General features: G+C 43.0%; 2 protein-coding genes across 3 annotated transcripts; both read right to left on the minus strand.

Moving 5' to 3' along the window:
• Positions 1-39829: 39829 nt before the first annotated feature.
• Positions 39830-208599, minus strand: CDH16 (cadherin 16). 2 transcript variants are annotated; one of them, XM_033943230.1, is made up of 18 exons: positions 208436-208599; positions 193081-193129; positions 189154-189252; positions 187542-187682; positions 181398-181536; positions 168865-169023; positions 159354-159550; positions 144475-144600; positions 143488-143638; positions 136228-136458; positions 134809-134885; positions 127503-127691; positions 106876-107126; positions 93747-93880; positions 80674-80913; positions 78076-78192; positions 43587-43703; positions 39830-42690 (listed from the first exon to the last, which is right to left on the minus strand). In XM_033943230.1, exons 1-18 carry the CDS (start codon positions 208492-208494, stop codon positions 42587-42589), a joined length of 2580 nt encoding a protein of 859 aa, XP_033799121.1. In that variant the 5' UTR covers positions 208495-208599; the 3' UTR covers positions 39830-42586. The 2 variants fall into 2 exon arrangements, with proteins under 2 accessions (XP_033799121.1, XP_033799122.1); XM_033943231.1 differs by lacking the exon at positions 208436-208599 and adding an exon at positions 203436-203465.
• A 5809-nt stretch (positions 208600-214408) lies between these two features.
• RRAD (RRAD, Ras related glycolysis inhibitor and calcium channel regulator) lies at positions 214409-223853 on the minus strand. The gene is made up of 5 exons (XM_033943877.1): positions 223706-223853; positions 221477-221834; positions 220373-220446; positions 218781-218985; positions 214409-215232 (listed from the first exon to the last, which is right to left on the minus strand). Exons 2-5 carry the CDS (start codon positions 221823-221825, stop codon positions 214955-214957), a joined length of 906 nt encoding a protein of 301 aa, XP_033799768.1. The 5' UTR covers positions 221826-221834; positions 223706-223853; the 3' UTR covers positions 214409-214954.
• Between the last annotated feature and the right edge of the window lie 19184 nt (positions 223854-243037).

The following is a 243037-nucleotide window of genomic DNA, read 5'->3' on the forward strand; positions in this document are numbered from 1 at the left end:
GTGTTTTTCACTCTTTGCTCTCCCTTTCCATATGCAGGCAGTATTTCAGAAAAAGCTAAAGTCTTTACTAAAGTTTTCACGCCCTCACCAAGCTCCCGAAAAGCTTTCTGTGCTGCAAGTGCGGAGTTGTTGGCCAGGTCATTTGTTCCCAGATGGATAACAACATCTGTGTTAAAATCCTTAGTTTCTTCCTTAATTATAGTCATTATTTGCCTGGAACTCCTGGTAGCTGAGGATCCTGGAAGACATTTCACTATTTTGTTCTCCTCGCCTTGTGTTCCAAGGTTAATGCCTCTGATGATGGAATCCCTCAACAGTAATAGTTTTCTGTTTTTGTAGCCTTTGTCTCCCACATTTTCAAGGATCTGAACTATTGTATGCTGGCTGCATCATGTACCTCCACAGGGTCCTGTGGGGGGGGGATTGACTGAAGATGGTACTTCTCCCATGGGGTGGAGATGGGGGGGGGGTGCACTCTATGTGTGCAGTTGTGATACACAGAACCAGTACTCCTTCATTAAGACTCGGGGACCATGGTTCAGTTTAAGCAGGTGGTTCTCGGTACAACTGAGATACCCCCAAGAAAAAGAAAGCCCAACTTGGCTAGCTTCAGCTGAGCCAAAACTCGGAGCCAATTCTAATATGACATTTTGGAAAGTACAATGAATAGATTCGCATATGGGACATAAAATTTATCTCATACATATTCATTGTGGCTATCCTGAAAACTGACTGGCTGGGTGAGAACCTCAGCACTAGATCCTCAGTTTGGCCAGAAATAGTGTGTTAGGTTTTTTAAAACTTATTTCAAAAGACTTGTAATCTGGTCATTGTAATATCTGGGCGGGGTACAACGGATGGCTGCTGAAATGGAACAAACATCTGAGCAGCTGAGCTTCATCCCCCTTACCTCTCAATTGTTCCACTTTGAACCAGTCTCAGACAGAGGTCTATTATTTGCTTTTCTGCTAACATAATTTCCATGCAACTGTGAAATAACAAATAATAAAAGAAAGCCCTCTGTGCTGTATCAAGAGTTAAATCAAGAGCTAAAAGTAGGAAAAAAATCTCCACTAAGCAGGGCCAGATTTGAGGTATTCTTTGATATAAACCTTTGGAGTTCAGTGAGGGTTTAGAACCAGTTAAAAGTTCCAAATAAAGTAAAATTATCATCAACTTCTTGTTACTGCAAGCCAGACAGAGAACATTTTGTGCACATTTAGATTATTGGTGAGTAATATGTACCAAGATGATTGTAAAGTAAGGACCCAGCTGCTTCCACAACTGACTGTGGAGTTCTTGTCTAGTTCAGCCCCTAGCTGCACTGTTAGATGGCTTAATTTTATTTACAGCTCTGCTGGGAAAACTTATCCTGGCTCTTGTTTCCCGGTCTTGAGAGTTTACAGCTCAAAGTACAAAAGCAGGTGGTTTGGTGCCACATCTGATGTCTCTCTAGGTCAGGGGTGTCAAATTCAATCACATAAGGGGCTGAAATCTAAAACTCAGGCTAAGTCGCAGGCCAAATTTTTTATTAAGATACTTAGTCTTAGTAGATCCTTCCTCACCCTGAGACACCATTCCAGCGATTTACCTGGTTATTTTCACCTCATAGATGTTACCATACTTGATCCCAACTTTATTCAAATAGCCATTCTAGGCACAGGCAGCAGAATGCTTTTTAGTTTTGAGGGGCCTAAAAGCTTATCCCCAGACCCTGTCCAATCTTTGCCCCAGTACTAATTGCAATATCATTTTTCCATTCTTTGTTCAATTTTGGAGAGTTTTGTCTCCTGTTTCCCTAAATTCTCTTGAATGACACGGTGAAAAAATTGGTCCCCGTCACCGCCCCGTCCCCGTCTCACCATCCTTTGCACCGCCCCGTCACCGCCATTCCCTTCACCGCCCCGTCACCGCCACTGCCACCCCATTCACCGCCCCGTCACCGCCACTGCAACCCCATTCACCGCCCCGTCACCGTCACCGCTGCATATATAAAAGCCTCAAACGGGTACGATTTTAAATACTTTTCTTTATTTACGTATAAAGGAAACATTCTTTAAAACTTTAAAACTTAGTTAAATATTAGTTAATAACTATACAAAAACAAACACGACATGTACTTTTAATGCTTACAATGTTAGCCTACATGGTAAGTAGACGCGGCCGCTGTACCTAATCGCGGCAAATCGTGTACCTAATCGTGTACCAAATCGTGTACCTAATCGCGGTCACTATGCTAATCGTGATTAGCATAGTGACCGCGGCTACGGCTGCAAGTCTCCCCTCCCCCCAGCGATCACGGCAGGAGGGCACCCAACCCCTCCTGTAGATCCCCCCCAACGGCCCTCCCGACAATCGCAGCAGAAGGGTACCCAACCCCTCCTGCCAGTCCTCCCAATGGCCTCCCCTAAGATCGCCGGCAGGAGGGTACCCAACCCCTCCTGCTGGACCCCCCCCCAACGAACCCTCCCACCCCGGAACCCCCTTAGTCTTACTTTTCAAGTTGGACCGGACAGCTCCTCGCTCGTCTGGCCAGCAGGCCTGCCTCCGTCCAAATGAGGCGGGCCCGCCCCTACCCTGCCCAACCCACAGGATCCTAGGGCCTGATTGGTCTAGGCACCTAAAGCCACTCCCGCTATAGGAGGGGCCTTAGGTGCTTGGGCCAATCAGGCCCTAGGATCCTGTGGGTTAGGCAGGGGAGGGGCGGGGCGGGCCCGCCTCATTTGGACGGAGGCAGGCCTGCTGGCCAGACGAGCGAGGAGCTGTCCGGTCCAACTTGGAAAGTAAGACTAAGGGTGGTGTTTCGGGATGGCGGGGTTTGTTGGGGGAGGGTCCGGCAGGAGGGGTTGGGCACCCTCCTATTGGCGATATAGGGGGCCGTGGGGGGGGCCGGCAGGAGGGGTTGGGCACCCTCCTACCAGTGATCATAGGGGGGCTGTTGGGGAGCTGGCAGGAGGGGTTGGATATCCTCCTGCTGCGATCGTCGGGAGGGCCGTTGGGGGGGGGTTGGGGTAGGCAGGAGGGGATGGGTACCCTCCTGCCGCGATCGTTGGGGAGGGCTGGTTCTGTCGGCATGAAGGGCTGAGCACCTTCCTGCCGGCGATCGTCAGGGGGGGGGGCGGGTTCTATTGGCAGGAAGGGTTGATCTGACAAATGAGGAGCCAGTATATTGGGGGGCGGAGTCAATGCGGCAACGTGCAGGTGAAACACAGGTAAATAGCGGTTCCTAGAAGGGGGGACATTGGCCTGCGGGGACAAATCTATTCACCGTTTTTGCGGGCGGTGAAAGGATTTGTCCCCGCGTCTGCGGCGATTTGCTAATGAGGTCACCATAACCCGCAGTCAAACCGCAGCCACGCAGCGGTTCGCTGCGGGGATCGCTCCCCGTGTCATTCTCTAATTTGAACAATATCTACTCCTTGTTGCTCAAGCTTGGAAAAGACTGTTCCATAATCAGTAGATAAAGTACCGTAGTAATAGCTAATTTAAGGTTAGCATTCATCACCGATATAGCTTGCCATAGTGCCTCCATATCTATCTTTGCGGGTCTCTCCAATGTACCAAACTGCAAGCTGACTCCTCCCGAAGCACCTTCCACCTGCAATCCGGAGTGGGGTAGATGTTCTTTTCCAGACTCGCCCTCCTCCACCAGGGCTCGAGCTGTACTCCCTCCCGAGCCAGAAAAAGACGCCTCCATACTCGGGAACAACCTCTCCAGCTCTCCCACTACCGGTGCGCTTCCGGGTTGAAGCGGCACCATCCGCTGTTCAGGGCTCAAAGATTCCCCTTCTCCCTGCATGAGGTCACTCGAAATTTCCAGGTTTCCTCCCAAGGTAGGTCACGCAGACGCGCCTGAGCGGGAGAACACCTCCGCCAAAGTCGCCTGGACCAACCGCTGCTGGGTCCCCGTCCCCGTCGCCGCCGGAGGGTTAATGCGGGTCACGCCCTTTCTCTTCCCCATTCCAGAAAAGGGGGAAGATCGCACAGCAAGTTCGTTGCAGCTCAATAGCAGAGCCTCCTCTCAGGCATCCACTTCCGACGCCATCTTTAATTGATCTCCCTTCGGTACCTATTAATAAATTTCTTATCCTTTATAGTACATCGTGTTCTTTCCGGTCCACTAATCAAAAGCTCATAGTAATCCCCTCATTGAAAGTTATCGGAACTTGACGACATGATATGTTTTCAGTGATGGCTCCGCAACTTTGGAACACTTTGCCTCTGCATGTAATAGAGGAAAATGACCTTAGTCGTTTTAAAAGTAACTTAAAGAGTTTCCTTTTAAGGATGCTTTTAATCTTTAGATTATGTTCAAATTTTACATTAGTTTCCTTCCAGGTTTCTACTTTTCCCTTCCTAATGTTCTTTCCAGCTATGGTACTTTAAAGCATTGAATTTTAGTTCTATCCCTTTTTTCCTTGTGTATTGATTAGTCTGTAAGTTTGTTGGTCTAACCCAGTAGTTCCCAAACCTGTCCTGGGGGACCCCCAGCCAATCACATTTTCAAGATATCCCTAATGAATATGGATGAGAGAGATTTGCATACCTGTCACTTCCATTATATGCAAATATCTCTCATGCATATTCATTAGGGATATCTTGAAAACCCGACTGGCTGGGGGGTCCTCAGGACAGGGTTGAGAACCACTGGTCTAACCCATCATTGTAAATTTTAAATGGTATGTCTAAATATATGTTTATATTTTTTATTAATGTTGTACCTCGCTTAGTAAATCTAAATAAGCAATTCATCAAATTAAAATAAAACTTGAAACTTGAAACTAACAATGGATAATTTCATTAAATTGACCCATGCTTTTGTAACGTTGCAACACACTACTGTTAGGTTCAAGTCAGGCCAACTTGCATCGTCTACAACTGATTCAAAATACAGCTGCCAGTTTTATAACAGGGGTGAACACAAATGACCATATCTTATTATATAAACTGAGACCTTTCTGTTACAAATAGAAGTGATTATACCGACACCTTTTGTTGACTTGGCTAAATCTGTTAGACCAGGGCTGCCCAAGTCCGGTCCTCGAGAGCTACTGGCAGGCCAGGTTTTCAAGATATCCACAATGAATATGCATGAGAAAGATTTGCCTGCATTGCTTTCTTGATATTCAAATCTCTCTCATGCATGTTCATTGGGAATATCCTGAAAACCTGGCCTGCCAGTAGATCTCGAGGACCGGACTTGGGCAGCCCTGTGTTAGACAATGCTCTAATTAACATCCAGTAGCTAACATTCCATTTTTAGGTAAAGTTATGGAGAGGATGGTGGCTATTCAACTGTAGGAACAGTTAGCCAAATTGATTTGATCCCTTGACAATCCAGCTTTTGGATGACATATATAACAGAATCTTGTCTATGGACTCTGTTCAGAGTTTCAATTAAATCTGGATAAGGGCATACCAGTTGTTTGATGCAGCTAGATCTGTCATCCATTTTTGATCTAGTGCACTAGTGTAGGCGTGCCCAAGTTCAGGCACTGAGGCCTGCAAGCAGACCAGGTTTCCAGAATATCCCTTATGAATATGCATGACAAAAACCTGGTAAAGAAGAATTCCACTCTGATGATGTACAGCAAAGTATTCCTGGTTGGCATAAACAGGCAGGAACCTTCAAGGTGGATTTTGGAAGATGGTGAGGTAGGGTCAGCAGCTATGTTCTGAGAAGAATGTATGGATTGAACAGACAAGTAGAAAGCCCAAGTGAAGTGCTTAGCTGAGTATGAGAAGCTTGAATTTGGCTTTGTAAAAGCCTGGGAGTCAGCGTTGGCTAGCAAACAAAGAAGCTGTATAAAAGCTCTCTGTAAATTTTTAAGATCATCTTGACAATTGTAATTTGAATTAGCTGTAACTGTTTCAAAGGGGTGACTGTGAGGCCATATAAAATGGCATTGCAGTAATCAATCCTGTTGATAGCCTCAAACTTGTGATTCATGCTTTTGTTATTGAACTCGAGCAGAGGCCAGATGGAAGAAATTATAGTTGGTGTATAGAATGCAGCATTAGTCATGGCACCAATCTGTGAGCTTAATGTTAGGAGTACATCAGGCTGAACTCCTAGGGTGGTGACAGAATTCTACAAGGATAGAGGGATACTTAGGGTAGCTGGTGAAATAGTAGGGGAGGATGGCTACCTTGAGATTGAGGTGGATTTACATTTGGAGGGATTTGAATTGGAGTTGGGGTATGAGTTTAGGGACAAAAATAGGGAGATAAATGATCGGTGTAAGCAGTGAGTTGGATGTAATCTGCCTAAACATACAGTAAGTACTGATTCCACAGCCCGCCCCAGCGGAAACAGGAAGTTGTCAGAGAGGGTGGGCTGCAGTGGAGAGAAGATGCCAGGACCGGCAGCAGGAAATCGCTACCATCCCTAGCAACTTTTACAGAAAGCTAAAGGTAGATGCAGCGCCAACTTGGAGGGGGGTGGGGGTGTAGAATGAGAAAAATACTGATTGTGGGGAGAAGGGTGAAAGCCTTAGATGCTGGGAAGGGGAGCAGCAGAGAGGGCAGGCAGCAAGATGCCGCTCCTTCAAGAGTGCCGCCTGAGGCCCCTGTGTGAAGGGTGCTTTGCATGGAATGACCTTTACAGAATACTAGCGTATTGCATATTTCATTTTTCACCTAACTTTTGGGCGCAAGCATTTATACCATCCAAAGTCTGATGCTTGTACCCAACGGATGACAGGTGCACAAATGCATATATTTTATAATATCGTACTTAATTTCTGGGAACACCCTTGACCCACCCATGCCCCATGTACCTAAAATTGCATGCCCAGTGACCTATACAGAGTTACGACTTAGCATCGTTTTCCATGTTTACTCCACGTGCTTTCATATCAGGATTTTTAAGGACCCCTGAGGAAGACAGCATTGTCAAAACACAGACTGTGTTGGGTCCATAGCTCCCAATGGTTTGGGTCCTAGATATATTTTATGTGGATTATCAAATTGTATATTCTTAAATAAAGCCTGCATCTTGAACACCACCATCTCCACAGAGTTTTCATTTTCGCTGGATTTGCATTTTCTGTGGGATTAAGGGTCAATTTTTTTGCTTGTATTCCTACAATTTACCTTTAAACATATGATAATTGAGATGAGAGATGAACCAGTTAAATACAAGTACCACTTACACCAGGATAGAGCTTCTTGGTTCTAATGCTAATCACATATGTCAATCTGAATGTCGATCAGTGAATGTTTCATATCTGATTTATCTTTGCCATGTCTTTAATTCTCTTGAATATTAAGCTCTACTTATTTTATTTCCTTTGAATGGTGCTACTGCTTAATGGTTTGTTTTTTTGAACCATCTGCCCCCTCCCTTTATAAAACTAGCACGGTTTTTAGCACCTGCTGTAGCTCTGATGCTCATAGGATTTTTATGAGTGTCGGAGCTGTTACCGATGCAGTCAGCGCTAAAACTGCACTACAGTTTTGTAAAATGAGGGTGGGGGTTATGTAAATAAGAGGAAGATGAGGCGGGGCGAAAATACAAAATATAAATTTGCTCTTTTAAAATGGTATTTATATGTTTTTATGTGTAATTTTTATTTGACTTGTTTTAATGTTTGTTAATTGTAAACTGCTTTGCACAATCCTAATTGGGCTGGGAAAGTGGTCAACAAATACTTAAAAAAAATTCTTTAGGATTGGACACTAGTAAGGGGTGATCAACAAAGTCAATGGTACCACTTAAATCTAGTAGTACAAAGCTGATGAGCTTTCTAGTACCAGGTAGAGCTAAAGTTCATTGATCATAGCGGACGCAAGTGCTATGACCAGTTTGTAGTACTATCCATCTACTTTTTTTTTTTTTTGAGAATTTTAGAAATTAACAGGAGCTTTGATGGTGGTTGGTAGTATGTGAGGTCGGGCAGATCCACAACAGACTTCTTAAGAATGGCTTAGAAAAATGCCAGAGTGCAAAATTTGTAACGAGGATGTAGCATAACATAACATAAAACTTACTTTTATACCGCAAATATCATTAAGTTCTATGTGGTTCACAAAAGGTTATGAGTACAAAAGATGATAAGATAGGCAGAGCATGCCTAATTTTCAAAGTATTCAGTACAAAGATACATTTTTAAGACATTGAAATTGTAGATAAGAATCAATCGACATACTTAAGAAAGTCAAATCCTTATCCCATAGTGCTGCTTGAAAAGACAGCAGACGTTGAAATTGTTTAAATTTACAACCCTTGGCAGATGGGAAAGAGAATAGTGCAGGTGATTTCCTGGAACGTTTGGAGTTATTGAATATAAGGAAGAAGAGTGCAAAATTTGTAACAAACAGTTGATATGAGCATCACCAGGCAATGCTGAAAGCTTCATGGACAATATAGTCTTATTGATTAAGTGGGATGGGGGAGAGGGATTAAAGACATAGTAACTTTTTTCTTATTTAGGCTTCATAAGCCCCTCTATTTTTAGGCCTGAATTACCAGTAAACTTCCTATGAAATGCCTCTAACCTGAAAGCAGTGGGCATGAATTACAAATTGATAGAACTAGGTAAAAAAATTCAGCTGCAACTGGCCTAGCAAAACAATGGGCGTTAGGATACACTCTATTTACTAGGGAACCAGGAGAAGGGAGTCCTAGCAGTGACCTTCATCGAGGAAGAACATTTTCAAGTAGTAGGCTCCTGTTTTTTTCTGCTACCACTGTCAATATTTTCAAAAATAGATGCATAAAACTTTCATAGCTAAGAGAAATGATCAGGTTTTCTGTGTACAAAAATAGATTTTCCTTCTAACTAAAGTATCTTCAATAAAGCTGGTTTTAATTCCATAGTATTGACATCGCCTACTGTAAGAAGGCTATATATATACATCTTCCTAGATATGGGGAATTCTTACATAGTAAAATAAGGGGAAAGCCATGTGATTTATTGCTAATGTGGAAGGCTCGGCCTTGTCTGATTTATATTTATCAGCTGCAAATGTCTGTGTGGTTCCTAGTAAAAATATTGTGTACCTTTATGGCTCTTGCCCACCACTTATTACAGAAAATGTTACTGCAAAGCTATAGGGGATTAATCTTGACTTAAAAGTTCACCATACATGTACCTCTTATCAGGGCCGGAATTCAGATTTTGAAGCCTATAGGCAAGACCAGACAACAGATCCCAGACAATGTGGGCTTAGATGGGAGGAAAAAAGACCCGGAAAAGTTTGGAAAGCCTAAAAGGGAAAGAAGGTTATGACAGCACCCTTTTACAGTTTATTTAGAATGTGATATACTGCTATTTGCTATACTATCATAGCAGTGTACAACAAATAATGTACTTATATTTAAAGAAGGAACAGAAGTACAATATTGAGTGAAGTATAGGAATTTAGAATATACTGTAGTTGCAAAATGTTAATAGCCCTGCATGAAGTGGGCTTTTTTTGATGTGCATATTTTGGGCTTTCAAAGCTTGACACCCTAGGCAGTTGTCTATGTTTATTTCTTTATTAAATTTTCACTTCAATTCACAAGAATAATCTTGTTCCATGCAACACAGAGAAAGAAACAAATTTTTACCAATTATACATAACTTATCCAAATACAAAATTATCCCTTCCTTAGACCACAATGTAGGGGGTGTGATAATCACATAATATTGGAGAAATTAAATAAAGAGTAAATTCAAATGAACAAGCTTAGTGTGGCACGGTTACCATCTAATTGTATTCCATTCTTAATCAGTCCTTAATGATCTTTTTGACTTTTAGGAACTCCTTCAAGTGGTCTGGAGAAAAAAATAAATACTTAATTCCCAAATACCTCACAGAGTGAGGAGTGAGGAGTAGTGGCTCGTGGCCAGTAGGGGGTGATGTTTATTGGACGGTAGTGGAATGGATATCAGAACATGATAGTGCAGTATTAAGTGCCTGTTTTTCATATGATTCTGGTAATTATAGTTAGAAACAAGCATATGCGTCAGTTAAGGCCACACCCAAAAGAAGCATACGAAAAACGGGTGAATAAAAATCTGAATATAAATGTAGCCAAGGCCAGAAAAACACACTACAGATTAATATAAGGGAAAGCATAATAATATTCTTGTTATGTACTTTGCTTTTAGGCTAGATCATGAAGGAAAATAAGAGATACATGAATTCCATTTTGATTGCTGTCTTTTCTATATCTTCTCTGTCTTTGGAATCCATTTTGTGGTCAGTTGTGTCCAAGTCTTTGTTCTCAGCATCGTGGTGTTAATTGATACCAGATGTGCCTTAGACTAGCTAGGATTAAGTATCCCAAACTAAGATATAACAGGTATTAAATATAAATGAGTTATGAATGAATGAAGGGGCCCTGAAAGTGTGTGATTATGTGTATTGTGTGACTGTATTGAACAAAAGAATGGGTTTTGAAAAAACATATTATATATATTTGCAACCTAAAGAAATTCTAAAACAACATCTGGAAATAATTAAGTCAGAGACTCCTTCTCTAACATAGGAAAGCTTCTGTGGGCTAGATCCATGAAATTTGAAACTGTCAGCTTAGGGAGAGCCCTCTTTTCTCTAAGGCTGATAACTTTTCAGCACCTATTCAAATTTCTCTTAATACACTTTTTTGGAAAGGATAAAAAAGAATATTGATTGAAAATGTTATAAAATGTAAATGTATATTCAGAAATGAATATAAGCAAACAAATGTAATTTTCTGAAACTTTTGAACATAGAGGAATTTCTTTGTTTAACTTTAAACACCACCTCTGATATTTTATAGGTTGTCAAACTGATGATGTCACACTGAGCCAAAAGTATATAATGAGTGTCTTAAGATATTAAACTGAGCACGTTATCAGAAGGCCAGCATTTTTGGCAACTATAATGTTCTCCCGCTAATGCAACGGCTAACGCAATTATGCGTTATTCTTTTGGTGTCATGATTGAACAAATAAAAACAATAATTATATTTTGGAAACAAAACCTTTGCATTTAGCGTCAATTTGCATGTTTTTTATTATTTTTCACACCTTGAGCTTATGAGTGCGCCACCGTCAAATATCCCTTGCTCAAGGGGTAAACTGAAAGGAACTTAGCCCCCAATTTAATAGTTTTTTTTTATTTAGGGAAAGGAAATCTTTCCTTCGCTCTTGAGTAACTTTTGAGACATCTGGATAGATCCAAATCCGTTGTTCTCCAAATAGTTTTTGAGAATTCTTAAAGTATAGTCTTAGAATCATATTTAGATCTTGCTCGAAAACAAAGGATATTAGAAGCGTAGCTCTTTCAGTATCTGAATTCAAAGTTTTTTCCAAAAGGGTGGTAATATTAGCAAAATCAATTTGTTTCTCTCGTCCATTGTTTTTCTCCATCTCTCTTTGAGGAATCTTTTTATTCGGCAGATAATAAATCTTATTTAAAGGAGGAATATTATCAGGGGAAATTTCCAAATTCTCAATTAGTTGCCTATGTTTATATTTAAATTGAGGTCTGCCTGACATCAATTACCTGCTCCTCTCTCAGCAGGGAACATGATTCATTCTTACTCTAAGTATGCTTGAATAAAAGCCTTATGTAATAATTAAACACATGGACAGTTTCTTTTCCAACAATAAAGGCCTGCCGAACAATTGGCTGGGTAACATTATTACGCACTCCTCATCCTATCTAAGTTTTAGAAAACTAGTAAAAACAAATTGTACAACAAATTTGTAACCTAAGAACTCTTAAAGCCCTTTCTCTTTAAACTCTAACCGATTTGTAACCAAGAACTCTCAAGCCTTCTTAGTACTCTGCTTACATGTATTTGATGACTTTACAGTGTGCCTATTATCGCTGATTGTCCAGCTCTTCTTATTGTAAACCGCCTCGAACTATTACGGCTTTGGCGGTATATAAGAATAAAATTATTATTATTATTATTACTTAGAGGTCCTTTTACTAAACACGGCAGATCTTATTTCTTTAATTCATTGTCTAGCCCGTTCTCCTCTCCTTCCTCTCCAGGTTACCCTGCAGTCCTGTATGGGACTAACATGTACAAATTATTTGATTCACTGGTGTATTTGCTGCTTGTTTTTCTATTTTGTACTATTGGATGGTCCTATTCAGGTCCTCTCATATCTATGATATTGCTCTCTTTTCCTTGATAAAATTCTAATAAAAATATTTGAAATCAATTTCTAGCCCGTTGTCCCCAAAGAGCTCAGAACGGGTTACAGGCTACTGCAGGTCTTTTCTGTGCACTAAGGCCATTTTTAGTGCAGCCAGTAAAAGGTCAATTTTCCATGTTCTGCATTAATGGTCATGCACTAATGTTGCTGTTATTGCATGGCCACTGACAAATATTAGTGGGTGAGCACTTCCCGCCACCTATTTTGTAGGTGATAATTCTTTGCTAATCAGTTAGCACACGGTGATGCAGATGCAGTAACTGATTTGCACAGAAACACCCACTGCGTAGTAAAATATTTAATTTAATTCTTTTTTCCAAATGCCCTTTAATATTTGTTAACAAAGCAAATGTTCTCAGTAACAGAGCAAATGGTCTTTGTTAATGGCTCTTTCTAAAAACAAGATAAAGGCATTGATTCATGTTGTAACCTTAAAATCTATAAACACATCATTTTTTTTTTTAAGTTCAAGAAATTTTATTGATTTTGTGAAACACAATATGAGAAAAAAACCAACAATATGAGTGTTCCAAAAGCCGAACATAGAGTAACAATGAACATTAACATATGTAAAGCGTATCAGCAATGAGACAACCTCGTGTATGTACCAGCAAATGACATACAAAGTGATGAACAATGCATTGAAAGAAAGGGGGTGAGGATATTGTAACTCTGTATTTTTTAAATTAACCTTTTGTAATCCGCCTTGAACCGCAAGGTAATGGCGGAATAGAAATCCCTAATGTAATGTAATATTAAAGTAAAATACAAACAATTGATGTAGCAGTATAAGGTAAACACCTATATAGAAGTGAGATAGAGATTATTGTGAGTTACAAATCAGAGATCTATCAGAAATATCTCAGGATTATGATATAGTATATAAAAGGATAACTATCATTGTATTAAAAGTAACAAAGAATACATAAAGGGGGAATGTTAAAGATCAGATTTACAATATTTAAGTAAAGGAGACCAAGTTTTAGTATAGGAGGTCAATAAATTATGTCGTTCTGCAATACTATGTTCAAATTTTACAAGGAGACAAATTGAATTCCACCATTGATTAGCATGTAATTTGGAAGTGTCTTTCCAATTTTGAAGAATAAGGGAGAGAGCAGTGAATAAAAGTATAAGCAGTAATCGTTCATGATAAATGGATAATGGAGAGGAAAGTGTGAGTGTGCCAGTGAATAACAAATCTAATGAGAAAGAGTCCTCTATATGCAAGATACAGGCGATAATCGACCAAATACTTCCTCAAAAAGAGGAAACATGTATACAAGTATAAAGCATATGGTATAGGGATCCATCAGGGGATTTACATGTCCAACAACATCCATCATAGGATTTATTAAATTTAGCAGATTTAGCCGGAGTCCAAAAAGCTCTATGGTATAGGAAAAAGGCAGACTGCAAGTGTGAAGCTGATTTGAGTGATTTCAATAGTTTAGGCCACATTTGAAGCCATGTTTGCTCAGTGAATGAATATGTTAGTGATGAGTTCCATTTGAGGATAGTGTCTATAGGAGGAGTAGTGGTATGGGACTGAATATATTTGTACCATTTGGATGTCTGTCCCTTAGTGGCAGAGTAGGAGATAATCAGATCAGGAAGGTCCGGAGGGTCATGAAGAGAAGAGGGAGAGGGAAATGCAGATTTGAGACAGTGGTGAAGTTGAATCCAGAGAAAGTATTGGGATTGAGGAATACGAAATTTTGCTATAAGATCAGAGAAGGAAATCCATATATCATTCATGATGAGATGATGAATAAACCACACTCCACATTGTTGCCATCTATTCCATGCTACCACCTCCTTGTTTATTTTGATATGTGGGTTATGCCATATGGGAGCTGCAGAGGAGTTAGCCCATTTATTAGGAGAGATAGACTCTATATAGCAGATCGCAGTCCATGTACTCAGAAGAATGGGATTCTCCTTCACAGGTGATGAAGTAATCAGGCAAGGAGAAAATTTGAGGTGAAATGGATCAATCAAAGTATGTTCAAGATGGAGCCAGTTGGGGTATACAGAAAGCGGAGTGAGATCTATCCAAAGAGAGCCTTGTGTCATCAGGAAAGCCATGTGACACCAGCACGGAGCCAACATCAGCACTAGCAGCACGTGAAAGATGCTCCTCGTGCTGGCAAACATTTAAAAGAGGTACGCAGGGGACTGAGAGGAAAGAGATGCCAGTGCTCCCGCAAAGATGGTGCGATAGGGACTGGACCTGCTGTGCACCCCCCTAAGGCTGCACCTGGGGCGGACCTCCCCCCCGCCCCCTCCTCCTTGGTATGCCACTGCTTTAGTGTTCAGTTACACTCAATACTCAAAGAAAACCTAAATTAACTGATAGATACACAGAAAGAGTAAGTTGATATAGACACTAGGGAACTCAGTTATATATTCCATTCATATAGTGAGTCAATAGATTGGTTAGTCTGCAATGAATAACTGGGCCATACGTTAATAATATATTTTTAAAAAGCTGGTTAAGACTTGGTTGTTTCAGCTCACATTTAACCAACCCACATATTTATAAACAACCTGGAAATTGGTACGACGAGCAAGGTGATTAAATTTGCAGATGATGCAAAGTTATTCAGAGTAGTGAAGACACAGAAGGATTGCGAAGACCTGCAACGTGACCTAAACATGCTCAAGAAATGGGCCGCGACATGGCTAATGAGGTTTAACGTGGATAAGTGTAAGGTAACAAAAATCTTATACATGAATACAGGGTGTCCGGTGCAGTACTCGGAGAGACCCCCCAGGAAAGAGACTTGGGAGTACCGGTAGACAAATCAATGAAGCCGTCCGTGCAATATGCAGCAGCGACAAAAAGGGCAAACAGAATGCTAGGAATTATTAAGAAGGGGATCACAAACAGATTGGAGAAGGTTATCATGTACGGGACCATGGTACACTCCCACCTGGAATACTGCATCCAGCACTGGTCACCGTACATGAAGAAGGACACAGTACTACTCGAAAGGATCTAAAGAAGAACGACTAAAATGGTTAAGGGGCTGGAGGAGTTGCTTTACAGTGAGAGATTAGAGAAACTGGGCCTCTTCTCCCTTGAAAAGAGGAGACTGAGAGGGGACATGATCGAAACATTCAAGATAATGAAGGGAATAGACTTAGTAGATAAAGATAGGTTGTTCAACCTCTCCAAGGTAGAGAGAATGAGAGGGCACTCTCTAAAGTTGAAAGGGGATAGATTCCGTACAAACGTAAGGAAGTTCTTCTTCACCCAGAGAGTGGTAAAAATCTAGAATGCTCTTCCAGAGGCTGTTATAGGGGAAAGCACCCTCCTGGGATTCAAGACCAAGTTAGACAAGTTCCTGCTGAACCAGAACGTATGCAGATAGGGCTAGCCTCAATTAGGGCACTGGTCTTTGACCTAAGGGCCGCCGGAGCGGACTGCTGGGCATGATGGACCACTGGTCTGATCCAGCAGCGGCAATTCTTATGTTCTTATCAAATTTCTGTGCTCTCCAAAGTATACATATTGGACCGGATTCTGTATAGGACGCCGGTCCCGGGTGTCCTATACAGAATCGGGTCTACACCTGCCTACAATCGGGAGCACTTTGCAGAATCAGGGCCATTGTGTCCCCTTAAGTCTTATGATGAAGACCACCGACCATTTTAGTAGCCTTCCTCTGGACCAACTCCAACCTATTTATATCTTTTTGAAGGTGTGGTTTCCAGAATTGTATACAATATTCTAGATAAAGTCTAACTAGAGTCTTGGGGCATCAGTACCTTCTTTTTCCTACTGGCCATACCTCTCCCTATGCATCCTAGCATCCTTAAATTTGGTTGTTTCAAGTTTCAAGTTTTATTTACAATTTGATTAAATCGCTCAATCAGACTTCTAAGCGATGTACAGGAAAAAAAAATCATTACAAAATTAACATGCACGTTTGGCTTCGGGCTTGGTTAAAACAGCAGTAGCACTCTTCAGAAGGGCATTTAAGTAGCTTTATAAAATAGAATATATTGAATGTATTTCTTGGATAGTAAAGGGATTTGGCCATCAATCTCCCAGTGCCTCAGAATAAATCTTTTAATGCACATCCTGCTATGTGCTGTTGCCTCCTTTTGTAAGCTGTGACTTTTCCTAGTGATTTATTTTTGTTTTCATACAAAGGAGGAAAAATCTATCGTCTTAAGCGTACTGATTTTGTGGGGAAGGGGGTACTACTGTTAGCCTCATTCACCCCAGGTGTGGAAATGTACTGTACAGCGCACTCCAGGGGCTCACATCCTGATATATTTGAAAGAAGCAGTGTTCTATGCTCCATGATTCATTCTCAAGCTCTGATACGTGGGATGTTAGTAACACGTTCAAGAGAAAAGGGAATCTATATATAGGGCTGCCTTGGAAGCTACTTATTAAATGGTTACAAATGTCAGATGCAACCAGAATGTCAGAACGCTGCCTGAGTACTATGGTTTTTCAATTAGCAATGTCTATGACCTTGATTATTTTCGCAAACAGCAGTGACTGTATTAATGCAACAATAGAAGACATTTACTGTGTGCTTCTGTTTACCAGAAATTAAATAAGACTAGAAAAATCATTGGATTATCTTCTTCCCATAATTTTGCACTTCAGGACAAAATTATTATTATTATTATTTTATTTTTGATATTGATATAGCTTGTAAAGTCAGGCACCTGTGCAACCAATTTATTTATTTATTTCTTGCCTAAAATCTAGGTGAGTTGCAACATAACATACATAAAACCAATCTCCATATACATGACAAACCTTCTATACACGCACATATACTGGGTGCCTGGTGTATGCAAATTTATCTCATGCATATTTATTGAGGCTATACTGAAAAGCTGACTGGCTATTAGGTACTCAGGACATGCTTGGGAAGCTCCTGTACCAGACTGTGAGGCAGCACAGAACCAAACTTATCCAGTCAAGATGGATTTCTTCTTGTGCTTTCACTGCTGCAGCGGTGCTGAATGGGACGGAGATGTACAGAGATGTTATGTTCATATCTTTCTCTAAACAGGTACCTGATGCAGTAAAAAACAAAGGGTCTCTTCTACTAAACCGTGCTTGGGAGGGCTGGAGAAAAGTTTTGAGATAAGTAATTTATTTAAAAGTTTAAGAAATGATGCATTATATATATATCGGTTCCTGAACCAGCTGCTCCACAAAGCAGTCCTTGATTCCATCAAATAATTTTATCTCCCTAGAATGCCCTGATGATACATTTATCCAGTCAATATTTGAGTACTTGAAATCACACTACAACATACACATTCAATCACACTTAGAACCCAAGCACACAGCACTGCCCATCAAAAAGTGGAGAAAAAGACTCAGATGTAACGAGCACAACACTGCTGAACCCCTATGTGGAACATAAAACAGCATGGCTCCCCTTCATTCATTGGCTGAAAAAACTCCACTGCATGCATCCCATACTAGCAAACATTCAGTCTAATCAGTAAATGTCTAATAACTTATCAAAATACCCAAATTTAACACCCAGGATGCATAGCATTTCAAAAGTTAGCAGTGAACTGGTAAAATGGATTCTTCAAGAATCAAAACGTTTCAGACTGTTGTTAGTTTCAATCAGAGCCACCAGGGATGTAAAACATAGTCACAAGATTCAAAAGGTTCAAAAATCACACTTATCTCAGGAGACTTCAGTTCTCCCACTGATGGCCAAGCAGTCAAATTCCCAAAGGGATGCCCATTTTGCGATTTCCACTACTGCGTCAGGGGAAGATTCAAAAAGTGCTTCTCATTTCACTGGTATATATATATTTAACAAATGCTGAGATTATACAAAAAGTTTTTTCTATTTGAGAGCACAACATTGAAAAGTCCATTATAAAATAAAGTGGAGCCAGTGACGATCTGACACAGAAAGCTCACCGCTATGAAAGTTTATTGAGCGGTGGAATGTTTTCAAGTTTTTCAGGATTTTATATACCGCCTGTCAAGGTTATCTAAGCGGTTTTACAATCAGGTATTCAAGCATTTTCCCTGTCTGTCCCGGTGGGCTCACAATCTATCTAGCATGCCTGGGGCTATGGAGGATTAAGTGACTTGCCCAGGGTCACAAGGAGCAGTGCAGGATTTGAACCCACAACCCCAGGGTGCTGAGGCTGTAGCTTCAACCACCGTACCACACACTCCTCCAATGGTGGTGCTGAGGCTCTGAAGAAATTATAGCGACGCTGGTATAAATTTTTATTTATTCCATTTTCTATACCGTTCTCCCAGGGGGAGCTCAGAATGGTTTATATGAGTTTATTCAGGTACTCAAGCATGTTTCCCTGTCTGTCCCAGCGGGCTCACAATCTATTTAATGTACCTGGGGCAATGGGGGGATTAAGTGACTTGCCCAGGGTCACAAGGAGCAGCGTAGGTTTGAACCCAACACCTCAGGGTGCTGAGGCTGTAGCTTTAATCACTGCGCCATACTCTCCCCTGTGATCGTAGAGAAAGAAAGTGGTTGCTTTCATTGTTGATCCTCTAAGTATGGATTTAGTATAGTACAGAAATTCATCTGAGGTTGTAAAACATAAATGGGGCACACACCAGGGCTTAAACTTTTGTGTATCGCCACATACACATGTAGGTTGGAAAATAGCAATCTAGAGACAGCACATACGCAGGCAACAGACCACTTTGGTTGTATGTAAGCAGTGGAGGGACTTGGGGCTTGAGCCGCCTCACTTTGGACTCAGGCCCCCCTCTAGAACTGTGGCACCTGTAGAGTGGCTGGAGGGGATGCCCACTGTCTGACCCTTCTCTCGTGCTGCCTGAACTGCGAAAAAGTCAGTGGCATAACCGCCGATGGCAGGACTCCTGCATGTATTCAGTTCAGCAGCATGCGTGGAAGTGCTGGCATCAGCAGCTGAAGCGGGCTGCTGACTTTTTTTTGCTGCTCTGGCAGCTTGGGGTGGGAGTCCAGGGCTCGGGCAGCAGACCACTTTGGGGTTTGGTCATCCCCGTTGGCATCGGCTCGGGTTTGGTCATCCCCAACGGCTGGGGCTTGGTCTCCCCAGGGCTCGGGCAGCAGACCACTGTGGGGTTTGGGAATCCCCATCGGCAAAGGTAGGATTCTGCCTATGCCCCTGCATGTAAGTGGCAGCACACATGTTAAAGCCCCATCAATATTTTAAACATGTTGGATATTAAAATTTCTCCTCCCTTTGTACCTTCCTAGCACCTTTTTGCTACACATTTTCCATCTTGCCTAAATGTTATTTTTCCCCCCGGGAACAGGGATATGTCAATTTTAATTGGGATCTGCACATTCAGCCCTGCTCTTGTAAAACGTAACATTTTCTGCCCATTTTCGATTTCCATGTCAATATTCACTTGTATATGACCTATCTAAAATGGCACTGCCCATCTCCCACTCAAGCATGGAAATGTGGGAGATTGCAACAAGTCCGTCCGAGAGACAACAGTTTAATATTCCTACAATTAAGTGGAAATGTATCATCCTCGGAGGAGATAACAACATATTTTCCATGCCATGGTCACAACATATCTGCATCTACTACAATGCATTAATTCCATTATCTCTAATACAAGCCATGGACACACTGACAGGATCTGAAATGTGTGTATGCCAGCAGTCATGTGGCCAAGGTTCATCCAACGTTCTGAATCTTTCAGTCAAAAAATAGCCAGCGCTGAATATCTTAAATGAAAGATGGGCTATAAAAAGCCCTCGCTAAGCCTGCTGAGTGTCCACATCATTCAGCTGGTGGGGTTTATTTTCGCTGCGAGTGTTGACACTGGCACTTGTAACCAAGACAGATAGTGTCAGACAGTTCGTGTGCTATGAGGCTCGTGGATAATGCTGTGCACAGAAAGCCACACCTCTCGCAGGAAAGTATGATGTAAATGGCATACATCTCAGAATCCAAATATATAGAGACACCAGACTTCTATAGTACTGTATAACTGAATTATTCACAAGACCTCATACACCCAAGGCACTACTCGAATATCTTTCGCGCCTTTACTGGGGTGGTGCATTCATCATTGGTCTTTTAGGCAATAACTTATCTGATGTTAATTTATGATTCGAGGCTGTAATATACACGACTGTGTGTGATAAAAATTTATAAGAGCAATGATGAATGCACCACCCCAGTAAAGGCAAGAAAGTTATTCGAGCAGTGCCTTGTGAATAATTCAGTTCTATTATAGAAGTCTGGTGTCTCTATATATTTGGATTTAGGAATTTTTTTTGAGCAGACTTGAGTTTTCCTATATTTGATTTGGATTATATATCTCGGAATCACATTTTAACATGTGAAATCCCAAACAATTAGAAACCACATCAGTAGGGAAAATAAAATGTGCAAATTAATGGAACATGCCTCCTTGGTACAGCATAGCTGTGCATGTGTAATGCTGTTTCAAATTTTTATCTTCTACTAAGGTACGCTAACCGATTAGCGCGCGCTAAATGTCCATAGACTAACATGCACGCATTAGCGTTTAGCGTGCACTAATTTGATAGCGCACCTTAGTAAAAGAGGGCCTAAAAAGTATTGGATCAATATTTAGTCACTGGAGTCTGTGTTATTTTAAAATGCTGGCTGAGACTGTAAGTACCGTATTTTCACGCATATAACGCGTGCGTTATACGTGTTTTTACAAACCGTGCATACCCTTGCACGGTATACGCGTGAGCGCGTTGTACAAAATTTTTTTTTCATAGTTCCCTCCCCCCCGACGTCCGATTCACCCCCCGCAGGACCGCTCGCACACACCCGCACCCCCACCCCGAAGGACCGCCGACTCCCCGACACGATCGGGGCAAGAGGGAGCTCAAGCCCTCTTGCCCCAGCCAACCTTGGCACCCCCGACACGATCGGGGCAAGAGGGAGCTCAAGCCCTCTTGCCCCCCCGACTCCCCAACACGATCGGGGCAAAAAGGAGCCCAAGCCCTCTTGCCCCGCCGATTCCCCAACTCCCCGACAATATCGGGCCAGGAGGGAGCCCAAGTCCTCCTGGCCCTGGTGACCCCCCCCACTAGTTGTTCGGGCCAGGAGGGAGCCCAAACCCTCCTGGCTACGGCGACCCCCTAACCCCACCCTGCACTACATTACGGGCAGGAGGGATCCCAGGCCCTCCTGCCCTCGACGCAAACCCCCCTCCCCCCAACGACCACCCCCCCCAATAACCTCCGACCGCCCCCCCAGCCGACCCGCGACCCCCCTGGCCGACCCCCACGACACCCCCAACCCCCTTCCCCGTACCTTTCTGTAGTTGGCCGGACAGACGGGAGCCAAACCCGCCTGTTCGGCAGGCAGCCAACGACGGAATGAGGCCGGATTGGCCCATCCGTCCCAAAGCTCCGCCTACTGGTGGGGCCTAAGGCGCCTGGGCCAATCAGAATAGGCCCGGGAGCCTTAGGTCCCTCCTGGGGGCGGGGCCTGAGGCACATGGGCCCAACCCGACCATGTGCCTCAGGCCCTGCCCCCAGGAGGGACCTAAGGCTCCCGGGCCTATTCTGATTGGCCCAGGCGCCTTAGGCCCCACCAGTAGGCTGAGCTTTGGGACGGATGGGCCAATCCGGCCTCATTCCGTCGTTGGCTGCCTGCCGGACAGGCGGGTTTGGCTCCCGTCTGTCCGGCCAACTACAGAAAGGTACGGGGAAGGGGGGTGGGGGTGTCGTGGGGGTCGGCCAGGGGGGTCGGGTCAGCTGGGGGGGCGGTCGGAGGTTCTTGGGGGGGCGGTCGTTGGGGGGAGGGGGGTTTGCGTCGAGGGCAGGAGGGCCTGGGATCCCTCCTGCCCGTAATGTAGTGCGGGGTGGGGTTAGGTGGTCGCCGTGGCCAGGAGGATTTGGGCTCCCTCCTGGCCCGAACAACTAGGGGGGGGGGGGGTTGCCAGGGCCAGGAGGACTTGGGCTCCCTCCTGGCCCGATATTGTCGGGGAGTTGGGGAGTCGGTGGGGCAAGAGGGCTTGGGCTCCCTTTTGCCCCGATCGTGTTGGGGAGTCGGGGGGGCAAGAGGGCTTGAGCTCCCTCTTGCCCCGATCGTGTCGGGGGTGCCAAGGTTGGCTGGGGCAAGAGGGCTTGAGCTCCCTCTTGCCCCGATCGTGTCGGGGAGTCGGCGGGGCAAGAGGGGAAGCAGCAGGACACCGGTAGGAGCTTCTACATGATGGGGGGGGGGTCGGGAGGCTGTGGGGGTGCGAGCGGTCCTTCAGGGTGGGGGTGTGTGCGAGCGGTTCTTTGAGGTGGGGGTGCGAGCGGTCCTGCGGGGGGGGATGAATCGGACGTCGGGGGGGGGCATCAGGCTTTCAGGGTGGGGACAGGACTTCAAGGGGGAGAGGAGAGTCGGGGCGGGCGAAAGAAGAGTCGGGGTGGCCAGAGGAGAGTCGGGGCGGGCGACTGGAGAGTCAGGCAGCATGCGCGGTATACGGGTGTGCGCGGTATACAAAAATTGCTGTACATAAATTTGTGTTTTCCGCGCGCTATACCTGTGTGCGCGTTTTACACGGGTGCGCGTTATCTATGTAAAAATACGGTAGTAATAATCCAGATTTTCAGTATTCTGTTCCAGTGCTTTTGTTTGCATTGTTTGTTAATATGTTCTTCATTTGTAATTTAATGAAATGTCCTTAAAAAAAAAATCCAAATTCTCAGCACCAATATCCAGATAAGGCAGTCAACACCAGAACTTATACAGAAAATGATGATATTCAGTCTCCTATCCAGGTAATTTAGGGCTCCTTTTATTAAGCTACAGCAAAAAGTGGCCTTAGCATACCCTTGCATGGGCTGTTCCCACACTCTAAAGACATTTTTACCGCAGCCATTAGCCATTAACATGCAACCACTGAAGTCTACAAAATCCTGAGTGGAACAGAACGGGTACAAGTGGATCGATTTTTCACTCCGTCAAAAATTACAAAGACTAGGGGGACACTCAATGAAGTTACAGGGTAATACTTTTAAAACCAATAGGAGGAAATATTTTTTCACTCAGAGAATAGTTAAGCTCTGGAACCCATTGCCAGAGGTTGTGGTAAGAGCAGATAGTGTAGCTGGTTTTAAGAAAGGTTTGGGCAATTTCCTGGAGGACATGGGGGAAGCCACTGCTTGCCCTAGATTGGTAATATGGAATATTGCTATTACTTGGATTTTGGCCAGGTACTAGTGACCTAGATTGGCCACCATTGGTCTGACCCAGTAAGGCTATTCTTATGTTCTTATGTAAGATTATCACATGAGTACTTTCCACCATCCATTTTGTAGGCAATAGAGAGGCACAGGGGATATTCCTGCCTGAACTAACCAGGTAGTGTGCAGTAAGGTAACTGTGCTGACTAATTAGCATAGGAATGCGTACTCTCTGCCTCTGACAAGCTCCCTCAAAAGAAAAATCTAAATTATTTTATTCATGTTAATTTGTAAGTGGGGGAATAGTACAGCAGCTTGAGAACATGTTGACCTGGGTTCAATCCCACTGCGCTCTTTGTTACCCTGGGTAAGTCACTAAACCCTCCATTGCATTAGGTACAAAAAACAAAAACTCTTAGATCAGTGGTTTCCAACCTTTTTTTTTTTTTATGTAAAGGGTGAATACGAGAAAGCTTTGAGGGCTACCAAAAGATTTCAAGCTCACATTACTAATTTTATAAACCACCCTTGAAATGCTTGTTCAGGCTAGGCATTACCATAAAAAAATTAATACTGATATTCATTCTACAACATTTCAAGGATAGATTTTTAAAAACTCACTTTATTGTGGGCTATCGGTAGTAGCAAATTCCATACATGAGACACCTGAGTAACACACTTAAGAGTTTGGGTGCAGCTAACTCTATCAAGTGGGCAAGATTGAAATCAATGCATTTACAGGATTTGATGAGCATTTCCACCAACTGTTTGCGGGCAATGGAGGACTTTGGGGGCCGTGTATTAGATACCACTGCCTTATATTGTGAGCACACCAGGCACAGTGAAAGTACCTGTATTTAATATGCACATTATTGCATATGTCTTGTAATGCTATAGAAATGATTAGTAGTACTATGCTACCGCGGGACACCAATGTATATTCCATGGTCTGCCTTTTTATGCTGCATTGGGTGTGTGTTAGTGTCTGGAGGAAGGGCTGTGGTTCACTGGTTGAGCTGCTGCCTCTGCACCTAGAGGTTGTGAGATCAAATCCTGGTGCTGCTCCTTGTGACCCTGGGGAAGTCACTTAATCCTCCAGTGCTCACCACTTTGAAAGTCAGATTTGAAATGCCCAAGCCACAAAGACAGTATTCAAGTTCCCATTCCCTTTCCCTTTCATCAAGCCCAGTATCCTGTTTCCAGCAGTGGCCAACCTAGGTCACAAGTACCTGGCAGAACCCCAAACAGTAGCAACATTCCGGAGCTGGTATTGTGACATCATAATGCCTCATTCCACCAATGCCTAAGAGCCAAACTCATCAGTGATGTCACAAGGGCTTGATTGTCCTATACCCAGCTCACATAAGAATTGCCGTACTAGGACAGACTGAAGGTGTGGCTCACTGGTGGAGCTGCTGCCTCTGCACCCAGAGGTTGTGAGATGAAATCCCAGCGCTGCTTCTTGTGACCCTGGGCAAGTTACTTAATCCTCCAGTGCCCACCGCTTTGAATGTAAGCTTTGAAATGCCAAAGCTACAGAAAAGCAGTACACAAGTCCCTATTCCTTTTCCCTAATGTGACTTAATAAAAGGGCCCCTAAGGACTGTTTTCTACCTGTCTTATGTTATCTAGGAAGCAGACATTACCACTATCTGCTCCACCCTGGCATTATCCACATGGGGGTAATTCTGTACAGGTCACCTAAAGTTAGGGACTGCAATTACCATTATAGAGTACTAATGTATGCCCACAGTTACACACCTAACTTTAGGTATAAGTGGTTGATATACATGCCTGCACCTAATTGCTGTCTGTTAGGCGTGTAACTGATAGTATATCACCCATGCTTATAAGTGCTAGACATACCCCTCACCTGCCCATGCCATTTTCAAGTCCTCACCTGTCTTCCTTCCAGTTGTATGCTATGGATTTTGTGCTCTCAATTTGCAGAATACCGACTAAAGAGCAGTTACGCACACAACTGAAAACTAGTGCCAATTAGCACCAATTAACACTAATTGTAGCCAATTATTGGTTGTTAACACCAACTAGCAACTGATTTAACAATTGTGCTCATAATTGGCACTATTCTATAACTTGCGTGTGCATTTGAGCGCTAAGCAAAATTAACAGAAAGGGTTGTATTCAAGCAAATTTCAGAATTCGTTGAAAACACAAACATCTTACACCCACACCAAACAGGTTTCAGGCAACACCATTCCACGGAACACTCACTAATAGGTATGACAACTTCTATTCTCTACCATCTTGATCACCACAAATTTGTCCTCTTACTTTCTCTTGACCTTTCGTCTGCTTTCGACACAATAGACCATACTCTCCTCTTACAAAGACTGGAAGCAATAGGTATTACTGATAAAGTTCTCCAGTGGTTTCGATCTTTCTTTACCAATCGTTCCTCATCAGTTTCATTCAATAGCTTCTCTTCTGAAAACGCCACCATAAACTATAGCATTCCTCATGGGTCCATCCTCTCACCACTCTTGTTCAATATCTTTTTAGCTCCTCTTATGATTCTCTGCCAATCCATTGGGTTTAGTACATTCACGTATGCTGACGACATCCAGCTTTTACACTCCATAGATTCTGAGAACCCTCTGGATGCTTTAACAATCAACATGAAATTGGAACAAATCCACCAATGGCTAGACACCAACAGACTGGCTCTCAATGTCATCAAATCAAAGGTAATGCTCTTCCCTTGGAAGGACAGTCTTAAATTCCATTCTCCTATTACCCTCAAGGGAGATACACTTCAGGCAGTTAATACCATCAAAATCCTAGGGGTTACATTTGATCAGAAGTTATCATACCATGAACACATCAGTAGTGTGGTTAAGTCCACTTTCTTCAGATTACAACAAATACGTTCTGTCTCAAAATTCTTGGAGCCTAATTCAATTAATATTCTGATACACTCTTTGGTGATTTCAAAAATCAACTATTGTAATGTCCTATTCAAGGGTATTACCCAAAAAGAAATCATCCAAAATGACTCTATTAAGCTCATCATGAATGCTAAGAAATATGACCATGTTTCGCCTCTTCTTAAAAAAGCTCATCGCATTATCTATAAAATATGTCTATTAACTTTGAAATCTCTTCTTTTTAAAGTACCAGCGTTTATCGATAGATTCTTGGCTCCCTATGTCTCTGCCAGAACGCTCATATCTAGTGATCAACACTTATTGACCGTTCCCTCTCTTAAAATCATTAACACACTTCGACAGTATATTTTTTCCATCACAGCACCACAAATGTGGAATTCCTTGCTCATTCATCTAAGCCAGGAATAGGGAACTTCAGTCCTTGAGAGCCGTATTCCAGTCGGGTTTTCAGGATTTCCCCAATGACTATGCATTGAAAGCAGTGCATGCAAATAGATCACATACATATTCATTGGGGAAATCCTGAAAACCCGACTGGAATACAGCTCTCGAGGACTGGAGTTCCCTACCCCTGATCTAAGCGAAGAACATCTTATAAACATATGTAAGAGCAAGTTAAAGTGCTTTCTTTTGAAAGATGCCTTTGACTGACTTGTTTCTTAGATTTGGTCTGCTCCTTTGAATTTTAGGCTCTGTTATTTTTATTTATCCCCTCCTGATGTTTAACCCCTTATTTGTTTCTTTTCTATTAATTATTGTATTTCTTACCCTTTTTCCCCTTATGTAGTGCATGTCATGTACTTTGAGTATTGTTTGCATACATGTTCCCCCCTGAAAGTTGTAAAGCTTTTTAATAATGTACATCGCTTTGAAGTATGATTAAGTGATTAATCGAATTTTAAATAAAACTTGGAAACTTGGAAAATGTGCATGCATGTGCTCAGGCAGGCAGGCAGTGAGGATATTCAGAGGCACTTTGTGAGATAGTGTCTCTGAATGTTCCAGTCAGCAGTTGTCTAGAGCAGTGGTTCTCAACCCTGTCCTGAGGGACCCCCAGCCAGTCGGGTTTTCAGGATATCCCTAATGAATAAGCATGAGAGAGATTTCCATATAATGGAGGAGACAGGCATGCAAATAGGTCTCATGCATATTCATTACGTTATACTCAGGGTTCAAAAACTCACCATATAGCTCAGTTGTACTAAATGCAATTTAACATAGAGAGCTATATCAAATATATATTTTTTTATAAATCAATAAATGAATTATAAGCAATGCAATTTTGATTTATTATAACCAACAATATATAAAAACACCTCACAATTTTATAATTTTATAACCTCAAACATAAATCTTACAAAAGTTTTGACATGAACGGAAAACCCCAACCCCCACCAATCACAACATTCGGCATTCAACCCCTTCAAATAATAATTCACTTTGTATTCTAAATCATATAAATCATTTATGACCACAACTCAGGTATGTTGATGAAATCCTTGTTCTTGTAACCAAATGTCCATTCTTATTTATGCACAAAAAACGTAAAGGGAACAATATAGAGAATTATTCAAACCTTTTTTGACCCGAATGGTGCTCAGAATCCACAGTTGGATAGGCGTGTATTTATAATATGCAGAACTGTCCATCATCAGTGAAGGAACGCCCACCACTCAACTTCTCGGTTCAATCCAGTAGGAGTCACTGTCCTCCAATGGTAAATCCATCTCTGCTCATGTTTCCATAGCCAAGCTTGAACATTTCCACCTCTCTCAAGGTGAGCTACTTCCAGGACTAGAAATAGTAATTCATTTAACTGGTGAGATAGCGTTCCTTCACTGATGATGGACAGTTCTGCATATTATAAATACAGGGTGCTCAGCTGAGCACTGACGTCATAGGAAATGAAAGTTTTTTCCTTCGTACCAGGTATCCAGCCGACCGCGTCGAGACTTTGTATTACTTTTGTTTTCTGAATTTCATTAGAGCTTCACCTTGTGTTTTTGTTTAGGAAGGATTTACAAACTGAATCTTTCACCCAGCGTTACAGGTTCTCTGAAGAAGCCTTTTAAGCCTATTCCGGCGAAACGCGTCAGAACCTGTGAAGATCATCGCTGCATGGACATTTAAGATAAGTCAAACTTAAGCTCACTAGCTTTGAAGATTTCATATACTGAATATTTTTTCACTAATATTACACCATTTTTCAGAGACATTTTACTCACCTTTCTACCAAAATCGGTGGTGCAATGATAGATTCTGTGAAATTGTCTTAGGGGTTTTGTCCCCACGCTAAGCTTTTTCCTATCCAACTGTGGATTCTGAGCACCATTCGGGTCAAAAAAGGTGTTGAATAATTCTCTATACTGTTCCCTTTACGTTTTTTGTGTTTATCACCTTTCGGAACAATCAATTGTTTACATTATACCCATTTGTTGTGTTTTGGGCATTCTTATTTATGACCATCCAATTGAAACTTTCAGATTAAAGTCCAGGCCGACACAAGACTGTGTTTTGCCTCTGTGCGTCTTCAGGAGCTGCGATAGGTCCAAGCTTCCCAATCAGTCTCAATAAATCATGTAATTTACATCTCACAACAGTAAGTGAGAGCACCAAACTGGGTTACCCCTGTCCTGCTTCACCACATGGCAAAGAGAAAATGCATATTCATTAGGGATATCCTGAAAACCCGACTTTTGAATACTGAACCCCAGAATTTTTGTTTCGTGTGTTGCAATATCAGTTATTTTGGGAATACAACTCATGTTGGTGGCAAAGCTCTATCTTTCTTTTTTTTTCTGGTTAAAGGCTTCATCATACTTGCTTTCTCGGCAAGTCTCAGTTCATAAATGTAAAGGCTGAAAGGATGTTTGCCACAGGAAATTTTGAGAACTGAATTAAAGCAGTTTCCATAGGCAACCAAGAGGTAATGCCCTGACACCATGCATTCAGAAATATTAAGGGAAAAAAATAACTTGCGATCTATTTTTCTTATAAATGGCTATTACACATTTTTCACTGTCCTGGATCATACTGAACCATATGCGTTAATTTGAGAGGTGGAACGGTGTCATTTTGCGTCTTACTATATGGTCATCAGAGTTTTGTAGGGAAACGAGGCTGGAAGGTTGCTATGATCATTTTAATACATAGAAGTAAAAGTCAACAAATGAACCTTGGGTGACGTTTTTGGGTTTTTTTATACTAAATATATTTTCAGAAACTATGCCTCCCTCATGAGGCCAGTGTTGAATGAACATCTTCCGCACTGGCCTAGTGGCTTACTGAATGGAACTTAGCAATCAAAAGCTGGTCGCCAATGCACCCAACGTATTTGTCATCCTTTTATGTAAAGAGAGCAATACAAACGTTAGGTGTAGTTGATGAATCTTTCATTTATTCATCATTCTAGACACGGTTTTCCCTGTTGTTAGAGGACATAGGCCTCAGAGTTCCCCTGCCAAGTTTCCAGAGAATGTGTTTGATAAGGGGTGGGCATCTTCATGACCTGACTGGCTATTACCTCGAGGGTAGTGGGAATATGATAGCTTACACAGTGCTGGCTAAGAATAGAAACATGGCTAACTTTAAAACAGATAGGTTAAAAACAGACTATTTCACACCTTCTATAATTAAGATTCCAGTTTCTGGTGGACATTTTAAATAAGTGGAGACCCTGAAACAGGATTAAAAAATAAACTGAAATGTAATCAGGAAACAAAAGAGAACAAAATTCTAGAAAAACATATAAGGGGGTGCTGAAAAGTTCTCATCCCAACCAACCAACCAACTTCCTAAATTCTGAGTGTTATTTTGCCACTGTAAATTCTGAGTGTTATTTTGCCACTGTAGCTGAAAAGAGTGTTATCTTATTTTGTTAATTGTCAATCAGGGCCAACGTTGGGGATTGGGGGGGGGGGTGCATACTGGGACCAAGATGATGGAAAAACAAAATGTCCAGCCAACAAGGTAGAACAAATTGTTTTATTTTGAATTTATTAACTGGAATATGTTAGCTTTGGGATATGCAAACAAACAAGAAAAGGGAAGAAAACTTGCCTCAAATATACAGTATGTCACAAAAAACAAAGAAAACCAAGCAAGATGTCATAAAACAACACAAAAATTCCTTTGGGATATGTGCATCACAATTATTTTTGTATTGTGGTCAGTTGCATAGTCATACAGCTTTGGGGGGAGGGACTGGAGCCCAAAATTAATGGATGGGCACCAAAGTTTTTCCTGGCCTGAGTGCAATATATAAATACTTGAGCTAGTGGGGATTTCCAAGCCCTGCCAACTGAAGACATCTTCCTCCAGTCCAGCAACCAGAATTCTCCAAGCTTTGCAGCTAATGCCAATATCCTCAAGCTGCCACTGCTTTCCTGCATGCATGAAAGCCAAGCGGGGGTGGGAAGGAGGGAAGGCAGCAGCAACAACTCTGCAATATTGCTGCCAGCTGCAGAACTTGGAAAGTTCTGGCCACTAGACGCGGGGGGAAGTGGCCATCAGTTGAAGAGGCTTGGGGATCCCCACCAGCTACAACAAGGGAGATGTTCGTTTTGAGGGGGCCTAAGCTCAAAGTGGGAGGTCCAACCCCTTCTCATGGTTATGTCGAGTTTAACTTTTGGGGATTTCCAGTTCAGCTTTGGTATTCATATTTCTATTTCTAATTTGTGATCCATTGTTCTATATTTGGTGAAGGTCTGTCTATTTTATATGTGAAGAAGTCATGTAAAGGTGGGTGGGGAAATTGTGAGACGGGCAGGTAGAAGAGGGCCCCCCTCCTTAATTTCTGCCCTGAGCCTCAGCATGTCTAAAACCGGCCCTGGTGCCAGTTTGCAGAAATGAGATTCTTATGTTTTGACATTGTTTCAGATCATTGATTGAACCATATCCATGTCATTCACTTCTTGGTTGGGCTGAGAACTTTTCAGCACCCCCTCGTACATGAAAGAATGCCTGTGCACGTAATAATATACTTTCTGTCTTATTTTTGAAAAAGTATCTTCAGATTGTGCAGACAATGAAAAGTGAACCTTAAAAATTCAGAGTGATGTGACCAAATAACTTTAAAGAATTTGAGATTTGGATTTAGCTTGTGTTCTTTCTCAGTTACATTAGGTCCAATATTTTCTTGATCCAGAGAGTTTTCATTCTAAGGGCTCCTTTTATAAAGCCACGGTAGAAGTTTTTGCCACAGGCCGGTGAGGTAAATGCTCTGATGCTCATAGGAATTCTATGAGCGTTGGAGCATTTACCTCGCTGGCCCGTGGTAGAAACCTCTACCATAGCATTGTATAAGCCAGTGTACATTTGAACCTGATGTAATGGAAGGTTAGGTCCAAAATTCTATATAGGGCACTGAAAAATTGGCTCTGACAAAAGTTTACATTATGTGCTCTAAATGAGTCCAGACTCACTTGCATGTGTTCCAGTTTAGCAGGAACTTGTCCAATTATGTCTTGAATCCCAGGAGGGTGTTTCCCCCTATAACAGCATCCAGAAGAACGTTCCAGTTTTCTACCACTCTCTGGGTGAAGAAGAACCTTCCTTACGTTTGTACGGAATCTATCCTCTTTTAACTTTAGAGAGTGCCCTCTCGTTCTCTCTACCTTGAAGAGGGTGAACAATTTGTCTTTATCTGCTAAGTCTATTCCCTTCAGTATTTTGAATGTTTCGATCATGTCCCCTCTCATTCTCCTCTTTTCAAGGGAGAAGAGGCCCAGTTTCTCCAATCTCTCACTGTACGGCAACTCCTCCAGCCCCTTAATCATTTTAGTCGCTCTTCTCTGGACCCTTTCGAGTAGTACCATGTCCTTCATGTATGGTAGACGCAGTACTCCAGGTGAGGGCGCACCATGGCCCGGTACAGCAGCATAATAACCTTCTCTGATCTGTTCGTGATCCCCTTCTTAATCATTCCTAGTATTCTGTTTGCCCTTTTCGCCGCACATTGCGCATTGCGTGGACGGCTTCATCGACTTGTCAATCAGATCTCCCAAGTCTCTTTCCTGGGAGGTCTCTCCAAGTACCGCCCCGGACATCCTGTATTCGTGCATAAGATTTTTGTTCTCGACATGCATCATTTTACACTTATCCACGTTGAACCTCATTTGCTATGTCGATGCCCATTTCTCAAGCTTGATTATGTCTTCGTATTGTCTGCAAATTTAATCACCTCACTCGTCGTACCAATGTCCAGATCATTTATAAAGATATTGAAGAGCACGGGTCCAAACACCAAGCCCTGCGGCACCCCACTGGTGATGCTCTTCCAGTCCGAGTATTGTCCATTTACCCCCACTATCTGTTTCCTATGTTCTAGCCAGTTTTTAATCCACGTGAGTATTTCACCCTCGATTCCATGGCTCGCAATTTTCCAAAGTAACCTTGTCGAACGCCTTCTGAAAATCCAGATATATAATGTCGACTGGGTCTATCTGCCTGTTTACTGCCTCGAAGAAGCACAGCAAGTTCGTCAAACAAGATCTGTCCTCATCAGACCGTGTCCGTCAAGGTGATCAATGATGCGGTCCTTTATCAGCACCTCTACCATCTTTCCCGGTACTGAGGTCAGTAGTTTCCCGGATCTCCCCTTGAACCTTTATTGAAGATCGGTGTAACATTTGCCACCTTCCAGTCTTCTGGAATCTTTCCTGATTTGATCGACAGATTGGCTATTAGTTGAAGCAGTTGATGACCCTCGGATGGATGCCATCTGGCCCGGGGATTTATCGCTCTTAAGCCTATCAATCTGCTTGCATACCTCTTATAGACTGACCATCAACCCTGTCAGTTTCCCGTCTTCGTTTCCAGCATATAGCCTGATGGGTTCCAGTATGCTGTGTATATCCTCTTTGGTAAATACAGACGCAAAAAATGTGTTCAGTTTGTCAACAATTGCTTTGTCCTCCTTTAGCACTCCCTTTATTCCATGGTCATCCAAAGGTCCCACCGCTTCCTTCATGGGTCATTTCCCCTTAATATATCGAAAGAACAGCTTGAAGTTTTTCGCCTCCTTGGCTATATTTTCCTCGTAGTATCTTTGGCCCCTTTTACCGCCTTATGGCACCTGTGTTGATGTTGTTTGTGTTTATTCCAGTTTTCATCCGTTCTTGATCTTTTCCATTCCTTAAATGAAGTTTTCTTATCTCTGATTGCTTCCTTCACCTCTACAGTGAGCCACACCGGTTTCTTGTTCTTTTTCCTCTTGGATCCCTTGTTGATACGCGGTATATATAGATTTTGCGCCTCGGTGACTGTGTCCTTAAAAAGGGACCAAGCTTGCTCTAGCATTTTTACAGTGATTATCCTCTTCTTAATCTTCTTCCCCACCATGAGGCTCATCCCTTCGTAATTTCCTTTTCAGAAGTTCAGTGCCGTGGCCATAGTTCTGGACTGATGTTTCGCCCCTGCGTCCAGGTTGAAGCGGATCATGTTGTGATTGCTGTTTCCTATCATCCCTTCTACTTCTACACCTTGTGCTGGTCCTCACAGTCCATTTAGAATTAAGTCCAGAATTGCATTTCCTCTTGTATTTTCCTTGACAAGTTGTTCCAGGAAGCAACTGCCTACAGCATCCAGGAACTTGGTCTCCGTAGAGCAGCCGGGAGGTGCCTAGGTTCCAGTCTATCCCCGGATAGTTGAAGTCACCCATGATAACCGTGGTGCCTCCCTTGCAGTTGCGTTTAATCTCATCCATCATTTCTCCATCAAATTTTTTGGACTGCCCTGGGGGTCGGTAGTAGATGCTGATTTTTATTTCCAGTCCATTTGTTCCCAGAATTTTGACCCATAGAGACTCTAACTTATCCGTCTGTTGTGGCGTGTTCTCTCCAGTGGATTCAATTCCCTCTTTGACGTAGATGGCAATGCCCCCACCTTTTTGAACCACTCTGTCTCTGTGGTATAGTTTGTATCCCGGTAGCACAGTGTCCCAGATGTTTTCCTCAGGCCACCATGTTTCTGTGATGCCGATGATGTCCACGTTATCTTTTTGTATCATAGCTTCTAATTCACCCATTCTTATTCCTTAGGCTTCTTGCGTTCATGTACATACACTTGAGTTTGCTAGAGAGACTGGATGAGAGCAGGGTGCTAAGAATGAGAAGCAAAAGACTGAATGGAGAGTGTAGCTGCTGGGAATGATGACAGGAAATGAAAATTTCATAATGCAAAAATGACTATACATACAGAATTGTAGTGGTGTCCTAAAGCCCCTAAAGGTTTGAAAATAGCTTAAATTTACAAGTTTATAACTTGGCCTTTGAGCTGGAGAGCCATGATATCACACTGTTCTGTGCATGTATAGAGTGTTTGTGAGCTCTTTCTACTGCTCATAGGGTATAATCAAAATGTTACCTATATCAGAGTTTAAAAAATGAGCAGACTGATTCCTGAAGTGTCGCTGATTGCCAGAGAGCACAGTTCCCAGGGAACAGGGTCTGGCTAGAATGCTCTACCATGCTCAGTTATAACATGAGTACAGTGCGCTCTGCGCAAGCCAGTGGTCATCAGTGAATAACAACTGCAAACATGCTGCATTTCACATTGCTTTAAAAGCATTTAGTATTGAGATTCGGGGCCTTTTTCTTCACTTTTTCATGTCAGTCTTTTAATTGATATAAAACCAGGCATTAAAAAAAATGTTAAATTCACCTGTATTCTTTCTCCTTATCTCTGCTTCTTCACCCGATGGAGTCTATGAATTCAATGAACTCTTCTGGCTAGCACAGATGATATAGAACAGGGGTGTCCAACCTTTTGACTTCCCTGGGCTGCATTGGCCGAAAAAAATGTTTCTGGGGCCGCACAAATGCGCAAACACTGCAGCAAGACAGAGGAGGGAGCCAGCAAGATGGTAAACGCCCAGGGGCAGCAGAGGAAAACACTGCATCGCCCTCGACTGGGGCCGCACAAAATACTTCATTGGGCCGCAAGTTGGACACCCCTGATCTAGAACACTGCTGCGAAACTTATCTCAGGGACCCATAGGTTTGATCATGTTTCCCCTCTTCTCAGGAAGGAACATTGGTTACTAGTTACCTAAAGACTGATTTTTAAAATTCTAACACTGATGCATAAAATCAATTTATTCAGGGTCTCCCCTCTTCCATCTCATTTGCTTTTCCTGATTTCCCTTCTAGATACAAGGTCTGTTCAAAAAGTTCCAGGACAGTTTGAATTGTTTGAAAGTTCGAGGACAGTGTGAATTTGAGATGCGCTAGGTGGCATTGAGTAGCTTGAACTTCATGAGTAACCTCTTTTTTGTACCGTTTGTTGATATCTGTTCTTGCCTCTGTGCTACAGCGTGTTTTCGTGATCGGCTATTTTTCATCATGTGCGACCTCAATGAGCAGCGCTACAACATGAAGTCTTGTTTAAAATTGGGTAAGACCACTACAGAAACTTATGAAATGTTGAAAGTAGCTTATGGGGAACATGTCATGGTATTCATGCTTCAACAGTGGTCATGAATCAGTGGAAGATGATTCATGAACTGGAAGACCATCGACGTCAACTGATGAGGGTTCTTGTGTGCACTAATTGGTGATTAACTGTTAGATAATTGGCAGAGAAATGCATCATCTCCATTGAGTAGTGTACAGAGTTGGGCTTAATATATTACTTTTACAAGTAATACATTATTTTTTACAGTAGCCTATCTAGACTAGTAAATATAATAAATTCCTGTTTCTTAATTAGTAACTATTTTGTATCTGTTTTATTATTTGGGATCTAGCTAGGTACTTGGGACCTGGGTTGACCACTGTTGGAAACAGAATACTGGGCTTGATGGACCTTTGGTATGTCCCAGTATAGCAATTCTTATGTTCTTTTTTTTTTTTTTTTTTAATTCTTTATTCATTTTTATAACTTGCATCAAGTGCATCAAAAAGTAACACCATTTTGATTTAAATACATCACTTGAAATACTACAATTCTTCATATTACATAAAATTATCCCTTTCCCTCCCATCCATTCAATACTACCCCCCTCCCCCCCACCCCATTCTTATGTTATGCAAATTTCTTATGTTCTTAAAGTAACTTATTCAACAGTGGTTACTCATACTTTTAAAAGTAATATATTACTAGTGATATGTTGCCAATAATACATTACTGCTGCTATTACTTTTCTTACCCTTTCCTTCAATTTAATTCCTTTCATTTGACAATTGGAATTTTTTTCTCTCAGATTTAAATTTTTTGCCTATTCTTCACTGCTTTGTAATCTCCTAAGGAAAGATGGTATATCAAATTATAATAAATAATAAACCATAAAATGTTACTTAGTAATATATTACTTGACCAACACTGGATGGTGTATCAAATTATAGACTTGGCAAACTTGGAAACAGTACGGTCCACTACAGTGCCTCAAGGGTGTGTGCCCTTACCATATCTGTGGGTCTTCATTAGAGAATGTGTGGAAAGCAGCCGTACTTTGCCAGCAGTGGCATAGTAAGAGGGGGGGAGGTCTGCCCTGGGTGCCATTTGGGTGGGAGCACCAGCGCCCCTCCTCATCTCCACCCCCACCTCTTCCTATTCCTCGCCATGTGCATATCCCCTTCCTTTCTCCCGTACCTCTAGTTCACCGCTGCGAGCAACAACTTCCCACTGATGTCACTTCCGGGTGCCGGGCATAGGAAGTGACATCAGAGGGAGAGCCGATGGGGTCGCAAGAACCACATTGAAGTTCTTGTGAACACCTAGAGGTACGGGGAAGAGGAGGGGGCGCGCGTGGCAGGGGGGATTGGGGAAGGAGCGGAAACAAGGGTGGAGGTGGGGTATCACTGCCACAGGTGCCTCTCACCCTCGTTACACCACTATTTGCCAGCATCTCGGTGGGATGTTTATTTATGCATTGGAAAGCCACCTTTCTATCGGTCTTAACCAGGGTTTACTAGAACGTAGGTAGGTAGATAAATCTGTTTATGTGTTTAATGCTCCCATAGGCCTAACATTCTGGGGCCCTGGAGATTTAGGACTACAGGAAAACTTTTAGGATCAAAAATTTATCTGCCAGATACGGGTAAGTGTTAATGCAATTTTCCCCATTGTTATGACTGACATAGAGTCCTATGAAAAATATATTTTCTAATTTCCCATAATAATAATAACAACAGTTTATATACCGCAGGACCATAAAGTTCTATGGGGTTTACAATGATTAAAAGATGCTACAGATTGAGTGGAATTAACAAAGTTCAGAGTTAGTGATTAACAGTTCTGAAGATCATTTGTTGAGGACTAAGATTGTATAGGTCAGTTGCCTAAGTACTTCAGTGTTTTTAGGTGTTTCCTGAATTCCCTATAAGTAGAGGCATGAGCAGTTGTTCCAGATCTTTACCCCATAATGCTGCTTGATGTGAGAAAAGATGTTGATGATGACTTTTAAATTTATAACCTCTAACCGGTGGTGATTTCAGTATTCTGGGAACCATTGCATAGGATGGGGAATACATCTTAAATAGAACACGTCCTCACCGAAGGGCTGGCATGATTTGCTCGGTAACAACATGCTTGACATTTATCCAGCTCTTCCCACATCAAAAGATTCTGGTCAGAGCTGTTTTGTTGGCAGTTACAAGAGGAAAGACACTACAAGCAAGGTGACTTCATTCACAAGGGCGAACTTCCAGTGGATGTACAAACCGAGCTCATTTCCAAACGCAAGATGCTGCATACATTGAGTTTTAAAATGACCCAATGCACACATCTGTTAGTGCAGTTATGCAGGCAAAGAACTCTTTATTTTGTATTTATTCATTTGGTGACATGTCATGACCAGACAAAAACGTGTCGACAATCGCACGCAGGACTTATGCGCTCCGCCTTAACACAGTTCCTGTTAGTACTTTGAGGGGGTGGAGGGGGGTGGGAGACCCCCACTAAACTTACAAGTGTTTGTGCTCCCGTTGAGGCCGTGGATTGAAGACAAAGTTTTATTTTATTTTTCTTTCCAGCTTATGATCTATCTTTAATCTTATCTATTGTTTTGCCTTTTGTCTTTGTTTTGTTCTATTTCTATCATTTAAATTTCTCCAGAATTCTACTGTTCAACGGCTCCCCCTTCTGCTTCTATTCCTTTCTCTCCTCTCTTCTACCTTCCAAAGTATTTAGATCAATGCTGTCTTGTTAAAATGTTTATTTTATTTTTATTTTTCCTCTAACTCTACTTTTCACTTCTCTATTACCCTCCAGGTACTTTAGTTAGATTGTGAGCCTTCGGGACAGTAAGGGAATTTTTCAAGTACCTTTCTTATTTCTAATCTTAATGTATATTTTCTGTAAACCGCTTAGAACCTAACGGATGTAGCGGTATATAAGAAATAAATTACATTACATTACATTACTGAAAAGTGTCAAATACCCCAAAAATGAAGAAAAATGGCAGTTTTCACTGTAATGGGATGTGCGGTTTCCCCCACCCCTCCTCAACGGAAGCACGAACATTTGTGAGTTTACTGGGGGGGGGGGCTCCCCCCAAACCCCACTAACAGGAACTGTTTTAAAGACTCGCGCATAAGTCCTGTGCGGGATTGTCGGCGCACATTTTTGTCCGGCATGCTTTAGTTATGGTACCTATTCATTTGGATTTAGCTCACACCTTTCAGTGGTATCTCAGACAAATTATATTCAGGTACAGTAGGTGAGTAAATTTTTGAAAATTCAAGTTACATACGTAAATTTCTGGCATGCCTCATCTTTTTTTCCTGAGGTTAAATTTGTATGTGTGAATTCAAGAAAGGTCTGAGGGCCAACAAAAGATTTCAAGCTTACACATACTACTAATTATGTAAACCATCTTGACCTTCTTGTTCATCAGGGGTATTAAACATTAAACATGAATACCAATATTGATTCTACAATATTTCAAGGATATATTTTAAAAACTCCCTTTATTTTGGATTGTCAAACAGTAGCAAATTCCATAATTGAGACACCTATTTGGTTTTTTGCCAGGTACTTGTGACTTGGATTGGCCTCCGTGAAGACGGGATACTGGGCTAGATGGACCTTGGTGTGACCCAGTAAGGCTATTATTATGTTCTTACCTGAGTAACACACTTAAGAGATTACAGTTGCCATAGGCAACGGAACACTTTTTTGTTTTTGGTGGAGGTGGGGGTGGAGGAGCCCAAAAGCTCCACCATAGCCCCAGCAGGATCCTGTGGCACAACGACTCCCACTTAACTAATGGTGCCATTTATAGAACCTGGGCCTAGGTGCCTAACACGGTAGGCACTTATTTTGCAATAGATGTCTACTCTGAGGCGCCTACCAGCAAGTGGGTATGATTGAGGGCAGATTTGGGGCAGATTTTGGACATGGTTTCATTTAGGCACTTGAACTTGAACATTAAGACCAAGAAAACCCTGGCCTATAAGGTACTGCGCCTAAGGTTTTAATGCTTTCCGGCTCCTAAGAATGCTTAGGCACTGCTAGGTGAAATTCTATAAATGGTGCCTAACGGATGACGGACAACCATTCTGAACGTCACCTAGGAGTCAGATGCCATTTATGGATTCAGGCCCAAAATATCCAGGATATTAAAAAGTGTTAACCTTTCATATGTTTATATGCTCCTCTGTGTTTGATAAATAAAGTTACTACAAAGAAGGTCTGTAGGTTTTTCTTTAATTATGAGTTTCATGAGTTGATTGTTTCAGTACAACAGATTCTAGACTTTTCACACACAAAGTTTATTCAGCTTTGGTACATTATCAGCAGCCAAAGTACCCCCAAAAAGCTAGTCAACTGTCTCCTAGGTTTTATTAGTTTATAGAAAAAGATTATATTCTACATGACATGCCATTTAAACTTGCAGGGTAGCTCTGCTGCAGGCCATGTCTTAACCGCAATCACCAGAAAAGCAGCCAATTGGCAGTTTGGCATCTCTCAGTAAGAGGGACTAGGATGTCTGGCTAACATAGGATCAAATGTACTAAACTTTTTTCTGTTTTTCTATATGTACTAAATATTTTTCCTCATAGACTCAAATCCCCAAATTCGATAAAGTCTCCCTAAAGCTAGGCACCTACTTTATAGAATTTGGGGATTTGTGTCTCCCTAAAACCTGATTGGGAAGTGTGTAATATATCAAATTTATCTAAATAAGATTCTAATTGTTGCATTACCCAGCCTTCTACAATTTTAGTTACAAGGGCAATGGAAGCAACAGATCTGTACTTTGAGGTACTGTCTGATGGATCACCACTCTTATTTTTCATAATAGGCATCATAGGAAAATTTCTATTCTTTAAATGACCATTAATTCATTTAGGCCTAGTAAAACCAGGCCCACTTACCTGTGCCTAACTTGTGCATATATTGGTCCTGATTCTATAAAGTCCGCCAATATCGGCACCTAAAAAATTGATAAATAGGCTTAATTGGAGCCGATATTGGCACGCAACACCTTATAATAGGCTTTAGGCGTCTAACTTGAAAAACTTGATTGTAAAAAAGTAGGCGCCTAGCCCAAAGCACCAACATTAAAAGTGGGCATAGTTAGGAGTGGATCTAGGTGTGTTTTCAAGTTAAGCGCCTCTTTGTGAATCAGTTGCTGTTAGCTCTATCCGTGCCTAACTTTAGGTGGACTTTATAGAATCAGGGCATTCGGGCATATTTTATAACGGTGCTTCTAACTTTTAAGAATACCCACAATCCACCCATGCTCCTCCCCTAGCCAAGCCCCCTTTTCAGATTAGAGTACTAGAACTGGCGTGTACCTTTCATAGACTTGCGTTTTCTAAGTTGTGCATATAACTTCTAATCATTGCCAATTAGCATCAGTTATGAGGTGTTAGTTGCCAATTATTGGATCTGATTAGGCTTATTAATTAAGTTGTGGATGCATATCAGTTGTGCGCACCAATTTGCACGTACAACATAATGCACCATATACAGAATTTGGGGTTATTTGAGCACATTCTAGATACAAGTTTAAGTTTAATTAATTTTAATATACCGACCATCGACGTGCACCTGGCCGGTTTACAATGCTAAAAATGAATGGTTAAAATAAATTTTTGTAGGTAACAGACAGTAGACGGCATTGAATTAGTGTACAGTACATCTAAAACCTGTGAGTAGTAATGTCACTTGTCAAGGCTTCAGCCCTTTAGATCATTTTTGTTTTGCTACTTTAAGAAGTTTGAATTATGAATGCCTTAGAGAGAGGAGTAAGTAATTTGAAATGTGGCCTTAATTCCTGGTGCTTATGATCTTTTTATGCTCACAAGTGTCAAACCTGTGGTAATCCAACCGGTTAGGAATCAACGTGGAAAGGATTTGTTTGGAATTATTCAGATAAACCTTCACTTAAACAAAATGAGGTGGAACAGAGGCACCGTTCAACTTTAGCCAGTATGCACTCCTATACTGCAAGGGTTAGTCAAAGCTACCAAGGCAACGCTGGTCAACCAGACTTCAGGCCTAAGATTAATTGGACATTAAGGCGCCTAAAGATAGGGACCTAAATAAATAGATACCTAATGTTAGATGCCTAGCTTAAATAGTAAATTAGCTTCAGTTATGAGGAGATAGGTGCCTATTCTCTTAGGTGCTATTCTACAAAAGATAAGCACCTAACACCAAAGTAGATGTGTTTAGAAGGGGAGAGAGACTTAGTCACCTATAATGGAGGCCTTTAAAACCCTAGCCTATATTACAGGTGCCTAAGTTTGAAGTTAGGCGCCGCTAAGCACAATTCTGTAACGGGCACCTAACTTTAGGCACCTTTTTTAGGTGGCCATTACAGAATCCAGCCCTAAGTATCTAAGACTGACTATTCAGCTAAAGTTAACTAGAGTGGACTGAATATCAAATTTTGTGATACATATATATATATTTATTTATACTCTTTCTCTATATATTTTTTGTGTGTGTTGGGGGGGGGGGTGAGCTTTGCTGTTTTTTCCTGTTCCTTGGACTTCGGGCTGGCTCTATTGGAACCTGGGTTTGGGTTCTGGGAACATGAGTCCTTATTTCAAATTTCCTGAGACTACGTCCCCTTCAAGTCACTCAGCTCTGTTATTGCAGGGACAGATCTCAGTTGTGAGGTTGGGCACCAGACCTTCTGGAACCAGAATTTAATATGGGGAAAACCCAAGTAAATGAAGGTTCACAGTCCCATAGTCCAGTAGAACCTGAAGCCCAAAGAAGTAGGAAGACATTGCTAGGCATAAAAAATGAAGCTGATACAGATTAGTCCCTCCTTAACAGTCAATGCACTGTGAACACTAAAAGGAGGACATCTTGGAAAGCAACACAGTCTATCATTCTAGGCCATAATTGTATTAAATATAAGAGACAGTAAAAAGATTTTGTTATGCAAGTGATATCTGGAAAACCAACAGTTTCATGCTTATTTATTTTACACTGGAGCTTGCAAAGGAATGGTGTCTGATGTTTTTGTTGTCTTCTTTTTGCTGCTTTGCAGGAGAAAGAGTCGTACAAAAATTATAAGCAAGAAGAAACCTAGTCACAAAAAAGAAGCATGGGTTAGTTTAAAAAAACAAAACATATGTTGATAGGAGTTTTGTCTGGCCTCTTAAATACTCCCTGTCCCGCCCCCCTGCTGCGCACACTTCATTCCTTTCCCTGTACCTTTTAAACGTCTCCAGCGTGAACAACATGTTGCCCAAGTCGGTGTTGGCTCCCTTTGACATCACTTCCTAGGCGTGGATCACATAGAATGGGCCTTTTTAAACATAAAGACCCTGTAGGCTTGATACCTGAATGTTATATTATGGAGACAAATAATAATAGATATAAATACCCCACTATTCAGTTGCGATGTCCCAAGGCTGATTAGTTTAATAACGTATATTTCAAGAGTTAATGGGGTGAAAAGAGCCTCAGAATCTGGAGCCATTTATCTATTCTGGGATGAGGGGATTTGGGATTGGTACAAAAGTGTTATGTTATTAAACTTAGAAAGAGTATAAAAAGAGAAAAAAATAAGAACATAAAAAGAGAAAAAGATAAGGGGTTTTTTTTGCCTATAACTTTATTAGGAGCAAAGTGAGCGATCTCGTTTTGAACCCAGACTGGGTAAATGGCTCCAGATTCTGAGGCTTTTTTTTAACCCCATTAACTCTTGAAACATAAGTTATTAAACTAACCAGCCTTGGGACATCGCAACCGAAGAGTGGGGTATTTTTATCTATTATTATTTGCTTTTTGAGCACTAGGTCAGACATAGATTGTTTTCTGCTGTATTATGGAGGCAACCATCTACCTTCCAGATGTTCTGTCAGACACGGGAAGTTAGAAACCAGGCATGCCACATGCCATTATCACGTTACTGTTATAGTTACAATGCTACAAAATCTGGGAATGGTATCTTTCCTTTCCCTTTTTCATGTACTTACCAATAGCTCCCAGGGTGCCAACAATGACGCTGACTGCTGAAAAGACTGTGGGCATTTCTGGCATCCTCCTGACTTCTCGGAAGCAGTGGCTTGTAGCAATGCACTTACAGATAGTTACTGGATCAGAAGGGAAAGAAAGATTTAATATTCACTTGTCCACTCAGTAGCCTTACGTATAGCAAAGAAGGCTGAGAATCAGGGAAGCCAGAGTTCAAATCGTATTGACAAATCTTTGTGATCTTGGGAAGGTCACTTCACCCTCTGTTGCCTCAGGTACAAAGTTAAGTTGTAAGTCTTCCAGGGACAGGGAATACCTACAGTACCTGGATTTCACTCACATTTAGCACACACTGTAAAAGATGTAAATTAAATCCCAAATCCCTCAAAGACAAGCAAAACACAAGGCACTTGAAAAGATGATGTTAGCAAAAAAAATAAGCAAAGTATGATTCGTGTGAGAATAGTTCTTTTTTTTTTCAGCGTAAATCAGAAAAGCTGAATCAAGAAAATTCTACAGCAAAAATAAATAAATAAAAACCTCCTTTACAAGCCGCGGAGCTGTTTCTGCGGCAGCCGGTACTAAAAACGCTAGCACAGCTTTGTAAAGGAAGGGGGTAAATACATAAATGAATAATCGCATATGCAAAGTATTTTGTGTGACGCATGATGGAACTTTTGTCCAATCTTTACCACATTACTCTAGAGGGAAATCTCTATTTGCAAAAAATTTTCTAGGATTTTTTTTTCCCTTTCATGAAAATCGAAGCAATTAAAAAAAAAATTTTTTTTTTGGGGGGGTGGTGGTGGTGAAAGATGCACAGTTTTAAAATAGTGCAAAGAAACAGAGAGAAATCCCTTCATACTTTTCTGACTTACCCCCCTCTTCTGTTAAACTGCGCTAGCAGTTTTTAGCACAGAGAGCCACGCTGAATGGCCCGCACTGCTCCTAACGCTCATAGGAACTCATAGGAACTCTATGAGCGTCGGGAGCAGAGTGGGCCATTAAGCGCGGCTCCCCATGCTAGAAACTGCTAGCGCAGTTTAATAGAGGATGCTCTTAGTTTACCCTCAAATATAAATACAGGCCAAATGGTATAATATCCAGGATAGTGTAAAATGAATAATATTGCCTCTGTAGAGGTCTCTGCTCATACTTAATTTAGAGTACTGTGCATATTTCTGCAGATCACACCTTCAAAAAGATATAAACAGGATGGAGTCGATTCAGAGGGTAGCTACTAAAATGGTCAGTGGTCTTTCTATCCTATTCTAGCCTATTCACAGCATTTATTAGACACCAGCTCCCAGTACTGGTTCAATGCACCTTAGCTGTTATCATGAGGCTGATCAAATGATCAAGATTTACATTGTAGTGAGGTCATCAGCACTCCAGATGTTGTCATTTAGGTCCTTACTGCCAGAATCACCATCCTCCACCCTCAGAATACATCTCTCCTCCAGAACAGTCCTCTTCAAGAATCGCTCTTTGGAAACAGCAGTGTCTCACTCTCTGAAGATGTTCTCCTCTCCAAGGCTCAAAAGAGCCCCAAAACTGTCTTTAGGTCCCAACAGCTTCTCCAGTCCTTACCAGAAGGGGATTAGAGCTCCTGAATTCATTTTTGGCACAAAGTGTAATCCCTTGGAAGCTTAGCAGGGAAGGCGGCAGAGAGTAGGAGCTCAGGGCAGAAAGCAGGGCTGGAAGATCGGGGCGAGCAGGCAGGAGACACGGGGCAGAGCAGGGCTTCAATGGAGCTGGAGAGTCGGAAAGACGTTTTGACTGGTCTCCAGCAGTCGCTTCTTGGGTTGAGCGGCCAGCCCAGTTGGATCCGAAATTTTGTGTAGTGAATTGGGTCGCTGTCTAATTTGCCTGCGTTTCACCTCATTTGCATGCATGGATTTGAAGCGGATCGCAGAAGAGGTAAGTGAATCAAACCGGATGGAAATTTGATAGTAAAGGGGTCGCAAACCGATCGGTTTGCTTTGTGAATCTAGCCCTTATAGAGGTTGTGGATGCTGGAGGAGCCTGGTCTGGTCAGATGTGTGCCTCTGAATTATGTGCTCACAGTACAGAATTATTCTAGTATTCTACACTAAGCGTTACACATAGGCACGAGTTAGGCAACAGTTAGGGACAAGTACTTACACTAGCTAGTATTCTATTATAACAGTTCTGTACAGAATTTCACTAGTATTCTTTAACAGCAGTTCCATATAGACTTTTATTTATTTATTTATTCATTCAATTTTCTATACTGTTCTCCCAGAGGAACTCAGAATAATGTAAACTGTTATGTTTACAATTATTCCCATCTATCCCGGTGGGCTCACAGTCTATCTAATGTACCTGGGGCAATGGAGGATGTTTTATTCACTTAAGAAAACGATTCCATAGTTTAATAGCTTAGAAAGGAAAGGAACATTTGAAGTCATTTATATCAGGTCCCTTTTGACTGATGGAGAATTAAGCAATCATGAAAACGTGCATCTAAAAGATTACGTAGATATAGATCTTTGTCATAAAGCATAGGTGACAGACTTAAAAAAATCTCATTATGTATACTTTGGGAGAAATGTGGGAGGGGAAGATATGATAGAAACATTTAAATTCCTCTGTGGCATAAAAACACAGGTGGTGAGTCTCCTTCAATTAAAAGGATGATCTGGAATGAAGGGTCACAGGATAATGGTGAAAGTGGGCAGATTCAGGCATAATCTAAAGAAAGTTTGAGGCAACTTGGCCAGATTGTCTGCTGGCCTGCAGCAAGGACTGGGGCTAGCTCTAGATACTTGTAGTGGTGGGTGACTGGTGAAGAAGTGGTACAAGGAACTCTGGGAGAGAAGCTGTTACCTGCAGCTTTAAATTGCATGGTGGAGCCAGAGTGTGCATTGGGCTGGTGAGGTGGGCAAGTGTTGTTTAGGAAGGCACTGTGAATGAGGGTAGAGTGGACCAAGGACAAATGGAAATTTTGTTGGATAAAGTTGTAATATCTCACACTAGGAAATGGAGCAGTGCCTGAGCCACTCGGTATAAAAGGACCTGCTTTGGGAGTAGGTTGGGGGAAGGGAGTATTACTGGAGGATGTTATGCCCCAAAGAAGTTCAGGTTTGTATATGGAGCCTCCCTGGGCCTGTGATGAGGATCTGATGGTGGTGGTGGTATTGTGCTGGTAGCAAGGTTGCATCACAGTGAAAATGGGTGCAGTTGCTTTGGGGAATGTGTGGTCATCTGTAACCTAAACTTTGAGAGGATCAGAGGATGGGTGAAGGAGAAAAAAGATAATTTAGATAAATTTCTACTTAGACTTTACTTATTTATTCAATTTTCTAATCTAATCCTTAGGTTTGTATACCGCATCATCTCCACGTTCGTAGAGCTCGACGCGGTTTACAGTAGGAGAAATAGGAAGGAACTACAACAGAGGGTTAGAGGTAGAAGTGTGAAGAAAATTTAGAGGACTTGGGATTCCAAGATATAAGAGTTTCCTTGATTCCTAAGTTGGAGGGAGACTTACATTTTTTGAGAAAAGCCAGGTTTTCAGATGTTTGCGGAAAACTTGGAGAGAGCTCAAGTTCCGAAGAGGGGAGGTAAGGTTGTTCCAGAGCTCAGTGATTTTGAAGTGGAGGGAGGTCCCTAGCTTTCCTGTGTGGGAAATGCCTTTTAGCGAGGGGAAGGATAGTTTTAATTTGTGGGAGTGAATTTATTCAGGCACTCAAGCATTTTTTCCTGTCTTTTCTGGTGGTCTCTATCTATCCAATGTACCTGGGGAAATGGGGGGATTAAGCGACTTACCCAGGTCACAAGGAGCAGCGTGGGTTTGAACCCACAATCTCAGGGTGTTGAGGCTGTAGCTTTAACCACTGCACCATGCTAGAAATTGAAATGTGGTAAAAGTGAGCCAAGTATATGACAATCATGCCATTGTGACATCACTGATGAGGTTGGCTCTTAGGCATTGGTGGAATGAGGCATTATGATGTCACAATACCAGCTCTGGTTATCAAAGGCTGAAACTTTTCATACTATTTATTTATTCAATTTTCTATACTGCTCTCTCAAGGTAGCTCAGAACGGTTTACATTAGTTTATTCAGTTACTCGGCATTTTTCTCTGTCTGTCCCGGTGGACTCACAGTCTATCTAATGTACCTGGGGCAATGGGGGGATTAAGTGACTTGCCCAGGGTCACAAGGAGCAGCGTGGCCATTTTGAAATACTCTGAAAATGATTGCAAGTTTGCTATGAAATGATTACTTTGACCCTGACGAAGTGTATGAAACATGAATTTATGTCGGGAGAGGTGCTGTTGTGAATAAAGACTGCTTCAAGATAAGTACTACTTTTAATTTAGACCTTTTCACAGAAGAATTTATGAGACAAAATGAAAGAAGTAAAATATAAGAAAAAAATATACAAATTGCTTTATTAAAATAAGAATAAAAATACTAAGGGGCTTATAATCGAAAGAGAAAACGTCCAAAAACCGGCCTAATCGGCACTTCTCATAAATGTCCAAGTGCCAATAATAAAACTGGGTTTTGGACGTATTTTAAAATGACTTAGGCCTTCACAGTGCCGCCGAACGACCAAAGCTAAACGGGGCATTTCGGGAGGCGTGTCGAGGGTGGGAGTTGGGCGGGACGTGGGCCGGCTTAGACTTAGTTGTACAGCATGTATAACCGAAAGTTTAACAACAGAGCCTAGACGGAACTTGGACGTTGTGACTTAGACCATGTAAAACATGGTCTAAGTCACAAAAACCCACCTAAACTCACCAGATAAGCACTGAAAACACATAACACAGACCCCCACACACTAGCCCAGTGATCACCAACCCCCCCACCCCCATAAAAATTTTATTCACAACTTTAAATTTCAGCCTCCAGACCATCATCACCTGGCCGCTTGGCATAGGAAAGTCTAGTCGTCCAGCCCAGAGACAGCTTAAGTTGTCTTGGAGGTGGGTTAGGGACCCATAGAGAGGAGGACCCATGTCCAGAAGCCCCTGTAATCACTGCATTGATACTGAAACATGTACACTGCCCTATACACCCCCAAAACCCTTTTGTACTGGCATATAAGTGGCTCCTGCAGCCATAAGGGCTATTGGGGTGGTAGATAAGTGGGTCATGGGGATTCTGGAGGTGGTTTGGGGGGCTCACCGTGACCTATAAGGGAGCTGTAGGGAGGAGACAACATGGCACCCTTTTAGTGAAGTTCACAGCAGTGCCCTGTAAGGTACCCCACTATTTAGGTGGCATGTCTGGGTATTCAGTCCATCACTTTGCAGACCCCTCCCACGTCCAACAGGGCTTGTTCTAAGCGTTTTGGATTTGGACGGAAAGTTGGACGGAAATGTGGTATAAAGATAGACGATTTAGTGGCTTGGACGATCAGATCAGCAGGACGTATAATTAGGCAATTTTTGAAACGAAAAAAAAGTTGGATGTATCTTTTGAAAATCTGTCTTAAGCTGTTTTTTACTTTGGACGACTTGCGAGATGGACATAAACGGACTTAGACGTCCCTTTCGATTATGCCCCTCCATGGATCAATGATGATTTGAGCTGAATTTTAGAGTGGTATATTCTGTCATGGCAATCTGAAGATCCAACAAGCTGCACTAGGAAAATTATTTATGAAGCTTTTCATGAATGAATTGTGTGCTAGTGATTGATATAAAAAACGATTTCAGCCTTATTAAACAGTGTTCGAAGTATGGTCTTTATCTGCCATCATTTTCTCTATTTCTGTGTTTGATACTGCACTAATATGAAGCTCATGGCAACCAAGCAGTTGTTGGGGTGAGTCCCAAAGCATAGGTATCAATATTTCAAAATGACTGAACGCAAGTTACCCCTTTCTTGATACAATAGAGGAGCTTACTGAATATTAGGGATGCTTGAAACCCACAGAGCTGGCCTCTATGTCTTAAGATGCTGGACTGCTTTAGACACTGGTTGAGAGATAGACAACAAAGTGTTCTGGTAAATGGTATTCACTCTTAGTTCCTTCGATATATACCCATATAGTAACATACTAAATGACGGCAGATAAAGGCCCGAATGGTCCAACCAGTCTGCCCAACCATACATGCTCCATTAATTAATCATTTAATTTAAATGGTCCTTTTTCTTAGATATTTCTGGGCCAGAAACCCAGAGCCCTACCCAGTAGTGTGCTTAGATTCTATCTACTGGAATCTCCGTCAAAGCTCACGCCAGCCCATCTTAACCATCCCCAGCCATCGAAGCCCTCCCCAGCCCATCCTCAACTGAATAGCCATATATGGGACTCAGACCATGCAAGTCTGCCTTAGTTCCTTCAATATATACCCATAAAGTAACATAGTAAATGACAACAGATAAAGACCTGAATGGTCCAAGAAAGGTGACTAGTGCAGGGGGTTAGAAGAAAGGTCCTCACTTTCTGTGAATGCCACAAAGACCCGCAAAAGAATAGACACGTCTAAGAGTATAGACAAAATAAGAAGTACCCTACAAAAGCCTGAGGAGTGGTCAAAATGCTTGGCAGGCACAATTCAATGGCAAAAGCGGCATCTCAGATCCCAGATTATTGCAAATTAGATTGATGTTGGATGCATTCACCGTTCCAGTAGAGAGTTAGCCAGAAAGTCAAAATCCATTTCAGGCAGCTTGAATGAAATTGGCATTTGCATTTAGGATACTAAAAGCTAGCTGTTAGAATATTTCCAAGGCCTCTTTCACGGGGTCAGAATAAATAGAGAAAGCAGCAGGAAAAAATGGCAGCAGTCAGCATGACCTTACACTGAAAATCCTTCATACAAGAGCTGCACAGGTAACAATTAGCAGGTCTTTGGTCTCTAAAAGGTTAGAACATAATTAGAAAATGCTAAGCTGCCAAGGGATTACTCTTTGTGCCAAAAATGAATTCAGGATCATTATAGAACATTAATACCTTAAGAATTACAGGAGCTCTAATCCCCTTCTGGCTGTTACTGCCTCCTCTCCAAGTGTAGCTGTAAATATTGTGAATCAACATATGTCTTTGTTACTTTGCACTATCTCAGGTTGGGCATTTTGAGTGTAATAAAAATGATATTTTTGCTTCTTCAATTGATGCGTGAAGGTCTGGAGAGCATGCTTCAGGCTCTGTGACTCAAATTTGTAATTTTTCTACTTAAGCATCTGAATATGCATGAGAGAGATTTGCATATAATGGAGGTGACAGGCATGCAAATATTCATTAGGGCTATCCTGGAAACCTGACTGGCTGGTGGTTCTCCAGGACTGGCTTGGGAAATACTGCCCTAGGCCAGGGATAGACAATTCCGGTCCTCGAGAGCCAGAGACAGATCAGGTTTTCAGGATATCCACAATGAATATGTATGAGATGGATTTGCATGCACTGCCTCCTTGAGATGCAAATCTATCTCATGCATATTTATTGTTGATATCCTGAAAACCTGACCTGGCTCTGGCTCTCGAGGACTGGAATTGCCTACTCCTGCCCTAGGTCGTATCATGCTATGCTCACTTCCCTTTTCTCTCCCGCTGTCGACACTGCCTATGTCATCTGGAACAACTCTTCACGGTCCACTAACTGAGAACAAGGAGGCTTTTTAATGAGGCATAACTATTCCATGTTCCTATTCTGTAGTGTGTTTGCTCTAAACTTAGGATGTCCCCTTTAATGACCTGTCACAGAATCACTCAGAGGTTCATTTTCAAATAAAAATGAAAAGCACACAATCTAATCTGAATAGCAATTTGAGTTGCAAACATCAAAACATTATCTAGGTTTAATGAAGTCTAACATGCCCACAGCACTGGGCTCTTAAAAATTTTAAGTGCTCGTTGACCTTATAAAATGCTAATGAAGTTTTGGAGATTTTTATGCTGTGCTAGAAAAAAAAAATTGTTCTAGCTGCTAAAATATCTTGAGAGCTGTATTTTAATAGAAAATTAAAGTTGTATAACGGCAGCTTTTAGACGAGGTGCCCGAGTTTCACCAATTGTGTATCTTTCTAAAGCAGAACATGAATCTTGCTCAGGTTTCAAGCTGATGAGTACAATTTTGCATACCCCATAAGGTTTGCCACTTGTTATATTTGAGTGATTAATAATTAGGTTATTGTTCCTTATTATTCAGGTCTGTTTCTTGTGCAGCATTCCTGGAACACAGAATGATTAGATAGAGCTCCAGTAGGGAGGGAAATGAATTTTGCTGAGTGAGTCAGGTAGAAAATTATGGGGCAAAGAAGTTGTGTTTTTTTTTTTTTATTCAAGTGTTCTTTGATTCTTTGAAGAGTCTGTAATCTTACAGTATGTGCTTTGCTACTATACAGCCATGCAAGAGCTTAGAAATAGTGACTGTTGCTTCCTATCTTTCTGTCTGTTACCTATCCAGTATAGCTGTAGTCAAAGCCCCCAGTTTCCTGTGGCAGCTTGGGGGTAGACCTGTTGCAAAGTTAGATAAGTTCTGAAATTCTATGACAATTATACATCACATTCGATAAAGAGTGAAGATACTGCATGTGAAATAAGGGACCTTGGATGATGAAAAAATGGTAGTTGTCTAACCTTGATTTGTGTCCAAATAATCTTAGGGCTTCTTTTTACTAAGGTGCGCTAGTGGTTTTATCACACGCTAAACGCTAACGCCTCCATAGAGCTTGCGTTAGTATTTTTCATTTAGCTCGTGGTTAGCACGCTAAAAATGCTAGCGCACCTTAGTAAAAGGAGCCCTTAGTCTTTTCGTAGTTCATTAATCAGAGAAGGGGAGACCCGCTGCATATGGGAGCAGGCAGGGAAGGACGAGAAGGGAAAAAAAGGAAGTGAGGGAATAAGAAGATTCTAAGTTGTGTGTGTGTGTATAAGGGGGGGGGGGGGGAGGGGATAGGGCAGGTGGAATGGAGATGATGGACACCAGAGAGAGGAGAGGAAGGAATCTTTCTGATCCTTTCCCCTTTCTGTCCCGTTCCTATCAGTTCTTTTTCTCTAGCCCAGTATCCCATCTTCACAGAGGCCAATCCAAGTCACAAGTACCTGGCAAAAGACCAAATAGTACTAACACATACTTAGTGCAACTTAAAATGGTTTACTGTGGGATGCACTGAGGCATCTTGTGGTACGTTTGAGATTTGTGCATACAAACCATGTACTGAACAATATTCTAATTTTTTCAGTGGAGGGGACATGCCAGGGGAAAGAGAATGACAGATATAGTGGAGCACTCAATATTTTCATATAATCTATATATATAAAATCGGAGGTATGTATGTGTGTATGTATGTGTGTGTGTATGTGCTGCGATCACGCAAAAACGGCTTGACCGATTTGAACGAAACTTGGTATGCAGATCCCTCACTACCTGGGGTGATATGTTCTGGGGGTCTCGCGGCCCACCTGCACACGTGGGCGGAGCTACAAACATAAAATCAGATTTCACCCATTCATGTCAATGGAAAAAATGTAAAAAGTTGCCATTCTCACAGTAATTCAAAAACGGCTTGACCGATTTGAACGAAACTTGGTATGCAGATCCCTCACTACCTGGGGTGATATGTTCTGGGGGTCTCGCGGCCCACCTGCACACGTGGGCGGAGCTACAAACAGAAAATCAGATTTCACCCATTCATGTCAATGGAAAAAATGTAAAAAGCTGCCTTTCTCACAGTAATTCAAAAACGGCTTGACCGATTTGAACGAAACTTGGTATGCAGATCCCTCACTACCTGGGGTGATATGTTCTGGGGGTCTCGCGGCCCACCTGCACACGTGGACGGAGCTACAAACAGAAAATCAGATTTCACCCATTCATGTCAATGGAAAAAATGTAAAAAGCTGCCATTTTCACAGTAATTCAAAAACGGCTTGACCGATTTGAACGAAACTTGGTATGCAGATCCCTCACTACCTGGGGTGATATGTTCTGGGGGTCTCGCGGCCCACCTGCACACGTGGGTGGAGCTACAAACAGAAAATCAGATTTCACCCATTCATGTCAATGGAAAAAATGTAAAAAGCTATGGGACCGATTTGAACGAAACTTGGTATGCAGATCCCTCACTACCTGGAGTGATATGTTCTGTGGCTCTCGCGGCCCACCTGCACACGTGGGCGGAGCTACAAACAGAAAATCATATTTCACCCATTCAAGTCAATGGAAAAAATGTAAAATGCTGTGGGACCGATTTGAACGCAAATTGGTATGCAGATCCCTCACTACCTGGGGTGATATGTTCTGGGGGTCTCGCGGCCCACCTGCACACGTGGGAGGAGCTACAAACAGAAAATCTGATTTCACCCATTCAAGTCAATGGAAAAAATGTAAAAAGCTATGGGACCGATTTGAACGAAACTTGGTATGCAGATCCCTCACTACCTGGGGTGATATGTTCTGGGGGTCTCGCGGCCCACCTGCACACGTGGGCGGAGCTACAAACAGAAAATCATATTTCACCCATTCAAGTCAATGGAAAAAATGTAAAAAGCTGTGGGACCGATTTGAACGCAAATTGGTATGCAGGTCCCTCACTACCTGGGGTGATATGTTCTGGGGGTCTCGCGGCCCACCTGCACACGTGGGAGGAGCTACAAACAGAAAATCTGATTTCACCCATTCAAGTCAATGGTAAAAATGTAAAAAGCTGTGGGACCGATTTGAACGAAACTTGATATGCAGATCCCTCACTACCTGGGGTGATATGTTCTGGGGGTCTCACGGCCCACCTGCACACGTGGGCGGAGCTACAAACAGAAAATCAGATTTCACCCATTCAAGTCAATGGAAAAAATGTAAAAAGCTGTGGGACCAATTTGAACGAAACTTGGTATGCAGATCCCTCACTACCTGGGGTGATATGTTCTGGGGGTCTCGCAGCCCACCTGCACACATGGGCGGAGCTACAAACAGAAAATCTGATTTCACCCATTCAAGTCAATGGGAAAAATGTAAAAAGCTGTGGGACCGATTTGAACGAAACTTGATATGCAGATCCCTCACTACCTGGGGTGATATGTTCTGGGGGTCTCGCTGCCCACCTGCACACGTGGGCGGAGCTACAAACAGAAAATCAGATTTCACCCATTCATGTCAATGGAAAAAATGTAAAGAGCTGCCATTCTCACAGTAATTCAAAAACGGCTTGACCGATTTGACCGAAACTTGGTATGCAGATCCCTCACTACCTGGGGTGATATGTTCTGGGGGTCTCGCTGCCCACCTGCACACGTGGGCGGAGCTACAAACTGAAAATCAGATTTCACCCATTCATGTCAATGGAAAAAATGTAAAAAGCTGCCATTCTCACAGTAATTCCAACTACCTGGGGTGATATGTCCTGGGGGTCTCGCAGCCCACCTGCATACGTGGGCGGAGCTACAAACAGAACATCAGATTTCACCCATTCATGTCAATGGAAAAAATGTAAACAGCTGCCATTCTCACAGTAAATGTAAAACGGCTTGACCGATTTGAACGAAACTTGGTATGCAGATCCCTCACTAACTGGGGTGATATGTTCTGGGGGTCTCTTCACACAAGAATTTATATGTTCTTGCTCCTGGAGGTAAAACTAAAAATGTTGTTTATAATCAAGTTTTGTGTTAGTTGTATTGTATTCATTTTGTCAAATATTTCACATTATAATTTGAATATTGTACTTTTTATAAAGCTGTAAAAAAATAATTTCATTCACCAGTATAAAGTATCTTTATTTGAATCCATTTACAGTGTTATTGCTATAATTAAATACCCGTGCAACGCCGGGGCATCAGCTAGTGTGAAATAAAACAGAGGAAAAAAGGACCTCAAAAAACCCCTGAACTAAAATCTTAAAGATCTTAACCAATTGGGGTTGGTTTTCATCACTGGTCCAAAACCCCTGTATATTTTAAAAAGATTTTTATGGATTTAATTTTCCAAAAATTCAATGTGTGTTCATACTTGTGAATGAATATTATAATTAAATATCAATATCTCTCTAATTTTCAATTGAGCATTATATAACCGACAGCTAAGAATTGAAAATCTCAATAATACGAGATATAGCCTTATAGGGTACAGATAGGAGTTGAGGTAGGTTATAGGAATAGTCAGGGACCACAGCACAGGTGATAGACCTGAAGGGCCGCCGCGGGAGCGAACCGCTGGGCAGGATGGACCTCTGGTCTGACCCGGCGGAGGCAAATTCTTATGTTCTTATAATTAAGATAAGTGCTTGACATTATAAGGCTATATCTCGTATTATTGAGATTTTCAATTCATAGCTGTCGGTTATATAATGCCCAATCGAAAATTAGAGAGATATTGATATTCAATTATAATATTCATTCACAAGTATGAACACACATTGAATTTTTGGAAAATTAAATCCATAAAAATCTTTTAAAAATATACAGAGGTTTTGGACCAGTGATGAAAACCAACCCCAATTGGTTAAGATCTTTATGATTTTAGTCCAGGGGTTTTTTGAGGTCCTTTTCTCCTCTGTTTTATTTCACATTATATGAAAATATTGAGTGCTCCACTATATCTGTCAATCTAAGGATTTTTCCATTCTGGACACTCAACACAGTTTCCACTAACTTTTCAGGGGAAAGAGAATGGGCACTTCTGGACTGATCATTTAACGTAGCTATATTGCCATGTGCTGATTTGCTTAGAATTAGCACATGAGCCCTTACCACCTACAAAATAGGTGTTGGTAAGGGCTCATGTGCTATTTTTTTTTTTAATGGCACCATGCCAATGACAGCATTAGTGTATGGCCATTAATTGAAAAAAATGGAAAATCAGCCATCATCCTGGTATGGTAAAAATGTCCTTAGCATGTGGGCTAAGACAAAGGACCCAATTTATTTATTTTGAGCATTTATATACTACTTAGAGTCTAACTGGTTTACATTTAGGTACATAAGCATTTTTTCCTATCTGTCTTGGTGGGTCACACTCTATCTAATGTATCTGGGCCAATGGGGGAGTAAGTAACTTACCCAGGGTCTCAAGGCAAAGTGTGGGATTTGAACCCACAACCTCGGGGAACTAAGGCTGTAGCTCTAATTACTGTGCCACACACTACCTGATAAAGTTTAGAGTGTGCAAATTTGATTCAATGACTTGTCTAATCTCTGTAGTTCAAGGCTAGGAATGACATTTACAAAAATAACATTAACACAAACATAAAAGAAACATATGCATTAGTAACACCTGAAAAAAACAGGGTACAATACTACAAGAATATCTTAGCAACTTAACTTATAAATTTAAATAGAATTCAATAATAGGTTGCACAACCTAAAACTACAGCTCTGTAGCTTTCAGCGGCATCATAATAAAAAAAAAAGTCTAAGTCCGTTTTGGGCCTAGGGTGCTAGTCGTCCAAAGTCGGCTGCATCTAAAGTCCATTCTCAAAAAATACATCCAGAATATATATTTTTTGAGAATCATCTAATTATACATCCAGCCATTTGATCGTTCAGACTGTCAAGTCGTCTATCTTTATACCGCATTCTCATCCAAAAATTCATCCAAGTCCAAAATGCCTACAACAGGGGTGTCAAAGTCCCTCCTCGAGGGCCACAATCCAGTAGGGTTTTCAGGATTTCCCCAATGAATATGCATGAGATCTATTAGCATACAATGAAAGCAGTGCATGCAAATAGATCTCATGCATATTCATTGGGGAAATCCTGAAAACCCGACTGGATTGTGGCCCTCGAGGAGGGACTTTGACACCCCTGGCCTAGAGCAAGACCTTTTGGATGTGGGAGGGGTCATCAAAGTGATGGACTGGCCACCCAAACATAGCAACAGAGTACAAGGCACTTCTATGAACTTCACAAAAAGGGTGCCACATAAACATCTCACCACAACTCCCTTGTAGGTCATGGTGAGTCCCCCAAAACCCACTATACCCACCTGAACTGGATGTTATACATCCCAGGGTACTAAAGGAACTCAAACATGAAATTGCTGACCTACTGCTAGTGATCTGTAACCTGTCGCTAAAATCATCTGTAGTACCTGAAGATTGGAGGGTGTCAATGTTACACCGATTTTTAAAAAGGGTTCCAGGGGAGATCTGGGAAATTACAGACCAGTAAGCCTGACTTCAGTACTGGACAAAATGGTGGAAACAATTATAAAAAATAAAATTGTGGAACACATAGACAAACATGATTTAATGAGACAGAGTCAGCATGGATTCAGCCAAGGGAGATCTTGCCTCACCGATTTGCTTGACTTCTTTGAAGGTATGAATACACATGTGGATAAAGGTGAGCCGGTTGATATAGTGTATCTAGATTTTCAGAAAGCTTATGACAAAGTTCCTCATGAGAGGCTCCTGAGAAAATTAAAGAGTCATGGGATAGGAGGCAAAGTTTAGTTGTGGATTAGGAATTGGTTATCGGATAGAAAACAGAGGGTAGGGTTAAATGGTAATTTTTCTCAATGGAGGAGAGTAAACAGTGGAGTGCCGCAGGGATCTGAACTGGGTCCGGTGCTATTTAACGTATTTATAAATGATCTGGAAATTGGAACGACGAGTGAGGTGATTAAATTTGCAGATGACACTAAACTGTTCAAAGTTGTTCAAACGCAAGCGGATTGTGAAACATTACAGGCAGACCTTAGGAAATTGGAAGACTGGGCGTCTAAGTAACAGATGAAATTTAATGGACAAATGCAAAGTGATGCATATTGGGAAGAATAGCACAAATCACAGTTACTGGATGCTAGGGTCCACATTGGGGGTTAGCGCCCAAGAAAGGGATCTGGGTGTCATTGTAAACAATACGATGAAACCTGCCCAATGTGCGGTGGCGGCCAAAAAAGCAAACAAGATGTTATGAATTATTAAAAAAGGGATGGTTAACAAGACTAAAGATATTATAATGCCTCTGTATCGCTCCATTGTGTGACCTCACCTAGAGTATTGCATTCAATTCTGGTCTCCTTATCTCAAGAAAGATATAGCGGCATTAGAAAAGGTTCAAAGAAGAGCGACCAAGATGATAAAGGGGATGGAACTCCTCTCGTATGAGGAAAGACTAAAAAGGTTAGGGCTCTTCAGCCTGGAGAAAAGAAGGCTGAGGGGAGATATGATTGAAATCTACAAAATCCTGAGTGGAGTAGAATGGGTACAAGTGGATCGATTTTTCACTTTGTCAAAAATTACAAAGACTAGGGGACACTCGATGAAACTGCAGGGAAATACTTTTAAAACAAAAAGGAGGAAATATTTTTTCACTCAGAGAATAGTTAAGCTCTGGCATGTGTTGCCAGAGGTTGTGGTAAACGTGGATAGTGTAGCTGGTTTTAAGAAAGGTTTTCACAAATTCCTGGAGGAAAAGTCCATAGTTTGTTATTAAGACATGGGGGAAGTCTCTGTTTGCCCTGAATCAGTAGCATGGAATGTTGCTACTCTTTTGGTTTTGGCCACCATGAGAACGGGCTACTGGGCTGGATGGACCATTGGTCTGATCCAGTAAGGCTATTCTTATGTTTTTATATCTACCACCCCAATAACCCTTATGGTTTCAGGTGCCACCTATATGGCAGTACAGTAGGGTTGGGGGGGTTTGGTGGGTGCACATTTTTCACCATGAATGCAATGGTTAGAGTGACTTATGGGCCTGGGTCCTCCTCTCTAAAGTTCACTAGCCCACCCCCCAGCCTACTTAAGCTACCTCTGTGCAGCTCTACTAGGCTTTCCTATGCCAGGTGCTGATGTTCTGGAGGCAGGTATGTATGTTTTTATTCCGACTTATATGGCGGTGTGGGGGATCAGCGATCACTAGGGGAGTGTGTGGGGGGTCTGCACTTTGAGTGCAGTGGGTAGACCTGGTAATGTCTAGGTAGGTCCCTCCTATGGTTTCCAGGAGTTTTGTATGTCCTTCCTGAGATTTTTTTTGGGTCTGTACTTTGTCCCTGCTGTGGTTATCTGGTCACTTTGGATACCTTATGGGCATTTATAACTGTTTTTAGATCGCCTAAGTCACAATGTATAAGTTCTGTCTAGTCTCATCAAACTTTCGATTATCACTGCAAGACGACTTAGTTTGGTTGTCCCACCTCCTGCCCTAACCACGCCTCGAAAAACACCCTGCAGTCAAGAGGCCTAAGATGCCTCTAGATACGTCTAAAACCTGTTTCGATTATTATCAGTACTTGGATGGCCTGTCTTTTAGGTTGTCCAAGTGCCAATTTAGGTGGGTTTTCAGACATATTTTCATTTCAATTATGTAACTCTTTGGCTCTTATTATATATGCATCTCCAAATGTAAATAGCAGCATTCATGCATATAAGAATGTAAGAATAGCCATATTTGGTCAGACCGATAGCTCATCTAGTCCAGTATCTTGCTTCCAGGAGTGGCCAATCCAGGTCACAAGTACCTGGCAGAAACGCAAATAGTAGCAACATTCCATGCTACTGCTCTCAGGGCAAGCAATGGCTTCCCCCATGTCTATCTCAATAGCACAGTGTAGATTGAATACACAAGAAAGGAGGGGGAAGTAATCAGTGTGGGCTACCATTAAAATGTGTAATTTTTCTGTTAACCCCTGTTATATACTTATCAGCCCCTTGATATCTCTCCTTTCTTATCTCTCCCTATGCTCCCCCATGAACTCAGTTCATCAGGTAAGTCCCTTATATCTGTACCCTTCTCCTCCACTGCCAACTCCAGACTCCGTCCCTTCTATCGTCCTGCACCATATGCCTGGAACAGACTGCCTGAGTCATTATGTCAGGCTCCATCTCTAGCAGTTTTAACTCCGAGCTAAAAGCCCACTTTTTCGAGACTGCTTTCAACCCTTAACTCCCACCAACCATAAGATACCTATGTCCATTCTATCATTTTCTCTGCAAGAAACTCCCCTAACCCCTATATGACCTGTCTGTCTGTCTCAATTAGATTGTAAGCTCTTCTGAGCATGGACCGTCTATTACATGTTAAACGTACAACGCTGTGTATGCCTTTCAGCACTATAAAAATGATAAATAATGATAGTAGTAATTAGTAATAACTAGCAAACAATATTACCACTTGCTAAGATCAGATTTAACATGGCACATTTTGCGGTGTTTCCTCTCTCTTAGGTTGTGTGTTGATGCAATCATTAATATATGGAAGTTAACACGAGACCATAGGAAACTTCCATGCCCACTCTCTGCCCAAGCCTTGCCCCCTTGGAGAAAAATGCAGTAATGTGTGGTTTAACATATGGGACCAGACAAACTACCACACAATCCCTTAACATCTTTGCACACTTGGCACAGTTGTAATTCAATGGTTAGGTGCCATTTATAGAATCCCACCTAGCGGTGTTAGCATGCTTAGGCACTGCTAAGCATCCTAGAGGTAGGTGCCTGCATATTAGGCCCAGTTTTACCAGGCCTAATTTACTAGCGCCTAACTTAGATGCCTAGCAATGCCTATGTTAATCATGCCTATTCTCTGCCCCTAACCATGCCTATTTTTCAAGTAGGCGTCACTAGGTGTTGGAGAATGCCTCCATTTAGGCAAACTGTGCTGCGGCACACTAGTGTGCCCTGGCAGATTCCAGGCGTGCCACGAGATGCCGGTGAGGAGGAGAGGCGCCAGTGCCAGCTACTGCTTACAGGACATGCCTCTCACGGTGAGACGTGCGTGCTGTAGTCAGTCAGACTGCACTCGTGCCTATCCTCCTCGCCGGCACCTCAGCTCCTTCTCCTCACCTCTCCTTCTGTAACATCCCCCCCACCGGCAGCAATAGGAGGCTCAGGGCTGTGGCTGGAGGCCATACGTGTATGCGTGGACATTGATGTGATGACATCACACATGTGCGTGATGTCCGCGCATTCCCAGATGCCCTCCAGCCGTGGCCCCGAGATTGGTATGCTGCAGCTTTAAAAGTCTGTAACACACTGATTTAGGCAAAGCTGGGTATCCTAAGAGTTTAGTGCCAAACTCTTATTTGGTCATTTTAATTTTTTTTTTTTCTGGGTTGGCTGAAAACTGGCAGAGTCAATTACCTCACTGATTAAGCCAATTGGAAAAAAAAAAAAAGTTGTGCACAGATCACAAACTTAGCTGTTGCTCTGTGGCCACAATCTGGCCCTAAGGGCTCAAATGGTAATTCTGTGCCAACCAATTAGAATGTGATTCCAAATTCTATCATGTAGCATAGATCACAATTTCTCTCAGAGCTGCTATAAATGACCCCAAAGCTAATCCATCAGTATTATTGCTCAGTGATAACTTAGTCCAGTATTTCATAACCCATACCAACCCAGTATGGTAAGCATGATAGTCAAAATAATCATACAAGAGTTTTGTATTCGTACACTATATCTTCAATGGATGCAAACCTATCTCGTGCATATTTTTTGCAGACATCTTGAGAGCCCAGTTGGTTATGGCATACTTCCAAGAGCAGGGATTAGAGACACCGCCTTAGACTCCATCTATTTCATACCTGTGCTCTGGGAGAGTGCATTCTTCCTGCAAATTCAGGAACTGAGTTGTCAACTTACAGAGAGAGTGTGCACTCAACCACAGAGCTACAAACAGATTTTGTAAAGCAATTTTTTTCCTTCACTAGGTTTATGCTGCTAAAAAATAATTTAATTGGACTTCACCATCCATTGAAAATCCACATCCAGCAGAGAGAGATGAATAGAGGTGGTACAAAGCCTGCTAATTTTACACATTACTGGATGATTCATGATGGGTTTATATGTGGTGGCGACTGCAATATTTTTAAAATTGTTGATTTTACTAAAACAGTTTTCTCTTTTAACAGCGCAGACCTTGAGAGAGTACTGTAAAATGTGATTTAAGGCATAGGTTCTCTGGAAGTATGCCTCTATTTTCTTTTTTAAAAAAATATTATTTCTTTATTAAGTTTCAAATTTTTACATGATCAAAAATAATCATATACAGAAAAAAACAATATGAGCAGAATAATAATATAAAGGAAATTTGCCAAATAAGTAATACAAAGAAACTTTGTTTTGCTTATACCGTTAAGTAGTCCTCAATATAGGAGAGAAGCTTATGAAATAATACGGAATAATTAGTTTCTAGTAATTATTAAAGGAAAAAAGAGGAATCCTGAAAAGAACCTGATTTATCCATTATGAGCTTCATTCTTACGAAATAACAGATGTACTAGACAAAATCACCTCCTTATTTACAATGAATCTAGACAACTGTGAGGATTCAAAAAAGACATACCGTATTTTTCACTCCATAAGACGCACCTGACCATAAGACACACCCACCTCCAGAGAAGGAAAGCCCAAGAAAAAAAATTCTGAACCAAATGGTGTGCCCTGTACCCAGTCCCCCCTCTGGTGGTCTAGTAGTAGGCTGGGACATGGTAAAAGGCACATCTAATGGTAGGCACATTTGGTGGCAGCCAACCAGCAAGCTTCCAAACCCCCAGCCAGTGCCAAGCCAGCCAGTCCCAAGGCAGCCAGCCAACCAGCCAACTCACCCCAAGCCAGTGCCAAGCCCCCAGCCAACCCCAAGCCAGCCAGCCACCCCCCCCAATCAACCTGGCCAGTCAGCCAGTCCCAAGCCAGCCAGGCAGCCCAAAGACAACCAGCCAACCCACCCCAAGCCAACCAGCCCAAAGGCAATCTGTCTGCTGCCTTTGATACTGTTGATCATTGCCTACTCCTTGATATGTTGTCCTTGTTAGGATTCCAGGGTTCTGCCCTCTCCTGGTTTTATTTATTTATTCCATTTTCTTTACTGTTCTCCCAGGGGAACTCAGAATAGTTTACATGAATTTATTCAGGTACTCAAGCAATTTTCCATGTCTGACCCGGCAGGCTCACAATCTTTCTACTGTACCTGGGGCATTGGGGGGGATTAGGTGACTTGCCCAGGGTCACAAGGAGCAGTATGAGTTTGAACCCACAATTTCAGGGTGCTGAGGCTGTAGAATTAACCACTGCGCCACACTCTTCCTCCTTTCTCTGTTTTTCTGTCTCCCATCTCACCTTCAGTGTATACAGTGGTAGTTCCTCCTCCACAGCCTTCCCACTTTTGATTGGTGTACCTCAAGGCTCTGTCCTGGGACCACTCCTTTTCTCAATCTACACTTGCTTGGAGCACTGATCTTCTCCCACGGCTTCCAGTATCACCTCTATGCTGATGACTCCCAGATCTACTTCTCTGCGCCAGATATCGCTACTGAAACCCAGACTAGAGTCTCAGCCTGCCTGTCCGACATTGCTGCCTGGATGTCTCACCACCATCTAAAATTGAATATGGCTATAACAGAGCTGCTCATCTTCCCACCTAAACCCATCTCTCCGCTTCCCTCGTTCTCTGTCTCTGTGGACAACACTCTCATCCTTCCTGTTGCTCGTAATCTAAGGGCCATCTTTGACTCCTCTCTCTCCTTCACCATCCAGATACAACATATCGCTAAAACCTGTTGTTTCTTCCTCTATAATATTACCAAAATCTGACCCTTCCTCTCTGAGCACACTTCCAAAACATTTATCCATGTCCTCATCACTTTGTGCTTAGACTACTGTAACTTGCCACTCTCAGGCCTTCCACTTAGCCATCTCGCTCCCCTCCAATCCATCCAGAATTCGGCTGCACGACTCATATTCCAGGAGAGCCACTATACTCACGTTATCCCTCTCCTAAAGTCACTTCATTGGCTTCCCATCCGTTTCCGAATACAATTCAAACTCCTCATCTCACTATTGCTGCTGGCTGGCCCGAAGATTACATTTCTGCGGAGTCAGAGGCAGGTGGGGGACAGGGAAGATTACACCAGACAGAGGTGAAAACTGTCCAGACAGTCCTCTAAAAGGAGGCTATGCATCCGGTAACCCTATTCAGTGCCGATACCCAGACATTGTCTGGGTGGAGCATTAAAAATCTGGGTCTCATTCAGCTTGCCTGAGCAGCATTTACAATCACACCCTGCCACTTCTGATGCAGTGAGTTTCAGCAGCCTTACTGGTTCTTGGCACAGGATGGAAAATAGCATTCACGTCCATGCTGAAGGATAAACAGAACAGTCCTAAAAATATCCTCATGCAGATTGGCAACTGAGCAGCGGTTTGGGGAGAGATTTCAGAAATAGCCTCAGTGGGAAATGCATACAAGCCAGCAGGAGTTCAAAAATGTACAGTTTAATCTTCTTGAATAAATACGAGTAGTTTGGGGTTGTTTGTTTTTTTTCAAACCATGATGGCTCCAGAGCAAATTCAGGGTCCCTTTTGCAATGTCGCAGTAGTGATGCTGTGTCGCAGTAAATGCACTGAAGCCCATTCAATTCCTATGGGCTTCAGTGCATTTACCGTAGCTTGTAAAAGGGGTTCTCAGCTTTCTCTTCATGCCATGATTTCTGACTTAAGTCCTTTATAGTGAACAAGATTCTGGTGACCTCAGTTCGAGCTCTCATGTCCAACTATTCTGGATATCAAAAAGAACCCACTAACAGGGGAAAAAAACGTAGTAACCTAAAGCTATTCCCCCCCCCCGCCCCTGCCTCCAGTCATGTTGCAATCTGTTTTGACTCTTTTTTTCCATCTGTTTTGGGGTTGCCCTATTGTTATTTTTGCAATGTGCTATTATTCTAACTCTTAATTTTAATTTTAATGTTAATTTTATGTTTTGGAGTATGGTTGAGATATTTTGAATTTTCTGGGTTGTCATGTGACAGACGAGCGTCGGACACACAACCTCGTTGCAGTTAAATTTCAGGAGGCGTTCCCTTTCGGGTTAGCGCCATCTTCAACTTTGCGATTCTATCTGGGACCGGTATTTAAACCTTTTTTGGTCATAGCCTGGCCGGTTCCTGAGAAAGGGGATTTTCATCCTCGAAATGGAGTCCCGTTGGACGAGCTTCATCTTGGCTGGCTACTTTTGTGCTACATTGGAGAAGCTAAGTACTTCCTGCATTTGATTTTGTTTTTCACCTGTGCCTGCTTGGCTGATTTTGGTTGCTCACTTTCCCCGGATGAGGGGTAGAGACATTGCTACATTTATTATTATTGATTTTTCACCTTTGGCACGTTGGTTTGTGCACTGGTTTCCCAGCAAGAATACAATTTAAATTCTACTGCCTACTATTTAAGACTTTATACGGAGACAGTCCAAACTACCTGAATAACCGCCTCATCCACAACACCGCAACCAGACATAGGAAAACTCACACCCCATTCTCATACCCCCCAATCAAGGAGGTCAAATGGAAAAAACTATATGATGGCCTCCTGGCCACTCAAGCAGCCAAACTAGACAACCAAATTGCCAATCTACTGACGGCATCCCTCGACTACAAGACTTTTAGAAAAGAAATAAAGACCATACTCTTCAAGAAAACTCTGAAAAAAGAAATAATACCGCAAGTCTCAAACTCCACCTCGCACTAAAGCCACCTACCCCAAACAAATAACCTTACCCATTTCTCACTCTTTTTGAAAATGACCAATTTTTATTTATTTATTTTTTTTGTGTAAGTTCTTGTTGTAATACATCTTGGATAATTCTTTTGTAATCCGCCTTGAACTGCAAGGTAATGGCGGAATAGAAATCCCTAATGTAATGTAATATTTAACTCACATAAGGTTAGCCAAGGGATGTTTCACAGTTAATACCCTTCATTGGGTTATACTTGTGACAGCTGGAGCTCAAGGGTTCATTCCCCTGAGCAAGCTGTGTGACTGAGGACTTTTCTTTATCACAATTATTTATTTCTTTACTGCATTGTTGTTCGAGCTGTCTCTCCCCCTCACCCTTTATACCTTTGGGGCAGGGGGGATTAACTTTAGGTGACTATTCTAGATAGCATTACCAGATTTTCCCGAAGAAAAAAAATCTAGATCCATGGCCCTGCCCCCAGGCCCGCCCAGTTCTGCCCCATTCCGCCTGTGTCACACTCTGTTCTGCCCCAGATGGCATCCGCGCATGCACGAACATGACACAACAATATCACGCGCACACTCTTATGCGCGTGACATTACCACGTTGTGTCCGCACATGCGTGGATGCCCCTTCCTGACGCAATTTTGAGGGGAAAGCTTTTCATAACCCAATGTGCCGGGTTTTGAAAAGCCATCCGGACCCCCGAACATGTCCTCGAAAAATAGGTCATGTCTGGGGAAATCCGAATGACACGGTGACAAAATTCATCACTGTTCCCGTCCCCGCGGATAACCGCGGGAAACCATCTTCATGTCATTCTTTGAGGAAAGAGGGAAGAATCAGAGTATGAATGGCCACAACCACTGACCCGCAAGCTTTGCTTTGAAGAATGCTGGTGTAGAAGGACTGAGGTTGAAACAGACACTAGAAAATGACATGGGATTATTTCCCGCGGTTATCCGCGGGGACGGGAACGGTGATGAATTTTGTCACCGTGTCATTCTCTAATCCGGATGTCTGGTAATCCTAGTTCTGGAGAATTGAAGAAGCACTTGCTCTGTTTTGAATGTGAGGTTTCTGTTCTCTTCCCACTTTGAATTTTTTTAAAAAATTCAAATAAGAATATGCGAAAAACTTACTGGTTTACGTTTCCATCGGTAAAAGCATGTCGTTATAAGAGATTCTTAGGAAAAACTTTTGCATTTCAGGCTAGTGCAATGAATTCATGTTGGAATACACTTATTCCCCAAGCTTAGTCTTATTATTTATGTAGAAAAATTCTTAAAACTGATCTGTTTGATAAATATGTGACTTAATTGCCATTTTGTGTTTCTGAGAAATTTTGATATGCTTATGTAAGTAATTCACTGTTTGTGCAGTTCTTTCTTGCTGTAAACCGCCTTGAACTTATGGTTTGGCGGTATTATTATATCGCTAGTACAAAATGGAGTCGCAAGCACTAGGATACCCCTAGGATTCAAAGGAAGATTCTGGAGAGCAACTTCTGCTCAGTTAGATAACCTAGCTGAGCCCATTATTGAAAAAGCAATTCTATGTTGGGTGTCATGATAGTCCCAACCAAGCAATATTAATGAATTGAGAAGGTTTTTAAGAAGTATAGATTCATTAATTTAAATATGAAGGAATTAAGTGAAATGAATATTGATCAAAAATTGGAGTAAATCAGAAATTATTCCACTTAATGTCCTTTGTACAAAAGGTTTGTTTGATTCATTTCCCTTTCTCTGGAAAGAGGATGGAATAAAGTATTTAGGCATTTGGATTAAAAATACGCTGGAAGAAACAATGAAAATAAATGAAAAATCTTTATTCCAGAAGGTAACAGAAATGTGTGAGCAATGGAATCCTTTACATCTTTCGTGGTAGGGGAGAGTCCAAACTATTAACATGATGATTATACCTTTGGTTTGTTATCAGATGGGTCTGTTGCCGTTTTTTTTTTAAGGGTCCTTTTATAAAAAATTAAATAGCATTCTTATAAAATTTATTTGGCTAGGTAAAACTTCTAGAGTTGCTTTGGTATCTTTACAAAAGCCAATTTCAGAGGGAGGGGTAAATTTTCCCCATTTTTATAGGTACCATCAATCCTATATTCTGTGCCAGGGTATGTATTGGGTCCTCCCAGAGCTCATGGAAAAACTCCCAGATTGCTTGTGGTTAGAATGGCAACTCATGTCTCCTATACGTCTATGCCATGTTCTCAGTATTAAAATGCCTAGGTACTGTAAAAATAACAGAATATTAGTTGATACATGGAAAACATTGTGATTTATAAGTAATTTAACAACTATTCCAATTCACAAATCTACAAATCAATCTATATGGCTAAACTCCAAGATTCAAATTGGCGGAGAAAAGCTCACCTGGAAGCATTGGATGATAGCAGGAATACGGTTATTGGATGATGTTATCTCTAATGGTAAACTGCTTGAGTTTTCACAGTTGCAACATAAATATGATCTCAATAAATCAGATAGTTTTAGATGGTTGCAACTGAAGCAGGCCATTCAGGTGGGGTTCCCTGAGTGGGAAAACCTTAATAATCAATATAGTATGGAGTTCTTATGCTTTCAGGCGGACTTCCTGGGTCACTAGGCTGCCCAATGGTATAAATTGCTGACTGGATTTATTAAAAAGAAACCAAACACTGGTCTGAGAGACATTTGGAGCATTGAGATCAAGCATCAAATTTCTGCGTTTCAATGGCCACAAATTTGGACTTGGAGGATGAGATGTACAGTGTCAGCATCTATGAGACAAACATGTTTTTTTCTGTTACATAGAGCATTATGGACCCCTGTTTGGTTACAAAAATTGGATAGCTCTAAGTCTAATAGATGTCGGCACTGTCATCTCAAAGCAGGGACTTTAGATCGTTTATTATGACTTTTTGGAAATCAATTTGGGACCAAATTAATTGTTTATTAGACAATCCAGTGGCATTGTCATATGATACTGTGCTGTTTGGTATGGCAATGAGAGCAAAAAGTCAGATGTCTTCAAATAATAACAAATTATTACTTATAATGACTGGTGTTGCCATTCAACAAATTACGTATAATTGGAAAAACTGGAGTAGATTAAATTATAATTTCTGGTGGAATTCCTTATGTCATATTTATAAAATGGAAAGATTTATTGCAATACAGCGAGGATGTTTTAGGAAATTTCAAGATGTGTGGGAGCCATTAACAAAATATTGTACTGATTAGATTACATTTTTCCCTTAAATTTACAGGTTCAATTATGAGGCGGTCGGAAGTTAATTGGTGGGCTTAGTGAATCTAGCCCCTAAATGCTAACTGCTAATTTTCAGCAGCAATAACGGGTTAAGTGCTGCTGAAAATGAGCAGATAGTCCCGACCAGGTGAATTAACCATTCAGTGACCATTTCTGGTTAAATTGTTTTGAATATCAACCTAAACTAAACTAAACTAAACCTTAGGTTTGTATACCGCGCCATCTCCACAAGCATAGAGCTCGGCACGGTTTACAGGGTTAGGTTGAAAAGGAGCTACAATGAAGGGTTATAGGAAAGGAGCTAGGAAGATAAAGGGGGACAGGGTACCAAAGAGCGGGAGGTGTTAGATTTTTGAAAAGAGCCAGATAACTGTAAATTATCCCAGGACAAGCAGGCATGATATTCTCACATGTGGGTGGGTGACGTCATCTACGGAGCCCCAGCGCGGACAGCTTTTCAAGCAAACTTGCTAGAAGTTTCAAGTTTGCACACTGCACCACGCATGTGCTAGCCTTCTTGCCACTAGAGGGCGCATCCCCACCTCGTGGTCCTCAGTTCTTTTTCATCCGCGGAGCCAGAAGCCCTGTGGAGAAATTGTGCTAATTGTGCCTTCTGTCGCCGCGGCTGTGTAGGTTTTTTCGCACGGTCGCTGCGTTTTTTCGTCTTTTTCTTGCTTTATTTCTTTCTTTTTCTAAAAAAAAAAAAAAAAAAAAAAAAATTCTTCGTATCCGTTACTACCGGGGGCTCCCGGTAGCCGTGGCCGAGGAACCTCGCTTGTTCCCGGCTCTCTTGTGGGCCCATGTCCCGGCCCGTAACGGGCTTTAAAAAGTGCGGGCGCTGTGAAAGACTCCTTTCGATTACTGACCCGCACGGGTGCTGTTTGCGGTGTTTGGGGCCCCAACACCCGACGGCATCCTGCGATAAGTGTGCCACTTTTCAGAAGCGGGCACTTAAACGCCGCAAGGCCCGCATGGCGGAACTTTTCTCGGTAGAGTCCCCGCCGGGGAAGGCCTCGAGTTCGGCCTCGGCTTCGGCCCCGGCCTTGACCTCGGCCTCGACATCGGCCTCGACCCCAGCTTCGGGACCGTCGGCTTCGCCTCGGGCCTCGGTGCCTTCGAAGCAGCTGGCCTCTTCCAAGGCCTCGGGTAAGTCTCCGCTTCCCTCCTCAGCTCCATCCAAGAAGCCATCCTCGGGCTCGTCGGCGGGTGGGTCCGCCTCTGTGAAGCCCAAGTTGCCAGCGTCCGCTGCCCCGAGGGAATACTCGAGACCGAGGTCGCCCTCTGAGGAGCAGCGGCAGGTCTTGCCGCAGGGAATGTCAATCCCCGTGTTCCAGGAATTGCTCCGGGCGTTAATCGCCTCGGAGCTCACCGGGGCCATTGACCAGCTGCGCCAGGCTTCGGCCTCGACAGCTTCGGCCTCGGAGGCTTCGGCCCCGGTGGCCCCGCAGTTGGCGACCTCGGTCTCGGGTACCGGGGCCTCGGCTCCCGAGGCGCCCACGGCCTCGACCTCGGTAGTTCCCTCGGACCCGGCTTCGCGAGATCCGCCGGAGCGTAGTGTGCGCCCGAAGGACAAGGGGCGCCGAGTACGAAGACTTTCGTCTTCGTCCTCGGGGTCCTCGAGGGGTTCATCTCCCTCGGGCAGGTCTCGAGCGAGGCGCAGGCCGAGGAAGGCTAAGCGGTCTCGGACCTCGCCTCGGCGGCGTGGTCGCTCGTCACCGGCCGGGGGCGGTGCCTTGCAGGTACGGGACTTACGTGTTGATAACCCCATTTTGTTTCGGTCTCCGGCCAGGGAGAGCTCTCGGGCTTCCTCGCCCGGGCCGAAGGGTCGGGCCTCGGTGCCTCGGACCCCGGGGGGATCCCCGAGGGGTTCCTCCAGGCGCACCCGGTCTCCGACTCCGTCGAGGTCGCAGGACTGTGCCTCGTTGGGGTCGGGGTCGGGTAGGGAGCCCAGATACTCCAACCAGGCCTCTCCCTTCGGCTCTGCCGGGAAGTCTCGGTCTCCCTCTCCTCCTGCTAAACCCTCATCCTTTACGAGGTTTGTGCAGGATATGGCTGCGGCTTTGGGTGTTGACTTGTCTGAAGGGTCCACATACACCAAGGAGTTTTTGGAGGAGCAGGATCTTCCTGCCCCCCCCAGGGAGTCGCCGCGCCTTCCGATTAACAAGGTCCTCTGTCAGACCTTTCTGAGGAATCTTGAGGCTCCATTGACGGTCGCTGTGGTCCCCGCCAAAATGGAGTCTAAGTATCGCACCCTTCCCATCAAGGGGTTTGAGAAGGGCCAACTTTCCCATACTTCGCTCCTGGTGGAATCGGCGGTCAAGAAATCTCAGCCTTCCCGGGTCTCGGCGACGGTCCCGCCTAGTAGGGAGGGCCGGACCCTTGACAAATTTGGGCGCCGTCTCTATGCGAACTCTCTGATGGCTACCAGGGTCCTGAACTATGCCTTCTCGTACTCTTCCTTCCTCCGTACGATGGTGAAGGACCTCCCCTCCTTTCGTGAGGTGATGCCTGAGTCGCATAGGGACCGGTTCGCCACCTTTAGTACCAACCTGACCCAGCTGCGCCTATATTTATTCCACGCGGTTTATGATGCATTTGAACTCGCCTCGAGGGTGTCCGCCTGTGCAGTGGCCATGCGCCGGCTGGCGTGGCTTCGTACCCTCGAAATGGAGTCCAATTTGCAGGAACGCTTGGCTAATTTGCCTTGCGTTGGGGTGGAATTGTTTGATGACACTTTGGATGCGGCGACGGAGCGACTTTCCAAACAGGAACGCTCCCTGGCCTCTCTGGTGAAGCCAAAGCCTAGGGCTCCTGCCCAGCGTCCCTTCAGACAGCCTCCGAGGAGATACCCCCAGAAGTCCACACCGGCCTTCTCCAGACCGCCCCCTCGAAGACAGCCCCAGCAGAGTAGAGGCGGCCCCTCTAAACCTGCCGCGCAGGGGGTCACCAAGGCTGCGCCGTCCTTTTGACGGGATAGGCGGTTGGGGGCAGGCCCTCACCGCAATATCGAGCCATCCCCTCCCCATCGGGGGTCGGCTGACGGCCTTTGCCGGGGCCTGGTCGGTGATCACGTCGGACGCCTGGGTGCTCGGGATAATCTCAGACGGCTATTCGCTGAACTTCTCCTGTACGCCTCCGGACTTGCCCCCCGGGGCTTGCCCTCCCAATCGGAACCAGCTGGCCCTTCTCCTGGAGGAAGCCAGGGCCTTGTTGAACCTCAGGGCGGTCGAGGTGGTGCCTCGCGATCAGAGGGGCCTGGGGTTTTACTCCCGTTACTTTTTGGTCCCAAAAAAGACCGGGGACTTGCGCCCCATTTTGGACCTCCGGAAGCTCAACAAGTTCCTGGTCCGGGAGAAGTTCCGTATGTTATCGCTCCCGGTTCTCTACCCTCTTTTGGAGGAGGGGGATTGGATGTGCTCCCTGGACTTGAAGGAGGCTTACACCCATGTTCCGGTGCATCCCGCTTGCCGCAGGTTCTTGCGTTTTCAGGTCGGGGATTTGCACCTGCAGTATCGGGTTCTTCCCTTCGGGCTGGCATCTTCCCCTCGGGTATTCACCAAGTGTATGGTGGTGGTGGCGGCGGCCCTGCGCTCGCGGGGTCTACAGGTCTTTCCCTATCTGGACGATTGGCTGATCAAAGCCCCGTCCAGGGAGGGGGTTATCTTAGCGACCCGACAGACTATCAGTCTTTTACAGGACCTGGGGTTCGAAGTGAACTTCCCCAAGTCCCAATTGCGTCCGGCGCAGTCTCTCCAGTTCATTGGAGCCGTGCTGGACACGGTTCGCCTTCGCGCTTTTCTTCCCCCGCCCCGGCGGGAGACTCTGCTTCGGTGGAGTCGTCATTGTCGAGGGCAATCGCAGGTGTCGGCCCAGCACATGATGGTTTTGCTGGGTCACATGGCGTCGACGGTTCACGTCACGCCGTTCGCTCGCTTGCACCTGAGAATCGCGCAATGGACTCTGGCGTCGCAGTGGCGCCAGGATCGCGATCCGGTGTCTTCCCGGATATCAGTAACTCCTTGTTTACGTCGATCGCTCCGTTGGTGGACCAACTCTTCCACTTTGTCAGGGGGTTTGCTGTTTCGCGTTCCTCCTCACACCAAGGTTTTGACGACGGACTCTTCCGAGTACGCGTGGGGAGCGCACCTGGACGGTCTGAGGACGCAGGGTCTGTGGTCGGTCGAGGACCGTCGGTGCCACATCAATGTGCTGGAGCTTCGCGCCATTTTTCTGGCTGCGCGAGCTTTTGTCCACCTGCTGCACGACCAGGTAGTACTCGTGCGGACGGACAATCAGGTAGCGATGTACTATGTCAACAAACAGGGGGGTACGGGTTCTTGGCCTCTATGCCGAGAGGCTCTCCGTCTTTGGGACTGGGCAATTTCCCAGAACATATTCCTGCGGGCGGTCTACATTCAGGGAGAGCAGAACCAGCTGGCAGACAAACTCAGTCGTCTTCTCCAGCCGCACAAATGGTCTCTGAACTCCCGAGTACTTCGCGAGGTTTTCGACCGCTGGGGAACTCCTCAAGTGGATCTGTTTGCCTCTCCGGAGAATTGCAAGTTACCCCTCTATTGCTCTCGGATCTACACTCCGGATCGTCTCGAAGCGGATGCCTTCCTCCTAGAATGGGAGGGGAGGTTCCTTTATGCGTTTCCGCCGTTCCCTCTGATTTTGAGAACGCTGGTTCATCTCAGATCGACCGGAGCCTCCATGATCCTCATTGCACCTCGGTGGCCGAGGCAGCCCTGGTTCTCCCTACTCCTTCAACTCAGTACCAGGGAACCTCTGCTTCTACCGGTGTTTCCCTCTCTGCTGTCTCAGAGTCGGGGTTCGCTGTTACATCCCAATCTTCAGTCTTTACATCTGACTGCTTGGTTTCTCTCCCTCTGACTTCGCTTCCGGTCTCTCGGGCTGTGAGGGATGTTTTGGAGGCCTCGCGTAAGGTCTCGACTCGGCTTTGCTATACTCAGAAATGGACCAGGTTTACATCCTGGTGTTCTTTGAATAGTTTGCGACCAGATTCGGTGCCTGTGGCTTCGATTCTGGAATACCTTTTGCATTTGTCTGAGTCTGGCCTGAAAACGACTTCCATTCGGGTGCATCTCAGTGCCATTGCAGCATTCCATCGGCATCTTGAGGGTCGTTCTCTCTCTCTTCATCCTCTGGTGACACGTTTCATGATGGGGCTAGTGAATATCCATCCTCCTCTGAAACCTCCTCCGGTGGTGTGGGATCTTAATGTGGTCTTGGCTCAGCTTATGAAGCCTCCCTTTGAACCCATCGACAAGTCGCAGCTTAAGTTTCTTACTTGGAAAGTAGTCTTTTTGATTGCACTCACATCTGCTCGTCGAATCAGTGAGTTACAGTCATTGGTTGCGGATCCTCCTTTCACGGTTTTTCATCATGATAAGGTGGTTCTTCGCACCCATCCCAAATTTTTACCTAAGGTTGTGTCTGATTTCCACCTCAATCAGTCTATTGTTCTTCCGGTGTTTTTTCCGAAGCCCCATTCTCATCCTGGTGAGGCGGCGCTTCATACCCTTGACTGTAAGAGGGCGTTGGCCTTTTATCTCCAACGCTCCAAGTCTTATCGGAAGGTTCCTCAATTATTTTTGTCCTTTGATCCTAATCGTTTGGGACACCCGGTTTCAAAGCGCACCTTGTCCAACTGGTTAGCTGCTTGCATTTCTTTTTGCTACGCTCAGGCTGGTCTCCCGCTTGCGGGTCGCGTTACGGGTCATAAAGTCCGGGCGATGGCAGCTTCTGTGGCTTTCCTCCGATCTACACCTATGGAGGACATTTGTAAAGCTGCCACTTGGTCTTCGGTTCATACGTTCACCTCCCACTACTGTCTGGATACTTTGTCCAGAAGCGACGGCCGGTTTGGCCAGTCGGTGTTACGTAATTTGTTTTCATAATTGCCATCCTCCCACCTGCCCTTTTTTGGTTGGCTTGGAGGTCACCCACATGTGAGAATATCATGCCTGCTTGTCCTGGGATAAAGCACAGTTACTTACCGTAACAGGTGTTATCCAGGGACAGCAGGCATATATTCTCACAACCCGCCCACCTCCCCGGGGATGGCTTTCTTTGCTATGTTATGGAACTGAGGACCACGAGGTGGGGATGCGCCCTCTAGTGGCAAGAAGGCTAGCACATGCGTGGTGCAGTGTGCAAACTTGAAACTTCTAGCAAGTTTGCTTGAAAAGCTGTCCGCGCTGGGGCTCCGTAGATGACGTCACCCACCCACATGTGAGAATATATGCCTGCTGTCCCTGGATAACACCTGTTACGGTAAGTAACTGTGCTTTATTGGTTCTCTGTTGCGTGTAAGTGCTGTCACTTTAAACTTATTTGCACTCTTGGCACCTAACATGAAGCCCCAAGTTATAGAATGAGGGGGGGTAGGATACAACTTCCTATTTGCATATTGTGCTCATTTATCATTTCCCCCATTCATTCTAACTTAGAGTTTCACTCGCAAATGAAGACTATGAACCATTCTGAAGGAAATAAATAAAGGGCGCATTTCACAGAACTGATTAAGCTTCGTTATGTGGGCAGGCAAATCGCTAACTCTCCTTCTGTATTCCTGGAACCACAGCACATATTCAGCCAGCTCTGCTCGGCGGTATGAGATCTAGACTGAAGTGACACCACATGCTTTGTTTGTTATCGTGTTGGAGTATGAATCAGACAACCATGCAGTATTAAATTAGGAGTCTGAATAATCTTGAGCAGTAGGGGGGAAAGTCCCTGGCAGATCATTTTATATCAATGTATATGAAACCTGCTGGCATCGTTCCTGGCTTCCGGACAAGTGTAATGCTTTCGTTCATTAGCACTGTGAATTTCATTCTTTGAAAACTCCAGACGCTATCATTTGTGAGCGTCCTTAGGAGAACGCATTGTCATGGATAGGACCTGCTTATCCGATATGTTGGAAAGAAAGGGGCCCTTTTAATAAGCAACGGTGGCTGTTAATGAACAGTCTTTAGGACTGCCCTTGTTCACGTATCCCCGACCTTGATAAAGTATTTCGAAACGTGTTGGCAAGCAAGGGGAATAAATTAAGAAAAGCTAAGTAACTTATATTTATAAAATCAATATAAAATGAATGAAAGAATACTTCAGATGAATTTTATTGGCTATAACTAATGTTATTGGGACTAATGAGGATTAAGACCGCTGCGAGTTAGGCTACTCGAGGGGTGGTCTGAGGATCCCTATAAACATTAGAGATTCAAACGCACTTACTGAAAAATATTGGGCGTGAAGTTGTGAGATTTTCAGTGCTCTACTTTAAGAACTATAAGAGTAAATGGGCTTAGCCAGTGGTGTAATAAGGGGGGAGGGGGCGGGAGGGGACGGTCTGCCCCGGGCGCTGTCTTGGTGGGGGCACCGGCACCCATCCTCCCCTCCACCCCCTGCTCCTTCCCCACTACAGCCACGAACATCCCTTCCCTCCTACCTCTTTAGTGTTCAAGGCGTGAGCAGCAACCGCCAACCTGCTGCTTGCGCCAGCCTTGGCTCGTCTTCTGATGTCATTTGCTGGATCCGCGCCTAGGAAGTGGCGTCAGAGGAAAGGAAGAGCAGACGCTGGCGTAAGCAGCAGGTCGGGGTTGCTGTTTGCGTTGGGAATGTTAAGGAGGTGCGGGGAAGGGAAGGGGCGCATGCACATGGCAGGAGGGGGCGGGGCAGGAGCGGACGTGGGTGAGGGATGGAGAAGGGTGTGGGGGAGGGGCACCACCACCCCGCCTGCCTCTCACCCTCGCTATGCCACTGGGCTTAGATCACCCTTACCTGGGACTTTCCTGCGCGCTAAGCCCATTCCGACTCTAACCATAAAATAGGCATTTTTCTAATTGTAGAATTTATGTCCATTAGCATTAGCGCATAACCATTGAACAATTACACAGGAATACTTTCTACCTCCTATTTGGGAGGTGTTACGAGCTCTTGCTTTAGGTATGTCTCACTAATTCTGTAAATGGTGCCTGGGTTAGACGCTGCTAGGAATCTAGATCGGCGGCACCCAGCAGTGCCTTGCTGAATTCCACATGCAAGTCAAGATTTTTTAATTAGCTTAATTGGCATTTTAATTGAAAGATAATTTAATAAACAATTGCAAAACATTAAGTTGTGCGCAGAATTTAGTGAGAGAATGGGAACCCAAAGGCCTTGAGCATGCACAGATGCTCAAGGCCCAGCGCAAAGGAGGCAGATCTTTGGGCACCGGCATGTCCTGTGCATTGGTGCCGGAGCCAAATAGGGGGTAAGAAATGTGATCGGGTGGGTGGGTGGGTGGGTGCCTTTTTGATGAGGGATCGCGGCGGGGAGGGGGTGCGACGCGAGCGGAGGGTGCTGGATCACGGGGGGGGGGCGCCACAAGCGGGGGGGGGGGGGTGAAACAAGCCGGGGGGGGGGGGCAGATCACGCTGGGGGGGCCTTCATGAGCGGGGGGAGCAATGTCGGTTCTTGGGGGGTGGTAGAGCAGTGCCGCTGGCCTCGGGGGATGGGGGTGGGTGGGAACGAATCAAGCAAGTTTCCCTTAGTTCCTATAGGGAAACTCTCTTTGATGTACGAGTATTTTGGTTTACGAGCATGCTTCTGGAATGAATTATGCTCGTAAACCAAGGTACCACTGTATTTGATTATATAATTTGTATATATACTGTATGCTCTTTATTTTAGGTTTTGGGCAGAGAAGACATGTCAAAAATAAATAAATAGACCTATTAGGCCTAAAAAACCCAAAATCTCATTTATATAATGTTCTGTAAATAACATTGGTCAACAGTACCTGTAAAGGATTACTTTTAGTGGAAATCCTTTTTCTCTTGTTACTCTACCTGGCAGTTGGATATGCTGGTTCTGAGGTGGTTTTCCACTATCTGAGATGGTAATAGGAACAAGGTGCACTTTTGGTTCCAGCCAGCTGATTCCCATTGAGAGCTGAGAATGTGTCTCTGAAAGACAATAGGAAACACACAGCGAGGAGATTGTATAACAGGTTGCCTAAGTTAAGTGGGCTAGAAAGCACTAATCTTGGGCCTATTTTATAAAGACAAAACATGTGCCTTAATGCAGTATTTGTAACTGTGTTCTGGAACCGAGTTACAATACTTTCTCTCATATGAGGAAAGACTAAAACGGTTAGGCTAAGAGACAGCTGAGGGGAGATATGATTGAAGTCTACAAAATCCTGAGTGGAGTAGAACGGGTACAAGTGGATTGATTTTTCACTCCATTAAAAATTACAAAGACTAGGGGACACTCGATGAAGTTACACGGAAATACTTTTAAAACCAATAGGAGGAAATTATTTTTCACTCAGAGAATAGTTAAGCTCTGGAATGCATTGCCAGAGGATGTGGTAAAAGCGGATAGTGTAGCTGGTTTTAAGAAAGGTTTGGACAAGTTCCTGGAGGAAAAGTCCATAGTCTGTTACTGAGGAAGAGATGGGGGAAGCCACTGCTTGTCCTGGATTGGTAGTATGGAATATTGCTACACCTTGGGTTTTGGCCAGGTACTAGTGACCTGGATTGGCCACCGTGAAAACTTGGTCTGACCTTAGGTCTGACCCAGTAAGGCTATTCTTATGTTCATTATTATTATTTTACCTTACCTTATTTTACATCTTTATTTTTTTTTTTTAAAGATTTTAGAATTTTATGTAATTTAGTATGTATGATTTCTTTGTTGTGCCTGTTTCTGTCTAATATAAATATATCCTTCCTTTCTATCCTATTTTTTAGTCTGTACACCACTTTGGCCTTCCCTGTAAAGGTGGTATGGAAAGTCTTTTAATAATCAATAAATTTATAAACCCCCTCTTTTACAAAACCATAGCATAGTTTTTAGCACCGGTTGCAGTGGTAACAGCTCCGATGCTCATGGAATTCCTAAAAAACTGCGCTATGGTTTTGTAGAAGAGGGAGTAAATTCTGGCATAAGTCCTGCAGAGATTGCACCTATATTGATGGCATAGACAGTGTGCCTGCTCGAGAGGATGTTTAAATATCCACACATAGAGCATTGAAGTGTGTGCATAAATTAAGGTTGCTTACAGTCTATGTGCATATCTTGTGATTTTGCCCTTGCTTCGCTCAGATGTGCCCCAGTCAATGTCTTTTATGACATTGTCCCTCAGATTCTGCGTAAGTCACCCAAATTTGGATTAGGTCACCCAGATATGTTTGTAAATTAATTACCGTATATACTTCAATATAAACCAACCCAAATATAAACTGAGATAACCTTTTTCTCCCCCAAAGGAGGAAAAAAGGTTGACTCAAATATCAACTGGGGGGTTAATTTTCAAGTGCCCTGCCAGGCTCTGCACCCAACCCCCTCCCTGCCCTTCCAGGCTCTGCACACTGTCCCCCCCTCCCTACCAATGTCTTGCAGGCCTCCACCAGGCCTGCTATAAGACCTGGTGGGCCAGCAGTGAGCTGGGACAGAAGGAATCCCTCCTATCTCCTGTCCCAGCTGACTCTAATAACTTTCACCTCCCTCCCTCCTCCCTGATTTACCTTTCAAATCCCTGGTGGTCCAGCGATGAACTGAGTCAGGAGCGATCTTCCTACGCTCCTACCCCCAGGAGCTCGCGAGAACTTGTGGCAGCCATTCAGCTACTGGCTCTGCATGGGGCATGAGCGTAGGAAGATTGCTCCTGCCCCGGTTCACCGCTACACCACCAGAGGTTTGAAAGGTATGCCAGGGAGGCAGGAGGAAGGTGAAAGTTATTAGAGTCAGCCAGGACAGGAGGTGGGAGGAATCCCTCCAGTCCCAGCCCACTGCTAGACTACCAGGTCTTATTGCAGGTCTGGCGGAGGCCTGCAACAGATTTGGAAGGGGAAAGGTGGGTGCTGACCCGCATATAAACTGAAAACCCCATTTTTGGGCCATTTTTTTGTCATGAGGGGAGGGACTGGCCTACATTTCAGGCACCTATCATGGGCTTAGGGAGGCGTGGAGAGCCACCTAGTTCGCCTAAGACCACTTCTGGGCAAAACCATACCCACATCTAGCCTTAGGCAAGCTTAGGCGGCCCTATGTGCCTCCCTAGGCTCATGGAGGCACTTACAATGTAGGTGGCCTGCTTGGGATGATTTTTGAAAAAATGTGCATCCCGATTGGTGGTCAGACAGCAGTAGGCTACCTAAAATCGGGATGCCGTTTATAGAATATTCCCCATTGTCTATATGGTATGTACTTTCTCTGTGGGCATGCACATGGTTGGAGTTTAGTCGGGGTGTAGACAGTGCTAGCAGGTAAGCATGTGGATTATAGAACACTATGATTTAGGCATGTATTTTGCAAAATGTAGTTGAATTCATTTATACCAACATGGAGCATTTTCACTCTGTTATAGGACAAGAAGGACAAGCAATATCATAGTACAAAGATATATGATAAATCATGAGATCTTTGATTTGTCTACATACCATTGATGGCGTCAATTCTCCAATTTCTTTGAATGGTGGGGTCTTGAGAAAGAGCAAAAATAAATGGGGCGCTATGCTTTGTGGAATCCCGGTCAAAAGCACCGAGAGTGATAGCTTGCCCTTCTTGTTTTGAGGTACAGAGGAATTCCTCGGAGTAATCTCCAACCAGGATAGGGGAGTTGTCATTGACATCTACAAGATGAATCACTACTTCTGCAGTGGCGGACACCGATGGGCTGTCTACAAAATAAGCAAACAAAAAAAAAGGCAGGTTAAGCACACACGTCAGTCTTAATTTCTATCCGGCCAATATACAAAGGGGCTAATAACTGGTCAGTGCTGGCCAATGGAATATTCAGAGGTTCTAACCAAATAGTAAAAGGTAAAGGGGGATAGGACTTGATCTTGCATATTCTGTGTGGTTATAATCAAAGTGATTCGCATTGGCTTCCAATAGAAGCAAGAGTGAACTTCAAATTCTACTGCTTACTTTACAAGGCTATCAATGGAGAAAGCCCAACTTAATGGAAAAACAGACTAAATCAATCCTCCTCAATCAGACACAGAAGAACCCATTCACTATTCTATTACCCACCATCCAAAAATGTCAAACGAAAAAAACTCTATGACAACTTAATAGCCTCCAAAGCAGCTAAGTTGGACAAACAACTCACCACTCTGTTATCTTCATCCACAGATTACAAAACTTTCAAGAAAGAAATTAAAACCATACTCTTCAAAAAACACGTTAAACCTATCCAGCACAACAATCCTAAACCAACATCCAACACTCTATAAACCCTTAGTACTCTCTAATTTTTTTCTAATTACCAAACATTATCTAAAACCCATAATTATCCCTTAAAATTTTATCTCATCGTTTATTCTATTACTTCAAAGTTGAAATATAATTCTTGTTTTTAGTTTGGATGTAATCCGCCTTGAACTGCAAAGTAATGGCGGAATAGAAATCAGTAATATAATGTAATGTAATATTTTAGACAGGTACTTATTTTATATGTAGGTCAATGAAGTGTTAAGTGACTTGCCTGGAGTCAATAGTGTAGTAAGGGGTGGGGTGGCCCACCCTGGCCATCATCTATGCAGGGGCACCGGTGTCTCTCCTCCTCTTTGCCCCACCAGGCATACCCAGGCCTGAGGAGAGGGGGGTGCAGCCAGTACATCACTCCAGGGCCTATGAAGCTCAAGGGGGGTCCAATGAAGCCCAAGAAACATCATGAAAAACGAAACGTGTTGTTGTCTCGAGAAGGAGACGTCCATACAAACTAAGACTATGAACGGCGCGAGAACTTTCACGTACAAGATTGTGAAGCGTTGAGTGAGCGTGAAGCAATAGAAGGCCATGACAATGATAAAATACTTTTGAGTGACATAATACGGTGCATTCAAATTCAACGAACAAAAACTTGTGAAAGTGACTATCGACGAGTGTTCTCACGTGTTCATTCCTAGCTTCAAACTTATTGCTCGGACTACTCCTCCTTGCTTTCCCACCGAATCCTGGGAAGAAGAAAACGGGACACGAGCCACGCTGATTCATCGTGGACTGCCACAAAGACTTTACAGGACAAGGAAGGAAGAAATAATTGCACAGGTAAAGTTCCCTGTAAATGCTGTAATTGTAGCATAAAGGACCCACTGACATTGCGTGCCTTTTTGTCTACGTTATCGAGAGATTCGAGACTATAAATGGCTTAACGGTTAGCGGAAAGACAATAGCAATGTATCAATGTAATCTACGATTGTTAGAAATAAAGAAATGAATAATAATACACACAGTAGAATTTTGTATAAGGGCCCACACACCGGGGCCTGGATTTTTTCTCAGTAGCCCTGGGCGTACCTCTTGAAATGTTTGCCGGTGCAAGAAGCATCTTCCGCCTGCTGCTCGTGCCGGCCTCGGCTTCCTGATGTCACAGGACCAGGATGTGACGTCAGTAGGGAGCTGAGGCTGGCGCGAGCAGCAAGAGTTACATGAGTGGCGAGGGTGGGGGTGGGGTGTTCAAACTGTGGGAAGAGCGGGGAGGGGTGCTTAAGTGGGGACGGGGAAGAGCAGGGGATGCCAGGTGCCACTGCAACCTCCCCAGCTACGCCACTGCCCAGAGTCACAAGGAGCTGCAGTGGGAATCAAACTCACAACCTCAGGGTGCTGAGGCAGCGGCTCCAAACCAGTAGACCACTCCTCCACTCAGAAAGTGCTACTGAATATTCCTTTTGACCACTTTGGCACTCCGAGAGATCCCACATGCCTATCCCAGGCCCTTTTGAATTTAGACACAGTCTCTGTCTCCACCACCTCTTCTGGGAGACTGTTCCACACACCTACCACCCTTTCTGTAAAAAAGTATTTCCTGAGATTGCTCCAGGCCTATAACCTCTTAACTTCACCCTATGCCCTCTCATTTCAGAGTTTCCTTTCAAATGAAAGAGACTTAACTCATGCACATTTATATTATGTAGGCATTTCAATGTCTCTATCATATCTCCCCTCTCCCGCCTTTCCTCCAAAATATACAGATTGAGATCTTTAAGTCTGTCCCCATACGCCTTATCATGAAGACCACACACCATTTTAGTAGCCTTCCTCTGGACCGACTCCATCCTTTTTATATCTTTTTCAAGGTGCGGCCTCCAGAATTGTACACAATATTCTAAATGAGGTCTCACAAGAGTCTTATACAGGGCCATCAATACCTCCTTTTTCCTACTGGCCATACCTCTTCCTATTCACCCTAGCATCCTTCTAGCTTTCGCCATTACCTTTTCAACCTGTTTGGCCACCTTAAGATGCAGTCACACAAGTACAATCATTTAAGTTCTTCACCTCCTAAACTGTACCGTTCCTTTGGGTTTTTGCAGCCCAAATGCATGACCTTGCATTTCTTAGCATTAAATTTTAGCTGCCAAATTTCAGTCTTTGATTGAATTTATTCAGAATACGGTAGTCACTTTGTACCAATATTTCTCTTTCTAGTGCCGTTCTTATACTTTTCTCTTTTACCACAATGTCTGGTGATTACCACGTCTTCGTTCTCCATAAGTCTGCCAGGATCATGATCCCACTGGTTTTCTGGCATAGCAATGTTACAGTGAATGAGGCAGGGATATACACTCATTAGCATCCATTTGGTTTGTTGGGACGTTAAAAAAAAAGTTGGGTATACAAAATTGATTTTACATTTATTGTGTCCTATGGATTAATGCATGTAAAATCAGTGGTGTAGTAAGGGTGAGAGGAGCCCGGGGTGGGGGGTCACCCTCTTCCTCACCGCGCACGCGCCCCCTTTCCCCTTCCCTTTTTAACTCCTCCAGCGTGAGCAGCATGCCCACGTCAGTGTCAGCTCGCCCTTTGAAGTCACTCCCTAGGCGCATCACCCGGAAGTGATGTCAAAGAGAGCGCCGATGCCAACATGGACAGCAACCTTGCGCCGGGGAAGTAAAAAAAGGTATGGGGAAGGCAAGGGGCGGGCATGCGGGTGCACGGCAAGGAGAGGAGTGGGGGGAGGAAGAGGGGTGCCACGCCCTTAGCAAAATGGTGCCTGTTCCAGACCACCCCCGCCCCCCCCCTTACTATGCAGATGCATTTTTTTTATATACTATAGTGCTCATTTTTTAAGTATCTGGATGTCTCAAAAGGCCGAAATGGGCATCCATGTGCTTGAAACATCCAAATCCTGATTTTGGATAGGCAGATTTGGGACATCCAAAATTGCAGTATGCCCAAATAGCAAGGGAATATGTCTGGGTGTGTTTTGGGCAGGACTAGGAAGGGCCTGAAATCTGGAGGTACAACAGCGATTACCATAGGGGAAGAACCACTTCATTCGCCGTTACAGCACCCCAAATCTGGAACTCCCTTCCCTCCAATCTCAGGGAGGAATCAAACATTGATAAATTTAAAGGAGCATTAAAAGATTTCCTATACAGAGATGCTTTCGCTCTATAACTTGGGATTCTTTCACTGTTTCAGGAAAGGCAGTTCTGAACTACCTTTTTCCCTACCCTTTTGTGAGGTCCTTAATTATATTCTTTTCTGATAATATTGTATTTCACTCTCTGTCCTCTTGTTTCATGTTCATATGTTGGTCTTGTCCATGTCTTGGCTTTTGTTAATTATTTTAATTTTGTTCCCCTCATTATTAACTGTACTGTATATTGCCTAGAATGTTGATAGGCAATTAATCACATTTTTAATAAACCTTGAAGAAACATCTATGTCTAAAAGGAAGGACGTCCTTATTTAGACCTGTTTCAGTAATGTCCAGTTACAGAAAAGTGCTCTGATTGAGCAGCTGTCCACTGGAGGGATTAAGGTATGACACCCCTACAGTGGCGTGGTAAGAAAGGCGGGGGGGGGGGGAGAGAACATAAGAACATAGCATGGGTCAGACCAACGGTCCATCAAGCCCAGTAGCCCATTCTCACGGTGGTCCCTAGTACCTGGCCAAAACCCAAGGAGTAGCAACATTCCAGCATCTCAAAGAATAAGGAGATTCCGGAACCCTAATGAGAGAAACATTCCAGAGCTGAGATTGTGATGTCATAAGGTTTGAGTATCTGGATGTAAATCTCATTCTAGTAGTTACACTTGAACTCACACTGTTGTTCATCCTTTGCATTTATCTCTTTTATAGGATAATTTTTCCAGCACACAATTTATTTCTGTATATATTCCTTCTTCCCATCTTCCTGACTCACTAATACTACCTGATCTACTCTTTACCAGTGATCTTCTTTTGTAACCCATCTTCTATATCTTTTGTAATCCGCCTTGAACCGCAAGGTAATGGCGGAATAGAAATCTCTAATGTAATGTAATGTAATGTAATGTAATAATGCCTCATTCCACAGTGCCTCAGAGCCAACCTCATCAGTGATGTTACAATGGCTTGATTGTTCTATACTTGGCACACATAAGAGCATAAGAACAGCCATACTGGGTCATACCAATGGTCCATCAAGCCCAGTAGCCCGTTCTCACAGTGGCCAATCCAGGTCACTAGTACCTGGCCAAAACCAAAAGAATAGCAACATTCCATGCTACCGATCCAGGGCAAGCCTTCCTCCTCTCTACCCCATCCAACACACCTCTTGAAATGTTTGCTAGTGCGAGAAGATCTTCTACCTGCTGCTCGTACTAGCTTCGGCTCTCTTCTGCTGTCATTACCTGGCATTCAACAAGATCCCGCATGAACGACTACTTCGAAAAATTGAAAAACTGGTTGGCGGATAGGAAACAGAGAGTGGGGGGTAAATGGACAATACTCGGACTGGAAAAGCGTCACAAGAGGAGTGCCGCAGGGTTCAGTGCTCGGGCCCGTGCTCTTCAACATATTTATAAACGACCTGAAAATTGGTACAACGAGCGAGGTGATTAAATTTGCGGATGATACGAAGTTATTCAGAGTAGTGAAGACACAGAAGGATTGCAAAGACCTGCAACGTGACATAAACATGCTCAAGAAATGGGCTGCGACATGGAAAATGAGGTTTAAAGTGGATAAGTGCAAGGTGATGCATGTCGGTAACAAAAATCTTATACACAAATAATAATAATAATAATAATAACAGTTTATATACCGCAGGACCGTGAAGTTAAAGATTGAGTAGTGCTAACAGAGTTAAGATTTAGCGGTCAGTTATTGTGGGGAAAGATTGTTCAGTGTAGCTGCCTAAGGAAAGATTGTTCAATGTAGCTGCCTAAGTGCAGACTACACGATGTCCGGTGCAGTACTCGGAGAGATCCCCCAGGAAAGAGACTTGGGAGCACTAGTAGACAAGTCAATGAAGCTGTCTGCACAAAGTGCGGTGGCGGCAAAAAGGGAATGCTAGGAATGATTAAGAAGGGGATCACAAACAGATTGGAGAAGGTTATCATGCCATTGTACCAGGCCATGGTACATTCCCACCTGGAATACTGTGTCCAGCACTGGTCGCCGTATAAGAAGAAGGACACAGTACTACTCGAAAGAGTCCATAGAAGAGTGACTAAAATGGTTAAGAGGCTGGAGGAGTTGCCGTACCGTGAGAGATTAGAGAAACTGGGCCTCTTCTCCCTTGAAAAGAGGAGACTGAGAGGGGACATGATTGAAACATTCAAGATAATGAAGGGAATAGACTTAGTAGACAAAGACAGGTTGTTCACCCTCTCCAAGGTAGAGAGAACGAGAGGGCACTCTCTAAAGTTAAAAGGGGATAGATTCCGTACAAACGTAAGGAAGTTCTTCACCCAGAGAGTGGTAGAAATCAAGGACAATCTTCCGGAGTCTGTCATAGGGGAAAACACCCTCCAGGGATTCAAGCCAAAGTTAGACAAGTTGCTGCTGAACCAGAACGCACATAGGTAAGGCTAGACTCAGTTAGGGCACTGGTCTTTGACCTAAGGGTCACCATGGGAGCAGATTGCTGGGCACAATGGACCCCTGGTCTGACCCAGCAGTGGCAATTCTTATGTTCTTTTGAGCAGCAGGTGGAAGATGCTGTGCACACTGGCAAATATCTCAAGAGGTACGCAGGAGGTGGGGGATGGGGAGGCGCTCAAGCAGTGAGGGGCAGATATGCATAGCAGGGAAGAGCAGGGGGGACACAGCGTTGCCAGGCACCACTACCCCAGTTGCTAATCTCCTTCGCTATGTCACTGCGCCCACATAATCCCTCAGTGATTGGTGCCCCCTCCCTCTCCTCTGAAAATAAAACCAGAAGGGGATACTAGGCTCTGTGACAGCCTCAGGTGTTATGGACATTAAAGAAAACAGTGGTTAGTGTAGTGTAGTTGTAAACCAAAGAACCTGGATTCATATCCCATGCCAACTTTTCTGTTTTTTTTTTTAAATTGTGAACCCTCCAGAAACAGTAAAATATTCACTATACAGAGGTACTGTCAGGATGGCTGAAAAACAGATGTTGTTCTGGAAATAGGACCCTAGCAGGAGTTATTTTCTGCTAGACATTTCTTAATTTTGTTTAGGTAGAGGGTTCCTGAAGAACATAAGAACATAAGAACATAAGCATCGCCTCTGCCGAGTCAGACCACAGGTACATCATGCCCAGCAGTCCGCTCCTGCGGTGGCCCCCCAGGTCAATGACCTGTAAGTTATCTATTATTTAAGACATTTTGCTGTATAGTATCCATCTAATTATACCCTTCAATCCCCTTTTCCTTCAAAAACTCATCCAATCCCATTTTGAAACCCAAAATCTGCTCTACCACCTCTTCTGGAAGCGAGTTCCAGGTGTCCACTACCCTCTGAGTGAAGGAGAACTTCCTAGCATTTGTTCTGAATCTGTCTCCCTTCAATTTTTTTGAGTGCCCTCTAGTTTTTGTTGCCCCTGCCAGTCTGAAGAATCTGTCCCTCTCTACCTTCTCTATACCCTTCATAATCTTGTAAGTTTCTATCATATCCCCTCTAAGTCTCCGTTTTTCCAGGGAAAAGAGCCCCAGCTTCTCCAGTCTCTCAGCATATGGAAGGTTCTCCATGACCTTTATCATTTTTGTTGCTCTTCTCTGGACCCTCTCGAGTATCACCATATCCTTCTTAAGGTACGGTGACCAGTATTGAATGCAGTAATCCAGATGCAGTCACACCATTGCCCTATACAGCGGGAGGATAACCTCCTTGGTTTCTGTGAGGTTTGGACTGACCATTACACAGGTTTTGGTAGTTGCCTAGTCCCACAGTTCTGGGAAGCAGCAAAAAGCAGCTGCAATCAAAGCAAAACCATAGGTCTTGATAGCAACACAAATGCATAGATCCAGTGATATGTACTTTTACATCTTTATGCATTTTTATGAGATCATTTTAGGAGGGAGGATGAGCGATCCTAGCTGTTGAGTTTAATTATTAAAATTTGGAGAGGAGGAGCCTAGGGATCTAAAAGTTAAAATGAGGGAGCACAAGGCTGATGGTTCACCTAGACCAGTGGTAGGCAAACTTATTAGTCAAAAGAGTCAAAATCAGCAGTACAACGATTAAGATTTTTTTTTTTTTGAGAGCCATACCCCGTGCCCGCTTGCGCTATGACGGCTACGTCAACCTGACTGACACCCCGCTTGCCCGCACGTAGTTGAAATCAATTTGTGGCACAGCCTACAGAATGACATGGGGAAAAAATTTGTCTCCGTCCCTGCCCAGTCCCCGTGAGCTCGGTTCCCATCCCTGCAAACCACCTGATCCCATCCACACAAGCCTCAAATAGTTTTATACTAAACTTATTATATTATATAAAACTTATTATATTATATAAAAAGAAACAATATTCAGTACAATTGTCAATTTATAAATCAGCATCTTCTCCCCACTCTCTCTTCCCCATTTCCCTTCAGCGTCCTCAGCCCACTCTCTCTCCACTTCCCTTCAGCGCACGCACATAAAAACAAACAAGCAATTTTATATCATTTTCATTCTATTCATTCATAAAACTTAAAGTCTAAATAATGCCAGTCACATAACAAAACATGATTTTACAAAAATAATTCCCTGCACAGTAAAGCCTGCAAGGACTACTAGATGTATTTCAGCAGCTCCCCTCCCTCCCTCCCCCTTACCTTTGTGGCCAAGTCAAAATGATCTACCAACAATACAATTTTAAAAAACACAAAGCACACTGTACGCAGAGAAAATGTTAATTATCATTTATATTCTGCGGGTTTTCAAAGAGGTCAAGGCAGATAACTTTATGCAATGTCATCTCAGTAAGAACTATACAAATATAGACAAATATACCCCCTCCCCCTCGGATTTTAGTGCAGGGAGCTGTGCTGCTCTCGATGCTCATAGGCTCCCTGCGCTAAAATCCGCTATTGCGGTTTAGTAAAAGGGGGCCATAGTGCAAAATATAAACAGCAGGTATAAATTCTCAAAACAGACACTTTTGATCACTAAATTGAAAATAAAATCATTTTCCTACCTTTGTTGTCTGATAATTTCATCAGTCTCTGGTTCCACTTTATTCTTCTGACTGTGCATCCAATATTTCTTCCCTTTTTTCAGCCTCCTGTATGCTTCCTCTCCTCCAGACCTCATTCCCTCCCCCTACTTTTTCTTTCTTTCACCCTGCCCCTTTCTTTCTCTCTCCATGGCCCCTTTCTTTCTGTATGTCTATCTTTCTCTCTCCATGCCCCCTTTCTGTCTATCTCCCATCTCATTTCTTTCTTTCTTTCTTTCTGTCTCCCTGTGTCCCCCTTTCTTTCTCTCTCCCTCCCTGCCCTCCTCCAAGCCACCGCCATTGGGGAACATGCTGCCACTGCCGCCTGGGAATAGGCTGCCACCGCCGCCATCGGGGAACAGGCTGGCGCCGAGTTCTGAGCTCTCCCTGCTTCCCTTCCCCGTGGGGGTCAATTCTAACGTCGGTGAGGAAGTTCTGGGCCAGCCAGACAGCGATTGGTTGGCCAAGAACTTCCCCTCCGATGTCAGAATTGATGTCAGGTGGCGAGAGTTGGTCAGCCCCGTGGGAAAGGGAAGCAGGGAGCGCTCAGAACTTGGTGCCGGCCTGTTCCCCAATGGCAGTGGTGGCAGCCTATTCCCCGATAGCGGCGGTGGCAGCCTATTCCCTTGTGGCGGTGGTGGCCTGTTCCCCAATGACAGTGGCTTGGGGGAGGGCAGTGAGAAGGGAAGGGAAGCAGGTTGGGCACCCCTGCTCTAGACGAGCCGCAAGCCGCACTCAAGTGGCTAAAGAGCCGCATGCGGCTCGCGAGCCGCAGTTTGCCAACCACTGACCTAGACCACTGTTTCCCAAGTCGGTCATGGAGTAATCCCTCACCAGTCAGGTTTTCAGAATATCCACAATGAATATTCATGAGCTTGATTTGCTTACATTGCCTCCATTATATGTAAATCTCTTTCTTGCATATTCCTTGTGGATATCTTGAAAATTTGACCGGCAAGGGGGTTACTCCAGGATCGATATGGGAAACACTGACCTAGACTACCTTTGTACTGGCATGGGTTCTCTGGCAGTCTGTAACATCCTCTTTAAATCATCACCCTCCTTCAGATTATCCAAGAATTACATGAGACAAAGGGGGATGCTTGTTTCAGTCACAGTTCAAGATGAGTTATATTCAGGAGCACTAGGCATATCCTTGGTCTTATTGGGCTCACAATCTAAGGGGGGGGGGGGCAATTCTATAAAATGGGCCTAAATGTAGATGTGACAAGAAGTGCACTTAGTGTCAATTCTGATGTCACTTTCTCGAGCGCAGGACCCGGAACTGAGGTCAGAGAGAGTCGACACCGAAGTTTGTGATGCTGCTCACCCGGGAGAATTACAGAGGTACGAGGGAAGAGAGGGGGCGCACACACGTGATGAGGGGGGGGGGGGGTCAGGAAGGAGGATGGCACCTTGGCCTCTCCTCCTTACTATGCTACTGCAGCCAGTCAAACTTTCAAGATGTCCTCAATAAATATGTATGAGATCTACACGTACTGCCTTCTTGGAATGCAAATCTATCTCATTCATATTCATTGCGGATATCATGAAAACCCAACTGACCTAATGTTCCCTAAGGACTGGATTGAGTACCAATTAGCAGGCTACTCTTAAAAACTTGGACTGGATTATAGAAAAACACTGCAATCCGGGTAATAGTCTTGTTTCTTCTTGCACCCTCTCTCCATAATTTGTCAGTACAAAAGGAGGTAGAAAATCATTGTATATTGGCTGCTGTTTACTGTAAGCCTGGTGGAGGTCTTTTATTCTTTTAAGAACTGCATGAAATTTTCCATGAATTGAAAAAGTGTCAGCCTGACAGCCAACAATCAAGCCCACTCGATAAGACAAACAAGTCCGGGCTTTCATTATGAATGCATCGTGAATTTCTTAATAATTAACTTGACATAAACAAATTCAGGGATGTGATGTGCATTTATTCTCCTAGCGCAATTACACTCTTTTCGCATTTAACAGAGGTACAAGTATTCTGAGCCTATTCTCGCTGAATTATGGCTCATTACAAGGAATCATTGCGGGACGATCTTCGCCAGATAGATACGTAGGAGATGGAGGCCTTTCTCTTACTGTTTAAAATTGTGATTTCACATCAGCGTTCTCCTTCTGGGATTGTCTTTTAGTAAGGTTATGAGACCGAATAAGATTGCAGTTCTATCTCAGAGCAGTATGGCCACTTGAACACCTTCATTTAAGCTGAAAACGGATAATGATCACAGCTGGTTTGACTAAGGCCCATTTTGCTACTCCCCCTCTCCTAACAGTCTCATTCAGGTAAGTTGTTAGCCTCTCTGGGACATGAATCACTGCAGAGAAACTCACGGATGAATAAACAGCCAGTCACCATCTTTGATGGATTTAGCTGCTCTGGTCATTAGAATAAATGCACCTACAAAAACCCTTGTGGGCTTTTCATTCCCCACCTATATGACATCGCACATTCAGAACAACAAAAAGGAGCCTTCCGCCCCTGTTAGTGATGGAGGCTGGCAATGCATCATGAAGACATCTTTCTGACACGGGAAGATATACAGTCTCCAATACTGACAGTGAGTCATACATAAGTCAGCCAGACCTCCTGCCACTTACGTTGGATATGTGCAGTATCAGTACCATGTTTTTCAATTCCCAAGAAAGATGTGTATTCATTGAACCCATCAAAGGAAACGTATTACGGTTTTGTCTTCAATTATATTCCTTATAAGGGAGTGCACTGCAATGCTTAATCACACTGTAGCCCTTTGTGTACAATTGTCGAATATAGTTTAACTAAGAAAGAGAACCAAGCAACAGGAATTTAAAAAAAAAAGAGAGAAAATAACCTTCTCTAGAATTAAAGGGTTGATGATTAATCTGCTCTTGTTCTGCTCTCATCCATGAATAAATGTATCCCAATAGGGAAATGCCCTATTTATTTCTTGGGATTATTAACAGCCTGAATGAAGAGATTCACCTAAGGTGGTGAACAGCACCGGTACCAGTTGATATAAATGTTACAGTTTTGGTAATCACAAATCTCTGTGTCCCTGTAGAAATAGTTTTAGACAAATCAGAAATAATTTTTTTTTTTTTTTTTAAACGTATAAATAAATTGTGAAAGTGTATCCTCAATGTGACCATGAAAGCAATCGGAACAACAGCCGAAGCCGTATTCCAGGCTGGTATGAATTAGGTGGGTTTTATCGCAAGCCACGCCTCACACCACCCTAGGCGCTTTTGTTTTCTCAGTCGCACGCTCCCAACTGCAATTTTAATCATTTGTGATGTTGGCATTACTTGGAAGGCTCCTGAGGAAGACACTTCTCCCGAAACTGAGCTTGTTAGAGCCTGTTAAATATACCAGCAACTTACTGGGACTTAAAATGAGAGTTAAATCGTATGGAAGTATCTATTAACGCAACAGCGTGAATTCAAGAGGGGAGCGTCTGAGCTAAGTAGTACATTCGATACCGTTTTTGAGCATTTAGTTTTGACAAATTGGGAAGAAGTAAGAAAATCATTTGATATAGATAGCATTTTGGCTTTACATGTTTGGTTGCACAATATAATTTTTTTAAAAAATTCTTTATTGATTTTTAATCAAAAACAGTGTCATACGAATAAAAGAACAGTATAATTTATATCACACATAGGCCCTCTTTTACTAAGGTGCACTAACCGATTAGCACGCGCTAATCGATTTAGCATGCGCTAAACGCTAATGTGTTCATGTTAGCGTTTAGCGTGCGCTACTCGGTTAGCGCACCTTAGTAAAAGAGGGGGCTAGTGTAAGCCTAGTGTAATTATTGACACTGATTGGCGCTAATTAGTACTTATGCACAGACTGGCCTGCCCAAATTGTCTTGCGTGTAATTAAAAAGGGGGTGTGACCAGGGGAGGAGCATGGGCCTTCCGAAAATATGGGCGCAGAGTTATAGAATAGCATCATTGATGCATCCAACTGCCGTCGGTCGCATGCCAGCATTTTCAGCAGAATTGGCACTTAGCGCAGATCTTAACATTGGATGCCATTTACTGAATCTGACCCTACTGACCTATATCATTAGCAGAAGAATCCTTACATTATTATGAAGCTTTGAACCTTTGAAATGCTTTTCTGGTCCTACCTTTCTCCCATGCTATCACTTCCACAATGTACAAGTCTTGCACCAACTCTCGGTCCAGAGGCTGGGCGAGTTGAACCTCCCCAGACACTTCATCCATGGAAAGCCAATGTTTAGAATCATTTCGAAGAGAGTAACTGTAAAGCAAAGATACCATACAGAAGAAAAAGTTGTTGGGGTTTTTTTTCCTGAGAAAATAAACTGAGCAGCAGCTGTAGAAAATTACAAGGCCTAGCTAGTCGCACATATAAGGACTCGTTGCTGGAGGATGTGGTTACAGCGGTTAGCATAGCTGGGTTTAAAAAAGGTTTGAAGTTCCTGGAGGAAATGTCCATAGTCTGCCATTGAGACAGACATGGGAGAAGCCACTGCTTGCCCTGGGATCAGTAGCATGGAATATAGGTACACTGTGGGATTCTACATGGAATCTTGTTACTATTTGAGATTCTGTCTGGAATCTTGCTCCTTTTTCAGATTCCAGAATCTTGCTACTCTTTGGGATTCTGGAATGTTGCTATTCTTTGAGTTTCTGCCAGGTATGACCTGGATTGGTCACTGTTAGAAGCAGGAAAAAGGGCTACATGGACTACCGGTCTGACCCATTATGGCTATTCTTATGTTCTTATGACTAACACCAGCTATACATATTGTATTAGGACGGGTTTGAAAGGTTCACAAATTCCATCATAATTATTATGGTTAGAATAGGGGCCTGAGTCCCCATCTCTATGGTTGACTACACCGCCCACCAGGCTACTGCTGGAACCTGCTTGATGCTCTAATAGGACTGTCATAATATCTGAAGTCATCATATAGGCAGACTTGCACTGTTTGGGGGATGGGAGGGGGTCAGTGACCACTGGGGAAAGTATGGGGGGGTCAAACTCACATCCCTCCAGTGAGCAAACTAATGGAAACTCTAATCAAACACCAATTAGATAAGATCCTGGATGAGGAGAATCTACGGGATCCCCGACAACATGGATTTACTATGGGGAGATCCTGCCAATCCAACCTGATCAGCTTCTTTGACTGGGTAACGGGAAAGCTGGATATAGGGGAGTCCCTGGACATCGTGTACCTGGACTTTAGCAAAGCATTCGATAGCGTACCACACCGCAGGTTACTGAGCAAGATGAGTTCTATAGGATTAGGTAACACATTGACGAAATGGGTTGGGAGCTGGCTTGGAGGTAGGCTCCAAAGGGTGGTGGTGAATGGCACCCCCTCCGAAATGACGGAGGTGATTAGTGGAGTACCACAGGGCTCAGTCTTGGGCCCAATCCTATTCAACATCTTTATAAGAGACTTGGCAGAAGGGCTTCGAGGTAAAATAACATTATTCGCCGATGACGCCAAACTGAGTAATGTAGTGGGCAAATGCACAACAGACGAAGATTCAGTGCCCGACAACATGATGCACGACCTACTCCTACTGGAGCGATGGTCTAGGACATGGCAACTCAACTTCAATGCCAAAAAATGCAAAGTTATGCACCTGGGCAGCCAGAATCCATGCAAGTCTTATACCCTTAATGGCGAGATCCTAGCAAAAACGGTAGCAGAACGAGACTTGGGGGTAATCGTCAGTGAGGACATGAAGTCTGCCAATCAAGTGGAGCAGGCTTCGTCCAAGGCAAGACAAATCATGGGCTGCATACGAAGGGGTTTCGTCAGTCGTAAGGCGGAAGTCATTATGCCATTGTATAGATCCATGGTGAGGCCCCACCTGGAATACTGTGTGCAATTCTGGAGGCCGCATTATCGCAAGGATGTGCTGAGACTGGAGTCGGTGCAAAGAATGGCCACCCAGATGGTCTCGGGACTCAAGGATCTACCATACGAAAAACGGCTTGACAAATTACAGCTATACTCGCTCGAGGAGCGCAGAGAGAGGGGGGACATGATCGAGACGTTCAAGTATCTTACGGGCCGCATCGAGGCGAAGGAAGATATCTTCTTTTTCAAGGGTCCCACGACAACAAGAGGGCATCCGTTGAAAATCAGGGGCGGGAAACTACGAGGTGACACCAGGAAATTCTTTTTCACTGAAAGAGTGGTTGATCGCTGGAATAGTCTTCCACTACAGGTGATTGAGGCCAGCAGCGTGCCTGATTTTAAGGCCAAATGGGATCGGCACATGGGATCTATTCACAGGGCAAAGGTAGGGGAGGGACATTAAGGTGGGCAGACTAGATGGGCCGTGGGCCCTTATCTGCCGTCTATTTCTATGTTTCTATGTTTCTATGATCATTAGGTCAGTTATTCGTTTGTTAAAACTGGTCTAGCCCCAGACATCTAAATTATGCCCTGGATGTATTCTAATGCTCAATTATGACAGAAAAATGGCCAGATCATAAGCCTGCCCTGATCCTTCCTCACCATGCCTCTAACATGCCCCCCTGAGATTTAGATGCACTGCAGATAGAAACATGACTGCAGATAAAGGCCAAATGGCCTATCTAGTCTGCCCATCCACAGTAACCATTATCTCTTTACAAAATAGATTTTGAAAATAGCAAATTGGAAGGGTTTGATGAGATAAATGTCACTTTATGCCACTTTTTGGACCTTTTTCTATTTTCAGAATAAACCCCACAGTAACATAGTAGATGACGGCAGATAAAGACGTAAGAGGTCCATCTAGTCTTCCCAACAGTCATATTCATTATCTATTCATGTTCAAACCAAGAATGAATGTGGTATATAACAGTGGTTCCCAACCCTGTCCTGGGGGACCCCCAGCCAGTCGGGTTTTCAGGATATCCCTAATGAATATGCAAGAGAGAGATTTGCCTACCTGTCACTTCCATTATTTGCAAATCTCTCTCATGAATATTCATTAGGGGTATCTTGAAAACCTGACTGGCTGGTGGTCCCCCCAGGACAGGGTTGGGAACCACTGGTCTATAAAATACTACTTCTTGCTTTCAGAACAAAACACTCCCATCAACCAGCTTTCATTGATAAACTTCTAATTCCATAAGCATCTTGTAGGACTCTTCGATCTAGTAATCCAAATCTATTCACCATCTCTTCGATAAGACACTACCCGCAAATTCATCTTATCTGTTACTGCTCCCACCCTGTGGAAAGCCCTTCCTGCCAACCTTCGATTAGAAAACTCTTTAGATAAATTTAAAATCGAACTCAAAACCTTCCTTTTTAAAGACGCCTACACCCTGCAAACCCTGACTCCGACGACAATTGTTCCTCTTTTGAAGAAAGGCTAAATAAATTACAGCTGTACTCACTGGAGGAACGAAGAGAGAGGGGAGACATGATTGAGACGTTTAAGTATATCACGGGACGTATAGAGGTGGAAGATGATATCTTCTGTCTTACAGGGCCCTCAACCACCAGAGGTCACTCGCTGAAAGTCAGGGGAGGGAAGTTTCATGGTGATGCCAGGAAGTACTTCTTCACCGAAAGGGTGGTCGATCATTGGAATGAGCTACTTCAGCAGGTGATTGAGGCCAACAGCGTGTCAGAATTTAAGAGAAAATGGGATATTCACGTGGGATCTCTAGGGGAGTAAAGTCAGGGGGTGGGTCATTGGTATGGGCAGACTTGATGGGCTATGGCCCTTTTCTGCCATCATTTTCTATGTTTCTATGTTTCTAACTCCTTTGACGATCAAAATGCTTCTTTTGAAGCGACTCCCCCCCTACCCAAATGCACTTCCCCCTTCCACTTTCCTCCCTTTACTTTTATTTTCCATCTCGATATATTTCAGAATTTTCCTTTCCCCATTGTGTCCCTTTTGTATCATGTACGTCAATGCGTAAGTGCTTCCCTCCTTTTAGCTTAGACATGTTTTTATTTCTTTTTTTATTATTGTTAACCGTTTAGATGCCTGTATGATAGGGTGTTATTGACTTTAGATTCTTGATAAGCTTATATTGCTCCTATATAATTGTACTGCTGCAGAGATATGCTCTACAATTACAAGACTTTACCTTCTTAATGCTTTGTTCCCTGTTTATCTACACATGTTAGAAGGCATGATTTATGTTTCGACTCATGCCTCTACATGTCAGCTTCTCTCTGGTCACTATTATCAACCACATTCAAATATGTATCCGTCTCATGACTTGTTATCTCTTTTTCTGTTTGTATGGTTTTTTTGAAAAAATTCAATAAAAAGTTTTAAAAATGAAATGATAAGCGGTATATCAAAAATAAAGAAACCTGAAACTTGAATACATATTCTTGATCCTGCTATGTCTTTTGCCATTTTTGGAACACAGACCATAGAAGTTTGCATAGCACTGGCCTTGCTTCTCTTGCTCTTTCATTTTCACAGCTGCAGTTGCCGGTACACTCCTCTTGAAAAAAATTTGCAAGCTGTGCATAGACAATCAATGGTCTAGGCTCAGGTTTTCTCTGTGATTGAACATGCAGCACTGAAAAAATGTTACCCTCCCAGTGCTCCTTAGAAAAGGCTTAACTATCCACCAGTAAGAGGGAATATCTTTAATACTGTACTTCTGAAAGTCTTTCCAGCTTTTCCCACAGTCTGTTGGAATCTTGTTTACTCCTTATGTGAGATATAATCATGAAAGATGGAGGATGATAACGTGGGTGGCAAGTCTCCCTGGCAGCTTCATGGGGGGAGGGGGTATATCGTTTGTTTTGGTATTATTCCTGATGGTAATGATGGATGGGGGAGGGAATTTTTATCTTTTGTACAGATACTGATTGATTATAAGTGCTTGGTTGATTATCATTATTTGTATATAAATTGTATTGCACTTTTTGTTGGCATTAAAAACTAAATAAAGTTAAGAAAAAAAGAAAAAAAAATCTCTCTTTAGTTTGGTGGGTGGACTACAGGAGACCATAGGCAGGGCCCCTAGGCACACAAGTACACTGGGCCCCGTGCCCCACCCCACCATGCGCCCAGGCGGAAACAGGAAACTGCATCAGAGGGAAGCTTTGGGCAAGCAGCACCGCTTGCACAATTACGGTACAGTTCCCATTGCCTTTCTTACCCACGTTGCTTGCTTGTCTTACTTTCCATCGATGGGTGGGGGCGCGTTGCCGATCAGGGTGGGGCCCGCGTTGCCGATCGATGTTGGAGAGGCCCATCGCCTTTTGGAAAAAACAATGTTGATGCCCTCCTTCATCGGGCCCCCCTGACCATTTCGGACCCTAAGCATGTGCCTACTTGGCCTATTGGTTAATAGGCCAAGTCCTATGGTCCTATGCCTATGGTCCTGCCCTGACCATAGGCATATTCTTAAAATGAACTGTCTTAACTTTGCAATTGCGTTACTGCTGGTTTCACCTGCCCTTCCTTCTTTTGTCATCCAGCAATTTGTTCCATCACATGGGTCCTACAACGGAGAATATCTTGAGGCTGAACCCAGAGCTATGAGAGCTCTAATGACTGGGGATCGATCCGGCTTCCATGACCAGGAACCCATGGTAGGAGCTGGGGTTGGGATCAGGAGGTGGGGGGATGGGGACCCTTAGGTGGGGGTGTTAATGTCTGGGAGAGATTTGATGTTCGGGGAGAGGAACGCCACCAGGAGGGTTCTTCATGTTCAGGTGTGTTGGGAAGAGCTGAATGTTCAAGGGGGTAAGGGAGGCCAGCCGTGAACCTATTTCAAAGAGATTTATACCGCTCTGATGTAACTCCTGTCAGTTCCTGTTCTACTGGAGAGCAGCGTCGCAGAGTTGCTGTACGATGGGAATGGAAAGCGCTGAATGCCACACAATAAACTGTAGCTTAACATCTTCATAAGATGATTACTTTGATATAATTGACAGAGAATGTACTCATAGCTCTGCAGCTGATAAAAGTGACATATCTGATTCTTTATAGATATGGTTTGCATTAGGCAATCCTAACTGCTGCTGACGGTCACTCTGTCTATCCGTATGCATAGCTTTTGTTTGCACATATGCAAAGGAGCTATCCATAATGAGATCAAATGTAGCAGCAGAGGTTTCCCTTTCATCAAGCCCAGTATCCTGTTTCCAACAGTGGTCAACCCAGGTCACAAGTGCCTGGCAGAAAACCAAACAGTAGCAACATTCCGGAGCTGGTATTGTGACATCATAATGCCTCATTCCACCAATACCTAAGAGCCAAACTCATCAATGATGTCACAAGGGCTTGATTGTCCTATACTCAGCTCACATAAGAATTGCCGTACTAGGACAAGATTGAAGGTGTGGCTCACTGGTGGAGCTGCTGCCTCTGCACCCAGAGGTTATGAGATCAAATCCCAGTGCTGCTTCTTGTGACCCTGGCAAGTCACTTAATCCTCCAGTGCCCACCACTTTGAATGCCAGCTTTGAAATGTCAAAGGCAATATACAAGTCCCAGTTCTCTTTCCCTTGCATTCATTCTGACCATACCTGCCCCTTAAAACTCTCCAGGCGTGCACTTGCTCACCCTTTCTGCCACTCTTAATCCCTCACACAGTCATTCATTTAGCCTTCCCATCCTTTCACACACTTGTTCACTTTCCCAGCCCCAGCACTCATTAATCAACCTCTATCCACTCAATTACTTGGCCCCCACCACTACTTCTAGCCTCTCCGTCCTTTCATTCATTCATTTAGTCCCTTTACCACTCTTAATGCTCCATTTCTTATTCATAAACCCCAAGCACACACTCCTAAGTGAAGCACGCCTTTGTGCAATGCTCAGACCATGTACTTTCCAACTGATTATTTTGTTGTTATTTTGTATTGTTTTGTTTTTGGCTGTATTAAAATGTTACATGAAATCTACTGCCTAAAATCTGGAATTTTGGCAGTCCCAATGCAGTCGCCCACAGAATACGCTGGTGACATGAAGCTGCCAGGGAGACTTGCCACTCACGTTATCATCCTCCATGTTTCATGATTTATATCTCACCAAAGGGGTAAACAAGATTCCAACAGACTGTGGGAAAAGCTGGAAAGACTCTGAAATACAGTATTAAAGATATTCTCTCTTCCTGGTGGATGGTTAAGCCTTTTCTAAGGAACACTGTAACTTATTCTTTCAGTATTGCACAGAGAGACAGAGAAAACCTGAGCCTAGACCACTGTTTGTCTATGCACAGCTTGCAAATTCTTGCTTAGAGAAAATAGGTAAAAGCTGGATCCTCCTGATCCTGTGCTTCCCACCTTAAAAGTCACCAGATCTGCCGGGGTTCCAGCGGATCCAACTTTTGCATTGCTCTGGAACTGCTTTTACCCCAGAGCTGTGAGCTGCAGCTACTGGAGCCACCGTACAAAGCCCATCTTTCGGCAGATCCTACTTTAATGCCAGCTGCTATCATTTAAAGCTCCAGGAGCCAGGTCCCAGGATCCAGCTGTCAACCCCAGAGCAAAAGCCAGATCCCACAGACTGGCTCCCAAAATGCTTTTCTATTATGTGGCACCTCAATCTGATGCTATATAGTTTGACGGTGGGGGTACAACTGGGTGGAGTCTGGGCAGAGTGTGGGTGGGGCGCACATTTACATGCAGACCACCTCGTTCTATAATTTGGCATTTACATTCATACACTGAGTGCGTGCATAAGTTACCGAACACTAGCATTAATGCGCGTGACTGTTACAGCTGGGAACTAAGTGGTGTTTTAAAACTTTAGTATGCAAGGGGCGTGCACAGGGGGAGGTGCAGGGGCAGTGTCTAGCTCCAGTATTTACATGTGCAACTTATAGAATGCACTTCCCCCTCCATGTTCGGTCCGCAGTTTCGGTTATTCGCAGTTTTTCGATCAAAGGTCCCGCCCCCAAATTTACATCACAGGAAATCGCTGCTTCCGGCCATGCACAGAGAAAATTACTTCTCCCAGCTGTACTTTCTTCACTGGAACAGGTCAGGTTATTCGCGGTTTTATGTCTTTTTTTTTTTTTTTTTAATAGAAAAAACCTGCGAATAACATATGAAAAGTTATTTGCGGTTTTTCTCTATTCGCTGCCTTACCGTTCCCTTATCACCGCGAATGCGGAGGGGGAAGTGTACTGTTAGTTATGTGCTAAGTGCCGCATTTACCTGTGCCCACTTATGCCTACTATTGACATTTCATAAGTAGATGTGTCTAAATGTAGTCACATAGACGCCAACTTAGTATTCTATAATGGAATCTGGGCACTCAGATGCTGTTATAGAATTAGTTGCATCTAGGCACCTAATTTGTGGTGTTCAGTGTTAGAAATATCCCCATAGATAGGGTTACCATATTTGTCAAGCCATAAAAGAGGACACCTGAGCCCGCCCCTGGCTCTACCCCTGCCCCACCCCTCACCACACCCACAGTGCCCTGCCCCACCCCTGCCTCCCACTAGCCTGGCCCCTAACCTGCCCCCCCCCATTGCAGCCCCCCCTCTCTCTCTCAAGCCCCTCATCCGGGCCACCCTGGAGTCGAGTATGGCTCTCTGAGCCTCCCCTGTCTATATATACTTCCTCTGGCATTGCATAACTTTGGGCAGCCAGCAGTGTTAGCGACATGATCCTGCTGCAATCGGGGTTGTGGAAGGGAGTCCTGATGACCACATTCTTCATGGTGGAAGAATCAGGAGGAGTGTGGAGGGTTCTGGATGGCTGCAATCTTCACAGGGGGGTTCAGGAGCATAGGGGATCTGGGTGGCCATGATCTTTGCGGGGAGATGGGGGTCATGAGTGTGGGCTGGTTGGGTTTCTGAGGCAGGCAGGAGTAGGCATCCCTCCTACCACTCTTTTTTTCGGGGTCCGTTGGGGCTGCCAAGAGGGGCTCGCAATATGGCAGACCTGTTGGTAATTATGGGTCATCACTAGATTTAGTGCATACCTAAGTGATGTTAGGTCTTCAATCAGAGTGCTCGTTTTAATATTAATGAGGTCATTTGCATGGAAGAGTCAGAGGCTGCATAAAATGCATGGGAAAACCATTGGTTGGTAAAATATGATGAGTTTAGTGCATCTGGGCCTAGGTGTTGCCTTTAATGATAACCCCAGCTCCTTCACCCACCCTCCCTCACCAATTTAGAGGCCATGAATGCTGCCTCTACATCATCCTCAGCCCCATTATGTAGAAGTCCCAATTAAGAATCAAACCAAGTACTCTATACAGCACCACCACTCAGCCCTTAAGTGGCTCATTACTGATGTGTCTGCTGGGTATTGATGCGACTGCAGCAAAGACTATACAGTAAAACCTTGGATTGCAAGTAACTTGGTTTGCAAGTGTTTTGCAGGACAAGCAAAACATTTGATTACATTTTAACTTGATATACAAGCAATGTCTTGTAATACAAGTACATACAGTATACACACATCACAACTGAGCTGTGGTACTTCTCTCTCTGACACTGCAAGAGTGTAGTGATTGTTCTAAATGAGCAAAATCTTGCAATACGAGTACATACAGTATACACGTGTCACATCTAAACTAAACTAAACTAAACCTTGGGTTTATATACCGCACCTTCTCCACAACGTGGAGCTCAGCACGGTTTACAGGAGTTGGGATAGAACGTAACTCCAATGGAATTATAGAAGTAAGTATAAAGAGAGGTAAAGAGGGCTTAGTGTACCAAAGAGGGAAAGAAAAGTTACATTTTAGAGAATAGCCAAGTTTTCAGATGCTTACGGAATAGTTGAAGGGAGCTCAAGTTGCGAAGTGGGGAGGTAAGGTTATTCCAGAGCTCAGTGATTCTGAAGTGGAGGGAAGACCTTAGTTTACCAACATGGGATATGCCTATTAAATAGGGGAAGGATAATTTTAGTTTCTGGGCGGATCTTGTGGAATTTGGATTTGAGGAGTTCCAGGATAATGGAATAAAAGGAGGAAGGATGCCGTGGAGGATCTTGAAGGTTAGGCAGGCACATTTAAAGTGGACCCTGGAGATTACAGGAAGCCAGTGGAGCTTGGACAGGAGTGGTGAGACATGGTCAAATTTACTTTTTGAGAAGATAAGCTTAGCCGCGGTATTCTGGATTAGTTGGAGTCTATTGAGGCTTTTCTTTGTTAGGCTTAAGTAAATAGAGTTGAAATAGTCCAATCTGGAAAGGATGGTGGCTTGTACGAGGATGGCAAAGTGTTTTTGATGGAAGCAGGACCTTACTTTCCTCAGCATGTGAAAGCTAAAAAAATCATCATAACTGAGCCGATGGTTCTCTCTCTGATGCTGCAAGAGTATAGTGACTGTTCTAAATGAGCGAGGTCTTGCAATACAAATACGTGTGGAGGGGCATAATTGAAAGGGACGTCTAAGTCCGTTTACATCCATCTCGCAAGTCGTCCAAAGTAAAAAAGAGCCTTAGACACATTTTCGAAAGATACGTCCAACTTTTTTTTACTTTCGAAAATCGTCTAATTATACGTCCTGCCGATCTGATCGTCCAAGACACTAAATCGTCCATCTTTATACCACATTTCCGTCCAACTTTCCGTCCAAATCCGAAACGCCTAGAACAAGCCCTGTTGTACGTGGGAGGGGTCTGCAAAGTGATAGACTGCACACCCAGACATGCCACCTAAATACCTTATAGGGCACTGCTGTGAACTTCACAAAAAGGGTGCCATGGCTTCTCCTCACTACAGCTCCCTTGTAGGTCATGGTGAGCCCCCCAAACCACCTCCAAAATCCCCTACACCCACTTATCTACCACCCCAATAGTCCTTATGGCTACAGGAGCCACTTATATGCCAGTCAAAAAGGGTTTTGGGGGTATATAGGGCAGTGCACATGTTTAAGTATCAATGCAGTGATTACAGGGGCTTCTGGGTATGGGTCTGCCTCTCTATGGGTCCCTAACCCACCCCCAAGACGACTTAAGCTGCCTCTGGGCTAGACGACTAGGCTTTCCTATGCCAGGCGGCCAGGTGATGATGGTCTGGAGGCTGAAATTTAAAGTTGTGAATAAAATTTTATGGGGGTGGGGGGGGGGGTTGGTGATCACTGGGGTAGTGTGTGGGGGTCTGTGTTATGTGTTTTCAGTGCTTATCTGGTGAGTTTAGGTGGGTTTTTGTGACTTAGACCATGTTTTACATGGTCTAAGTCACAACGTCCAAGTTCCGTCAATCCTGGGCTATATAACTTTCGGTTATACATGCTGTACGACTAAGTCTAGGCCGGCCCATGATCCGCCCAACTCTCGCCCTCAACATGCCTCCCGAAACGCCCCATTTAACTTTGGATGTTGAGCGGCACTATGAAGGCCTAGGTCGTTTAGAAATACGTCCAAAACCTGTTTTTATTTTCGGCGCTTGGACATTTTTGAGAATTGTTTGTCCAAGTGCCGACTTAGGCCGGTGTTTGGACGTTTTTCTCTTTCGATTATGAGCCACATAGTATTTTGTATTAAAGTTTTTGGGTTGTGGAACGAATCGTCTTGAGTTTCCATTATTTCCTATGGGGAAATTTGCTTTGATATACGAGTGCTTTGGATTACAAGCATGTTTCTGGAACGAATTATGCTCGCAAACCAAGGTTTTACCTTGTAGTTAAGTTGTCACCATCAATTTCCTTAATTAAATAATATAGGGGTCCTTTTACTAAGCTGTGGAATTTTTACTGCAGCCATAAACATGTCTTTTTTTTTTTTTTTTTTTTGCATTAATGTAACCACTAGTGCCTGGCCATTTGTTAAAATTACCACATGAACACTTATTGCTGCCCATTTTAGAGGTGGAAAGGGCTCCAGAGAGATCCACGTGGTAACTGGTTAACGCAGGAATGCTCGCTCTCCATCGCTGACACGCCCCCTCAAAAAATGAGAAAACTTGGGGCTCCCTTTATCAAGTTGCGCTAGAGGTTTCTAGTGGAAGTTGGTACGGTAAATGCTTTGATGCTCATTGAATTCCTATGAGCATCGGAGCAGTTACCTTGCTGGCCTGCGCTAAAAACCTTTAGCGCAGCTTGATAAAGGGGGGGGAGGGGGTATTTAGCATGTGGTTAGCACATGTAATTTACCGCAGGATGCCTGATTATTTCTATAGTACTTTGCAGTGTTACAGTAGGTACGCATTAGCACATAACACAGCCTGGTAAAAGGACCCCTAAACGATATAATTATGACTTATTTCATCTTAGTTAAGAAATGTATGGTTGGCTTGGCAAACTCTTAAAGTCATGGCCATGTCAAGATAGTGATCATGAATTAATTAAAAATTTTATAGGTCTACAAAAAATGTTTCTCCTATTTTGGGCTAGATTCAGTAACTGGCGCTTAATAATCGTCACAGTGAAAAATTGGCGTTCAATGCTATTCTGTAATGGGCATTCAAAGATGAGCATCCATTATAGAATTTAGCATTGAGTGCTGATTTCAGTGCCCAAATCTGAGCGCCAGGACTTATATCTGTTGAAATCAGGTATAACTCCTAGTGCCTAATTTGGGTGCACATTCTTAGTATTCTGTAACACTGCGTGCAAATTTTAAGAAAGCCCCAAACCCACCCATGGGATTTAGAGCAAACACTAGGGAAAGTCGGATGACATTAGCGGCACTGGGAGTTCCTTGAAAAATCAGTAGCGAAACATGTTGGACTCCATGTCTCCCAGGTCGTAATTTATGAAGTCATTTACCAAGCTAAGTTTAAAATTATATATTCCTAATAATACTTGATCCTAAAAATTATTAAGAAGGGTTGACTTTAAATTATGTAGTATTTAAAGAGGCTGGTGACGATTTACCGCCAAAAGAATTGATTTAGCGGAGAAGGTGGTATAACTGAGGCCTCTGAATAAAATTTGTTAAGCTATATAAGTCACATATTTACTCGATTCATTTCTTGAATATACTCATTATATTCCTATGGGCATCTTAGCATCTAGTGTGTGCTAATTGTTAGAATGAGCTAAATCAATTAGTGCCCCTCTATGAATTTCCCCCTAAGTATCAATTAACCCCACCCCCACCACAACCACCACCAATTATTGTCACTAATTGGTTCATTGGGCACACATCTTGGGCACACATCTTGGATTGGAAAATGAATAAAAGAACTCTTCTGAAAATAGGGGTTAGGGGCATGTCCCCCTAGAATGAAATGGCAATTTTTTCTACCCATGCTCAATGTTATTTTTGAAAAAGCAAATTCAAAGTAAATTCTCATGTTATAACTCAGTTCCATTGACGGAACATGAACTTTTTACTAACTGGAAGCATTCCAAGCTGGGGCTGTTGAACTTCTCACCGTAAGGATGGCGTAGGACTGGTATCTGGTTCCAAGGCTTTCACAGTTACGACCACTGTTTTTGGTGGCAGGTTCTCAAGTACATTGACCTCATACTTTTCCTTGGTAAAGGTTGGAGCTTCATTTATGTTTTCCACTAACACATGCACCGTAGCTGTGGAGCTGAGACCATACTGGACTCCGACCAGTGGGGCTTCGTTCTTTGCAGACACGAGCACAACATACTCATCCGTTTTCTCATAGTCAAGTTCCTGTGAATATATTAACCAGGTAACTTCAGTATAAATATAGTTAAAAAGTATTTATATATCATGTTCTTGAGTCACAAAAAAAAAATCTGCTATAAATGCCAGAAAAAAAAATTTTCCATTACTACCTTTTTCAAAACCGTTACCCATCATGCTTTTTCTACAAGATATTGCATTAACAATTCTAAGGATAAATATTTGTGGCATTTATCTGGAAGGGACTGTCAAACAAAGATATAAATTGTATGTTGCTGTCACAAAGGGTTTTGACAATCTGGAAATATTGCTAAACCGTACTCAAGTCATGAAGTAAGACTATTTTTACCTATTACAAAGTTTTTTCCTTTGCTATCTTTTTTTGACTACCATTACAATGACACCATGCTCTGTGGCCACAGAAGTGTTTCTGACTTGAACATTCCAAGCCCCTGTCATGGAGGGGGAACATGACACGTTCTGTCCATTTTTATGAATACATAAATGTGTTTCACTTTAGATGACAACTATTTAGGAGTACCAAACTATGTATGTATGTAAGTGGAAGCTATAATTTTACTTTGTTATGTTCTCTGAGGTTTATCATTTCAAAATGGATGAGGGAGGGTAGAGGACGCAGATGATGGTGGGGGGAACGGATTTGTTGGGGGAGGGGTTTCCCTGATAGGTCCCAAGTGTATTGAACTTTCTGGCATACATTTGGACCATAAACAACAACTGATCATGTCACAAAATTAGTTGTGTTGTTCATGATGAAAAATTAGTTGTGTTGTTTATTCTCAATTCAGAATACTGTTGGTCTGTGACACTAAGATAAATGGAATTAAAGGTAACAATTAAATTATATAGGACTACAAGCACTTGGGCTTCTATAAGTGTGATATATCCCTTTACTATGAGCAGAAATAACTGGGCAGACAGGATGGACCAATTAGTTTATTTTCTACTGTCAGCTATTGTGTTTATGTTACAGTGGCCAATAAAGTTTTTGCTTCTTCAACATTTTTGTGTATATCTTACAGATTTTTGGCTGCTGATCATGAAAATCAGGTTTAAAATTACATATCATGTACCATTTGTAGACTTCAATCATATCTCCCCTAAGCCATCTCTTTTCCAAGCTGAAGAGCCCTAACCATTTTAGTCTTTCCTCATACGAGAGGAGTTCCATCCCCTTTACCATCTTGGTCACTCTTCTTTGAACCTTTTCTAGTGCCACTATATGTTTCATGAGATAAGGAGACCAGAATTGAATGCAATACTCCAGGTGAGGTCACACCATGGAGCGATACAGAGGCATTATAACATTCTTAGTCTTGTTAACTATCCCTTTTTAAATAATTCCTAACATCCTGTTTGTTTTTTTGGCTGCCGCCACACATTGGGCGGAAGGTTTCATTGTATTGTCTACGATGATACCCATATCCTTTTCTTGGGCGATAATCCCCAAGGTGGACCCTAGCATCCGGTAACTGTGATTCAGGTTATTCTTCCCAATGTGCATCACTTTACATTTGTCCACATTAAATTTCATCTGCCACTTGGACGCCCAGTCTTCCAATTTCCTAAAGTCCGCCTGCAATTTTTCACAATCTGCATGCGTTTTAACAACTTTGAACAGTTTAGTGTCATCTGCAAATTTAATCACCTCACTCGTCGTTCCAATTTCCAGATCATTTATAAATAAGTTAAATAGCACCGTTCCCAGTACAGACCCCTGAGGCACTCTACTGTTTACTCTCCTCCATTGAGAAAAATGACCATTTAACCAATTCCTAATCCACAGCTGAACTTTGCCACCTATCCCATGACACTTCAGGCTTTTCAGGAGCCTCTCGTGAGGAACTTTATCAAAAGCTTTCTGAAAATCTACACTAATGGAAATATTGGAGGTTCCTGAGGCATCATTACCTCCATTTACACAAATAGGATACAAAATCAGCAACAAGAGATAAATCAGGAGTCAACGAATATATGAACTCTATTGGAAATGTCTGATAGGGAAGTAGCTTCCCCAGCAACTTTACTCCTGACAGTAGCTCTTAGCCCAGATAAAACTTGGTTGTTGAGATTGTTCTTTAAAAATAAGCAAAAAGAATTTTGGAGCTTTAAGGTACAAATGTTCCCAGACTTACGACCTCTTTTACAAAGCCACGCTAGTGGCTGCCGCGCGGCAACAGCCCATAGACCTTTAAATCTCTATGGGCTTCGGAGCTGTTAGCGCAGCACAGTCGCTAGCATGGCTTTGTAAAAGAGGCTGTTAGCTCAGGATACACAAAGGCTTAGGTGAGAATTTTTGTTATTAAAACCTGCCCCCTCTTCTAAAAACTGCGATAGCAGTTTCTAGCGCAGGGAGCTACGCTGAATGGCCCGCGCTGCTCCTGCCGCTCATAGAAGTGTCGGGAGCAGCGCAGGCCATTCAGCGTGGCTCCCCGCGCTAGAAACTGGCAATTTTTTTTACAGAGAAAATTCAAGGGATAAGGAAAATATTTGTAAACAACTTAGACCCAGAACCAGACTATTTGGCTACAGCCTCTAACATTTCAATATCAAAGTGCTCCCACTTTTCTTTACCATCAGTTCTGGATCTGAGAAGACTGTTTGCTTCATTAAACTTAAAAGGGAATAAAGAAGATTTGCTTCCTCCACATATCCTGAAAAAATTTTTCAACACATTTAGTAAATGCATATATCAACTAATCTCGACTTCCTTAGAGAAAGGGAATATTCCCAAAAAATGGAAAAATGCTACTATCCATCCAATACCGAAAGATGCAAAGGGGAATTTAGATGATCCCAGTAATTACTGCCCTATAGCAAAAATACCATTCATAGCAAAAATGACAGAAAAAATAGTGTTTAATCAAGTCTCTGAATTTTATGAGAAAACTGGAGCACTATATCCACACCAAACAGGATTCCGACAATACTGCTCAACTGAGCATTCCTTAATAAGGTTGACATTTTTCGTTCTATATTTTTGGGATCAACATAAATCAGTTCTCCTCATATCTTTAGATTTATCATCAGCTTTCGATACTATCGATCACCATCTGCTCCTGAGCAGATTAGAATCCTTAGGAATTTCAGATGTTGTTCTCCAGTAGTTTCAATCATACTTTAACGAAAGATCATCTAAAGTAATATTTAATGATTCCTCAGCAAGTATAAATTCGACAAATTTTGGGATTCCGCAGGGATCAATTTTATCTCCGCTACTGATTAATGTATTTCTGGCACCATTATTAACTTTTAGTCAGCCAATTGGATTCATACCCTTTGCTTATGCAGATGACATACAGCTTTTGTATCCTATAGATAGTAGTTCAGAGGTAGAAATTTCAGAAATGAATGAGAATCTTTCAAAAATAGCTAGATGGTTACATGACAACAAGCTGTCCCTCAACACAGCTAAAACAGAAACTATGCTTTTTCCATGTAGGGAGGGGCAGAAATTAGGAACCAACATAATTATGGACACAACTAAACTTAAAACAGTCACTAAGGTGAAGATTCTTGGGGACATATTAGACCAAAAGCTTAGTTACCATGAGCAAATCAGTGCTCTTGTAAGAACCTGCTTCTATAGGTTAAGACTAATCAGATCATTATCTGCTTTCCTTGATAAATCATCATTAGATATATTAATACACTCATTAGTCATATCAAAAATTGATTACTGTAATGCCCTGTACAAAGGGTCCACCTTAAAAGAAATACGCAGATTACAAATTCAGCAAAATACTGCAATAAAAATAATTATGAAAAAGAAAAAATTTGATCATGTAACACCACTTCTAAAGGAAAAACATTGGTTACCAGTAAACTACAGAATCACATACAAAATAACATTACTTACACATAAAATACTTATAAACAAAGCCCCTACATTCTTAGAAAGATATCTAATACCGTATGCCCCCATAAAATCTTTAAGATTGGAAGTTAAATCTTTACTGGTAGTTCCTTCATTAAAAATTATATATTCTAGGAGAGATATGATCTTTTCTGTTACAGCCCCTCAAATTTGGAACTCACTTCCACTTAATATAAAAGAAAAAAAATTACTGAGCAAGTTTAAAAGTCTCCTAAAGAGTTGGTTATTTAAGGACGCTTTTTAATGGATTTATTCTGTTACAATAGACTAGGAAGACGATCTAATAAAAGGTTTTTGTTCCCCAACCTTTTGTGTATGAGACCTTCCTGTTTTTCTTTTTTTTTTTTTAAGAATTGTATTTAAGCCAACTGTTGTCGGCCCCGATTTCCCTAAATGTGTTATTATAATTAGTACTATTGTTATGTTTGTGTGTTTTTATTTTAACCTAATGCTTAACTTATGTAAATCGCATTGGATATGGAGTATGCGAGTAAATCAAAGAATTTAAATAAACTTGAAACTTGAAACTCACAGTTTCGTAGAAAAGGGGACTAGTGTCTTAGCTTTAGGGGCAACTTTTTATCTTCGTCATCTCTGCAAATGTATAACTCATGATAATACACATAAATTTGTCATTTTTGAACCTGTCCAGCTGCCAACATTCTTATCGCTCTCTCGACTGGAGAAGGAAAGTGCTGAATGAAAGATAAATGCCTTATAAAAATGTAGTTTTCTTTATTATCTCGCTATTATTCTCATTTTGAATCTCAATTGAGGACTTGAGCTAGATTAAAGCTAAAAAAAAATATTTTTTCTTGTAAGAATTTGTTGTTGCATTATAAATTCTCTTATTTTGAGAAATTTCTTTAGGTCTTGAATTTGCTTTCTGTATAAGTTAATTTTGATTATGTATTTGAAAACTTATAAATAAAAAAAAGAAGTGACTACATTAGACAGCTGAACTCTAACCTCCTTGCTCACCTTCTTCACATAAGCACCACAATTTATATATTTATTCAATTTTCGATACCGTTATTCCAAGGGGAGGTCAGAACAGTTTACATGAGTTTATTCAGGTACTCAAGCATTTTCCCTGTCTGTCCCGGCGGGCTCACAATCTATCTAATGTACCTGGGGCAATGGGGGGATTAAGTGACTTGCCCAGGGTCACATGGAGCAGCATGGGTTTGAACCCACAACCCCAGGGTGCTGAGGCTGTAGCTTTAACCACTGCGTCACACTCTGTATAAGAAAAAACAATTCCTTGTAGCTTTGACTGTAATGTTAATTGTTTCTTGGCTCTATAAATCCTGAATTTTTGTTGCCTACATAGAACGTCTTGAATACTGGAGCACACAGAAAGCTCACGTGAAAACCGATTTGCTCAACTGTCTGTGCAGCTGGTCCTGGCCCAAAATATCCTCCTTGGCACATGCTTCAACAAGAACGAAAACTGAAAAGTACAACAGAAAGCTGGACAAATTCTTGCAACAGCTAATATTAATCTACAATATTTGGCTTGGGATATTTTGAGAAGAGCAATAGTTTTCTGACATTTTTGAGAATTCATCAGATATTTATTTCCCCCCAGCCCAAACCCGTAACTCTCCCCAGTGGCACAGCTTTAGGGCCAGGTGCAGGTGCTGCTTGGAGATTTGGTGTCATTAAGAGCTGATGCGCTAGACAGTTGCCTAGGTTGCTTATACTTGCACCCCAAAGAATGAAATTGAAGGCAAAAGAGTGAGATTTTCAGTCAGTGAGACCAACTAGAAAGACTTAAGGGGCCCTTTTACTAAAATGCATTACAAAATGGGCTTAATGCATATTGACATGCGACTTTCCTGCGAGCTAAGCCCATTTTTAATGCAGCTGTAAAATAGGGCTTTTTGTTTTGTTAATGCTTCCATGCCCACTCTCCGCCCATAACATGCCCTTGTTAAAAATATTTCTTTAAAAATAAGTGGCGAATCCTTTAATGCATGCAAGCAGGCAAACTATCACAAAATACTTCTAACTTTTTTTTTTTACAGTAAGCCTGTTCATGCCTGCAAAGCCTGTGTTAGGGTTTACCACACTTTAGTAAAAGGGCCTCTAAGTTAAATATTGATTTACAAATGAAAAATGCAGTATCTATAATAATAAAATGCTACGCGCGCATGCACACTCTCACCGCGTGTTCCCTGAGATCTGATCTGTCGGGATGTGCCAGCAAGAGAGCGCATGCGCGCTTACTACATCACCAAGGGCCACAACTCCTCAGCATTGAAAAGTTGCAATTGGCTGCCTGTCCGTCCCCGCCCAGGAGGGAGGGGGCAGCCCTAGCACCAAGGGCAGTGGGCACCCTCCTTAGGCAGAGCAGGTCCTGGGGAAAGGCTTCTGAGCAACCGAGGGAGCGAGACCCTCCCCCAACACATAAACCGCCAGCACCCCCTGCCCTCTCCGTCGTGGTCCAGGAGAGACGTGGCAGTGCGAGGCCTGGACGTCACCACCGCGTGATGCGATGCCTGCGCGCTGCACACAGAAGAAAGTGCTGCAGCTCGCCTGGGCAGACATGTTGGTGGTGGCGGCTGTGGAAGAGGGAATGGGAGGATGCTCAAAGCTGTCTTTGTAGGAAGTGCTTCTGTCCAAGGGTTGAAGGCGATTGGACAAAAGAGATGACAGGAAGCGTAGAGGAGTGAGACAGAAGATCTTTAGAGAGATTGGAGGAAGTGGCAGCACCCGTTAATGTAACGGGCTAAAAAACTAGTAATTTAATATTTGTTTTTCTTTAAAACCTCTGAAAGGATACAGACAATGAGGGTAATTCTATAAAAGTTGCCTATTTCATGTGCCTATATGAAGCCTACTCTGTAAGGGAACTAGGCACCTTTTCCCTAATCTTCAGTGCTATTTAACCAGTCTTTACATTACATTACCATTTATATTCCTCCAAAGCCCTTATGAGTTTATGGTGAATCACAATAAATTAACTACTGAAAACAGACCCAGTTAAACATAGTGCAATGCCAGTAAAGTCCTTAAAATGCAATAAATTCAAATCATAATCTAATTTCAAGATAAATATTTCTTAAATAAAAATGTTATTAAACATTTCCTAAAAAAAACCCAACCGTATATCGAACTTCTGATCTAATTAAAAATGGTAAATCATTCCAGATTAGAGGTGCCTGATAATAAAAAGATGCATTCCATTGAGTAAGTGACCTAATATGTTTTGGGGATGGATATCGAAGGTAAAACTGCTTCCTCGAAACACGTCCTGATCTATCTGCTAATAAAGGGCTCCTTTTACAAAGGTGCGCTAGCAGTTATAGCGGGCGCTTAGCGCGCACTGAAATACCATGTGCGCTAACCGCTACTGCCTCCTTTTTAGCAGGCGGTAAATTTTTGGATAGTGCGCGCTACACTTGTGCTTGCGCTACAAAACGCTACATACCTTAGTAAAAGGAGACCTAAGGTGTGCTAACCAATTTAGCACGTGCTAAAGAATAGCATGTGCTAAATGCTAAGGCACCCATAGAATATAATGGGGGCCTTAGCATTAGCACACGTTAAATCAATTAGTACGCGCTAAATCAATTAGCACGCACTAAATTGGTTAGCGTGCCTTAGTACAAGGACCCCAAATAAACTAATTTCAACAGATAATGTGGTCCTTTGCCATATAGAATATTATAAACCATCACACAAAGCTTAAAATTTATCCTTGCACATATTGGCAACCAGGAAGTGATGTCAGAAGGAGAGCCGAGTCCGGCGCAAGCAGCAGGTAGGATATGCTGCTTGCTGCCAGTGATGATTTGAAGAGTTAGGTGGGCAGAGATGAGAGGTGCCAGTGCCTCCACCAAGACAGCACCTGGTGTGGTCCACCCCCTCCCTCGCTATGCCACTGATTTTACTCATCTGGACTCCCACCTTCACACTACACATCATTGCTTTTAAATGCTATTTTATTGAATAGTGCATGGCTGAAATATTTGCATTTGTATGTGTATGGGTACACATATATACACAAATGCCAGTATTTTGACCATCTGCACGCATTTTGGTATCCAAATGTTGCCATCCTTTAAATAGAATTAATCCCAATGCCCTGGATTCTATATATGGAGCTCAAAGTTTCGCATGCAAGCTTGGGATACTCTGGACCAAAAAGGCAATAAAATGACTTATCTAAACTAAACTAAACTAAACCTTAAGTTTATATAACGCATCATCTCCATGGATGTTGTGGAGCTCGGCACGGTTTACAAGAACTTAAAATATAGGAAGAGAAGGAAAAAAAAAGGTTTACATGAACTTATATATAGAAGAGAAGAGTAAGGGGGGGATAGAATTACATTTTAGTGAAAAGCCAGGTTTTCAGTTGCTTGCGGAATAATTGGAGGGAGCCCAGGTTCCGCAGCAGGGTAGTAAGGTCGTTCCAAAAACCTGTGATTCTGAAGAGAAGATATTTTCCCAGTTTGCCTACATAGCGAATACCGTGTAGAGAAAGGAAGGATAATTTATACCTTTGGGCGAGTCTGGTAGAGTCAGGACTCGAGGAGTTATAAGATAGTGGGATTAAGGGAGGAAGGATGCCGTGAATGATCTTAAAAGCCAGGCAGGAGCATTTGAAATGGATTCTGGAAATCACTGGGAGCCAGTGAAGTTTGGCTAGGAGTGGGGAGTGGGGAGACATGGTCAGACTTGCGTTTTGCAAAGATCAACTTGGCTGCAGTATTCTGGATTAGCTGGAGTCTTTGAAGATTTTTTTTTTGATAGGCTTAAGTAGATGGCATTGCAGTAATCTAATTTGGAGAGGATAATGGATTGGACAAGGACGGCGAAATGTTGTTGGCGAAAATAGGATCTTACTTTCCTCAGCATGTGGAGGTTGAAAAAGCATGATTTAGCCAAGGAGTTGAGGTGGTCTTTGAGGGAGAGAGAAGAATCGATAATGATGCCAAGGACCTTGTTTGAGAACTCAAGCTGCAGTGCAGCGCCTGAGGGTAGTGTGAAGAGGGTGGGCAGGTGTTCTAATGTTGGGCCGAGCCAGAGTAATTTTGTTTTTGATTCATTAAATTTCATCTGTACCGAGAAGGACCAGGAATGGAGTCTCATTATGCAAGCTGTAATGTTCTCGTGGAGGTTGGTGAGGTTCTGGTCTGTCTCAAGGAGGACAAGGATGTCATCAGCGTATGTGTAAATTGTTTCAACTAAAGGGAGGAAGGAGATGTAAGGGCTGGCTGGTGGTGAGGTGGGAGGAGTACAATGGAGAGAGAAGGAGACAGAAAACGAGATGGCGATGGAAAGGGGAAAGGAGACTTTAACTTTGCAAAACGGACTCAGTTAAATGCGGGATTCCTAAGAGTAAGTGTTTCCCAAGTCAACCCTAGAGTACTCCCCTTGCCAGTCAGGTTTTCAGGATACCCGCAATGAATATGCATGAACTTGATTTGTATACACTGCCTCCATTATATGCAAATTTCTTTCATGCATATTCTTTGCGGATATCCTGAAAGCCTGACCGGCAAGGGGAGTACTCCAGGTCTGACTTGAGAAACACCTGCCTTAGAGCACAGTGTCTTGTGCGGCTGCCCATGAATCCCAAGACTATGGCTTTGCAAAGAGTATGCTAACACACAGGTTCTGCATTTGATGATACACAATCTCCTCTGCAGGCACAGCTACAGCTAAGGGTCCCTGATAGACAGCACATTTATTTATGCTATTTATTTATTTTTTAAATTTCTATACCATCTAACCCTACGCGGGTGTACATAAAATCAAACATACATAATGCTTAAAACAATGCATTCAAAACATCAGGATTTAAATTCACAATAAATCTTTGATCAAGGTGAGTCAGACCCTATAAAAAAAGCAGTAACGAACCATTGTGTTTTTAAGAATTTTCTAAAGGGGTCTCTGTCGGCGCATTTCCTTAACTGTCCTATCAGCAAGCCCAAAGGATAAAATAATTAGAACATCACTTCACTTAAATGGTCATGATTACCCGATTTCTAAATCTATAAAAATATTTGGAGTTACATTAGACACTCATTTATCCATGGTTGAAAATATGAATTTAGTGGTGAAGAAGTGCTTTTTTTGCACTAAGAAACTAAAAACTAAAAAAAATATTTTGATCCTCTATCCTTTAAACCAGTGGTTCCCAACCTTGTCCTGGAGGACCACCAGGCCAATCGGGTTTTCAGGCTAGCCCTAATGAATATGCATGAGAGAGATTTGCATATAATGGAAGCGACAGGCATGCAAATCTGCTCCATGCATATTCATTAGGGCTAGCCTGAAAACCCGATTGGCCTGGTGGTCCTCCAGGACAGGGTTGGGAACTACTGCTTTAGACTATTGGTGCAGGCATTGGTTCTATCTATAGTGGATTATTGCAATATCGTTTATTTGGTTATACCTAAAAAAAGCAATGAGAAAATTGAGAATAGTACAGAACACGGCTGTCCGTCTAATATTTGGACTGAAGAAAAGAGATCATGTTAGTCCCTACTATAGATTTCTGCACTGGTTACCGGTGGAGGCACGAGTAATATTCAAATTCTCTTGCATTTGTTTTAAGTTAATTTGGGTACTGCCCCCCACCTATCTTCTGTCTCATTTTGTGCTATGCAACACCAGAAATTGTAATATATTTGCCTATCCAAAGATTAGTGGTTGTAGATAGAGGCCATTTTTGGATAGGACTTTTATGTTCCAAGCAAGTAAACAGCAGTCCTGGTTTGGTAATTACATTAGTGGAGCCAGGTTGTCCTATGGTGCTTTTCGGAAAGAAATTAAAACTGTACTATTTGACAGATTCATTTCCTAAATAGAAATTACATTAATTGCAATAATTCTACTTTGACTAACTTTAAGAAATATATTGTACTTTTGCTATTTGTATTTTGTACTTCGCCAATTGTCCAGTTCTCTTTGATGTAAACCGCCGAGAAGTCGCCAGATTGTGGCGGTATAGAAGAATAAAGTTATTATTATTATAGCTTTACCCCAGCACAACAAAAGGTCATTACACAAGTTTCTACATATTTCGGATTAACCTTGCCTCTCAGCAAAACTGAATTTTCAGAGCACAAAGACCTTTGCTAAATTTACTAAAGTAGATCCATTTTGTGCACTAGACCTGTTTACTAATTATGCATATTAATGGCATCGATACATGCTAATGCAGTAGCATTTTTTTCTTTTTAGTAAATCTTGCCCTAAGTGCATTAATTATGTAGACACAGAGGATTTCTCTGTAGAAATAGCTCTATTGTGTTGACTGCTTCTTTTTTGAAGAGACGTGGAAGAAATGGTGGCAAGGAGGAGGGCTGTCTGTTCAGGGAACAGTGTGCTCTTTGCAATTTAGAGGTGCCCCTTTGCTAAGCCATATTACGTTCAGCTGTTTGTTGTTCTGGTGGGTGACAGCATGATTCATCTTTCATTTGAAAAGACAGATTCTTTGGACCTCTCTTGCAGATAAAGCACAGTACATGCTGTTCTCTCAGGAAGAGAAAGCCAAATAAAAATGATTACACTTCTGTAGTTTTTGGTTTGTTTTGGTTTTCTTTTTATCTTTAAGAAGATAAGATTTAGTGGTATCCGAAGTTGAAAGCTGCAAAAACAGTAGATGTCAAATATCAAATATTGGGACTAATATGCTAAAACTGTTTTCTCAGTCTGAGATTATGAGGGGTAGGGAGAACGAGAGGGCACTCTCTAAAATTGAAAGGGGATAGATTCCGTACGAACATAAGGAAGTTCTTCTTCACCCAGAGAGTGGTAGAAAACTGGAACGCTCTTCCGGAGTCTGTCGTAGGGGAAAACACCCTCCAGGGATTCAAGACAAAGTTAGACAAGTTCCTGCTGAACCAGAACGTACGCAGGTAGGGCTAATCTCAGTTGACCAGAGGGCCATATGAGCGGACTGCTGGGCACGATAGACCACCATGGTGGTGGTGGTGGTGGTGGGTAAAGGGTTAACAGACATCTGGATTTACCCGTCTTTTTAGAGGACATGTCCAGGCATCTGGATGGCTTTTCAAAACCCGGCACTTTGTGTGAGTTTTGAAAAGTTTCCTCTTCAGATCATGTCGAGAAGGGACATCTGTGTATGCGTGGATGCAGCGCGGTGATGTCATCGCATCACTACTGCACATGCGCGGATGCCCTCCCGAGCAACGAGAACAGGCTGAGGGGAGCGGGGCTAGGAGTGAGTCTGGGGCGTGATGTGGGCATAACGGGGAGTAAACACAAGTAAAATCTGGTAATCCTAGGAGGGTACCCATTTTAGGCTCAGGCCCAACCAGTGGCAGCGCACCCATGTTGCAACTGGTGGGTATCCTCATGCCACTCCAGCTAAAGATGTCTGCAAAAATTACTTCAACACTAGAGAATGACACGGTGACAAAATTCATCACCGTCCCCGTCCCCGCGGATAACCGCGGGAAATAATCCCATGTCATTTTCTAGTGTCTATTTCAACCTCGGTCCTTCTACACCAGCATTCTTCAGAGAAAGTGGTTGTGGCCATTCATACTCTGATTCTTATGTGAGCCAAGGATAATGAAGCCATTGTGACATCACTGATGTGATTGGTTCTTAGGCACTGGTGGAATGAGGCATTATGACATCACAATATCTGCTCTGATACCAGAGACTGTCATTCTGTAGTGTCTGTTTCAACCTCAGTCCTTCTACACCAGCATTCTTCAAAGCAAAGCTTGCGGGTCAGTGGTTGTGGCCATTCATACTCTGATTCTTCCCTCTCTCCTTAAAGAATGACATGAAGATGGTTTCCCGCGGTTATCCGCGGGGACGGGAACGGTGATGAATTTTGTCACCGTGTCATTCTCTACTCAACCCCCTCCAGTGCAGTTCAGTCAGCAGTAGTTTTCCTGTACAGTATTCCTCCCATTCCCCCCCACCTCCCCGGACACTGAATCTCCTGCTGTCTGAGCTGTGCTGCAGGGAATTCAGACCTTTTTTGCAGCTCAGATATTTAATATTTGAGTTGGGATGGGGGCACAGAGAGAGAGAGAGGTGGAAAAGGCAGGCTGTAGAGAGAACACTCTTAAAGTTACCATTTTTTGAAATGGGGGAGTCTGTCTGGGCTTAGCTGGTTCTCCTGACTCTCCCACCTACCTCCACCTCAAATGCTGCAATTTTAAATATTCCAGCAGCTGGAAGTAGCAATGAGGGGAGCCTTGTGCCACTGGCCTACCCCAGAAGCAACCACTATACAGGTCCTTCCTGCGTGGGAAAAGGAACAAAGTGCAGAGAGGCGGCTTCTGGGGCAGGCTGGCGGCAGCAGGCCTCCCTCATTACTACTGCCGGCTGCCTAGGGATGGGACACTGGAGAAGCAGAAGCCACGCGATTTCAGGTAGAGGGGCTTGAGGGAAAGCAAGGGGTGGCATCGGGGCTGCGCCACTCCACCCGCACTGCTCTTCGTATCCCTTCCAGCACCGTCAGCCTCCCCGCCCTAGCCGCTCACTCCATACCTGCATGGATAGCGGACACTGCCTGCGATCCAGGCAAGTTTGGAAATAGCCAGGGGAGGAAAGAGAGGGAAAGAAATGCTGAATTGCCAGGGGGAGAATCGGATCAGAGGGAAAGAATGAAGGCTTAAGATATATATTCTTCCTTTTTAGACCTCAAGAAGTTAACTTTGGACACTGCATAAGGAGAAATCATGTAAAGTGAAGCCCAAGATGTAGCCGTCTTTGCTATTTGCTTGATTTGTTATATCAGTAATGATTCTCCCAAATCTTCTCTTAGTTTCCCCTTTTTTAAAAAATTATTTTTCTCTTTTTTTGTGGTCTGAGGAAGTGCCTATGTTTTTTCTTCTTTTGGAATTTTTTCCTACAAATATTAACCCCCTTTTCTACAAAACCGCGCTAGTGTTTTTTTTAGCACAGAGAGCTGCGCTGAATGGCCCATGCTGCTCCTGATGCTCATTGAGTTCCTATGAGCATTGGGAGCAGCGCGGGCCATTCAGCATGGCTCTCTGTGCTAAAAACTGCTAGCGTGGTTTCGTAGAAGAGGGGGTAAGGTTCTAGTGACTAGTATAACTTGTAATTATTGCTAAATGGAAAGAAAAAAAGAGGGAGAGTGAGATGCCATGTCAGATGTACAGAAGCCGGCAAAGGGAACGGAGAGAATTGTCTGGCACAACCCAGGTAGCACGGTTTGCAGTGGCTTTTGGTAGCTCTTCAGAAATTGGAACCCCTGCCATACTTACCGTGTTTACCGGGCTGTGCCAGCCTTGACAACCAATAAGGAAAATCATGCTAATGCTAAATAACTACCTTCAATTTAATATGTACATGTGCTGTGCTGTTCCCGTTATGTTGCTTCTCTGATGGTACACGCGCTTAAGAACTGCATGTTTCAAGTTTTTTGGGACGGTTTGTTGGATAATGAAAATCCCACACGGTGGAGTTTGCAGTCACTGCCCTCTTTAGGACATCTTCATTACCAGAGTCACAAAAATAATCATTTATCACTTCCCTCAAATGATCACATAATATAATGTTTCACAACTTACATTGCACAAGATCATTTAAATCCAGATGGCCAACTAGAGATGAAAGGTTAATAGTGGTGTCAAAGCCCCTTCTCGAGGGCCGCAATCCAGTCAGGTTTTCAGATTTCCCCAATGAATATGCATGAGATCTATTTGCATGCACTGCTTTCATTGTATGCTAATAGATCTCATGCATATTCATTGGGGAAATCCTGAAAACCCGACTGGATTGCGGCCCTTGAGGAGGGACTTTGACACCCCTGAGCTACGGTGAGTCTGTTGAGCTAAGTTTTGGGTGTTTTTTTTTGTTTGTTTGTTTTTTTAGCATATAACAGATTTATCTGAGAAAAAAAAATCTACAGAAATTCATAGAAAAATGAACACTTCCTTGAGTAAAAATAAGCAATTCAAAAAATTAAGGTCCCCTTTTACGAAGCCGCATTAGGCTTTTTTATTGCTGTTCGCGGCGATATTAGCTCCGATGCTCATAGCTTACAGTTGCACAAATTTGGAATCGACTTCCGTCTTTCTTAAGAGAAGAAAGACTGTTAGATAAATTTAAAATTGCTTTTAAAACATTTCTATTTAATGATGCTTTTTAGAATTAAGTTCAGAATTGGTTGTAATTATCCATTAACAGGGCTATATAGACAGACTCTTTAAAAAACAAACCCTCCCCTCCCTTAATGTGTTTACCTTGAATGTTTCTTTGCTTTTAAAAAATTGTAGTTCTCCCCCTTCTATCCTTATGTTTCTTATAATCAGTATTATTTTTAATGTAAATATCTTAGAAATTACATAAGCGTTTAATCAAATTTTTAATAAAACTTGGAATTCCTATGAGCATCAGAACTAATACTGCCATGGCTGGCGATTTAAAAAAAAAGCCTAATGCGCCGTCGTAAAAAGGGGTTAAGAGGTGTGCCTAAAGTTGCTAAAATTAGGGCAGCTTACGGTTTTGGCCTTTTAAATATCAATAACATTTCATTAGACTAAAACTAATCATGCAATAAACAATAGAAATGAAAAAAGTGTCAGTTTAGTAAATTCATTGGGGTTACCATAGATTGGTTTAATACACATCTTGAGAAAGTAATGCACAAGTTACCTGCCGGCAATTCTTATGTTCTCTAATCCAACTCCTAACACCATAAATCTATATCTAATTTTTCTCTATTTCTCCCCTCGTAATATTTCCACTGCTCTCACCAGTCTTTTTACTGTGTTCCGCATGTTACTACTACTACTACTATTTATCACTTATATAGTGCTGAAAGGCATACGCAGCACTGTACATTTTGACATTTAATAGATGGTCCCTGCTCAGAAGAGTTTACAATCTAATCTAATTGAATATTTGTGTGTTGCGCACACCTAACCAGGCTCTAGGCGACTTGAGGAAAGGAAGAGGGTTAGGGTGGAAGGAGGAGCGGAAGGGGGACAATCTAACTTGGACGGACAGACATGACATATAGGGTTGGGGATGGGTGAGTTGAGAGGACTTAGGAGCTGAAAGCGCTCTCGAAGGCTTTTGACTGGGCCTTGAACACTGCCAGAGACGGAGCCCGCTGTAAGGATTCGGGCAGCTTGTTCCAAGCATATGGCGCAGCAAGGTAGAACGGACGGAGTCTAGAGCTGGCAGAGGAAGAGAAGGGCACAGATAGGAGGGGCTTCCCAGCTGAACTCGCGGGGGTGGGGGGGAGATATAGGGGGAGATAAGTGAAGAGAGATAGTGAGGGGCAGCTGAGTGAGTTTGTAGGTCAGTAAGAGGAGTTTGAATTGTGTTTGGAGATGGATGGGAAGCCAATGGAGTGACTTTAGGAGAGGGGCAATGTAAGTGTTAATTAGACTTCTTCTTGATTTCTGGCTCTCTGTCTTTGTTCCTCTTCAATAGCATAATCTCCTACCTGGCATCCAGGAGTTAGTCACATTGAGTGCTTTTAAATCTAGGTTAAAGACAGTTTTCAAGTTCACTTTTGATTAAGTCATTACTTATGATTTTGGTCACCTGTACTACCGTGTTTCCCCGATGGTAAGACACTGCCTTATTTTTTTTTGGAAGGCCAAAATATGCTCTAGGGCTTATTTTCAGGGGGATGCCTTATTTACCCTTTCATGTCCCCTCTGTATCTCTATCCTTATTCAGTAGGTCCTGCTTACCCTTTCTCTTCTTTGTGTCACTATCTCCATTTTCAGCTTTCCCCCCCTTTTCCTTTGTTACTGCACCCTGTAGCTAGAATAAGAACATAAGAACATAAGAAGTTGCCTCCACTGGGTCAGACCAGAGGTCCATCTCGCCCAGCGGTCCGCTCCCGCGGCGGCCCATCAGGTCCGCGACCTGTGAAGTGGTTTCTGACCATTTCTATAACCTACCTCAAGTTCTATCTGTACCCCTCTGTCCCCTTTTCCTTCAGGAACCTATCCAAACCCTCCCTCCACTCCGGCCCAGCCCAGTATGAAATATTTCCTTTTGTTTCCCTCCCCTCTCTCTTTCTCTCTCTCTTCTGCTCCCTCACCCACGAGTCCTGCATCTGGCCCTCTCCCTTCTACCTGCACCTGGCAACACCCCCCTGCTCCGCGGCTCTCTTCAGCAACTTGTCAGCAGCGGTGATCAAGACAAGCTACCGACATCGAGGCCTTCCCTCTACGAGTCCCGCCTTTGTGGGAAAAGGAAGTTGAAACAAGCGGGACTCGCAGAGGGTAGGCCCCGACGTCAGAAGCTTGTGTCGATCGCTGCTGCTGAGTTGCCGAAGAGAGCCGCGGAGCAGGGGATGTGGCCGGAAGCAGGTAGAAGGGAGAGGGAGATAGGAAGGCTGTAGATCTCCGGAGCATGACACCGACCCCGGCCAGGATGATTTCTTTTTCAGGCGTGCATCTTACAAGTCCGGCGTCGCGGCGGGAAATAGCCATGCTGAGCAGTGAGCTCAGCACTACACAGATGAAAGCCTTGCTTGCTGATTGGTCCGGCGGCACGGCCGCCGGACCAATCAGCAAGCAAGGCTTTCATCTGTGTACGTGCTGAGCTCACTGCTCAGCATGGCTATTTCCCGCCGCGACGCCGGACTTGTAAGTTGCATGCCTGCGTGACACACTACCGGAGCCACAGCAAAGGTGGAAAAGAGCCGCATGCGGCTCTGGAGCCGCGGGTTGCCGACCCCCGCGGTAGACGGAGGGACCACACGGAGTCACCCACCGTACCACCCGATTCGGGTAAGCGCAGGTATCGGTGGGTGGCTTATTTGCGGGGGGGGTGCCTTATTTTACAATTTTTTCTAAAAAGGGAGGGCTGTCTTATTTGATGGCCCTGCCTTATCATCGGGGAAACACGGTATTAATATCCATCTGTTGTCTACCCTCTAAATAGGTATCAATGTCTTATAAAATCTTCTAGTTAAGGGCATCTGATAGATGTGGACAAGCAATTTGCTTCTGAACAGCTATACAAATGTAACATTTTAAATTATTCGATCATTTTTCACTTAATAATAATGTAATAATAGTGTCAAATCTGTTTTTATTGATAGACAAACATACATGACAGTGTGAAAAGCAGACCAGAGCAATACCAAACAACCGTGCAAGGCATGTACAGCCCCTCCATCCTTTCAAACAAACTCTAGAATCTCTCCCCAACCCCCTCCTCCCTCATACCCTCCCAAACCAAGAAACCCAACCAAACCCTCCCCCCCCCCCCCGAATTCAGGAACTGGTTCATTCAAAGTCTGAACCATCAAAAGAATACTGGAGGCCCATTTTGTCTGGCCTTCTAGTTAAAAAGCACCGCCTCCCAAACCCAGTCCCCCCGGATCCCCCTCCCTAGTGACCGGTGGATGGCCGACCAGGGAAGCCCATGAACCCCCCCCACCTCACTCAAGAGGAAAAAAGAGTTCAAAACCTCACTACGTGCTCTAGTTTAATGATGTCTTTAATTCATCTTTAGATTATGGGGTTAACAATCTAGAGGTAAGTCTGCATTCTTTACCTTAATTGCATATGCTATCACTTCTGGTCACTAGGATAGCATACATGTGTAGTATTTAAAATCTAACAAATAGCAGGTCAAGTCACATTTGTTTATAAGAACATAAGAATTGCCGCTGCTGGGTCAGACCAGTGGTCCATCGTGCCCAGCAGTCCGCTCACGTGGCGGCCCCCAGGTCAAAGACCAGTACTCTAAATGAGTCCAGCCTCACCTGCGTATGTCCCAGTTTAGCAGAAACTTGTCCAGCTTAGTCTTGAATCCCTGGAGGGTGTTTTCCCCTACAACAGACTCCGGAAGAATGTTCCAGCTCTCCACCACTCTCAGGGTGAAGAAGAACTTCCTTACGTTCGTACGGAATCTATCCCCTTTCAATTTTAGAGAGTGCCCTCTCGTTCTCCCTACCTTGGAGAGTGTGAACAGTCTGTCTTTATCTACTAAGTCTATTCCCTTCAGAATTTTGAATATTTCGATCATGTCTCCTCTCAATCTCCTCTTTTCGAGAGGGAAGAGGCCCAGTTTCGCTAATCTGTAGCTGTACGGCAACTCCTCCAGCCCCTTAACCATTTTAGTTGCTCTTCTCTGGACCTTTTCGAGTAGTACTGTGTCCTTCTTCATGTATGGCGACTAGTGCTGGATGCAGTACTCCAGGTGAGGGCGCACCATGGCCTGGTACAGTGGCATGATAACCTTCTCCAATCTGTTTGTGATCCCCTTCTTTATCATTCCTAGCATTCTGTTTGCCCTTTTAGCCACCGCAGCGCATTGTGCAGATGGCTTCATCGACTTGTCAATCAGAACTCCCAAGTCTCTTTCCTGGGAGGTCTCTCCAAGTACTGCCCCAGACATCCTGTATTCGTGCATGAAGTATGTTTTTTTATTGACATATAGATGGCTTTTTGAAGACCTTCTAAAGGTAGCCAAGACCAACGACAAGGGTCAAGGATCATGAATTTGATAGATCACCTCTCTGTGACTAAAATCAAAGCGGTTTGCATATACTATACTGTATGTAGGTTCTTTTTCTGTCCCAAGTACAGTATATTCACAACCTTAAGTTATGTACCAGGACAGAATGAACAACCCATGTTTTCCCGAAAATAAGACAGTGTCTTATATTAATTTGGGGTCAAAAAATGCATTAGGGCTTATTTTCAGGGGATGTCTTAATTTTTTTTTCATGTACAACAATCATCCCTTCCTTCCTCTCCTCTACCCCAGTTCTTTCTCTTTCCTTTCCTCCCCTCCTGTGTGCAGCATCTTTTCTCCCCTCTCACCCATCCCCTTGTGCAGCATCTTTATATCCCTCCCTCTCATCCCCCTGTGTAGCAGAACTCCATTGACCCTCCCACTGTGAGAATGACAAGGCCTCAAAAACAGCAGTGGTGGCAGCGCTCTAAATGGGCTGCTTTGCGGTCTTCCCCGGGCCTTTCCTCTGCAGCATCTTTCTATCCCTCCCTCCTATCCCCCTGTACAGCAGAACCCCACTAACCCTTCCACTGTGATGCAGCAGAGGGAAAGCTCCAGCGGGGAAGACCACGAAGCAGCCCGTTCAAAGCGCCGTTGCTGCCGCTGCTTTAGGAGGCCTCAGAGCGGAGGTATGTCAGGACTCACCGGGGTGGGATCGCTGAATTGACGAGTCTAATTTTTTTCGGCGAATTGAACAGTACTATTGTCAGGGATGGAGTCGGGGGCTTTGGGGGTTGATCTTAACTAGGGCTTATTTTTGGGGTAGGGCTTATATTAGGAGCATCTTAAAAAAAACATGCTAGGGCTTATTTTCGGGATAGGTCTTATTTTCGGGGAAACAGGGTATTGAATAGACATCAGCATGTTAAGGGACCAGCAGGTGAGTTCTTCCAAATAGTATCCTGTCTTTCTGTATAACTATCCTGAAAGGCTGAACTTAGTGGATATTTGCCATGACAACCACTATGTAATGTGCCAAATTGAGACACAGATAAGAAAAGGTCCTATATATATAAAAAAAGAAAACATTGTACCTTTACAAGGAAGATGCTGACTATGCCATTCTGCTGTGCCTTTACAATTTCAAAAGTTCCATCTTCATTTCCAGACACAACACTAAAATCTATGAATTTGTATTCTGCCTCTTCGTCTTCATCAGATGCTGTCAGAGTTACTATCAGCACACCAGGTTCTGCATTTTCTGGAATAATAAAGGAGCCGTACTGCAAAATAAGAAAGAAAAGGCGCTTTCATTTCTTTGAAGACAAAACAATAGGATGCCATTAAAAATAGATCCAAAAGGTATCCATTACACAAATTCACAGAAGCTCAGATAAAAACAAACCAACTCTTGGCTGTTTGATGCATACAGTAACCTGCTTTCTCAATGTGATGGGATTATAGCATGCAGTTCTCTTGTGATGGTGTATAAAAATTAAATTCTCTTGGCTTTCATTGACCTCTAGCTACAGTTCTGGCCCTAAATGGCTTTAAACCAGTCTGGTTTTCACAATATGCACATTAATTGTTTCTTATACTGCCGTAGGCAAATAGATCTAGGAATATTTACAAAGGGTATCATGGAAATCTATTCTGTTCTGGCATTCATTACCGCTTTATCTTCTATAATGATTCAAAGCAAATTATAATAAGAGCAAACCTACAAATTAGGCAATGTACATATGATGACTAATTTTTTAAGCAATACATTCACCATAATAAAAGTCCAGTAATATAAATATTAGTAAAGTTCTAATCCTGAATGGAAACAACCTAATTTAGAAAAGAACCAGATACAAGGGGTGTTCAACAATTTATCTACCTGAGTATGAAAGATAGTAGCAAGCATGTTGAAACAAGTCTGTACATGTTGTGACATGTCTCAAGGCTACTCGTGCACAGTTGCGGTTCAGTGCGAGTCTAACATTCCAAGAGACAAGGTGTCGAATCAAGTAAGAAACTGCTAGATTTGGAGCACCGTTCTGTGATCAAATTTCTCATAAAAGAAGGGAAAAAGCCAAAGGAGATCCATGACTGCAGTTTATGGTGAGTCTGCCCCATCATCCTAAAAAGTAAAATTTTGAAGCAAAACAGTTTAAGTGGGGTAGAGAGTCCATTGAAAATGACCCTCATACTGGACAGCGTGTGGAAGCAACTTCCACAGAAATGTGCAAGAAACAGTGGTATACCAAGGGGGGGGGGGGGGGAGGTCCGCACCGGATGCAGCCTTAGGGGGGTGCACAGCCAGCCAGGTCCCCTTACCTTCTTGGCTCTTCCCCGACCGACCGACCGCCCGACCGACAACAGGCCTGGTCCGACAAACCTCCCTGCCCTGTGACCGCAAGTCTAAATTACCTTCTTACATCAGCTGGAGCATTGAAGCTGTGTGTGGCTGCCGTAAAGATCATCTCTGACGCAACCGGAAGTTGTATCAGAGACAACCTTTACGGCAGCCATATGCAACTACAATGCTCCGGCTGCTGTAAGAAGGTAATTTAGACTCGCGACCACAGGGCAGGGAGGTTTGTCAGACCGGGCCTGTTGTCGGGCGGGCGGGGGGGGGGGGGGGGGAAGAAAGGGAGGAAAGGTGGAGTGGAGAGGAAAAGACGCTTAAGGGAAATGGGTAAAACAGAGGGGGGAGAAGGACGCTGAAAGCACATGGGGAAGACAGAGGGGGAGAAGGATGCTGAAAGCACATGGGGAAGACAGAGGGGTGGAGAAGGACGCTGAAAGGACATGGGGAAGACAGGGGGGGAGAAGGACGCTGAGAGGACATGGGGAAGACAGAGGGGGAGAAGGCTTCTGAAAGCACATGGGGAAGACAGAGGGGGAGAAGGACGCTGACAGGACATGGGGAAGATGGGGGGAGAAGAACGCTGAAAGGACATGGGGAAGACAGAGGGTGGAGAAGGACGCTGAAAGCACATGGGGAAGACAGAGGGGGGAGAAGGACGCTGACAGGACATGGGGAAGTCGGGGGGTGGGGTGGGGAGAAGGACGCTGAAAGGAAATGGGGAAGAGAGAGTGGGGAGAAGATGCTGAAGGGAAATGGGGAAGAGAGAGTGGGGAGAAGACACTGAAGGGAAATGGGGATGAGAGAGTGGGGAGAAGATGCTGAATGGAAATGGGGAAGAGAGAGTGGGGAGAAGACGCTGGCAGGGAAGAAGACAGAGATACCAGACTATGGGGGGAGCGGAGGGAAGAAGATGGGTGCCAGACCAATTTGGAAGGGGGGAGAAAGGGAGAGGCACAATAACAGAGCAAATGGAAGATGCAGAGAGAAGAGAGACAGTGGATGAAAGGAATTGAATGAGAACATGAGGAAAGCAGAAACCAGGCAACAAAGGAAGAAAAAAAAAATTCTATTTATTTTTTTTGTTTTGTTTTGCTTCAGGATAAAGTAGTATATTAGTTGTGTTGATAAAAATTTATAAACAAAGCCCTGTCAGCTGAACATCTCTTTCTCCAGTTCAGCAGCCAGAACTTTAATTTATAAGGAAGGAATAAGCTAAATATTGCAGTACTGAGGCTTGTATGGATGCTGCGGGGACGTTGACTGGGCGGTGAATGGGATGGCGGTGACGGGGCGGTGAAGGGGATGGTGCAGTGACGGGGACAGATTTTTTTCCCCATGTCATTCTCTAGTGCTCATGTCAAAAGCTTCCTTCTGACTCAGCTTCCTGTTTCCACATTTGACTGAGCACCGCGTTGCAGATCTGAAGTTCTGTTGATGCCAGGGGTAGAAGGAGGCCCGTTGCTGATCTTAAGTGTCATCGCAGGGGGGGGGGGGGAGGGGTTGCAGATCTTTTTGCCAAAATCGGACAGGTGAGGAAGGGAGAAAGATTGGCCTGTGGTGGATGGAGAGATTGAGAGAAGGGGCAGATGATGGAAGTGGGGAGAGAGAAGAGGGCAGTATTGAATTAGGGAAATACTGGAGGGGGTGAGGGAAAGAGGTGGCGAGCTGTAGGTAGACAGTAAAAAAGGAAATTGATGAGAGGGTAGTAAGAACGTAATCTAGATGGATGCAGAAAATAAATTGAAAAGGAAAATGAGGGAAGAAAGGGATTGCAGAAGAGAGATGTGGGAGAGGGAAGGAGAGGAGACCAATGGGGATGAAAGGAGAGATGTGAGGGGGAGGCATACAGTTTCTGGAAGGGGCATAGAAGGAGAGAAGATGCCATATAATAATAATAATAATAACTTTATTTTTATATACCGCCTGTAATCTTGCGACTTCTAGGCGGTTTACAATAAACAAAACTGTAAATACAATCAAGAGAAGTTTTACATACAGCGAATTAGAGAGTATAGCAGTGTATATCTCGTACAACGACTTACAGAGTGTAGCATTGTACTTCTGATAACATTAATAATGTATAGGGAGGGGCAGACAGTGGATGGAAGGAAGACAATAACAAGAAGATGAGGAAAGCAGAAACCAGAGAAGACAAAGGTAGAACAAAAATTTTCTATTTATTTATTGCTTTAGGAGACATGTGTCACTGTTTCTGTGGTATTGCATTTTATGCAGAGTCCAGCTTCTTGCTGGTTCAATTTAACCTTTGTCTATGTATTTCTATTTTATCCCCCCTTTTACAAAACTGTGGAGTGTTTTTTAGCGCCAGCTGTGGTGGTAGCAGCTCTGATGCTATGATTCTATGAGCGTCAGAGCTGTTACCACCGTAGCTAAAATCCACACTACAGTTTTGTAAAAGGAGGAGGGGTTAGTTTGTGATGACATATTCCATACTAGGTGAAGGTGTTTTCTGTGTTCTGTGTGTTCAAAAGACATGGTTTTCTGTTAGGATTGACGGTGTAGGATTGATCTGTACTAGTCTGGCTTGTTTAGTTTTACAATGGGTGTATTGATGTACTGCTCACTGCAATGTGTAATATACTGCCTTTTCCTAGGTACTCATGTGTGACATGTGGCTTGTTACTAAAAATCATGTTTTTCATACAGATGCAGGGGGGGGGGGGTGCCAAAAAATGATGGGCCCTGGCTGTCATATATGCTAGGTACGCCACTGGTAAGAAAGTCGTGGATTTAATTTTGTCAGAGAGATGGATTAAGATTTCCTGAATAGCTGAAGAAATGGGCATCTTGGCAGGTACAGTTTAGATAATAATTCATGAAAAGTTGGGCATGTCCAAGGTTAGTGCAAGATGGGTTCCAAGAATGCTGACGCCATGTCAGAAGGCCACAGGGCTCCAGTGCTGTCAGGAGAACTTGGAGATGCTTCGTGAAGACCAAGTAAATTTTTTTCATCGTTTGGTGACTGGAGATGAGACTTGGGTCTAGCACAGAAATCCTGAATTTAAAATAGAGTCAATGTAGTAGAAGCACAAGTCATCCCCCACTCCAGAAAAGTTTCAAGACAGAAAATTCTGCAGGCAAAGTCATGGCAACTGTCTTCTAGGATGATGAAGGATTTTTGCTTCTGGAGTTAATGCCACACAAGACAACCATAATTGGGGAGAGTTATACCAACACAATGATCACTTTGCAGGAGTCAATCAAGGAGAAAAGACAAGGAAAGCTCACAGTAGGCATGCTGCTTTTTCACGACAATGCACCGGTGCACATGTCACGACAATCACAGGCTGCTATCTGAGCATGTGGGTTTCAACAGCTGAATCATCCACCCTTTAGCCTGACTTGGCTTCTTTGGATTATTTCTTGTTCCGAGTTTTGAAGAAATCTCTCCGTGGACAGCGTTTTTCAAGTGATGAAGATGTCAAGGAAGCTGTGATATCCTGGTTTGAAGGTCAAACAGAATAATTCTTTAGCAAATGGGTTAAAGTCATTGTAGGAAAGTAGATGAAGTGTATAGAATAGAGCTATCAGGGGCCTATATTGAAAAATAAAAATATTTTTTTTTTGAAAACTCTTTTCTTTCCTACTAAGGTAGATAAATTATTGAATGCCCCTCGTATGTGTCTAGTAGTTTCCTAATCTTTCTAATCTGAATTAAAAGATTATTCCAGATCTTGGCTCCTAGACAGAGAAAATAATATTCTAACATAGTCTTAGATTTCAGGTTTTTAATGAATGGAAATCTGAGTTTTAAGTTTTCAGAAAATCTAGAATTTGGTCGATACGTTGGTATTACTAATACATTTGAGACTTGTAGAGAATGACACGGGGACCACCCTGTCCCCACAGGATCTCTCTATCCCTGTCCCATCTCCATGAGCTCTGTGCCTGTCTCTGCCCCATTCCTGCAAGCTCTGTCCTCATCTGTACAAGCCTCGAACACTTAAAAAATATAAGTGTTCAAGGCTTGCGCAGTTAAGACAGAGCTTGCAGGAATGGGGCAGGGACTGAACTCATGGGGACGGGATGAGGATATCGAGATCCCTTGGGTACGGGGACAAATTTGTCCCATGTCATTCGGCAGTTGAATTTAGGCCCTACAAAGATTTATGAACTAAGCATGCAATCTGAAGTGTTTGGAGCCCTTGAGAACTCATGTTCCCGATCCTTACTGTAGTTCAGACAGATTGTATTCCTATTTCATAAAAGGGTCCACTACATTCATATATTATTATTCCTTACAGAATAAACCACAACAGTCAGTACACAGAAAAACTTTAAGATTCATTTTGGTGTATAATCACAGCAGTCATAATTTCAACCCTTACTGGCCTCTGCTTCAATTTGATTAAACTTGGAAGAGTCAAAGAGAGTACAAGATCTTATCTTTGTTTACTGGACAATAGGATAGATCACTGGGTGATGTCAGCACTCACTTCACAGCTTGTTATTACAGTTTCCAAGTGCATGGGGTTAATCTTTAGATTCTGTTCCACATAAGTTCCATTCTAAGACTGTCTGTGAGAAGGACAGCAACCTTGTGAAGTGAATGATAGAAATCCGAAGGTCGTCTCACTATAGCTTTGATCATAAAAGCATCAAGGATACATTTGAAATTGAAAGAAAATGGGAATGGTTATAATGGCATAGCATAGATAAAGACAACATCAACTTCTGAGAGGTATAGAAGGCCACAGAAAATGTATTTATTTATTAAAACTTGATAAAACTTAGATCAGCAAATGACATTCGAACTTCGAAGCCCATGCCAATATCTTAATTCCACTTCCACTTACTATGGAAACTACGCACGCTAAAACCATACTTTGATTTCACATCATTTAGACTTTTGGTCCAATCTCTGGTCCTGAGCTCACTGGGTTACTGCAACATAATCTACCTAGGATCACACAAAAAAACCATCAAGAAACTGAGGCTAATCCAGAACACGGCTGTCCGACTAATCTTTGGCTTGAAAAAAATCCAAACACATACTGCAAGAAACCTCACTGGCTAGGCTACCTATCGAGGCCAGAATAATCTTCAAATTCGGTTGCCTCATCTTCAAGGCACTCGTCGGCACCGCTCCCACTTACCTCTTGAAACACTTCATCCTATAGGACAAACTCCGCTTCTCACGCAGAACACTACTGTTTGCATTCCCCTCCCCCAAAGGATGCCAAGTCAAAAGATTCCTCAACAGGTCACTCTCCTTCCAAGCAAGGATATGGAACAGCACCCTAAGCGAACTACTAATCCTGAACTCACTCACATACCACACATTCAGAAAACCGCTATTCGACAAATTTGTCTGAACCTCCAAAATGGTTCAACACCTACCTCTTCTTCCACATTCCCCCTCCCATCTCTTATGCTGTCCAACCACATAAGCGCCCATTTACCCCTTCCCAATTCCAACCAATGTTAACTCGCTGATATCAGCACCTCTTATTGTACACCGTCTTGAACTGAAAGGTATGACGGGATATAAATAAGGCTATTATTATTATATACTTCAGATCGCAGCTTTGTGGTTTACCTTAAAATCAGATTAAAGGAGAAGGGGAAATAGAAAGAAAAGAAAATCAACTATGCTTTCTGATTTCACTTTTTATAGATATTCAGGGGTCAAAGGGCTGTTAGCCAGGATATTTCTTATAAACTGCTTCTGCATTAAGAAGATAAAGGGCAATTCTATAATTAGGCACCTACGCTTGTGCATTGTGGGTGGATTCAGTAAGTGACGCCCAATGTTAGGTGCCGGGAAGATCCACGCTGAACTAGCATTCCAAAATGGGCGCTCTGCACGGATTCGAGAGACACCGCTATAAACCATGCCTAAGTTCAGTATATAAAATTCAGTCCTTTCTGGAGAGCAAACTTAATATTGCCTCTGTCTGGATATGTCCCAGTGCCGACTGCCTTATCTGCCTATTCTATACAGCTTTTATCGATATTATTTGGCTGCACGCTGAGACAGCAACTGAATTTGACCCAGCTCCTTTTGTCATGCTTTCTCTTACCTGACTCTCCAGGAACACAGGAGGGCTGTCGTTAACATCCACCACATTAATGACTGCAGTGCAGGTGCTGCTCAGACCTGTAAACGAAATACACAGAGGCCTGCATTACATTGGGAGGGCAGGCACAAGGAGAGGGAGGTGGGGGCTGGAAAATGAAAGTTTAAAAAGAGACAGTGAGAACAAGGCACACAGCAAGCCTGAAATCTCACCTGACCAGCAAAGAAGCAGAGATTTTTCACCGAGTGGGCCGAAAGGTTGTTCTGTGGCCAGCGACGGGTCAGGGAGCAAAGGTACACCCATAGATTCGATTTTCAAATGCATTCACTTTGATTTGCTCTGATTCCACTGCTCACAGAAAGGGGCTTTCTTTTTGGACTCTTTAGGCTCCTTAAGTTATCTTTTCAACTTATTGATTTCATAAAGTTCCAGCTGACTAGGGTTAGCGGACATCTTGGAAAACCCGGACATGTCTTCTTTTTAAAGGGCTGTCCGGGCTTCCGGATGGACTTTCCAAAAACCCGGCATTCGCTTGGGTCTTAGAAAGCCCTGACGAGGGTGATAGATGCGTGAAATAGGCTCCCTATAGAGGTGGTAGAGACAAGGACTGTGTCTGAACTCAAAAAAGTGTGGGACAGTTACTTGGGAATGGATCTCTTAGGGAGAAGATGAGATAGTGAATGTTGTGGATGGACAGACTGGATAGGCCAATTGGCCCTTTTCCACCACCATGTTTCTATGACAAGATTTACGCCAACAGAAACCTGGGGCTCCTTTTATCAAGGTGCGCTAACCCCCGCAGCAGGCCAAAAACCTAATGCCTCGTCAATGGAGGCATTAGCGACTAGCGTGGCAGGCGATTGAATGTGCGGTATTCCGCGTATTAACCGCCTACCACACCTCGATAAAAGGAGCCCCTGGTGTAGTTCCCTGTGCCTAATTTAGGCACGGATCAGGCGTATTCTGTAACAATGCATGTATATCATTGGAATGCTCGTGACTTGCCCACACCCACCTCCTTTTTTCAGATCTCCGCACTAGAACTTATGCACATCTTTTTATAGAATGCACCTAAAATGATGCCCTTGTACATTCTAATGAGTGCCAATTAGTCCCGATAATTGATTGTTACTGCCAAATTATCAGTGCTGATTGGTTTGTTACTCAATTATGCCGCACATGCCCAAATTTGCACGCAGAGCTCAAAGCACTATATGTAGGATCCAGGGGAATATATCCAATGCATACAGAAGGTCAGACATATCGATTAAGCATGCCTATAAATCTAACAACATTTGAAAATATGAAATGAGAAAATTTGCAGAGAAAATGGTGTTTGTAGAGGATTTTTTCCCACAAGTGAAATGACACTTCAGCTCTTTGTTTAACGATAAAATAGATCCAAACTGATGAAAAACTTACCCTCCTCTTTTCCACCAAGATTAAAAGCTGTGATCCGAAGACTGTATTGTTTGGCAATATTTGTCTTTAATTCTGGGTTCTGTAGTGTTATCATTCCTGTTTTTTCATTGATGTGAAACATTACACTACTTGGCATCTGAGGTTCCTGGCTTATAATCTTATAATAAATATCTGAATTTGAAGTGTTAGGGTCATCTGCATCTTCTGCGCTAACCTGAACAATTTCAGTACCTAAAGAGACCACAAAAATTATTATGTTTATTAGAGGAGCTGTAAACAGTACAACCAGTCCATCTTTACAGGAGTTATGACTGTCAAAATAGAACCACACTTCAACGTATGATAGCAGCTTCATTATACTGCATAAAACATAGCTAATGAATTAACTCTTTCAAAATATTACATGACAGAACTAAACTAACAAGAATGATGATGACAAAGACTAGAACTGAATTAATTTTAGAATTACAACAAGAAAATTATTTGCACAGGTAGGAAGCGCCCAGGGTAGTGGCGCCTTCCTGTGCCCACTGCTCCTCCCCCACTCCACACTTGTGCTTTCTCTTCCCCCCCCTACGTACCTCTGTAAATCTTTGCCAGCGCGAGTGGCTTCTCCAGCATGCTGTTCGTGTCAGCGTTTGGTTTCCCTCCGACATCACCTCCTGACCCTGTAACCCAGAAGTGACTCAGAGGGAAACTAGGCCGGTGCGAGCAACAGGCAGAAGAAGTTGCGCATGCTGGCGATGACCTACAGAGTACGGGGAGGGGAGGGATGGTGCAAGTGTGGCGTGGTGTGGTGGGGCAGGGTGGAGAGGTGCTGGCGCCCCCATCGATTTGGCACCCAGGGCAGTCTGCCCCCCCCCCCTCCTCCTTATTATGCCACTGAGGGATTGACAGACTGGATAGGCCATATGGTCTTTATCTGTTTTCAGTACCAATTTCCACATTAACTGTAAGGCATACTACCTCTCCATTACCCTCCCACTTCCACCACAACATGGTATTGTCTGTGTTTGCTATTTAGGAAGGATTTTAATGCATGCTATCTGTGAAAACTAAAAGCCCCATTAAACAGCTAACACAACATAGTAAATAGGCCTTGTCATGACCTACAAGAATGCCTATAGATCTCCAGTAAGATAAGACTCTTCATAAAATAATTGCATTAAAATGCAAAGCAACCTCATACTACAGAGCATAAATCAAATGTGGAGACCTGCCAAATCTAACTTTAAACCCATTACACAGAGCCTACGGTATCCAGTGCTCTGTGGAAATATAGCCACTCTAAAATGTATGGCGTGGCGATGCTGATGCCAGCCCGCTCCATCTCCTCTAGCATCAAATAGCACATTAAAACCTAACCAGAACTAAATAACCATGTCTTCGAAGCTGGCAAATATCAACAAATCATTTAAGGGCCCATTTACCAAAGGATATTAAGTCATAATGCACGGTTAACATGCAAAAAATGACGTACCACAAAATACATTAAAGCATTTTGTGGACTCATCATTTCAAGCTTAAGCTGAATAAAGAAACACATTTATGGTAGTGACTAGTAATTTTAATAATTTATCTATGAAGAAGTTTATAGTGAACGGCACTATATCTAGAGTGTGAACTCAAAATTGTGGGAGTTATATGGCTCCTTTTACAAAGCCGCGCTAGAGCCTTAACGCACGGGATAGCGCGCGCTAAATTGCCGTGTGTGCTAGCCGCTACTGCCTCCTTTTGAGCAGGCGGTAGATTTTTGGCTAGCGCGCGCTACTCCGGTCTGTGCGTTAAAAACGCTAGCGCACCTTTGTAAAAGGAGCCCATAGTTGATAATATAGGTGGAGAGAGTGGCTTTAGTGGTTAGAGCTATGGCTTCGGCACCCTGAGGTTGTGGGTTCAAATCCTGCACTTCTCCCTGTGGCCCTGGGCAAGTCACTTAATCTGCCCAGGGTCACAATTTATTTAATGTACCTGGGGCAGTGGATAAATTGTGAGTCCACCAGGACAGAAAGGGAAAATGCTTGAAGTACCTGCATGTAAACTGCTTTGAGTGTGGTTGTATCACTATAAAAAGATAGTTTGCAAGTCCTAATTTTGATTCTCAAGCCAAACTGATAACAACTAAGGTGCTCAGTGTATTATGGAAACTGAGGAGGATGAAATCATATTTTAAATCTAACATCTTTCAAATAGTATGAGGGTGGCTTGAAATGTTTGGAAAAAAGCAACTTAAACAATGTAGTCTCCATCGAGGGCTATATACTTAGTCCAGTGAGTTTCCAGTTTTTTGTAAGCTATTTTTCCTAAATGCCTCAGTTTTTTCTTCCAGTGCATTATTTTTTTCAGTGTTGCCCCTGTGTTTTTCCAATATTTTCATGTATTTATTTGGTGACCCATCAAATGCGCGCATCAGTGGTGACCGCCCCGACAGGATACTATTTTACCAAGACCGCCCCGACAGGATAGCAGTGACCACCCTGATAGGATACAATTTTGTCTTTTTGAGGGTTACAAAGTAACCCTCTTTTTTGAGGGTGGGGTGGGGGAGTGACCTCCCCCCACTACACTCAAAAGATTCACTTCCTATCTGTTTCTGCTCTTTCAATTTCTAATCAGAGCAGAGCAGAAACAGAGACGATGCGAGCATGAGTTAGAGTACCTATGACGCGAAACGCGTCAGAACCTTTGAGCTGTTCACAAACTACTTCTAAAGTCTACACTAAGTTAAGTTTTTTTTCATATAATTTAAGTTTTAAACCACAGTGTGCAAAAACAAAACTAGCAGCACTTTAAAAGAAGCACTTCTATGCAGTAATTGAGAAACGAGCCATTTTAGTGGTGGGTTCTCTAGCTCACCGTACGGTCTCTACTTAATAGTGGTTCTCTGAGCACAATTAGTGATTTCTGGTAGCGGTGCAGATTGTGAAATATACCTGGAGTATTTTATATGGTATCTATTTATTCATAATATACTGGGTTTTATAAGTCTGTTTATCCCAGTATCTATTTTGGAAACCTATTAAAATTTTAAGCCAGAAAGGACACATTGAAATTATTTCAAATATGTCTGCAGTCTGTCAATTTCAGATCTGGTCTCAGCTGTAAAGTTCAGACTTTTCATTTCTTCAAGTGTATTCAAAATAACCTAGCAGATCTGCAGCTATGGGATGTATGCTTTCAACCCTTATCATTGAAAAAAATTTAACCCAAAAATCAAGGAAAAAGAGAATAGAATACAAAAATATTCCTCCTATAGCCAACAATACACTGGGAGCTCACTATCGAGAATGAATGCCACACATTAACAAAATTAGTGAAATATTTGCATAAGAATACTAATAAATAAATGTGGTGATGGGTCCTCAGTTTACACAACTCTCAATCAGGACCAGCCTGTAATATGGAGTTGAGAAGATATAACTCAACAGGGTTTTCACAAGTGTAACATCCCTGGACCCATTGTGAATTTTGTGAAAATGTGCAAAAACACAAAACATTCATCAATTATGAGCTCTCCAGTGTATCATATGCAAAAAATTGCTACAAAATCCTAATGGTAAGATCAACATACAAAATTGTCCTCTTGCAATTACTGAATCAATATGAGAAAATTTTTTGCCCAGCTTTTTAAAGAGCAGTAAAGTACTTATCTCAAAATTGCAGACAGTCCAATTATTCCTGCCACAATGCGTCCATGCCTATTAGATTGGAAATTACTCAATGCGCTGTTTTGCAGTTCTCTCTTGAATCGGAGAAGTCTATGCTTTAGCTCCAGGTGAAGAAGGGTGAGATCCTCCAAAACGGAGCCCCGTTGAGCCTTTCAATCTAATAGGCATGGACGCATTAAAAAGCTGGGCAAAAAATTTTCTCATATTGATTCAGTAATTGCAAGAGGACAATTTTGTATGTTGATCTTACCATTAGGATTTTGTAGCAATTTTTTGCATATGATACACTGGAGAGCTCATAATTGATGAATGTTTTGTGTTTTTGCACATTTTCACAAAATTCACAATGGGTCCAGGGATGTTACACTTGTGAAAACCCTGTTGGGTTATATCTTCTCAACTCCATATTACAGGTTGGTCCTGATTGAGAGTTGTGTAAACTGAGGACCCATCACCACATTTATTTATTAGTATTCCTATGCAAACATTTCACTAATTTTGTTAATGTTTGGCATTCATTCTCGATAGTGAGCTCCCAGTGTATTAATTAAATCTGTCAGTGTCGAGTCTTCGAGTCCTTGCAGTGCTACAATCGATAAAGTGTATCTTGAATTTTACACCCGTAGCTGAATTATTGACATCTTATCCTCACGACTAAACCAAACTAAAACTTAACTTTATATATCAGGTCTTCAACCAGAGGAAGCTCGACGCGGTTAACAATAAGTTAATAAATAAGCTAAAATACAAGAGGGTTAATTTTCAAAATGTTTAGCAAATAGAAAAGTTTTTAAAGATTTATGGAAAGATTGAAAAGAGCTGGGACTCCTCTGTTTTGCTGAACTACATTGAAAGACATGTATTTTCTTCATAAGCTCTTTACTATAAGTTTATATTTTACTTCCATATTTTATCCCTGATAAATTGTGCACACCAAGTAGGATTTTATTTAGCTTTAGATCCAAGTTCTTCTTTAAGAACTCCAGGTACCCAAAAAAAGGATAGAAGGTAGTGATGCATTTTTTGTTAAGAAAAGAATGTGGAAAACTGCAGTATTTACTACAACAGTGATTCTCAGACCTCTTCTGGGGTCTACTAGCTAGTTTGGCTTTCATGATACCCCTAATGAATATGCCCAAGAGGGATTTGCATGCCACTGCAGAAATCTGAGAAGATAGTTTGTGGGATTCTATAGAGACAATCTCAAATATACACCAAAATCCCACTTCAGGGAATTTTCAAGAAAATAAAGGATAATGGAGGAGTCTGGGTCTCAGAATCCAACCATGGCTAAGGAATTAATTTCAACACCAGGTATCAATGGTAAAATGTTGCCATCACTCAACTCCTCACTGAACCTGCCAAAGCAGATCAAATCTGGACTTCATTCTCCAACCTGTCCATCCCAGACACAAAAAAAAACTACTATCCAAATTGTTCGTGCGCTGCAGCCCCATAGACAACTGTCCCTCTTATCTCCTCACTACCGTTCCTGAACAGATCGCCAGCTGGATTACCAACCTCCTAAATAACACCCTAAATCAAGGCCACATGCCAGAAACAATGGGTAAAATAGCGCTCACCCCTATACCGAAATCACCAAAGGCAGATCTCTCCTCAGCCTAAAACTATAGACCCATCGCAGGCATCCTGACAAAAATCATTGTGACCCACGTGTTCAAGCAGCTCACAACCTACATTGAACCGCATTCATGTCTCCACCCATCCCAATTAGGATTCCGTCAGCAGCACAGCACAGAACTCCTCTTCACCTTGATCACAAAAACCAGACTACTCAGTATAGGAAGTCAAGCAATACTCCTCCAATTTGACATCTCAGCAGCCTTTGATTCAGTAGACCACCACCTACTACTAACAAAACTATCAGAAATTGGCATAACAACTACAGTGCTAAGATGGTTCTCAGATTTCCTGCAAAACAGGGAATACATCGTCAAACTGAACGGAGAGATCTCCAACCCCTGGAAAGCCATCTGTGGCATGCCACAGGGCTCCCCACTCTCCCCCTAACCTATTCAATCTCTTCATGAGCTCTCTCGGTAACATCAAGTTTGAAGACGAGAGCATATTATCCTATGCAGATGACATCTTTCTCCTTATTCCCATAACCAACAATCACTCGGCCATCACCAACAAAATCTCACATAATATAGAAAGAATCCAAATCTGAGTGACTTCTAACAAAGTAAAATTAAACTCAGCTAAAACCAAAGTTCTATACTTCCACACACCCCAACAGACGGCACCAACAAGCATCACTCTTTGATCGGGCAAGACCCTCCCTGTAGAAGAATCCTCCAAAATCCTAGGTTGCATCCTGGACTCCACACTTACCATGGAACCACAAATCTCCAGCCTCCGAAAGAAATCCCTCTATACCTTGAGACAACTAAGGCTAATCAGACCATACTTTCACCAACACTACTTTGCCTTAGTTGTACAACTACCACAACTGGACTACTGCAACTCCATCTACATGGGAATCAACACCAGTCTGATTCACAAAATGCAACTCATCCAAAACACCGCTGTCAGACTAATCTTCAACCTGAGAAAATATGACTCGATTACAGACTTCATCAGGCAACTGCACTGGCTACCTATCCAATCACGAATAACCTTCAAAACTGCATGCATCATTCACCATATACTTTACAAAAACTCTGTGGCTCCTCTCATCCAATTCTTCTCCAAGGCATGGTCTACTTCTCGCAGAACCCTCAACAGAATACTTCTAAATCTCCCTTCCACAAAAAATCTGCAATGCAAACGTGTTTTCCACTCCATGCTTACCTTTCTAGGTGTAAAAATGTGGAATGACCTTACTGAAATGACCAGGACAGAACCTAACTACACCATATTCCGGAAGAAACTGAAAACTCATCTATTTGACACTTAATCACCTGTATCCTTTCCTCCCCTTCCACCCCTCTCCTTCCCCCCTCCTACCCTCCTCTTCTCTTCTCCAACCCCTCCTCCCCTTCTCCTTCCTCACTCCCTCTTTAAGTCGCCTTGAGCCTACCTAGGTATGAGTGACGCAAAAATAGAAGATTAGATTAGATCACTGATCCTCCAACCTCCACCTCCTATTTTATAATTTTTAATGTTATATCAGCAGCTCTGCTATTTAAAACATAAGGGAAATTTTGACTAATAGCACAAGGATATAACATTAAAAATTACAAAAATAGGAGGTGGAGGTTGGAGGGTCAGTGATGGCAACATTTAACCATTGATACCTGGTATTGGAATTAATTCCTTCGCTATGGTTGGTTTCTGAGACTCAGACTTCTCCATTATCCTTTATTTTCTTGAAAATTCCCTGAAGTGGGATTTTGGTGGATAGTAGGGATTTGCATGCCACCACCTCCACTACAGACAAATTTCTCTCAGGAGTATTCAATAGGGATTTCCTGTACACCCGACTGACTGGTGGTCCCTCAGAAAAGTGCACAGTTTCTGTCACTGAATATGCACTTGATTATGCATTACACCATGTGTCCTTTCTTTGAGGCCACATGACGCATTTTTTGTTCAGTACCAGAGAATTATATGAAATGTAAATAGTTCCCACCTCCTGCTGTTTGTTCTTTAATATCGGCATAATAGGTCTCATGAGTAAACAAAGGTTTGTTGTCATTCTGATCGGTTACTGTTAGATTCAGCTCCAGGGGTTCATCATACAACACTCCATCTTCATTTACTGCAAAAACCTGAATCCGGTACTAGCAGAATTCAGATAAAAGAATACAATTAAAAAGTTTCAGGTCATCAAGTTTATCTAACCAAACTGCATAGTTCAGTCTGCCCTTTTGAAGCCAGAAATTCACGGGTCAGTCTAGCTTACTTGCTAAGACTATTAGTTATTTGGATTTATTATTTGTGACAAAATGACTTTTGAAATAACAACAGAAACATGGTAATGGAAATAATTCATTGGATTTATTATTTCTTCCTATGGGAAATTTAATCACCAGCTGTCACTGCATGACATGCATGACATGACTCCTAAGGAAAGAAGATTCGAAAATCAAGAAGCTTGAAGCCACATTAGACTCTACAGACTGCAGAATTTGATCATGAAAAATACGGTTAATTGAAGCTGTTTCTTTTTTAATTGTGGTATTATAGTTTATATATAGTTCAGTTTCAACTTCAATTTGTTTCTCAATATACAGTGAGCATTGGAAGACTGAAGTGTCGTGTCACCAGTCATTGTAATAGTATATAAGCAAGCCCCAGCTTATGGCCGAGGGGAGAATTAAAGAGGTTTGCAAATTGTATAATAATGATTAAAAAAAACACCGCCTGATTAATATATCGATATTCCTATCTATACTCCTTACTTGCAATCAGTTTAAAAACAACATGCAGGTAAATCAAAACCAGATGTTCTGTTTACAAATCTTATTTTGGGAATTTGAATCATATGAGGTGAACCATGTCTCGACTTTGCTAAAGAGCCAATTTTTTTCAGTCACACTGATAGCAGTAATCTTACAGATTTCTGAATCGCTGATAGTAAAATGTATACAGGTCGACTGTTGAATGTACAAATTACCTCTGACTGAACTTCTCTATCCAGTTCTTGATTAACGCAAATATTTCCATCAGGGTCAATTTGAAAAAGGTCCTTAGGGAAATCACCTCCCAGGTAATAATGAACTTCTTTGCTATTCCAGTTAACCTGTTAATTCAAATGACATTCGGTTGACTTACAATACAAAATAAATATTTATCACCCCTGTCACTGTTCCTTCTAAAGACTTAGCAGGAATCCTCCACTTACAGTCCTACCTGTGGGAGGTGCTGTTTCACTATCACATTTCCAATAGTAAGAGACAGGCAAATTCTGCAGGACTGCATGGAACCTGCCTGTTCCTTGTAATTGAAAACCCAATATTAAAAGCACCTCCCCCCCCCCCCCCCCCCCCGTAGCAATGCAGTTAGGAATTCCGTGAGCTTATAGGGAACAGTGACTGCACTACGTATTTACAGTACCAATTGTTAATGCAAAAGGCACTTTTCAGGCAGGATATTAGAGTTCTAGTGGTTTGGTTCAGGAGCTCTGTGAGATATTCTGCATTGTTCGATTCAAAGATTAATGAGCTAGAAGTATCTCGTACTTATCTCCATGAAACTCAAGCTCCAGGTTAAGTAAAAGAGGATGTGTGGCCCCGCTCTGTTGCGCCCCCGGGTCTGCTCCGCTCCAGCCCCAGCCCCAGCCCATTCCCCCCCCCCCCAAATCCAGCCCCACACAAACCTTGTTTCTTCGGGCCAGGGCTGGAGTGCATCTGCACATGCGCAGATGCACTCCAGCCCAGGCCCTGATCTCACCAGCTTTTCAAAACCCAAAGTGCCGGGTCTTGAAAAGCTGTCCAGATGCCCGGACATGTTTGGGGAACCAGATGTCTGGTAACCCTACTCCAGGTCAAGCTATTGTAAAGGAAGGTTGTGCCCATCACAAAGCCCCCAGGTGATTAATATCCCTCAGGAATGTAAAATATGAAATATCCTCCCCTGGAGGAGAGCCATTACACTTCAGTCCCTTGTATGTATTTTAACGCCAGCTTTGTTGTTAATAAGCTTACATTATTAAGCGGCATAATATCATCAAGTGAATTAGGATTAGCTTTTATTGTTGAAACCTGGCTTGATGATTTGGACAGTCCCGAATCATCTCATTTATGCCCTCTAGGCTACAGTATATTACAATTCCCTAGATTAGATAAATGCGGTGGAAGTCTGGCAATTGTGTATAAAAAGGGTTTTTTCATCTGACTTTAATTGATTCTATTTCATCACCAGATTTAGAATCTATGATGTGTAAACTACTGGATGAGAACAATATTAGGGCCAGCTCTTTATGAATATTATTTATTTCTTGCCCTCCTGGGTCCTGGTGTAAGTCAGTTACTTAAAACAGGAAATCATTTCCTAATATGCTTGTCAGTTTACTAGGTTCTTGGCTTGAGGAGATAGCCCCTAAATATATAACTGACCTCTTCTCCTTCTCAACCAACAGACATAAGAGAAGAACACACCTGAAGTTCATTTCCCCATCGGCTAGAGGATGCAAATTTAAGAGACACCATCAACAACTTCTATCGTATCAAGCAGCCATATGGGGCAAAGACCTGGATAAACTAATTATACATGCAAATAACTATAGTGAATTTAGGAAACATCTAAAAACATGCCTGTTCTTGAAGTACCTAGGTAACGAATCTGTACAATCGACTCCATCACAATCTCACCCCCCAAATCTGATCCCGTAAACTGTTAACCACTAATCTCTAACTATGAATGTTCCATTCAATTTGTAGAATCTTCTAACTCATTGTAAACCGCATTGAATCTTGAGTACCTGATTGTAAAACCGCTTAGATAACCTTGATAGGTGGTATATAAAATCCTAATAAAAAACTTAATAAAAAAAAACTTCATAGAATCTTTCTAATTCATTGTAAACCGCATAGAACTTCACGGTCCTGCGGTATATAAACTGTTATTATTATTAATTTACCCCTGGAATTAGATGATGATAATAGGTTATTGGATTTTAAGAAATTCTTGGTCTTTTGTTCTTTTATATTTAATATCAAGGGGCAGACTAGATGGGCCATTGGCCTTTATCTGCTGTCATGTTTCTATGGATCTACTCATGAAAAAGGCCATTCCCTTGATTTTGCAGCTGTATCTACGGTAGAATGGTCAAAAGTACCTTAGCAGATCACTGATGATTAGCTTTCAACTTGTACATGGGTTATTTTACTCAAAATTATCAACGAAAATGATTAAAGCAATAGGAAAGTTAGATTATGCTGTTTGGGAGGATAGTTATACCATCTTTGGATTTTTTCAATTCAAATTCTCAAAAAAATGCTTAGGGGCAAATTCTATAAATGGTGTTCCGATTGTAGGCGGTGGTAGGCAGCTTACCGCTGTCTAACCAACCGATTGGGACCATGTTTTAAAAAAATAATACCCTGAAGCAGGCAGCCTACATTATAAGTATTTTCACAAGCCTAGGGAGATGCCTAGGGCCGCCTGCATGGGTGTGGTTTCATCCAGAAGTGGCCTTAGGCGAGCTTAGGCAGCCCTAGGCGTCTCCCTAGGGCCGCGATAGGTGCCTGAAATGTAGGCCAGCAAAATGCTGGTCTACATTTCAAATAGAAATGGCCACTAAGCCGATCAAGGCATAGGAATCTTAGACTACTCCCAGTGCATCGGAAACCTGCTACAATCATAACGCCAGCCGCCGAAGCTTAAGGGCTCCTTTTACTAAACTGCGATAGCGTTTTTAGCGCATGCAGGATTTTAGCACATGCTAAACCCGCGCTACACGGCTAGAACTAACGCCAGCTCAATGCTGGCGGTAAGGTCTAGCGCGTGTGGCAATTCAGCGTGTGCTAAGCGCGCGCTAAAACCGCTATCGCAGCTTAGTAAAAGGAGCCCTAAGAGAACAAAAGAGAAGAAATCTCTGAAGCAAATGGAAAAAGCTTGGACCATTTATTACCTCCATATGTTCAGGGTCGAATTTCTCATTGAGAATAGGCATCTACCTGGGGCTGCCTGCTGTCTGGAGGATTCCATGTGCCCTTAAGGGTGAGTCTAAGAGGAGATTAGGTTGCCCAGAAGAGCAAGGAGTCACTCACTGATCATATGGAAGGCCTTCCCTTACCCTGATCCGTTCCCACTTTCATACACTCACTGCTTCTGCAGCCCTAATAGCTTCAGAAATGGCACTCCTTCCCACAAGTGGCGTTATCAACATCGTGATGGTCACAACGTTCCACTTCATAGACTTCAACTATATCATCGTAAGCAATCTTCATAATAAGATAATCACTTTAGCACTTAGCTGAGAAAATCTATTGGAATGTTATGTCGGTCTTATCCATATAGACTCACAGAGATTTGGAATGGATTCCCCTCCACTATTAGAACACTAGCGTCCTTTCTGATGTTCTGCAAGATTGTGAAAACATTATTTCAACAATATTTAGATAAGTGTCCCAGATAATTAAATAATTTATCTGGATGATGGGAACCTATTTCCCATTAGCTGGCTATAATACCGGGATTAATCTTAATTGTTTATGTCTAGCTGAACAGTATTTTCCCTTGACACCTACTTATGTTAACCAAGTTGAGCTCCTTCTAGGTGATGACGCGGTATATAAACTTAAGTCAGATTAGATTACAAACTGACATGAAACGTACAGGATGCTACAGAAAATGATGCTCTTAGTGGTCATTGGGACAATAGAAAGAATGAAAGTTTCGGAAAATACAGGGGTCCTTTTACTAAAGCCACGACAGAAGTGGTCTTCGTGTGCTGCTTACAAGTACTGTATCTTACCCATGTGCTGACCACTTGTGCCATGGCTGGAAAATGGCCAACTTTCCCATTTTCCTAATTAATGGCCATGCGCTATTTTGCCATTGGTATGTGGCCATTAAAAAGTGAATACAATTGAATAAATTTCTTAAGGGACTCCTTTGGCAACGGGGTCTGTCTCGTCTCTCATTGTGTACGGTGGTTTTATAGACAGACAAGGGTGGTCTTGGTTTACTACCTTTACGTCAGTTTGTGAAATCATGTCATATGAGACATATACACGATTGGTTTCTTTCTACATCTTATTTTTCTTGGACTCCGGTGGAACTTTGTTTTTGGAAACCTTATCACTTTAGCTATCTTCTACATTCCTCTGTGCTTGGAATAATGAATTGCAGATAAATTTGCAAGGTACTCACCTTAAACATTTTTTGCAATTGCTGCACGGTTTATTACCTGACATTTTCTTATTTTGAAATGGGATACAAATTTCTTTGTCGCTTATATATGGCACCGTGGCGTGCTAATAGAGCAACAATCATATCCGTTGATTCTTGTCTGAAATGTGGTCACATCAAAGTGACATTATCTCATATGTTTTGGGAATGCCCTTTAATTTGCAGTTTTTGGTCAGAGGTTTTTCTAAAGTCAGTAGTATGTGGCAGGTAAAATGGCATTATAATAGTTATAGCCTATTTTGGATTTTTGATATTTAGCACCCGATACCTAAAGGCTATAAAGTTTTTATGAAAAGCGTGATTCTTATGGGATTAAAAACTATTCTCCACTTATGGATAAGATTTACAGGTCTGACTTATGGTCATTGGAGAGCTATTATTCACTTCTCTATTACCCTCCAGGTACTTTAGTTAGATTGTGAGCCTTCGGGACAGTAAGGGAATTTTTCAAGTACCTTTCTTATTTCTAATCTTAATGTATATTTTCTGTAAACCGCTTAGAACCTAACGGATGTAGCGGTATATAAGAAATAAATTACATTACATTACATTATGTTACATCTTGTGTTCATGGAGGCTATGGGGCTCATAATCGAAAGAGAAAAACGTCCAAAAACCAGCCTAAGTTGGCACTTGGACAAACATTTCTCAAAAACGTCCAAGAGCCGATAATAAAAACGGGTTTTGGAAGCATTTCTAAACGACCTAGGCCTTCATAGTGCCGCTCAACGTCCAAAGCTAAACGAGGCATTTCGGGAGGCGTGTCGAGGGTGGGAGTTGGGCAGGACGTGGGCCGGCTTAGACTTAGTCATACAGCATATAAAACCGAAAGTTTTACAACAGAGCTTAGACGGAACTTGGACGTTGTGACTTAGACATGGTGAAACATGGTCTAAGTCACAAAAACCCACCTAAACTCACCAGATAAGCATTTCAAGCACATAACACAGACCCCCACACACTACCCCAGTGATCAACAACCCCTCCCCCTAAAAATTTTATTCACAACTTTATATTTCAGCCTCCAGACCATCATCACCTGGCCGCCTGGCATAGGAAAGCCTAGTCGTCCAACCCAGAGGCAGCTTAAGTCATCTTGGGGGTGGGTTAGGGACCCATGGAGAGGAGGACCCATGCTCATAAGCCCCTGTAATCACTGCATTGATACTTAAACATGTGCACTCCCCTATACACCCCCAAAACCCTTTTTGACTGGCATATAAGTGGCTCCTACAGCCATAAGGGCTATTGGGGTGGTAGATAAGTGGGTCTAGGGGATTCTGGAGGTGGTTTGAGGGGCTCACCATCACCTATAAGGGAGCTGTAGTGAGGAGAAGCCATGGCACTCTTTTTGTGAAGTTCACAGCAGTGCCCTGTAAGGTACCCCAATATTTAGGTGGCATGTCTGGGTGTGCAGTCCATCACTTTGCAGATTCCTCCCACGTCCAACAGGGCTTGTTCTTGGCATTTTGGACTTGGACAGAAAGTTGGACGGAAATGTGGTATAAAGATGGATGATTTAGCGGCTTGGACGATCAGATCGGCAGGACATATAATTAGACGATTTTCAAAAGTAAAAAAAAGTTGAACGTCTCTTTTGAAAATGTGTCTTAGGCTCTTTTTAACTTTGGATGACTTGCGAGATTGACGTAAATGGACTTAGACGTCCCCCCCTTTCAATTATGCCTCTCCACAAGTATGTTTCTGATTGGGATATTAAACAGGGTAAAATGTTACTCATGATTTGGCAACCATTTTTAAATACAATGACACCCACTGCTCGATGTTGTGTTTTATTAGGTAGACCTTAATTTTTTTTAATGCAGTCCTGGAAGGGGAGTGGGTGGGGTTTTTTTGGGAGAGGGTAATTAGTTAGGTAGCCTTTCTTCTATTACAATTGTATAAGTTAGCCCGAGAGCGAATCTTGATGAGCGTGTAGTAACACGGGGTTGGAAGGCTCTCGTGGCGATCATAGAAACATAGAAACATAGAAAGATGACGGCAGAAAAGGGCCAAGGCCCATCAAGTCTGCCCACTCTATAGACCCTCCCCTTAATACTATACAATGTTTTACCCTGACCCACTTAGGGATCCCACATGGGTGTCCCATTTATTCTTAAAATCTGGCACGCTGCTGGCCTCGATCACCTGTACTGGAAGCTTGTTCCATTGATCAATCACTCGCTCCGTGAAGAAATACTTTCTGGTGTCGCCGTGAAATTTTCCGCCCTTGAGTTTGAGCGGGTGCCCCCTTGTGGTTGAGGGGCCTCTGAGAAGGAAAATGTTATCTTCCACTTCTATACGTCCGGTGACGTATTTAAACGTCTCAATCATGTCTCCCCTCTCCCTGCGTTCCTCGAGAGTGTAGAGCTGCAAATTGTTTAGTCTTGCCTCGTACGAGAGACCTTTAAGCCCTGAGACCATTCTGGTGGCCATCCTCTGGACCGACTCGACCCTCTGCACGTCTTTGCGATAATGTGGCCTCCAGAATTGCACGCAGTATTCCAGATGAGGTCTCACCATGGTCCTGTATAATGGCATTATGACTGCAGGCTTTCTGCTGACGAAACTTCTACGGATGCAACCCAGCGTCTGTCTTGCCCTTGAGGAAGCCTTCTCCACCTGATTGGCAGATTTCATGTCTGCACTAATGATTACTCCTAAATCTCGTTCTGCTGTAGTGCTGGTCAAGGTCTCCCCGTTCAAGGTATAAGTTCTGCATGGGTTTCTGCTACCCAGGTGCATGACCTTACACTTTCCAGCATTGAAGCCCAGCTGCCAGGTTGAGGACCAGCATTCCAATGTACGCAGGTCCTGCGCCATAATATCTTGTAGATTGTCCTCGCTTACCATATTACATAGTTTGGCGTCGTCGGCGAATAATGTTACTTTACCTTGAAGCCCTTGAGTCAGATCTCCTATGAATATGTTGAAGAGGAGTGGACCCAAGACCGAGCCCTGCGGCACCCCGCTGGTCACCTCCGATGTCTCAGAGAAAGTACCGTTAACCATCACCCTCTGAAGTCTGCCACTCAGCCAATCATTGACCCATGCCGTCAGAGTCTCTCCTAACCCCATCGATTTCATCTTGTTTAACAGTCTGCGGTGTGGGACGCTGTCAAAAGCTTTACTGAAGTCCAGGTACACTATGTCTAGTGAATCTCCTTCGTCCAGTCTTTTTGTTACCCAGTCAAAGAAGTTGATGAGGTTTGATTGGCAGGACCTACCCCTGGTGAATCCATGTTGATTGGGGTCCCGTAGATTCCCTTCGTCCAAGACCGTGTCCAATTGGCGTTTGATCAGTGTTTCCATGAGTTTGCATACTATCGATGTCAGACTCACCGGTCTGTAATTTGCAGCCTCTGTCCTGCAACCCTTTTTGTGTAGAGGAACGACGTTAGCTGTTTTCCAGTCCAAGGGGACTGTCCCTGTACTCAGTGAGAGATTGAAGAGCACGGCTAACGGTTCTGCCAGGACATCACCTAACTCCCTGAGCACTCTGGGGTGCAGATTGTCCGGTCCCATGGCTTTGTCCACCTTGAGTTTTGTTAGCTCAAGGTAAACCCCGCTGGGTGTGAATTTAAAATTCCGAAACGGATCTTTTGTGTTTGACTGTGGCTTCAATTGAGGGCCGGACCCTGGCGCCTCGCAGGTGAAGACCGAGCAGAAGTATTCGTTTAGTAGTTCGGCCTTTTCGGGATCCGATTCTGCGTAATTCCCGTCCGTTTTTTTTCAGGCGTACTATCCCGTTTGTGTTTTTTTTTCCTGTCACTGATATACCGGAAAAAGGATTTGTCCCCTTTCTTAATGTTGTTTGCTAGAGTTTCTTCCACTCGAAGTTTGGCCTCCCTGACTGCCGTTTTGACCTCTGTGGACTTGATCCTGTGTAGCAGTTGATCTTCGCTTTTCCCCGTGCGTTTGAAGGAAGCAAATGTGTTTTTCTTCTCCTTAACGAGACGTGAGATCGGGATTGGCTCTGGGATTGGCTCTGGGAAGGCAAGTAGGAGGAACAGGCGAGTGTTAGCTGTGAGGATTGGGGTAGTTGCGGTCCCTCTGGGTTTGGGAGTCGGGGATTGGTGGGGAATAGGATGCGGGGCGGGGTTAGTTAATTTTAATATAGCAGCAGCCGTGGAGGTCGGGGTTTGTCGGGTTCGCGGGGGCGTTTTTTCGGCGTTTTTTTTCAGTGCGGTTTTTGTATTTGGCGTGGCGGTTCGAGATGGCTGAGGCAGGGGCTTTTTGTTTGGAGGAGGATCAGTTCGAGGTATCTCTTGTGGCAGGCGATTCGTTTGATGAAGATCCTGCTTCAGACGTGGTGAGTGTCCCTACTCCCGATGCTGGAGAGCAGCCTCGGACCATGCGGTCATCAAAGTTGGCGGCCTTGTCCGCGTTGGCGGCCGTCTCCCTCGATTTGGACCATCGGGGTAAAAAGGGCAGGTCCTCCAAGGGTGGCAGGGGTAAATCTTTGGGTCCCTGTTTCAGTGGTCTTAGGGATGGGGGGCCTTCTTTAGCAGGGGCTGCATGTGGATCTGAGGTCCCCTTGTTTTCAGGTGATCAGGGGGGGGAGGTTCTTTGAGGGAGGGTCCCGGTCTGGCTGAATTTTCTTGTCCTCCTGGGCCTCCGGGGAATTTTCCTTCTCAGGAGTCAGTCTCCTGTGATCTGCCGGTCTCCCCTCTTGCGAGTAGTGCATCTGGGATTGGCATGTCATCGTCGGGGGTCGGTGGGGGATTTTGGCTTCCTGTTTTTCCCTCTCAGTCTTCAGCTTCGGGTTCTAGGGTTCTCGGGAGTTCTATTCCTCTGTCTCATGGAGCTGGTCCTTCTGTTCCTTTTCCTTGGTTGGCTTGGCCTTCCGGTCCGTGGTTTCCGGGTTGGGGTTCTGGTTTCTGGCCTTCTTTTCCTTCTACTTCGATAGCTGCAGGTTCTTCCTTGAGTGGTGGGAGTGGGGCATTTCTAGTGGCGGAGAGGGGTCCGGGTTTTCAGCCGCATGGTGGTACATCACAGGGTCTTGCTCCTCCTGTGATTTATGGTGCTCATGCTTCTGGTTCGGTTGCTGCTCCCTCTTTTCTTTCTTCTTTGCAGGATCAGAGTTACAGGCCTGAGACTTCATCGACTAGCGGAGTGGTTGGAGGGCTCCAGACATCAGTTCCTGGGTCCATGTCAGCTGCAGCAGACCGTGATGCTGGTCAGACGGTGAGGATGTGGTGGCTGCTGATGGAGGCGTCACTGGCACGGCAACTTCTGGAGTGGCAGAGCTTTCGGGCACTGCTGGACAGGGTAATGGGGCTAAGGGTTAGGGTTAGGGGGGAAGGGGTCTAGGGGACGTCATAGGAAGAAGGGGAGGGGTAAGGTGCATGATTCGTTGTCTTCTTTCTTGTCTGATTCTTCATCTTCGTCTTCTTCCTCTTCACCTTCTGTTTCGGGGTCAGAGGGTGCTCTGAGTTCTTCTCACATAGCGGAGGTTAGGTGACCAGATTGCCAGAACCCAAGATTCATAAGTTACTGGACCAAATTCAGCGAATGATGGGGGCGAGGAAGGTCACCTTGAGAGACGTACAATCCTTGCTTGGTTCCTTGATTTTCATTTGCAGGGTGCTACCTATGGGACATGCGTTTTCTAGGTGGTTGGCGTATGCGACGACTGGTGTGCGTCTACCTCGGCATTTTGTTCGGATTTCGGCTGGGATTCGGGCGGACTTATATGTTTGGTCCTGTTTTTTGCAGTCTTTCAATGGTACTCTTCCTATTCAAGCTGGGGAGGTGTCCAATTTCAAGCTGGAGCTTTTTTTTTGGATGCTGCCGGCAGCATTGGTTTTGGTTTGTATTTTAACTGGGATTGATGCACTGCTCGTTGACCTGTGGCATGGCATTGTATGGGTGTCATGAAGAATATTACGTTGCTTGAGTTATTTCCATTGGTAGTGGCTTGCGAGCTCTGGCCGGAGAGATTGAGGGATCAGAAGATTCTTTTTTGGTGTGATAATGCTGCTGTAGCTGCTGTGGTTAATAGGCTGACTGCTCGGTGTTTCAAGGTGAATTCATTGATTAGGGAACTGGTTCTCAGGTGTTTGTCTCTTAATTTATTTATTAAGGCGCGTCATGTTCCTGGGGTTGATAATGGCATTGCTGATGCGTTGTCTCATTTCAACTTTTTGCAGTTCCATCAACTGGCTCCAGGCGCACAATGCTTGGGACGGTCCATGCCAGAGCATCTGTGGCAGCTTGTGGGACTTTCATCTGGGACATGCTGAGGCGGTCAGTGGCTCCTTCTACTTGGTCTCATTATAGAGTGGGTTGGGCAGCGGTTTCTTCTTTTCTTCAAGGTAAAGGTTGGTCATCGGGACCTGTTGCGGATGAAGTGCTGGCGGAGTTTGTGGTGAATTGCTTCCGCCAAGGTATGTCACGTAGTTCAGAGGCTGGCAAGTTATCTGGTTTTGCCTTCTTTTGCAAGGCGCGTGGTTGGGGCAATCCGTCTGCTGGTTTCTTGGTGCGGAGGATGTTGACAGCTATGGGCAGACTCCAGCCTGTGATTCCTGATAGCAGAGTCCCTATCACTCATGACTTGTTGGTTCAGTTGCTTCAGGTCCTTGGGTCATTTGTTTTTTCCTCTTACGAAGAGCGACTTTTCCAGGTTTCCTTTTTCTTGGCCTTTTTTGGGGTGCTGCGTGTTGGGGAGCTGCTGGCGCGTCCTTCGAATGGTCGGAGGGAGGAAGGCCTGCGGTTGCATCACGTGCAGTTGGATGGTGATACCTTGAGAGTGCTGATGGCTCGATCTAAAACAGACCAGGCAGGTAGGGGTTAGTTGGTACGGCTTAGGCGGGTTCCGGGCAGTTGTTCGTGTCCGGTGGCCTTTCTGGAGCGGTACTTGGTGATCCGACCTGCTGGGGGGGGGGGTCTGTTTTATTTGTTCACCATGATGGGTCGCCTCTTACCCATTATCAATTGCTAGCAGTGCTGTGAAAGGCTTTGGGGCGGTGTGGAAGGAATCCGGCATTATTTGGAACCCATTCTTTTCGGATTGGAAGCTGGTTTGGCTGATGGGGCTATTCAAAGTTTGAGGAGATGGGCTTCTGGGGCGTTCAGGGGTTATATTCGTTCAGGGATGCGGTAGTCTGGATTGTGGTTGGCTAAGGTGGGGGGACTGGGGCTGCCTGTGTTGGTTGCTGGTAGTTGGGCAGGGGAGCACTGATTTTGCATCCAAGCCAGTTGCTCTGTGTTTTTCTTGGCATGTGTTCTTTTTTCTTGGATATTGTTCCAATGTTTCAGTCATTTCCTTTGTTTTTTAGGTTTGGTCCCTTGATTGTGGGACATTCCTTTGTCCATTGGGCCAGTGATCGGGCATTGGTACGTCCAGGCGGAGCACATCTTGGCTTGTCCCATCTGGGTGTCCGAGTTTCGTGGTGGGGCCAGAGGGATATGCGGTGGAACCAGCTGCTGCCCTTGTTGTATGATCTTCGGAGCTGTGCTTGGACTCCGGATATTCTGGCCATTCATCTGGGGGGCAATGATGTAGACTACTGCACTGGCATACAGTTCGTGAATATGGCACGGGATGATTTTCAGCGTATTATGGCTTGGTTCCCGAATACGCGGCTGGCGTGGTCGGACATTATCCCGCGCCTGCGGCGGTTGGGGTCCAAGAAGTGGACTAGGGGTTTGTCCAAGGAGAATAAACAAATTGGGGCTTGGGTGGTGGCCCGGGGGGGTTGCACATTCGCTATGATTGGGTTGATATGTCTTGCCAGGGGCTGTTCGCTCGTGATGGGGGTGTATCTTTTGGACGTGGGTTTAGATTTGTTTTTGGATGATCTGTCATCGTGTTGCGAGGCGTGTTTGGGTAGAGGGGGGTTTTAGTCACAGCTCTGTTTCTTGGGGGGAGCCCGTAATGTGATTTCAAAAAGCCGGGGCTCATCTGGAGATGAGCGGCAGAAGGGCAACTGGTTCGGAAGCGGGTCCCAGGTGGGCTGGTGACCCGACTGAAGGGGCAGGGCGGCACCTGCCACCCCCATGACCCTTGCTGACAGCGGCGGGGTCATGGGGCCAAAAAGCTGTTTTTTTGGTTACTGTGTGGTAGCTTGGTGGTTGTATAATTGGTTATTTGTTATTCTAATAAACAGAGCTGCGACTCGTTTTATCCAAACTGTTGTTGTGTGATTTATTTGAGGGATATATGGGGGGGAGAGGGGGAATGTGTGGAGTGGGGGTGGGGGGAGTGGGGGGAGACCGAGGGGCCTTTCTAGATCCAGCTGTTACTGAAATATAGCTGAGTTAATTTAATTATTCTAAGATATGTTTACTTTTGTATTTATATTTATTTGTTATACATGACTATATTACATTCATATATATACACGTCTAGACATATATATTCAGATATTGTACGTTGTACTATTTCATTTAATAAAAATGATTTAATTAAAAAGTGTAACCACATGAACCCTTATCGACACCCATTTTATAGGCAGTAAGGTCCCACGCGCTAAACCCACGCTAACCAATTAGCTGACTGATTAGCGCTGTCATACCCACTCTCTACTGTCAAACACGCCCCTTTAGACAAAATGGAGAAAAATTATTTTAGTGCGTGGTATACATGTGCAGATAGGCATATTTACCATCCTTTTAACATATTTACCATCCTTTTAACAAGTAAGATGTGTTAAACGCAAGCTAGCGCTTACCACAGTTTGGTAAAAGGACTCCATAGTGTTTTGGTTTGTTTTTTATAATTTACCAATTCTGTAGCATGCATTAAACCCAGGTCCTCTTTGGATAGCACTGTTAAAGAACTTAAGTCATCTGTAGCAATGCTGTGGATTTTAATTTAGTTACTGTGGCCCAATCATTCTTTAGAAAATGATTGGGCACAGAACATCCCGGAAAATGAGGCACTACATAATCACAAGGAAAAATTCTTTAAAATGAATCGGGTTCTAAATGAAGTAACTTCAGGCAGACCTCACAAAATCTGTTTCTTAGATACCGTTCTCTGTTGTACTACAAACTCACATGTCCTTGGTTAAAGTATAGTCAAAGTAAGAAGATACATTAATGATTTACAGTCTATGCTCTGACTAATTTATTCACATGGAAATACATTACCAAGGCTACAATAACTGTACAGTACAAAACTGAAACCAGTGTTAGATAAATACCACAAATTTAGATGTATGCAACTTTAGACAGCTTTGTGCAGACTCTCGGCAAATTATAACAACATTTTTACTGTTGCCATGGAAATACTCCGACTACAAACACATCTGTTTAGATTGTATGGCCATACTGAAATATCACCTGTCATCTCTTGCTAGAGGGTAGCAACTTCTTCAACTTTAGGCCCGTAAAACAGTTCCTAACAAGGAGAGAGCCTTCTCATAAATCTTATATACAGGATATGTGTAACTCATGGGCAGTCCTCAAAATAACCTAGGCAAAAAGTGCTCTGGAGATCCCCATCTGTACTGTTTATTTTAGTGCTGGTGTTTCTCGACTGACTGTGCTTTTCTCCGGTGGTTCGTGGCCCCCTATGACTATATCAAACAGCTATTTGGCTACAGTCTGGAAAGTCTGCTGTACTGGATCAGCCGGCTATTCAGGGAAGAAGAAGGAAGCAAAATAGTTCCCCCCCCAAGCCCTGTTTAAAAATAAGAATGTTATTTTAAGCTGCCTTTTTTCCATTCCTCGTTTCTGAGGGATTCCCTTTGGTGCTCCAGCATGCAGACTGCGATCAAGTCATCCTCTTCTCATTAATAATGCAATATGATTTCTCTCTTACCAGTATAAGATTACCACAGCAAAGGGGAAAATTTAGAGCAGGAAATTGAGAGGACCCAATAATCTGATTACTCATAGCAGTATGTTAAAGGAGCACTATTTGATTGTCAAAACTTCAGGTATAAGATAAATTGAAACCACATAAGACTATGTTCACATTTATTGGAATAACTATAGGCTAAGATATGAAATACAGATAAGTTAAGTGATGCAGAAAAAAACCCATAAATATTACTGTTAATTAAAGTCAGTTCAGAGTCATTGAAAAACTTGTCCGCTATTTTATGAAGCCATGTTAGGGTTTTTCATAGGAATTCTATGAGCGTCTGAGCTTTTTTGCGAGGGGGGGGGGGATAATAGCCGCAGCTTTGTTTATTAATTTTTTTTTATTCAAAAAATTTTTCAAAATAGAATTCTTTCAGAACAGTAAAGGATAAAGATACACAATATACAAAGAAAGGAAATAATTAACTCTAACACAAATTTTCTAGCCCACAATCGCAGCTTTGTTTATTAACAGCAAAAGTAACCAACTGGCAATGCAGCAATAAAAAAACAGTTTCTCGAATTACAAGTGTAAACATTAACATTTTAGGCCCCCGGCCCTGCCATGCCGGCGAGGAGCGTCAGGGCTTATATCTTTGTGGCTGGCGATAAAAAATCCTAATGTGCCTTCATAAAAGTTGGGGGAAGGGGGAGGGTAGTTTTACAGTTAAAATCCAAAGCCACAATACAATAAGCAGAGCAGAGAACAACCTTTCATACAAATTGCAGTCACTGTTTCAAGATAAGATCTGTGGGGAAAAAATTACAGGCCACACTAGAAACAAAACTGCACACCAATCCTTTCACAGGAAAGCTGAAACCTACCCTTGAGATGATCTTTGGGTATGTACCTCGCAGGTTTTCTTGAAGGAGGATGGGTCTCGGTGACGTCCAAGTATTTTCCACAACTTCAATTTCAACATCGGCCCAGGTGTAAAATCCCAAAGGCTGATCTCCCATATCTTTAACCTTAACAACTAGGTTGTATTTCTGCACCTGGGATGAGTGTAGCAAAGAAGCACCTAAAGTGAATTTCAAAATGACAAATATGGATAGTTATGTTGATAAAAAACATAGATACTAAATGGAGTTTATTATTATCCGCATAGAACTTTACGGTCCTGCGGTATATAAACTTTTTATTATTATTATTATCTAATTTGGAAAAAGCTTTAGTTGGAAAAATAACATTTAGGGGGAAAGTTATCAAGGAATGGGAAAATGCGAGTTTTTACCACACCCTGATTTATCATTGGAATTGCAAACCTACAGTATCTCTGTACCGCAGGTTGCTGACTCCCATGGTTAAGGACCAATGTGGCCTGCGAGCCACCATACACGTGTTAGCGCATCGCTCTGAGAGCATCAGGTCACCAAGCCCAGCTCGGGAGCAGCACTCATACCTTTCCCCCCAATGACATCCATTCCCCCTGTGCAGCGCCTTCACCACCCATGATCAGATCCCCCCCAATCACAAACCTCTAATCACAACCACGCTCCCTATCATGACTCTCCTCTTTTCATAAGCCCCCTGATCAAGTCTCCACCCTTCAAAGGACCCCTCCCGAACCCAGCCCAAAACCCACTGGTTCATACCTGGTAATATAGTGTTCTCCGGGCAGGAGCAATTCCCAGTTGTACCTACTCTTGCAGGTACTACCTCTCAAAATGGTGCCCCTAGTGGTAGTCTCACGTTATAGAATTTTTATAGTAACGAGCTGCTTGTCATGCTTTTGCATGTTTCATATCTCATTGCTATGTAGGCTGTGATGACTTAGTTATCACTGAATTACAGCAATTTAAGTTGCATTAGTGTCCTTTAGCATACATTAAAGGGCAAATAACACAATTTAGAGACCTAGCAAAGCTTGATACCCGTTCTTCTTAAACTAGACACAATTAGGTATGCACTAATGCCTTCATTCAAAGTCCTATGGGTTCCATATTGCAGAATTAACTCTTTCAAAGAGGGCATCATAAATATTTCTATGTTTTTCAGCAGGTTATATACGAAAAGGTTAAACTGGAAAACTTTGTGTATAAGTCTTTCGTATAATGTAAAATACGGCTGTCCATCTAGTTTTTTAATTGAAAAAGACAGATCATGTGACACCTTATTATCAAAGGTTACACTGGCATCTTGTTGAGGCAAGAGTGATCTTTAAATTTGGATGTATATGTTATACGGTTTCACCTGGTCTTGTACCTAGTTATCTTGTGTAACATTCTAAGTTTGCTAATCCAAGACGTTTGTTGCAAACTTGTGCTTTATTTGTTTTTCCATCTATAAATGGTTGCCTATACAAAAGACATTTTCACTGACTACTGTCATTTCAAGTCACAAGCTGAGATATCGACCTTCCTTCTCAATTAATTAGTTAACTCTCCCCCCCCCCCCTTTTTATCAAGCCACATTAAGGTTTTTTTTTATGGCTGGCCAGTGTGGTAAAAACTCGGATGCTCATAGGAATTCTATGAGCATTGGAGCTTTTACAACAGTGGCCGGTGATAAAAAAACCCTAACGCGGCTTAATAAAAGCAGGGGGGGGGGAGGTTAGTAAGGTGCCATCAACTCGTGTTCACGTCCTAGAGACTTGATGAATTACAAATCTAAAAAAGGAAAAAAAAAATCTCATAAACTTGGGAGCGCGCATAATGACTAATAACTGCCATCCCCCCCCATAGGTTTTGTGTTAGTCCAGTAAGGTCCTCCAGCGTCATCCCCATGGTTGTTTTCAATGTGTCCAGCCATCCGGTTGCAGATCGCCCTTTTTGTCTGGTTCCTTCGATCTTCCCATATATGATGTCATTCTCCAATGATCCTTCTCTTCTGACGGTATGACCAAATCAATTACATTTTACTTTGAAAGCTTTTTTATTTGTAAAATTCCCGGAAGACGGATGCTTTATCCTTCACCGTAATTGTTCAGTCCTCCTTATTTTGTTAACCGCATGTTATGTTACCAGGCCATTCTTTAGGAGTGGGGTGATCATTGTGGAACCCACCCAACAGTAGCCCTGGCCCCCTGCAACCGAAAAGGAGAGAATAGAAAAGGAGAAGATGCAAACAAGAGGGTGATGGAGGAGACAGATATCTGAAAAACGGGAAGGTCAGTACTGTGTATGAGAGAAATGGTGTAAAGATAAAAGAGATTTGATATTCTGCCTTTCTGTGGTACATCAAAGTGGTTTACGCATATCGTATGCAGGTACTTTCTCTGTCCCCAGTGGGCTTATAATCTAAGGCCCAAATTCTGTAACCAGCGCCTAATGATAGGCGCCAACTAGATAGGCGCCTATCTAAATTGAATAACAAGCCCAATTAAGCTTTTTAATCAGCACTAATTGAAAGTTAGGCGCCTATCAAGAAAGAGCGATTCTGTAACAAGGCCCCTCTAAAAATGTAGGCGGCCTTTAAAAAAATAGGCGCTATGTATGTTAGGTATGGGCGTGGCTTTGTGTTAGGCGCCTTGTTACAGAATCGCTACTCTTAAGCGTGCTTAAGTGCTCACATGGGCGCCAAACTTTTAGTTGTGCCTAGACATGGCCTATTTATTGAGCACCTCCAAAATAGGTGCCGCTCAGCGCGATTCACTAAACAGCTCCCAATTGTACTTGAATTGCGCTAAACGATACCTATTCCGGTGCCTAACTTTTGGGCACTTCTTACAGAATTTGCCCCTAAGTGACTTGCCCCGAGATCACAATGAGTTGAAATGGGAATTGAACCCAGTTCCCCAGCCCACTCCACTAACCATTGGCCTACTCCTCTTCTCTAGGCCATAAAGTTATGCTGGGAGTCCTATGTGATCTATCTCTACCTGTCACACGCCTCCACACTCACAAATACATGAGGGGCACTATGGTGATATGTAAGGGTAATGTCTTGGTTCCATTTTTGGGATGCGGTATGTGGATATGTATGTTATGGAACATGAAGGGAAAGGTTTATATTCCCATACTATAGAGCAGGGGTAGGGAACTCCGGTCCTCGAGAGCCGTATTCCAGTCGGGTTTTCAGGATTTCCCCAATGAATATGCATTGAAAGCAGTGCATGCAAATAGATCTCATGCATATTCATTGGGGAAATCCTGAAAACCCGACTGGAATACGGCTCTCGAGGACCGGAGTTCCCTACCCCTGCTATAGAGCTACAGCCTCAACACCCTGAGGTCATGGGTTCATATCCCACACTGCTCCCTGTGATCCTGGGCAAGTCACTTACCGTATTTTCTCGCATATAACGAGCATACCCTTGCGCGTTATACGCGTGAGCGCGTTGTACAAAATTTTTTTTACATAGTTCCCCCCCCCGACGTCCGATTCACCCTCCCCGCAGGACCGCTCGCACCCCAACCCCGAAGGACCGCTCGCACGCACCCGCACCCCCACCCCGAAGGACCGCTCGCACGCACTCCCACCCGTACCCGCACCCCCACCCTGAAGGACCGCTCGCACCCCCACAGCCTCCCGACCCCCCCCCCCATCATGTAAAAGCTCCTACCGGTGTCCTGCTGCTTCCTCTTGGCGGTCCCGACACCCGACACGATCGGGGCAAGAGGGAGCTCAAGCCCTCTTGCCCCAGCCAACCGCGGCGTGCGAGCAGTCCTTCGGGGTGGGGGTGTGAGCGGTCCTGCGGGGGGGTGTGAATTGGACGTCGGGGGGGCATCAGGCTTTCAGGGTGGGGACAGGACTTCAAGGGGGAGAGGAGAGTCGGGGCGGGCGAAAGGAGAGTCGGGGCGGGCGAAAGGAGAGTCGGGGTGGCCAGAGGAGAGTCGGGGCGGGCGAAAGGAGAGTTGGGCGGCGACGGGAGAGTCGGGCAGCATGCGCGGTATACGGGTGTGCGCGGTATATAAAAATTTCTGTACATAGATTTGTGTTTTTCGCGCGCTATACCCGTGTGCGCGTTTTACACGGGTGCGCGTTATCTACGTGAAAATACGGTAATTCCCCACTGCCCCAGGTACATTAGATAGAGTGTGAGCCCGCTGGGACAGTCAGAGAAAATTGCTTGAGTACCTGCATGTAAACAACTTAGGCTATAAGTGGTATATAGATACTAAAATAAATAAAGATATCCAGACTTCATTCATATAGAAAAATTTGTTAAATATTACTAGCAAATAATTATAATGCTAGTTTTATTGGGTGGCTAAAATTGGCTGGAGGATCTTGTGCTTTTTCTTATAATATTTTTATATTTAATTTATAACATTTTTATTGAAGAAATCAGTAAATATACAATATTATAATACAATAAAATAGTCATTAAATTAAAATTTTTATATTTAATTTAAAGACAAGAGGAGGGGATGTGATATATGCAGAAATGCCACTTTGGTTTGCTCCTTCCTCCCCTCCACATTGTCAGGCCAAATACTTCTGTCTAGAGCAGGGGTTCTCAACCCAGTCCTCTGGACACAACTAGCCAGTCAGGTTTTCAGGATACCCACAATGAATATACATGAGATAGAATTACACAGAATGGAGCTAGCACATGCATGTTCATTGCGTGTATCCTGAAAACCTGACTGGCTAGGTTTGTCACAGTGCCTGGGTTGAGATCCCCTAATGTACAGACACCACTGGCTATCGTGTCAGTGTCTAATGAAGCAGTTCTGGAAACACTGTGGATCCTGGTGGGATTCAAAGGCTACAGTCGGTGTCCCAGTAATGTTTTATTTAGCAGAGCCTGAAGTTCAGGGCGTTCTCAACAAATGCTGTCATTGGTGCAATGCATCAGATCATGTTGGTCCGTTTACCATTAGACTTTTTCCTAGTCTCAAATACCACAGCAAAGTTGGTGCTGCAATCAGTAAGATTACATTTATAAAATATTCCATTTTGTATTTCATTTCTACTCCATTAAAGCACTTGCGTTGTCCAATGTTTTCTATATCTGTTAAAATCACTTGGCCTCGATATTTCTTTAGGGCTCTTTTTGCAAAGCCGCAGGAGCAACTCCTGTGCAGCAAATGCGACACAACCCGTTCAATTCCTATGGATTGTGTCGCATTTGCCTTGTCGGGACTTGCTACCACAGCTTTGTAAAAGGGGACCCTTAGTTTGTTATCATACATCCAAGCACTGAATCCTTTCAATAAATGAAACTCACCGAGGTCTCGGTACAGAACAGCTAATGTAACACGGCATTGTTGGCGATAACAGAATGCTGCTTTCAATGAAGGAAAGCAACATCTGTTCTCAAGGACACGAATTCCATAGCTGTCTTTCAATACAATAATATTATTCTAAAATAAATAATAAAACCATTCTCTTCTGACAAATGCCAATAAACTTCTCAATTCCGTAGCTAAAATGCCTTGATATCCAAGTTTATTAATATTTTGATATACTTACCATCGACATGTACAATGCTAAAAATATAAGGTATAAATTTTTTAAAATAAAAGAATAAAAATAAAAGAGGATGTGTGTGTGGGAATGGGGGTTAAGATGAGTACATTGACATAAATGATACAATGGGAGATATGAGGTGGGGAGGAATAATAATTACATCAAAAAATAAAAATAAAGGGAGGTACGGGGGGACAGGAAGAACATCAAGGAAGGGGAGGTCGCGTCATAGTTGTGGTTCTCATAAGCAAAAGGGAGAAAATGCTGTGGTCGGAGGAGCGATGTTATCTTATAGTTTGGAATGGCGTCCTGAAACAAAAAGGTTTTTTTAAGATTGGCTTTGAATTTATCGAGAGAATTTTCATGGCAGAGGTGAGACGGCGTGGCATTCCAGAGTGTGGGAGCAGTGGCAGAGAAATATGTGTTTCTGGTATAGTAGAGATCTTTAATCGAAGGAATGGTTAGTAGGTTCTGGTCAGTGGATCTGAGGGTCCTGGATGATACAAAATAAAGGGTCTGTTTTCTCTCATTGAAAATTATTCATGAGGATTCTTACCATAAATTCCACTGATATTCTAAAAGGCGTCATACTTTAGAATCGGAATAGGAGATGCCTTGGCTTTTGAAAGGTAAGTGGTTAGTCTTAAAGCTGAATGATGGCCTTTGAGAAATAAGCACCATCAGAGTAAGCTAAATCTTGGTGTGGCTAATGTCCATCACCAATGTTTAGTTTGATGTTTTACAGGCCTTGTTCAATTTTGATCACAGTTAATCACATTTATATTTGCAATCCTGGAGAGAACAACAGTTTCTACTTTATGCTGTACCACATAGTACTAACGTGTCGATCTCAGAGATGTATAGACGAAGAACAAAATTAGAATTTGATGTCCTTGGAATGAGCGTGCTCAATCCTATTGGTATTGTAGTCCTTTTCAGAGAGAATAAAACTTCATCATGGAGAGATAAGGGAAGGAGGGTGGAGGAAAAGAATAGGAATAACAATGGCTAATTGAACCAGGCAGGCTCAAGTTGGGTCTTGGTTTATTTTGTACCCAGAGTTAAAAAATCAAGGGGGTCTTTGTTTTTTTCTTAATAAGTCCAGTTAATAATTTATACCACTGAGTGGCCTGGTGATCCAAGAAGTCTGTCTGAAAACATAGGAACAATAGGAGACATTTGGAGCATTGAGATTAAGCATCAAATTAATGCGTCTCAATGGCCATGAATTTGGTCTTGGAGGATGAGATGTACAATGTCGGCATCCATGAGACAAACTTGTTTTTTTCTGTTATATAGAGCTTTATGGACCCCTGTTCGTTTACAAAAATTGGATAGCTCTAAGTCTAATGAATGTTGGCACTGTCATCTCGAAGCAGGGACTTTAGATCATTTATTATTCTATTGTCCATTCATTATGAATTTTTGGAAATCAATTTGGGACCAAATTAACTGTTTATTAAATAACCCTGTGGCATTATCGTATGATACTGTGCTATTTGGTATGGCAATGAGAGCAAAAAGTCAGATATCTACAAATAATAACAAATTATTACTTATTATGACTGGGGTTGCCATTCAACAAATTACATATAATTGGAAAAATTGGAATAGATTAAATTATAATTTTTGGTGGAACTCCTTATGTCATATTTATAAAATGGAGAGACTTATTGCAATACAACAGGGTTGTTTCAGGAAATTTCAAGATATTTGGGAGCCATTAACAAAGTATTGTAATGATTAGAAAAATCTTGTTTCCCTTAAATTTACAAGTTCAATTATGGGGTGGGAGGGAGGGTATTTTTATTGTTACATGTTGTATAAGTATTGATTATATGATAGATAAGGGTGGGGAGGGGGGAGATAAGAGAATATTATATGTATCATTGTTGATTATTAAGTGATATATTTATGGTTATTTGTATGGATATGTTATCACACTTATAAGTTTAAAAATGAATAAAGATTTTTTTAAAAAAATAAAAAATCAAGGGTTTTTTTTTACTAAGGCATGCTAGCCGATTTAGCGTACGCTAACTGATTTAGCATGCACTAAAGATTAGTGCACACAATGCTAAAGCACCCATTATATTCTATGGGTGCGTTAGCATTTAGCATGCACTAAATCAGCTAGCACGCCATAGTAAAAGACCCCCCAAGTTTTCAAAGCGACCTTAAAAATGTTGATGGATAATTCCCCTCCAATGTAACGAGGACGCGAATTCCAATGAGAGGGGGCAGTAAAGTAGAAGGCTCGTTGTCCGGTAGAGTCAAGTTGTGCTAATTTGGGGCTTGGCAGGACTAGGTGATGAGCAAAACAGCAAAATCCACCAGGAGAATTCCACAAGGAAAGCAGAAAGGCAGGTACAAAAGGGGACAACTGTGGAACCGATGATCGTGATGCAAATTTTGTTCAGAAAATCTTCATATACAAGGTGCAGTTCAATAATCCAAGACAATAATGCACAGCAGATATATTGTGGTATAGACCCGACACGGTCCGTGTTTCGGTCAAGGGTGACCTTCTTCTGCAAAGGATGAACCACAAAGGATGGTATGCAGTATAAATACTGTGTATTGGTGAGTGTTGCTGAAAAAAGCGAAGCCACCTAATCCGCAGCACTCACCAATACACAGTAATTTGTTTTATATCCAGCATACCATCCTTTATGGTTCATCCTTTGCGGAAGAAGGTCACCCTTGACCGAAACATGGACCGTGTCGGGTCTATACCACAATATATCTGCTGTGCATCATTGTTTTGGATTATTGAACTGCACCTTGTATATGAAGATTTTCTGAATAAAATTTGTATCAAGATCATCAGTTGCACAGTTGTTCCCTTCTGTAAAGGACTAGGTGAAGGTCATTTATTGTTCTATAGCAGTGGTCTCAAACACAAACCCTTTGCAGGGCCACATTTTGGATTTGTAGGTACTTGGAGGGCCTCAGAAAAAATAGTTAATGTCTTATTAAAGAAATGACAATTTTGCATGAGGTAAAACTCTTTATAGTTTATAAATCTGTCCTTTTGACTAAGTCACAGGTGTCAAAGTCGGTCCTCGAGGGCCGGAATCCAGTCGGGTTTTCAGGATTTCTCCAATGAATATGCATGAGATCTATGTGCATGCACTGCTTTCAATGCATATTCATTGGGGAAATCCTGAAAACCCGACTGGATTACGGCCCTCGAGGAGGGACTTTGACACCCCTGGACTAAGTCTTAATAATAATATTGTAATTTATTACTAAAGAGACATATAATCTAGAAACTTTTTTATTTTACTTTTGTGATTATGATAAACATACCGAGTGCCTCAAAATAGTACCTGGTGGGCCGCATGTGACCCCCCAGGCCGCAAGTTTGAGACCACTGTTCTATAGGAAGCCAGTGACAATGTTGTCATAGTGGAAAGACATGTCATATTTATGGGCATATAGTACTTAAAATGCAAGAAAAAACAGAGTGAAAAATGTCACTTTATACAAAATTACCCCTTTATTAGTCGTAGGAAAAAACAAAGCAGGTATGAAAACAGAATCAACTATGTAGATCTCATTAATAATTTTTGGCAAATGACAAATTCATACATGTGCTGGAGAAATGAGGGGTGAAAGCCGTAAAGCCCCTCCTCCACCCTACAGTGACCAGGTGGTAGGATATATTGGGATCTCTGGCAGTCCAATGGGGAGTGGGGTAGGTGTGGGGGTGGGGGCAGGAGTGCAGCCCGCTCACTCCTGCCCCTAGTTGCTGCTGCAAGAAAATGGCTTTGGTGACTTCTTTCCCACTTAAATTAACACCAGATATTCAGTACTGGTGTCTGGAAATGCCACAGCACTGAATATCGGGGGCTAATTTAGTCAGAGACAATCAGCATTTTAAAAATACGCTGATCATTGCAGGCTGAATATGGACCCGAGATGAGAGAGGTTTTTAAATAAAAGCATTAAGGCAAAATAAAGCATTTTTCATACCTTCTGCAGTTAAAGAGAGGCCTCCGGTTGTTGCATTGATTTGGAACATTTCTTTTGAAGGTTCTTTTGGAGTCTGAGTGAAGATTTGATAGCGTAGATCACCATTTGTAGTAGAAGGATCGTCCAAGTCAGTGGCATTAATGTGCATAAATGATTTCCCTGTATTAAAAGGGAATAAATAAGCTTTGTTAGTACAAAAGTATATGTTCTTTCCACCTTCAATTAACTGAACTATGCTTTATTAATAGGCATTTTAAGAGCATTTTTTAAAAGCTAAAGACACAAATCACAGGGCCATTTTCAGTCACCTACATTACTGTAAATCAGGGGTAGGGAACTCCAGTCCTCGAGAGCCCTATTCCAGTCGGGTTTTCAGGATTTCCCCAATGAATATGCATTGAAAGCAGTGCATGCAAATAGATCTCATGCATATTCATTGGGGAAATCCTGAAAACCCAACTGGAATACGGCTCTCGAGGACCGGAGTTCCCTACCCCTGCTTAAGGAGGTGCTTTTGTACTGGTAGACCTTGTAGCTAATTCTCACAGATAAACTATCTGGATTGTTTCCTTTCAACGTAGAGTACAAGATACATGGGTGCCAAAATGCTTACATTTACACATTGTCTGGCTGATATTCCATATGACTTAAGTCAGGGGTGTCCAATGTCGGTCCTCGAGGGCCGCAGTCCAGTCAGATTTTCAGGATTTCCCCAATGAATATGAAATCCTGAAAACCCGACTGGATTGCGGCCCTCGAGGACTGACATTGGACACCCCTGACTTAAGTAGTTGAGAGTGGCCACTGACTGGTTAAATCGCTTGTTCGGGGCTAGTCGGTCATTTTCAGTGGCACTTAACCAGTTATCTCTGCTCAAAATGACTGGTTAGTGCTGAATTCAAAAGCGGTTAACTCATGGGGTGGAGACGAGCAAAATGTTGATATTGAGCTCTGGTATATCAAAGATGTAATAAACTTAAGCCAGGCTGCATTTCCTGTCTTTAAGTGGTTTGGCTTATGCAGACAAGGGCTGAATATTAACCTAACCAGCTCTGTTAGCCGGCTCAAAAGAAAAGGATATTCAGTGCTGAAGTCCAAACAGGAACATAACCATTTGTTTCTAATTCTTAGGGGTCCTTTTACTAAGGCGTACTTAGCGCATGCTAAATGCTAAGGCTTCTATTATATTCTATGGGTGCCGTAGCATTCAATGCATGCTAATTTTTAGTGCGTACTAAGGCCCTCTTTTACTAAGGTGCGCTAACCGATTAGCGTGCGCTAATCAATTTAGCGCTCTAAACGCTAACACGTGCAAGTTAGTCTATGGACACGTTAGCATTTAGCGCGTGCTAATGTGATTAATAATAATAATAATACACTTCTCCGTCCTCATTCACGGGGGATAAGGGCAGAGCCGGACTGTGAATGGCGAAAAATCGCGATTATCCGGCTCTGACCCACCCCCACCTCCCTGCCGCCTTCCCGGCCTTACCTGGTGGTCTAGAGGGCTTTCGGAGCAGGAGCGATCTTCCTACGCTCCTGCCCCGTGCAGATCGCCATGAGGAAATGGCTGTAGGGAGTTCCCGACGTAGTCTCGAGGCGATCTGCACGGGGCAGGAGCGTAGGAAGATCGCTCCTGCCCCGAAAGCCCTCTAGACCACCAGGTAAGGCCAGGAAGGCGGCAGGGAAGGAAAAAATATGGGTTTTTTTAAAGTTTAGACTGTTTTTTTTATTTTCCCCCTCCCCAGAAAAAAATTGTGATTATCTGAAACCGCAAATGGAGAAACTGCGAATGGGGAGGGGGAAGTGTAACTTTATTTTTGTATACCGCAATACCACAAACAGTTCAGAGCGGTTCACAATGCAAGAGACTGTACATATACAGCGAAGATACAGAGAATTAATTGTCAAGTATAATGGTAATCAGTTTCAATTACAGGAGAGTACCGAGAGGGGAAGGAGAAGCCGGAGGAAAGGAGGTACATTGGATTGAGGGGGGAGGAAAGGGAAAGACCGGGGGAGGAAGAGAGGTAGTTAAAGTTTGGTCCATTTGGCCGGGAGGGAAGGGGTTAGAGAAATTTATCAAAGAGGTAAGATTTGAGAGATTTCCTGAAGGATTGGTAGGATGGAGCAGATGAGATGAGGGAGGTAAGGCAATCATTCCGTCTGCCAGCTTGGAAAGAGAGAGTTAGCACGCTAATCAGTTAGCACACCTTAGTAAAAGAGGGGGTACCTCGGTTAACGCACCTTAATAAAAGGAACATTTAGTGAAAAAGGTATTGGTTTAGAAGTTTCTCAGGGGCACTAGCTTCTGCTTACAGATGCTTAAAAACGGCACTAGCAGGCCATGCTGTTGGCTGAATATTGGGAGGGGAGTGTACGAGGGGCCACTGAAAAGTTCTCAGCCCAACCAGCAAAGTTGGGGCCATTTCCATCGAAGGCTATACACTTACCTCCCCTTTTACAAAGCTGCTTTAGGCTTTATTATCACCGGCTGCAGCGGTATAAGCTCTGATGCTCATTGAATTCCTATGAGCGTCAGAGCTAATTCCACCGCGGCCGGCAATAAAAAAAAAAGCCTAACGCAGCACGGGGGTTAGTCCCGTGATTTTTTTCGTTCTACAAAAAAAAAAATGGAAAATCAGTGGACTAAGGGTATAGCTCTCGCTGGAGACAGCCCCGACGTTGTTGATCGGGCTGAGAACTTTTCGGCGGCCCCTCATAGTTCTGTGGACGGCAGAGCAGAAATTAAAACAAAGCGCATAAGCCCTCTTTTACAAAGGCGCGCTAAGTGTTTTTAGCATGGATTTAGGGCACGCTGAATCAACGCATGCGCTAACCACTAACGCGTCCATAGGATAACATGCACGCGTTAGCGTTTAGCACGCGCTAAAAAGCATAGCGCACCTTTGTAAAAGAGGGGGATAGATTTGAAAGTTCTGTTTTACGTGTTGCTTACCCCTCTTGATATAACTAAGGCTTCAGAAGCGCCCCCTCCCCCTCATTGTCACTGACTAAAAATAGATGCACTATGAACTTTGTTAATTTACTTTTAGTTAGACTGAGGGGGCACTTACGGATTGCCAACCACCTTGACATATTGTTATGATCGGCGGTATATCAAGCAACAATGAAATAAAATAAAATTTTCAACCCGTTCAAATTTTTTTAAAAAAATTGTCCTTCACATACAGCCTGTTTTACAAAGCCGTGTGGCAATGGCCCTGAAGCCCTTTAAATCTATATGGGCTTTGGGACCATTAGCGCAGAGCAGCCGCTAGCGCGGCTTTGTAAAAGAGGCCGATGGTAGTTGATATCTTTGAAGTTTTCACCTGTTTCCCTGAGGCAGGTCAGAAACTGAAACCAAGATCATCTTGAAAAGTTCCATAATTAGGCATCCCGATAACATAAGGTGCCTGCAGGGTCTGGGTTTCTCATGTGTCGAGGCCTTGTGGAAAAGAAGGCTGACCGCACTCACTAGAAGTGCCCTCACACTCAAGAAAAAGTAATGAATGGTCTCAACATCTAAAGACTTTCCTTTCATCTCTTGGCCGGTAGACAAAGTGGATTAGCTCCATCTAACTTAAAGCAGAACAACAACAAAATGAAGTTGTCTCCCAAGATTAATCTCCAAGGAAGCGAAACATATGATATTTCTTAAGTAAAAGAGATTGTGGAATGCAAACATCACTTAGGAATATCAATAAATGACCAATCAAAATGCATTTTATATAGTATTACTGTGTATCGTAGGTAACCTCACAAATCTATTCTATTTCAAACACACAGAGTAAGCAAACAACTCTTTACCCTCTATATACAGCCTTTCTCAATATGACTTTATGCTCAACACAGAGGCGAATGGCTGGGGTTTAAAAATGTGTTGCAAAGTTTATCTGTAGACTAATGATAGAATATCCCAGCTGGTGAGATAAGTAAGCTAAAAGGAGCCTATCTCTCCTTCTGACATTTCGGAGCTGAGTATCAGAGTGCGGGAAGCTTTGTAGTCACATCTGAAAGCAACTCCACCACCACATTGTGAAAAGGGTACATTGAAGCATGTCACATGCATGCTATATTTTGCCTGTTGCTTTCAGCATCAGTGGCCCCAAATGCCAAATGGAAAGGACCTGTTAATCCAAGACAGAGAGGCACTCAGCTTCTCACATCCATGCATACCCTTCTGGATATTTCAGGAGAGGACAATTAGTAGCCATCTCAGTTTTGCTTTTTAGGGTGGCCTTTAGGCATGATCACCTCCTAAGGTTAGAACCGAGCAAGGTTGGTTCTAGGCCAATACCCTAGTGCATCTCAACACAATGCTTCCTTCTTCACTTGTGGCAGTGAATACAGTACAGGATTTCTTTTTTCTCCCACTATCCAACATCTCTCCTTCTCTACCACCCCTTTCTCTCCCTCTTCCGTCCTACTCATATGATATGGAAGGGTACGGCATAGGCGAAGAGGCAATGGCACAGCAGCACCCCTCACATTTGGTTCCCTGTGTGGAGATGAGAAACTATGGTTATAACCTGAAGGACAGAGGGTATAGGGCAGGGGTGGAGAACGAGGGCTGCAATCCAGTTGGATTTTCAGGATTTCCCCAATGAATATGTATGAGATCCAGTCGCATAGAATGGAGGCAGTGCATGCAAATAGATCTCATGCAAATTCATTTGGGAAATCCTGAAAACCCAACTGGATTGCAGCCTTCATTTCCCACCCCTGGTTTAGGGTATATGGTAATAGATCTGAAAAGATCTTGACAAGAATCCTACAGCAGGTGATGAAGTTTCAGATGAGCAAAGGCTCTTGAAAATAAAACATTTCTCCATAAAATGGAAAGACAAGGACTGTGGACTGAAAACTTGACTGGAAAAGTCCATAGTCTGTTATTGAGAAAGACATGGGGGCAGCCACTGCTTGCCCTAGATCGGTAGCATGGAATGCTGCTACTCCTTGTGTTTTGACCAGGTACTTTGGACGTGGAATAGCCACCTTGGGAACGGGCTACTGGGCTTGATGGACCATTGGTCTGACCCAGTAAGGCTATTCTTAAGAACATAAGAATGACCATTAGTGTATATCTTACTTTCCTGCCCAAGGATGCATGTTTGGAGATGATGCACCATCAAGTATACAACCAAAATCTAAAACTGAAATAGTCCTTGGCTGAGACATTTCAAGTTTTCTTGAGTGTGTTGACTATAGAAACAAATTTAACAGAGAAGTTTGGGCTTGCTGCATGTGAAATGGTGTGGTGGCCATGTTAGTCTACTCTTCAAGGTAATATAATAGAAATAAAACCAAAACAAAGGAAAAAATAATATCTTTTTTATTGGACTAACTTAATGTAGTTTCTCAGATCAGAAATAAGCAAATGTTGGCAAAATCAGTATATATAAGGGAAACCTGAATGCATTTCAATGGTAGTTGGAGATAGAGAGGTGACTTGCTGCATGGTAATGGAAGCACAGAGAATTCCCTACTTTCATTGACCGGGTCTATAAAACATGACATATAATGGATATGGACATATCCATTATAATGGACATATAATAGACATCTTACCATCTTGACTGGCCATTTCTTTCTCATGATAGACCAAGGAGAGAATATCAGGGTTTCAAAATGAGATATTTAGTTTGAGTATGTCACTATAGTAGTATGGCAAAACCCCCAAGACAAAATATCCTTAAAAGACACCAAAATATAAGTTTCATTGCAGGAAAGTTAATTCCCTAGACTCCACCAAAAATATATAAACCTCAAATCTAAATTTTTAAGATAAGGAGCACCCTTAGCGTGAGTTTGAAAGCATTAAAGAGCGACTCAAAGAGCAGCTCTGGTGCTTAGAAAAGCAAAGCCAGCAAACTCTGAACAGAGATTGCCACTCACCGCCAGGCGCACACCATCTTCTGGGTGCTCCTGTTGCTTACGATATTGATGTCAATGACAAACTTCCTTTATAAGAAAAATGATGAATTGGAGAAATGCTTTTCTCTTGTGTTCTTATTTACTTTTTCTTTTCTCTTATACTAATAAAATTTGTAAACCGTTGTTTGAATTATTCATATTCAAGTGATTATGACTCAGCTAGGGACACAGAACTGCTTCTTGCGAGCTATCATTGGTTTCTTCAGTCCCCCTATACCAGGGGTAGGCAATTCCGGTCCTCGAGAGCCGGAGTCAAGTCAGTTTTTCAGGATATCCACAATGAATATGTATGAGAAGGATTTGCATGCACTGCCTCCTTGAGTTGCAAATCTATCTCATGCATATTTATTGTGGATATCCTGAAAACCTGACTTGGCTGTGGCTCTCGAGGACCGGAATTGCCTGCCCTATACTGACAATACTCTAGGGGGCTCATAATTGAAAGAGAAAAACATCCAAAAACCGGCCTAAGTCGGCACTTGGATGAACATTTCTCAAAAACATCCAAGAGCCGATAATAAAAACAGGTTTTGGATATATTTCTAAATGACCTAGGCCTTCATAGTGCTGCTGAATGACCAAAGCTAAACGGGGTGTTTCGGGAGGCGTGTCGAGGGTGGGAGTTGGGCGGGACGTAGGCCGGCTTAGACTTAGTCGTACAGCATGTATAACCGAAAGTTATACAGCCCACGATCAAAGGAACTTGTACTTTGTGACTTAGACCATGTAAAACAAGGTCTAAGTCACAAAAATCCACCTAATGTCACCAGATAAGCACTGCAAACACATAAAACAGACCCCCACACAATACCCCAGTGATCACCAACCCCCCACCCCCATAAAAATTTTAATCATAACTTTAAAATTCTGCCTCCAGACCATCATCGCCAGGCCACCTGGAATAGGAAAGCCTAGTCGTGCTGCACAGAGGCGTCTTAAACCGTCTTGGGGGTGGGTTAGGGACCAATGGAGAGGAGGACCTATGCCCATAAGCCACTGTAATCACTGCATTGATATTGAAACATGTGCACTCCCCTATACACCTCCAAAACCCTTTTGTACTGGCATATAAGTGGCTCCTGCAGCCATAAGGACTACTGGGGTGGTAGATAAGTGGGTCTAGGGGATTCTGGAGGTGGTTTGGGGGGCTCACCATAACCTATAAGGGATCTGTAGGGAGGAGAAGCCATGGCACCCTTTTTGTGAAGTTCATAGCAGTGCCCTGTAAGGTAATCCACTGTTTAGGTGGCATGTCTGGGTGTGCAATCCATCATTTTGCAGACTCCTCCCACGTCCAACAGGGCTTGTTCTAGGCGTTTTGGACTTGGACGGAAAGTTGGACGAAAATGTGGTATGAATATGGACGATTTAGAGGCTTGGACGATCAGATCGGCAGGTCGTATAATTAGACGATTTTTGAAACGAAAAAAAAGTTGGACGTATCTTTCGAAAATGTGTCTTAAGCTCTTTTTAACTTTGGACAACTTGTGAGATGGATGTAAACGGACTTAGACATCCCTTTCAATTATGCCCCTCTAAGTGTGTACTTTATTTTCTTAAATGTGATATGTTTTATTTTCTTGAGTATTTGTCAATATATCAAAGTCATAATCTTAATCATTACCAACTACCCACTTTTACTGGACTCAAAAGCTTTCTGGCAGTAGTATGGAAACATACCTTGTTTCCTACTTTAATTGAATGTTAATTGAATTTGAAATCTTTATGTAATTATGATTTACTCAATATGAACGGGCCCTTCAACTATGATGGTTCCTTGCTATGCCGTCACTTTATCAGGCTGTCACAGTCTGCTTTGCTGTCTCTCACACACATAGGCCTACTCTCTGTCAAGCAGTATGTCTCCCATGCAGTTACTCTGGGTCAAAACACTCTCTGTCACAGAGGCAGAGACAGTAGCTTTTCTCCATTTCACACACACTTGCTGTATCTCCCCCCTCCCCCATACGACTACTACTACTTATCACTTATATAGCGCTGAAAGGCATAAGCAGCACTCTACATTTTGACATTTATAGACGGTCCCTGCTCAGAAGAGCTTACAATCTAACTTAGACAGACAAGACATGACTTAGTGGGTAGGGGATGCAGGACCCAAGGTGAGAGGAGTTAGGAGTCAAAAGCACTTTCAATGAGGTGGGCTTTTAAACAGGCCTTGAACACTGGTTAAGGGGTTGGAGGAGTTGCCGTACAGTGAGAGATTAGAGAAACTGGGCCTCTTCTCCCTTGAAAAGAGGAGACTGAGAGGGGACATGATTGAAATGTTCAAGATAATGAAGGGAATAGACTTAGTAGATAAAGACAGGTTGTTCACCCTCTCCAAGGTAGAGAGAACGAGAGGGCACTCTCTAAAGTTAAAAGGGGATAGATTCTGTACAAACGTAAGGAAGTTCTTCACCCAGAGAATGGTAGAAATCAAGGACAATCTTCCAGAGGCTGTTATAGGGGAAAACACCCTCCAGGGATTCAAGACAAAGTTAGACAAGTTCCTGCTGAACCAGAACTTATGCAGGTAAAGCTAGACTTAGTTAGGGCACTGGTCTTTGACTTAGGGGCCACCGCGGGAGCGGACTGCTGGGCACGATGGACCACTGGTCTGACCCAGCAGCGACAATTCTTATGTTCTTATGTAGGGATTCAGGCAGCTTGTTCCAAGCATTTGGCGCAGTAAGGCAGATATGCATTTAGTATGCCCACGTGCAAGTTACTTTGTGCTACTGAGATAGGGTTACCAGATTTTCCAAATGGAAAATCCAAACTCCTGGCCCTCCCAGTTCTGACTGGCCACACTCTGTTCAACCCCAGGCCTGCTCCAGCTCACCCCCCACACCCGCCCCCTTGACCTACACGAGCAACGAGCGACGTCAGGACAGTATTCGCGCATGCGCTGGTGTGACGCGATGATGTCACCGCGTTCCAGCTGCGCATGCACGAATGCCGTCTCAACATTGGTCGTTGCCAGAAGCTTTCGAAAACCTGGAGAAAGTGCCGGGTTTTGAAAAGCCATCTGGATCCCCGGACATGTCCTCAAAAGGAGAACATGTCCGGGAAAATCCGAACATCTGGTAACCCTACATTGAGATGCTGTATGCAATGTCAGCATTCGAATGGTCCCTCTTCTCTGGTGGTACCTGCAGGAAATAGACTTGTGGCCTGAGTCACCAAAAGGCCCTAATCTAATGTATCTTGCTTGAATGTTAATTCTATGTCTGGTTTTTCTAAGCTACAGGACTGCCACTCACCTGGGTCGCTATATAGAGTCATAAATCGGAGTACTTACCATAGGGAAGGGAAATGCGTTCAATACTCAGTACTGCGTTCAATATTGGTCGCCGTACCTTAAGAAGGATATGGCGACACTCGAGAGAGTCCAAAGAAGAGCAACGAAAATGATAAAGGGCATGGAAAACCTTCCATATGCCGAGAGGCTGGAGAAACTGGGGCTCTTTTCCCTCGAAAAACGGAGACTTAGAGGGGACATGATAGAAACTTACAAGATCATAAAAGGTATAGATGAGGGTAGAGAGGGACAGATTCTTCAGACTGGCCGGGGAAACAAGAACAAGAGGGCACTCAAGAAAATTGAAGGGAGACAGATTCAGAACGAATGCTAGGAAGTTCTTCTTCACTCAGAGGGTGGTGGATGCCTGGAATGCACTTCCAGAGGAGGTGGTAGAGCAGAGTACGATTTTGGGTTTCAAGAAGGGGTTGGATAGGTTCCTGAAGGAAAAGGGGATTGAGGGATATAGATAGAGGGAGTACTATACAGGACAAAATGTCTTCAGTAGAGGATCACTTGCAGGTCACTGACCTGGGGGGGCCGCCGCGAGAGCGGACTGCTGGGCACGATGGACCTGTGGTCTGACTCGGCAGAGGCGATGCTTATGTTATTATGTTCCTGGATAGATGTGATGACCTATATGTGAGTCATCAGATGGACATTGAAATTAAGGAGGAAAGCAGTGATGCAACCTATATTTTAAATTATTTGTGGCCCGCCTATCTACAAGACTAGGCGGGGACCAATGTAAACATAGAAAATCAACAAATAACAAACAACAAAATATAATAACTGCACACATTAAAAAAAAAAATCATAAAACATCAGAGCATCTTTACATAATCATAAAATACATCTTCAAAAAGAAGGTTCAAAGCTGGTACCAACCACAGCCTACACAGCTGGTGCCCAAATCAAGTGCAAATAATACAGTTTTTACCTCTTTTCTAAATTGACCAAGCATGGTCAATTGACGCATAGAAACCGACAAGGCATTCCACAGAACCGGGCATCTAATCGACAACATGGAATTCCTATTGCCAGCAAGGTTCACGGTTACTAAGGATGGAATTTGCAATCTCAAACTGTCAGCAGACCGCAACTCACGGGTAGGAGAGCACCATCGATAAAGTGAGCGAACAGCTATAGGACAATTGCTTTGAAGCACCTTGAACATCAAACACACGATCTTAAATTCTACCCAAGTCTCAATAGGCAACCAATGAAGCCTGCGCAATATCGGGGTGATATGGTAAAATTTGGACGCATGAATAATAAGGCAAGCAGCAGCATTCTGTGCCATCTGCAAAGCATGCAAAATACATTTAGGCGACACTACGTAAATAGAGTTGTGGGGGATGCAATCTATAGATGAGAATATATGGTAGAGATGGCTCACCTTGCTGAGAGTAGCTACTGGAGGAGACAGTGATGTCACTGAGATTATGAAGGAAGGAGCCGAGGAGGTAAAATTTGGGGCTTAGGTTGAGTTCAAAATGGTTGATTGCCCATTCTATATTAGGTTAGATTTGGCTTATCAAAATGATTGAGTCGCAAGATCAGGTCTTAACTCCCTGCAGCCGCTTCTACTAGGCTCGTGTCGATGCGTAAGAAACTTTTCAGCACTGCTCTTCTGACTTTATAGAATTCCGTACCTGCAGACTTCGGAGGTGAACGAGATTATTTTAGGTGTCATAAATCGCTGAAAACACGGGCCCTCTTTTACTAAGGTGAGCTAAGTGTTTTAGCACGCATTTAGCGCGCGCTAAATCAATGCATGCGCTAACCGCTAACGTGTCCATAGGATAACATGCACACGTTAGCATTTAGCGCATGATTAGCATGCGCTAATATTTACCGCTGTGTATTTGTGGTTACTGTCTCAGTGTTTTGAGTATGTCCCAATAACACCTTAATATTAATTATTAGCCAGTTCTCATGTGCAACATGTTATACAAAATGGCTAACACAGAAATACTAGGTAATTATATGCAGAGATTTGTTTCTACCTAGTATTCACACCACGGAAGACAGCTGGCTAACTCCCGCAGTCAGCGGCAAAACCAGAAATTCAATGCAGATATATCTGGCTGCTGAATGTAGCCGACCAGTCATTGAATATTGGCAGTGATCGGCTATGTAATGTGACCTAGTATTCAGCAGGAGATATCATCTATCGCCAACTGAATATAGGCGGATAGCCAATTATGTGCTATTTGGTCTGCCAGAAGACGTTCCTGGCTAGTCACATAGGGGCTGAGTCTAAATTGGCTGGCACCTAGAAAAATGGTGCTGGCCGCGTTTCAATCACACTTATCCCCCTCTTTTACTAAGGCGCGCTAGCCAAGTTAGCACGCGCTAAACGCTAGCATGTCCATAGACTATAATGGATGCATTAGCGTTTAGCGTGTGCTAAAACGGCTAGAGCGCCTTAGTAAAAGGACCCCTTAGTTAGTTAGTTACGTGCCATCTAGCAGCTTGATGAATTACAGATCTAAAACGAGAACGGTTTTGTGCTGGTCCAGAAAGGTCATCCAGTGTCTTCCCCCCCATGGTTGTTCTCAACATGTCCAGCCATCTGATTGCAGGTCGCCCTCTTCACCTGGTTCCTTTGATCTTCCCAAGCATAATGTCCTTCTCCAATGATCTTTCTCTTTGGATAGTGCGACTACAATAGTACAGTCGTAACTTCATCATTTGGGCTTCGGGTGACGTAGCCGGATTGATCTCTTCCAGAATCGATTTGTTGCTTCATCTGGCGGTCCACGGCACGCAGAAAACCCTTCTCCGGCACCAAAGCCGAATTGCACTTAGACACTGTTTGCAAAACTTAGGGGCCTGAAATGTAGGCCAGGGTTTTAAAGTAGCGCCTAAGTCATACTACGCCCATAGAAACGCCCACTTAGGCGTTAGGCGCCGCTATGCGCCATGCGATAGGCACCTATCTTTTATATAATCAGAGAGGCGCCTATTGACCCATTAAGTTTTTTCCCCAATTTTTGAGGCTGTTAAAGGTATTTTGCCAATTAACCCCCCCCCTCCTTATACAAAACCGCAAAAGCAGTTTTTAGCACCAGCCGGCGCAATGAATGCTGGGTGCCGCTCTGACGTCGGAGCAGCACACAGCATTCAGCATGCCGGCCAGCGCTAAAAACCACTTTTGCAGTATTGTAAAAGGGGGAGGGGTAGGTTGGATGCCTAAGAGGTGATTAACGTTAGGCGCCCTTTATAGAATCAGTCCCATAATACTGAATAGTGGCCAGTTTGTCTCTAATGATTGCAAGAACGTGTTTACCTTGTTTCATGCCTCTGCTGACTCTTCCCGAAAACACGTCCTCGACCGTTACAGGCCTATTATCATTCACGTCTTTTACTATTATCTGGATGAAGATAGGGCCAAAAAGTGTCTCTCCGGCTTCATTTTTTGCAGTCACCTGGTTTATAACAGATTGTGTTATGACAGCTTATGGCACATACATTTACACAAAGAATGGAGATGATAATTGGAGAGTTTAGCCCTCTCCTGTAACCAGGGCCGGATTTAGATGAAAAGAGGCCCTAGGCTATTCCACTTATGAGGCCCTTTCACCTCCCATTTTTAAGTTTGTAAATTACATGAGAGATAATAAAATACATCATTACTGTGATATATATCAAAATGTTAAATGAAACATGTTGTTATTGGTACTAACCTTTATAAAAAATTGTGACACGGATCTTGAGGCCCTAGGCTGAAGCCTAGTTAGCCTATAGGAAAATCCAGCCCTGCCTGTAACTATGGCATGGATACTTCTATTTATTTTAATCCTGATTCACTTTTCAAATGCCACACCAATATCAGCAAATTATTACTATTATTAGTTAATCTACGATCTGATTCAGCTTGTCGGTGTTATGTTATTAACATCTCAGTTAAGTTTTCTACTATGTTCCTGAAGGAGTTAAAAAGAATTGCATGTCTTTGGTTTCTGCTGAGAATTTTTCCATATTAGTCACTTGCTGGAACACATCTGCTACAGAAATGCTGTCACAAAGCAAGCTGATCTTGAGATAGGGAAAGGGATTGGGACTTGTATACTGCCTTTTTGTTGTTATCCAACCACACTCAAAGCAGTTTACATACAAGTACTTCAAGCATTTTCTCTGTCTATCCTGAGGCTCACAATCTATCTTATGTACCTGGGGCAGTGGAGAATTAAATGACTTGCCCAGGGTCACAGGGAGCAGCATGGGGTTTGAATAGGGTTGCCAGATTTTCCAATCGGAAAATCCAGACCCCTAGAGAGTGTGGCACAGTGCTTAAAGCTACAGCCTCAGCACCCTGAGGCTGCGGATTCAAACCCACGCTGCTCCTTGTGACCCTGGGCAAGTCACTTTGCCCCAGGTACATTAGATAGATTGTAATCCCATCAGGACAGACAGGGAAAATGCATGAGTACCTGAATAAATTCATGTAAACCAGTGGTCTCAAACTCGCGGCCCGGGGGCCACATGCGGCCCTCCAGGTACTATTTTGAAGCCCTCAGTATGTTTATCATAATCACAAAAGTAAAATAAAACCGTTTCTTGACCATATGTCTTTAGCTATAAATGACAATATTATTATTAAGACTTGGCCAAAAGGAAAGATTTATAAACTATAAAGAGTTTTACCCCATGCAAAATTGTCATTTCTTTAATAAGACATTAACTATTTTTTTCTGCGGCCCTCCAAGTACCTACAAATCCAAAATGTGGTGCTGAAAAGGGTTTGAGTTTGAGACCACTGATGTAAACCATTCTAAGCCTCCCTGGGAGAACAGTATAGAAAACTGAATACATAAAGAGTGAGAAAAGTTTCAGCCCCTGATAACCAGAGCTGGTATTGTGACATCATAATGCCTCATTCCACCAATGCCTACGAGCCAACCTCATCAGTGATTTCACAATGGCTTGATTGTCCTATACTTAGTTCACTTTTACTACATTTTGATTTCTAGAGTGGTGCAGTGGTTAAAGCTACAGCCTCAGCACCCTGAGATTGTGGGTTCAAACCCACGCTGCTCCTTGTGACCTTGGGCAAGTCACTTAATACCCCCATTGCCCCAGGTACATTAGATAGATTGTGAGCTCGCTGGGACAGACAGGGAAAATGCTTGAGTACCTGAATAAATTCATGTATACTGTTCTGAGCTCCCTTGGGAGAACAATATAGAAAATTGAATTAAAAAAAAAAAAAATAGACCCGCCCACCCAGTTCCACCCATCCCTGCCCTGTCCTCAAAAGGAGGACATGTCCTGGAAAATCTGGACATCTTGTAACCCTAGGTTTGAACCCAAAACCTCAGGGTGTTGAGGTTGTAGCTCTAAGCACTGCATCATGTACCTGAGAGTGGTTCTCTTCTGTCATTACACTTAAATTGTGGTAGTGTCTCCCTGGAGAGATTTGTTGTAAGAGATTATAATTCTTGGGAAAGGTAATGAAAGATATACGTTACTAAACTGAGGTAAAATACTGTGAAAATTTTTTTTTAAAAACCCCAAAACAAAACATGTTATTTACAAATCTGTTGTCCCAATAGCAATATTTTCCATGGTGACAACTACTTACGTCATCAGTACACAGGCGGCCCCAGCGAGAAGGCCGCGAAGCAGCCTGTGAGTGCTGCTGGCCTTTCACTCCTCTTTGGCCAGGCATTTATGGTCGCGGTCGGCGGGGATCAGTTGGGAGGGAAGGGTGGAGGGTCAGCAGGGGTTCGGTGGCTCAGCTGAGCAGCGGGGGGGAAGCGCGGCGGCCTACGACTTGGGGCTTATTTTCAGGAGTAGGGCTTATATTATGACCTACCCCCAAAATCATATTATTTTTGGGGTAGGTCTTATTTTCGGGGAAACACGGTAGCAGTTATACACTGCTTACAGTTAGATGTGACATTTACTCTAGCCTTTGAGCTAGCATAAGTGTTTGTGCCTGAACTTAGGCGTACAACTGTGGACTTACACTACTATTCTATAATGGCAATTGTGTTTGGTTTTTTTTATCATATCTTCCCCAGAGCTCGTCCGATTCTTATGAAATTTAGTGTGTTGTGTTCTGAAGTTGATGTAAAATGTTGTCAACATTTCCAACCGCACCACAACACTACCTTGAGAAAATGGATTGTTGCTATGGGATACACGCCGACGCAGACAACAGTTTGTAAACAGTCTCTGTATCAAAGTGGTTTTCACTGCAGAAGACCAAATTCTGACAAAGAACTTGGGGCTGCTAAAAAGTTGCAGGCAGTCAGCAATTGTTGAAAAAGTTCCCACAGAAGGGTTGGAACAAAAACGGCCATGATGTGCTGCTACGCAAGATCCGCGCAACGGGAACCGTGGATCGTAAGCCAGGCAGCGGACAACCGTGCTCGATTCGAACACAAGAGCACATTGACATTGTACGCGCTCTTGTACTGAGCCGCAAACACACTGACCAACTCGCCAAATAGCAAGAGAAGCAGGAATAAGTCAGCCAACTGTGGTTAGGATAATTCATGACGATCTGAAATTAAAGTGTCTTAAAAAGAGTTAACCTTACACAACAAAGACACACGCCTGATATGGTGCAAGCAACTTTTGACCAAGTACCTGGAGCACAGTATTAGCTTCATCTGGTTTACAGATGAAAAGATATTTACACGATTAACACACAGAATGACTGTAAGTGCCTTCAACAACACTGAAGCATGAGGTTAATGACAATCACCTACTATGGACCCGCCTGACCTTCAGCCAATCAGTTATGGTCTCGGTCACAATCTCAAAACTTAGATTCACAGATCTGTTCTTCATCGATCCTGAGGTTAAAATCAATTGCGCATACTATCGGGACATCCTCTTGACGCAGAAGCTGTTGCCAGTGATCCATCGCATGTTGGGAGACTACTTTATCTTCCAACAGGACAATGCCCTAGCACATCAGGCAAAGGACACCGTAGAACTGCTTCATCTGGAGACCCCAGACTTAACTGGTCCAGACCTCTGGCCTGCAAATTCACCAGACCTAAATTCAGTTGATTACTGGATCTGGGGGCTGATACAGGAACGCGTCTACCAGATAGCACCTAGGCGCTCTTTAGGTTCAAACAATTTTTATTGATGCAAATACGGCAAATACAAAACCAGCGCACCCCAAAGATGCACAGTACAAATAATAATGCATCATATACAATAATAGAACAAGCATATACAATAAAAGAGTAACATCAACCAAACTCCCTCCCCTTCATTCTCTACATAGGGCAAGTGAGATTAATGAGGGTGGAAAGGTACTCCAAAGCCCTGTACTCTTATGAACCCCAAAAATGTCACACCACCCCTTTCCCCCACTTGAGCCACTTATCCTATCTTTGACTAATTGCCAGAACCTTCAATACACCCCATTTCCCCTCCTCAAACCCCGATCTCCTTCCCCCCTTGATACTCTCCACCCCGCCCCACTAGTACTCACCATTACTCTCCCAACCCAACTAACTAACAAATTAGGACACCCATCTTAAAACCGCACTGCGACCCTTAGGATGTAAGACTTGCAGATAAGGCTCCCATATATTCAAAAACAACATCTTTCGTTTCCTAGATCCTCCGGCATCTCGCGCCTCCCAATCACACCTAATGGCGCTAAAGTAGACATAAATATTTATACCTTGGTTTTCTTAGATATACACCACATATACAATGTATTAATAATTATACCGCAATCTTATCACACTTTATATTGAGCTATATGTTAGCAACTTCACAAACAGTTTCTAAGTAGCTAAGTAGCTTCATTAATTTTATGGATATTAAAAGAAAATATGGTTAAAGAATATGGAAGACAAAAAATAAAAAGCAGTGAAGTTAATCGCTATTATTGGAAAATAAAAAAGAAATTTCCATAAAAGATTGGACCGACGAAGACTTTAGCAGCCAGTAGTATGCAATGCCTGCCTGCACTCTGAAGGACTATACAAAAATCTATTATATATGTTGCCACTGTATGTGAAGTGGCTAGCATATAGCTCAATATAAAGTGTGATAAGATTGCGGTATAATTATTAGTACGTTCAAGATGTGGTGTATAACTGAGTACTAATTTAGTGGCATCAAAATTTGATGGTTTTCTTAGAAATATGACGGCAGATAAAGGCCAAATGACCCATCTAGTCTGCCCATCCGCAGTAACCATTATCTCTTTCTCTCTCCGAGAGATCCCATGTGCCTATCCCAGGCCCTTTTGAATTCAGACACAATCTCTGTCTCCACCACCTCTTCCGGGAGACTGTTCTATGCATCTACCACCCTTTCCGTAAAAAAATATTTCCTCAGATTACTCCAGAGCCTATCACTTCTTAACTTCATCCTATGCCCTCATTGCAGAGTTTCCTTTCAAATGAAAGAGAGTCCTAGAAACATAGCATAAATGCCGGCGCCTAAGTCCAAAACAGGTGCCTACATAGAAAAATACACCCAAGATCCACCCCTAACCACATCTACTTTCTGATACGCGTCTTGGCGCCTACTGAGTTAGGCATCTCCAGCCAATTAATTTTAATTTAAGTCAGTTATGAGGCGTTAGTTACTTGTTTTTGGTATCAACTAAGCTTTTTAAATAATTAAAGTTAGATGCCCATATCGGCTAGGTGCTCTGAACTAGGCGCCGGACTTTAGGTGTCTTTTGTAGAATCAGGGCCTTATTGTGGACTAATTCTGTAAAACGGCTTCTTTAATAAACTAAACTTTTTAAATATGAGAATATTTTAAATATGGTACAATCTCCTTCTGTGGTCAGAGAATTTGGGTACACCCTGAAGTGATAAAACCAATACAGGAGAGACGAAGAGAATTCCTAGTTATGGGAGAAGAAACAAGAGGTGCTACCTTTCTGTTTGTCCTTTGTTTTGAGCATGCGTGGATTGCATCTACAGCCAACCATAGCGATCAGATAATTTGCATGAGAACTCTAGAGAATCAGTCGCCCGGCAGAACTTGGCCACGAATCGCCCAAGAACAATCCAGACCGATGAGTTTAGTGAATCTAGGCCTCTGTTCTTTTGAATTGTTCCATGATGGAATTCCTAATTGGTAGTTAGCACTGTGTTACTTGTACAAGTCTTAAACTTGTAATGACTTGTTAAATAAATAAAAATAAAGTTTAAAAAAATTGAGAATATTAATTGGGATTTATTAACTACCTCTTCCTGAAGAGATTCACTCAGAGTGGTTTATGATACACTAAATAGTAGGTACTCATAAGCATTTTTCCTGGGTCAATGGAATATTAAATGACTTGCCCAGGGTCACATGGAGTAGCACTGAGATTGAACCCACAACCTCAGGACGCTGAGGCGGCAGCGCTAACCACTAGGCCAATCATCCACTCCCATCGCATCAACGCCAAGAAGGGGGCGATTCATAAAAGCAACATCTAAAAGAAATTCACCTGAAGTCTGTAGACAGCCTGTTGTTCACGGTCAAAAGGATTAGTGGCATATAGCATATTGGACGCTGCATCAATTCCAAATATCCCTCCATCATTCCCTGTCAACTCAAGATTGTACTGGCCTTCAGTGGCAACATTTATCTGAAAGTAAATTTACCCTTAGGTTAATTCAACAGTTATTTAGCATAATGCAAACAAGAAAGGCAGTAAAGCAAACATGTTCATAGACATACACACTAGCAGTTATAAATATGGTACACAATCTCTTCTTCTGCAGGTGTACTTAAGCAGAATGTTACCTGGTTACTGGTGAATAGAGAATATGACATTTCTCTGATTCTTTCTCACGGCAACAGCCATATTATGTAGCAGATGTGCCCAGGGTGGTTCTTCCATGTTAATGTGTATGGGAAGAACGCTAGTGCATCTTTCGCACACTGAGTTTCTGTGCTTTAGTACTTTTCAAAGGCATTGCAAAAAGTAAAACAATACAGTACTCCCCCAAAATTTGCGGGGTTCCATTCCAGGAACCCCTGAGAATTTTAATAAACCGCAAATGCGGTTTTTCGCCTGTCAAAAAGCAGGGGAGGCAGGAGAGGGCGGCTGGAGAGGCAGGAGAGGGCAGCTGGAGCGCCGGCAGGTGACGAAAATCACTCGCAGTCTGCTCCGACCGCCTCTTCCTGTAGTAAAGTCAGGCTACACCAATCAGGAGCTGCTTTGACATGCAGCTCCTGATTGGTGTAGCCCGACTTTATTACAGGAAGAGGTGGTTGGAGCAGACTGCGAATGAGCGAATCCATGATTCACGAACTGCGAATGAGCAGGGGAACACTGTATTTCACGTGCATACAGGTTATATCATCCTAATTTTTAAAAAAAGCACAGAAAATTTTGTGTACAAAATTGGGTGTGTACCCAATTTGGGCGTGCAATTTAATTGAATAACAAGCTAATAAGCGCCAAGAATAGACACTTGAACAAGCAATTATTATCACTAATTAGAATTAATTGCAAGTTGTGTGCATAACTGTAGGCACGGGATCTACATTTAAATTTTATGCATGAGTCTAAAAAGGGGACACGGAAATGGGCAAGTCATGGGCGGATTGGGTGTGTTCCGTTAAGTTATGTGCCGCCATGTCTTTTAGGCAGCCTTTCAGCCCTCAGTGGCTTGTTTCAGATTTCATAGAGAACCTCAGTGGAAATTGGCAAAGTCTTTTTTTTTATCATCCGACCACTATTTATTCTAAGTCCACAAATCCCACTGCAGACCCAAGGTTTGAAATGGGTCTGTGAATTCCAGTTAGCTGCAATTCCATATGTCATCAGAACCAGGGAATTCAGTTTGATTTGAGTTATTTTCTCAAGCATCACCACAAGTTGGTTTTGTCCAAGTCTCACCTAGAGAGACAGCGGCTTAGAAAGGGCAAACCACACCCTGCTGAGAAAATATAACAGATAAAACCTCGCCAGGTCCTCTTTCCACTGCACCCTGAGCTGTTTCTCAAAATAACATCGTCGGCCAGTTTTAATTAGTTTTCCATTAGCACTGGAGTGGGAAGAATTTCATCTAGGTGAATGTACTACAAGTCATGTGAAATAATATATATACCTTGGTTAGATACCATGGAAATGAGCCATCGTAATTCTCTGGAACCTCTACAAATTGCTCCGTGCTGGTGGGGTGAAGTATTGACAGCAATATGGAAATCTGTATCGGAAGAAAAAAAAAATTCTCTTAGTGGTATTCCTTAGAAGAAAGTACGGTAATCGCAGTTTTAAAATAAGAGTAGATGGGTATTTCAACACTTTGAATTGATGCTTTTGAAATGGCTTTTTTTTAAATTTTTTTTTTAATGTTGAAACATTTTATTGAATAAATCAATCAAATATACAATTATACAATATATGCTCATTACAATTAAATTCAAAGCTCAGATATTACATAAATAATTTTATCATTTCTCCAAAATATATTTTATATATTACCTATTCATAATACCATATATACCCCCTATACCTTCCCCCCATTTTAATTTTATAAGAATATATGCTGCTACTACTACTACTTATGATTTTTAAAGCACTGTTAGATGTACGCAGCACTGTATATTAACCATGTAAAAAGCAATCCCTGCTCAATAGAGCTTACAATCTGATTAAAACAAACAGGACATATAGGGGCTAGGGAATTTCTCACAGAGGGAATGATAAAACAGATATGGGTACTTTATAAGAGAGTGGGAGTGAGGAGTTAAAAGCAGCCTCGAAAAAGAGGGCTTTTAGTCTAGATTTGAATATTTCCAGAGACGGAGCTTGACGTACTAAACTTAACCTTATATACCGGGTCTTCAACCAAAGGAAGCTCGACGCGGTTAACAATAAATTAAAAAAATAAAGTAAACTGAAATACAACAGAGTTAGGGATCCTTTTACTAAGGTGCGCTGGCGTTTTTAGCGCACGCATAAGATTAGCGCGCATTATAGCGCGCGTTAGCCAAAAAATTACCGCCTGCATAAAAGGAGGTGGTAGCGGCTAGTGCACGTGGTATTGTAGCGCGCGCTATCCTGCGCATTAAGTCCCTAACGCACCTTTGTAAAAGGAGCCCTAAATTTTTAAAATGTTTAGCGAATAAAAAAGTTTTTAGAAGTGTACAGAAGAGTTGGAAGGAACTGGAACACCTCAAAATTAGGGGAAGTTCATTCCATAATTGGGGAAATTTAAACGCCAGAGAGCTGCTAAAATTCTTAACTCCGTGAATTCCTTTCCTAGAAGGACGAGAAAATTCAAATCGATGAATGCCTCTCACATATAAAAATCTATAAACATTCCATAGCAGGTGGACTCAAGCAGGCTGTTCCAGGCATAAGGTGCAGCAAGATAGAAGGGGCAGAGTCTGGAGATGGCAGGAGAGGAGAAGGGTACACATAAGAGAGACTCGCCCATGAACAGAGGGCAAGTTAAGAGAGGAGAGATACCGAACAGCTGCAGAGTAAATGTACAGGTAAGTCAATAACAGGAGTTTGTGGATAGGGAGACAATGAAGTGACTTGAGGAGAGGGGTAATGTGAGCGACAGTGGCAGAATACTGCGTGCCTGTTTTTTAAGAGCAGATTTCAAACCGTACACACTGGGGCAAAAAAACATCAGGTTCAAATAACCCCCAGATTTATGATATTCTTAGTTCACTACCCAGGAGCATTGGTTTGCAAAGTTGTGGCCCAATGCTCCAAGGCTTGGAAAGCAGGGACCTCCCCCAGCTTAGGGCCTTCTCCAGGTAATGCCCTGTCCACCCCCATTCCCCTTTCTCCACCCATCAGATGGTCCAAGCTTCCCATCCCCCACTTCTCAAAGGGCTACTTTGTTATCATTGGTGGTCCAGGTTGTGTGTGTGTGTGGGGGGGGGGGGGGGGGAGTGATCTTTGGCCAGGAGCAATGCCCAGTTTTTCCTGTCCAGTCTGGCATGAGTCACAAAATTCCCCCCCCCCAAACAAAACTCTGGCAAGACTACTGCTAAGGGATCATATTTCCTTATACAGAAATATGATCCCTAGCATCACATTCGCTTATCCCAATGCCCTCTTTCTGTACAGATCTCCTCCTCCCAATATGCTCTCTTCCCCTACTGTACGCACTTCCCTAATTCCATTCCAGTCAGTCTCAATTCCACCCGCCTCTCCAATCTGTTCCAACTTGTCTGGATAATATGGGTACAGGCACTGAATATTGGCAGTACCCGGGCAACTTCCAGCAACTGCTGAATACCTGGATATTTGACACTAGTATATGGGTACAGTCCGACCCTGAATATCCATGTATTAAAATATCTGTACCTTTACTGTGCTGCATTTGTGTATGCGTTCTCTGTGCCATGCTCAATAAAAATGTATTTAAAAAAATATATATCTGTGATAGCCGGCATTAAAAAAAAATACATTGACAAGTACAAGTTGAACCTTACCCCCAATATTTTTAAAAACATTTTGCTGTCCTTGTACAATCAATCCAATCATTCTTTCCAGACTGGACTATTGTAATTCCATCTATCCAATAAAAATCTTCAAAGACTTCAGCGGATCCAGAACACTGCGGCTAGGTTGATCTTCGCAAAAAGCAAATTTGACTATGTTTCCCTGCTTCTTTCAAAACTTCACTGGCTTCCGGTGATTTCTAGGATTCACTTTAAATGTACCTGCCTAATATTCAAGATCCTACAAGGCATTCTTCCTCCCCTAATCCCACTATCCTGGAATTCTTCGAGCCCTGACACTACCAGATCCGCCCACAAACTTAAACTATCTTTCCCCTCGTTAAAAGGCATCATGTATGCAGGTAAAGTAGAGAAATCCCTTTTCTTCAAATTCACTGAGCTTTGGAATAACCTCCCTGCCCCGCTGCGAAACCTAGGCTCATTCCAATTATTCCGAAAGCATCTGAAAACCTGGCTTTTCTCCAAAACATAAAGCTATCTATTTAAAATGTAAAGCTAGCTATCCTCTTCATAACCCCTAATTTCATATTATGTCCTTCCCTCATTTATTGAATTACCTGTAAACCGTGCCGAGCTCTATCTTTATGGAGAGAATGCGGTATACAAACTTAAGGTTTAGTTTAGTTTAGTTTAATAAAAGATATTGATTTTGCTATGGAAGGGGTGGAGATATAGGCGATATTAACAGCAACTGCAACTAAGATAAGTGATATGGTTTGAATTATACCGTTAATGAAAGTTAACTTAAATTTAAATTAATAAAAGTATTTGATAAAAATCGGCAAAAAATTTTACTAAGGACCTATGAAGATGTGTGCCAGTGTGAGTAAAGTTACCACTACTACTACTTCTACTATTTATTATTTCTTAAGCGCTGTAGATTTTAACATACAATAGATGGTCCCTGCTCAGAAGAGCTTACAATCTAATTTAGACAGGACATTTTGGGGTTGGTGAGGTTATAGTGGGTCTAGGTATCTGACAGCAGTGAGTGGGAGTTAGGAGTTGGAAACAGATTCAAAAAAATGGGCTTTTAGCTTGGATTTGAACGCTACTAGGGATGGAGCACGACGTATTGATTCAGGCAGCCTGTTCCAGGCATACGATGCCGCAAGAAAGAAGGGACAGAGTCTGGAATTGGCAGTGGAAGAGAAGGGTACAGATAAGAGGGGCTTGCCCGACGAACGGAGATCACGGGGAGGAGCATAGAGGGAGATCAGTGAAGAGAGATATTGGGGGGAGGGGGGCTTCAGAGTGAACGTACTTGTAAGTCAACAAGAGGAATTTAAACTGTATTTGGGGATGGACGGGGAGCCAATGAAGCGACTTGAGGAGAGGGGTAATGTGAGAATAACGGCTCTCATGGAATATGCGTCCAAAGAAAACCGAATCATTATGCTTGCAGAAAATGTTCATTTTATGAAGTACAGTGAGTGGTTGTGTGGTATAGTGTGTAACAACTAATATTGAAAGAACAAACTGTAGCCAAAGAGGTGTTGACATGGAAGAAATAGGAGCATATCTGAACTCAAGGATGAGATACTTACTTGAAAAATTGTAGAGTAGGCAGTCAGGAGCTGGGCAGGACACATCTTTCTGTATATATCAAATTAAAAACCAAAAAGATAAATGTAGGTTTGCAGTAATAAACGGGACATATTTTGAAGACGGCCATTCTTTATATAGAGCAGTGGTCTCAAACTCAAACCCTTTGCGGGGCCACATTTTGGATTTGTAGGGACTTGGAGGGCCTCAGAAAAAAATAGTTAATGTCTTATTAAAGAAATGACAATTTTGCATGAGGTAAAACTCTTTATAGTTTATATAAATCTTTCCTTTTGGCTAAGGGCTCCTTTTACTAAGGTGCGCTAGCGTTAGTAACAAAATTACCGCACCCTAAACCGCATGGTATGTTTCTGGAATAACGCCAGCTCAATGTTGGCGTTAAGGTCTAGCGCGCGTGGCACTTTAGCGTATGCTATTCCGCGCGTTAAGGCCCTAACGCACCTTAGTAAAAGGAGCCCTAAGACTTAATAATATTGTCATTTATAGCTAACCAGACATGTGATCAAGAAACTGTTTTATTTTACTTTTGTGATTATGATAAACAAACCGAGGGCCTCAAAATAGTACTTGGTGGGCCACATGTGGCCCCCGGGCCGCGAGTTTGAGACCACTGAGATAGAGAGCGCTAAGAAGATGAATTGTCTTACAAGGAAAATAAAATGTAAAAACCAGGTAAAAGTAGCACAGCAAGATTACATCAGAAATAAAAAAGAAAATGCAGGTTATGATATGAATTTTAGTATTGATTCTGGCTGTAAATAATCCAGGAAATCCATTTCAACAGGGCAAGTTGTATTTGAGCAGTTGTTTTGGTTTAGAAGTGGACAATTTTGCATAGTCTGCTTTGAATATGAACTCAGCAATTTGTTCGCATGTGTTAGTCTTGGGTGTGTAGGTTTCCCCTTCACACGTATGAAGTGGATTTTGCAAAATATTTTGCTTCACATATTGAAAACTTACATGCATAAGTTTACATTTGCTAAATTTTATGCAAAGTCAAAGTTAGTGAAGCTGCTGTAATGGGAATTCATGCAAACCAGTTCATTAGCTCTGCAGCATTAAAATAAGTTCTGAAAGGACTTCACGAGCTACTTTTTTTCTCAGGAAGGATAACTCTACCTCAGTGATGTGTCCATTTGTCTGCACGCTTCACACTTCTGTTGTTCCCAGAAAAAAATTACATGCTTTTAAGTTTTCTACGGGGCTTAATTTCAAGTGATTCTCATTAGAAAGCTTTTGCATCACTACCAGAACAAAAGAAGTTATCCTGCCACTGTATCGAGCAATGGTGCGCCCACATCTGGAATACTGCGTCCAATACTGGTCACCATACCTCAAGAAGGACATGGCAATACTCGAGAGGGTTCAGAGGAGGGCAACGAGGATGATAAAGGGTATGGAGAACCTTTCATATGCCGAACGGTTAGACAGGCTGGGGCTCTTTACCCTGGAGAAGCGGAGACTGAGAGGGGACATGATAGAAACTTATAAAATCATGAAAGGCATAGAGAAGGTGGAGAGGGACAGATTCTTTAGACTAGCAGGGACAACTAAAACAAGAGGTCATTCAGAAAAACTGAGAGGAGACAGATTCATAACGAATGCAAGGAAGTTCTTCTTCACTCAGAGGGTGGTGGACACCTGGAACGCGCTTCCCGGAGAGGTGATAGGACAGAGTACAATTATGGGGTTCAAAAAGGGACTGGATGACTTCCTGGAAGCGAAAGGGATAACAGGGTACAAATAGAGATTTACCTTACAGGACATTGAGCGAACAGGGTATGGGTATTTTAAGTTAGGTAGGGAACACTTTCAGGTCATGGACCTGGGGGGCCGCCGCGGGAGCGGACTGCCGGGCACGATGGACCCCTGGTCTGACCCGGCAGAGGCAACGCTTATGTTCTTATGTTCTTATGTTCTTATGCATGGAAAATCGCAATTCTGGAGCACTTTGGTGCTTTAGTCCCTATGTTTGAAGAGGGCTGCTGCTGTTTCACCCCTTCATTAGATCATTTGGTTCAAAGTAGTGTAAGATCACCCTGTAAAAGAGCTTACAGTCGAATCTCAGGAACAGAGAGTTTAAGTAGCTGGCTGAAGGTCACATAGAGGGTAATAACAGAGCAAAGGTTTCCACGTTGGCTGCTATTGCTGTAACAATTACTGTCTCAGTTCTTAATATATTTTACTACTATGCAATACGACAGGGTGCTGAAAAGTTCTCAGCCCAACCAAGAAGAGAATGACATGGATATGGTTCAATCAGTGATCTGAAACAATGTCAAAACGTAGAATTTCATTTCTGCAAATTGACACTTAATGAAATAAGATAGCACTCTTTTCAGCTAACGTAGCAAAATAATGCTCGGAATTTAGAAAGTTGGTTGGTTGTGCTTAGAACTTTTCAGCACCCCCTTGTATGTAATAAAAGTGAGCCAAGTATAGGACAATCAAGCCATTGTGACATCACTGATGAGGTTGGCTCTTATTGGTGGAATGAGGCATTATGACATCACAATCTCAGTTCTGGTTACCAGAGACTGAAATTCTTCAAACTACAAGGGTGTGCTGAAAAGTTCTCAGCCCAACCAAGAAGAGAATGACGTGGATATGGTTCAATCAATGATCTGAAACAATGTCAAAACATAAAATTTTGTTTCTGCAAATTGGCAGCTAACAAAAGAACACTCTTTTCAGCTACAATGGCAAAATAGCGCTCAGAATTTAGGAAGTTTGTTGGTTGGGCTGTGAACGTTTCAACACCCCCTTGTAGAGAGTTAAAACCTGTACTCATTCCTCGTGCTTGCTCAGGTGATTTGCTTTAATGTACTGTATACCTGCTGTATTTTAATGTTCTTCTAGCCTCAGTTCAGGCAGCTGAAATGAGGAAGAAGTCACATTGTACTGTACTTTGTAAATTAATTCAGTTCAGGAATATACCAGCTTGCACTAGGTCAATCTGTCCTCAGTGTATCATTCATTCAGCCTTATAAACTAAAGTCAAAAAATCCCTCTGCAGGAGAAACTGGGAAAACCACAGTAAATTCTTTTCCATTTGTTTATCTCAACCCACAATCCTTGGTTTTGGTTTGGTTTGGTTTATTTATAAGCCATCTTATACAAGATGAAATACATCAACACATTCATAAATAGACACAAATAACATTTCAATTATTTTACAAAAATAAAAATTGACAACACCAAATTACATAATCAGACTGACATATCAACATTAAACATTGTCAAACAACCCTGCACATCCGAAAAGGATCAGTTCAATGAGCAAACATGTAGTCATAACAAAGCTGTTGAAGTCATACTGTGTACATACCACAGAACAAATGACGTTTTAACAATTTCTTGCTGCTTTTAGTGGAAGATAGTGGGTAGGGGATGGAATTAAGGGGGGTGTAGATAAGATTGAATTAATTCATATGGAAATTAAATTTGAAAGAATGATTTAAATTTGTATGAAATATTATTGTAATTCTTATTGTATTGAATGTATTTTTGCTCAAGGCCCGGCACAGAAAGCAGATTTTCGGGCACCGGCACCAACGCACAGGACATGCTGGTGCCGGTGCCGATGCGGAGGCTACACTGGAAGTAAGAAGAGGGTTCGGGTGGGTTGGGGGATCTCAGGTTGCGGTGGGGGGGGGGTGCCCTATGGCGGCGGGGGGGTGCCGGATCGCGAGGGGGGGAAGGTGCCAGTTCACGGGGGGGGGGGGGGCGCTCGTACAGCGAGGCAAGCTCGGTTTACGAGGCACTAAGTTTGCGAATGTTTTGCTCGTCTTGCAAAACACTCGCAAACCGGTGCACTCGTAAACCGAGGTACCACTGTACGTTTCAATTATGATCTCTCCAATACCTGGAGCAATCCATCGATGTGCCGCAAGGGTCACCGCTTTCCCCATTGCTTTTCAATGTCTACATGTCCTCACTGGGCGTGCAATTAACCCAGCTGGGGGTAAAATTATTCAGTTATGCTGATGACTTTACGATCATCATCCCATTTGCTAACTCTATCTCGGAAACTATTCCCAAGGCATCAGAAGCTATATATTTGATGGAGCATTGGATGACAGACTTCAAGCTCAAACTTAATCCAGAGAAAACAAAATGTTTTGTTGCTTCGCCACATCCGCTTGACACCAAAACACCACTATGCATCAATAAATGTAGTTACCCTATTCAGTCCACCATGAAGATACTGGGTGTAACTCTGGATCAATGCCTAACAATGAAAGACCAGGTGGACTCCTTAATCAGAAAGGGTTTTTTCACTCTCTGGAAACTTAGATCCATTAAATCATCCCAGCTATACGATGGGAGGGAGGGTACTCGGGGAAGGCAGCCAAGAAAAAGATCTGGGGGTATTGATGGATAACACAATGAAGCAGGCGGCACAATGTGCAGCGGCCTCAAAAAAAGCGAACAGAATGTTGGGCATTATCAAAAAAGGTATCACTACCAGAACAAAAGAAGTTATCCTGCCACTGTATCGAGCAATGGTGCGCCCACATCTGGAATACTGCGTCCAATACTGGTCGCCATACCTCAAGAAGGACATGGCAATACTCGAGAGGGTCCAGAGGAGGGCAACGAGGATGATAAAGGATATGGAGAACCTTTCATATGCTGAACGGTTGGACAGGCTGGGGCTCTTTACCCTGGAGAAGCGGAGACTGAGAGGGGACATGATAGAAACTTATAAAACCATGAAAGGCATAGAGAAGGTGGAGAGGGACAGATTCTTTAGACTAGCAGGGACAACTAAAACAAGAGGTCATTCAGAAAAACTGAGAGGAGACAGATTCATAACGAATGCAAGGAGGTTCTTCTTCACTCAGAGGGTGGTGGACACCTGGAACGCGCTTCCCGGAGAGGTGATAGGACAGAGTACAATTCTGGGGTTCAAAAAGGGACTGGATGACTTCCTGGAAGCGAAGGGGATAACAGGGTACAGATAGAGGTTTACCTTACAGGACATTGAGCGAATAGGGTATGGATATTTTAGGTTAGGTAGGGAACACTTTCAGGTCATGGACCTGGGGGGCTGCCGCGGGAGCGGATTGCCGGGCACGATGGACCCCTGGTCTGACCCGGCAGAGGCAACGCTTATGTTCTTATGTTCTTATGATATGTCAGTATTCAGAATCCTGGTACAATCCCTTGTATTAAGTCAACTTGATTACTGTAACATCGCCTATTTAGCAATCTCCCAAAAGAATATGCGACGTTTACAATTAATGCAAAATGCAGCGGTCAGACTAATCTTCGGGCTAAAGAAATTTGATCACGTGACACTTTACTACCGGCAGTTGCACTGGCTGCCCATGGAAGCACGCGTAAAGTTTAAGTTTGCCTGCCTCTGCTTTAAAGTACTATATGGACTAGCCCCTAAATACATAACTGACCTTTTCTCCCTCTCAGCCAACAGACACAAGAGAAGCTCACATTCGACCTTCGTTTCCCCCCCAGTTAGAGGATGTAAACTGAAAAAACACCATCAACACCTTCTCTCACATCAGGCAGCATTATGGGGTAAAGATCTAGAACAATTGCTCTCGCCCACTACTTATGAGGAATTCAGGAAGCGCCTAAAAACACATCTGTTCCTGAAATATCTAGACAGTTGACCCGTAGATCTCCTCCTCCTCAATAACGGTTCTCTTGGCCTATCAACCACTTGCTTTCACTTCTGTTAAGTTTAATCAATTTGTACCTTCTTTTATTATTTTGTAATCCGCATAGAACTTCACGGTACTGTAGTATATAAACTGTTATTATTATTATCATTTTTTCTTAAAATTCCCTTGCAAATGTGTTGTAAACTATAAAGCTGATAAATTTGTTTTTGTAGATCCGTTACAATGGGAGAATTTCTTGATTGATAAGGTTTCACTGAAAGTTTCAGATACTAATGCAATTGTTGAAGAAGGTTAAGGACATATTGGATTTGGTCATTTTGCTTGTTAAGCATGATTGTATATTGTTTGCTATATAATTTTTAATATGCCCTTGTTAATGTGGACTTGGCACAAGACTTAATTTGAATTTTAAGTTGTTTTTGGAATTGTTTCCTTTTTGCTTTTCCTGATTTTTGTTTTTGATGTAACAAATATTAATAAAATATATATATATATATATATATATATATACATATATATATATATATATATATATATATATATATATATATATATATATATATATATATATATATATATATATATATATATATATAAAGTTCTCCGTTTTCTTCTTCATTCCTTTTCAATAATAACGCTCTTTTCAGCTATAGTGGCACAATAATGCTCGCAATTTAGGAATTTGGTTGGGCCGAGGATGCGTTGAAATCCTCAGTTCAATGAGGAAGTGGCAGCGGCAGCTAAGAAAGCAAATAGAATGTTAGGAATTATCAGGAAAGGAATGGAAAACAAAGATGTATCGCTCTGTGGCAGGGGTAGGGAACTCCGGTCCTCGAGAGCTGTATTCCAGTCGGGTTTTCAGGATTTCCCCAATGAATATGCATTGAAAGCAGTGCATGCAAATAGATCTCATGCATATTCATTGAGGAAATCCTGAAAACCTGACTGGAATACGGCTCTCGAGGACCGGAGTTCCCTACCCCTGCTCTATGGCAGTGATTCCCAATCGGGTTTTCAGGCTAGCCCTAATGAATATGCATGAGAGAGATTTGCATATGATGGAAGTGATAGGCATGCAAATTTGCTTCATGCATATTCATTAGGGCTAGCCTGAAAACCCAATTGGCCTGGTGTTCCTCCAGGACAGGGTTGGGAACCACTGCTCTATGGTACAGCTGCACCTCGAATACTGTGTGCAACTCTGGTCGCTGTATCTCAAAAAAAGATATAGCGAAATTAGAAAAGGCAGTTACAGTTTATTGATCATGACAGGAATAGCCATCCAAATGATCACAAGGAACTGGAAATGTTATGACAGACTTAACTACAAAAGTGTGTGTAATACATATAAATATGAAAGAATGAATGCGGAATGCTTGGGTCTTAGCAATATATTTAATAAAGTATGGAGCCCACTGACTGCATTTGTTAACATACAATAAGAGAGATATATCTTTTATTTCTTAGATGTCCTTACACATCCAAGGTGGGGGGAGGGGAGGAGAAAGTATTTGGAAGAGTTTAAAAATATTTAAATATAATATTGTAATAAATAATATGATTTAATCTTCTATATATATAAAATCGGAGGTATGTATGTGTGTATGTGTGTGTGTGTGTGTATGTGCCGCGATCACGCAAAAACGGCTTGACCGATTTGAACGAACCTTGGTATGCAGATCCCTCGCTACCTGGGGTGATATGTTCTGGGGGTCTCGCGGCCCACCTGCACACGTGGGCGGAGCTACAAACAGAAAATCAGATTTCACCCATTCATGTCAATGGAAAAAATGGAAAAAGCTGCCATTCTCACAGTAATTCAAAAACGGCTTGACCGATTTGAACGAAACTTGGTATGCTGATCCCTCACTACCTGGGGTGATATGTTCTGGGGGTCTTGCGGCCCACCTGCACACGTGGGCGGAGCTACAAACAGAAAATCAGATTTCACCCATTCATGTCAATGGAAAAAATGTAAAAAGCTGCCATTCTCACAGTAATTCCAACTACCTGGGGTGATATGTTCTGAGGGTCTCGTGGCCCACCTGCACACGTGGGCGGAGCTACAAACAGAACATCAGATTTCACCCATTCATGTCAATGGAAAAAAAGTAAAAAGCTGCCATTCTCACACTAATTCAAAAACGGCTTGACCGATTAGAACGAAACTTGGTATGCTGATCCCTCACTACCTGGGGTGATATGTTCTGGGGGTCTCTTCACCCAAGAATTTATATGTTCTTGCTCCTGGAGGTGAAACTAAAAATGTTGTTTATAATCACGTTTTGCGTTAGTTGTATTGTATTCATTTTGTCAAATATTTCACATTATAATTTGAATATTGTACTTTTTATTAAGCTGTAAAACAATAATTTCATTCACCACTATAAAGTATCTTTATTTGAATCCATTTACAGTGTTATTGCTATAATTAAATACCCGTGCAACGCCGGGGCATCAGCTAGTATATTACTAATTGGGAGGTGGCCAGGTGATGATGGTCTGGAGGCAGAATTTTAAAGTTATGATTAAAATTTTTATGGGGTTGGGGGGTTGGTGATCACTGGGGTATTGCGCGGGGGTCTGTTTTATGTGTTTGCAGTGCTTATCTGGTGACTTTAGGTGGGTTTTTGTGACTTAGACCATGTTTTACATGGTCTAAGTCACAACGTCCAAGTTCTGTCGATCCTGGGCTGTATAACATTCGGATATACATGCTGTACGACTAAGTCTAAGCCGGCCCACGTCCCGCCCAACTCCTGCCCTTGACACTCCTCCTGAAACGCCCCATTTAGCTTTGCTTATTCAGCGACACTATGAAGGCCTAGGTCATTTTTAAATACGTCCAAAACCCGGTTTTATTATCGGCACTTGGATGTTTTTTTACTTATGATCGTCCAAGTGCCGAAATAGGCCGGTGTTTGGACGTTTTTCTCTTTTGATTCTGGGCCCCATTAAGTCTTCATTGTCTTATGAACAAACAATCTGATAGAGAACCAATACACATCATCCGCTTCTTGTTTAGATGAAACATAATTAATTGTTCTGTCAAATGTTTCCAGACGTTAGTAGAGAAACTCAGAATCGTAGACGTCAGTTTCTTTTGTTGAAAGCAGGAGTTACACAGCTGGGTGGCATTTTCTTTTTACGTTTCCCATGTAAATGTATAGTAAGATATCGAGATAATAAGTATGTGTTTTTTGAGCCATCTCAACTTACAGCTTTTCTGACACTGAAACGTCTGGAAAAAGAGGGTATAACAACAACTACCACAATAACAACTAAGTAATTGTTGGACTTGGTATAGAATAATTCCTCAAGTCAGACACATGATACTGTTCTTTATTATATAGAATTTACAATTGATTTCCTTAAAAGTTCACTCTTTTATATATATCTTGGATCACATAATTATTGAGGACTTGAGATTGTCCGATTTGAATTTTGTTCTTATTATGTTAATGATTTACTTATTTTTTGTGTTCGATCTGACAATCTTTCAGTACAAAATGTTTTGATTTTGTTAAAATTTTTAAAATGATAAATAAAGGAAGGAAAAAAAAAAAAAATAAAAAATTAATTGTTCTGTCTCTGGTGTTAGTGCCTTCATCGTCTCCAAGTCCCCGATGATAACACTTTTTCATGCTTTTCACAATTTTAATGTAGCCTTAGGGGCCCTTATATGAGGCACAACTGAAAAGTTCTCGGCCTAACCAACATGGCTGGGGTAGTCTCTGTCGAGGGCTGTACACTTAGCTCAGCGATTTTCTACTTTTTTCATTCTGTATTTTTCCGATGGAACAAAAAAAGTGGAAAATCACTGGACTAACTGTACAGCCCTCGATGGAGACTGCACCAACCTTGTCGGTTGGGCTGAGAACTTTTCAGCAGCCCCTCCTACGAGATGCCAGTTTAAAGAATTGCCCTGTTAGGAGGACTTGAGCTTAAATAGTTAAATAATACATGTTTTTCTTATTAGATGTTTAATTTCTTTATGATTATTTTGATATTATGACTATTGCTTTCTGTACAAGTGTTTAGCTTGATTTAAATTGAAAATTAATAAAGAAATAATAATAAAAAAGAATTGCCCTGTTAAGCATTCATCTGTTCAAACTTAGAAACCTGTCAACATTTTATGAGACAGGGAACCCTATAACAACAGAGATATTTTTCATTAGTCACAGTGGACTTAAGAGTTGACCACGATTCATATGAAGGATTAAATAGTGCTCAATCGGGTTAAAAATATACACATGTAGAGGAGACTCAACTATCCTTTTGACTTCTAGAATAACGTCAACATTTGCCCCCTCCTTTATAGAATTCCTAAGAGCGTCAGAGCAGTTACCACTGCTGCCGGCGCTAAAACCCGCACTACGCATTAGTAAAGGAGGAGGATAAAATGCTAATTTTTTGAGGGAATCCTGTGAAGGAAAAATGAAGAGAAGAAACGGAAGTAAAATTCTAATTAATAACAAAGTTTATGACACTGTAGTTTTAAAAATCAGTTCAATTTTTTTTTAAAAAAAGGAATGTAGTTTGTTGAAACCTTTCACTGGGGTAGTCGTGACCTTTTTGTTAAGTGACATGCAAACAAGACATTCTTTCCAGATTATGATTTGAAAGTAGAAAAGACAAAGTGTTAACAAAAGTTCTTTTAGTAAAATCATAAAATTGCTTCTTACCTCATCGAGCTCTTGAAGGACAGAAGCAAAACTGCATGAGTGTTATTATAAAGATTTGCTAGTCAATTATTCACTTTCTCATTAATAGTATACCAATCACTGACCATGCTAAAAATGCCCAAGGCTATCTATAGCCTATTACTGCTAAACAATACTTCCCCAAAAGCACTGAATGCCAAACAAATTACAAATCAACTGACTTGTTTGTGCTTTATAAATACGTGGAAATGTAAAACAAAACCTAGGTGGCACCTAGCTTTTAATGTGTAAATATATATATATATATCTATCTAATATAATAAAATGGTAAGCCGCGCATGCGTACTTCCTATGCGTGCGCCGGTTTTCCGTGAGCTGTAGCGACCCATAGGAAGTGCGCATGCGCGGCTTACAGTCTGGCCTCATGCGAGGCAAGACAAGTGCGCATGCGGGCCCTTCCCTGCTCTCCACCTGCGGAGCGGCAGCTGGCAGCCGCTAGCACCCCCCTGCCCTCTCCGTCGCCTCCCGGCTCCAGCGGCGTAGGCAGCACTATAAACATGCTGCTTCGCGCCCTTCTCTACCGAGTTCCTCTGCCGCGTCTCTGATGACATCATCAGAGACAGACGCAGCAGAGGAAATCGGCAGTAGAAGGCCGCGAAGCAGCGTGTTTAAAGTGCTGCCTACGCGGCTGGAGCCCCGAGGTTTGTCGGCGGTGGGAGGGTCAGGAGCAGGCCGGATCGACAACGGCAGTAAAAAAAGGGGGAGGGGCCGAACGGAGCACGGAAGAGAAGGTAAGAGAAGGGAAAGGGGGGGAAATGCTGCTACTGCTTCTGCACAGGAAAGGGGGGGATAGGAGGGAAATGCTGTTGCTGCTGCATAGGGAAGTGGGATGGAAATGCTGCTGCACAGGGAACTGGGAAAAAATGACAGAAAGAAAGACACAGGGGCAGGGAGAGGGACAGAAAGACAGACAGAGAAAGGGGGCCAGAGAGAGAGTCAGCGGGAGAGGAAAAGGGGGCTGCTTTGGGGGGAGGTGTGCTGGGGACAGACAGCTTTGCTCTGGGGGGGGGGGAAGACAAAAGAGGGCCATGGAGAGACATTTGGGGGGGAGGTGTGTGCTGAAGACAGACAGACATATATTCTAGCACCCGTTAATGTAACGGGCTTAAAGACTAGTATATATATATATATATATATATATATATATATATATATATATATATATATATATATATATATATATATATATATATAAAATTTTAATATATATGAGGGGCCACTGAAAAGTTCTCAGCTCGAGAATGATGGGGAGCCCTGAAACTTACAAGTTATCCCACACTTTTCTTGACACTTTTGTTTAATAAGGCAAATGCATCTCGTACATGGGCACAAGTATAAGGAAACCAAGCCATTATGACATCACTGATGAGGTTGGCTCTTAGACGTAGGTGGAAAGAGGCATTGTGACATCACAATTTGAGGGGCCGCTGAAAAGTTCTCAGCCCATCCAAGAAGAGAATGATGTGGAGCCATGAAACCTACAAGTTATTCTACACTTTTCTTGACATTTTTCGTTTCATTTCATAACCTTGTTCCTTTTTATTGATAGCATACTATGGAGGCCCAAGTTATCCTCTCTCTGTTGCACTGTGGTAACAGTAAATACTCAGAAACATGGAAGCAGGGAAAATAATGGCTGATGGTCTATTCAGTCTGCCCAACCCTACCAATGGCTCAACTCTACTCTCTCAATCTCTCTCCTTTAGTAATATAGCAACATAGTAAATGATGGCAGATAAAGACCTGAACAATCCATCCAGTCTGCCTATTAGTTATTCTCATTAAAAAATAAATGATTAAATTAACTTGTTTCTTCTTTGATATTTCTGGGCCATAGACTAAAGTCCACCTGGTATTGTCCTAGGTTCCAACCTCTGAAGTACGCATTCTTGATTTCAGATACAGTCTTTGCCTCCACCACCTCCACTGGGAGGCTATTTTATACATTAACCACCCTTGCCATAATCTGAACAATCTGTTCTCAAGACTTAGGATCTACTTTAGCTGAATATAGGTTAGCTGGAATATCAGTGGCAATGAAAAGAAATGGAGAGCAAAAACCCCCAACCAAACCAATTACACAATAATCAGACAAAACAGCACAATATAAAACTAAAAATATACTTTTCAGAGAGAAACCCCCCCCCCCCACATAAACAATTTTGGTTGGGGGAGAGGTATGGTTTAGTCTGGGGAGGGTCTTTGTTGTGTTGGAGGGTCTTGGAGGAGAGGCTGGGTGATTTGTTACGGGAAGAATGGGGGATTGGAGGGGGGTTCTTGTGGTGGAATATGAGCAGGGGATAGGGGTTGTGCTTTGGGAGAGACTTCTCAAAGGTAAGGAGGGGGATCCAGAGTGGGAGATGTTACTGGAGGGACATTGAACTTTTGTGGAAGAGGGAGACATGATCAGCGAAATAGCCAGTAAGGTACAATATGAGGGAAAATTTTTTCCATAGCTTACCTGTTAACCAACACCTCCCCCCACCTCCCATGTAACGCTCATGTGAAGACTTCACTTACTCCTATAGATTGCTTCTGTATAAGACTGATGAGGAAAAGCCCATAGTCTGTTATTAACTCATGGGGGAAGCCTCTGCTTGCCCTGGATCGGTAGCATGGAATGTTGCTACTCTTTGGGTTTTTGACAGGTACTAATGACCTGGATTGGCCACCGTGAGGATGGGCTACTAGGCTTGAAGTACCATTGGTTTGACCCAGTATGGCTGTTCATATGCTCTTATGTGTTGCAAGTATAGGACAATCAAGCCATTGTAACATCACTTATGAGGTTGCTTCTGAGGCACTGTGGAATGAGGCATTATGACATCACAATCTCAGCTCTGGAATGTTGCTATCATTGGGGTTCCGAAATCTTGCTATTCTTTGAGATGCTGGAATGTTGCTACTCCTTGGGTTTTGGCCAGGTACTAGTGACCTGGATTGGCCACCGTGAGAAAGGGATACTGGGCCTGATGGACCATTGGTTTGACCCAATAAGGCTATTCTTATGTTCTTTTGTTCTTATGAGACCTCATATAGAATTTTGTGTACAATTCTGAGACACACTTTCAAAAATATATTTAAAAAAGATGGAGTCAGTCCAGAGGGCAGTTGCTAAAATGATCAGTGTTCTTCGTCATAAGGCGTGTGGGGACAGATTTAAACATAAGAACATAACAGATCAGACCCTAGGTCCATCTATTCTGGCAATCCGCACAAGCGGAGACCAAGCCAGGTGCTCCCAGATGGAGATCCTGATTACCCATATCCCTCAATGTGATTTGCAAGGAGGTGTGAATCCAACTTACACTTGAAACCCAGAATGGTAGTCTCCGTCACCACCTCCTCTGGGAGAGAATTCCAAGCGTCCACCACTCGCTGTGTGAAACAGAACTTCTTGACGTTTGTCCTGAGCCTGCTGCCCCTCAACTTCAGTCCATGACCTCTTGTCCGTGTCACTTTTGACAATGTGAACAACGATGTTTCTTGCTCTATTTTGTCGCATCCTTTCAGTATTTTAAAAGTCTCAATCATATCCCCTAGCAGTCTCCTCCTCTCGAGGGTGAACAGTCCCAGTCTTCCGAGGCGTTCTTTGTAGCTCAAATTTTCTATACCTTTTACTAGCTTTGTGGCTCGCCTCTGCACCCTTTCCAGCAGGGTTATATCCTTTTTTAGGTATGGAGACCAGTGTTGGACACAGTACTCCAAGTGTGGTCTGACCATTGCTCTGTAAAGCGGCATTATAACAGCCGCCAATCTACTCGTGATCCCCTTCTTTATCATGCCCAACATTCTGTTTGCTTTCTTTGCCGCTGCTGCGCATTGAGCCGACGGCTTCAGGTTCCTGTCTATCAGCACCCCCAGGGCCCTTTCTTGTTTGGTTTTGGCCAATGTCACACCTAACATTTTATATTCATGTTTCTTATTTTTCTTACCCAGGTGCATCACCTTGCATTTGTCTATGTTAAACTTCATCTGCCACTTTTCCGCCCATTCCTCCAGCTGGTTTAGATCCTTCTGGAGATCTTCACTGTCTTTTTGTGACCCAACTGCCCGACATAATTTTGTGTTATTTGCAAACTTGATTATATTACTTGTTGTTTCCTCTTCAAGGTCATTTATGAAGATATTGAATAAGATGGGCCCAAGAACCGAGCCCTGGGGCACGCCGATAGTCACCTTCTCCCAGTCCGAGAATTTCCCATTTATGCTTACCCTCTGCAATCTATTCTCTAGCCATTTGCCTATCCATCTGAATACTGTCACAACCCGGGCTCCTGTAAGGCGCAACGAGCACCTGGGAATGTGACCAAAGCTGAAACCCGACGTGTCCCTTTCCACTAAGGGATCCTTCAGGTCTTTAGAACAGGCACATTCTAAACTTATCAGCATGCAAAGTATAAAGGCATCTTAGTCAGAAATGGCAAAGCAAAAATAAACTTTATTTCAACCACTGGTTGAATAAATCAAAAAAATATAGGCAACAGCCTTGTAGTTCAAGATGGACTGATATTGCATGAAATACAAAGGTTCACAATAATATAATTAGGCAGTTGAATCTGGGTCAGCACTGCCTTGTGTACAGTCCCCTGCTTCTGGACTTTAATCAGTCAAGAAATACAGTTCTCTTCACCAGAGCAGTAATAATCAGATAAGTAATGCTTTTATCCAACAGTCCAGAACACATAAGAATCACAGCATTATTCAGAGTTCAAAATCAAGCAAACGTTTCCCTCTAAACGTTGCTGTAGCAATCAGGCACAGCTGTGCAGGACCATCGAGATTTCCCAGCTGAATCATCATACAGGAAATACATTCAAAATGGTTTGTCAGAAAACACACACATTCCTGCTTTACAGAAAACCTCAAACATGTGGCTTCCCAGGAGAGCTTCACTGGCTTCAAACGGGTAAGAGACAAGCTTGCAGCATAAAGAAATTAAATCCCAATCTTAGGCTTACTGGGTCTCCATGGGTGTTGGCAGAGTGTCAGCTCCTACACAGCTTTCCTGCCCCTCCATGGCTTCTCCTTCTGGCTGTACTCCAGTGTCCCAGACAGGAGGTAACTCATCTGCCTCAGCATGGGACAGTCTGTGAGAGACTGCCTCCTCTCAGCTTCCCCTTCTCCCGTCTCTCCTCTCTCCCCCTCATGTGTCCCCTGTGCCTCGTTATATCCTGTGGATAACCACTCCCCCTCTGAGAAGGTGGGGGGGGAAGGGTTTTCCACACACCGGCTTGCTTCCTGCTATTACAGGCAGGTTTCTCCCTAGCCCTGATTTTAACAGGCTGTTCAAACTGAATAAGCTTTCTGACAGTGACAGGTCTGCATGGAGTGTAGGATTTTTCTCTTAATCTTATCCTGCCCTGTCTCTTCTACCTACATGTCAGAATCAGAGCAGAAGTCAGCTTCATCAATCAATTGGCAGGTCACCTGATCAGCCCTCCTGCATCTAGGTGCACTGTGAATACTCCTGATCACTGGGGCAAAACCCGGTACGGATTCGGGTTTGTTTTGGCCAAAACCCGAAACGGACCTGGGTTTGTCACAATACGTCCCCTTCAATTCCGTGACTTAGTAGTTTCCTCATAAGCCCTGTGTGCGGGACCTTGTCGAACGCTTTCTGGAAGTATAGGATGATGGTGAAAGAGAATAGATTTAGAAATAACCTGAAGAAATACTTCTTCATTGAAAGGGTAGTAAATTCATTGAATGGCCTCCTGGTGGAGGTGGTGAAGATGAAAACTATAACTGTAATTGGTCTGTAAAAAAACCTCCACAACAAAAATAATCATTCACACAGGATTCTTTATATATATATATATGCATGCATGTGTGTGTGTATATATATATTTTTTTCTGTTTTTTCAGTATGTCTTATTTTTCATAAGAGGTCCACAAAGATGAACTTGAAAAATAGATGGCAGCAAAAGGAAAAATGGAAATGCCAACTGAAAACTATCAGGGCAATACAATCAGTTATTTGTTAGCTTGCACCCAGGAAAACATAGGGCTCCTTTTATCTGGCCGCGCTAGCGGGGTTAACGCGCGTGACTTTTCATCACGTGTTAACCCCTGCGCTGGCCAAAAACTACCGCCTGCTCAAGAGGAGGTGGTAGCGGCTAGTGCATTCCGTGGTTTAGTGTATGCTATTACACGCGTTAAACCGCTAGCATGGCTTGATAAAAGGAGCCCATAGTTCACTTATCTTTCTAAGTGCTTCTTCTCTACTTCTAAGCACTGGGTCAAGCCATCCAAACTTTTCTCGACAGGGGTCCTTCTGTTTCGCCTCTCCAACGGGCTACCTCAGGGGAGATTCTTTCAGCTCTTCCTCCATCCTGACACCACCAAAAAATGGGACTGAATTCTTCAAGATGGCCACAGCGTGAGATCAAATGCCTGGCTTATTTCAAATTTATCATGGCGGACCTCTTATGAAGAATAAGACATACTGAAAAAACAGAAAAAAAAATATATATATATATATATATATAAGAATCATGTGTGAATGATTATTATTTTTGTTGTGGAGTTTTTTACAGACCAGTGATGATAGAGGTTCCAGAAAAACGCCTTGTGTGCTATGAACCAAAGTATTGAGGTCTGTTTTTCTCCACTTTGTTTATTATTATTTATACAAATCTCAGTTATATTTGTGTGTATGAGGTTTTTTTTATTGACAGAAGTTGTTCCTGAGTCCTCCAGAATTCTTAGAACATGCAACGTGTCCTTTAAATCTGATGTTTTTTGTTACCTTTTTTTGTAGAAAGTAGTCTATAAATTTAGACAAAGGTTCCAATATCGAACCCCTGGTCAAAACTATTGGTCGACCAGAAGGTTTGGTGATATTCTTATGTATTTTTTGGCACAAAGTAAATCTTTGGTGTTCTAGGATATTCTTCCACCAAATATCTTCTCTCCCTGCTAGTAATCATTCCCTGTTTTGCAGCTTCCATCTCCCATTCTTTAATTTGATTTAACAATCTTGGTGTAGGATCATTCTCCGCACATAGATATTCTATACCATTGGACAATTGGCTCTCTGCTTCCATATTATAATGTTGTCTTGATTGTATCACCGTGGCATTGCCTTTGTCTGCTCTCAATATTATTAAATGGGCCATTTCTACTAACTTTCTCAATGCCTTGCTTTCTCTTTTTGATAAATTTGAATATCCCTGGTGGCACATTATCTCGAGTTGGTTCAAATCCTTCAGGACTAGATCTCTCTAAATAGATATGTTCACATTCATGGGTCCCAGTGGAATCCATACTGATTTTGGTTGATAAATAGATATATCATACCCTGGAGGATTCTGTTCAAAATATAATTATAACTGTAATTTCCATATAAATTTGAGAAATGCCACCTGTAATTTGAATGAATCACCTTTTTGGGATGGCACAAACCTCAATCCTAATTGGAGTACTTGTAACTGCTGACAATTGAGTGTTACATCCGAAATATTCACTGTTGTTGATCGTTCCTGGTTTCATCACTTTACATTCATACCTCTGTGATTTCCTCTTGTATTGTTCTGTTGAATCATGCTTTGATTTTTGGTTTACAGTTATACTGTCATCACTATTCCAATCCAATTCAGCTGATGTTTCTTCAAATGCTACCTTTTTAGCACCTGTCATCCTAGTCTGTTTATTCCATGTATATTCTCATGTTCATAATCTTTTTCATGTCTCCTAAATTTTTTTATCTTTGTGTGTCTCATGAATTCTATAAATTTTGCCATGACTTCTTGTAATTCCTCCATTCTTTTTTAGATTCTTCCAATTCATGTTTTTTTCTTTTAATTCTTGTTCTATTTTGAAGAGATTTTCCCTTAAAGAATGTTCTGTGTGTGTTGTATAATAAGGAGCATCAGGTCTCTTACTACATCTATTGAGAATAGCTGTCAATTCATTCATAAATAGTCTATCCTCCTATACACATGGGCACCTATGACAGATGGACAGACAGACATCACTGGCAATCAGACTTACTGCCTTCTTTCTAAATCTAAAAATGTTGCTGTTTGTCATATTGTGAATTCTCTAAAACATTCTACTGCACTTCTTATGAACTACTGGGAACACTACCTCCATTCTGCACCACACGCTCACAAGAGTGACTCTTTGGGATTCTAGAATCTTGATACTCTTTGGGGATTCTGCATGGAATGTTGCTACTCTTTGGGTTCTTGCCAGGTACGTATGACCTGGATTAGCCACTGTGAAGACGGGTTACTGCACACCATCTTGCCTTCCCCCGCACCTTTTTTACTTCCCTGACGCGAGGTTGCTGCCTGTGTCGGCATCATCCATCGGCGCCCTCTCTGATGTCACTTCCGGGACCCGCACCTAGGAAGTGACATCAAAGGGCAAGCCGACACCGAAGTGGGCATGCTGCTCACACCGGAAAAGTTTAAAAGGTGCAGGGAAGGGGGAGGCGCCGCCCACCCTTACTACGCCACTGTTTATGGGTAAAAAGTGGGACCTAACTCAGGGAAGGCAAGGTACAAATCCTACTACCATTCCTTGTGATTTTCAGTGAGCCACTTCAACCTCTATTGCAGGGCCTGTGTTGTCATGTGGAGGACTGGGGATGAGGTTCCAAAGTTTACCTCTCGTTATGTTTCTTTCAACTTCAGGAAGGTGTGAGGCCCCAGTTGCTACCCTCTAAAACCAGCCTTGCTCGATTGTCTCCAGTACAAACTTAGGGTGGATTTTCTTTTAGTTTTTTGTTTTTACTAAAGATTAGTGCATGTTGTCTACAGCAGGACCCATAGGAATGTATTTATTTATATACCACTTATATTCTAAGTGGTTTTACATTCAGATACTTTATCATATTTCTCTATCTGTCCTGGTGGGCTCAAACTCTAGCTAGTGTACCTGGGGCAATGGGGATATTAAGTGACTTGCCCAGGGTCACAGGGAGCAGTGAGGGATTTGAGCCCACAACCTCAGGTAGCTCTAACCCCTGACCCACACACTCCCCTTAGACTGTAGTAAAATATCCCCTTAGATCCTAAGCCCTCTAAAGAGGTTTTTAGCACCAGCTGGTGCGCTGAATGTTCTGTGCTGCTCTGATGCTCATAGAAACTCTGTGACCATCGGAGCATTCAGCGCACCGGCTGGCACTAACAACCTCTTGCATCTAATATAATAAAATGATAGGCCGTGCATGCGCACTAAAAAAATCGTGTTCCCTGATCCCGTCGCGCAAACACGAGTGCGCATGCGCGGGTTTTACGTCACCTGCTCTCCATCTCGCGCCACCAACGATCTCTGTTCCTCACTGCCAAAACCACCACCTCCTCCTTCTCGCCGGCTCACCCGCTTTTAAAAATAAAGAGAAAAGCACTACACTGCGCTAACGCTAGCTTTGCTGTCTTCTGTCCACTGCGGCCCGCCCTCTCTGACTACTTCCTGTTTCCGCTAGGGTTGGCCGCAGTGGATAGATGACGCCGAAGCCAGTGGCTGTAGCTGCCGATCTCCGTTCCTCCGGGGGAGGGGGGTCTGGGAGGAGAGGGTTCGCGGCCACTCAGCGCCCCCACCGAGGAGCCCTACAACTTTCCGCTACCCGGCACCCGAGTCATTTGTCGCCCCCCCCCCCTCTTCCCTTACTGCGGGCCCGACTGGCGATTTAAGCAGCGTGTCAGCAGTATTCACACGCTGATTCGGGCCTTTCTACTGCCCTGATTTGCTCCAGATGTGCCAGAGTAAATCAGGGCAGTAGAAGGACCCGAAGCAGTGTGTGAAGAGTGCTGACACGCTGCTTAAATCGCCAGTCGGGCCCGCGGTAAGGGAAGGGAAGGGGGGTGGCAAAGGACTCGGGCCCGCATTTGTAGTCGCGACTGTGGGAAGGGAAAGGGGGTAGAGGAAACGCTACAAGAAGAAAGACACAGGGGAAGGTGCACAGGGAACTGGTGTGGGGGGAGGGAAATGGAGGGGGAAGGAATGCTGCTTTGGACAGACAGACAGAGGGAGGAAGGGAGACAGAAAGAAAAGAAGAAAGACAGGGGCAGGGAGATATACAGAAAGACAAATAGACAAAGGGGGCCAGGAACAGAGACAGACAGAAAGAAAGACAGCGGGAGTCATGAAAGACAGACATACATATATTCTAGCACCCGTTAATGTAACGGGCTTAAAGACTAGTAGTTTTATAAAAGGGGATGTTCAGAATGAAAGCACTTACGTCGTAAGAGACACACGTTTTCTGCTTATAAAATTCCTTAGATTTAACCGTTGAGAAAACATTAGCATCAGCTCAGGAACTTGTCATGTCTTTAAAATGGTTTTCCTACTACACATTGTTCATTTTGGGCTCCTTTTATTAAAACCGCAGTAGAACCTTTTACCGCAGGCCGGCAAAATTAATGGTCCGACACTCATAGGAACCGAATGAGCGTCGGAGCATTTATCTCACTTACCCGTGGTAAAAAGCTCTGCCACGGTTTGATAAAAGGAGCCCTATTTTTTTTTTCTTCTCTTATAGCGATATATCTGTGTATAGGTGTGCAATATTTGATTGTTAAAATGGCACTATATAAAAGTAGAATTTACATCAGATATATTTGGGCACGGTATACTTAGACCCTCTTTTACTAAGGTGTGCTAAGCATTTTAGCACATGTTTAGCGAACGCTATACCAACGTGTGCGCTAACCACTAACATGTCCATAGGATAACATGCACACATTAGCGTTTAGTACGTGCTAATATTTACCGTGCGCTAAAAAGCATAGCACATAGAATGTATTTTTATATTTTATTTATTTTTCTCTTTTTATTATGCATCTGAACCCATACTCCACCTAGACCTTGGGACAGAGTGGATAATAAATTTTTAACTAAATAACTAAATAAAAATAAATATATAGTACAGACGTTTCATCCAGAGTCATAACTTGCATAAGAAACAGGCAATCATATGATTACAGTATAACAGGGAATAACACTTTATTATCAAAAGAATCATCATGTAAACAACATATTAAAGGGATAATACATAAGGAAGTGCAAGTCAACTTCAATAAAATATTTTTTTTAACCCACACTTCTACTATAAATATTTTTCCTCCCTGTGCCTATGTGGTTTCATGAACTATATTAAAATTTTAAAAAAAATATCACGGCTTATTTTATGCTGAAAAGTGCGTACGAGCCTGCGTACAAAATTTCAAGTTTTGTCATACAAAGGAGGCAAGCGAGGACAATCCTCCGTCCATACCGGCGTCCTCCTTGACTTTGCATCCATCCTCCACAGAGCACCAGAGAGGAGCGGTTGGTGCAGTAGAAACTGTCTTGGTGCAGTTTCCCGGTCTTGCGTATAGATTTTAAGGCAATAATGCAAAGTCCAGAGAAGACAGCTTCGCATAGTCTTTTCAAGGTGCCACCGTGCCCTTCTCTGCCAGTATCCGCCCTCGTACTAGTCCAACGATAGTCTCCGCGAGCGGCATCACCAGGCGGAGTATGAGCGGTTAAAGCACAGACAGATCGTGACAAGACTTGGACTTCTGTTTGAACGCCATCTTCTTGTTGTTTTTCGCTACAATTTTCCCAAGGAACCGTTTCGCCTTCTTGCCAATGCTTTCCCTTCGTTTGCTGCTGGCCAGTCGCCTGGCATTGTCTTCTTTGCTGTCTTTCCGGAGTCTGATTTGACGCACGATCCCCTCAAACAGGTCCTTGACATTGTGGTGGAGGGCAGCAGATGTCTCGATGAATTTGCAGTCAAAGACCACTGCGCAAGCACGACCCTCTGTAATGAGAAAAAGGGGTATAGATCAATTTGGGTCCTCGTTGTCTAGTGCTGAACATGGCAGCAATGCATACATCAACTTATACAATATTCAGTGAGCACTAAAACAAAAAATCAACTACAGTGGAACCTTGGTTTACAAGCATAATTCGTTCCAGAAGCATGCTTGTAAACCAAATTGCTCGTATATCAAAGCAAGTTTCCCCATAGGAAGTAAGGGAAACTGCTTTGATTGGTTCCACCTCCTCCCCCCCCACGAGGCTACCGGCGCTACTCCATTCTCCCCTCCCCCCTTGAGGAATCAGACGCTGTTCCAAACCCCTCCCCGCGATCCAGCTTCCCCCCCCCTGCGAACCGGCATCCCCCCCACTCACGTTGCCCCCCCTCCACTGCGATCCTACTTCCCCCCTCCCGAGCAGTCAATGGCACCCTTTACCCGACTTGGCACCAGTGCCGGTGCCCGAAGATCCTCCCTCTTCTGGCGCGGCTGGGCGGTGTGTCGGAGATCCTCCTTCTGCTGGTCTGGGCTGGGCTGGACTGGCTTTGAGCATTTGCACATGCTCAAAGCCTTCTGGTCTCGCTCTCTCCGAGATTGAGAGCGAGACCAGAAGGCTTTGAGCATGCGCACCACCCAGCCCAGGCCGCGCCAGAAAAGGGAGGATCTTCGGGCACCGGTGCCAAGTCGGGTAAAGGGTGTCATTGACTGCTCGGGGGGGGGGGGGGGGAAGTAGGATCGCGGTGGAGGGGGGCAATGCGAGCGGGGGGAGGGGAGGATGCCGGATCGCTGGGGGGGATGCCGGATCGCGGGGGGGGGGAGGGCGCTCATACAGTGAGGTAAGCTCGGTTTACGAGGCACCAAGTTTGCGAATGTTTTGCTCGTCTTGCAAAACACTTGCAACTGGTGCACTCGTAAACCGAGGTACCACTGTACTTAAAAAGAATATATTTCTATGGTCCTTATATGCCTGTCTCAATTGATTTTTCACAATTATTCCTAGTGCACATGATAAGTCAGAAAATCTTAATGCAGCAAGCACCAGAGGGATCACTATACAAAACACAGATAGGTTTTCTTTATATGGCACCTTTCATTTAATTTATAACATTTTTATTGAAGAAATCAGTAAATATACAATAATAATACAAAAAGCATGTATGATTGGTCATAAATGCATATTACAATATTGGTTACAAAAAGATCCTCCAAATTATTGGCATTGGAGGAATCAATTCCATCGTTTAATTTTATTTGAGGTTCATAAATTTCCTAAAAGAACACGATTATTTTAAAAATCTGGGATCCTTATATACAAAAATTATCCTCTAAAGCAAGAAGTATGATTCTTAATACTTTATATTAGATATAAATAAATGTTTTTATGTTTTTGGTTTTTTTTTATATTTTTGTTTATTTGATGTTTATGTCACCTTTCATTCTAGGGTAGGGAGGGAAATTGGAATGATTTTAATATATATATATATATATAAAGTAATAAGGGGGGATATAGGGAAAAATAGTTTAGATATATTAAAATATATGTTGGAGGAATGATAAAATGTTTATGCAAATGAAAAATGTGATGTAGGAGGATGTTCTTTGCAGTTGAATTCATAGTAAAACATTGTTTAATTGTGCTCAAAAACGTTATAAATTAATTGTGCTCAATCAAAACTCCTATAATTCTAAACAAAATCTATGAATAAGTCCTGTTTAAAAATTTATTTTGAAGGAATGATAAACATTTATTAGAAATTAATATGGTCAAATTAAATGTAATGACTATTTTACTGTGTTATATTATTATGTATTTATTGCATTTCTTCAATAAAAATGTTATAAAGTAAAAGGCCAAACCCCCCCCCCAAAAAAAAAACCCCCAAAAAAATTAAATTAAAATTTATCATACCGTTCAGCATCATAGCACGTTCCGGAACTGCACCTTTCATTTAATAAGAATCTAATACCCCTTACTTTCAAATATTTCAGAAACTTGCAGAAAGCCACTTCTGGGATGGATGATCTAACCCCCATACTATACTTTCAAAGTGCCCAAAAAGGACATCCCTTAGTTTATGGTCTTGACCTTACATTTAATCGTAGCCAAAAGTAGCTGAGCGGTAAACGGATGACCTACCAAGACATTTCAGGCCATGGTATAAACTGCGTAGAAAAGATGATAGGGTATCAGGGGGGAGGGGAGACAAAATTATACTTCAAATAGAACTGAGTAAATCCTGGGGTAAGAAAAACAGATACATAAGGGGGAACTCAGAATAAGAACTAAAGCATGCACAGAAATCTAATATAATAATGCCCTAAGCGCGCATGCGCACTCCCATCTGCGTGCTCCCGTTTTCCATGCGCTGTAGGGCACCGCAGGTAGGAGTGCACATGCGTGAGAATCCCCCGAGGCGGATGTCAGCCATGGCGGCTGCAGGCTGCGGCGGCAGATGGCTGAAGCCTGGCTGGAGGAGGACGAGGAAGAGCTGCGAGAGCTCCGCAGAGGCAGGAGGTGAGGAGAGAGAGACAGAGACAGATGGATGAGAAGGACAGAGGGGCTTCTAGGGGGACCAGGAGAGATGGTAGGGGATAGGGAGAGATAGACTTCAGGGAGTGTGGAGGGGGCAGGAGAGAGAGATGGTCTTGGGGAAGGACAGAGGGGGACAGGAAAGGGAAAGATGGCAAAAGAGGTGAAACAGGGTCAGAGAGAGATGGTAGAGGGTGTGAAAGGGGGAAAGGGAGAGATGGAAATGGTAGGACCACTGCTGCTTTGGGGCACTGAGGGAGGAAAGGTTGGTACGTCAGGACTGCTGTTGCCGCCTCGGGTAAGTAAAGACCCTGTCAGGAGGGCCAAAAGGGTACAAAGGAAATGGTGAAAGGTGAGGTGGTGGGACTGGGATAAGTGGGAGGCAGGGTCCGGGCATGATAGAGGCAGGGCATGGGTGGGGTCAGGGTCAGGGTATAGATGGGGCTATTCTAGCACCCGTTACTGTAACGAATGTAATGGGCTAAAACACTAGTATATAAATAAAGTTTAATTAGTATACCCTATTCCAGGGATTCCCAAAACCTGTCCAGGAGGAACCCCAGACAGTCATAATGTACATATATGAGATAGATTTGCGTACCAATTGTATGCAAGTCAATCTCATGAATAATCATTGTGGATATCCTCAAATCCTGACTGGCTGGAGTTCTCCCAGGACACATTTGGGAATCACTTCCCTATTCAAAATTACTCTAAAGCAGTGTTTCCCCCAAATCAGTCCTGGAGTACCCTCTTGTCAATCAGGTTTTCAGGATATCCATAATGAATATTCTTGAGACAGATTTGCATACACTACCTCCACTGTATGCTAATCTCTTTCATGCCTTTTCATTGCAGATATCTTGAAAACCCGATTGGCTGGAAAACACCGCTCTAAACCTTCCTGCAGTCAAAAATCAAAACCACTTCTAGTTTGGCAGACACTTCATTCCAAACCCATTCTGCTTAAAATGTGAATGCCGGGCTTTGCCTCATTCATCCAGAAACTGGTTCTCTTACCTTCAATGGATACTTCCCGTGATCGGACCAGGTCACTTTTATTTCCCACGAGAATGATAGGGATGTCTTCCGTTTGCCTTTCTCTTCTTAACTGGATTCTCAGCTCAGAGGCCTTCTCAAAACTGGCTTTGTCCGTCACCGAGTACACGATGATATAAGCATCTCCCATCTTCATGCATTGATTATGAAGCCAATGGCTGTCATCCTAAACAAAAATGATTGATTAGATTCCTCCTGCCTGGAAGCCAATGACTCTAAATAATGAATGCTTTGTAGAACTTTCTTTTTATGTTTAAGCCAAAGTAATCTATAAAAAAAAAAGCCTACATATAATATATGGATTTTGTTTTTGCCTAAAGTATTTCCCTGTTTACAGAGGGTAACAGCAGGAAAGTCTTTCGCGGGGTTGTCTATGAACCGTAACCGGTGTCAGGTCAAAAGCGCGCCGGGACAAAGCGCGCCCAGACAATTGAGTGCAGCGCGGGGGTGCACGCCGCACAAAATTATTGTTTTTAGGGCTCCGACGGCGGGGCGTGCCCACTTTACTTAATAGAGATCGCGCCGCGTTGTGGGACGTTGTGGAGGGTTTGGGGGGTTGTAACCCCCCACATTTTACTGAAAACTTCACTTTTTCCCTGTTTTTAGGGAAAAAGTTAAGTTTACAGTAAAATGTGGACGGTTACAACCCCCCAAACTCCCCATAACGCCGGCGCGATCTCTATTAAGTAAACTGGGGGGGCTCCCCAACAAAAACCCCCGTCGGATCCCCTAAAAGCTGCAATTTTCTTCGGCGCGCACCTCCGTCTTGCGCTCAGTTGTCGGCACGCGCCTTTGTCTTTCGCGGGGTTGTCTATGAACCGCTGTAACCTGCACCCCTCCATTTGTTCACAGAAGATGCCAGCCTGGATAATGACTTTGTGGTGTGTCCTTATCCTGGCTTTTCTGGGGTATTAGTCAATACATAGGGGTCAGAACGGGGGCCTCCCCCCAAATTTTCCGTCGCTGCTTTTAACCCTCCCTCCCACCCTTCTCCCAGTGTTATGCTTTAATTCTTCAGGCAGCTACCGTGCGGTGTCAAATAGCAGGCCTGCCCCGGAACCCTTCATTCTACTTCCGGGGCAGGCCTGCTCGTACACGCTGCACGGCGGCTGCTGAAGATTTAAAACTAAAGCGCCGGGAGGAGGTGGGTGGGGGACTTGGAAGCTGTTGAGAGATCGTGCGCTAGGAGCGGAGTTCCTGCCCCCCCCCCCCAACAAAGCAGCGTTCCGCTGCCTATGAGTCAATATTTGATCTCTCTGCTTAGAGCTGGGGCCTATTTGATATGAGACACCATGACAGCCGACTCTATCTAGCAGGGTGACACCAGAAACAAAATATAAGGCAGGAAATAACCTTTCACTGAAATAGCAGAAGGTGGCTCTAAGAAGCCTCTTTTAATAGAGAATTAAGCTTGACACAATAACATGGGGTTTTTTCTGTCTACAATGTAAATAATATATTGAGAAAATACATCCTTACTGAACATATATTATTTGTAAAACTCTCATCTACATGCAAATTGTACAGAAAGCGTAAAACACCTGAACACACACCTGCTCCCATATGTCAAACACAAGCAGACAAGCTTCTTCTCCGTCCACTATGATTGATCTGTCATATGTATTTCCTATAAGGAAAAATAATGGTCCTCATTTAATCCAAACATTAAAGCAATATCTTGAATTTGCAAGAGAAAAGCTATACTGACCAGTCACTGAAGGCTGAAAATGAGACCTACTATGCCTTATGCCCCCACAAGTATGTGATAAGACAATCTGCCGCCTGATTTGACCCACAACGTGGATTTAGCATCAGCTCTGAGTCTCTCCCCTAAATATGACTTAGCCAGATCCATTCATCGGGCTCTAACGTCAGGACATAATCTGTGCACGGTAACATAAGCTCAGTGTCACAAACCCTGTAGCTGATCCAGGAGAATCCAAAGGAAACAGCAAATAAGCTGGCATACTTTTGCCCACACCAGATATTTGAGGGGGGGAGGGAGATAAAATGTACAAAATGGCAGGGTTTTTTGCACAACTTGTAAAAGCAATCGTGCGGAACACTGGGCCACTTAGACACATGGTATTCGTACAATGGCACTCGGAGAAGAGCCAAGGAGGGTCTCGACGACGGAGAGGACAATCCATATGTGGCAAAAGGTATCAGTCACTCAGCGATGGGTTCTTTGGGGTCCTTTTACTAAGGCGTGCTAACTGATTTAGTGCACACTAATTGATTTAGCACACGCTAAATGCTAAGGCGCACACAGAATATAATGTTCGCCTTAGCATTTAGTGCACGCTAAGTGTGCACTAAATCTGTTAGCACGCCTTAGTAAAAGGACCCCTTTATTAGTAAACAGAACGATGTAGAGAAAATGACTTTTTACTAATAAAATATACTGCTGTTTACTAATAAAGTATACTTTGGAAGAACCCATCACTGAGTGACTGACACCTTTTGCCCCACGACTCCTCTATATGGATTCATACAATGGTCCCAGTTTACCTAAACGCTGATCCCTCCCACATCAAAAGCTAAGTTTCTTCTGTATTGAAAAGCATTGTGCATTTCCCAGAACAAAAGGCATATTCACTTCAGAGGACGATGGAAACTCTTGCCGAGATTGTCACACGTCTAAAGGCCAATCTTACCTGCCTCCTCCGCTTCGTGCGAGTCCTCAATGCCTCCGAAGATCCTGGCCAGGCTGGATTTGCCCACACCATGCTCGCCCAGCAGAATGACCTTTAAAACGTGGTCCTCGGAGTCGCTGCTGGAGATCACCGAGTCCGAGGAGTCCGATGCCCAGCTCTCGCGATGCTCATCGCCGGGGTTGTAGGACGGACAGCGGACCAGGTTGGAAATCTCGGCCGGCACGGTGGCCTGCAGCTCCTTCTCATCCACAGGCATGCTCCTCCGGTGCAGCTGCTGGTGGACAGAGAAGGGCATGCTGCCGCGTCTTCGCTCTAGGATTTTCAGCTTGTCGCTGCGGTTCAGAGTCATCTAGGATTTCTGAGGGGAAAGAGGGATGCCAGAAAAAAAAAAAAAGAAATATAAATGTCGGCTTTTTCTGATTATGACTGGGGAAGCCATGCAGATGATAACTCGCAATTGGAAAAATTGTGATTGACTTAATTTTTCTTTTTTGGTGGGTGAACTTATGTTTAAGCTATAGGTATGAGAAAATAAATGCCGACATACTTGGACATAGAGAATGACACGGTGACAAAATTCATCACCGTTCCTGTCCCCGCAGATAACCGAGGGAAATAATCCCATGTCATTTTCTAGTCTCTATTTCAACCTTCTACACCAGCATTCTTCAAAGCAAAGCTTGCGGGTCAGTGGCTGTGCCCATTCATACTCTGATTCTTATGTGAGCCAAGGATAATGAAGCCATTGTGACATCACTGATGTGATTGGTTCTTAGGCACTGGTGGAATGAGGCATTATGACATCACAGTATCTGCTCTGGATACTAGAGACTGTCATTCTGTAGTGTCTGTTTCAACCTCGGTCCTTCTACACCAGCATTCTTCAAAGCAAAGCTTGCGGGTCAGTGGTTGTGGCCATTCATACTCTGATTCTTCCCTCTCTCCTTAAAGAATGACATGAAGATGGTTTCCCGCGGTTTTCCGCGGGGACGGGAACGGTGATGAATTTTGTCACCGTGTCATTCTCTACTAGGACATTCTAAGATATTTAATTTAGTTCGTGGCCCATTGACGTCTTTTGTACAATTGTTATACAGTAGTTCCTTTATCCTTCTTTTTGCTGGTATAATTCAAACACATCCAGAGGGGGAGGGAGGGGAGGGATATATCTTTAGTGTGATTCCTTGGTATAATTGTGGAGGGGGGAGGGTGGGGCTTATATTGTTGCAATGCTACTGACTGAATGTAAGTGCTTATTGTTATTGTTACTGATATGAATATTGTGTTGCACTTTTGTGTTAGTAATGGAAAATCAATAAAGACATAAATAAAAAAAGAAATATTATTCTATGGAAATGCAACCAGGTTTTCTATCAAGAAACAGCATACAAAGTGGTATCATTTAGCTGTTTCCCTTTTTAGGTTTTTTCACATCTCCTTCAATACAGAACCCACCATCTCCCTATGGATGGGAAAGCACTTCTTTCCCCCCACCATGTGCCCTACAAGCTCAGTGCAGTTCAGTTGAAAAGGTTTGAAATGTTTTAGACTCCCTAAATAGTTTTACAAATGTGCAGGTACTGCTGGAGGTTTGGGGAGAAGAATGTCATTTCTTCCTAGAGCCAAAACAGCTAAGACCATACGTGACACAGTAGAGGGATGCTTTCCTTAATTAGCTGCTTTTAAAACTTCAGAACATACATAAAAACTGCAAAGAGAACATCATTTGAGTGAAGTAACAGGTTGACTGCTCCCACTTGTTTTAGCTTTAGGGGAAAAGCTATTTTCCTGTAGTAGATTTTCAAATCACCTCAAATTATAGTTCATTGTATCCCCCCTCCCAAGCATCTGTCTAAGCCCAGGGTTTATATGTAACAGTTGCTTTAAAAAAGAAAACAAAACTGCGCACATCTGGATTTGGAATACAGTCTCGGAAGATAATTTTAGTTAGGGCTTTTTTTTGGTAATCGAGTTATAACCACTGGCACTGTTACAAAACAATGCAATCCACAGTTTCCATGACACCTCCACTCAATTCCCGAACTGGGATGCTGATGTAATTGTTTTATTCTCTCAACAGAGCAGCAGTCAAGCAATACCTTAAGCACATTGTACCTATAACTCTGCTAGTAAATGCCTTTTTGCGGCGTGAGGTCTCTCGAGCACCCTGTGCAGGAAGGTGAGGGATCCACAAAAGCAGGATAGCAAAGAATGATGCGAAAAACTTACCTTAAAGTACTGGGCAGTGACTTGGTGCTACCAAGAAGGAAGAGACTTCTCTGGGCACGTTAACTCTTCTGGGTGAGCTCAGAAACTGCCTATGCCTTTACTCTTGGCTTGACGCTTCCCCTCGGGCTCCCGTTCTTCCTTATTTATGCCTCCGGCAGCCCTGGCGGTGACGTCACTGCGAAAGCCCGCCCTAGCCACGCCCCCTTCCTGAAATCAGCCCTGGAAGTTTGTGCGATGACGTTCCATGCACACTGGCTGTCAGCTCTCGTTGCAGCTGTCCTCTCAGAGCCCAAGGCTGCAGAGAAATCCGGGGGGGGGGGGGAGGGAGAGGGCTTTTTAGCATTGTTGCTAAGATGCCCTGCAAATCCTGGCACCCAGGTCATGAACCTATTTGCAGCAGGGGAGCCCAGCTTCAGTAAAACCCTTCCCTGAGCACAGTAAGGAACGGTGCCAGAAAAGGAAGAGATACATTTCAATTAAAAAAAAAAAGACAATGGGGCTTCTGAAAAATATCATTAATATATAGGAATTCGAATTCAGTATGTCACATATATAGAATGGAAAGATCAATAGCGGTACAGAATGGAAATTATAAAAAATTTATTAAAATATGGGAGCCTATGATTAGATGCCATTTTTTCTATTAATTATACACCATTCAGTATTGGGTGGGGGGAGGGTTTCAAATATATGATCTTATAATGAATAGAGGGATTTGAGGGAGGGTGGGGTGAGGGTTACATTTCTACTTATAAGTTATAATGATAAGATGTTCAAGTTCTCAGACTAATTGTGTTTATTATGAATATTTGTACACTTGATGAAAGTTTTAAAATGAATAAAGAATTATATATATTAAAAAAAAAATATATATATATATATAGGAATACATTCTGAGAGATTCTTACAAAAATTTGGAAAGCCCAGTATATGGTTTGGAGATAGCTTTACAAGGCTAAGGAATACAGAGAATTAATTCTGCATAAATTTTTTTTGAGGGGGTGGGGCAGTAGGTGTTGATAATTGAGTGAGCACAAATGGCTTTTGCCGAGGATCTCTGTGGCTTCTCGGCAATGGAAGAGTTGGCAGAGAGATGAGTGAATGGTCTCTTTACAGAAAGTGACTCCTACCTGGATTGAATTACTGGGGGTTGCATGCACTCCTTCCCTGATGACTCCACCTCACTTGGACAGATCAGTGACAACCTCAGTTAGGTTATTCTGGTTAGCTGCTGGATTTGTGCCCAGTACCCGATTCCTGAATCATGATCATGCAGTTGTTTCTTTTGATCTATGCCGGACAGTGGTCGGAAGCTAGAAATAATTGATGCCCTCCAAGAAAGGGAGATTGCATTGCACTGCAGCCTGCAATGTTTAATTCAGCACATACAAAAAAAAAACAACAACAACAACAACCCCATAATAATACACTGTGGGATTGAAGGCTCTACATTCAGAAATGCCTCCTAGGATGAATCTGATTTGCACATCAGAACCACTAGGAACCTTCACCAGAGTTTCCTTTGGCTTCACCCTGCCCAGACATAGTTCACTATCATTTTAGTTCTATCGAAGTTCAAATCTATTTGATATACCACCCATAAAGGGCAGGAGAAATGGGCTGGCGGTGTGCTTGCCCCTGAACGCAGCAGGATTCCATCTTAGCTAGAGTACTCCAGCCCACATTTTCATTGCTCTGCAGGATATTATGGGGATCACTGACTAGAGCAGACATGGGCAAACTACAGCCCACGAGCCATATCCGGCCTGTTTAGTTTTTTAATCTGGCCCACAAAGCGCTCATTTTGCACATGGGCCAGACCATAAGACTCAAATTATTTCCACCACTGCGTTCACTGCAAGGGCATATAACCTCAAGCTGGAGGGCTAAGAGGAGAGGGACGATGGTACCTGCACTGCCACCTGTCCCAGAGTGAACGCAGCCGAATCATCTCCAGCAAAGCCAGTGTGTGTGTGGGGGGGGGGGGGGGGGAGAAGAACTCTTTTTTTTAACTAGGCGGCCAGTTATTTTTTTTTTTCCTTTCATTTTCTTTGAAGACACCTCCCCCCTCCCCCCCCCACACACACACTCTCTTCCTTTGTTTTTGGTCCAGCCCCTCTGTCAAATTTAAGAACCCATTGTGGCCCACGAGATGAAAAGTTTGCCCACCCCTGGACTAGAGCATGTATTAGACTCCTTGATCCATGTTTCAGTATGGATCAGAATGCTGGCAGAGTGGTGCAATGCAGTCAGGTACCATCCTGGTTGATAGTCATGCCAGGGGCAGGGGAACTCAGGACAGAGGGAGGGGAGGGGGTTCCAAAGAACAACATGATGGCAGAATAAGTGGATGATAGCATTTAGTATATAAAATAAGTATTACTGTAAGTCTGGTTGACATTGGAATCTCATATTTGTACAATTGTCCCTTAATTCATAAGACTATAAGAATAGCCTTACTGGGTCAGACCAATGGTCCATCAAGCCCAGTAGCCCATTCTCACGGTGGCCAAACCAGGTCCCTAGTACCTGGCCAAAACCCAAAGAATAGCAACATTCCAGCATCTCAAAGAATAGCAAGATTCCGGAATCCCAATGAGAGCAACATTCCAGAGCTGAGATTATGATGTCATAATGCCTCAGAGCCAACCTCATCAGTGATGTTACAATGGCTTGATTGTCCTATATTTAGGTACACACAAGAACAGCCATACTGGGTCAGACCAATGGTCCATCAAGCCCAGTAGCCCGCTCTCACGGTGGCCAATCCAGGTCACTAGCACCTGGCCAAAACTCAGAGTAGCAACATTCCAGCATCTCAAAGAATAGCCAGATTCCGGAACCCCAATGAGAGCAACATTCCAGAGCTGAGATTGTGATGTCATAATGCCTCATTCCCCAGTGCCTCAGAACCAACCTCATCAGCGATGTTACAATGGCTTAATTGTCCTATACTTGGCACATGTAAGAGCATAAGAACAGCCACACTGGGTCAGACCAATGGTCCATCTAGCCCAGTAGCCCGTCTCACAGTGGCCAATCCAGGTCACTAGTACCTGGCCAAAACCCAAGGTGTAGCAATATTCCATGCTACCGATCCAGGGCAAGCATTGGCTTCCCCCATGTCTTTCTCAATAACAGACTATGGACATTTCCTTCAAGAAGTTGTCCAAACCTTTCTTAAAACCAGCTAAGGTATCCGCTCTTAACATATCCTTTAGCAATGCGTTCCAGAGCTTAACTATTCTCTGAGTGAAAAAAATTCCTCCTATTGGCACCTAAAGTGAAGCACCATTTGTCCACTTAAATTCATAAGATATTGCCATCCACATACAGAAGTGTATACTTATGTGCGCTTAGCGTTATTCTATAATCTTAACGCACCAATGGCTAAGGAGGGAATTCTATAATTGGCACTCAAAAATTCAGCACTGAAAAATTTGAGCGCTAAGTGCTATTCCTTGAAACGTGTTCACAGATCCAGTGCCTACATTTTTGGCTCCGTACTTATGCCTGCTAAAATTGGGTATAAATGCTGGCACCCAACTTAAGCGCACTTTGAACGAATTCTGTAATTCCACGGGCAAGTTTTTGAAATGCTTCTGACATATCCCTTGCACGTCCCCTTTTCCAATACGAGCTAGGACAGTTGGGCGCAGAGCCATTATAGAATAGCACAGAGCCAGTTGTGTGCACAAATTCTAATTGATCTCAATTAACTGCAATAATTGGTTGTTAGAACCCAATTTTGGCTAATTAAGGGCTTGTTGGTCAATTAAGATGTGCGTGCAATTGGGCGCATGCCCAGAATTCATCACACAACATTGGGTGCCAAAATTGGAATTAGCTGTAAATGGAAGGGAATGTTTACATAGGAGGAACGTGTGCAGGACACAGGTGGGTCCAACATTAAGACCAATATTGTATAAAAGATATCTAAACTTAGGTGCCTAGATGAAGCACCTGGACAATCTAGCTGCCTACCACCAATGATGAGCAATTATAAGCTCCTAATTGGAAAATATTAAAATTAATTGTGTGGTAGGTGCCTAGCAGAAAGTAGGCATGGTTAGGAGTGGATCATGGGCAGAACTTGGGCATGTTTTGCATGTAGGCGCCTAAATTGGACTTGGGTGCCGATATTTAGGCCAAGAAAACCCTGGCATAAATAGGGGGCGTCTAAGGTTTTGATGCCTACTGTTGCCTAAGAGCAATGTAGGTGCCACTAGGCATTATTCTATAAATGGTGCCGAACTCAAGAATGACGTGCTATTCACTGAATTCCTATGTTTTTAGGTGTCTTTTATAGAATCAGGGGCTAAGTGCCAAGTTTACAGAATATTGTAATTTAAGCGCATAAAAGGTCACATTTAAGGCATTCACATTTATCGTGTAAATGCGTGTGCCTTAATGTAGGTGCACCAGGGCCAACTTGCACAAGTATTCTGTAATAATATTTATGTAAAGGTTTTAAAAGAATAGGTTTATGGCCCGATACAATGGGTGCCTCAGTCGGGGTGCCCAATTAGAGAATTACCCCCTTGCCCATTAGCACTTACCTTGATTCCCTTAGTCATGTTTAGGTGTCCCTTTCCCATGAAGGAGAACTAGCACAGAAATAGCCAGATATATGAGGAGCTCAGACAGTGATGCCATATTCCGTTCCATCATCTGAACCTATAGATAGCGTTGCTTGACACTGCAAAATGTGCTCATTCAAATACTAATTCAGACGCTTGCCAGTCTACAAGGTTACTAGTGAACAGCCTGCTTAAGATCTCTGATCTAGAAATTTAGTTGATTGAAATTTATGTGACCGCTTTAAAATGGATGGTTACTTATGGAGTTGTTCCAGGAAGTCATTTAAGGGTGCACATGCACTCAGAAACTGAGAAGCCGCCTGCAGTTCATGAATAAGAAAAGGATTAGGTATTGATAAGATTGTTTTGCAGCTTGCCAAAAGAACACAGGCCTGTAGCTAGGCAACACAATCGATACAGTATTTTTAAACAAGCCATCTTCTCAATGAGGAAAGAAAGTCTGTAGAACTCTGTGGGCCTGAGCTGGAACCTCTCAATTTGTGAAAGCTGTAAATCGTAATGAAAGAATCCATTCCCCTCTCACACTGACATAGATTCTGAGGGACTGGCCTTCCATAATCATTTCTACTTCTCCTCACTATTAGGAGATATATGGTAGCCAGAGAGGATGATGAGAGTTTTCTATGGAATACATCTGTATAAGGAGGAAGGCTGAGACAGGTAGATCACAAATTTCTGTCTGCAACCATGAAGAGCTTATAACCATGTAAAGGGGTTTAGAATTAGAAGGACATTAAATAAAGTAGACCAGGTAAACAATATAGGCTGTGATGAAGAGGAGACTAGGGAATGAAGTCCACTAAGCAGCCACTAGCCCACACCTTTATACAGAGGCCTACTGGGAATTTGGAGTCTTAGAGGAAGCAGGAAATCCCATATACAATCGGTATGTTTATCCTAGGCTTGTGCATGTGGAATAAAATGATCAGTTCTTTTGTTAGAACTTGGATGGACAACTTCACACCTTGAGGGCCTCAATCCAATTGGGTTTTCAGGATTTCCACAGGAAAAACACAAGCTAGGTACGCCACTGGTCAAACTCAATCACATAAGGGGCCGAAATCTAAGACACAGGCTAAGTCGAGGGCCAAATTTTCTATTAAGATACTTAGTCTTAGTAGAAGTATAGATCCTTCTTCGCCCTGAGACACCTGTGGCATGGTCAGGCACTTCTGTGGACCACCCTGCTCCAACCTAGCTTTTACACTAGGACTGGGTCCTTCTGCCTACACGTATTTATAAACACTCGCTCGGAAGAACGCTATACCATGCATGCTTTCCCTACTTATTCCCATGTAGTTTATAGCTGCTCTGAATAAAATTCAGACACTGGATGTTTAGTGCAGCTTAAAAGAATGCTGCTCCTCCCTGTATGAGCACCACTCTTTAAAAACTTCTATTACTAATTGTTTTATGCACACTGTATGGTGCAAAATATAAAGATAGTTGATGTAAATTTCAAAACTGACATATTACAATCACTACATTAAAAGTTAACACCTGTTGTGTATCTCTCCCTCCCTCTCATACACTGCCATGTTCAACATCTCTCCCTCTCTCCCTCATACCCTTGATCTAACATCTCTCTTCTCCCTTCCCCCATGCAGCATTCTCTCCCTTTCTCTGCCATGTCCAACATCTCTGCCTCTCTCCCTGGGTCAAACATCTCTCCCTTCCCTCTTTCCACTATCATTTTTAACGTTTCTCCTTCTCTCCCCATGCACCCCTATTTCCTGACATTTCTCCCTCTCTTGTCTCTCTCCTTGCCATCTTTCTCCCTCTCTTCTTCCCACCCCTTTTGCAGTATCTCTCCCTTCCTCCCCTCCTCCCCATGTTCCATAATCCTCATTCTCTTGTCCTCTTTCCTTCCTACCCCTCCCCTACCACACTTATAGCTAATTCTCTTGCTGGCATCGGGGATCCCTGCATCTCCCTCTTTTCACTCTGCCAATCAGTTTCAATGGGTCAGAGTCAGGGGCAGCCATTTGTCCAGACTTTTAAAAAAAAACCTAACAAGTGACTCTTTATCTTGTTGAAAAACAAAAGTCACCAGAAGAGTCGAATAACTCATAACTTCATCCTCCGAAGTTTCCAGAATTTTTGTAATGTTCAAGGGGCTTGAGGAATCAGAGAGGGTTTTATTTGTTTGCTTGTTGAGGGGAGGAACCCTATTGCCATCAATGCAGGGTGCACTCCTATAGTTAGTTTCCAGTCCTTCAGTCGCTTGTAGATCAAACCTACAGTGTTTCATATCTGCTTTCTCTGGGCTTCTGCACTCGATCTCTGGACAGTTTTGACAGCTCAGCTTTCAAAGGTGACCTACCCTTTTGTCATTCTGAAACCAGCAATTTCCAGACTCTGATGTTTTAGTGTAAGGCATATCCGCACATGAAAAAAGAAAGCGATATTGCGCTAATATTTACAGAGAAGAAGCAGAGTAAATTTTGCAGTCTTTTAATGATTATTAACGCATCGGAGCCGAGCCACCAGTGTTTGAACATCACAAGGATTAATGACATTATTCCATCGGCCCTGCAAGATTTCTGAGAATAAAAGCCCATATAAAACCCAAATATTTAGGAAAAGCACATTGACTCAGCTGCACGCATTCGTTGTTTACAGTGAAACCTTTTAAGCAAAAGGATGTGAGAGGCAAAGCAATGTCTGGGTTCAAAAATTGGACATGCATAAACCGCTGGTTGGGGATCTTGGGATACTGTTAGACCAGTGGTTCTCAATCAGTGTGTCAGAGATGGGAGATGTGTCACAAAAACGCCTGTATTTCCTTTAAAGCATTAACTACCTGCAAGCTGAGGCCTCCTCAAAAGTCACCTATTTAAGCTTAGATTTTTCTTATCAAATTTTTAAAATCTCCCTTAAGCGAAGGTTCTCTTTCCTGACACTTAGAGTTCCCCTTCTTTTTATCATTTTTCTGCATCTCAATTCCTTCTGTGTTTTCCTTTGTCTCTCTTTCCCATTTAAAATTGTATTTCTAACCAATTAACCATTTGTGTCACGTTTAGCTGTTTGTTTTTTTAGTATTGTCTATATTTTTCTTAAATTTTTTTTAATGGAAAAAGCTTTTTTCTTTGTCTGTACTCTCCCCCATTTCTAATTGTAACTCGCTTAATAGTTTTGATAAGCGAAAGTATCAAATTTTTAATAAAAACTTGACCAGTGATCTATTTCTGCTTCCCCACCACCTAGGGTTGCCAGATATTTGTCCGGATAAACCCAGACACATGGCCCCCCCCTGCCCAGTTCTGCCCTAGCCCCACCCCCTACAAAGCCTCATCTTTGTTTTCCGACCTCCGGCCATGTCTGGAGGGTCTCCGAGCATGCGCAGATGCATGTGGCATCATCCACGCATGCTCAGAGACCCTGCAGACACAACCGGGAGGTCAGAGCTTTTCATACCCCGGACAAACTACCAGCTTTTGGAAAGTCTGTCTGGGTACCTCTTCAAAGAGGACATGTCTGGGTTTTTCCGGTTGTCTGGTATCGTTACCACTACCCTCAATAATAACTGCTGCCTCCAGTTCTGACGGAACATGTTACTGGTCTGCTGTTTGCTATCTAGCAGTGGTCTCAAACTCAAACCCCTTTGCAGGGCCACATTTTGGATTTCTAGGTACTTGGAGTGCCTCAGAAAAAAATAGTTAATGTCTTATTAAAGAAATGACAGTTTTGCATGAGGTAAAACTCTTTATAGTTTATAAATCTTTCCTTTTGGCTAAGTCTTAATAATAATATTGTAATTTATAGGTAAAGAGACATGTGATCAAGAAACTGTTTTATTTTACTTTTGCGATTATGATAAACATACCGAGGGCCTCAAAATAGTACCTGGTGGGCCGCATGTGGCCCCCGGGCCTCGAGTTTGAGACCACTGCTATATAGTGTCTGAGTAATTGCAAGTTGTTGGTTTTTTGGGGGTTTTTTTGCTTCACAGTATGTGTTTCTGAGGTGACACCAGAATTTGAACATATATTTGTTTTGTTGTATTATGAATGAGAAATTTGGGATTGATGTGTTGCATACAGCTTTTTGAAAGGAGATAGACAAATTCATTCTAAACCTATAATTAAACACGTAGGCATGCTTTATTCAGCTATTCATTTTAGTATTCGGTGTATCTGGGGTTACCAGACGTCTGGGAAAAACTCGGACATGTCCGGGTGCCCGGAGGGATTTCCAAAACCCAGCAATATGTCCGGGTTGTGGAAGGCCTCGAACTTGGGGCCGCATCTGGAGAACCTCTGCGCATGCACAGACGTCAACGTGATGACGTGAGGTTTGTGTGAGGGTGGAGTTGGGAGCAGAGTGGGGCAGGGCTGGGATAGAATGGGGCGGGGCCAGGTGTCCTCTTTTATTAAAGAGGACATCTGGTAATCCCAGGTATGGCACATACATGAACACTAAGGCCTGGATTCTCAAAAAAACACTGAAGTTCTGTTGCCTGCAGGTGCCTAGATTGCGCCTACCAGCGACTAACTTAAGGGCTTTAAACAGTTCTAAATGGCGCAACAATTGTTTGCACCATTAAAAACCAATTAAAACCTAATCAAATAAAAAAATTAGGAGATGCTTGGCGCCTCCCGGACCAGCGCCCGGGTCCATGGCACCTGGGACCGTCTAGTGATGTCGAACTTTGGAAATGGGCATGTTTAGGGACAGCGTCAGGCTTCAGCTTCACTAGGCAACACTAGCCATTATTCAGAAAGGACCCTAAGCACTAGAAATGTAGGTCTGCAAAACACTAGCCTACGTTTCCAGCGCTTAGGGTTCTTGGGAGCCAAGACTCTGGAAGCTGTTCCTTTCGGTGAATGACACAAGTCAGGCACTGCTAACAGAATCCAGGCCTGTCAGTTGTGTCAGAATAGAAGAAAGGTTGAGAACCATTGAGCTAATTTACACATACTGCAAATTTAAACAATTTTTTTTTTTTAAATTGCTTCTATTTCCCATGGCAATTGTGAAATCTCTCTCCCTATATTGAGAAGATGAGTCTGATCACAGTGGCCCATGCTGTTAACATCATAATTCTACAATTAAAATACATGTCGACTCATAGTAACATAATAGATGATGGCAGATAAAGACCTGAATGGTTCATCCAGTCTGCCCAACCTGATTCAATTTAAATTTTTTTTAATTTTTTCTTATTAGCTATTTCTGGGCAAGAATCCAAAGCTCTACCCAGTACTGTGCTTGGGTTCCTACTGTCAAAGTCTCAGTCAAATCTCACTCCAGCCCATCTACACCGTCCCAGCCATTGAAGCCCTCCCCAGCCCATACTAAACCAAAAGGCCATATACAGACACATACCATGCAAGTCTGCCCAATACAGGCCTTAGTTAAATATTTACTATTATTTTCTGATTCTAGATCCTCTGTATTCATCCCACACTTCTTTGAACTCAGTCACCGTTTTCCTCTCCACTACCTCTCTCAGGAGCGCATTCCAGGCATCCACCACCCTCTCCGTAAAGTAGAATTTCCTAACATTGCTTTTGAATCTACCACCCCTCAACCTCAAATTATGTCCTCTGGTTTTACCATTTTCCTTTCTCTGGAAAAAATTTTGTTCTATGTTAATACCCTTCAAGTATTTGAATATAATAATAATAATAATAATAACAGTTTATATACCACAATACCGTTAAGTTCTATGCAGTTTACAGAAGATTAGTGGGGTACAAGTTGAGTTGACGTACAAGTTGAGTTAACTTAAGGGATGTGGGAACAATGGGGAGAAAGGGCAAGAGAGGGGAAGGAGAGAAGTGGGTCAGCTGTCTAGGTATTTCAGGAATAGGTGAGTTTTGAGGCGTTTCCTGAATACCTCATAATGGTGGGCAATAGGAGTTGTTCTAGGTCTTTACCCCATAGAGCAGCCTGATGTGAGAGAAGATGCTCATGGTGTTTTTTTAGTTTGCATCCTCTAACCGGGGGAGAAACGAAGTGCGAGTGGGAACTTCTCTTGTGTTTGTTGGCTGAGAAGGAGAATAGGTCAGTGATGTATTTATCTGAATTATATCTCCCCTGTCCCTCCTTTCCTCTAGGGTATACATATTCAGGGCTTCCAGGCTCTCCTCATACTTCTAGCACAATCTTCCTATCATTTTCGTCGCCCTCCTCTGGACCGCTTCAAGTCTTCTTACGTCCTTCACCTGATACGGTCTCCAGAACTGAACATAATACTCCAAATGGGGCCTCACCAATGACCTGTTCAGGGGTATCAACACCTTCTTCCTTCTACTGGCTACTCCTCTCTTTATACAGCCCAGCATACTTCTGGCAGCAGCCACTGCCTTGTCACACTGTTTTTTCGCCTGTAGATCTTCGGATACTATCACCCCAAGGTCCCTCTCCCCCTCCGAGCATATCATCTTCTCACCTCCCAGCATATATGGTTCCTTCCGATTATTAATCCCCAAATGCTTTCCTTTTTTTTTCTTCGCATTGAATTTTAGTTGCCAGCCATTAGACCATTCCTCTAACTTTTGCAAATCCTTTTTCATATTTTCCGCTCCCTCTTCGGTGTCTACTCTGTTACAAATCTTGGTATCATCCGCAAAAAAGCAAACTTTTCCTTCTAACAACAAATCATTCAAGTAGTGGAGTAATGGAGTCCCTCATGGATCAGAGCTGGGGCCAATCCTTTTCAATATGTTTGTGAGCGACATTGCCAAAGGGTTAGAAGGAAAAGTTTGCCTTTTTGAGGATGAAACCAAGATTGGCACTATTTGGGTTTAATTAAAAATTACATGCATCAATTTAGGCACAGGATCCATGCCTAAATTTTACATGCAACTTCAAAAAGGGTGCTTGGAAATGGGAGGGTCATGGCCGGATCAGTGGCATTCCTCCAAGTTAGAGAAGGAGGAGAGAGATACTCGACTACAGAGTGAAGGAGGAGAGACATACTTGACCATGGAGGGAAGGAGAAGAGAGATACCCAACTATGGGGAGGGGGAAGGAGGAGAGAGATACCTGATCACAAGGGGGGAGGAGGAGGAAAAGGAAAGAGATACCAGACTATGCAGGGGGAAGGAGGAGAGAGATACCAGATCGTGAGGGAGGGAGAACGGAGGAGGAGAAAGATTCAGGAGCACAGAAAGACCTTCCAAGGAGAGGAAGAAAGATTGTGGACCTGGGGAGGGAGAAGAGGGAGATGTTGAGGGTAGGAGCACAGGAAGATTTGTTGAGTGAAAGAGGTGCATACGAAGGGGGGGAGTGTTGATATTTGAGGGCCAGATTCTGGAAATAGGGATGGAAAAAAACAAGTGAGATGGTAACAGAGGAGGGAAGGAGAGAAATGGTGAGCATGGAGTGGTAGGGAGAGGGAGGGGAGGGAAGAGAAGCTATCATTGGAAGGGAAAGGAAAGAAAAGGAAGGGGAGGGAGATGCTGCTGCCCATGAATACCAAGGAAGGGAAGAGAAGAGACAGAAACTATCAATTCTTTTGAAAAACTTTATTGTTTTCTGCTATTTTGGATTAGGGCTGATTTAAAAAAAATTAATATACCAAGTGGTATAAATTAATATTGGAATATTTGAACAAAAAACAAAACAAAACAACTAGTCTAAGAGACATTTGGAGCATTGAGATTAAACAGCAGATTTCTGCTTCTCAATGGCCACGGATTTAGACTTGGAGGATGAGATGTACAGTGTCAGCATCTATGAGACAAACATGTTTTGTTTTTTTTACATAGAAGTTTCTGGATCCCTGTTCGTTTGCAAAAATTAGATAGTTCTAAATCTAATAGATGCTGGCACTGTCATCTAGACATAGGGACACTGGATCATTTGTTGTTCTATTGTCATTTGATACTCAACTTTTGGAGGTCAATATGGGGATAGATTAATACCATACTAGAGTCATCGATTCCATTGACCTATGATGTAGTCATATGTGGGATGACATTGCATCTTAACCCCTATTGGACAGATATAATTGTCAGCTTTTCCTTATTATGACCAGGATAGCCATGCAAATGGTTACTCGCAATTGGAAAAATTGGGATTGTCTTAGTTTTACTTTTTGGTGGGCAAATTTATTCTTATGTTATAAGTATGAGAAGATGACCGATGACATGCTGGGGCATAATAAGTTATTCAAATTAGTTTGGGGTCCATTGACGACTTTTGTGGCTTCGTTATAGTTGTCTTTTATTTTTATTTTCTGTTGTTTTAGCACACACATCCAGGGGAGGGTGGGGGGAGGGGGATATCTCTTTTGGTTTTATTCCCTGATTGAAAACACTGGAAGGGAGAGGGGGTTTCATTATTTCTGTATTGTTACTGATTGATTATAAGTGCTTATTATGATTATTAATATATGTATGTATATTGCTTTGCACTTTTCATTAGCTTTGAAAACTTAGGGCCTGTTTTACAAAGCCGCGCTAGCAGCTGCTAAGCGGTAACGACCCCAAAGCCCATAGAGATTTAAAGAGCTTCAGGGCTGTTGCTGCGTGGCAGCCACTAATGCAGCTCTATAAAAACAGGCCCTGAATAAAGATTTTTTTTTTTTTTAATTAATATACCGTGCAAAGTCTTAATATAAACCACATCGAGCCCTCTTTTACAGGGATGATGCAGTCTATAAAACAAAGGATTAGATTAGATCCTGAAAGATGGAAATAGAGCAAGAAGTAAAGAGGAGAAAAAAAAAAGAAAGAGTGAATAGATAGGAGGTCCTGCAAACAGAGTTCAGAACACAGGGAAACAGAACCAGAGATGTGGCATGAGATGATTAGACATATAAAATCACCAGACAACAAAGGTAAGATAAATGATTTTATTTTTAATGTGCCAGTTTTGAGAATTTATGTATATACAATAGAAAATGTGCGGGGGAGGGGGGTTATACTATTAATCGTGCGATGGACAATTTTAATTACAATTAATCATGCGATTAAAAATTTTAATCAATGTACAACCCTACTGCTAAGCTAACTACTTTGACCACATTCTCTGGCAACGAAAGTGAGTGAGTGAGGAAATATTTTCTACAATTTGTCTGAAATCTACTACTTAGTAGCTTCATTGCATGCCCCCTAATCCTAGTATTTTTGGGAAGGGTAAACAAATGATTCACATCTACCCATGCTACTCCACTCAGTATTTTATAGACTTCGATCATATCTCCCCTGAGTTGTCTCTTCTTTAAATTGAAGAGCCCCAGTTGCTTTAGTCTTTCCTCATAGGGAAGTCGGCCCATCCCATCTTCTTTCTTGTCTGTTTTACTACAAATCTTAGAACTGAAACTCTGAAAAGGAAAGAAACCCGGAACTGCTCAAGTTTCTATGGAGGCTGCTTTTTAATTTAACCTTCTCACCTGGTTTGTGATTTTAGTTTATTTCAATTTACTTTGACATATATAGCTCTTTCTTTTTTTTTTTTTTTTTTTTGATAGAACATATCAAGGTCCAAAAACAGTCACATGAAAATTGGCCAGTCTCAACATTTTGGATCTGTGCCTGTAGTCATGTTTTCCCAGAGAAAGAAGCATTATTTTAACCTATCTCGGGACTAGAACATTCAAATATGCCTAATGGCTGACTTCATCTTGAAGCTACAGCGCCATCTACTGCTGTTGGTGAAAATGTTTTTGACAGCTGGGTATTTCTTTTCATCGTCTTGTTGCTGATCTAATTTATATTTTGGGCAGGCACTTAGGTGATGTTCAGTATATTTGATTCAAGCAAAGCAAAGGAAATTTTTAAAAAGTGACTTTAGATGTTAGTAAGTCTTATGGACAACCACTAGATCAGAGATTTCAAATTGTAATCCTCAAGAACTGCAAGCCATTCAAATTTGTAGGATATGTCTAATGAATATTCATGAAGGATATCTGTATGATTTGCTTCCATTGTATACAAATATATCTCATGCATATTCATTAGGTATATCCTAAGAATAAAACTGGTTTGCAGCTCTCTAGGATTGCAGTATGACACTCCTGCACAAGGCAAACTAGATGTCAGCCTAGGGTAAAAAAATTCAGGAGGTGACAGTGTAACACCTAAAACTGTGAGCATAATGCAGGGCTTTGAGCATATGTTAGCACTCAAAGGTCTACCATATCTCACCACCTCATACAGGAAGTTTCCATCAGAGGGAGAAGGATACCACAAGCCTTTGAATGATAGAATGCACACAAGACCCAGCCATGCACAGTTTTAAAGAACTGCAGAGTGAGAATGCTGACAGCCGCAGCAAAGAAACAGGTCTGGCAAGGCAAGTGAAGGGAAGAGGCGAAAAAGATCCTGGACATAGTAGGAGCAGGGCTAGGGAAAGGGAGATATAGGACATGGGTACTGGTAGAGAAGAGGCCTGCTAGAAATGGGAGGGGGGAGGGGGAAGCAGAAATGCTGAAAACGGGGAGGTGGTAGTGAAGAAAATGGGAGATGTTGAATAACTGGGAAGAAGGTATAGAAAGAGAGATACTAGACACTAGGAAAGGGAATTGGGATACTGAACACAAGGAGTATGAACTGGATAGGAGAGATGCCTGACTGAGCAGGAAAAGAAGGAAAGAGTGATTCACAGGAAGTGTGGAATATTAGGGAAAGATGCTGGACACAGAGCAGATTAGAGGAAATGTGGAGAAAGAAGGAAAAATGCTGGATATGGAGCATGGGAAGGGAAGAGAAGGAAAAGGAAGGTATATTGTATACAGGGAGTATGGAATGGTAGGGGAACAATGCTGGGCACAGAGCAGTGGGAAGGGAAGGGACTGGAAGAGAACATGCTGGACATGGGGCGCAGGAGAGGAAAAGGGAGATACTGGATTACAGGGGAAAGGAGAAATGCTGGCTATGAAGTGGGCGAAGGGAAGGAATGGGATGGGCCTCCTTATGGAAAGTAAGGAATGATGGAGAGGGGAAGTTGCTGGTCTACAAGAGGATGTAGAGAAGAGAAGGGAAAGTACTCGATGGATGCAGTGTATGGGGGAGAAATAATTAGCCAGTTTAATGCTATTTAACTGGCCGGGAGTGGTTTCTGGCTGGTTAAATAGGGCTGAATATCGGGCGATTTGTCTTGAGCTCCTCCTTCTCTGACCATCATTGCCACCGAGTGAGGGGAAGAGTCTCTGCTCTGAATTCCAAGCCATTGGACTACGCTCTGGAGGTGACAAAGAACTTTGCCTAGGCCACCCATAGTACTAAGAGGAGAACAGAAATGGTGAAAAGTGACAGGGTCAGCTGAGGCTTCTGCACATGTTCGATATCTCCATAGCCATCCTTCAACGCCCCTTCCCTTTCTTTCTTTCCACCCTTTTCATTTTTCATTTTAACTTCAGTATATTTTTGACTTTCCCCCTCCATTGGTACCTTTTGTATCAACCCTCCCTTGTTGTCTTTGTCCTGTCTACACCCTCCCCACTTTATTTTAATTATTTTAAACTACTATTTTAGTATTGTAAACCGATCAGATACTTGCTGATGGCCGGTCTATCAAATTGCAAATAAACTTGGATGCTTGAAAGTATAAATTGAAATGAGGAACCAGCCCACTGTTTCTTCTAAGCAGGAAAAAAGAGTAGGACAGTGGAAGAACTAGCAGAAATAACAGGGGATCCTGGTCCTGAGAAGCAAGAGAAGACACAGAGGATGACTCTGGGGCCTACAAAGAGAAGAGGTTAACCAGCTACAGAGGTAACAGAGAGAGGTAGGTGGGGGCAATACTACTCCCACCCTGAACTTCAATACAGCATCTCTGTCTGCATTACCAGTGGCGTGATGAGGTATGATGTGCCTGGGGAGATGGCGACTCCCCCCCCCGCACCTTCCTCCACCCCCTGCTCCTTCCCTGCCCCCCACACCACACTCCCCCCTCCCTTCCCCCGTACCTCTTTAAATCTTTGGCAGCATGAGCAGCTTCTCCGGCCTGCTGCTTGTGCCAGTGTTGGCTTTCCCTCTGAGGTCACTTCCTGGCCCCGTGACCTGGAAGTGATTTCAGAGGGGAGCCAGGCCAGCGTGAGCAACAGGACGGAGAATTTGCCTGCACTGATGAAGAATTAAAGAGGTTCAGGGAGGGGGGGGGGAAGAAGGATGTGAGCCCAGCGTGGGGGGGAGTGAAGAAGTGCTGGTGCCCCCATCAAGATGGCACCTGGAGTGGTCTACCCCCACCCCCCGCCCCCCTTACTATGCCACTGCATATTATTAGAATTGACTTAGAAGAGGAATCTAAAGAGTGGAGAGTCCTGTGTTTGCTGATATTTTTCTCTCTGTCTCCATTATTTTTGGGCCTGATATTAAGTCAATGGCGGGCAGCACTTTGACTGCCCACTGTCGGCTTTAGTTTGAACCTGGATATTCAATGTCAGGTCATGTCCGGTGATCGGCATTGAATATCCAATTTAATTTTTGACCGAAGCAACTTAACCAGGTAAGCCAATATTCAGCACTGACCAGTTAAATGCTTACTGGTTAAAAATAGGCCCGCTATTTGTGCGGTCTATTTTAACTGATAAAAATCCACAATTAGGTGCTAAAATGTTATTTAACCAGTCAGGGGCTGGTTCTTCATCACCTCCAGAGCACATATTCCAGACTAATATAGAAAACCTGTCATAGCAATAGGCAAAACCCTGAAATGCAAGATATCAGAGCTGATATACAGTATTACGATTAATATGAATATATATTATTTCTACCTTTATTGTTTGAACATTTCTTTGGTCCCATTGTCTTTTTTCTCCTTTCCTCAGCCTTTTTCCTTCTCTATCCAGGGTTTCTTGTTCTTTTGACATTTCTTCTTTCTATATATCCAACATCCATTCTATCCAATGTTTTCCTTCTGTGTCCTTATCCCTATCCTCCCTCCATATTCAGTTTCTGCCCTCTCAGTGTCCCCATCCTTCTTCCTCCTCTGTGACTCTGTCCCTCATCTTATGTCTAGCATTGCCCCTATGTGTCTCTCCCTGTATCTTCTCCCTTCTGTTTTCCCTTCCTCCTGTAACCCCCACCCTTATCCCTCTCCCCTATGGTCCAGTATATCTCTCTCCCTCTATCCATTGATCTAGCATCAGTTCCCTACCTCCCCCATTCAGCTTCTCTCTCTCTCTCTTTCTATTCCCTCCACCCTGCTCTCCAGCATTTCTCTCCCTTTCTTCCCCCTCCCCTTTGCTTCAGGTCTCTCTATCTCCCCTGTCCCATTGGTCCAACATTTCATCCAATCTCTTTCCTCACCCCAGGTTCAGCATCGCTCCCCTTCTTTCCCCCCTCTTCTTTGCTCCAGATCTCTCTCGTTTCCCTCTGCTTCTCTCTCCAGGACCAGCATCTCGCCCCTTCTCTTCCCACTTTTTTTTGTTCCATGTTTCTCCCTCTCTTTCCTTTCACCTCCCCCACATGTCTGGCATCTCTCCATCACTCCTCCTAATCGCATGCAGATCAGGCATCTCTCTGACCCCCCCTCCCCCTCCCAGTCTTTCCAACCTGCATAGATCACTGACAAAGGCAGTACTGAAAACTGACTGCCTCTGGCCTGGCACTGTCAAGGCCTTTTCTCTGCTGCATCCTGCCACTCTGATGTAAATTTTTGTGGGCAGGCCTCCACAGAGGAAAGGCCCTGGTGGGGTCAAGCCTGAAGCAACCTTTTTTCAGTGCCTTTGGCTATCTTTCATGGCTCCAAGTACTGCATAATAGTGCTGCCCGATTTCCGATTTGAATCAATTCACCGATTCACTTCGGGTGAATCGATTTGAATTGATTCCCTTTATTTAAAAAATCGGCCTTGCCGATTCGGTACCCACGGATTGGCTGCTGTTGCTTTGGGGAGGGGTTACGCATGGCACAGCTTGTATCTGAGGTGCGTGAGTGGGTGTTGCTCTCGCCTTCTCCCTTCCCCTTCGGGGAGAAAGCTGATAGGTGATTAGTGGGCGGTTGTGCAGGCAGGTTAGTTCCCCCGCTTCCTTGTGGCTGGTGAGGAAAACAGTGGGCAAGTGAAGGTTAGGCCCCCTTCTACTAAACCGCGCTAGCATTTTTATTGCCGGGAGCCACACTAAAAGCTGTGCGCTGCTCCTGATGCTCATAAAGTTTCTATGAGTGTCGGGAGCTGCGCACAGAATTCAGCACGGCTCCCAGCGCTAAAAAACACTAGCGCGGTTTAGTAGAAGGGGGCCTAGTCTAGAAAAAAATTCCACGTCCCCCCACCCCATTATCTGTCACCATCGTTATGGTGAAGAAGCCTGCGAAGGAGCAGGACGAGGTCTGGGGTCGGCGAGTACGGGAGCTGGGCTCCAGCGTTGCTCAACTGCCATTGCCTTGAGTGTGAGCAGCATGGGGTGACATTGACATCACCATGGGAAACTTCGTGTGCACCTCCTGCTCCGGCCTCTTGTCAGTATCATCTAATACAGTAGGAGTCCCAGGGTATTAATACTCATCTCTGCTTGCCTGCCTCATGCACCTTCGGTATCTCGGCTGGAAATAGGGCTTATGCAGTTCCTATATGTATTCCCTCTTTCCATATGATAGTAATTGCAACTGTCTGTTCTGTGCCCTTTCTGTGAATTCTAACAGTATTGCTAACACCATAAATGTCCGCGGAAAAACCCAGAATGTATATAGCTGTGACAAAAATTACACCCTTTCTGCAAAAAATAAAAAAAGAGCTGCCTACCAGTATCTTAAAGGGTCAGATTTAAAACACTGTCTGTAATCCGTAAGGTCTTCAGAGGGAGTAGACCGGAGTACTTAAATTATTCCTTTGGGGG

The sequence above is a fragment of the Geotrypetes seraphini genome, chromosome 4 (genome assembly GCF_902459505.1).
Source record: "Geotrypetes seraphini chromosome 4, aGeoSer1.1, whole genome shotgun sequence".
NCBI classification, from domain to species: Eukaryota; Metazoa; Chordata; class Amphibia; order Gymnophiona; family Dermophiidae; genus Geotrypetes; species Geotrypetes seraphini.

What these genes read in the sequence shown, in the direction of transcription:
- CDH16 (XM_033943230.1), bottom strand. Translation starts at nt 208,494, where the DNA reads ATGGAGGGGCAGGAAAGCTGTGTAGGAGCTGACACTCTGCCAACACCC. An exon ending in CAGCAGAGGCATGAAACAAG is followed by an intron (nt 169,024 to 181,397) that starts GTAAACACGTTC and finishes CTTTTAATACAG; the next exon opens with GGAAATCATTTATGCACATT. An exon ending in TAAAGAACAAACAGCAGGAG is followed by an intron (nt 136,459 to 143,487) that starts GTGGGAACTATT and finishes TGGTCTCTTTAG; the next exon opens with GTACTGAAATTGTTCAGGTT.
- RRAD (XM_033943877.1), bottom strand. Translation starts at nt 221,825, where the DNA reads ATGACTCTGAACCGCAGCGACAAGCTGAAAATCCTAGAGCGAAGACGC. An exon ending in TGTTTGACATATGGGAGCAG is followed by an intron (nt 218,986 to 220,372) that starts GTGTGTGTTCAG and finishes ATTTTTGTTTAG; the next exon opens with GATGACAGCCATTGGCTTCA. An exon ending in ACGGGAAGTATCCATTGAAG is followed by an intron (nt 215,233 to 218,780) that starts GTAAGAGAACCA and finishes TTCTCATTACAG; the next exon opens with AGGGTCGTGCTTGCGCAGTG.